At 43.5% G+C, this 288358-nt stretch overlaps 3 protein-coding genes and 1 long non-coding RNA gene across 6 annotated transcripts; 3 read left to right on the forward strand and 1 right to left on the reverse strand.

The window, feature by feature from the left end:
* Positions 1-12239: 12239 nt before the first annotated feature.
* Positions 12240-134933, forward strand: Spata13 (spermatogenesis associated 13). Of its 3 annotated transcripts, XM_090342392.1 has the most exons (13): positions 12240-12309; positions 63547-65217; positions 77095-77454; positions 79117-79261; positions 112158-112294; positions 114200-114379; positions 114794-114979; positions 118241-118420; positions 121053-121285; positions 124981-125110; positions 129064-129436; positions 130954-131028; positions 134509-134933. In XM_090342392.1, the coding sequence occupies exons 2-13, from the start codon at positions 63688-63690 to the stop codon at positions 134682-134684; spliced, it is 3705 nt and encodes a 1234-aa protein (XP_090198518.1). In that variant the 5' UTR covers positions 12240-12309; positions 63547-63687; the 3' UTR covers positions 134685-134933. The 3 variants fall into 3 exon arrangements, with proteins under 3 accessions (XP_090198518.1, XP_090198517.1, XP_090198520.1); XM_090342391.1 differs by lacking the exons at positions 12240-12309; positions 77095-77454 and having other exon boundaries at positions 63609-65217; XM_090342394.1 differs by lacking the exons at positions 12240-12309; positions 63547-65217; positions 77095-77454; positions 79117-79261 and adding an exon at positions 97069-97273.
* Positions 134934-142940: 8007 nt separating this feature from the next.
* Positions 142941-151302, forward strand: LOC150057247 (uncharacterized). The gene is made up of 4 exons (XM_090341762.1): positions 142941-143027; positions 146826-147011; positions 148551-148613; positions 150316-151302. Exons 2-4 carry the CDS (start codon positions 146846-146848, stop codon positions 151086-151088), a joined length of 1002 nt encoding a protein of 333 aa, XP_090197888.1. The 5' UTR covers positions 142941-143027; positions 146826-146845; the 3' UTR covers positions 151089-151302.
* A 2801-nt stretch (positions 151303-154103) lies between these two features.
* Mipep (mitochondrial intermediate peptidase) lies at positions 154104-262202 on the forward strand. Its single transcript, XM_090342395.1, has 19 exons — positions 154104-154360; positions 157425-157598; positions 161641-161729; positions 164141-164227; positions 169815-169878; positions 174040-174222; positions 174892-175048; positions 179473-179521; positions 180204-180264; positions 181594-181646; positions 182788-182941; positions 184987-185064; positions 186477-186681; positions 188809-188918; positions 214628-214702; positions 218676-218795; positions 236353-236474; positions 240947-241020; positions 261990-262202. The coding sequence occupies exons 1-19, from the start codon at positions 154172-154174 to the stop codon at positions 262085-262087; spliced, it is 2142 nt and encodes a 713-aa protein (XP_090198521.1). The 5' UTR covers positions 154104-154171; the 3' UTR covers positions 262088-262202.
* On the reverse strand, positions 230391-237541 carry LOC150057249 (uncharacterized). Its single transcript, XR_016537168.1, has 2 exons — positions 237418-237541; positions 230391-230856 (listed from the first exon to the last, which is right to left on the reverse strand). It is a non-coding gene; the product is annotated as an uncharacterized LOC150057249 (long non-coding RNA).
* Positions 262203-288358: the final 26156 nt, after the last annotated feature.

Below are 288358 nucleotides of genomic sequence, written 5' to 3' on the forward strand. Positions count from 1 at the left end.
AGTTTAGTGGTAGGATGCTTGCCTAACATGCATGAAACCCTGGGGTTGAGTCCTCTGTATAACATATACAGAAAAAGTGGCACTGTGGCTCAAGTGGTAGAATGTTATCCTTGAACAAGAGCAGCTTAGGGGCAGTGCCCAGGACCTGAGTTCAAGCTCCAGGACTGGCAAAAAAAAAAATTGGTGAAGTTATGAGCCAGTGTAGAGTCCAGGAGAGAAAGCATCACCATTAAATGTGAATTTGTGAATTTCTTTGAATATTCTGGCCTATCTTGGCAAGGTTAGCTGAGAGGAATCCAAAAGTTGTAAAGCTGTGGCTTTGGGCCCAGTGAATGTCCCTCCCTCTTTAGCATGAAGACTTTGCTACTTTTTTGTCTGTGCATGTGCCAGCACTGGAGCTTGAGTTCAGGACTATATGCTCCTGCGTATTTTTTTTTTTAATTCAAAGCTAGCAGTCTTCTACTTGAGCCACAGCTCTACTTCCAGAGTTAACTGGAGATGAAAGTCTCATAGGCTTTGAATTGTGATTCTCAGATCTCAGCCTCCTGAGTAGCTAGGATTTCAGATGTATACTACCAACACTCAGCTTGACTTTGTTACCATGATGTAAGGAATGAGGAAAATTCCCTCCCCCCCACATACACCACTTAAAGTGGACAGTGTCCAAAGCCTATACTTATTTCAATAGTGTTTGCATTATTTGACATTTCCAATGACAATTGTATGAGGTTCGTTTCCCTCTCTCATCCTCAGCAGCATTTATTTTTTCTTGATGGCTGCCATTCTGGCTGGGGTAGGATGGAATCTTAGTATGGTTTCAATCTGTATTTTTTTTTTACCAGTCCTGGGGCTTGAACTCAGGGCCTGAGTGCTGTCTTTGGACTTTTGAAGGCTAGAGCTCTACCACTTGAGCCACAGCACCATTTCTGGCTATTTCTAAGTATATGGTACCAAGGAATCAAACCTGGATCTTCATGCTTTCTAGGCAAGCACTCTACCAGTAGGACAAACTCCTGGCCCCTCAATCTGCATTTTTTAAGGATTAGGATGCTGGCCATTTCTTCATGTGTCTGTTAGCCATTTGCATTTCCTCTCATTTGCTACGTACTTGCAGGAAAGCACACCCGAATCTAGCGCATGCGTGCAATTCAAAGGCATTGAGCCAGGTGCCACTGGCTCATACTTGTAATTCTAGTTATTCAGAAATCTGAGATCTGAGGATCACAGTTCAAAGCCAGCCTGGGCAAGTCTTATCTCCAATAAACTACAGATCTGGAGGTATGGTTCAAGTAGTAGAACGCTAGCTTTGAGCAAAAAGCCCAAGGACAGTGCCCAGCCCTGAGTTCAAGCCCCAGACCAGGACTAAAAAATAAATAAATGGGAGGAGAAGATTTCTCATTTGCTAGCTAGGTTCTTGTAAAGCTTCACTGAGAGGACACAGATGAAAGTTCTGGTGTTGGTAAGATGCAATGTTGTTGATAAAATGAATCATCCAGATAATGGGGAATAAAAAGAGCTAGTATTGGCCTGGGGCTGTAACTCAGTAGCAGAGTGCTTGACTAGCTTATGTAAAGCCCTGGGTTTGATTTCTAGCACCAAGAAAATAAACTACAAAAACCTTCTAAATTTTGGAACCCAGAAAACCTTCAGCCTCCATTTTGGTCCATGTAAAGCTGGGGAAGAAAGGCTTGCAATTCTTTGCTAGAATCCACTATTGAGCAGTAGTGCTCATATAAGTCCATGAGTTTCTATTCAGCCTCCCCTCAGACTCCGTTCAATGGCTTTAGAGCCAAAAATAGCTTCGCTAACTGCTAAGGGCTGAATCTGTCCCCTAAAACATTAAGATGTTTACGTTCTAATCTCCAGAACCTCAGCTATGACCCCCCCCTGCTTTTTGTTGTTGTTGTTGTTATTTTGGGGAAGTGGTTTGTTTCAGATGCAGTGAGTGAAAATGGAATCATTTAGGTGGGTCTAATCTAGTAGCAGCCTTGAGGGTACTTGGACTGGAAACAGCATAGAGACACCAGGAAATGACTGGATACTCTCTAGTCAAAGAATGTGGGTCAGGGTTTCCTTTACAGCCCCCAGCAGGAACCACCAGTCTCCAAAGCAGTGAGACAATTAAAAAAAAAAATATATATATATATATATATATATATGCACCATCCAATTCATGATACTTTGTTAGCAAACAATTTATTCATTAAAAACCAAAAATAGGGCCGGGAGTTTGGCCTAGTGGTTAAAGTGCTTGCCTAGCATGCACGAAGACCCAGGTTCGATTCCTCGGTACCACGTAGATAGAAAAAAAGCCAGAAGTGGTGCTGAGGCTCAAGTGGTAGAGCTCTAACCTTGAGAAAGTCCAAGGACAGTGTTCAGGCCCTGAGCTCAAGCCCAGGACTGGCAAAAAAAAAAAAAAAAAAAAAAAAAAAACAAGCTACCTGGGCCGGGAGTGCGGTCTAGCGTTATAGGAGGGCCTGGGTTCGATTTCTCGATACAGTCAGAAGTGGTGCTGTGGCTCAAGTAGTAGAGTGCTTGTCTTGAGAAAGCCCAAGCAGTGCCCAGGCCCTGAGTTCAAGCCCCAGGACTGGCAAAACAAAAACAAAAAACCTACTCTTCCATTTTGGTAGGGGGCAGTAAAACTATTTTAAAAATATATATCTGTTTTTAAATAGTCGTATATGCAGGGCCAAGAGTTTGGCCTAGTGGTAGAGTGCTTGCCTAGCATGCATGAAGACCCGGGCTTGATTTCTCAGTACCACATACATAGAAAAAAGCCGGAAGTGGTGCTGAGGCACAAGTGGTAGAGCTCTAGCCTTGAGAAAGTCCAAGGACAGTGATCAGGCCCTGAGTTTAAGCCCAGAACTGGCAAAAAATAGTCATATATGCATATTTATATATACATACACATACATAAGTGTATTTTTTTTCAGTTGTTGATGAGGCTTGAACTCTGGGACGGGGTATTATCTATCCCTGAGCTCTTCTGCTCAGAGCTAGCACTCTACCACTTTGAGCTGCAACACCACTTCTGGATTTTAGTGGCTAACTGGAGACAAGAGCCTTACAGACTTTCCTGCCTGGGCTGGCTTTGAACCGCAATCCTCGGATCTCACTATCCTGAGTAATATTATGGGCATGAGCCACTAACACCTGACTACTATATATTTTTAATGGGATTTTAATGTATCTGTCAAATAATATTTGTTCAAGATTAAAATAATAAAAAGATTAAAATAATCTACTAGTTCACTTCCTTTTACACACACACACACACACACACACACACACACACACATCTCATATACACAAAAGCACTCGTTTGACCAGCCATGAAGAGACAAGCCTGTAATTCCAGCACTTGGGAGGCAGAGAGGCAGGTGCATCACCAGTTTGAGGCCTGCATGGGCTACATAACTAAATCTACCAAAAAAGAGCAGAAAACAGCAACGACAACAAACATAGAGCTGTGCACCAGTGGCTTACACTAGTAATCCTAGCCACTCAGGAGATTGAGATCTGATGGTCATGATTCAAAACCAGCTCAGGCAGGAAAGCAACTTTTATCTCCAATTAATCACCAGGGCTGGGGGAGTGGCTTAGTAGTAGAGTGCTTGCCTAGCATGCATGAAACCCTGGGTTTGATTCCTCCGTGCATGTAAACAGAAAAATCTGTAAGTGGCATTGTGGCTCAAATGGTAGAGCAGTAGCCTTGAGTACAGAGAGGCTCAGGGACAGAGATCAGGCCTTGAGTTCAAGCCCTAGGACTGGCAACAAACAAACAAATAAACCGCCAAAACCAAACAGAAATGGAGCTATGGCTCAAGTGATATTGCTAGCCTTGAGTAAAAAAGCTCAAGGAGCGAAAAAGTGAGAAAGCCAGGCACTGATGGTTCGTACCTGTAATCCTAGCTATTTAGGAGGCTGAGATCTGAGGATTATAGTTTGAAGCCAGTTCAGGCAGGAAAGTCTGTGAGACTCTCATCTCCAATTAACTACCATAAAACTAGAAATGGAACTGATGTTCAAAGTGGTGAGTGTCCAAGGCCTTTGGCCCTGGATGGAAGTAAATGTTATAGATCTTTTGTTACACAGTAGGGGAGTTTGTCTGCTACTACTGTGGATCCTGATAGGCTCCACTGCATTCTCCCATTGCTCCATACAGCCGCTGGTGGTGTGGAGAATTCTTGTCAGCTCCCCTCAAGCTTTATCTAGATAGTTGTGGTTGTCCCCCTGCTGTGATGTTGGCATTTGGGGCCTATCAACTCACCTGCTGCCACTCTCACCCTCACCAATGCTTCTCTTCTTTTCATTGTATCACCAGCTCAGCTGCACTACTAGTGATAAAAATCAAAAGTTGACAAGGGAGGCCACTCGAGAGAAGTCTTTCTTCTGCACCTCTTAGTGATAATGGAATATAAATCCACACCAGCCCCTTTTAGATTTAGGTTATTTTTCAGATCTTATAATTTTGACCAGGCCTCCTTTCGAACTATCATCCTCTTACCTCTGCCTCCTGCTTAGTTGGGATTACAAGTGTGAACCACCATGCCTGGTTCATTTGTGCCTAGGCTGGCCTTGGATTGCAGTACTCTCAGTCACTGCCTCTAAGTATCTGGGATTACAGGTATAAGCCACCATATATGGTTCAAGAGAAGTCTTTTTGAGCAATGCCAGGGTAATGAAACATAGGAAGGTGTCTCTTGGCTGCACACAAAGTATACCGAGGGGACTACTTGGGCGTGGGGCAAGGATGTTTGAACCAGTCATGGAAGTCCCGCATGTAAATGAAGACTGTGTTAGCACCAATCATGGCTCAATCCTATCACCAGTCATAGCAGCTCGTTATGCAAATGAGCAGAGTTTACAACAGTTGCAGTTCTTTTGGGGGGCTTCCTGGAGAAGAAAGTATTTCCCCTTTTGGCCTGGGTGAAGGTGGCTGCTATAGTGGCAAAAATTTGTTGCAAGATATCTGCTGATGTAGTGCTTTCAGAAGCTGTGGTTACTGGGGCCAGGAGTTTGGCCTAGTGGTAAAGTGCTTGCCTAGCATGCATGAAGCCCTGGGTTCAATTCCTTGATGCCACATACACAGAAAAAGCTGGAAGTAGAGCTGTGGTTCAAATGGTAAGAGTACTAGCCTTGAGAAAGCCCAAGGACAGTGACTAGGCCCTGAGTTCAAGCCCCAGGAATGGGAGGAGGAGGAGGAGGAGGAGGAGGAAGAAGAGCAGGAGGAGGAGGGGGAAGAAGAGGAGGAGAGGAAGCAGAAGCAGCTGTAACTATGGCCACATGGCTCATATTTTCATATTTTCAATGCCCTTCTCATTTTCTTTCCTAAGAAAAGAAATGTCATGGGCCAAAATTTCACATTTGCTGGGCTCACGCTCTCCCCATTCTCTATTCCTAAATTACATCTAGGTGGATGGCCTCATGTCGGGAGGTATGAGAGGCAGAGATCAGAGATCACCTAGTAAAACAGGAAACCATGGAGATTCAGGTTTGGCTTTTTTGTTGTTGTTGTTGTTGTTTTTGTTTTCTTTTCCTATCCTAGGAGTTGAATTTAGGGCCTGGTTCTTGTACTTGAGCTGTTTTGCTTAAAGCTAGCACTCTACCACTTGAGGCACACTACTGCTTCCTGCTTTTGCTAGTTTATTAGAAAATATGAATTTCAGAGACTTTCCTGTCTGAGCTGGCTTCGAACTGAGATCCTCAGATCTCAGCCTCCTGAGTAGATTCAGCACTGAGAGGAGCACTCTCTCACAAGAGCTACACTGATCCTTCTTAGGAGCAGTGGCCACAGGCTAGATGCCCTTTTTAAAAGGTTCTGCCATGTGAACACCTGCACAATAGGAACACACCTCCAGTTCATGAGGCTTTGAGAAACAAGCCACACTTAATCTCAGTTCTGGGGTACACCTCTCTGCTGTGCTACCTTAGTTACCTTGGCTATGTTAGATAAACTAGGCAATCTCAGTTTTCTACTTCATAATGCTGCCTCTCAGGGCTTCAAAAGGACCAATGCATCGCATACAAAGAGTTTTTGTGAATGTGACCAATGCAGTAGGTTACAATTTGCAGCATGATTGAACAGAGGCTTAAAACATAAGGGAAGAGTTAGTTGGAAAGTTGAGAGTCTCTGAAAGCGTTTGCCTTACTTAGTCTCTTTATTTGTGCCTATAAACATGCAACGTTTTGGGTACATGAGGCTCAGTGGACCAAACAAATTAGGTAAGTAAGAGAACATCAACAAGAGCATTCTGTTCTTGAACTGTGTGTATGTATGTTTACACAAAGTAGGGAAGGGGTAGGAATCAAGGGCCTAGAACTCGTGTTAATTTTATGAGAGCTGCTTGTTTATTATTCATGGTTTCCATGAGTGTTTCTGCCAGGAAGGGAACAGCAGAAATAGTCTTCTGTGCCACACTTGAGGACTTTGTGATTCAGGAGTGGTGACTAGCCTTGGTGGAATGTAAACTTCATCAACAAACAGGCAGAGAATGAAGATCGAAATGTCACATTTGACCCAAAGAGTAAAATGATTTGTGACTGGGGACAGAAAGGGCTCAGAGATCCGCTGGGGAGGCTACGATTTGCATGGACACCTGTCTTCCTGAAGGCTTAGGAAAAATGCTATTCATCAGGGAAGATGGCTCACACCTATAATCTTAACTACTCAGAAGGATGTATCTGAGGATTGTGGTTCAAAGCCTGCCTGGCCAGGAATGTCTCTGAAACCACCTATAGGTAAAAAAGCTCATACAAGGTCTGAGTTCAAGCCCCAGTAAGAGCACAGAAAAAGAGAAAGAGAAAATGAAAAAGAAAAGACCTTCTACAAGGCCCAAAGCCTTGAGAAAGAGAAAATAACTTGTTCTAAGTCACATAGCTGCATCAAACAATAGGGGTCTGGTTCTAATTCAGACCTGACACCAATACTTGTGCTGAGAGGCTGAAGACTGGATGAAAGAATGCAAGACCCAAAGGACATTCTGGCTCATAGAATGGTGACTGCCACAAGAATGACAGCCACTAGTTTTATTACTTGTGAACTTTCTAGTTTCACTGGGCAATTTGTTCATAAAACAGTTTTTATACCTCAGTGTGGTTTTTTGTTGTTGTTGATGTTGTTTTTTTTGGTATGTGTGTGCCAGTACTGGGGCTTGAACTCAAGGCCTCATACTTTTGTTTGACTTTTTCACTCACAAATCTATGCTATAACTCTCTGGGTTTTTTGTTTGTTTATTTGTTTTGTCAGTCCTGAAGCTTGAACTCAGGGCAGGCACTATCCCTGAGCTTCTTTTGCTCAAGGCTAGCACTCTACCACTTGGGACACAGCACCACTTCTGGCTTCTGTTTACGTACTCCAGGAATCAAACCTGGGGCTTCATGCATGCTAGGCAAGCACTATACCACTAAGCCACATTCCTAGCCCTAACTCACTGTTTTAAGAGCACGCTTAACAGAAACTGAGAATAGTAGTGTATACCTTTAATCCCATAATTTGAGGGCTAAGGTAGAATGATTGTGTCTCTCAAAAAAACTTGGGCTTCAAAGCAAGTTCAAGGTGAACCTGGATTTTGTAGCCAGAATCAATGTCAAAGTCAACAAAAATTACCTGCAGTATAATTAGCTTGATCCTTGCCTGCAAAAACCGCATACAAGTGAACAACAAATTCTCGTGTTCTGCCCTCTGTTTTGTAGCTTCAAAGTTGTTTGGGAGGGTAAAGTTTATTTGATTTTGTTTGTTTGGTGCTGATACTGAGATTTGAATTTAGGGCCTCCTACTCTCACTTGATTTTTTTTCACTCAAGCTTGGCACTCTACCACTTGAACCATACCTCCATGTCTGATATTTTGCTGGTTAATTGGAGATTCCTTCCCTGAAATAGCCTTGAACCATGATTCTAAGTCTCAGCCTCCTGAGTAGTGACAGGTGTGAGCTACCGGATCCAGCTTCATTTGGCTTTAAAATACAAGAATTTGATCAGGAGTGAAATTCAAACCGTGATTCATCTCAAATATGGTCATAGGCTACGGGATTATTACAGATGTATACTCAGAACCCTAAAGTTGTTTTCTATGACACATAAAAATTAGCCAAAAGAACTTGCTTAGCTGTGTATCTAGATTGTTATAGGCTTGAAAGCAGGAACTGGCATTTGTGAGGTTTTTTTCCTTTTGTCGTTTTATTTTATTTAGTATGTCACACTAACAGTGTGTTAGTAATTATTATTAGTTTGATTATTTTTATTGGCTATCCTAATGCCTCCTATGAATTTAGGGTTATGGGAGAACAACAATGAATGACATTGTAAAATGATTCCACTCTTCGGAGGATGTGACCTGATTGGTCTAAAATGAAGAGTTTCAGTGTTACGATGTCGGTGAATGTGAACAACTAAAGCTCCCAGAAAAGCCACATAAAGGGTTTCAAGGAGTCAACTTGAGGCCATTCTGTAGAAAGGCCTTTGAGATCAGTGGTGGAGTTGGGCCTGTCAGTACTGGGGTTTGAGCTTAAGACCTTCAATTTGATTGACTTGCTTGCTCAACTGGGGCTCTACCACTTGAAGTGTGCCTCTATCTTGGTCCTTTCTGGTTATTTAGGAGGTAGAGTCTTATGAACTTTTCTGGCTTCAGACTGTGATCCCTGTCTCTTGGATTTCAGGCATGAGATCCCAGCATCTGACTTCACCTCTGCTTCTTTATTTGATTTTGTTATTTCATTTCCTTCTTCTTTCCATTGGCATTCCAGTATAAACCATTTTAACATCCAAAAAGGCAAACTGGAGACAGCTTTTTTTTTTTTTTTTTTTTTTTTTTTTTTGCCAGTCTTGGGGACTGAACTTAGGGCCTGAGCACTGTCCTTGGGCTTTTCCTCAGGGCTAGTACTCTACCACCAGAGCCACACTACCATTTCCAGCTTTTTATTTATGTAGTCCTGAGGAATTGAACCTGGGTCTTTGTGTATGCTAGGCAAGCACTCTAACCACTAGGCCAAACTCTTGGTCGAGACAACTTATTTTTAATTGTGCAAAAATAAATAAACATAAGCTGCTATCTTTTTTTTTTTTCTTTGTACTGGTCCTCCTGGATTCTGTCTCTAAGCTCAAGGCTAGTGCTCTGCCACTTGAGCCACAGTGTCACTTCTGGCCTTTTCTGAATAAGTTATTGGAGATAAGGGTCTCACAGACTTTTCTACTTGGGCTGGCTTTGAACTGTGATGCACAGATCTCAGCCTCCTGAGGGGCTAGGATTACAGTTGTGAGCCACTGGGTCCTGGCTAAGGTACCATCTTCACCATCTTTAATTACACATTTTGGTGGTATTCAGTAAAATCACCATCTTATGCAGCTATTCATCTCTAGAGCTCCTTTTATTTTACAAAATGGAATCTCTGTGATGATTAAATTCCCCATTTTATCCCCTCCCCACCCCTGGCAAACTCTACTCAGCTTTCTTCCCATGAACTTGACTCCTCTTGGTATCTCATGTAAACAGAGTTACACAGTTTATTTATGGCATCTTCATTCTGCATAGTGTCTTCATCATGTGGCAGTATGTATTGAAATGTCACTTTTAAACAAAGCCTTCATAATATTTGCTTGCGTGCACAAAGCTCATTTTCTTCATGCATTCATCCATTCTCGGACACAGGAGCTACTCCATCTTGTGGTGACAGTGCACAATGCTGTTGTGAACACTGCACAACTGTGTCTCTGTTTTTAATTCCTTCGAATGTGTGTATGCACACATATACTGTGCAGTAGGGCTTAAACTCAGGGCCTGGGTGCTGTCCCTTAGCTTTTTCACTCAAGGCTGGTGCTTCACTGCTTGAGCCACATCTCCACTACCAGCTATCTATGTGGAGGTAAGATTCCCCAGGACGTTCTTGCCTGGGCTTGGCAAGCCTCCATCCTCTGATTTCAGCTTCCTGGGTAGCTAGGATTTCAGATGTGAACACCAGTCCCAGACTAATCAACAGATGGAGCAGTAGACTTGTCCTACACACACTGAAGAGGAAGTGGAATTTTGGCAGGACAAAGAGTATGCCAAGGGTCAAACGGGATACTGAGTAGGCAAGATGTTGTTAGGTCAACTTTGGAATCTCTACAGAAATCCATTTATTTGAGGGGGCAGGCCTAAAAAAAGCAGTATATGTAAATATTACTAGTGGTTTCCTGGTAGGTAGAAGTGATCTTTTGAAATATCAACCCCTCTCAATTTAAACCGAAGCTATGTTTCATTTGTGAGTGTTTCAAACAGATTTTGTTAGTTATGCATCTCCAGACACAGTTCTTTTTGTTGTTGTTATTTGTTCTTTCCCATTTTCTCTTGTTGAGTTTGAGACTGAACTGGCAGTATTCTGCTTGCTAGGACTAAGCTACATCCCTAGCCTTGGGCCCTACTGTATTTTTATTTTGTATTTTAGTATACAGTATTTGGATGAGTTGGATGAGCTGATCTGGTCCATTATGATGAACTAACTTCCTTTTACTCTGTTATTGACACAATGAGGTTTTTGGGTTTTATTTTGGTTTTGTTTGGTTGTGGGGTTGGCCTGGGTCCTGTCTTGGAGCCTCTTTATGCTCAAGGCTAACAACCATCTACCACTTGAGCCAAAGTGCCACTTCCGGTTTTCAAATGGTTTAAGAGTTTCACAGGGACTTTTCTGCATAGGCTGGCTTTGAACCCAGTTCTTCAGATGTCAGTCTGCTGAATAGCTAGGATTACAGGTTTGAGCCACCAGTGCCCAGCCACAATGAGTTTTAGTAATTAGATGACCTACATCCACCATCATAGCACCAAACAGGAGTGATTTCCATATTTAAAAAAAGCATCTATAAAATGAATTATGACTTTTTGCAGAATAGTAGACTAATTTCATACACTTGTTTTTCTAGAGTGGGTTTTGATTGTTCTTTGTAATGAAAGTGGTACTTTTTAAAATAATCATGCTGGCACATTAGAATAATTCAAAGGAATACTATAAAAAATACAGTGTGTGTGTGTGTGTGTGTGTGTGTGTGTGTGTGTGTAGCAGGGCTAGTAGGGTTGGGACTCTGGGATTGGGTGCTGTTTCTTAGCTTTTTTACTCAAGGCTGATGCTGTACTACTTGAGCCTTACCTCCACTTCCCGAATTTTGGTGAAGGCTAATTGGCCATTAAAATTTCACAGACTTTCCTGCCAAGGCTGGCTTGGAACTTTGATCCTCAAATCTCTGTCTCCTAAAGTAGCAAGGTGTAAACCACAGGCGCTAGAGAAACATTTCACTTTTTAAAAAGAGTGCAGTTCTTTAAGGAATTCCCTTAGTTGTATAACAAGAAATAATCCCGGACATCCGTGGCACTCACAGATCCTGAAGCAGAAGCCTTTCTTCTCTGTGATTTTCATGAGAATTAACGATTTGATTCTGAGCCAAATAGGAAAAGTGATAGTGGTTAGTCGTTTAAGGGAGTTCTCTGAACAATGCCCCCTCCCCAGACCTGCGGGAGGCCCTGGGGAGGGGATTGCAGAATCCGCATTTTGCATTCCCCTTGGCCCCCAAGGCCAGCGCCTGCACGCAGACTGGCAGCGTGGGAACTCCGGGCCGCGGTGGGGGAGGGCGGGCGTGGGGGGCGGTCGCCAGGCAACAAGGAGCTGCTCCCACCCCGCGCTGGGCTGAGGTGGGAGTCGGAGGGGAACTGGGTCTGTGAGTGGCAGTATGGAGGTGGCAGGGGCGGCCGGAAGGGTGTCATGCCTGGGGGGAATACTTGGGGGGGAAACTAGTTGTCAGTAAGCGTGGAACGTGGTGGGAGAAGCGTAGCTGGAGGGGTCGGGGGACAGGGCGTGGCTTCAGAGGAATTGGCGGGCGGAGGTGTGGCCTGGAGTACTTGGTAACGCGGGGCGGGGGAATGGCGTGGGGATTGTGAGGGAAAGTAAGCTAGGGGCGTGGCCAGGAAGCTAGAGGCGTGGCTAGGAGTGGCCTTCCCGCGGGAAGGGCGTGGCCTGAGGTGAGCGGTTTGGCGGGCGTGGCCTGAAGTGAGCCACTTAGAAGGGAGTGTCCTGCGGGTGTTGGGGGTGGGGAAATTGGTCCAGGGGGCGTGGCCACAGGAGCCGATGGGGGCGTGGCCGACGGGGGAGGTAGCTGGCCTGGGGGCGTGGCTTCGGGTAGCCGGCGGCCGCGCGCGGGTGAGACCCGGCGTCGCGCTTCGCTTTCTTTCTCCGGCCGCCCTGCGGGTTCCCCTCCCTGAGGCAGCACCACAGAACTCAGCGGCACCACAGAATCCGCCCTTGGAGCGGCCCCAGGAGCCTCGTTCGAATGGGGACTCGGCGAGGTGAGACTGCACTGCAAGGGGCGGGGGTGGGGGGGGGCGGGCGGCTCTGCCGGGTGGGCGCAAGTTTGGCAGGGCGCTCGCGGTGGGCGGGGAGGCGGCAAGAGCGGGATAGTGAGCCCTGATCCACGTCCTCCGTCCCTTGGGGTGTCCTGATCCCAAGTCTTCCCTGGGGTTCGTGGGATCTTGCCCGGGCCGCTCACCTGTGGGGCCGCGCGGCGGGTGCGCCCTGCTGGCAGTGATTGCTGGCTGCCCGGGCAGCGCTGTCCCGCGGCGGTCTTGCTAAAAGGCGGCTTCCAGCAGGACCCGACCAAGAAGGATTTTTGACCCTGAAATCCAACCCCGTGCTCCCCTGCACTCGGGCCCATCTGCCCGAGGAGTTGTGCCAGGAGCTCTGGGCAAAGGGGGGAGCGACCGGACCTACGGGTGCATCCAGGGGACCGCGAGGCGGGGTGGTGGGAGCACTTGTCCTAGAAATCCGCGACTCCTCTCGGGTCCTAGAGCGAGGCTCAGTCTGGGAAGGTAGACTTGGGGACCCCGTGTCTGTCGTCGCGGGACTGGAGGGAGCGGAGCTAGCTGGGCAGACGACTCTTGGCTCCGGTCCTGCTCAGGATGTGGGGAATTGGTCTGTGAGCCCTGGGAAGGTAGAATGGAAGCCAACCTGTGTTTGCCAGCGATCAGGGAACTCAGGTGACCTGTGCTGGCCGGGCACCGAACGGACTGTGCAATTACAGAGCTCGAGCGAATTCCTTCTCCAAGTGAAAAAAAAGTACAATTAAAAAAAAACACAAAAAAACCACACACACACACATTAAAATAACACACCAAAGCAAGCAAGCAGAGTTCTTTAGGTTCGTTGTTTCTCAGCATCTATAATCATGTAGATAAAGGGAACAATAATTTAAAATTTTCTCAGCGCTTATAAAGTCATGTATTACCCCTGCCTCCGTATGGTTTTCTGGGCTTCTTCACCTTGTTTTCTGTTGCCCTATTTAATTTAATATTCTCTACTCAGTCCACCGGATTTCCTAGTTCTTCTCCCCCCTTCACCCTCCTCATTCTCTTTTGATATTCCACCTGCTGAGAGGCACGGAAAATTTACTCCATTTTCTTTTCGATTTTGCTCCCCTCTCCTATTTTCTTTTTAGACCTTTATACTTTTTCTTAACAAATGCACTCTGTCACGTTCTGTCCCCTTCCCGCTCCTCTTTACAACTTCCCCTCCATTGTTCTCTGGGTGCCTCTTAATTATGCACCTCGCCAAGCGCTGCCAGTCCTTCCCTGCCCCTCCCCCACCATGTAGAGCTTTCTGGGGCTGTTTCATCTTGGGCCCCAAATTTGCCATCTTCTCTTCATCCTGCTCTCTTAAGACGAAAATCCTCTTCCTTTACTTATATCCCTGTGCACCCCCCCTTCCCCAGCCTTATTATCTGCTTCTCCCCAATTAATTCTTGCCCTAGTCCTAACCTGTAGCCACCCTCCAAGCACACTTGATCTTAGGTCCTTCTGTTGTCGGTTTTACAGGGTCTCAGCATTCCCAGGCCTTTCCTCAGAGCCTTCCCTTCCCAGTACCTTGCAGAAGTGTTAGGAGGAAGACTCTGCCAGTACTGAGGCTTGAACTCAGAGCCTATCCTTTACCTTTTTCTCTCAGGACTGGTGTTCTAACACTTGAGCCACACCTCTGCTTCTGGCTTTTTGGTGGTTAATTGTAGATAAGACTATGTTTCCCTGACTGGGCAGGCTTGGGAACTGTGATCCTCAAATCTCAGACTTCTGAGTAGCTAGGATTCAGGCATGAACAACTGGTGTGCCAGCTGGCAGTTGCATTTGGGCAGAAAAGCCCAAGATTTCAGGACCACCCCATCTGTCACTGAGATTGAGGCAGATACGCAGTCCTTGAATGGTGTGAATAAGACCACAAACAACATTTATTGAGTACTTAATGTATGCTCTGTACTGTGCAAAGCAATTTGTAGGCAGTAATGCACACTAATAAGGGGACACTAGTTTCTTCACACCCCAGTTACTGTCTTTATTTTGTGGATAAGGAAAGGGTACTCAGAGAAAGTCATTAACAGGTGGGTTTCTCAGATGGTTGGGGTGAAAACCTTCTTCTCATTAGAACAGAAGTTTCATGCAGTGCAACCTGTTGAACTCAGGCAGGCTTGGCCTTTGGCTTTGGAAATTAGGTCATTGTTTGACCTGTTTTGTTTAGTTTCTGATGTACATGAGTTGAGGACATAAGTTTCTATGCTGTGGGGAAGTCTGAATGCCTCCTGTCCTTCAGAAAGCTTGGTGACAATGTGGGTTATTATTTATCCATGTCTTTAGCCTGCTTTCCCTTTTCATCACAGGAGGGGCTGGCAGCAAAAATGTGTCATAAAAGCAACAGTTGCCAACCACCTCCTCTTCTTGTGTGTTGTTTCACTTTAATTGTGTGGACATTGGCATCTCAGAGCCATATGATTTCATGAATCTTTGTTTCCTTATGTAATCCTTTCTCTTTTCTTTCTTTCTTTCTTTTTTTTTTTTTTTTTTTTGGTGGGGGGGTGCTGGTCCTGAGGCTTGAAAATCAGGGCCTGGGCACTGTTTTAATGTTTTTGCTCAAAGCTGGTGCTCTACTACTTTAGCCATACCTCTACTTTTGGTTTTTCAGTGGTCATTTGGAGAGAAGTTTTCTGTTCTGGCTTGCTTTGAACTGTGATCGTCCTTCAGATATTAGCCTCCTGAGTAGCTAGGGTTACAGATGTAAGCCTCCAATGTCCCTCTCATGTCATCTTAAAGCCTCGCTCAGATATTTCCTTGTTAGTCTTCCTTTTGAGAGAGCTGGAGGCAAATATTTCTACTTCCATAGGTCCTGTAGCCAAGTAAGGGTAAAGTTGTGTAGTTGGAGAGCTGGAAGGTACTAGGAAACCATGCCTGAATGATTATACTTGTCCAAGGGGAAATAACATAATGGTAGAGGTGGCCCCTGGACTCAGGTCTGTGTACAACTGGCCCCTGGCTCAATTCAGGCCTATGCTTGGTGAGTTGACCTGTTTAGCTGTTTGTGAAAGTGAAAACCTTTTTCTTCTTCTTCTTCCTTCTTCTCCTCCCCTCCTCCTCCTCCTCTTCCTCCTCTACTTCTTCATCTTCCTCCTCCTCTTCTTCCTCTTCTTTTTCCTCCTCTTCTTACTGCCCTCCCCCCCCCCCCCCAATACTAGTCCTAGGCCATGAATTCAGGGCCTGGGCACTGTTCCTGAGCTTTTTATTCTCAAGCTTAACATGAGCCACAGTGCTACTTCTAGCTTTTTCTGAGTATTTTATTGGAGAAAAAGAGTCTTACTACTAGAATTCTTGCCTGGGCTGGCTTCAAACCACACTCCTCAGAGCTCTCTGCCTCCTGAGTAGCTAGAATTTAACATGTGTGAGTCACCTAGTTTTTTTTTTTCTTTTTTTGTCTGAAAGCTAAGTATTTAGAAAAAATGTTTGTTTTTGAAATATGTAACAGCATAGTTATTTTCATAATATCACAGACGTATAAATTCAGATGTTTTAGAAGGCACTATAATTTTCAAAACAGAAGGAACACCTAAGCTACCTGGCTTTCTCGAGGCAAATTAGATAGGTAGGAATTTGAAAATCAGTAATTGGAATGTTTAATTGCTTTTTCCCATGCTGGGAATAATGTACTGGTATGGATCGATCTGTGTATGAATTTCTTCATCTCTGAATCACAAAATGAGACAACAGTGAGGGGGAGGACAGGAAGAGAGAGAGACAAAATAGCTGCTGTTTCTGTGTTGGCCTGTGCCAGGCGCATGCTTTTCTCTGGGTTCTCATCTGAGCCTCTACATCGATGGGTGGCACCTTCAGGAACCTTGGCTGTTCTACTTTCCTGTGACGCCTAGCTCTCTTCAGACCAGCATGGTTTTGTTTTATTTTGTTTTGTTTTTTCGTCAGTAGTGGGGTTTGAAATCAACACTAACCACTCTCTGTTGGCTTTTTTCACACAAGTCTGTCACTCTACCACTTAAGTCACAGCTTCTTGGTGGTTAATTGGAGATAAGAGTCTTTAGGATGGATATGTCTGCCTGAGCTGGCTTTAAACCACAATCCTCAGATTTCAGCCTCCTAAGTAGCTAGAATTACAGGTTTTTTGCCCAAAGCTAGAGCTCTACCACTTGAGCCATGGTGCTACATCAGGCTTTTTTTTTGAGTGGCCCAGAGTTCAAACTGTAGAACCAGCAATAAAACAAAGCAACAACAACAATCAGACTTTGCTGCCTTGAGGTGTGTGATACGTCAAGATGTCACAATTCTCTTAAGTGGTTAGCATGTGGCAGATGGCCGTGGACTCCTTGGGAGAAGTAGGGAACATTTGTGTACGTGGTTGTCTGCTTTATGGTTCAAAGGAGGAACGCCATGAGTTTCATCACCCCTTAAACAGAGGAAGATGCTGTGTCTGAAGTCGCAGCAGCAGCAGCAGGACTGAAACTTGAGTTGCCTGGCTTAGGATGGCTATGGTCACGTTTGTGTGCATCTGTGTGTCACAGTGTGTGTGTGTGTGTGTCTCCCTGATTCTTGAATACTACCTTAGACCTCAGGTAGATGGTTCCTCCTGACTGAGTTGGACATAGATTCTAAGCCACAGGAACAGGGCCAGCCAGCCTAAGGGCTGGGAGGAGTTTGTACCAGTCCATTTCTGGCTCTCTGCAAGTAATAGGCAGTGTTCTTTGCATTGGGAGATCCCTAGGGGAGCTATGTCTGTAGAATTCAGAGACTAGTGCCTATTTTTTGTATGTTGTTTGGCAGTTTGAAGGAGTCAGGATATCTACATTGGTGGACCCAAAAGATGACCCAGCCTAATGTCCTCTTATGCCAGTGTCCCCAAGGACTGTCATCATCAACAGGACCTTACAGGGACCTAATTACCTGATCAGAAAATACTTCACAGTGGGGAACTACTTAAGTGCCTTTGTGGGACAGAAGAAGGTCCAGAGACATTGCTGATTTCAGGAATCATGAGTCTGTCTCCAATTCCACACTTAGCCTCAGGGTTTAGCCACAGGATTGGTGAATTCCAAGAGGACTTTATTCATCTAATCCAGGGGGTGCAGACCAGCCTTTCCCTTTAGTCCCCAGTAATAAGGTGGCCCAGTGTTTTCAGAGACTAGCAAAATATCCCAGAGAAGATTAAGATCCAGGTCTGAAGTAGCTTAGACTGGCATAGTTTGATAAGGAGCAATCTGAAAGGACCAGTGAGAGCCCTACCTTGTCTTCTTTCAGCTCCTCCTAGTCACCCCTTCCTTGTTCCCCAAATCTATGCAGCAGCAAACCTGAAAAGGGGACTTTTTCTGCTCACGTCTTGAGGAGGTGCTGTGGGAGGACTAATTCAAACTTTGATTGTCAGGCAGTAAGGCTGGAGGCCCACAGTTATGTGTTTCCACTATTGCCAACTGGACATTTGATTGCAGACTTTTTGGGGGGAGAAAATAGTGTGCTATGCAGTAGCAACACAAGCAATCTGTTACTCTTGGGTGTTACAGTGACAACTCAGCTACATTGTAGAAGTTTCTGAGATCAGGCACTGGTTCTGTGGCAGAGAGGGATAAAAAAGCCTTGGGTTCTGCAAAGCTTATACATAGACTTTTATTGTTATTATAATTTTATTATAATAACAATAAAACCTTAAACTCTGGTTTAAGGTTAGAGCCAGAGCAATGTCCCTCAAGCTTTTTTTTGCCAGTCCCCTGGGCACTGTCCTGGAACACTTTTTGCTCAAGGCTAACAATCTGTCACTTGAGCCACAGTGCTGCTTCCAGCTTTTTCTGAGTATGTGGTATCAAGGAATCGAACCCAGGGCTTTATGCATGCTAGGCAAGCACTCTACCACTAGGCTATGCTCCCAGCCCACCTTAAGCTTTTTTGCCAATGCTGGTGCTCTGTCACTTGAGCCACAGCTCCACTTTTGTTTTTCTAGTTTATAAAAAGATTTGTGTCCTGGCAGGACAGGTGAGTGTGCAAAACACAAAGTTGTGAACAATAGGGCAAGGTTGGTAAGTTTGTGTAGGAGTTGATTGGGGACACATGTGAGCGTTCAAAGACCCAGGAAGGAGAGAGAAGGAAGAGGAGAGAGGAGGCAAGGAAAGGAGCTGGTAGAGGCAGCCATCCTAGCCTCCCAGCACTACAAGCAGAGGCAAAGAGAGGGACTTGGTTGGTGACACCAGAGACCCTTCATGAGGACCTCGTTTGGAGAGGCAGCTCCTTGGGGCTGCAGCCACCAGCTGGGCATTGAGATTAATTATAGCATCAACACTTAGGAATTTGTTAGGAAAACAACTTCTAGGTCTCCCTCAAATCCACTTAGTTAGAAGTCGTGGGGTGCATCCCAGAGATCTGAATTTCAACCAGCTTTCTGTCTGGTTTTCAAGCACATGGGCTGAGCATAGCTGATCCAGAGGAAGTGCCATTCAGGAGATGGGATGGTCTAAAATCCTAGTTACTTGAAGCCTAGGCAAAACTGAAGTTTCTCCCCCCCAACAAACAAACAAAACTACAAAAGAACAACAACAACAAAAAACAACCCCAAACTAAAAGCAACTAATCTGGAGGTGTGGCTCAAGTGGTAGAGCATTTGTCTAGGAGGTATGAGGTCCTGAATTCAATTCCCAGGACTGAGTGCTTAGATTACTCTACTACAAGCTATTCCTCCATCCCCTACCAGCCATTCTGCATGGCTACATGAATACCTGGGCAAGAAACCACAAGGTTGAGTCCTGATTATTTTTCCTCAACCCAACATCTGTCTGCAGTTCATGCATGTGTTCCATGCCCCTCTTCTGTTTCTTGCTGAACCTACTTCTTATCTCACCTTGAGTGCCAGGTAGTAGTTATGTGGCCACCAGGATGTTTTAGCTATGTGACCTAATGAAGGTTTGTTGTTGTTGTTGGTGGTGGTAGTGGTGGTGGTGGTCATGGGGCTTGAACTCTGGGCCTGAGCACTGTCCCTGAGTTCTTTTGCTCAAAGCTGGTGTTCTGCCATTTTGAGCCACTGGGCTACTTCCAGTTTTCTGGTGATTTATTGGAGAGGAGACTTTGCTGCTGAGGCTGGCTTTAAACTATGATCCTCAGATCTCAGCTTTTCCAGAAGCTAGGACTGGTGTGAATCATAAGTGCCTGGCTTGTGCAGGTTCTTAGCCCCTCTTTACCTTAATTTCTACAGCTGATAACTATAGATAGTGCTTACCTGTTGATGTCCATGTGGCCATTAACAATTGTCTTAGGCTGGGTCATTTATGAAGAAGAGAAATGCTTGTCAATTCTGCAGGCTAGGGAGCCACACATGAAGACACAGATCTTTGCTGTCAGGTAAGGGCCGTCTTACTGAGTCCTCACATGGCAGGCAAGAAGGGCACAGGGGACAAGTGCTGTGTCCTCCTGTGCTAGGAATTGGAAAGGACAGGCTCTCTGAAACCTCATTGATAAGGGCATGGCCATAACCAGGGCCATTTTCTTTAAAGTCTCATCTCTCTGCCATCACTGGGGTTTCAGTTCCACATTTGGCAGGATGCCTATATTGAAACCATTACAAAGGAAAAGCCTTGCTGCATTCAAGAGTTGCCTGGTCTGGAGGTCTTTCAAGTGTTGACTTCCCCCACCCCTCTCCCCCATCTAAAACTGGGATTGGCTTTGGCCATGTGCTCTGTGGAGAAGGGTTCATGTGCAGATCTCCTGAGGTCACCTGTTGTTTTCTGAGAGCTAGGCTTCCTTCCATGGATCCTCGGGGAGTAGGGATTTGGAAGGCCAGGGCTGGTGGTGTGGTCCATAGTTATGACTGCTTCACCTTTATGATATGGCAGGGAATCTTATTGCCATTAAGTTCTATGTCTTCTCTAGTGGGTCATTTGTACCAAGTGCTAGTTTCTCTCCCTTCCTCTCTTCCTCCTTTCTCCTTTCCCCTTCTCCTCCCCTCCCCCTGTCCCTTCCCTTCCCTCCCTGCCTTCTTTCATTGCTTCTTCCCTTGGTCCCTCCCTCTCTTCTTCTTTCCTTCCTTCCTTTTTTTTTTCTTCAAATTTTTGTACCAGTATTGGAGCTTGAACTCAGGGCACTATCCCTTACCCTTTTCACTTAAGACTGACTACTTGAGCCACAGTCCAAACGTTTGGTGGTTAATTGGGAGATAAGAGTCTCACAGACTTTTCTGCTGGACCTGGCCTTGAACCATGATTTTCAGATCTCAGCCTCTTGAGTAGCTAGGATTACAGGAGGATTATAGGCATAAATTATTGGTGCCTGGCTTACAAGTGTCTGTTTCTGAACACACACAATCTATTGCTAGTCTGATTTTTTCCTCTGGCAACTGATCTATGTTCTAGGATCTAAGTGTCATTATGTGAATTATCTGTTCTCAAGCATTATTGGAAGAATATAATCTTTTGGCAAATATTCTCCTGTCACATCTTGATTTTTTTTTTTTTTGCCAGTCCTGGTCTTGAGCTCAGGGCCTGAGCACTGTCCTTGGACTTTTTCAAGGCTAGAGCTCTACCACTTGAGCCTCAGCTCCACTTCCGGCTTTTTTGTATGTATGTGGTACCAAGGAATCGAACCCGGGTCTCTGTGCATGCTAGGCAAGCACTTTAACCACTAAGCCAAACTCCCGGCCCTCCTGTCACATCTTATTATTCCTCCTTTACTCACTGTTTTATCCAGTCAACAAATGGACCAAACCCTTAGCCATTTGATCTCTTTTAGCAGTGGAAAGAATAGTATGAAAAAAAGGCCCCAGTGGCTCATACCTGTAATCTCAGGAGGCTGAGAGCTGAGGATCATAGTTGGAATCCAGCGTGGGCATGAAAATCTGTGAGACTCTTATCTCCAATTAACCACTGATGTGGTACTGTGACTCAAAGTGGTAGAGCGCTAGTCTTGAGCAAAAAAAGCTCAGGGACAGTGCCCAGACCCTGAATTCAAGCCCTAGGACTGACAAAAAATAAAACAAGAACAATATGATTTTTTTCCCTCTGTGAATGAACACATAACTATGTATTTGTGGTGCTGGGGATTGAAACAAGGGCCTTGCATATGTTATAGGTAGGTGCTGTACTACTGAGCAGTACTGAGCAGTACTGAAATACTGTGTGGGGGTGTTACTGGGGCATGAACTCAGGGCCTGGGCATTGTTATTGAGCATTTTTGTTCAAGGATAATGCTAAACCACTTGAGCCATAACTCTACTTCTTGCTTTTTTTGGTAGTTAATTGCAAATAAGAGTTTCATGGACTTCTGTACCTGGGCTGGCTTCAAACTGTGATCCTTAGGTCTCATCCTCCTGAGTACAGGTATGAGCCACCTGTGGCTTTCATTGCTTAGCTTTTTCAATCAAGACTAGTACATAACCACTTGAACCACAGCTACACTTCAGCTTTTTGCTATTAATTGGAGAGAAGAGTCTTAAAATCTTTCTTGTCCAGGATTGCTTTGAACCAGGATCATCAGATTTTAGTCTCTTAAACAGCTAGGATTACAGGCATAGCAAACAGTGCATGACGCCCTTTCTTGTGGTGTTAATTTATAGTGGCAGTTTTCCCAATATCTGTCTTTGTGGTGACATAATTATTCAACTTTTAATAATAGGACATCTGAAGGACATTTTTCATGCTGACTTCTTGGGCCTTCTCTGAACCCTGCTGAGATTAATTAAGTTAAACTCCATGCAACAATTATCCTGAAATAGACTGACAAAGTTATTAAAACTGAGTTTATCCAAGTCTCTTAAGATAAAGTCCACAGGCTCAGAAGACAACCTGTGGTCTGTTTGTGTGAGTTTCTAATTTATTCTGGTTCAGCGTCAGTCCTGGCAGTATGGTAAAATTAATTTCATAAATGAGAAAGAACAAACTAGACGAATTCTTGTCCAGGTTATGATTTTTTGTTCTCTGTGTGGTGAAAGTTAAGAGTATGTTTCACTGTACAAGGTTATACAGGCTTGCAAATAACGGATGTGTACTGTCAGGGCCCTGGTACATTTAAATGTGCAAGTGGAAAGAACTGTATTTGTTCTGCTGCCCAATTACGAAGCAAGAATCCACCAGCGAGGGAAACTTTTGTATAGCCAGCACACAGGCTGCTCAGTATTATGGTAAAGACTAGCTTCCATTGTGTGATCTCAGCCATTATCAGTGGCCTTACCCATGAGCTGAATAGGGTTTAGAAATACAGGCCTTCAAAGAAACAGCCTTGCTTAAATGTTCCACAAATCCTTCTGAAATAACATCCTTGTGGTTCTTATTTGAAACAAACAAAAAAAAGGGAGGAAGGAAGAGGATATATTCATATCTCCAGATATTTATACTCAAAAGAAAAAAATCATAAAATATATATATCCATGAAAAAAATTAAACTATAATTTAAAAATGAATTAAGAAGGAATCCAGGGATGCTAGGAAAAATTAAATACAATATTCTTTAAAATGGTATATTTGTGATCTGTCAGGCTTGCCTTTTGACTTTTTTTTTTTGCCGATCTTCAGGGCCTAAGCGTTTTTCCTTTTTTGTGGTTCAAGGCTAGCACTCTATTACTTGAGCCATAAATTTTACTTTTAGCTTTTTAAAAGTAGTTTATGGGAAATAAGAGTTGCATGGATTTTTCTGCATGGGCAGGCTTTGAACTGCAGTAATTGCAGATTTAAGACAGTGGTACCCAGTGTGTGTGTGTGTGTGTGTGTGTGTGTGTGTGTGTGTGTGTGTGTGTGTGTGTGTATGTGTGTGTGTACGTGTGTGCCCATGCATATGCATGCTAGTCTGGAGGCTTGAACTCAGGGCCTGGGTAGTTTTTTTGAGTTGTTGTTTTCAAGGTTGCTTGAGCCACAACTCTACATCTGAGTTTTTTGTTTGTTTCTGTTTTTGTTTTTTGGTAGTCAATTGGAGGTAAGAGTCTTACAGACTATGTTGGCTTTGAACTGCAACTCTCAGATCTCAGCCTCCTGAGAAACTAAGATTAGAGATATGAGCCACCAATACTTGTCCTCTGGCTTTTTTTTTTTCTTTTCTTTTGTTCTTCTAAAGTAAATCTGAAGTCTCCAGTGTGGACTGTTTGACTCTTCTTATTGAGGAGCCTTCTTGATTTTACCAGGTTGAGACTATTTGTCCTTAGGCCACTCTGTGGAACTTCCTGGAAATGCCTGGAGCTTTTCCCTCTGGGATGTCCTGGTCCCCGTTCTTGGCTTCCATTTGTTGTTGGGGGGCATATGTGCTAATATGTAGTGGAACCAGAATGATGTGCTCTGGCTGCACAAAGGTGACAGAGAATGAGGTGCCAGCCGTGTCCAGCTCCCCTGTAGGCCAGTCTCAGCTTCCACTCAAGCAGCAGGACTCTGAATATGGACAATGGGAGCTGCCTGTAATTCTACTTACTCAGGAGGCTGAGATCTGAGGATCATGGTTCAAAGGTAGCCTAAGCAGGCAGATCTCTAGGCTATTTATTTCCAATGTATGAATAAAAAGCCAGAAATGGAGATTGACTTCAAGTGGTAGAATGATAGCCTTGAGTGAAAAAACCAAGCCAGAGCATGGGATCATGGTTCAAGGCCTAGTACTGACACAAAGGAGCAATGTTTTTTTTTTTTTTGTTGTTGTTGTTGTTTGTTTGTTTGCTTGTTTCCAGTCCTGGGGCTTGAACTCAGAGCCTGGCCACTGTCCTTGGGCTTTCTCAAGGCTAGCGCGCTACCAATTGAGCCACAGCACCAGTTCCAGCCTTTTCTGTGTATGTGGGACCAAGGAATCAAACCTGGGGCTTCATGCATGCTAAGCAAGTAATCTATCACTGGGCCACACTCCTGGCCCAGGAGCAGTGTTTGTAAGGTAAGAAGTCTGACTTCAAGCTAGTTGCTGGTGGCTCATATATGTATATCTCAGGACTGTGGTTCAAAGCCAACCTGGCCTTTTTGTCTCTACTTAACCAAAAGAAAACCAGAAGTGGAGCTGTGGATCAAAGTGGTAGAGCACTAACCTTGAGCATAAAAGCTCAGGGACAGCACCTAAGCCCTTGATTACATACAAAAAAAAAAAGAAAAGAAAAGAAAAAGGACTTCTAGACACTTGGCATTGGTTCGAATCCTAATTGTTCATTCTGGTATGTTAGTACAGACATGTATTGTGTAATGGCAAGGATTCTGGGAATTTTGCATCAGGCTATTTTGTTGTTTTCTTTGCTAGTCCTGAGGCTTGAACTCAGCATGTGAGCACAACTACCCCTGAGCCCCTGAGCTCTTTTGCTCAAGATTAGCTCTCTACCACTTGAGCCACAGCTCCACATCCAGCTGTTTGCTGTTTGGCTGGCTTCAAATCACAGTCCTTAGATCTCAGCCTCCTGAGTTACTAGAATTCCAGGTGTGAGCTGCTGGCACTTGGCAATTTTATTGTTCCCAAATGTTACAGAGTATATAACACTAACCTATCTTATTATTTATCATCTTGGAAGCCACCAACATATATGTGTGTAGTCCTTTGTTCCCTGGACCCCTGGTGCGGTTGCTACTGAGCTGGTGTCAGAGGAGGTGCTGGTTTGATCTTGTGTTCCGAGGGTCCATACTAAGCAGTAATGGTCCTCAGCTCTGCCTCCCCTCTGTAGCTTCACTTTGTCTGACAGGAGAGAGGAAGGAGACCTTTTCTAGACTTTTCCTCCTCAGATAGAATCTTGTATTTGCAGAGCTTCTCTCCTCTCTGGTAGGCTACTCTGCCTGCAGTTTCAGGCCTAGAGAAAATATTCAGGTCAAGAGCATGCTGGGTACTTTTCTTCTGATGGTGAGGCCATCTAAGAGGAGGAACTAAGGACTCTTCCTGCTTTTTCTAATCCTTATTTCTAATCTGATTTCCTCATACAAAGGGCTTGCCCTGAATGGGTTCTGACCTAGAAGACTTTTGACAGAACACAGCAGCAAGAATGGCTTAGTATTACAAGGTCACATTTTCCACTGACCACATTGTAATCAGTGTGGATAAGTCAAATTTATATGCTAGCCAGCTTTCTATTACTCTCACAAAATGCCTGAGGTCAACCACGTACAAGGAGAAAAGGGTTGTTTTGGCTTGTAGTTTCAGTACACAAACGGACTGGTTCCATTGCTTTGGGGCCTGTGGTAAGGCTGAACAGCGTGGTGGGGAGTGTGGTGCACTTCATGTCCGCTAGGAAACAGGTGTGGGGCAAGGGGCTGAGGTCTCCATCAGCCCTTCCTATGACATCATTTCCTCCCACTAGACTCCATTTCTTAAAGGTGTCAATACCTCCCAGAGGCTAGGGACCATGCCTTTAACTCAGCACGTTGGGGGACACTTACCAAATCTGTAATACTGTCTGATTTGGTAGTATAGTTTGTTATAGTTCCATATTGGCACACCTGAAGGAAATTTATTACCTTGATATCCAGGAAGTTCTGTTTTAAGCCTGCTGAGTTTAATTAAGTCAGACTCCATGGGATGTTATTCAGAAACACCAGCTTATTAAATGGCAGGGGCAAGTTGGACCATTGACTTGAATCATTCAGTGACTCATACCTGTTTTTTTTCAAAAATAAAACAAAGACAAAAAATCCCCAAAGACTTTTATGAGTGGACACTACCAGTCTCTTGCAATTAGTTTTTCTTGTGTTCTGCATAGAGGATGCACTCAGGAAGGACAAAAAGAAGGAAGTAGGAAGCACATTTTCTAGGCTTTCCTGGAAAGTGGTCTCTGTGGAAGTCAGGTCCTTCCTTCCACACACTGTGTCTCTGTTGTCCTCAGGTAGAGAGGCTTTTTAAGAACTATTTTGTCAATGGGGACACTTGTCTTCGGACATAGTGGGTATCTGGACAGATCAGTCTGGGATAAACAGATCATTGCGAACAGAGAACTGGGTCCCAAGGAGGGCTTCTAGGCCCAATCAGCCTGATCTGAGATGGCTATGCTTCTCCCTTTCCCTCCCCTTCTCCTCTGTCCCTCCTGCTCCTCTCACCTCCTTTCTGCTTTCCTTCCTCTCCCTTCCCCCTCTTTTCCTCCTTTTCTCCTCCACTGCTCCCCTTCCTTCTCCTTTTCCCTCTCCCTACCTTTCTGTCATTCTCCCTCCTTCTGTGCCTCTTTCTCTCCATGCCTCTCCATTCCTCTCCCTACCTTCCTCTCCCTCTCTTTCTGGGTCAACTGAATGTACTTTGTTGGCTTTTGAGAGAGGATTAAGAAAACAACTCTGGAAAGTGGATGTTTGCATTGCTGCTTTTTCTGAATAGGCATGTCCTTTGATGTGGTCCATTAAGGGAGAACTGGATGGTCCAATGATCAGGATGTTCACACACAGGGTTCTCTTCTTTCTCTGATGGGATAAAAGTTATCCTTGAAGGACTCTGAGAGAATGAAGTGGTGCGCATTTCTCATGGAGTGTTATCTGTGAAGATTCTTTCTCATGGGAGGATGCTGTAGCCTTTGCTTCAACAATAAGAAGTTCAGAAGTCACTTCAAATTGTTACCCAGGCCTAGATGGTCTCAGAGTATCCCTAAAATGACTTCTCCAAGAGCCAACCACCAGGGCACCTGGAAAGCAGTACAATGGGCTGCATAGTATAGCAGTGCCAGTTCCTCCACCTCCTTCCCTACCAGTCCTGGGGTTGAATTTAGGGACTGCATACTGACCTTGAGCTTTTTGTGCTGAAGGCTAGCACTCTACTGCTTGAGCCACAGTTCCACTTGCAGCCTTTGGTGTTTAATTGGAGATAAGAGTCTCATAGACTTCCTTGTCCATGCTGGTTTTGAACTATGATCCTCAGATCTCAGTTTCCTGAGTAGCCAGGATTATAGTGTGAGCCTAGTATGCTACTGGCTTATAAGAGACTAAGGAAGATGGCAAATTTGGGATCCTCATCTCAGAACTCACAGGCCATATCCGCAGCACCCACTAGTAACTTGTCGCACTGAAAAGGCTGGGTGGGCCTTGTGTGGGGATTTATAACTGCAGAAGATGCACCCTCCCACCCCAGTTTCTGGAGTTCATGGTTCACCTCCCACAATTCCCCAATCCTGTAATCAAGCAATTTCCAGAAATAAGCAATTCAGACCCTTTAAATAACTTTCAGTATAGGATATTGTTCAACTTTATTGTTATTCTCTTATTGTGTCTAGTTTATAAGTTAAACTCTATCATAGGTATGATTATATAAAAAATATAATAATACATAAATGGCTTAATACAGTCTCAGGGTCAGGCCTCTGTTGGGGTCTTGGGGGGATGGCCTCCCAGTGTAAGGTAGGTAACAGAGAGAGGTGATGGGGAAAAGGTTTAGAAGACATGATACATGACTTTTGTTTTATTTCAGTCTCTGCATATTCAAGAACATGCTGGGGTAGACTAATTGACCATCTTTCCTCAATAATATTCTAATAATATTATTAAGAAATAGAGGTCTCAGTTGGGTGTGATGGCATGTACTTGTAATCCTACTGCTTAGGAAGTTGAGTTGAAAGATTGTGAGTTCCAGGCTAGCCTGGGCTACATTGGGAGATGGGAAGAGAGATTGAGTCCTCCATGTATGTTATGAAACCATGTACGTTATAAGAACCATCTACATGGTCACTTAAATACAACAAATATATCCAATATTAATCCTAAGGTCACTGTGTGTCATTTTGTAAACATACTATTAGTTTAGTTTAACCTGTTCTACCAGAGATAGCTCCAAAGGGCATCCAAGACTTCGGTTTTTTTGTTTTGTTTTGCTTTGTTTTTTGGGGAGTGTGTGTGTGTGTGTGTGTGTGTGTGTGTGTGTGTGTGTGTGTGTATGTCTGTGTGTGTTTGCCAGTCCTGGGGCTTGATTCAGAGCCTGGGCACTGTCCTTGAGCTTTTTCAAGGTTAGCACTCTACCACTTGAGCCACAGCACCACTTCCGGCTGTTTTCTGTTTGTGTGGTACTGAGGAATCAACCCCAGGGTTTCATGCAAGCACTCTACTACTAAGCCACCTTCCCAGTCCTGTCTATTACTTTCCATGTAACACATACAAAGGACTAGAAAATACAGCTAAATAAATCATGCTTTTTTTTCTGACAAGAAATGAACTACTTTACTATGTAACTATAACCCCTCTGTATATCACCTTGACAGTAAAATAAAATGAAAAGGGAAGCATCATAGTTTTCTTTTTCTTTTTATTCATTTATTTTTTTGCCAGTCATGGGGCTTGAACTCAGGGCCTGAGCACTATCCTTGGACTTTCTCAAGGCTAGAGCTCTACCTCTTGAGCCACAGCACCATTTCCAGCATTTTTCTATGTATGTGGTACTGAGGAATCGAATCTGGGCCTTTGTGCATGCTAGGCAAATACTCTACCAGTAGGCCAAACTCCTGGCCCCAGTTTTTCTTGCCACAGCACCACTTCCAGCTTTTTCTGTGCATGTGGTACTGAGGAATCAAATCCAGGGCTTCGTGCATGCAAGGCGAACACTCTACCACTAGGCCATACTACTGGCCTAACTGGTCTCTTGATTAATGGGGCCAGGCAAGTCCAAGGACAGGTTAAGTACATGGGTCCTGGCCTGAGCCCCAGCATTGCCCCCAGTCTTCTTTCTCTCCCTCTAGGAGTGTGTGACTTAATGTTATGTGTCTATGTTATGAGCCCCACTATTTTCTAAAGAAACATTGTGTGTCTAAACACATAGCAAAATGATTGGTTGATGGGCTACTGATTATTAATTGATAATAAGCCAATGTTTTATTACTTTATGAACTAGCTTCCAACTTTCTCACTAGCATAAAAGGTAGTAGAACCTGTAGTCCAGTTACCTTCTTTACAGTTCCTTAATTAATCAGATACACTAGATACAAACACTATCTGGACACTGGTGGTTCACACCCAGTCTATAATCCTAATAGGAGGCTGAGATCTCAGGATATCAGTTGGAAGCCAGCTCAAGGAAGAGAATTCTGAGAGACTCTTATCTCCAACTAAGCAGAGAAGTGGAACTGTGGAAATGGAGTTGCAGTTCAAGTGATAAAGCACCAGCCTTGAACAAAACAACAAACTCCAAACTAGGCGAGAATGCCCAGGACCTGAGTTTAAGTCTCAGTGTCTTCACGGAAGGGAAGTGGGGAGAAACACAAATGCTGATTAGCTTTTCTGAGTCACCATTACTGTTTTATTTTTATTAGCACATATTAGTTGTACAAGGGATGTTTCATTGAGATATTCCAACACATGAATGTGATGTATTCCAATCAACCTCTCCCATCTATCACTCCCTTACCTTTCTCCCCATTTCCTAAAACACTTTCAGCAGGTTTCCTTATTCTCACCCAGGGACCATATTCATCCTCATTCACCTCCTTGTCAGCCCAACCTTGTCCCACTAGTAAATCTCCTGACCCCAAAGAACTTGTTTTACTTCCCATCGTTCACTTAAACGCATTCCTGAACTTCAGAAGAGTGTATAAGGGGGTTACAATTTCACATGTTCATCTAAGTGGCAGGATCATCTGGGTGAGTAACCCCTTCCATCATTCTGCATGTTTCTTTCTCGCCAGACTTATTTCACATTTCCCACTTTCTTTATCACACACGTGCATTGAGTGTTCTTACTGTATTTGTCCTCCATTCACTTTTTCATTCCTCTACTGCCTCCCATTGCCTTTACCCCTTATAATTTCAGTCCAGTTTCCTGATATTTATTTTGTTCAACTATCTATTAATTATTTGAAAGGGTTTCCTTCATGGAGTTTTATTCCTCTGTATACTATATGATAGTCAGCTAAATCATGTATAATATTAGCGTATATGCCTCTGTATGTGTTTATATAGAAGGCTGTATTCTGTGTCTAACATCTACATATGATGGAAGAGATATGCTGTCTTTCTGGGCCTGGCTTATTTTATTCAATATGGTGTGACAATGACAAAATGATACAGATTCTTTCTAATGACTGCATAAAATTCCATTGTGTGTATGTGTGTATGCACATTTTTAAAATCCTGATCCTGGGCTTTAAACTCAGGGTCTAGGTGCTGTCCCTGGGCTTTCATGCTCAAGGCTAATGTTCTTCCACTTGTGCGACAACTCTATTTCCAGGTTTTTGGTAGTTAATTGGAGATAAGAGTCTATTTTCCTACCTGAGCTAGCTTGGAACTTCTATCCTCAGATCTCAGCCTCCTGACTAGCTAGGATTATAAGAATAAGCCATCATTTTAAAAAATAGTTGTACAGAGAGGTTTAGTTCAATAGGTTGAGTGTAATACATCTTGATTAATATTACTCCTTCCATCCTTCTCCCAAGCCCATCCATACCTTCAAGTTACATAGTTTAACTTTTATATAATGTACATTAAATATAATGATTACATCTGCCCCCTTTTTTGTATTTCTCTAAAGAAACATTGTTTGCCTAAACATATAGCAAAGTGATTGGTTGATTGGCTACTGATTTTTTTAAAATATTTATTTATTTATTTTATAGTTTACTGCACATTTTTTATTATAATGTATAGAGGGGTCACAATTACATTCGCCAGATAGAGGATACATCACTTTTCACATATTGACACCCCCTCTCATGTTTTTGTGCCCATTTCCCTCCCCCCCACCCCAGCTACTGATTGTTAATTGATAATAAGCCAAAGTTCTATGGGCTCAATGTTTTAAGTCTCTGCCCTTTCCTGTCCTTCTTACATTCCTGCCCCCCTCCCCAACTTTGATTTTTTTTATTCCTTCATCCATTGTGAATTGTTTGGACTGTTTCATTCTTCCTTCCTTCCTTCCTTTCTTTTCTTTTCTTTCTTTCTTTTTTCTTTTTGCCAGTCCTGAGCTTGAGTTCAGGGTCTGAGCACTGTCCTTGCACTTTCTCAAGGTTAGAGCTCTACCACTTGTGTTTCTGCACTACTTCCAGCTTTTTTCTATGTATATGGTACTGAGGAATCAAACCCGAGCCTTTGTACATGGTAGGCAAGCACTCTACCACTAGGCTAAACTCCCGGTGTTTGGGCTGTTTCTATAACTTGGTTATTACAAACTATGTTGTGATGAACATGGGTATGTAAGTATCTTTGATGTATCCTGCCATGTAAATAAATTCCCAAGAGAGATATCACTCTGTTTAGTTTTTTTGTTTTGTTTTTTTAGGTGTCTCCATACAGACCTCCATAGTAGTTGTACTAGTTTTACTTATTTTTGTTCATATTCTAGATGATTAGGTCATTCTAAGTGGGATGAAATCCCAGTGCTGCTGTTATTTATGTCCTTTATGGCATTTAACTTTCTTTCTCTTTCTTTTTCTTTCTTTCTTTCTTTCTTTCTTTCTTTCTTTCCTTCCTCCTTCCCTCCCTCCCTCCCTCCCTCCCTCCCTCCCTCCCTCCCTCCCTCCCTCCCTCCCTCCCTTCTTTTCTTTTCTTTTCTTTTCTTTTCTTTCTTTCTTTCTTTCTTTCTTTCTTTCTTTCTTTCTTTCTTTCTTTCTTTCTTTCTTTCTTTCCTCTCGTCAGTCATGGAGCTTGAACTCTGGGCTTGGGATGCCACTTGAGCCACAGCGCCACTTCCAGTTTTCTGGTTGTTAACTATAGATAAGAGTCTCAGAGACTTTAGTGCTTTCACCCTTGATCCTCATATCTCAGCCTCCTGAGTAGCTAGAATTACAGGTGTGAACCAATGGCACCCTACCCGGCTTGAGAATTTCTTCATGTATTTATTGGCCATATGTACTTACCCATCTGAGAAGCCTCTTTTGCCTATTTATTAATCAGATTGTTTCCTTTTCCTCCTCCTCCTTCTTAAACTGGCCTTGGGGCTTGAACTCAGCCTGGGTGCTGTCCCTGGGATTCTTTTTGTTCAAGGCTAGCGCTTTATCACTGGACCCACAGAGCTACTGCCTGCTTTTTTGAATAGTTTGTTGTAGATAAGAACTGAGCTAGGATTTCAGGTGGGGGTCTCCAACATCAGACAGATTGTTTATTCTTTAGGGTTTTTAATGTTTTGAGTTCCTTGTATATTCTGGTTACTAGACATTTGTTAGATGGCAAAGATCTCCCATTCTATAGGCTTTTTTTTTTTTTCCCCCCAATCCTGGGGTTTGAACTCAGAGCCTGGGCACTGTCCTTGAACTTTCTCACAGCTAGCGGTGTACCACTTGATCCACAGCACCACTTACAGCTTTTTCTGTTTGTGTGGTTCTGAAGAATTGAACCCAGGGCTTTGTGCATACTAGGCAAGCACTCTATCACTAGGCCACAATTCCTGGCCAGGCTGTCTTTTTTATCTTAGAAACTTTTGCTCTGTGGAAGTTTTTTAGCTTGATGCAGTCCCATTCATCAATTCTTTCTCCTATTTACTGAGGCGTGGGAATTTTACTTAGAAATTTTCAGCCTCTACTGATGAATTTTAGTTGTTTTCCCTACTCTGTAGTAGTATTAGTAGTTTTAAAGTTTCAGTTTTACACTGAGGTCAAAAGGTGACAGACAGGGATCAAATTTCAGTCTTCTGCATCGGGATGTCCAGTCTTTCCAACACCAAGTATTGAAGAGCCTTGTTGGTTTGTTTTTATTTTTTTCCAACTTGTCTTTTTGGCTCCTTTGTTAAATATTAGGTGGTTGTAGATGTGTACTTTCATTTTTGTGTCTTCAAGTCTGTTTTGTTCGTTTTTGGGTCTGTTTTAGTGCCAGTACCAGGCTGTTTTTATTACTGTGGCTCTGTCATATCACTATGGAAAGAATTTGGCAAGGTGAGCTGATAGTTTGTTTGCAGATAGGCTGAAATTCTGAGAATGGAGACCCCACTTCGCTCAGCCTCAGAGACTGGAGGGACGGATGAGATACGCAGTTAAGATTCTGCTTCTGTGTACAAAGTCTCAAAGGGTCCATTTCCACTACTTCTGTTCTGCTTGGTTAAAAGCTTTTAGCTGTGCAGATTGTATCAGCATTAGGGAAACTCAGTACATGATTGCATCATTAATTCAGCCAGGTGTATGGTTCCTTACTCAAGTATCTTGTTGGGGAAAGTAGTGGAAGTTTGGACAAACTTAAATGCCCCTAAGGCAATAATGTCTTTATTTGGAGTACTATTATTTATATTTCCAGTACTTTCTCTCTTCCTAAAGCTACATGTTTTTCATCCACTTTTCTTGCATTTTCATGTTGAGGTGCATTCTTTGGATATAAAATTAAGTCAACATACAGGTGCCGGTGGCTCACATTTGGTGTTTTGTTTTTTTTTAATGGGTCATGGAGCTTGAACTCGGCCTGGGTGCTGTCCCTGAGCTCTTCAGCTCAAGGCTACTGCCCTACCCCTGAGCCAAGCCCCACTTCCCATTTTCTAGAAAAGTCTCAGGTCCTTTTGTGCCCTGGCTGACTTTGAACCTTGATCCTCAGATTTCAGCCTCCTGAGAAGCTAGGGTTAACGGGTGTGAGCCACTGCGTCTAGCTGGTGGCTCGTATTTGTAATTATAGCTACTCAGAAGGCTGAGATCTGAAAATCATGGCTCCAAGCCAGTGAGGGCAGGAAGGTCTGTTCATGAGACTCACATTTCCATTTAACTAGCAAAAGGCCTCAAGTGGAACTGTGGTTAAGTGGTAGTGCGCTACCGTTGAATTAAAAAGCTAAAGGGGAGAGCTTAGGTTCTGAGGTCAAGCCCCAGTCTATGCACATAATCATATTACCTGAACATGCATTTAAAAAGTCATATGTAACAAACACAAAATTGCTGCAGGGTGAATGTAATTTTTTTCTACTTCCTTCTAGAAACTGCTTTACAGCCCAGCCAGGATCCATGGTAGAGCCAGAAATGTTTAATAGAAGTGTCATCACTCTCTTGAACTTCATATACCCAAAGTATAGAGTTCAGGGGCTGGGAGTTTGGCCTAGTGGTAAGAGTGCTTGCCTAGCATGCACGAAAACCAGGATTCGATTCCTCAGCACTCCACATACATAGAAAAAGCCAGAAGTCGTGCTGTGGCTCAAGTGGTAGAGTGCTAGCCTTGAGAAAGCCCAAGGACAATGCTCGGGCCCTGAGCTCAAGCCACAGGACTGGCCAAAAAAAAAAAAAAGTATACAGTTCAAACACTGCAACTCTTTCAAAGTAGAAAGTTTGCAAGCCAAGGCTTTGGTTGCATTGCATTGTTCTGTGCTGATTACTCTTACCTTCTCACACACCTGAAGCAGAGTGGAAGGAATTGTGAGGTTCCTTTCTAGCTGGGAAATCAGTGTTAAAGCCGTTTTTGGTTGTTTCTATTGGGGTTGAAACTCAGGGCCTTGCATTTACTAGCCAAGTGCTCTACCACTTAAACCATACTCACAGTTCTTTTGCTTTAGTTATTGGCTAATGTCTTGAGTTTTTGCCTGGAGTTACCCTTACATCAGGATTTTCCTACCAATGGCCTACTGTGTAGCTTGGAACACAAGTACGAGTCACCATTGCTGGCTTATTAGTTGAGATGGTGTGTGTGTGTGGGGGGAGGGTCTTGTTAATTATTTGCTCAGGTCTTGTTAATTATTTGCCTCCAATCATGATCTTCCCAATCTCGACCCCTTGAGTAGTCGGGACCATAGGCAGGAGCTACTATACACACCGTTGTTATATAGCCAGTCCTCCTGCCTCTGTCCCTAGAGTACTGCATTTAAAGGCGTTTATCACCAACCTAGCTTGGATTTCGAAATTTCTAATGAAAAATCGTCTAGGAAAATTTCTTTTTGCTTGTACCCTAAAGCCAAATAGTCAGATCCTTTTCCTGTACCTACAATTACATGTCCTATTAAAGCAATTTCAAAGTAGGTTGACAGTCACTAGTCCAGAATCATTAGTCACCAGTAAATACCCTTACATGTCAGGGAATAGGGAGAAAAGCAGACAGATGGAGCTGACCCAAGCACAATTATGATCACTTTGGCTGTTTTCTTTTCTATAGTGTATATTTAACTGGTTGATTTCCCCCCCCCCTTTCTCTAATGTGTAATCATTGTTATATATTAACTTAATGCCAGGCAACAGCATGAACTTATGATCACACTGGCTGTGTGTGTGTGTGTGTGTGTGTGTGTGTGTATGTGTGTGGGGGTATCTTTTCTGTATAGGACAAAGTTCAAAACTGATCATTTCATGGTCTGAACTCTCCTGCCAGACAACTAGACCCCCCAAAAAATCATACCTATTGTGATATGACTTCTTTAGTGGCATTTTGAGCACCTGAAAAGGGAGGACAAGTCTCATTCCTCCCTTGTTGACAGAGTGGTTTATTTAGTGAATATCAGTTACAAGTAAGTCCATTGTTTGATTTCTGGTGTGAGTCAGGTTATATATCTTTTGGTTCTGATCATCTCGGTCCTGGTCCTGAGGTGGCAGCCTGTGGGTACAATTCCTGCCAAATAAACTTCCTGTGTCTCCCAAAAAACAGACAGGAAAAAATGACTTTTGGTCTCTTTTAGGGTAGGACCAACAGTGCACTTTAAGCTAACAAGCAATCACCAAAAATTGACCATTGACCATCTTCCTTCTGCATCCCCCACCCTTTTTTTTCCTTTTTTTTTTTTTTTTGCCAATCCCAGGGCCTGAGCGCTGTCCTGGGGCTTTCTCAAGGCTAGAACTCTACCACCTGAGCCGCAGCACCATTTCTGGCTTTGTTCTATGTATGTGGTACTGAGGAATCTCAGTACCCAGGTTTTCGTGCATACTAGGCAATCACCCTACCACTAGGCTAAACTCCCGGCCCGGTTTTCTATTTTTTATTTTTCAGTATAGAGGGGTTACAGTTATTAAGTCAGATAAAGAGTCCATTACTTTTTGGACAATGTCACTCCTTTCTGCATACCCCCCTTTTTTAATTGGTGGGATAATGTATAGAGGGATTATAGTTATATTTGCCAGGTAGTAGGTGCATTACTTCTCACACATTGATACTCCTTCTCATGTTTTTGTCCCCATTTCCCTCCCCTATCTGCATCCCCTTTTAAGAGTAAAAGGAACCTACCAGGCTCCAGTGGCTCATACCTGTAATCCTAGCTACTCAGGAGGCTGAAATCTGAGGTTCATGTCTCAAATCTAGCTGAGGCAAGAAAGTCCATGAGACTCTTATCTCCAGCTAATCACAGAAGAGCCAGAAGTGGATGGGTGGCTCTAATGGTAGAGTGCTAGCTTTGAGCAAAACAGCTTAGGAACAGCCCAGGTCCTGCATTAAGCCCCAGGATTGAACTTTCTAGAATAAAAAAGAATAAAAGGGATCAAAGTCATTTAGGAGACAAATGTGACAGGAGGGATAGGTGAGGAGACCAGGAAATTAAATTTAAATTTATATTGATTTGTGTGTATTTGTGTGTGAGTGTGTGCCTTTAGGGTCTGGGTTGTGAGCCTTAGTTGTTTTATTTTTTTGCCAGTCCTGAGGCTTGAACTCAGGGCCTAACACTGTCCTTGGGCTTTTTCCTCAAGGGTAGCGCTCTGCCACTTGAGCCACAGCACCACTTCCAGCTTTTCTATGTATGTGGTACCAAGGAATTGAACCCAGGTCTTTGTGTATGCTAGGCAAGCACTCCAGCACTAGGCCAAACTCCTGGCCCCGATCCTTAGCCTTTTCACCCAAACTCTTCATAGTTATACTTATGGCATTTTGGTAGAGCCTCACAGACTTTCCTGCTCAGGTTGGCATTGAACTGAAATCTTCAAATCTTAGCCTCCCTGAGTAACTAGGATTATGTATGTGAGCCACTGGTGCCCAGATTATTTTATATTATTTTTCACAAATAGAACAAAGGCCAGACTAAGAAGCTGGCACCTGGAAGCAACTAACAAAGCAGTTAAATTTCCCTCTGTTTAAAAACTAAGTTATAAGGGCTGGGAATTTTGAAGTGACGACCTGTGTAAAATGGTTCTTGCCTTTGAGATGGCAAAAACTTGGAACACTCTCTAAAGGGTAGAGACCATTGGAGGGATAGAATACTTGCCTAAGGAGAGAAAGTCCTGAAATTCACTTATCCTTATATTTTGGACAGGCCTGGAGATAATTCTGTATTTTAGTATAATAAGTAGTACCCCACATGGCTACCCTGGGGAGTATTCCCCCAACGCAGAAAGAATTAAGGCTGCTCTTTCTCCTTACTTTAACCTTATTCTATTAAACAAAACTTGTGATCACTGTTTACTTACCACAATCAATTGGACTACTCCTGGGCTATTCATAGGCAGGCTGAGGAGGAGTCTTGAGGATCTCATGAGGGTAGAATCTGTTCCTTCTCCTGGGTAACTGCTTTGCAGTCCTGCTTATTACCAGTGTGGTTATTTCCTGCCTTTGTGCAGTCTGTGTTAGTAATGACAACTGAAGCACCACGCTGTGACTATACAAGTCCTTGTTATCACATGTCTTGTAGTAAATGCCTCATCAGTATTAGGTACCCAGTTTATTGCCTACTTGATGAAAATTTTTCTTCCATAAGGGATTTTACTTATTAGCAAAATGTGGCTATATGAATGACTTTGTTTTAGGAGTTTGTAATTTCAATATATTTGATGCAGGGTTGTAATCTATTTTAAAGCTGTCTAGAGATTCATTCAGTGAGAAATAAGCTTTTGCAGAGAACTTAGGCTGAAATTTGAAAGAACCCAATTAAGTTCTGATTTTTTTTATTGCCTCTGGAAATAAGTGATCCCTTAATTAAAATCCATTTAATAGACTGCTACAAATTTTTTGAGCTTGTTATTATTACATGCAATTGCAGGAGTTTGAACTCAGGGATTGGGTGTTGTCTCTTAGCTTTTCACTCAAGGCTAGTGCTCTACCGCTGGAGCCATGGCTCCACTTTTGGCTCTTTGGTGGTTAACAGGAATAAAGAGCCCCACAAACTTTCCAGCCTTGGCTGGCTTTGAACTGAGGTCCTCAGAACTCAGTTTTTTGAGTAGTTAGGATTACAGGCAAGAATCATTGTTCCCATCAGGAGATCATGATTTTTTTTTTGGTACACTTTTTGTTTTATTTTTCTCCAGTCCTAGGGCTTGAATTCAGGGCCTGGACACTGTCCGTGGACACATTTTTGCTCATGGCTAGTGCTCTGCCACTTGAGCCACAGTGCCACTTCTGGCTTTTTCTGTGTATATGGTACCAAGGAATCAAACCCAGGGCTTAGTGCATGCTAGGCAAGCTCTCTACCACTAGGCAACGCTCCTGGCCCGATGGTACATCTTTTTTTTTTTATTAAAGAATTTATTAACATTGATTTTTACATCATATTTCAAATGACATGTTTAACAAACAAGTGTTCAAGAAGGGAGTCTATATACAATCACTGGTACTCAGTTTTTAGAACATAATCAAAATTAGGCCAAGAGTTGGTATATCATAGATACATATTAATTTATGAAATAAAACATTATATCTATAGAATCATAGGTTTTTATGTCTATGTAGTTGTGTTTATATTTCCAGTACCATGTCCATAGCATTGGGTATGCAAATATTGAGTCCTCGCTCTTGCACTGTTTGGATCTAATAGCCACATATTAAGGATACCATGCGCCTTCTGTTCCTTTGGTCTTGACTTGTCTCACTCAACATGATTTGCTCTAGATTCATCCACTTTCTTGCAGATGCCATTATTTTATCTTGTCTGTTGGCTATGTAGAATTCCAGTGTGTGTGTGTGTGTGTGTGTGTGTGTGTGTGTGTGTGTGTGTGTGTGTATATATATATATATATTGCGGGATCGTAGGGAAGGTCTATTTACAGTTCTTTAAGAAACCTCCACACTGCTTTCCAGAGTGGCTGAACTAGTTTACAATACCACCAGCAGTGTAGTAGGGTTTCTTTTTCTCCACAACCCCATCAGCAACTGTCATTGTCCATTCTTGTCTTGGCCATTCTTGTTGGGGTAAGGTGGTGTTTTTATTTGCATTTCCTTTATGACCATGGATGATGAACATTTTCTCATATGCCTTTCTGCCATTTTAATCTCTTCTTCTGATAAGTCTTTAGTTCCCTTGCCCATTTAGTGAATGAAGCATACTTGCAATCCTAGTACTCAAAAGGTTGAGATGTGAGGATGGAAGTTCAAAGCCAGCCTGGGCAGGAAAGTCCATGAGACTTATCTGAAATTACCCACAATAAAAGGCCAAAAGTGGAGCTACATAGCTCAAGTGCTAGAGTGTTAGCTTTGAGTAAGAAAATCTCAAGATCAACACTCAGGCCCTAAGTTCAAGTTCTAGGACTGGCATGCGGTGCGTGCACATGTGCGCGCGTGCACACACACACACACCAAAAAAAAAAAAAAAAGATTAGAAAACAGTGGAGCATTTGAATTCCCCTAGGCAATGCAAATTGGGATAGTTATCTAGAAAGTGATGTTCATTTCTCTAAATTCACACTTAATAGCCAGCTCAGTTGAAAGGTTTTTAGTTGTGGGTCAGATGTGGAGGTGGAGGTTTATGCAAACCCCAGCAGAACCAACAAAGAGACCTTTATGAGCTCTTTTCTTTGAGAAGCTGCCCGGCAATTCTGGGTAACATGTTGGGATACTGGAAGGAAATTATTTTTCCTCTTTCAGCAGTGTCATTTGCATCTTTAAAAAATGATATATTTATTATTTTATTTACTGGTATTATTTTATTGTTGTTATTGTTGGTTGTGGCGCTTGAATTCAGGGCCTGGGTGCTATCCCTGATCTATTTTGATCAAGGCTAGCCTTCTACTTCTTTGAACCACAGTTTTCTGCTAGTTAATTGGAGATACATGTCTCACAGACTTTCCTGACTGGCTGGCTTTGAACTGGAAACCTCAGATCTCAGTTTCTGAGTAGCTAGGTGCTTTGCCCCCTTCCAAACATACCCTGAATACCTTTGAACTGTTCTGAATCATCCTGACAGTTGGTATGTGTTTAAGAAGGGCTCTTGAATGCCAGATTTATATTCCTCTGGGGCTAAGACCTCTGGTAATAGCCTAGGATTCTGGGACACAGAGATGGGCTCATCGATTTCCAGGTTGTGTTTGAGTGCGAGTTACAGAGCCTAGGAAAGATCTGATTTTGGGAGGAGCATTATCAAGGCAGACCTTCCTTGAAGATTTGGAAGCGTTTTGAGAAGCCACCGTGACAAAAAAAAAAAAAAAGAAAAAGCCTTCAATGTGGCATGGTATAAAGAGTTCAAGGGAATAAATAACATTTCCAGTGATTAGTCCAGACTACCACGATTATTCTGAACCTAATATGTAGTAACCACTCATGAAAACTTTTTGTTGTTGTTGGTCATGGGGCTTGAAGTCGGCTTGAGCACTGTCCCTGAGCTTTTTTGCTCAAAGCAGCATTCTACCACTTTGAACCACAGTACCACTTCCAGTTTTCTGGTGGCTAATAGGAGATAAGAGTGGGCATTCTTACCCAGGCTAGCTTGGAACTGCGATCCTCCGATCTCAGCCTGGTGAGTAGCTAGGATTACAGGTATGAACCACCTGTGCCCCACTATGAAGTCTGGCTCTCTTCCCCAAACCAATGCTTCTGTGGCTGCAGTCATTCTGCTTCCTGTGTCAATCTCATGATCACAGGCGAAACATCAACCCCCTACAGTGTGCTGTAGACATCCCAGCTGCCATGTCTGGTAAACTGAGGGGATTTCTTCCATGCTTTTTGTGTGTGCCATTCTGGAGCATGAACTCAGGGCCAGTGTGCTGTCCCTTAGATTTTGTGTGCAAGGCTAGCACTCTACCACTTTGATCCACAGCTCTAATTCTGGTTTTCTGGTAGTTAATTGGAGACAAGAGTTTCCTGCCTTGGTTAGCTTTGAACCTCCATTCTCAGATCTCAGCCTTTTGAGTAGGATTACAGATGTGAGACACCCATGCCCGGGTTCCATGCAATTTTTACTTATGGTGGTCACGTGGGGGATATCACAAGTAGTGGATAATTCAGATTCTGGACAGTGTGTGTGTGTGTGTGTGTGTGTGTGTGTGTGTGTGTGTGTGTGTGTGTGTGTAGACACCTGGGATAATGAGTTGCTGTTGTAAAGGGATTGTGGTGTGGGATTTATGCTTAGAAGACTTTAGCAGGGCTGGGTTGGAAAGCAAGGGGTAAATCCTGGGGGAGGGGGTGTCCACAGCCATCAGGGGCACAGTTTAACCCAGAGCTGGAAGAACAGGATACTGTGATCACTTAGGCATCACAAGTACTTGGAGAAACAAGTTGAGTTTGGATCCTTGGAAGTGGGTAGAGGGATGAGATGAGAAGGGATGGAGACAGAGCATCAAGGAAGAGAGGGAGGGAGGGAGGGAAACACTGGATGGTCCCTAAGCACTCTAGGGAGAAGATCCAGTGGGTATTCCAGCAACAAAGGCTCCAGGAGAGTCCAGTTGGATTCTCTGAGGAGTCTGTTTGACTTGGCATTTAATGGAGGTTGAGAAACATACACCAAGCAGAGGAAGGCAGAGCATGGTTGTGCAACAGTGTTGCTGTGCCCTTACACCATGGCAATCTGCTGAGGTCTGCATGTCAGACATTATGATGGGTGCTGGAGCTGTGCTGGAGAACAGAACAGATGGGGAGACACAATAAGAGCAAAAACAAAGTTTGCAAGACCCACTTCTCAATCAATAGGTAGATGGATGCAGTGAAACATGCTTATCGTTCTAGCTACATAGGAGAATGAGATTGGGAGGGTTTAGGTAGAACAGCTTAGGCAGATAAGAACATCAGACTGCTCATTGGAAGAAGCTGGGCATGATGGTGCACACATGTTTTCCTACCTATAGTGGGAAGTGAAAAATAGGAGGATCATGGTCCATGTGTATGCCTGGGAAGAAAGCCAGACCCTATCTCAATGATTATTGGTAACAAAGTGGACTGGTAATGTGGCTCAGTTGTAGATCAACTTAGTAGCAAGTCTTAGGCCCTGAGTTTAACCCCAGGATGAAGGAAGGAAGGAAGGGAGAGAGGGAGAGAGAGAGAGAGAGAGAGAGAGAGAGAGAGAGAGAGAGAGAGAGAGAGAGAGAGAGAGAGAGAGAGAGAGAGAGAGAAAGGGAGGGAGGGAGGGAGGGAGGGAGGGAGGGAGGGAGGGAGGGAGAGAGAGAGATACTTAGAATAAAAGGAGGGCAGGATGGAAGGGGCATAGAATCAGTGCATCAAAGTACAGTCCTCAAAATGTCAGGCATTACTCTCCTGCAAGTGAGTTATGAACATGTGTTAAAGATTTATTTATTTCCTTAATGGGGGAATCTACAAGACATTGCGGCTGATTCACACATTACTGAGGAGAGTTACAGATTCTATTGGAAAGGGTGAATGGTTGGCTAAGTTAGAAACAAATCTGGTTAATGTTCTGTAGAGCAGTCATAAAACTCTAACCTTCAGTGATCTTTCCTGAAACATAGATATTATTTGCATCCTTACTGGACACAAAGAAAAACAAATTACTAATCAGTAGTAAATTCAAGTGAAAGTAATGTCTGACTTTCTAGAATATGAAATCACTGGGTAGACCCGTTAGACTGGCTCCAGCGTGCTGTTCTTTGCCTAATGTTCTGGTTCTATCACTTGAGCCCCACATCTCCCTTCAGGCTTTTTGGTGGTTAATGGAGATAGGAGTCTCACAGACTGGCTTCAAACTGGGACCCTCAGATCTCAGCCTTCTGAGTAGCTAGGATTATAGTCATGAGCCTGGCGTTGGCTTATTTTTGAGTTCTATATTAGGATTTGAAAGGGGTTACTGAGCGCATTAGAATTATTAGAATGCTTGGTACTTTCCATTGGGTTCCTCAGGTTTCTAAGTGGGCATTGGCTCTCTTGGAGGCAAAGTTTTCTTCTGGGTTAAAAATCCCCAGATAAACATGTACGACTCACCCTCCATATCCATATCCTCTGTTTCAACCAACCACAGATTACCAAGATTCAAGGAAAATAGTTGGAGCTGGGTGCCAGTGGCTCACACCTATAATCCTAGCTATTCAAGAAACAGATCTGTGGATTGAGATTTGAAGCCAGCCAGGGAAGGAGAAGTCTGTGAGACTCTTACCTCCAATTTTCCAAAACAAACAAACAAAACAGAAGTGAAGGTGTGGTTCAAGTGGTAGAGGGCCACATGAGTTCATGGACAGTTCCCAGGCCCAGAGTTCAAGGCCCAGTACTTGAAGGAAGGGAGGAAAGGAGGAAAGAAGATAGTTGGGTATGTCATTATCAATTATTTACATGGTGATTGCATTGTATTATGTGTAATGAGGTAATCTAAGAGATATAAAGTCTAATGGGAGGACATATGTGGGTTGTATGAAACTATTATATCATTTTAGATGAAATACATGAATGTCCATGGATCTTGATACTGTGTGTGTGTGTGTGTGTGTGTGTGTGTGTGTGTGTGTGTGTCCTGGAACCAATCACCTGCAGATACTCACATAGCATAGTGTTAGTCTGGTACATACATGCCCTGAGTTCCATCTCCAGCACTGCCAAAAAAATAAAAATAAAAATAAAAAATAAGAAACCCAAAAGAAAACCTAGCCAAACTTGAGAAACAGAAAAGCATAGCTAGTCTTCCAACTCCTCACTTCCTACCTTTCCTCATTTGTTACAGTTTTCTTTCTAAACTCACAGGACTGAATGTCAGGTTTTTCCAGATTCCCTCCACTCCTTTACATAAGACTGGTAGGAAGCCACATTTGCAGAAAGGAAGGCAGTGTAAGAGGTCTTAGAATCACTCTGCCCTAGCGGACATGGGTAGCTCATGCCTGTAATGCTAGCTACTCAGGAGGCTGAGATCTGAAGATTGTAGGTCAAAGCCAGCCCAGGCGCTAAAGTCCATTAAGCTCTTATCACCAATTAATCACCAGAAAACCAGAAGTGGCACTGTGGCTCAAGGGGTATAGCACTAGCATTGAGCTGAAGAGCGCAGGGACTGCACCCAGGCCCAGAGTTCTAGCCCTATGATTGACAAAAAGAAAAACAAAACAAAAGAAAACAAACAACAACAACAAAAAAACCAAGCTGGGCATGGTGGCTCATTCCTGTAATCCTAGTTACTCATGAGGCTGAAATCTGAGGATCGTGGTTCAAAGCCAGCTGCGGTTCAGAGTCATCCGGGTCACTAAAAAGTCCGAGTGACCCTTATCTCTAATTAACCACCAGAAAACCAGAAGTGGTGCTGTGGTTCAAGTGGTAGAGTGGTAACCTTGAGCTGAAGAGCTCAGGGACAGTGCCCAAGCCCAGAGTTTAAGCCCTGAGACTGACCAAAAAAAACCACTGCCTTAATCCTGAAGGTTTTACCAACATACTTTACAGACATCTTCTATTTGAGTTTGATTTAGGATTACTACTGAGCTGTTTTTGCTCTTTTTTTATTCTGGGGGCACTTCCCACTGCCTTAATAAATAAGTATTGATTCTAGTTTAAAAAAACAAAGCTTGGCACTGTTGGCTCACACCTGTTATCCTAGCTACTCAGGAGTCTGAGATCTGAAGATCCCAGTTCAAGCCAGCCCAGATAGGAAAGTCTGTGTGAATCTTAACTCCAATTAACCATCAAAAAGATGGAAATGGAGGTGTGGCTCAATTAGTAGAGTACGAGAGTTGAGAGAAAAAGCTAAGAAACAGTGACCAGACCCTGAGTTTATGCTCCATTATTGGCACATGCAAAAAAAAAAAAATCCAAACAGGATATATGGTGCTGAATTTTGATTTATTATCTCTTGCTTGTCTGTGTTCTATGGAATCTGGTGTGGTGTGTGTGTGTGTGTGTGTATGTGTGTTTGCCAGTCCTGGCTTGGCTCAGAGCCTGAGCTCAAGGCTAGAACTCTACCACATGAGCCACAGTACCACTTCTGGCTTTTTCCTATGTATGTGGTACCAAGGAATCAAACCTGGGTCTTTGTGCATGCTAGGCAAGCACTCTACCACTAGGCCAAACTCCCGGTCCCCTAGTGTTGTTTATGTCCACACTATATGATGTCATTAGAACACAAAAACTAATAAAGTTTCTGAAGTCCAGCCAATTAAGGTAAGTGCCAGCAACAGGTTATCAGATAAAACAAGATGGCATCCGAAATGCCATTTTCCTCCTAAAGCAGCAATTCAGGACCTTTTTCTTCTGAAGGATTACATGCTTAGAATACATATATTATTAAGTGGCTTCAGAGAGTTGAAATCTAGCCTGTGCCCTGCCATCCATGACCACTGTCCATCCATTTTGCTCTCATGACAATCAGGAGTCAGAACTTGGCCAAACAGCTATTTGTAAGCAGCTTTGATGATTAGTGAATTTTTATTACCAGATGAAAATACAAGTATGTATTCACATAAGCTTCTCATCTTCTTTCCAAAGGACAAACGTTATGTTATCTTTCCTAAGAGTTATGTTTTTGAAACTATATGACATAATTCTACTTTGTGAGAGAAAGAATTCGGGTGATGAAAGCAATGCCTGATGTGTCATTTGTTCATTTCCTTTACCCTGTGGTTCTTGGATATGTGATTATCCCAGTTAACTGGCAGTGTGAGGGATTTAGAAAAGAAAGGCTTATCTCTGTTGATCCTAGCTCTAATTCTGGTCTTCTCCTACATTGGGAGTGTTGGAATTTTCATAAGGGGCCATTCAATTTTGGAGTTGGTTTTCTAATGCATTGCTTTTATGTCAAGTATTCCTGTATTAGCCATAGCAAACTTTAGCCATGAATACATACAATAAACAATCCCATTAATAATAAGGCCTGTCTTTACCTGGTGCTGATTGCTCACACCTGTAATCCTAGTTACTCAGGATGCTGAGATCTGAGGATCATGTTTTTAAAGCTAGCCTGGGCAAATAAATCCAGAAAGAGTCTTATCTCCAATTAATTAGTAAAAAGCTGGAAGTAGAGATCTGGCTCAAGTGGTAGGCTTTAGCCTTGAGGAAAAAAATCAAGAAGAGCATGAGGCCCTAAATTTAAGCCATCACTATGATGATGATGATGATGACAATGACAACTGACAACTATGCCTGTCTTACCAGACAAAGAATAGCATGGTGGTTGATTCCTCAGAGCTGGAATCAATGTATCTGGCTTAGAGTCTGTCTCCCTTGTCATTACTATATGATCTTGACAGAATTAAATACAAGTTTTTTTTCTGTGGCCCTTGACACATGGTGCTTGATCAACGAACAAGAGCAATTATTATTTTCATTTCCAGACTTGTGTTAGGGTTCTTCAATAGGCATTTCCTTATTTAACCCACTTTGAACTTGGAAAACACTGTTGCAATTCCTTTTTGTTCAGATGTGGGAGTTGAAGCTGAAAGTACTTCCCTAACTCAATCAGATGTGGAGCCATTTGTGATTCAGCAGGAATCTGAACACAGGTCTGTGGTGAATGAAGGGCACACCTAGTTAACCCTTTTACATGTTGTTTCTATAAGTATCTTTTGACTCATCCTTTTTGTAACTTGTATACCTTTTTTTTTTTTTTTGCCAGTCCTGGGGACCAAACTCGGGGCCTGAGAAGTGTCCTTGGGCTTTCCTCAAGGTTAGTGCTCTACCACTTAAGCTACAGCACCAGTTCCGGCTTTTCTATGTATGTGGTACCAAGGAATCGAACCTCAGTCTTTATGCATGCTAGGCAAGCACTCTTCCACTAGGCCAAACTTCCTAACTTGTATACCTTTAAACAACTTTTATTAAATGTTTAGTTCACGTAAAGGTGCCAGGCACTGTTGGCTCATGCCAGAAATCCTAGCTACTCAGGAAGCTGAGATCTGAGAATCATAGTTGAAACCAGCTTGGGCAGGAAAGTATATGAGACTTTTATCTCCAATTAACTAACAAAAAGCCAGAAGCAAAGCTGTGGCTCAAGTGGTAGAGTATCAGCCTTGAATGATAAAACTAAGCAAGAATGTTAATCTCCAAGTTTAATTCCTGATACTGGCACATACATGCCCAAAGAATGTAATGTGTAAGGACAAAGATCAACAGATAACATGTATGTACAGTCTTGTGTAGGACTATAAAACACCATCTGTGTCTTTGATGTCTCAAACTGTCCCCCATTCTCTTCTCACCAATGGTTCATACTTTGACCATGATCTTTGCCTGAGTCTTTACTGCTTTCCCACACAAATATTAATCCTAACAATAACAAACATTATTCCTAAATAATAACTTTATTAATAGAGTCAACAGGAAGGATGAGCTCTGTATATAAAGCAAAGCTTTAGGTTTTGTTCCCTGTAGTCTTCAATTACCTGTGTGAACCCTTCTACCCCCAGCTGTGCTCACTTGGGGGTCTTAAAAATCTCAATTACTTAAAGTTTAAGAATAAAACAGCAGCAGCAAAACCTCACTCACTTCAGTAATTTAAAATGTTCAATATATGTAACAAGCCTTTTATCTCACTATAAAATGCATATTTACAGGGCATGTTTTATCACTTTAATTTTCTTCTTTTTTTAAAAAAATGTTTTTTTTCTTGGAAATATTGTAGCTACTCTAAACCCTTCATTCTTTCATGTGGATTTTAAATTCAGAGAGCTAAAGTCTCTCTCTCTCTCTCTCTCTCTCTCTCTCTCTCTCTCTCTCTCTCTCTCCCTCTCTCTTTCACACACACACACACACACACACACACACACACGCACACACATACACAGTTTTGGATTTTGATTGGAGGCAAATTGTCTCTGCATATCTTATCACAGGGACACTAAAATATCCTTCTCGCCTCCCCTCCCTTCCCCTTCCCTTTTGTCTTCTCTCTTCTCCCTTCCTTTGTCCTAATTTTCCTCTTTCCCTCCTTCTCTCTTTCCCTCTCTCTCTCCCTTTATTCTTCTGCCTCTCAACATTCTGGGCGAGTGCTCTACCAGTGCGCTACACATCCAGCCTTCGCATATTCATGCAATCATTTGTAATAGGTATTGTAAATACTACCTAACTGGGTCCCAGTGACACACACTTGTGATCTTAGCTACAGAGATCTGAGGGTCACAGTTCAAAAACACCAGGGTCAGAAAAGTCCATGAGATTCTCACCTCCAATAAACCACCAAAAATGCTGGAAGTAGAGCTGTGGCTCAAGTGATAGAACACTAGACTTGAGCAAAAAAGGTAAAGAATAGTACCCAGGTCCAGAGTCCAAGCCACAACACCATCACGACAGATAGATAGATAGATAGACAGACAGACAGACAGACAGACAGATAAATCGATTGATCTACATGATTGCTAACTAAATAGCAGTTATGTGGTATTGTTGGGGGATGATGAAAGGAGTCTCTGCATTTTTAGTACAGACATATTCCCCTACATTCTTGGTTGGATCTTTAGGTGTGGGACCTGTCGATTCAGGGGACCAACTAGGTTTTGATGTGATGATAATTAGCTTTTCCTCTGCCTTGGTAAAATGCTTATTAAACCATGGAGTGGTCTCTGAGCACTTCGCTGGATAAAGCAGCCCCCCCCATCCCCCAGCTATGTGTAGAATTCTTACTGGGCTGACACTATCACTCAATCCTTAGCTGTTTATATGCATACATTCATGCATATATATATATATACACACACACACACACACACTCACACACGTGTGTGTGAGAGAGGGACAGAGCTAGAGACAGAGGCAGAGAGAGAGAGAGAGAAGAGAGAGAGAGAGATCGATTAGGTCCTGGACATTGACCCTGAGCTTTTGTGTTCAGAGCTAGTGCCCTACCACTTGAACCACAGCTCTACTTATAGCTGCCGCCTCCCCCTCCCCCTGCCCTCCTCCTCCTCCTCCAAGAGTCTTGTGGACTTTTCTACGTAGACTGGCTTTGAACTGCAATCTTCAGAGCTCAGCCTCCTGAATAACTAGGATTACAGACATGAACAACCATGCCCAGGGTTTTAAATCTTAATTAATAATCTATCTTGGAGAACAACCTTAGAAAAACCGATCAGAAAGTACAATTACCCACTCACCCAGTTTCCTCTGTTGTCCATCTTGTCTATAACTGGTGAATCCATCACTACTTTGTTCAAGTCTGTAGTTGACTTAAGGGCTCACTCTTAGGGTTGACCATTCTTTACTGTTAGACCTGATGACACGTAGCTGCTATTATCCTGTGTAACATTGTACTTTCCCTCCTTTAAAATCCTCTGAGAGGGCCAGGAGTTTGGCCTAATGGTAGAGAGCTTGCCGAGCATGCATGAAGACCTGGGTTTGATTCCTTGGTACCACATATGTTGAAAAAGCGGGAAGTGGTGCTGTGGTTCAAGTGGTAGGGTTCTAGACTTGAGAAAAAAATCCAAAGATAGTGATCAGGCCTTGAGCTCAAGCCTAGGACTGGCAAAAGAAAAAAACAAAAACAAAAACAAAAAAACCTCTGAGATTCACTTTTCCTTCCCACGACTCCTGGTAACCACTGATTTTATGCTTTGCCATCATTCTAGTTTTGTCTTCTATAATCTCTCCTAGTTGGCATTATGCTTAATTACAGTTTCTCTAGTCCTCATTTACAGAATGAGATCTTGGGCAAAAGTTCTCATTTTTATGATTTCTGTGCTTTATCCATAAGCCATCTGACTGGGAGCCAGTGGGTCAGCTACTCCGGAGGCTGAGATCTGAGGATCAGTATTTAAAGCCAGCCCAGATAGGAAACTCTGTGAGACTTTTATCTCCAGTTCACCACCAAGATGCTGGAATGGAGAGGTGGCTGAAGTGGTTGAGTGCCTTGAGCACAAAAGCTCAGGTATAGTCAGACCCTGAGTTCAAGTGGCAAGACTGGCACATACATGCGCGTGCACACAATCTATTTGCTGAGATAGAAAAGGTTTGGTGTGTGGGGGGGGGAATAATGTATGACCTCCAGGAAGAGAAATTATAGTTATTGAGGGTGGCCTGCTTTAGAGAGTAGAAGGAGGTCTGGGTAAGGTCACAGGAAAGTTGCGTTCTGTGGCCTGTTTCTAGGGACTAAACCACTCCAACATTTATGCTCCAAAGCTACTCCAAAAGACAGTGCCTTAGGAAATAACACGGGTTAAGGGAGTCATGAACCAGGAGCAAGACCCCAAAGTATTATATATACTATGGGCCTCACAGCCATATGTTTGTTCAACAGTGCTTTATGACTTGAATAAAATCCATTAATTGTGTGCTTAAAAAAACCTTTCTTCACCTTTGATTTTATGACCTATTGTCTAAGCCCTTCATAATGCTTGTTAGACTGTTAAAAAGGTAATTATGATTTATTTATTCATTTTTTTGTCGGTTGTGGGGCTTGAACCCTGGGTCTAGGTGCTATCCCTGAGCTCTTCAGCTGAAAGCTACTGCCCTATCCCTTGAGCCACGGTGCCACTTCCGGTTTTCTGGCCGTTAATTGGAGATAAGAGACTAACAGACTTTAGTGCCCTGGCTGGCTTTGAACCCCAATCCTCAGATCTCAGCCTCCTGAGTAGCTAGGACTATATAGAATTTTAATTTAGACATTTGTGTCATACTCACCCAAACTGGGCACCTGTTTGCCTTCTAGCCAGAGATAACCACTGACCCACATCCTGTCTTCATAGTACCCCCTTCTGCATGACTCAGTGTATCTGTCCTTGGCATAGTATATCATATCATACATCATTCTCTTACTCATTACCACACTGCTTTTAAAGCTTATTCATGTTGGAGCATTGATATGAATCCATAGTTGGCGAGGGTCCCTCTGTTCCACTTACATAGGAATTGTGGACAGATGAGTGGTATGTAGCTCCTTCAGTTATTCCTTGTAGGTTTTTCTAATCTTCTATGATGGTGGCAGATGACAGTGGGCAGTGACAGGTGACATCCTCTAGTGTTGCAGTTCTTATATGGGCCTGCTGTGTCAGGATTCTTAGCTCTACACACATGTGACAGCTCCTGTGCCTCTGAGAGCCAGAATTCTTGGCAGTTTTCCAATCTCAGATGTCAGGATGAACAGTGTGTGACAGCTGGCAGCAAGTGTTAGCAACTCTTACGCTTTGCATGTTGGAATCTGCAGTGTCTGACAGCCCGTGACAAGTATTGCAGCTGTCTTCCTGCAACCTGGTCCACAGTCTCTCCTGCTTCTGGCTCCTCATTGATTTTTACCATGGCCACTGCCTCCACTATTGCTGCTAAGATCAAAAGTGTTGATGTTTCAGCTGCCTAGATAGACTTCAGTGTGGCCCTAGACGCTACCATGACTAAGGCCACTGATGCTGCTTCTGCTGCTTTTCTCTTCATCTTATCTTGTTTACTCATGAGGAAAATCAGAGATTGAAAAGAAAGATGCCTTGATAGAAGCTTGTCCTGGAACAACATCAGTCATGGAAGCATAGGAGGCTGTCTCCCAATTGACTCCCAAGTGACCCCAATAGCCTGCTTTTGTAGCCAGAAGGGATGATGGCAGGGGCTCTTCACTTATCATGCAGCTGAAGGACTGTTTGGACCTATGACAGCCTGCTTCCCGCCACTGGTCTCATGCAAATGAAGGATTTTTTTTGCACCAATCACAGCTCAGTTCCTTTCACCAATTACAACAGCATCCTATTTAAATGAAGGACTGTGCTTGCACCAACCATTGACCTGATGGGCCACCCACTCTGGCATAGGTGGAAATGGCTGCTGCTTTCTGAGACTTACGCTAGTTAAAAGTTAGGTGTAAGCTATTTGCTGGGGCAGTGAGTGCCTTTAGAAGTCAGGTGTGAGCTATTTGCTGGGATAATGAGTATCTTTAGAAGTCACACTTGAGCTTTAGCAACTAGCAGCCTGAATAGCTTCCACAGGGGGTCTGATGGGTGTTCAAAGCAGCTGGTGCTGGCTGGTAAGTCAGTCAAAGTAACCAGGGACCCAGGGAAAGGTTTTACAGCTGTTAATGAAGAATCAAGAATACTCCAGTCCCCAGCATCTCAGCACATTTAAAGAGAAAGATAAACATTAAAAGGGATGCTTACAAAAAGGATTTATCTGTAGTATTAACAATACTCTTTAATACTTAACCTCTGCTCCACTGCTCTAGATCCCTACAGTCGATTCAGCAGTATTTACTTTTACACAAATAAGTGATTCCTTCATTGTTGACCCTTTTGTTGTATTCTTTGATGTATCTATGTTTATCCTTATCTGTAAAAATTAGGTAAGGTTATCATTTTGTCCTCTGTATATTTCTTCTGTTTATTTACTTATTTACTGTTTGCCCGCCCGCCCTCCCTCCTTCCCTCCTTCCTTCCTTCCTTCCTTCCTTCCTTCCTTCCTTCCTTCCTTCCTTCCTTCCTTCCTTCCTTCTTTTTTGAGGAAGGGTTTCTCTGTGTAGCCAAGCTAGTCTTGAACTCGAGATCCTCCTGCTGGGATTACAGGTGTGCACGACCATACCTTGTGTATGAGTTTACTTTTTAATTCTTCTAGGACTTACATTCAGAAAGGTATTCATCATCTAATTTCATGCAAGAGTTGGCTCTTCCATTGTGCCCTAAAGGCACAATGCTTGCAGAACTTTATTTATTTATTTATTTAGCTTGTAGACCTACCTAGGCAACTAGATCTGTGGCCCGAAACCTATAAATATTTTGTCCATTGCCATAAAGGACAGATAACCCTGCCGAGAATGAGACTTCATGTGTGTGGGGGAGGACATACATGTGTGTGCACCAGTACTAGGGTTCTTGATTGAAGTTGGCATTTTCCCTCAAGATTGGTGCTCTGCTACTTGAGCCATATCTGTACTCCAGCTTTTTACTGGTTAGTTGAAGATAAGAATCTCACAGACTTTTCTTCCTGGGCTGACTGTGAACTGAGATTCTTCAAATCTCAATCTCCTGAGTAGTGAGTTTACAGGCATGAGCCATCTGCACCCAGCTGGAATGGGATATTCTTGATTCTTGTTCCCCAACAAGAGTCCACTGCATGCTGGATCTTTGTGGTCCACACCAGTAGTGGTGAGATACCCCTGTCAGCCTCAGAGACATACATTTCTGTGTTTTCATTCCGTGGGTGGGTGCTATAAGCTATCATATTAGGAAGTGCCTGTGGCTTCTTTTATATGCATAAATTGGAGATGAACATCAAAATTGAGGTTTAAGCGTTGGAGGGAGTGGGAGGATGGAAACTTTGAAAAATAATAGATGCAGTGTCTAAAGACAGAGGTAGGAGAAAGAGACTTGTCAAAGTTGTCAGGCTCTTCTTTTGTCTTTCATCTCTGCATATTTCTTATTATACAAGGAAAGCAGTTTCCAGCCATAAAAGGGAGCAAGGCACTGGCAGAAGATCTGAGTGCTGTGATATGTGTACTTACCTCATGAACAGAACTGGGTAGAGCTGAAGCATCCGAGCCCTGTGTTCAGTGCAGGGCATTTGGCAAAGGAAGAGAAATCTAAAGTGTAGCCAGGTGCCAATTGCTCATACATGTAACCTAGCTACTCAGGAGCCTGAGATCCGAAGCGAGCCTGGGAAGGAGAGTCTATGAGACTGTTATCTCCAATCTGTGGCTCAAATGGTAGAATGCTAGTATTGTGCAAAAAAGCAAAGAGATGATGCCCAGGCTCTGAGTTCAAGCCCCAGGATTGTCATCATCTTCTTCTTCCTCCTCCTCTTCCTCTTCCTCCTCCTCCTCTTTTTTTTTTTTTTTTGCCAGTCCTGGGCTTGAGCTCAGGGCCTGAGCACTGTCCTTGGACTTTCTCAAGGCTAGAGCTCTACCACTTGAGCCTCAGCACCACCTCTGGCTTTTTTCTATGTATATGGTACCGAGGAATCGAACCCGGGTCGTCATGCATGCAAGGCAAGCATTTTAACCACTAGGCCAAACTCCCGGCCCCTTCTTCTTCTTCTTCTTCTTCTTCTTCTTCTTCTTCTTCTTCTTCTTATTCTTATTCTTATTCTTCGTCGTCTCCTCCTCCCCTTCCTCCCCCTCCTCCCTCACCGCCTCTGCCCCCTCATCTCTCTTCTTGTCAGAGCTTGAACTCAGAGCCTGGGTGTTTGCCCTGAGCTTTATGAAGGCTGGTGTTCTGTCAGTTTGAGCCACAGCACCACTTCCAGTTTTCTGGTGGTTAGTTGGAGATAAGAGTCTCACAGACTTTCCTGCCTGGGCTGGCTTTGAACCGTGATCTTCAGATTTCATCCTCCTGGGTAGTTAGGATCAGCACACAGCTAGCTCCTGGTTTTATGGTGAGATTTTCTTTATCAAAGTCTCTGCTGCTGAACCTGGAGTTGGCCTTGGCAGTGATGCTTTCTCATTATCTCCTCCTCTAATAAGGATCCTTAATAGATCAGTGACATAAATTATTGTCAAGGTAAGCATATGGATAATAATTTGGCTTTTTTTCACATTGCTTTTTTTTGTCTTCAATTTATTTTTGAAAGTCTGGTCTATAGTGAGATACACATACAGATAATGCCCAAAGTGGAAATAGAGAGTAGATGACACCCGTATTTACGGTTATAACCTCTTTACTTGACATATGAGGTATACAACGATATCAATATTAATATAAGCATTTCCAATTAGACCAGTCATCTTTTCAAGTCTCCAGGATGCTGATTAGTTGTCTCGGTCCCATTTAACTGGGAGGGGCTTCTCCAGGGAGGAGTGAGAAACTTTGCATGCATATTCATCCTTGTCATTGGGAGTGAACTCAGTGTGGATCAGAAGATAGCAAGACCAGTCCCTGCCAAACGCCAGCTCTGACTGTTCAATGTTGTTTCCCTTTTGTCCATTCTTCAACAGTTGTATTTTAACCTGAGGTGGATGTAACGTAGATACATAGCAGTTCAGGTAGTTTGGTTTCCCATTCTCTGCTGGGTGATGGGAATAAACTTGAACCTTTGGAACAACCGGGTCTTCATGCATGCTAGGCAAGCCCTCAAGGGCTATGGGGCGAGGCATCACTACCATCAACTCAACTCCCCTTACATTGCTTTTTTGAGTTGTATAGGCAGAAGCTTTAGAGCCACTGTCTGTATTTCAAGTCATTTTGCTGACTGGCTAGTTGGTCAGGTGTCAAACCAAAGGCAGAAAAGCTGGGTACTGGGGGTACTGGTGGTCACAACTATAAATCCTAACTTCTTATCCAGCTGAGATCTGAGTATCACCATTTGAAGGTAGCCAGGACAGACAAATTTGAGAGACTCTTAGCTCTAGTTCACCAGTTAAATAGTTAGAATTGGAATCTTAGCTCAAGTTGTAGAGTAATAGCCTTGAACAGAAAAGTCAGATGTGAGAACACAACCCTGTTCAGTGAAGCCCCAGTACACACACACACACACACACACACACACACACACACACACAGGAACTTCTTGGCTCCATCTGAGTGACTCTCTGCCTTTCCTTTCTGCTTTACTCCATTTCAAATGATGACTATCAGTGGTTTCTTCCCCAGGTGCCTGTAGCTGCCAGTGGCACTCAGCTGCTTATAACCACCCCAGGGGCAACCAGGGCAGGGACTGCTGCAAACCCTCCAACTCATTGCATCAGGATTCCTGCCCTAGGTAGGACTGTTGGGATTAAAATCATCCTTACAGTAGTGAAGGTAGTTTCACAGTGACTCATTTGGTTGAGTCCTCCTGACCCTACCACCTCTTAATTTCTCTTCAGACAAAGGCAGTTAAGTTTCAGTGTGTGTGTGTGTACATACGTGCATGTGTGTGTTCTGGGGCTTGAACTCAGGGGCCTGGACACTGTCCCTGAGCCCTCGTGCTAAAGGCTAGCAGTCTACCACTTGAGCCGCAGCACTACATCTGGTTTTCTGGTGGTTAACTAATGAGTCTCACAGACTTTCCAGCCCAGGCTGGCTTAGAACTGCCATCCTCAGATCTCAGCTTCCTGAGTAGCTGGGATTATAGGCGTGAACCACCAGCAACTGGCTGATAAATTTTATATGATCAGAGGCACACAGACATTGCACTTTTATGTTCCTCTCCTAGGATTAACCTTCTTTGGAATCATTGTGTGTGAATCCCTAGAGTCCTGTATGATTTGCTGTGTTTCAGTGTATATTATATCTAGCTTCTGCATATGAGAGGAATCATGCATCATTTTTCTCTCTGAACTTGGCTTACCTCACTTAACTTGATTTTTCTAGGTCCATCCATTTCCATGTAATGTAATTCCTATATTATTGTTTCTAATGGCAATGTAAAATCTTACTGTATGTAGGAACCACATTTTTTGGATCCACTCATCCATTGTAGGGCATCTGGGCTGTTACCATAAACATACTCTTACACAAAAGCAGTACAGCTAGGTACTGCTGGCTCATCCTTGCAATCCTAGTTCCTCAGAGGCTGCCATCTACGGACTGTTATTCAAAACCAGCCAGGACAGCAAACCTGTGACACTCTTCTCTTCAATAAAGCACCCAAAAAGCCAGAAGTAGAGGTGTGGCACAAGTAGTTGAGTGCTAGCTTTGAGCACAAAAGCTTAGGGACAGCACCCAGGCCCTGAATTCAAGACCCAAATCTGGCACAAAATAAATATAAATAAAATAAAAAAAACTAAATGAAAGCAGTACACATCCATCTGGTTAAATCCTGGATGCATGGGGACCAGGCCCTCTTAGTGGCTTCTTTGTCGACTGTACCAACAGGCTGTCCAAGCTTGTGAACTCTGTGACGCAAGCTTTCATATTCAGGCCCTGCTGCCTCCAGCAAGCAGACATTGTTTTTGCTCCAATGACCTTCAAAGGGCCTCCAAGATTAGAGCCACCCATCTGGAAAACACTCATGGCTTTGAATTGGCCAATGCACAGTGTCCTGGGCTCTGTGGTGACGTCATTCTTGGCATTGATTGTAGGCCATTGGTTAGTCCTGGAGAGGAACTGTGGCTTTACTCCATGAGGCAAGTGGAAGACAGGGGCTGCATTCCAGGAAGTGAAGACAAAGCTATCTTCAGAGTTGTAGTTGGCAGATTTCCATGCAGGCTTCATTGCACCCCTAAGTTTAGGAGTGGGTGTAGAGATCTTATTGAGAATTGGGCATTTTGCCCAAGGAAGAAAACATTACCTGCCTGCTCCGCTGCTCCCTGCTCCCCACCCCCCAATTTCAGAGATAAAAGGATGATTTTCTTCTTCTTAGGTCTAAAATGTACCTTTACAAATCCTCCTTTTCTCTACCCCATCACCCAATAGAACTGACAAAGCAAACATTCACCTCTGTCAGGGAAACACCAGCCGGGCCCATAGGAATGTGGTTTAGCCCAGTAACCCAGAGAAGCAAGCCAAACAGTCAGTCACATGCTTAGAGAAAACTGGCCTCTTTCCCAATCTTACCTAGCTGCTCATATTGAGGGTTTTTAATTTAAAAAAATATATTTCCATATTTAAGGCATTTCACTTAGATGATGCTTCTTTCAGTTTCATTTTGTAGTCAAGGCTAGTCTGGAATTAATATGTTCCCTAGACTGGCCTCCAACTTGGGATCCTCTTGCCTAGCCTCCCTCCTGGGCTGGGATTCCAGGCAGGCACGCTCATGTTCAGTTGATTGACTATGTAAGTGAAGGCTCCTGGATCCTCTGAAGTACCCTTTCTCTAACACACACTTGTACAGGAGACCTGCTATATAGATCCATGGGTGAGAGGCCTTCTCTTTTTTATTTAGTTAGTGTTGGATCTTGAATTCAGGGCTTGAGTGTTGGCCCTTAGTTTTTCTGTTTGTGTTTTTTTGTTTTCTCAAAACTAGTATTTACCACTTGAACCAGAGCTGCATTTCTAGCTTTTTGGAGGGAGTGGTTAATTGGAAATAAGAGTCTCTTAGCCAGGTGCCAGTGGCTCACACCTATCATCCTAGCTACTCTGGAAGGTAAGATCTAAGGAACATGGTGCAAAGCCAGCCCAGGCACAAAAGTCCTTGAAGCTTTTATCTCCAATTAACCACCTGAAAACTGGAAGTGGTGTTGTGGCTCAAAGTGGCAGAGCACTAACCTTGAGCTGAAGAGCTTAGGGACAGCACCCAGGCCCAAAGTTCAAGCCCTAGGACCCACAAAAAAAAAAAAAAAAAAAGCCTTTCTTGGCTTAGCTTTGTACCTCAGATCTCAGCTCTTAAGTAGCTAGGATTATAGGCTGGAGCCACTAGAGCCTGGAAGACATTTTTTCCCCCCTAAATCATTTGTCTGAGCATAACTGAAGAGATGGAAAGTAAAACTGAGAGAAGGGGGCAGGGGCGGAGAAGACGGTTATCAAGTTTTCATTCTCACCAGGTACTGGGTTCTGTCCTCTTGGGACTTGATCTCAAATGTTCCCTTGCACTACGAGTCAGGGGATTTAGGCTTCATTCAGCATTTCGTAGTTCAGTATGCTTTCATCCAGTGTTACATTTTCATTTTTATTTGTTTAACTTTCATTTTTATGGGGGCTTAACTCAGGACCTTTCATTCTAACACCCCCCCTCCCCCGCCCCGCCCCAACCCAGTCCTGGTGCTTGTACTCAGGGCCTGGGCACTGCCTTAGACACTTCTTGCTGAAGGCTAGTACCCTGCCACTTGAGTCACACCACCACATCCAGCTTTTTCTGAGTATGTGGTACTAAGAAATCGAACCCAGGGCTTTGTGCATGCTAGGCGAACACTCTACCACTAGGCTATTCTCCTGGTCAGGATCTTTCATTCTTAACATGGCTTTTTCACTCAAGGCAGGCACTCTATCTGCTTGAGCCACACCTCTGCTTCCAACTTCTTGCTGCTTAATTCGAGAGAAAAACACTCATGGATTTCCCTGCCTGGGCTGGTTTCATGCTGTTCTCCTCATGCCTTAAGTAGCTAGAATCACATGCATGAGCTACCAGTGTTACCAGCACTGGCTAAGTATCCATTTCTTACAATTTCTATCAACATGTTATAAAAATCTTGCTTATCAGTTTTACCTGATATGTATTTCTGAATTTTAAGTATTCATTTAAATGTTTTGGTCATTTCTTGAATTCATAGCCTGGTTCCTGAGCTATATCACTTGTACTACAGCTCTACTTATGACTTTTTTCTGGTTAATTGGTGATAAGAGTCTCATAGACTTTCCTGTCCAAGTGGTTTTGAACCACAACCCTCCTATCTCCAGAGCAGCTAGGATTAAGGGATGAGCCACTGGCATCTGGCTATAGAATCCTTGATGTGACTGGGAAGAAATATTCTATTATAAAGTTGACATACTCAGAATCCAGCTTATCCCCAGCGTTATTTCATAATATCCCCAATTAAAATTCTTTCTTGTAGTTCTGTCTGGCACAGCTCCTATAATTTACCAGATTTGCTATAAATGCACTAATTGAATTGCAACCCTTGTCAGTTGAGAGGTTAAAGTACTACTTGTAAATAATGTGACTTGGTATGTTATTCAGAGATTCCGGGAAAAGCTTGCTTTCTATGATTTTCACTTTCATTGTAACTAGCGTAAAACAGTGTTGAGCTCATGAACAAAACAACAAGTTATGAGTAGCGTGCGTGTGTGTGTGTGTGTGTGTGTGTGTGTGTGTGTGTGTGTGTGTGTGTGTGTATACTGGGGCTTGAACTCAGGGCCCTGGTGCTGTCCCTTAGCTTTTCCACCTAAAGCTGGTGCTCTACCACTTGAGTCACAATGCTACTGTGGCTTAGTGGTGGTTAATTGGAGATGAGTCATGTGGACTTTTCTTTTAGGCCTGGCTTTGAACCATTATCCTCAGATCTCAGCCTCCCGAGTAGCTATGATTACAGGCATGAGCCACAACTGTTGTTGGAGAATTGTCTTTAATGCACTTGTTCTTTTATTGATCAGATTAGTAGAAATTTCCAAACCCACTTTCCCTTCATTATACTGACCATCCTCCATCTCTGCTGTTCTGCTTCTGGCGTGCAGGTTGATAAGGACCGCCCCAGTTTCAGCCTTCAGAGTTCCCATATCCTGGGCAACTCCTTAGGCCTCATCCCAGCCCACTGCCTGCCACTGGTACCTGGTGTTCTTGCCCATTTCTTGTTGTCTGGAGTACATTATAGGGCCTGCTCTGATCCTGGTGCCCACAGAAGCTCATAAATTGACCAGTTGGTTGATACAAGACACAAATAGTAGAGTTTGAATTCAGGGTAGGTAAGCTACCACTTGTGAACACATCCTTCTTTTGGGCAGAACTAGGATTTGAACTTAGTCCTTGTATTTGCTAAGCAAACACTCAACTACTTGAGCCACTGCACCAGCTGCAGGTACCTATTTTATAGATGGTGCAGATTACTGAACTGGGACTTAATGAGGGTTAAGTGACGTTACTAAGTTTAGTATTTAGGCATAACTCTTTTGGTTTCTTTTCTTTCTTCCTTCCCTTCTTCCTCTATCCCTGAACCCTTCCCATACTCCCTACCCCCATCTCTCCTGGGAGATTCTAGTTTTGGCTTGTTTTATTTTGTATCAGCCCTGGAACTTGAAGTCAGGGCCCGGATGCTGTCCTTGACCTTTGTTTTTGCTCAAAATTAGCACTTGATCACTTGAGCCACAGCGCTACTTCCAGCTTTTTTTTTTTTTTGTAGTTTATTGGAGATGAGTCTCATAAACTTTTATAAGTTTTTCTGCCCAGGTTGACTCTGAACTGTGCTCCTTAGAGCTCACCTTCCTAAGTTGCTAGTATGCCCAGCTCTATGCCAGTATGCCAGGTGCCCAGCTCTACTTCCAGCTTTTTGTTGATTAATTGGAGATGAGAGTTTCTTGGACTTTCCTGCCTTAGCTGGCTTAAAACCTTTGCCCTCAATCCAAGCCTCCTGAGTATCTAGGATTACAGGTATGAGCCACTAGCACCCAGTGTCTTCCATGAAACATTCACAAACTATCCAACATGATTTAAATCAAGTGCTTGTCTGGATTTTGAGATCTTCTGGTTCCCTTAACAAAGGGATTATAGGTCTTTTTTTTTTTTTTCAAAGAAAGTCAATTTAATGAAATCCAGACCAGGGAACTGAAAAATATTCAAAGGATAGGCAAAATACCCATTTCTCTCTTTTTTTTTTCATTCCATTCTCCCCACATCTTCTTTGTCCTCTTTTTACTTCTCATCCATTTCAACCTTGCACCCATCTAAATACCCTTAAACCAGTCTTTTCAGCCTGACCTTGCATGTCATATCCAGGATTTTTGGGGTTTTTGCCAGTTGTGGGGCTTGAACTCAGGGCCTGAGCACTGCCCTTGGACTTTCTCAAGGCTAGAGCTCTACCACTTGAGCCACAGTACCACTTCCGGCTTTTTGCTATGTATGTGGTACTGAGGAATCAAACCTGGGTCCTTGTGCATGCTAGGCAAGCACTCTACCACTAGGCCAAATTCCCAGCCATCCCCAGAACTTTTATATCTGGATCTGTTACTGGATCTATCTGCGTGACTCTTCCATAAGCATCTTGAAGTCACCTTATTCAAAATTAAATTTAATTGGATTGTAGGTCTTATAGTGCCCTCTAGTGGTGATATCTATAGTTGTCCAGCCCAGCTGCAAAGCAGGAATTCTCTTTCTTGTATGTCCAATGTAAGCAAGTCTGGAGACAATCATTTCTAACTACTGTCTGTCAGTGGTTGCCAGCCGATTTAAATGTTTAAGTTCTCTGGTTCATTTCAGGTTTCTGAAACAAAAATAATCACACTTCCCTGAGTTGGTGAAGGCAGATGACACTGAATGTTGGACTTATTTTGGAACATGTTACATTTTACATCTGGTCTCACTTGGGAAATGATTCAAGACTTTTCTTAGGCCTAGTGCTATGACTCATGCCTGTAATCCTAGCTACTCAAGAGGCAGAGGATCGTAGTTCAAAGCCAGCCTGGACAGGAAAGTCCATGAGACTCTTACCTTCCATAAATTACTCAAAGAGCCAGAAGTGGAGCTGTGGCCCAAGTGGTAGAGCACTAGCCTTGAATAAAAATAGCTCAGAGACACATCTAGGTCTCAAGTTCAAGCTTCAGGGCCAGCACACACAAAAAAGAAGTTAAGATACAGAGCAGGTAAGACATAGTTCTCTTTGTATAAGGCTAAATTCTACATTTGAGAAGGATAGAGAGCTAACCTCAAGGTCTTTTTACACTTTCCTTTCCTCTCCTGCACTGAATATTCCTTGAAGGTAATGGCAAGGATAGGCAACTGATGAAAGCTGGAATTTGATTCGCCAGTCATGAAGTGATGAAGTTGGTGTCAGATGCTTGGGTGTGAATCCCAGCTGTGTTTGTCTCCTTGCTGTTTAGGTTTCTGGGGTGTGTGTGTGTGTGTGTGTGTGTGTGTGTGTGTGTGTGTCCAGTGCTGGAGCTTGGCTTTTCTGCGTAAGGCTAGTGCCCTACCACTTACGTCAAGCTTTCCATTTCTAGCCTTTTGCTGATTAATTGGATGTAAGAGTCTCCTGGTGGGGCTGGGAGTTTGACCTAGTGATAGAGTGCTTGCCTAGCACGCACAAAGACTCGGGTTTGATTCCTTGGTACCACATACATACAAAAAAGCTGGAAGTGGTGCTGAGGCTCAAGTGGTAGCCTTGAGAAAGTCCAAGGACAGTGCTCAGTGCTCAGGCCCTGAGCTCAAGCCCAGGACTGGGAAAAAAAAGTCTCCTGGACTTCTCTCTCAACTGGTTTTAAATTATGATCCTCAGATTTCAGCCTTCTGAGTAGCTGGGCCTGGGTGCTGTCCCTGAGCTCTTCTGCTCAAGGCTAATATTCTACCACTTTGAGCCACGGGGCCATTTCGAGTTTTCTGGTGGTTAATTGGAGATACGAGTCTCACAAACTTCTGAGTAGCGAGGATTACAGACATGAGCCACTAGTGCCCAAATGTAAATATGTTTGGGTATTTGATAATAAAAGATCCTTGCAATTCAAATAAAGAGAATACAGTCTTTATGTTTTCTTTTAAAAAATCGAGATAAAATCTCATCACGTAGCCTCCAACCCTCAATCCCACTGTCTCAGCCTCTCATACAGGAAATGCAGGTGTGTATCATCATGCCTGGATAGAAGACAATCTTCCATAATACCTTGACATCATCATTCCAACAGCTTCCTTCTTCCCCCAAAGCTTTTAGTTAAAACAGGCTTCAGCTAATTTATCTTACTATTATGTAGAATGCAGGGCCTGAGCACTGTCTCTGAGCTTTTTTTGCTCAAAGTAGCACCCAGCTTTTTTTTTTTTTAACAGACTTGCATTCTTCAATTTATTATCAAGTGAACTGTCAAAACAAACAGGAAAAAAAAAACCCTAGCCCCAAGGTGTCAATTGCAAAATAGTATTTGTTAGCTCGGCCCTGTATGGAAGCCACCCTTTGTACTATTCTTGTTTCGAATCGATAGACCAAACAATTCCCTTCTGATTGTAGAGTGGCTAAATGTCCACATTTTGGTAGAGTGGCTAAATGGTTGCAATTTTGCAATTTGAATCCTTTTTTTTTTTTTTTTTTTTTTTTCTGTGGCAGGTGGTGCTGGAGTCTGGGGACCCCGATGTGCAGAGCAGGTGTGAGAGCTGGCCCGGAGGCCTTGGAGGTGACCATGTGGACCTGCGACCCCCAAACAGAGATGCCCGGCGCCATCTGAACCTGGCTGCCCTGTGGCCACAGATGCCCAGCCTGAAGACCATGACCACAGCCCAAGATGGCCATGGGCAAGATCCTGCTGCCCCTTGTTCAGCCTCTGACCCTAAAGACCTCAAGATGGTGACTTCCCCAGTGTTTCAGAATGGAGGGTGCAGACACAGCCAGGGCAATGACACCGAAGGTCCAGAAACCAGGCTCAGCCCTTCTTCCAAGCTAGTGCGCCTTTTCTCTGTAAACCGGAAGAGAATGAGTGCCCACCCGGAGAGGCCCCACTCTGTGGTCCTGGTGGGAAATTCTTCCACGTGGAATGCCCTGGCATCCTTCAGAAAGATGGGATCTTTTAAAAAATTGAAGTCATCTGTCTTGCAAGGAATTCAGAACCGGGAGGGGGCAGATTCTTCCAAAGAGGAAGTGTGGGAGCAGGATATGAGCAGTGCTGTCCAGAATGGTTCCATTGAGGAAAGTCATGCCAATAGGGGCTCCAATGTAGGGGAGGGGGCCGTGTCTGATTGTTCAGATCCAGAGGAGGAGGATGCCTTCCAGAGAAGCACACACCGATCTCGCAGTATCCGCAGGGCCTACGGCCTGGGCCGCATCAGCCTGCTGGACTCTGACAAGCCCCTTCTCTCCCAGGGCCCTGCCAAACCCCTGTCCCACTCCAGCCAGGAACCCACCCTATGTGAAATCCTGGTGAGGGATCCAGACAGCCAAAGCAGCTTGTATAGAAGGAGCAAGAGCACGGACAGTTTAAACTTTCTGAAGAAGAGTTCCTTCAAACGGAAGTCCACGTCCAATCTCGCTGATCTCCGGGTGACGGGAGACAGCAAACTCATGTCCCAAAGAACTTTAAGCAGCTCCTCTGCAGACTCAGAGAAAGCTGGCGGGGCAGAGAGAAGGACCAAACGCTGGAAGAGCCCCATAAGGGCCAAGGACTTTGATCGAGTCCTAAAGCTAGTGAGCAATGTGAAAGATGCCTCGTGGAAGAGAGAGGTGCCCAAGACTGGACCTCAGGCTCCGGGAGAGGCAGGCCTTCGGCTACAGACACAGAGCCGATTACATGATGACTATTCAAGACGTGTGTCCAGCAGCTCTGAGCAGGACCGGAGGCCCAGTGCCCCCAGTCGCAGCCCAGCCACTACCCAGGGCTCTGCTATAGATGTTGATACTGCTGTGGTCCCTCTAAAACCCGAGAGCTCCCACCAATCGGAAAGCACCAGGCACCATGCCTGCAGCCTGTCATCCAGTCCTGATGACCAACAAGGCTGGACCAAAGACTCTTCTGATGAGGCCATTGACCCTAGGCATCTTCTCACTCCACTGCCACCCGTCACACCCAAGCCTCAGAGCCCAGGGACCGGAAGTTCCAAGTGCCCTACCAGTCTCACTGTACTGTCGCTGAGTTCAGAGGACGGTGGAGATAGGTCAGAAGATCTTGAACTGATGGAGCCAGCATCTGGGTCCTCCCAGGACTGGGTGCCCACCCGAAATACTAGTGAGGGTAGAGGGGAAAGTGGCACCCATCCTCAGCTAGGCGCAGAGGAGCAGGAGGACGAGGTAAGGAGTCAGGTGGGGCTCCTGTTGTGATACTGCTGTTAGAGGGATGCTTGTCCAGTATGGTTCAGCTGCTCCTCTGGGGACCCCTGTGCTACACCGACCCCCATTCAATGCCAAGGAATCATGCCGCCTGCTAGCAGAGATAGGAGCTGTCACATTTCCCTTTACTGAGTTCCAAAGCAACTTGGAGTTGGGTGTTGGTGGCTTATGCCTATTATCCCAGCTCCTTGGGAGGGTGAGATGTTGAGGATCACGATTCAGAGCCAGCCTGGGCAGGAGTTGGTGAGACTTTTGTCTCCATTAAATAGCAATAATAAATAAATAAATATTAAAAGTGGAGGTGTGGATCAAGTGGTAGAGCACCAACCTTGACGAAAAAGCTACAGGCAGCATCTAGTACCTGAGTTAAAGCCCCAGTACAACAACAACAACAACAACACATACACATACACATGCATGAAGTAATTGCATCTAATGTATGAAATTCCTTATATGGTGTCTATTTTATTGTACCTTTTATTGCAAAGGTGTTTATGGCCTAATATCTGTGTGCAGGATTCTAGGGTACGGAGTTCTTTTTTCATTTTTGACACATTTTTAAAAAATTTATTAATGTTGATTTTTATATCATTTTAAATGACAAGTTTCACAAACAAGTGTTCAAGGAGGGACTCTCTATTTACAATCACTGGGACTTAGTATTTAGAACTTAATCAAAATTAGGCTAAGGGTTTGTATGTCATAGAAACATTAAGAAATAAAACATTATGTCTATAGAGTCATAGGTTTTTATGTCTATATAGTTATGTTTATATTTCCATTACCATGTCCATAGCTTTGGGTATGCACTTATTGAGTTGACACATTTTTTAAAAATTACCTGTATTACTTTTCTTTACATTTTAAACTCTTATCTACATCCTTTCCAATATATTTTTTTTTTTGGCCAGTCCTGGGCTTGGACTCAGGGCCTGAGCACTGTCCTTGGGTTTTCTCAAGGCTAGAGCTCTACTGCTTGAGCCACAGCACCACTTGTGGCTTTTTTTCTATGCATGTAGTATTAAGGAATCGAACCTGGGTCTTTGTGTATGCTAGGCAAGCACTCTACCAGTAGGCCAAACTCCCAGCCCCTCTAATAGAGTTTTTATAGATGAAATTCTTTGTGTTAAAAGACTCATTGGGGTTTGTTTTGTTTCCTAGGAATTAATTAGCAGCACGCAGTTCAGTACCCATCAACCCATGAAAGATGCTGATTCAAAGAGAGTTTTGTATTGCCAGGCACCAGTGGGTCACACCTGTAATCCCAGCTACTCAGGAAGCTGAGATCTGAGGATCAGAGTTCAAGGCCAGCCTGATCAGGAAAGTCCATGAGACACTTATCTCCAATTAAAAAGAAAGAATCAGAAGTTGAATTGTGGCTTAAGTGGTAGAGTGCTAGCCTTGAGCGAAATAGTTCAGGCACACAGCACCTAGGCCTAGCACAAGAAAAAATAATTAAAAGGAAAGAGAGAGAGAGAGAGAGAGAGAGAGAGAGAGAGGGGTTATTGTATTTCTTTTTATTGTGGCATTTGAAGCATCTTGTAGATTGAAACAGCTAATAACTGTCAGTGCTACAAGAACAGTGTTTCTTTCCCATCTTGTTCAATACCAAGACAGCTTTACTGTGGAATTCTCACTTTTTTCTTTCCTTTTATTCTTTTGGTGTGGTACTAGGTCTTGAACTTGGGATGTTGTACTCTTAATTATCTTTTTGCTCAAGGCTGGCTCTCTACCCTGAGAGTTAAGGCTCCACTTGTGGCTTTTTGTAGGTTAATTGGAGCTTAAAAACCTCAACAGATTTTGTATGCCTGAGCTGACTTTGAACTGTGATCCTCAGGTCTCAGCCTCTTGAGTAGCTAAGATTATAGATTTGAGCCAGTAACACTGAGCTTGTTAGCGTAACTTGTACAGGTTACAGAAGTGGGAGATAGGGTCAGGCCTATGTGGCCATAATTAGGAAGGACACAGTTTGGACTTGTGAACTTGGATTTTAACTTCACCCAGCAGGTAACAGATTGCCTTTTATTTTCAGGAAAAAATCCTGCAAGAGGATTTCTTACAGAAATATAAAATCAGGGGACCAGATAAAGGTCTAAATGGATTAAAAGGAGCATTTTACTTTAACAATTGAGTCATTCTCTGACTCATGTCTTTTAAAAAACACTTTTCACTTGCTCGGAAACATTTATGCTCATTATTATACACAAAGATTCTCTTTTTACAGTGATGTTTATGACTGAGTCCTTGATATTTGAAAGGCTGAAGAACTCCATCATGCTAAACACAACAAAACACCTCTAAGTCAGTTGTGGTGTGCTGGCACATGCCTGGAATCCCAGCCCTTGGAGCCAGAGGCCAGCCTGGTTCATCTAGTAACTGGCTTCTCTTTAAAATTAACAACAACAAAAAATAATGACTTATTCTAAAAATATAGACCTAAAGAAATGGTAATACGTGTACAATTTTTAAGTATTTCAGTGCCTCCTCATTTCTGGAATGCATTGTCCCTTGTGAAATGTCAGCAAAGAAGGGGAGCTGGGCATGGCTGCACACTGCTTTAGACCCAGTGTTCAGAAGGCTGAGATGAGATGACTTGGGCCCAGGAGTCAAAGGAAAACCTAGGCAACACAGCAAGATTCCATCTTTAAAAAAATAAAAATAAAAATAAAATTGCACAACCACATAACTAATGAGCCACTTTGCCAAGTGTTTTGACTTGAGTTCATCCTGCTCTACCAGTTGGCCAACTTTTCAAAATACTCACATGGAATATTCATGCATTTTTATGGTGCACAATATCTTCATTTGATACATGTATATGGTATAATGATCAAATTAGGAGAATCAAATATTTTTGTTGCCATTTGTGAGGGGGTGTTCCAGTACTATGGCTTGAACTCAGGACCCCAGCACTGAGCCCTTGTACTCAAGACTGGTACCACTTGAGATATAGCTTTACTTTTGGCTTTTTGCTGGTTAATTAGAAGAGTCTCATAGACTTTCCTGCCTAGACTGGCTTTGAACCATGATCCCCATATCTCAACCTTCTGAGTAGCTTAGGTTACAGGCGTGTGTCGTCGGTGTCTGGTGTGATTTCTGGTGTTGCTCAGGTTGTCCTTAAAATTCTGGGTTCTTTCCTTCCTCTTTAGTGGCTCAGAGCACAGGCCTCGGCCACTGTGCCTTGCTCTGAAATTTAGTAGTTTAGTTGTTGGTGTGGGTCCTGGGTCTTGAACTCAAGACATAGATGCTGTCTTTGAGTTGTTGTTCTCCTCTTCCTCCTTTCTCTCCTCCTTCTTTTCTCAAGACTAGCACGCTACCACTTGAGCCACAGCTTTTTTTCTGGTTAGCTGGAGATAGGAATCAGATCTTAGCTTCTTGAGTAGCTAGGGTTACAGGTGGGAGCTATTGGTGTCTGGTTTATGAATTCTTTTTACATATGGAGTGCAGTGGCTTCCCTCCTTTTTGTGTAGTGCTGGAAACTGAACTAATGACCTCGTGCCTGCTGGAGAGCACTCTATTACTTAGCTACACCCAGTATATCATATTGATACTCTCTGGAGTAAGCTTTTAAAATTCATGACACACACTGGGCTGAGAGTGTTGTTCATGTGAGCGATCTTGCCTATCTTGCACAAAATGCACCATCCCAGCCTGTTGCTATGGCCACACCTGTACTCCCATCAACTCAGGAGGGGGAGATCTGAGGATCACCATTCAAGGACATCCTGAGCAGGAAAATCAGAGACTCCAATTACTCAGCAAAAACTAGGAGTGGAGGTGTAGCTCAGATAGTAGAGCCACCAGCTTTAAGTGGCGGAAAAAAAAGTGCAAGTGCAGAGCCTTGAGTTCAAGCCCCAGTTGTAGCATACATATACACAAGGTAATCCTAAAAAGTGTGCCACCAGATTTCCTGGAGCAGCCTGAGTCAGAGGCTAAATGACATTCCCAGTACATGTAAGTTCCAAGTATGTGTATTTCTAAAAAAAGAAAATCTGTATGTCAAGGGTTACCGAGAAGAAAGGACAAGAGACTTTGAAGTCAGACAGATGGGCTATAAAATCAGTCTCTCTCCATTCTGGCTCTATAAACATGTACAGTCATTTCCTCTCCTCCCCCTTTTATCTCCAGTGTCTTAGTCAGTACATGTGACAAACAGTACTGCAGGGTTGTAGAGATTAAGTTCTATGTGGTGTGTCTGTGACACAGGTCTGGCACTTTACATAGGCATTCAAAAGCTACGGCTTTCAGCAAGGCACGGTGATAGTCAAGGATAATCACAACATACCCCTGTCATCTCGGCACTCAGGAGGCTGAGAGAGGAGGATTGTGGAGTGGAGGCTCACAGTTTTTCATTGGTGTAGTTACTGCATCCCCAGGTGTGTTCCCTTCCCTCTTCCAAGTCAGAAATGAAGAAGTGAGCTTGCAGCCCTGTTGTGCATTGTGAATACCTTAGCTCTCTTACAATCCCTTGTGCTTAATTCTTTTCCAAATCCTCACCAAGCATATTTCATTTCCATGCCCGTATCATCTTTTCTTCTGAGTTACCTGCCTGTATTAGTTTACTAGAATTGCCATAACAAATTGCCACCAAGTGGAGAGCTTAAAACAGCAGATGTAACCAGGTACTGTTGACTCATACCTGTACTTCTGGCTACTCAGGAGGCTGAGGGTTATAGTCGTAGTTCAAAGCCAGCCCCGGGCAGGAAAGTCTAAGAGACTCTTAAGCTCAGTTTATCAGCAAAAAGCCAGAAGTGGAGGTGTGGCTCAAGGGGTGGAGCGCTACCCTTGAGCAAAACAGCTAAGGGACATTGAGTTCAAGCCCTAGGATCAACACACACACACACACACACACACACACACACACACACACACACACACACACACTCCCTCTTAGGGTTTTGGGTCTGCACTGGCAGGCCCCATTCCCCATAGAACTCTCAGGGAAGCCAAGGAACCTTTCTTTTCTTGTTGCTTTTTTGGGGGGTGGGAGGTTGTGTGGTGGCAGCTAGTGTATTTGGCATTCCTTTGAATAGCAAAGGAATGGCAAAAAAAAAATTCCTTTGGCATTACTTCATCTCTGTCTCTATCTTCTTTTCTCCCAGTTGTGTTTGTCTATGTCTAGTTCCCCTTATGAATAAAGACACCAACCATTAGATTAGACCAAAGTTCATCTAGGCTGACCACACTGTAACTTGATTGCATCTGTTAGCATCTGGCCTCAAAGTCAACACATTTACACCTACCCTAGAGCACAGTGGCAGACTCCCACCTTCTGAGGGACACAGACTCCCTCAACTCTTGCTTATTGGTCCTTATACTTTTTTTTATTGTAATTAGTAAAAGGGTTACATGATATTTGCCAGATAGAAGGTGCATTAATTCACATACATTGATACCCTTTCACATGTCTTGGTACCCATTTCCCTCCCCCCCCACACCCCTACCCATCTTGGTTTTCCCCCCTTCCCTATCAAATTTCAAATAACCAAATACAAATAAATTCAATATATCAGATAACAAAGTGAGATACTGTAACAATATGAGATAACCAAGGGACAGCAAAGGAGATGAGAGACAACATAGTACATTAAGGACAACAATCATTCGTTATATGGCTTTTGTTTCAATATCCTGGAGTGGTCCTTATACTTTTTGTAGGTAATGTGTCCGAATGGACAATGTGAAATTAAGTTATTTTATAGTGTGTGTGTGTGTGTGTGTGTGTGTGTGTGTGTGTGTGTGTGTGTGCGCGCGCGCGCGCATGTGCATGTACCTGCCAGTACTGGGATTTGAACTCAAGATCCCACCCTCCTCCTGATCTACTTTATTCAAGCTAGGTCTCTACCACTTGAAACACATCTGCACTTCTGGCTTTTTGCTATTTAATTGGAGATAAAAGAGTCTCAGATTTGTCTTGCAGGCAAGAACCACAGGTGTCTGGCTGCAGTTATTTTTTTTTTCTTTTGGTCCTTGAGTTAATAATTTACTTTCATTGTGTTTCCGAAAGAAAGTATTTTGTGGCCAATCTGTATTGCTTATTTCTATTTGCAAAGGGAGTCATGAAATCCTAGAAAGGAAGCACATAGGCCCATTGCCTGGGAAAGTACTTTTGAAAGTATGTGGAGAAGCAAGAGTTAAAAGGGGCAGAGTCTGTTTACAGAGTTTTATGACTTAGTAGAAATTGGCCATTCAAGAGTCTGGGAGTGATGGGAACTAGACCTGCTGAGTTGCTAGGCCAAGCTCTGCCTGGCCCTTATTCCAACTTGGAAGGACCAAGAAGGCTGGCCCAAGGAAGGTAACATGAGCATGGTCGTCAACTGCTTATTCCTTCAGTGTGTCTGCGGGTCACCCCTGCCCATGGCGGAGGCGGAGGTAGGTTGTCAGCTGAGTGGGGAAGGTTATTTGTTGGTCTCTGTGTGTTTCCCCTTCCTAGAGTAATAGACAGGCTACTCCAGGGGATCTGAACCTGAGCAGTATTTTGGAAGTACATTACTTTTGCTTAAAAAATAGTTTATGATATCTCATTAGAGTTTTTTCTTCTTCCTCTAAAGTAAGGGATTTACTTTTCTTCTGACTGAGAACCAGTGCATGAATATGAGCATAATTCTGAAGGATATCCACTTTGATCTGATGTGTTTTATTTTATTCTCGTAGTTCTGAGGACTGAACCCGGGGCCATTTGCTTGATAGGCAGGTGTTCTACTTAGCTTAGACCCAGCCCCCTCCACTCGTTCTTTACCTCCCCCCCACCACCCTGCCAGTCCTAGGGCTTGTACTCAGGGCCTGGGCGCTATCCTTGGGCACTTTTTGCTCAAGGCTAGCGCTCTACTACTTGAGCCACACCATCAGCTTTTTTTGTGTATATGTGGTACCGAGGAATTGAGCACTCGACCACTAGGCCACAATCCCAATCCACTATCTTTTTGTTTTTCTGAGAGTAAAATCTATGTTTCAGTTTTCTGTCTCATTCTGTTAAGCAACTTTTGTAACTCCTGAAAGAGCTGATTTCTTTTAGAGTCAGGAACCTGGCACTGATGGCTCACACCTGTGAGCTACCTACTCAGGAGGCTAAGATCTGAGGACCCTAGTTCTAAGCCAGCCTGGGCAATAAAGATCAAGAAACTCTCCAAATAACCAGCAAAAAAGATGGAAAGCGGAGGTATGGCTCCAGCATTGAGGAAAAGACAAGGGAGATAGGGAGTCCTTGAGTTCAAGCCCCAGTACCAGGAAGTGCACACGCACATGTACACACACACACATACACACACACACATACACACACACACACACACACACACACACACACACAAGTAGAACCTGTTTTATCCTTTCATGCCATCAGGAGCATAAACACTAGAAGTCTAACTTAAATAGGGTTTTAGCTCATCAGTATACAGAAGTTGGGAAAGGGACCATTTCTCCCTCCCTTCCCCCTATGGCAGTCAAGATAGCCTGCTTTGGGCACACCTACCTTTACTTAGCTCTGATTACTTTACTTCCTGGTGTATTTCCTTGTTTTTCTCTTTAGTAAGAAAGAACTGGCTGCATGTTACATAAGAACAAAATCAAGAGAAATGAAGTCCTCCAGCTATAAGAGAAAAAAGTCTAAACGGATTTAAAAAAAAAAAACCAAAACAAACCCAAACCCCACCTATTCATTTGCTAGAATATTCTTTGTCTCTGATTTTGTTGACCCGTTTTTCTAGCATGTTCTTTCCAGGAGGTCATAATATAAATGAACTTTGTTTTTCTGGGTACTTTTTTGAATTGGTTTGGCCATTTACTATAACCATCCATAATCTGGTTTTCATACGTCAATCAGAAAAGGATTATAACTTCCTTTTTGTTGTTGCTTTTTTTGCTTTTGGTGATTGTGGGGCTTGAACTCAGTGCCTGGGCTTTTTATGTTCAAGGCTGATGTTCAACTACTTGAGCCACAGCTCTACTTTCCATTTTTCCAAGGCCTGGTCACTGTCCTTTAGATTTTTCTCCCTCAAAGCTACCACTTGGGCCATACTTCTACATCTGCCTTTTTGCTAGATAAATGGGAGGTAAGAGTCACAGACTTGTCTTCCTTGACTGACTTAAGACCCTGATCCTCATATCTCAACTTCTGTCTTTAGATCTCAGCCTCCTGAGCAGTGAGAATTATAGGTGTGAGCCATCGGTGCCCAGCCTTCTTTGGCTCTATATTACAACTTTTGTGGCTGGTGACTCATATTTATGGGATACAATATTTTAGTTTGATACAAAGCAGTTAAGTGTTTCTGTTGCTACTTAGTCAATGTTTACATGCAACAGACTTGAAATTATTAGCCTGTTTCAGATTTCTGTTGTCTGTGGTAAGAAATGTGTCTTGTTCGGACCCTCTCTCCCACTTAGCTGTCTTCTGGCCTAGCTAGTCTTAGCTCCTAGCCTACAGGTGCCTCAACTTTATACCCTGTCATCACCTCTGCAGGAATCCCTTCTGGTGTGGGTTGTTCCATTGACCTCCCTATGGAGAGAGAGACAGACAGAAGATAGACAGAACAGAGAGAATAGGAGAAGAAGGCATCTGGGCCTGGCCTGCACAAATACTTGCTATATCTGTTGTTGGCTCTGTGCTCATTTGGTTTCTGTATCAGCCCTTCTCGTGCCCAGACCGAGGGATCTGCTGAGATAGAATCTTATCTCTCTGCTGACAGGCACACCCCATGGGGATGGTTCCTCTGTGGCAGGGGTTTATAAGTGTTAGCATTAGCTGTAGACTTTTTTCCCCTCAGTCCTTGAACTCAGGCCTGAGTTCTGTCCTTGAGCTTTTTTGGCTCAAGGCTAATACTCTATCACTTGAGCTATTACTCTACCACTTCTGGCCTTTTCTGTTTATATGGTACTGAGGAATCGAATTTCATGCATGCTAGGCAAGCACTCTATCACTAAGGCACATTCCCAGCCCTTGTAGAGACTTTACATTCTCCTGTTAACAGCTCCAGCATCAGATCACAGTCACTTGTCCAAGGGTTACTAAGCTAGATTATGGTCCAGACAGTGACTCAATATAGAAGTCTGCCCAGTTCCAAACCGTGTGCTTTTGAGGGCCTTTACTTTGCCTTTGAAAAAAAATTATTTGAAAATTAAAAAAAAAAAATCTGAGGCTTCGCTCTGTGGTAGAGTACATACTTAACATACAGGAAGCCCTTGGCTCAGTCTGTAGCACCACTGAACTGAGGTGGGGGCAGGGACATTGTTGGTCATAGAATTACAGAAAAAAAATTTTTTTTTGAGACAGAGTCCCATTAGGTAGTTTAGGCTGGCCTCCAACATGCTATGTAACCCATTGTTCTTGAACTCAGTTCTACTTCAGCCTCCCTAGTGAGTGCTGGGATTACAGACACTCTGTAATGTGCCATCATGCATAGCTGGGAGTCAAAAGTCTCCAGATTTGTTCAGTCCCAAATCTTGAGATTGGGGCTAGAGCTGAGTTAGTTGAGTGCTTGCCTAGCATGCACAAGGTCCTGGGTTCCATCACCAATATCACAGACTACCACACTGCAACAAAATCTGAGATTCAGAAAAGTTAGGGTAGTTGTGACTTGTCCAAATCCACATGGCTAGCAGTTAGGAGGTCTTCTTTTGCCTCAGTGGTTTGGCTCAACAATCAGATTCTAGCCCCGTTAGAGGCTGAAATGAACAACTGACTGGACCCTTGACCACTGAGTGCACACAGTGTTTTATTGTATTATTTCCATTCATGCATGTTATTTTCTGGTCAAATTCTCACCCTCATCCTTTTCCTCCCTTTTTCAAACTTCAGTAGGTTTCATTGTTTCAAACAAGTATATGAGCAGGTATTGGTGGCTCATGCCTGTAAGCCTAGCAACTCAGGAAGCTGAGATCTGAGGACTACTCTTCAAAGCCAGCCTGAGCAGGAAATCCATGAGATTCTTCTCTCCAATAAACTTCCAAAAACTTGGAAGTGAAAGTGGTAGGGCACTAGCCTTGAGCACAATACCTCAGGGACAAAGCCCAGACCTTGGGTTCAAGGACTCTCTCTCTTTCTCTCTCTCTCTTACACACACACACACACACACACGCACATGCACACACATACACATGCGCGCGCATGCGCACGCACACAATCATGTATATAAAGTCCTTTGACCATATTCACCCTCATTTTCCCTTTCCATTTGTCCCCCTCCTACTGTTACCACCCCTTTCCCAACAGAGCCCGTTGTACTTTGCTGTCATTCATTTTCTTTAGTGTATGCTAATTATGAAAGGAGTGATACCATGGTATTTCACAAATGCATGTATCATGTCAGATTAACTCTATCTATTGTTCTGTCTTTTCAGGTTCTCTACCTCTCTATTGTTCAATAGTTTTTGGTGAGCTTCCTTCTTCCATTATCATGCATAGATGTCATGTATTTTGAATGTACATTGTGACTCTTGTACCCTCTCTCCTCCTCCATGTCCCTCAAACAGTCACACAGTCACACATGTCATTATGTGTATATGTAAATGCAGGTGCCTTATAGTATCCTGACCTAGATTCCTTTGGATATATAACCAGGAGTAGTATTTTTTCCAGTTCTGGGGCTTGAGCTCAGGGCCTGAGTACTGTCCTTGGGCTTTCTCAAGGCTAGAGCTCTACCACTTGAGCCACAGCACGACTTTTGACTTTTTCAATGTATGTAGTACTGAGTAATCAAATCCAGGTCTTTGTGCATGCAAAGTAAGCACTCTACCACTAGGCCAAACTCCCAGCTCATGGCTTTTTGTTTGTTTGTTTGTTTTGTTGTTTCTTTTAAAAGAAAAATCTCCATAACCGATTTCATAGTAATTGCACTAGTTTCCATTCCTACCAGCAATATATGCGGATTTCTTTTTCCCAACATCCTTGCTTGCATTTGTTGTTTTTTGCGGGCTAGATAATGCCCATTCTGGTTGGGGTGAGATGAAATCTCAGTCTTGTTTTATTTGCATTTCCTTTTTGTCCAAGTTTGTTGAACATTTCTTCCCATATATACTGGCCATTTATACTTCCTTTGAGAATTATGTGTTTAGTGTATTTGCCCTTTTATTAATGGGATTGTTGATTCTTTAAGAGTTTAGTTCATTAAGCTCTCTGTATATTCTGATAATTAGTTCCTTGTCAGATATAGAGCTGGCAAAGATCTTCCATTTTGTAGTTTGTCTTTTTAGCCTAATGACTATTCCTTTTGCTATGCAGTAGCTTTTTAGTTGACACAGTACTATTGCAAGGACCGTTTTGGATAGTGTTACACATTCATTACTTCCCAATGTACATATTTTAGAAATGCCTGTTATAGTTATAACTTCATTTTATTCCATCATAGTGCTGCTGGCTTTCTTAATGTCTCTTCTTGCAGTTCATCATTGGTTCCCAAACATCACATTTAATTCCAGGTTTGTCTTGGCCTTAGCTGTATTTGAGTCAGCCACTGGTGGCTGTAATCCTCGTTACTCAAGAGGCTGACATCTGAAAACTATGATTTGAAGCTAGTCTAGGCAAGAAAGTTTGTGTAACTCTTATCTCCAGTGAGACACCTAAAAGCTGGAATGTTGCTGTGGCTTAAGGTGCAGAGCACTGGCTTTGAGCACACAAGCTCAGGAACAATGTCCAGGCCCTGAGTTCAAGCCCCTGGACTTGCACATACAAAAAAGATGGATTTGGTGGTTTGTTTGTTGCATTGTATTATAGGGTTACACTGGTGAGAATGATTTTAGGTAAGCCAGTCAAGAGAGCCTGAGGCCAGGGCGGTCAGAGGGTCTTGGCAGGATGTTGACACCTGCTTTGATCTAGGAGCTCATGTAACCTGTTGGTTTGAAAAGGTGGTTAAGGACACTTGGAAGCCCAGTTCAACGCAGAATGAGGAACCCACCGAGGCACCCCGAATCTCCAAGAGGAGGTGGGGCTCAGGAAGGCGCACCCGGCCACGGCCACTGTCTGACTATGGCCAACTGGTCAACCGAAGTCTATCCATTCCCGAAGACACCATTGCTGTGGATCCCCCGGGGGAAGACCACGTGGATGGGGCACCAGGAGTGAGCAAGATCCCTACCAACCTGGACAGCAATGGCTCCATAGGCTGTACCAAGGGAGGCCGGAGAAGGCGCCCCATATCCGTGATAGGAGGGGTCAGCTTCTATGGCACCAGCCAGGTGGAGGACATCGAGAATCTGCTAACCCAAGTAAGATCTGGCATGTGCCCACAGTGGTCATCAAAGACCTTTCAGCTGCCCACCTGTATCTTCTCTGCAAACTAAACCAGAAGGTGCTTTTCTTTTTTCCTACTTCCTGAATGGTGCCAGCATCTGCTTCCGGTCTTTTCCTTCTGATTCTGAAACCTGTGCTTGAATTCACACTAACCATCTAACATCTGGACATCTGCTCACCCCTCTGCCTTCTTCCCTGCGATCTGCACTCTGGCTGGACTTTGCTGTGATTTTCACAAGGGGAAGGGAGCCCAGCATATGCAGGGAACATCGGGAACATCGTGAATGGTGCGATAAGAAAGAGCGGCATATGGTTACAATGTTAAAACAGGAAGAAAATGCATAAGAAATGGAAGGTCTGGGGCTGCAGCTTGGTGATAGGTTATTTGCTATTGTGCTAGCCATCCTAGGTTCCAACCCAGCATGGCAATGAGTCAATACCTGGATGTTTTAAACAAACAAATAAATAAGCTCTCTATAATATTAACTACTCAGGAAGCTGAGAGCTGAGGATCACAGTTTGGGCTGGAAGTTTGTGAGACACTTATTTCCAATTAACTACTAAAAACCTAGACATTAGGTTATAGCTTCAGTGATAGAGTGCTAGACTTGAGCACATAAGCCAAGAGACAGTGCCCAGGCCTGGAGTTCAAAAGTCAGAACTGGGGAGAAAAATCCACCACAAGAAAATGTTAAGATAACAAAACAATGCCTTTTTATTTAAAAGAAAAAAAGAAATGAAATGATCCTTCTCTTTCAGTGTTTGTAGTGCTGGAAATAGACTCAGTGCCTTAAAAAATTCTAGCTGGTACTAACCACTGAACCACTTCTCTAGCCAGGTAACAGTGGCTCATGCCTGTAATCCCAGCTACTTGGGAGGTTGAACTATGAGGATCACAGTTCAAAGTCAGCCAAGTCAGCAAATCTGTGAGACTTTTTCTCCAATTAACTAGCCAAAAGCTTCAAGTAGAGGTGTGACTCAAGTGGTAGAGCCCCAGCCTTGAACAAAAAAAGCTAAGGTACAAGACCCAAACTCTAAGTTCAAGCACCAGTACCAGCACAAAAATAAATAATAAATTTAAATTTTTATTTATGTCTGTTTTACTATATGTCTAAGCCCTAAACTGTCAGTTTGTATTAAGCAAGTCCTCTCTTTAAGTCCACAAGTGTCACAGTGGTGTTGGTGGGGATATTTGAAGCTCCTGTAGGGTGGGTAAACTGAGGTTGCAGTTTGTATCAGTTCCTCATTTCCTCCAAAGGTTGCCTCAGTCTCCTGGCAAGGCTGTCCTGTCTTTCTACTGCAACCTTGTAGGTGCTCCATCCCCTTTTCCTTAACCTGACCCACTCCTTCACTCAGTGTTCTGACATGTCCCCCCTCCCCCACCCACCTCCCTGAACTGAGATGAAATATGCCTGGAAAGTTAACTTGGGAGAAGAGCGCATTGCTGCTGAGTGGGACACAGCCTGCTACTCTAGGCAGGGTTGGGAGAATTTCTGTCACATCTGTGGGTGCCTTTGAGGTGAGAACACAGGGTGCCTTGGTGTTGGGGTGGAGGAGGGTGTGGGGAGATGGGGCGGGGTAAGCGGGGAAGATGAGACTTCCTGGCACCTCTCACAGCTTTTCATTTCCTTTCACAGCCAGCAGCCAGGCCTCCAGTGCCTGCTCATCAAGTGCCCCCCTACAAGGCTGTGTCAGCCCGCCTTAGGCCCTTCGCCTTCTCCCAGAGCACCCCCATCGGGCTGGATCGTGTAGGTTGCCGGAGACAGATGAGAACATCCAATGGTGAGTCTTCTAGAACCTGTGTGACTGCTGTCTAGAGGCTCAGGACCTCAATATTTGAATTTACCATGACTGCCTGTATTCTGGGGTGTGGATACCTAAACCCAATCATAGCAGGCTCTGTGTTTGGGGCTCACAGTTTCCAGTCTAAGCCTGTCTTACCTACCCACCCCCCATTTTGGATTAGCACAAATTAGTTGTATAAGGGTATTTCATTTTGAAATGTCCATCTATACATATATGTGTTCTATGTGCCTTGTTTAAACTCACCTTCTCTGTCACTGTCCCTTTTACCTCTCCTTGCCCCAGTCATGAGTCTACCTTTTAGAAGTATGTCAGTCTTAAGGAATTTGGGGCCATCTTAATTCTGTCATTGTGTTGGTCTTCTACAAAGACTGTCTCCAAATCAGGTCTGAGAATGAAGGCTTCAGCTTTTGGGAAGACTTATTTCAACCAAGTCCATATTCCATGATTTATATCCATGTATTGCATAGACAGATCTGGCTGAAGGTTTATAAAGAATGGGAGAAAATGGAAATAGTATTGCTAGGGTATTGGGAATGTACAGGGGTTTTCCTTCAGCCCATAAAGTGCACGCAAGCAGCCTATATCCTGTTTCCGTAACATTTTGTTCAGATGTTTTGTTTTTGGTGCCAATACTGGGCTTTGAACTCAGACCTTGTTGATTTTGCTTCAATTTATTGCTCAAGATTGATGCTATACCACTTGAGCCACAGTTCTACTTGTGACTCTTTGGTGGTTAGTTGGAAATAAGAGTCTCATGTACTTTTCTGCCTGGGTTAGCTTTGATTCTCAGGTCTCAGCCACCTGAGTAGCTAGGGTTACAGGTGTGAGCCACTCACTAGTGCCTGGCTTTCTTAGTTCTTTTTTTTTTGTAATATAAATTTTTGTTAAACATAACATCATATTAGTTTTCTGCGGTGAGAAAGTATCTGAGAAAATACATTAAAAGATGAATTTGGGCTGACGGTTTTGTAGGGTGGTCTGTTGTTTTAGGGGTTCATAGAGAGGTAAGCAGCACATCTAGAGAGCATATGGCAGGGTATATGCTTGTCATTTTGTAGTGGTTGAGAATCTTAGTTATTTTGTTTCTAGTATTTGACTGTAACTCAAGGCCTTAGGCTCTCACTCAACTTTCTTGCTTACCATAGACACTTTGCCACTTGAACTATGTTTTCAGTCTGACATTTTGTTACTTATATTGGAGATATATCTTCCTGGACTTTCCTGCCCTGGCTGGCTTGGAACTCGGATCCTCAGATCTCAGACTCCTGATTAGCTAGGATCACAGCCATGAACCACTGGTATTTTTTTTTTGAAAACCAATAAAAAAAATTAACTGGATAATTTAAGAAAGGGAGGATGTATTGGAAGGGGGTTAGGTGGTCCTAGACTTGAAGGAGAGATTCAGTGGGATGGGGTTTAAGCTGGAATGTGGACAGTGGCTATAGTTTGGCTATGAAGTCTCTTCACAAAAGGCTCAATTGGTGGCTCTGGAAGCAATTGGAAGGTCCTGTTTTGGGGTTTGTTTGTTTGTTTGTTTTTTTGAAACATTAGCAGATAGCATACAGTTGGAAGGAGATCACTAGGAGAAGGTCGTTAGGATATCTTGTTCTGGCCCCTTCCCGCCTTGCATTGTACAGCCTGTCCACCTTGAAATCTACTGCTCTTTTCCACAAGCTCCTATCGCCATGCTATTCTGTTCAACCATTTGGGGCCAAGTGGACTATAGACTAACCCCTCCTGCTATTCTGAGTCAAAATAAATCCTTTCTCCATGAAACTGTTTCTGTCAGATATTTGGTCACAGTGATGATTCAACCAGCCATAGGTTGAAAATATTCAGAAAAAAAAATGCATCTTCAGGCTGGCACTAGTGATTCAAACCTGTAATTCTAGCTCCTCAGGAGGCTGAGATCTGAGGACCACACTTCAGAGCCAGCCTAGGCAACAAGTCCATGAAACTCTTATCTCCAGCTACCAGCATAAAGCCAGAAGCGGAGGTGTGGCTCAAGTGGTAGAGCACCAGCCTGGAATGGAAAAAAAAAACTAAGGGATAGTGCCAGGCAAAGCACAAAAGAGGGAGGTACATCCCATGCCCTTGATGTGTCTGAGGTTCATAAGGAGGCAGAGTGCCTGGAGCTCAGGGGCAAGGGACAGAAGAGGCTGCAGCAGATACTGGGTAGGCTGTAGCTCCACAGAAGCGCATTGTACATCTTGAGGAATTGCCAGGGAAAGTCAAGGCCAGCTGGAGAATGATATGTTCTGATTTGTGCGACTGAAGAGGACAGTTATGGGGTGTGGGGAGGCAAAGGAAGGAGGACCTTGTGAAGACTCTTGCTTGAGAGCCACACCAGCCATCCATGTTTTCCTTGGCTCTTCATCTCTCCAGTGGCAAGAGGACAAATTTAAGATGGCCACAAATTATGATGGGCACTCAGCAGAATCAGGCTGGAAACTACATTGCATTGTAATTTCTCTCTGAAGGGTAAAATTCCGTTTTCACAGAGCCAAGTTGTTGGATGGCAAGAAACATTTTGCAAATATAAGGGATTTTGTTGTTGTTATTGTTGTTGTTGGTGGTGGTGGTGTGCGTGTGTGATGTGTATGATGTGTGTATATGTGTGTGTACATATGTGCATGCATGGGCTGGTCCTGGAGCTTGAACTCAGGCCTGTGCATTGTTCTTAAACTTTTTCACTCAAGGCTGGCACTGTACTACTTGAGCCACAGCTCTACATTTGGGTTTTTGTTGGTTAAGTAGAGATAACAGTCTCATGGATTTTCCTTTGAACCTCAGAACTCAGCCTCCAGAGTAGCTAGGATGCCAGGTGTGAGCCACCAACACGAATTACAGATACGTTCTGGAGTTACCAAAGAAGTGTGTGTGTGTGTGTGTGTGTGTGTACACCTTGGTTTCCAGCTGTGTATGAATATCCTCTAGTGACATCAGTTACAGAGTCAGAACATGGGCCCCTCTAGGGCAGCTCCATTTCCTTGAGCTGGTGGTGGGTCACTGGGGAGTTACGTGCTGGATAAGATGCCTCAAGAGTCTCAGGACATCTGGATTCAGCTCAAGTAGACAAAACACTGTCATTAACTTTCCACAAGTAGCTGCCTGGATCCTACAAAAACAAAAACCTAGTCATGCTCTTTGTTGAGGGGTAGGTCCTATGGCATTTAACTCAGGCTTGGATATCCATTTCTGCCTCCGTGGTCTTCTGTTTTGTTTTCGTTTCTTTTTCTTTTACAGTACTGATCATTGAACTCAGGACCTCTTGCTTGCTGGGAAAGTACTCACTCATTTTTTGTGCCAGTATTGGGGCTTGAACTCGGGGCCTCACACTCTCACTTGGCTTTTTTTGCTCAAAGGTGGAGCTCTACCACTTGAGCACACCTCCACTTCTAGCTTTTTACTGGTTAATTGGAGATAAGAGTCTCACAGACTGTCCAAGATGGCTTCAAATCTCAATCCTCAGCTCTGTCTCCTGAGTATCTAGGGTTGAAGGTTTGAGTTTACCTACTCTTGCTGATTTTTTTAAAAAGCTCTTTACTGGCATTTGAACTCAATTCTTCCCTGCTAAGCAGGTGCTCTACTGCTGAGCTATACTTCCAAGTTAAAAAAAATGCAATATGATTCACACAGTGTAATTATCTTCTCATGTTTCCAGGGTCTTCCCTGCCATACCCTGCCCCAAACCAGGGCTTAATCTTTTTATTTTTTTTAAAGTATCTACAAAGAGATATCTTGTACAAAGGAGTTGCCATTTAACAAAGCTGGTACTGTTAAACGAATACAGTGTATCTTGCTCAACATTCACCCTTTTCATACACCCCAACCTTCCCTCACTTTTTTTTTTAATGGTTGTGGGGCTTGAACTCAGGGCCTGGGCACCTTCCCTTAGCTCTTTTGCTCAAGGCTAGTGCTGTACCACTTTGGGCCACAGCTCCACTTCCAATTTCCTGGTACTTAATTGGAGATAAGAGTCTCATGGAGTTTCCTACTGTGGGCTGGCTTTGAACTATGATCTTCAATATCTCAACCTCCTGAGTAGCTTGGATTACAGATGTGAGTCACCAGCACCCACCTCTCTCACTGCTTAATTCTGTAGTACATACGTTGCGTTCCTCACTGCGTTCTCCTCCTCTTCATCAGTCTATCCTGTGACCATTATCTTACCCCTTTCGATTAGCCATGTCCTGGTGTTTATTTTGTTGAACTCTGACTATGCCTTTCTTTTTTTTTTTTTTTACAATAGTAATTTATCTTTATTCTTTTTTTTTTTTTTGCCAGTCCTGGGCTTGAGCTCAGGGTTTGAGCACTGTCCTTGGACTTTCTCAAGGCTAGCACTCTACCACTTGAGCCTTAGCACCACTTCCAGCTTTTTGCTATGTATGTGGGGTACCGAGGAATCGAACCCGGGTCTTCATGCATGCTAGGCAAGCACTTTAACCACTAGGCCAAAACTCCTGGCCCCCTTATCTTTATTCTTGCATACATTATTTCATTTGTTCCTCACAACATCCCTGTGAAGTAGGTAGGGTTATGTATTACTGTTACACCCCATTTCACAGATGCAGGATCAGAGGTGGCTCAGTGAGGTAACTTGCATAGTCACACAACATGTTAGTGGCTTTGTAGGTTCCATAACATTCTCTAATGTCAAGTTGCCTGAATTAGAAAGCACCAAAAATATGGAGAAAGCAGTTTTATGGAGAGAAAACAGGGTAGTGGTGATTTACTAGACTTCTTCCTTGAATTGTTTTGCTGTAGTTACCACTTCTGCTATCTAAATCTAGCTCACTTTGCTGGGCTTTCTGAGTACCACTGGCCTTTTTGCCCAGGACAACTGACAGAGATTTATAAGTTCAGCTGTTCAAGGGACAGGCTTTTGTTGTCTAAAGGACCTGGGTTTGCCTATTGCCCGCTATGCCTTTCTAAGGAATTACCAGTGTTTAGTCTTCTTTGTTCCTTCCACATTCTTCTGAGCCATTTAATCAACCAAGCACATCAGCTAAGCCCTTCCTGAGGCCATATCTCCTTCCAGTCAGGAGAAATTAAAAGAGGACGTTTAGTTCATTTTTCTGCTGGGAGTTCTCCTACCTTGGGAGACACGGTTCCTAGGTAGATAACAGAAAGTCTCTTTGCTAGGAAGGGATGCCTACTCAAGGTGATCAGGCTTCTACTCCATCATAAAGTCCTGAGTCTGGGGGATTGAGTCTGCCTCTGCTTACCTGGGGATCTGGAGATTTCCTGCTGCACCGATTCAGTGATAAGTTAATTTTGTTCTTGGGGATCAGCCAGAGAATTGGGAGAATCAAATCATTCTGATAACTGAGCTGACTTCCTGCAGCAGTATCTGTGCCCCCATCTCTCTGACATGTATCACATTTTCGAGTCTTTTTGCAACAGCGACATGTCTGGCCTAGAGATCAGCAGGATATTATTTATAAAAGTTGCCTTCAAGCTGAGCACCAGTGGCCTGGGCAGGAAAGTCTGTGAGATTCTTGTCTCCATTTAACCACCAAATAGCTAGAAGTGAAGGGTGGCTCAAGTAGCAGAGTGCTATTCTTTTGTTGTTGTTGTTTTCCTTGGTGTTGCCCTGAGCATGATCTTTTACCTTTTTATTTTCTCTTAGAGCTAGTGATCTATCACTTGAACTACAGCTCTACTTTTGGCCTTTTTCTTATTTTTTGGTGATTTTTTGGACAATCTCACAGGCTGTCTTGCCCATGGGCTAGCTTCCTCAGATCTCAGCCTCCTGAGAGGCTAGGATTGCAGGTATGAGCCACTGGTACCTAGCTTAGAATCATTCTTGAGTGAAAAGACTAAGAGACAGGGCCAAGGCTCTGAGGTAAAGCCCCAGTACAGGCACACATACACAAAAAAGTTTACCTACTTTCATCTGCTGGTTTAGGAGACAATGCAAGGAGCAGAGAAACTTACATAGTGGACATTTATCTGCCAGGGGTAGAACATACATTTATTATGTATGTATGTATGTATGTATGTATGTATGTATGTATGTATGTATGTATTTTTAGATGCTAGGGGATATTTGTGTGTATACCACCAAATTGCTACAAAGATGTCTGGCTCTGTGTGCCCAGAAGTTTGAATATAGTTTCCTATAGGTACAATCCAAGGACTATTTCAGGTTTAACCTGTTAGGTTTGGTAATGTGCAAATCTTGTTTGGATGCTGATAACTAATTAGTTATTATTTCCAAAGCAAATTCATTTTAAAGCTGAGTGTGCATTTGGGAAACTGAGATAGGAGAGTTGCAAGCTAAAGCCATCCTGGTCTATACATAGGGAAATTCTGTATCATAAAAACAAAACAAAAAAGATCATTGTTGAGTTGGTGTTACAGATGCCATGTCCACTGCTGAACTTGAAGAAGAGCCCTCTCTCTCTTTGGATCCATATCTTGTCAGGGTTTGTGTGGAGGAGGAGAGAGAAGGGAGGCAGGCAGGAGGCTGCCCACTGGGCTGGGTGAAAGGGGGTGTGTCTTCTCAAAGTCTTCGTGAATTTGGGCTTCCTGTTGCTGTTTACCGAATAAAGGTGTTACCAGGGCCTTCTGAGTTCTTTAAGTCCAAAGGAAGGTTTATACCAAGTGTGGCACACAGTTGTAATGCCAGCACTCACACTTGAGAAGCTGAGGCAAGAGAACTTCCAGTTTGTAGCTAGCCTTACGTAGCAACCTACTACGGGTAAACACCCAGGCCTAAAGTGCTTCTTAAATATACAGTAGGTATGAGATGGACACTGGTAGTTCATATCTGTAATCCTAGTTACTCAGAAGACCGAGATCTAGAAGATCGAAGTTCAAAGTCTGCTTGTCAGAAAAGTCCTAGACTTCAGCAAAAAACCAGGCTGGAGCCATGGCTCAGTAGTACAACCCCAGCCAAGCAAGGCAGAGGCTAGGATTCAAACCCAGGCCATGGCAAAAATAAAATAAAGCAAAAATGGGGCCGGGAGTTTGGCCTAGTGGTAGAGTGCCTGCCTAGCATGCACAAAGACCCGTGTTTGATTCCTTGGTACCACATACATAGGAAAAAGCCGGAAGTGGTGCTGAGGCTCAAGTGGTAGAGTTCTAGCCTTGAGAAATCCCAAGGACAGAGCTCAGTCCCTGAGCTCAAGCCCAGGACTGGCAAAAAATAAATAAATAAATAAAATAAAGCAAAAAAAAGTATAAATATTTATGTTAAATATTTATAAATTTTTATGTTAAACATTCATAAATATGTTAAATGCATAATAAAATACAAATTATATAAATAACATAACATACAATGAATTGCATGTATATAACTTTAAAACAGAAATACCTTTCTTCTTTTTTTTTTGAGATAGGGTTTCACTTTCTAGCCCAGGCTAGCCTTGAACCAGCCTCCTGTCTTAGAATCCTGAATGCTGCCTTAATCCCGAATGCTGGGATTACAAGTGTGTACTTGTAATCCTAGTGTGTACCACTACATCCAGCCTGGATATGATCTGTTGATTTTAATGCATAGGCATGTTTTAGTCCTTTGCTGTGATTCATAGAAACTCCACTCATTAAAGGCAAGTAACCAAGTTGTAGTCATGTATCACTGGTCATCGTGCTACACATGTACAGTCTTAGTACTAGAAAGCTGAGCCAGGAAGAGCTAGAATTCAAGGCTAGTCTAGAGTACACAGGAGTTTCAGGCCAAGGATTATGAGACTCCGTCTAAATATCTATATATCTATATATCTAATGTATGTGTGTACATATATATGTGTGTGCATATATATGTATGTATATATGTGTGTGAGAGAGACTTTAAGAGACAAAGAAAAGGTTAAGCACTGGTGGCTCATATTGTAATACTAGCTACTCAGGAGGTTAAGATCTGGGGATCATGGTTCAAAGACAGCCCAGGCAGGAAAGTCTGTGAAACTGTTAACTCCAATTAACCAGCAAAAAGCTGAAAGTAGAGCTATGGTTCAAGTGGTACAGCACCAGCCAGCTTTGAGTGAAAGAGCTAAGGGACAGTGCTCAATTAAGATATTTTATCATGTTTTATTGTAAGAGAAAACTGATTTGCGTAAGAGCCAATTAATTTGAATAAGAGCAATGGACAAGTACAAAATGAAAATAAATACACATGAAAATAATACTTTGGAGAACACACCCAATTTGGTTTCTGTTCAAAACCCAGATTCATTAAGGGAAAAGAATTATGGATGCCTCCTAAAGTAGTAATAGAGAATTAGGAACTTTGGCAGGCTGGGATAGATTTAAGATTTCTTAAAGGCAAGAGAACCACTTCATTAAAGAGAAAATGAATTTCAACGAATAAACAAAAACCACTCAGGGAACCAGAAGCTACGAATACAAATGTCAGAAAAGCGGTTGTACTGAGCTGGATTGGGCTTGTAGCTCTGTAGCACAGCACATGCTGAGCAGGCTCAAGGACCCAGGGTCTATCCTTACAATGACAAAACATTAAAAGATAAAGTGTTTCAGAGATGGGGAGCCTTCTACCCATGATCTGGTGCCACCGTGACTTACCCTTATCCTGTTATCTCAAACACAACCCCAAGCAGAGCAGAAGAGTACTCAGGATATTCCCTGTACTGCCCAAGTTCCCAAGAGATAAGGCTGGGCTGTCAACAGAGCAAGAGAAAAATGGCTAGCACGTGAGGGCAGGCTCCTGAGATGGGGGGGGGTGGCATACTTCACTGAGAAGGTGGGTACAAGTCTTCCTTCCCTTTCTTTTATTTCATCCTTCCTCTCCCCCCACACCCTGCCCTATCCTTCCCATCCTCCCTCTCCTCTCACCCTTCTTTCCTTCTGCCTTCCTCCCCCTCTTTCTTCTCACTCCCTCTGCCTCTCCCTCCCATGGTGATACCAAGTACTGAGATGTATTTTGATTTTTGTTTGTTTTTGTTTTGTTTCCAGAGTTAGTAATGGGACCCAAAGCCTTGCAAATATAAGGCAGTGTTCTACTACCGAGCTGTATCCACAGCTCTTGATTTCTTAATTATTTTTTTTATCCAGTATAGCTTACGTTTCCTTTTGCCTCAAGAACCAAGTGAGTACTATTTAAAACATCCCCTTGTAAAAAGGAAGAATGTCAGTAGTTCCTAGCACAGAAAAACTTGTTTCTCTGTGCAATTGTACACCAGCCCAGAGTAGGTCCTGGCTTCTAGCTAGAGGCTCAGTTGCCCCTTTTGGAGTGGGCAGGGCCACAGTTAAAAATGAATACATGCTGACTGCTATTGGATGTGGCTTTAGCCTGGCTTAGGGTATGACATCTTCCCAACTGAGTCGGAGCTAGTGCTCTTGAGAGTAGCTGGGGGGGGGGTTGGGGTGCCCAGCCGTACCCCTACACTTGGCTGAACCCCAGGGAATGAGAAAGATCTGAGCTGCAAGAATATTGTCGAGCCCTAGTGGAGTTTTAGGAATGCCCCTTTTCCTGACTGGGGAAGTCTGATCCAGAACTAGTTGGAGCCACATTCAGTGAACTTTTGCCCGGCTTCTGTGGCCCTGATTGCCATGTTACCATAGACTCTGGCCCCTGAGGCCATGGCCGCCAAATCCCCAGAACATCCCTTGCTTACTTCAGCTGGTACTCCACAGAACTAAGGTTAGTTTATCTGACCAGAAGAAACTTGCCTCGGCGCATTTTCCAGTCTGTTTAAGGCCCAGTAATTCCAAAGGACAGTTTAACAGCCATCATTCACAGGTGACGTTTCTCCATAGGTGAAACTTTTGACTCTTCTCATTTCCTGGTAAAATGGATAAATCTCTCAAGGAATAGAAAAGACTGATTGATGTGTTTATTTACCTTTTTCTGATTGCAAACTAAAAACACACAAAACATTAGCAAATGATCAATTAGCAAATGCTGAAATTATTAGAAAATGCTGTAAGTTACTATTATCTTAGGAAAAGCCCAATCTGCTTTGAAGCCTTTCTGAGTCATTATCCGGTGATTTTCCAGTCTAAGAGATTCTCTTGGAAAGGGGAAAAAATCACGAGTGCACAAGTCTGAGCCTTTTGGCTGGCAGTGGTTATAACTTTGGCCAGGCTTTGTGGTACATGCTTGTAATTCCAGCACTACATATCAGACCCCATCTCAAACAACAACAAAAACAAATGTGTTTTTTTGTTTGATATTTTTCTTATCTTTTTTTTTTCCGGTCCTGGGGCTTGAACTCAGGGCCCAGGCACTGTCCGTGGGACTTCTCAAGGCTAGCACTGTACCACTTGAGCACCACTTCCAGCTTTTCTATGTATGTGGTATAGAGGAATCAAATCCAGGGCTTTATGCATGTTAGGCGAGCACTCTACTAGGCTACACTAGCAGCAGCCCTCTTAATTACCTTTGTGTTTGTTTGTTTTAAGACAGGGTCTTCCTACATATCCCATGCTAGTGCTGAATATGCTGTGTAGCCCAGGTTAGTCTTAAATTCCATCTTTTTAGTGCTAGATTATAATTATAAGCTACCATACGAATTTTCCTCCCTCCCCTCCTACTTCTTCTTTTTTTGTTTGTACTACTACTACAGGAACTTGAACTCAGGGCCTTGTACTCTTGCTTTGAATTTTCACTTCAAGGGTGGTGTTTTACCACTTATGCCACATCTCCACTTTCAGCCTTTAGCTGGTTAATTGGAGATAAGAGTAGTTCAGATTTTCTGTCCTGGGCTGGCTTTGATTCTCAGTCTTCAGATCTCAACTTCCTGAGTAGCTAGGATGACAGGCCTAAGCTTCTGGTATCTGGCTTAAAATTGCTTTTCAAATTTCCAAAAAATAAATGTACTCATTACTTGATGTATGAAAGAGTAACATCTCTGTATACACCTTAATAACAAATTTGTATATATACATATATATGTTTTTTCTCACTGGGTACTGGTGGTTCACACTTGTAATCCTGACTAGTGAAGAGGTTGAGATCTGAGGGTCATGTTTCAAAGACAGCCTAAGTGGGAAAATCCATGAGACTCTCATGTCCAATTAACTACTCCGAAAGCCAGAAATGGTGCTGTAGTTCAAGTGGTAGAGCATTACCCTTGAGCACAACAGTTCAAGGCCAGGGACTGGGAGTTTGGCCTGGTGGTAGAGTGTTTGCCTAGCCTGCATGAAGATCCAGGTTCAATTCCTCGGTACCACATACATAGAAAAGCTGGAAGTGATGCTGGTTCAAGTGGTAGAGCACTAGCCTTGAGGAAAGCCCAAGGACAGTGCCCGGGCCCTGAGTTCAGTCCCAGGACTGGCAAAAAAAAAAAAAAAAAAAAAGAAAGAAAAGTTAAATTCAAGGCCATCATATAGGTCCCAATTTCAAGCTCCAGGACTGGCACCAAAAAATAAAAGTATTCTCTCAACAAAATAATGAGTAAGAAAATATAAAATTGAATCTTAATTAGTATCTATTTTAAAAAAAAAAAATAAAAACTTTGGGGAGAGCCTACGGAGGCATTGACTACTCAGGGCTTTGATTACTCCACATGGCAGTCCTGCATCTTGCAGGCTTTCAGTATCCTTCCCCTCTCCTACTTTATATGCATTCTCATTCTTAGGATTTGGGGATGAGTCTGTTTACTTCTCTATAGACCATTGCTTGCAGTCAACACGTTTTCCTGACTGGAAAGACTGCACAGTGCAATCCCTGCCTATACCCTGCTGTGTGGAACTGTTAACATTCCACAGAGTCCCAGGAATGTAGAAATAATGCAAGGTTCCAGTAGGCACAGGAACAGGGATTAAAGTAGACCCAAAACAGTGCCTGAAGCCCTGTGGGCTGCCAGTCCTGGTGATAGCACTGACCTTCTAAGCTGATATGCCTAGAATCAGGGCTTATAAAGAGGAACATAATGTTCTGATGTCTGTCTCAGAAAAAAACATGATTCTGGCAGTGAAAACACCCTCCAATCTAAACTCTAATGTTGGTTCAAGTCTTTCTAAACAACTAGAGTTTTTAAAAAAATGCCAAAAACTTTAAAACTGGGTACTTGGGGCTCGTGCCTATTGTTTTAGCTACTCAGAATGCTGAGATCTGAGGATTAGGGTTCAAAGCCAGCTCAGTGAGACTCTGTCATCCAGTTTACCAGCAAAAAGCCAGAAGTAGCAGTATGGTTCAAGTAGTAACTAACTTGGAGCAAAACCAGCCAGGTGAGAGCAAGAACCCCTGTATTCAGACCCCAGCATGTGTATGTGTCTATGCACCCCCCCCCCACACACACACAGAGCTGGCTCTCCATGGATTCAGTAGCTGAGTACTACTGCAGTAGTGGGAAATAGCACTGGCATTCAAACCAGACAGGACAGTCATTGTCCTGTCTGTTTAGGTACAAAGCAGGAGGAAAAGGCAGAAAAGAAGCTCGATCAGCACACAGGAAAGCCCTGCCTTCATAAAGAAAGGACAGTTCTGTTTTAGTTTCTGCTTCTACTCAGTGCCCAGGTTCACAATCTTTATTTTTGAGAGCCAGGATTCATGTTAGCCACAGAGAGCTACTTTTCCATGGTCTTATGTATTCAGGCCCACAGGGCTCAGGCTGAGCAGCTCAAAGAGAGGCACTTCTCCTTGGTGACTGTCTTCAAAGGTGCCCTGGGTAGTTCTCACAATTTGCCTTAGTAACTCAAGGTCCTTCTGCTTCCTGTGTGATGGCTGCTGTTGATGATTGGGCTTCTCCACTCGGGTACAGATCCTGCAGGTGCCTGGTGAAGTTGTAATCACACGAGAGCCCTGACTGCCCTGGTCAACCATGCTCAGTCAGGCAGGCAGGCAGGCATGTAAAGGTTCAACGTGTGTGTGTGTGTGTGTGTGTGTGTGTGTGCGTGTGTATGTATCTGTGCCAGTCCTGGGGCTTGTATTCAGGGCTTGGGTGCTGTCCCTGAGTTTTTGTGCTCAAGAATAGCACTCTATTACTTGAGACACAGCTTCACTTTCAACGTTTTTTTTTTTTTTTTTTCTGATAGTTAATTGAACCTTTGCATCTCACAGGCTTTCCTGCCCAGGCTTGCTTTGAATTACAATCCTCAGAACTCAGCCAAGTAACTAGGATTAAAGGTATGAGCCATTGGAGTCTGGCTAATTCAGTATCTCATAGATGTATGACATTATGGTAACTGTCACCTGTGAATTAATAATGATGTCTACTTTAATCCATCCACTCAGAGGGCTCAATTACTTAGACTGATAATATGAGAGGCACATCACAACTCTGAATAACTGTAACAACTGTAGCATTGAAAATAGCAGCCACATGTGTCTGTGGACCTCGGATATGCCATTCCTGTTCTGGGTTGTCATTGCTTCCAAGGAAAATAGAGATTGCAGTGAGGTCTAGCCAGTGGTAGCCAGATGTGGGATTCTCTTGCTTATTATTGGTCGAAGTGATACTCACCTTGAGCCTTTTTTTAATTTTTTATTTTTTTTTTGCCAGTCCTGGGGCTTAAACTCAGGGCCTGAGCACTGTCCTTGAGCTTTCTCAAGACTAGTGCTCTACCACAAGAACCACAGTACCACTTCCAGCTTTTTTCTATGTATGTGGTACCGAGGAATCGAACTCCGGTCTTTGTGCATGCTAGGCAAGCACTCTACCACTAGGCCAAACTCCCGGCCCCCTTTTTTATTTTTAAAGACCATCACATTGTGCCAGGAAAGAGCTTTGCTCTGTCCCTCAGAGCCTCCTTCACCTAGTCCTTGACTAGGAATTAGGGCCACACCCAAACCTAGTGGGTACAGTAGTCTCTAGAACCTGGAGACTCTGGAAATTGCTGGTTCTAATTTGGAAGCTGCCCCTTTGAACAAACAGCAGCAGGAAGGAATTACCTGTGTGTTTGTATATGTGTGCACCTATGAATACATGTATATATTCTATATGTGTGCATATATGTAAAATATACAATCCATATGTATGGGTTATGATCTATATTATATTTTAATTATATAATACAATCCACATACATACATACACACACATATAAAATCTTATCAGTTACTATACCAGGACTTGAACTCAGGGTATTGAACTCTCTCTTGGCTTACGTGCTCATGGTTAGCACTTTACACTAGAGCTATAACTCCAGTCCTCCCAAAGTTAATTTTGCTTTTGTATTTATAGAACAAACATGATCATAGTGGGAAGAGGTATCAATGTTCAATAAGTAATATACTCACTACCTTATGAATGTAACTGTAACCCCTCTATACATAACCCTGCCAATTAAATAAAACTTTAAAAAAATGATCATAGCCTCTTCTGTGAGTGAGTGTGTGAGTGTGTGTGTGTGTGTGTGTGTGTGTGTGTGTGTGTGTTGATACTGGGGCTTAAACTCAGGGCCAGGGTACTGATCCTTGGCCAAGGCTAGGGCTCTACAACTTGAACCACAACTTGAGTTCCTACTTTTTGTTAGTTAACTTGCAACCAGAGTCTCATGGGTTTTCTGCCTGAACTGTGAAAAGTGATCCTTAGACTTTTAGGTTCCTTAATAGATAGGATTAAAGGTGTGAACCACTGGCACCCAACTTGATCTCTAGTGTTTTTAATGATTACTTTATTCTGATTTGTGTATTTGTGTGCATGTGTGTGCACAAGCATGCATTCATACATATGTACACTGGTACTGGGGCTTGAACTAAGGATTTTGGGCTCTTAAATAGCTTTTTTACTTAAGGCTGGCACTCGATCACTTAAGCCATACCTCTACTTCCAGCCTTTTCTTTTTTTCTAATTAATTAGAGGTACGATTCTCTCAGATTTGTCAACCTCTTGACTAACTAGAATTATAGGCTTGAGCCACTGGACTTAGCTTTTATCCTAATTTGTAGATTTGGGGTAGGTAATTTGGCCTTCTCTACCAAACTCTGCCAGTATTCTGTGTTTGTTCTTCTCAGCTCAGTGACTTAGCATAATGAGTGGCATCTTACCCAAAGGAATAGATTAAGCAGAGGACTAGAAGAATGGGATTTTGATACTTCCTTTCATTAAACTTAGTCTGTGTAACATCCTTACTGAAACTGGTAGATATAGGCTCTTTTCACGGAATAGTTTTTGCCTGAATTTCCTTTAACCTTTCCTTTCATCCTTCTTTGCAATGCTGAAATTAGAACCCAAAGCCTTGCAGGTGCTAAGACAGGCATTCTACCACGGAGCTATATCCCTAGCTCTGAACGTTTTTTAAAACTTGAGAATTAATCTAAAAAAATCATTCTATCATACACTTTTCTATCTTAGTGGTAGCTTTTCCAAAAATACCCAGCAAGTCTGCTGAGTAAATATCTTTTGAGAAAATGTCTCACTTAAATGCAGGGTTTTTTTTTGTTGTTGTTGTTGGTGTGTGTGTGTGTGTGTGTGTGCGTGCCAATCTTGGGGCTTGAACTCAGGGCCTGAGCTCTAGCATGGTCTCTCTGCCTTTGTGCTCAAGGCTAGTGCTCTACCATCTGAGCCACAGCTCCACTTCCAGCTTTTTGGTGGTTAATTGGATATAAGAGTATCCCGGGCTAGCTTTGAACCAAGATCTTCAAATCTCAGCCTCCTGAGTAGCAAGGATTATAGGTCTGAGTCACTGGTGCCCAGTTTAAATGCAGTTTTTATTTGCTTAATTTTCTGTCTTTCTCCTTCCTTCCTTGTTTTGTGTGTGTGGTATGTCTTAGATTCCCCAGGCTTTGACTCTACATAAGCTAACCTAGCATCCTGAACTAACCTTGGGAACTGAAGCCACCTTGCACCAGCTGCCCTGGAGGGTGACTCTGGGCACACAGGACATGTGGCAATGGTTGCCTTTTCTTTTTTTGAAAACTAGCAATTTTCAGAAAATGAAAGCGCTGTGGGTTTCCTCCCTGGCTTTCAGGCTTGGTTGAAATGTTTCTCAACTTGGCAGCTCAATGGAGAGCATTTTGTCAGTTCACTGGGGCCGAACCCAGGCTTCCCCCTCACTCAGGGGCTCACTGTTAGATTCTGAGTTGATAGACAAAACACCCTGCCAGGGAGGACTTTATCTCCAAGCAGAGTTGGTTCCAAGTCTGTTACACAAGAACAATATGTAAGTACGAACCCAGAGTTGCTTAGAACAGCCTGCCATCCTCTGCAGTGGTGCGGGGAGGGAGCAGAGCTCATGAAGTCTCTGAAGTTGGGAGGAGCCTGGGGATCCTTTATCCTTTTTCTCTTTTTTGTTTTCTTCCTCCTTCCTTCCATTTCCCTTTTTCCTTCTTCCTCCTTTCTTTATTCTGTTTTTTTTCTTTTCTTCCTTTCTTTGTTCTTTCTTTCAAATTTCTTTAAAGCTTTCTTCTTTTACTATTTTCTTCCTTTGTACTTTCAAAGTCTGCCTTGCCTGCCTGCCTGCCTGCCTTCCTGTGCCAGTAATGGGCTTGAATTCAGCCTAAATACTTTTTTGCTCAAGGCTGGTTCTCTACCATTTGAGCCATACCTCCAATTCTGCCTTTTTGCTGATTCATTGAAATAAGAGTCCTGTGAATTTGTCCTGGGTTGGCTTCAAACCATGATCCTCAGATCTCAGCCTCCTGAGTAACTAGGATTACAAGCATGAGCCACCCGCACATGGCTAGAATCCTTTCTGACTAGGCCCTAGGCCATGTCAATGCTGCAGGCCCATGGATTCCACTTTGACTGGCAAGGCTGTGGAGCTTTTTCTTTGCAGTAGTAATACATGGACGAGTATAAAGAGTGCTTGATAAGATTAGGGAATTCTGAAGCTGGGCTCCAGTGGCTCATGCCTGTAATCCCAGCTACTTAGGAGGCTGAGATGAGGATCTTGGTTCAAAGCCAACCCGGGCACTAAAATCCATGAGACTCTTATCTCACACTTGGATGTCATCTTATTGTTATGAAGTTAAGAGGGCAATGGCTCTCTGTCAAGATGAAATTAGGGAAGCATACTGCCAATGATTGTGTCATAACAGAAAAGCAAGAATTGCTCACTGTAGATTATTTAAGAAAGACAAGAATGAGTATTCACAGAGAAGGTAAAATAGTCCACAGCATTATGTAGAGAGCTGCCTTTATTTTCACAGTAGAAGACATATTATAAAGGCAAAGTAGCCACCTAACTGCTTAGGGGTGTGTGTGTGTGTCCATACGTAAATGCACATGCACCAGTACTGGTGCTTGAACTCAGAGCCTTATATTCTCTTAGCTTTTTCTGCTCAACACTCATATTCTACCACTTGAGCCCCACTCCATGTCTGCCTTATTGATGGTTAATTGGAGATTAAGAGTCTTACGGACTTTTCTACCTGGCTGGCTTCAAACCACGATCCTCAGCTGCAGGCCTCCTGAGTAGCTAGGATTATAGGTATGAACCACTTGTGCCCAGCAAGACCTTTCTTTAAAACATAAGTTTTCATTATAGAGGATATGTATTTTATACAGTAAGAAGTGTATCAAGCATCCACCTATTTCTTTATCCATAGATCTTTCTAACAAAAGTCTCTTTAAAGGAGGTTTTATCAATACAACAGTTAGGGGTCATGTAACATCCTAACTCAAATTTTTGTCATACCAGAGAGTGAAAGCCTAACTCTTATTTTTTTGAACTAAGCAACCTGTAAGCTTTTCTCTTATGAAATGGATAACTTTGAAAAATTACTCTGCAAGTTTAGCTCAGGTCTGGGGGTAGGGTGGCTGGAGTTAAACACATTTCTCTCACTATCATGGAAGGCCGCCAGTACTCTCCTGATAGGCTTGTTGTAGAGTTCTCTCCTCCCCGTACTCCAGATATGATGTTGTGGGTCCACTCCCCCTCAGCCACATTAGGGAGCTGTCGGCTCTGGCCAGACTCTGGCCAGAAAGACACTCACTCATTGCTAGGGCAGTGAATAAGCGATTTCTGTACTTCCCCTGAGCTGTGAGCTGGCCGTCCTCCACGATATTCACAGAGGACTGGGCTCCTCCATCTCCCTCCCATCCTGCGCTGAACATTGCTGCTTTTCAGAGAAAACAATGGTTGCTAGAGGGGAAATAGCAAGATTCTGGAGTTTGGAAAGCCTTCATATGGGTATGTATCCAGAGAATGGACAGTTCTGTGTGGCAATGCTGCTCATTTGGCCTTGACTCCTCTCTCTCTCTCACTCTCCCCCCCCCCCTTTCTCTCTGCGTATAAGTGTATATAAATTCCCTGAAATTCTTCTCAAGAGGTTGTTTGGGGGGAGAAGGAATGATTATGAATTGCTTTGGGGGAAAATACTGTTTACTGTTTCACAAGTGCTTAGTTATTTCATTGCACCTTATATGGTGGGGTGGGGGGGGGGACTATTTTTCTAACACCAGTGGGGATGCACCTTACTTTAAAAATGTTTTTTTCTTTTTAATATCAATAGGATTTGTTCCTATTTAATGGCAAAAGTAATATCTTACCCTCAGAGGTTATACATTGTAATCTATGTAGTTTTAAAAAAAAAAGAATTAAGATTGGAGGAAAATAAACTCCTAGGAGTTTTCCCAGGCTACAGTGGGATGCTTTGAAAGCAGATCTTGTCTGCATGGGCCTTCAAAAGATTCCAGTACTTCCCATGGAGATAGATGGGGATTGTAGGTGACAGCTCAAAGGCCTCCGTGGGCTCCAGTGCTCATACTGATTGTCGTTTTTTGCTCTTGATTGGTTTCTGTGTTGGCTGAGACAAGACAGGGATGTGGTTACAGCTTCTGTCTCTGGCAGATTATCAGAACAAGACTGAGTGGTAAATGTTTGGTTACCCTAGCTGACATCTGGGAAGAAAGAAAAGAGGAGAAAAGTTGTCCATATCCTTCTCCCATGCCTACATTGAGAACGCAGAATTGCCTCGCCATGGCCACATTGGTCGCTTGAATCACAGGGACACAGTAATGCCAGTGTTGACATGGCAGCTTTGAGCAAGGCCTTGGAAGTAGGGAGGGAGAGTAAGTGATCCCTACCTCTCTGCAGCCTTCCTCCTGGCCTGGAGGGGGGGACACAGGTCATCTTTCCTTCCACATACTTGCAGATGCTGAGAAGGTCTGTCTTGGCCTCCCCCAGGCATGAGTGTGTATACTGTGCATATGGCTAGACCACCAGAATATTCCATAGAGATTTGTCCTTTGGGAGAACAGACAGACCCTCCTCCAGTGTACCCCTAGGGAACTGGATTGTGCTGCTGGTTCCAGAACTGAAATCGTATCACCTCCATGGGGCTGCAGAGAGCCAGCAGGTATTTCTACCCCCTCAGTGGGCAATGCAGAGTATTCCCAGGTCTCAGAGTCTTACTGAAAGCCTATGACATGGAGCTAGGGTGGCTCATCATTTTTTGTATGTCTCTGTTCTGTGTGTTTCTGTGTATGTGCGTGTGCTTGTGCCAGTGCTAGGCCTTGAACTCAAGGCCTCAGATTGTCACTTGGCTTTTGCCCTCGACTGGCATTTTACTACTTGAGCCACACCACTTCTGGTGGTGCTTTTATTGCTGGTTCATTCATTGGAAGTGAGTGTCAGAGATTTGTCTGCCTGGGCTGGCTTCAAATCTCCATCTTCTGATCTCAGCCTCCTGAGTAGCTGGGATTATAGATATGAGTCACCAACACCTGGCTAGGCGGGCTCAACATTAAATGATAAGCCACTTTGCTAAATTATAAGCTTTTACTTGCTTTGTTGTGGGTGCCCAGAAAAGTCAGAAGAACAGAGACACTGGAGCTCGGCCTGGGTTGTTCTGCAGGCAGGCAACTCTACACTGGGAGCAGTTAAACCTCAGTGAGTCACAGTTTCCTCCTCCATAAATGGACAGTTGTAATCTAGAGTGCTGTGAATCCTAGGAGGTGACTGCCCCAAGTTGTGCCAGGGCACACTGCCAGAGCTCAGGGGTGGAAGCAGCCGGCTGAAGGTTTCCTTGTTAGGTTCATTTATCCAGCAAGACAGTAGCCCAGAGCTGGGAGGGACAGCCTGAAACTAGCTGAGAGTGCCAGAGAGGGCATCCAAGATAGACAGGTCCTCAGGTGTTAGTGAGGATAGACAGCAGGAGCTATCACCAGTCAGAGACCCAAAGAGGAGCAGCAATTGACTGGGGACAGAAAACAGACACGCAGAGACAAGACAAAGGAATACTCCAGGTCAGGAAAGAATGCAGAGAAACCCAAGGGAGGCCTGAGCCCAAGTCTGACGAGTAGGAGGGAGCCCAGGTATTGGACTGCCTGACCTCCCAGTACAGTTTTTTTTGTTCTGGCAATTCTCAGGACACTTCTAGAAAATGGGAAATCCGTGATCTACACATGGATGCCAGATCTAGAGCCAATTTCCACTTGAAACTGAGGAGGGGGTGGCATCCATGGCAGTTTGGTTGATCAAATGGAAAAATATATTCTGGGGTACTAGTGACTCACACCTATATTCCTAGCTACTTAGCAGGCTGAGATCTGAGGATCCTGGTTCAAAGCCAGTCCAGGCAGGAAAGTCCATGTGAGACTCTTACGGTCAATTAACCAGCAAAAGCCACAAGGGGAGCTGGGGCTTGAGTGGTAGAGTTCCAGCTTTGAGATAGAAAGCTAAGCTAAAATGAGAGCCCCTTGAGTTCAGGCCCAGTACCTACACCAAAGTAGAATAATAAAAATTATTAAGTCATTAAAAGGAAAAAAGGTCTACTTTAAGTGGTTTGATATAAATTAAACATGGTCATGATGTAATAACTTAATACCTGTTAGTTCTGAACAGCTCCAACCAACACACTCCAAGTTAAGTTGAATTCTGTATCAAATTCTATGCCTTGGTAGGGTTATTTTTAAAAAGATCCTTGGGGGCTGGGATGTAGCTCAGTGGCAAAGAGCTTGCCTAGCAAGTGCAACATCCTGAGTTCGATCCCCAGTGCCAAAAAAGAACAGACAAAAATATACAGCTAAAAGCTCCTTGGATATTATCCAAAGGTATCAATAAAGTTATTGAGTACATTTCTAAGGTACCTTTTGCTCTTGTTAGTCAATGTGTTCAAAGATTTAAAAAGCCAGGCATGGTGGCTCATGCCTGTAATACTAACTACTCATGAGGCTGAGATCTGAAGATGGTGGTTCAAAGCCAGCCCGGGAATTAAAGACCATAAGGCTCTTATCTCCAATTAACCACTAGAAGGGGGAAGTGGAGCTGTGGCTAAAGGAGCAGGCCTCGAGCTAAAGAGCTCAGGGACAACACCCACTCCCAAGGTTAGGGTGGTAGCCTTGAGCTGAAGAGCTCAGGGACAGTGCCCAGAGTGTCCAGAGTTCAAGCCCTATAACCCACAAAAAAAAGAAAGAAAAAAGATCTAAAAAAAAAATGTAGAAACTAATTTTGAAAAATCAGATTGTACAGCATACTGATTTTTGGAACAATAACTTTACATAGTTGAATATGGTAGATATTTCATACTTTATTTATTCATTCATTTATTTTGCCAATCCTGGGGCTTGAACTCAGAGCCTAGGCCCTGTACCTTAGCTTTTCTGCACAAGGCTAGTAGTACTCTATTACTTGAGCCACAGCTCTACTTCCAGCTTTTTTGGTGGTTAACTGGAGATAGGAATCTCAGTGACTTTCCTGCCCTGGCTGACTTTGAACCACAATTCCTCAAATCTCTGCCTCCTGAATAGCTAGGATTACACTTATGAGCCACCAGCTCACCTTCCTTTCAATGACAAACATTCCAGTTCTGCCCTGATACCACCTCTCCCTCACAGAGGTAAGGACATATTTCTCAGATACAAATGAGAAAGCACAGGCTCAAAGAGATCATGGCCTTTTCCTGAGGTGCCTTCTCTGAGATTAACACAAAACTCTGGAGACTTGAACCCAGCATACTTAAATTCTGTCACTGAAGCATGCAAAGTTCTGCAAATGAGTGGGCAGTAGTGAGCACTCATTCCTATAATCCTAGCTACTCTGGAGTCTGAGGTCTGAGGATCTGAACTTGAATCTAACCTGGGCAGATAAATCCAAGAGACTTTTATTTCCAATTAACCAACACAAAGCCAGAAGTGAAGCTGTTTTGACGTGGTAGAGCTCTAGCCTTCAGTGAGAAAGCTAAGATACAATGCCCACACACTGAATTCAAGCCTCAGTGATGGAATAGAACAAATCAAGTCACATGTACTAACTTCTAATTGGTAGTGGTAGGCGTTGAAGCCCTTTGCTGCTGGTAGGAAGTGACTGGAGAGGAAGTGGTTTGGCAGGAGCCAGCCTACTGGGCCTGGGCCACCGGAAGAGAGACTGCCCTCAGAGGCAAGTATGGGCTCTGGTACCCAGAGAGCATATACAGAGTTTCTAGTTGGACTTTCAGTTGTAGCTGAGTTGAAAAATATTCAGTGCAAGCATTTGGAACGAATAAAGTCTTTGAAGTAATGTGAACTCAGAGTACAGGAAGGCCTTGGAATTCTGCAAAAGAATTTTTGCTGAGTGTAAGAGATAGCTGTTGGGTAGCCTCTTGTGAAACCATGGTTTGCAATTTACCTTAGCAGTACTGTGTCCCATGGCTGGAGAGGAGGACAAGAGACACATAAAGACTTAGCTGAGAATTTCCTAGTTAGAGTCTCATGTGAGCTCTGGAATGGGAACCAGGAAAGCTTTCAGGTCCATGTTGGCCCCAACCCAGAACTTCCTGCCTCTGTTAAATAATTGAACTTCTTGGAATGGCAGTTTGTAGTTCAGTTGGAAAATACTTATTGAGTACATTCTCCAATGTCAAGTACTAGGGTCAGAACTGGAGTACAAAAAGAGTCTATCTCGGGGCTGGGAGTTTGGCCTAGTGGTTAAAGTGCTTGCCTAGCATGCATGAAGACCCGGGTTCGATTCCTTGGTACCAAATATAGAAAAAAGCCGGAAGTGGTGCTGAGGCTCAAGTGGTAGAGCTCTAGCCTTGAGAAAGTCCAAGGACAGTGCTCAGGCCCTGAGCTCAAGCCCAGGACTGGCAAAAAAAAGAGTCTATCTCTCCCTGAGTGGAAGCTGCTATCTTTAAAGGAAAATCAAGGTAAAAAGACAGGAAGTGTGGGGAATACAAGAAAACTTATCAGCTTAGGTGCTAGCATCAGAATACAAAAATAATAGCCAACTCCTCTTGATCTATACTAGAAAGTCAGCAAAATGCATTTGACTTGTTGGGCAGGAAGAAGAGGAACTGTTACTTAGGCATAGTTAAGTTAGGAATGTAGTTCAAGTCTTTTGTATGTGTGCACCGATATTGGGGCTTGAACTCAGGGCCTGGGACACTGTCCTTAAGGGGATTTTTTTGTTTTGTTTTTGCCCAAGGCTGGTGCTCTACCACTTGAGCCCATACCATTTCCAGCTTTTTTGCTGGTTAGTTACTGGTTAGTTGGAGTCCCTCAGATTTGTCTGTCTAGGCTGGCTTTCTAAACTTGATCCTCAGATCTCCTGAGTAGCTAGGATTACAGACATGAGCCTATACCTGGATAGTAAGGTTTTGAAGGTTAAGGATTAAAACAGTAAGCTGCTCCAGTCCATTGACAGGCCTAAGAAGCAGTAATAATTGCTACTGTCCAGAATGGTCCAGATGTGCTGACTGCATTTTAATTTCTATCTTAATGTTTTTCTCAGTATTGGTGATAGAGGTACAGAAGAGACAGCAGTATTGGCAGTGTTGGATATGAAGGACAGGATATAGACTGCTGGTATTCATTGGCGGTTGTATACACACTACCTAGCATTGTCACAAGGCTCATATAGAGCTGATGTACCTGACAAGGCTTAAACCAGTGCCTGGCACATCCCAGATGCCCAATAAAAGAATGCCTTACACCAATTACAGTGGGAGATGGAGATTGAGAAGACTAGTTTCAGGCCAGCTCAGACAAGGTATTAACAAGAGGCCATCTCAAGTCAATAAAAGCTGGTATGGTGGCCTATGACTCTCATCCTAACTATGTGGGAAGCATAAATAGAAGGATCATAGTCCAGGATGATCCAAGTTAAAGGTGAGACTCTGATAACTAAAGCAAAAAGGGCTGGGGGAAGCCAGGCACTGGTGGTTCAGTCCTGCAATTATAGCTACTCAGGAGACTGAGATCTGAGGATTATGGTTCCAGGGCAGCCCAAGCAGGAAGGTACATGAGACTCTTAACTCCCGTCAACCACCAGCAAGCCAGAAGTGGAGCTGGGGCTCAAGTGGTTGAGACCAAGACCAGCACAACAGAAAGGGAGAGGCTGGGACATGGGTCAAGTAAGAGGGGGCATGGCTCAAGTAGTGAAGCGTCTGCCTAGAAAGTTCAAGGCCCTGAGTTCAAAGCTTACTACTATACTTCCCACCAAAATAAAAATAAGCTTTAAAAAAGAAAAAGCAAAGGCTGGGAGTTTGGTCTAGTGGTGGAGTGCTTACCTACCATGCACAAAGACCCGGGTTTGATTCCTCGTACCATGTACACAGAAAAAGCTGGAAATGGTGCTGTGGCTCAAGTAGTAGAGTTCTAGCCTTGCCAAAGATCAAGGACAGTGCTCAGGCCCTGAATTCAAGCCTTGGGACTGGCAAAAAATGAAAAAAAGAAAAAGAAAAATGCTGTCTTGAATTTTGATACTGTTTTTAGTTTCCACGGTGCATTTGAATAACCTCTTTCTTTTTCTTTCTTCCTTCCTTCTTTCTTTCTTTCTTTCTTTCTTTCTTTCTTTCTTTCTTTCTTTCTTTCTTTCTTTCTTTCTTTCTTCCTTTCTTAGTCTCTTTGTCTCTTTTTCTCATATCAATCCTGGGGCTCTACCTCAGGGCCTCAAGTTCTCACTTGATTGTTCCAGTCAAGGATGGCACTCTACCACTTAAGCCATACCTCCAGCTCCTGCTTTTCTTTCTTTCTTTTTTATTTTTGCCCGTTCTGGGCTCGAGCTCAGGGCCTGAGCACTGTCCTTGGACTTTCTCAAGGCTAGAGCTCTACCACTTGAGCCTCAGCACCACTTCAGGCTTTTTTCTATGTATGTGGTACTGAGGAATTGCAAAGGGGTCTTCGTGCATGCTAGGCAAGCACTCTACCACTAGGCCAAACTCCCAGTCCCTCCAGCTCCTGCTTTTATGTTAGTTAAGCGTCGTGTATTTGTCTGGGCTAGTTTCAAACCACACTCCCCAGTTCTCAGTGACTTAGTAGCTAGGATTACAGGCCTGAGCCCAGCTTGAATAATGTTTGATTTTGAGGCCCCCATCAGACCAATAGTAATTAATGTTGAGAATTTTTAAATAGTTCCGACAAGTGGGTATTTTTATCCACATTCAAGATGTGAAAACCGAGAAAGGAACTTGACCAAGGGCTCACACACAGAAATAAAAATGAAACAATTATGTAGCCCTTTTATTTGAAGTCAGATCTGCCCTAAATCCCTGCTTTCAGCTCATAGGCTGTACAGAACCATTTAGCACTAGGGCCACACTCTGAAAAAATGCATTGTTAGGTGGTTTTGTGGTGTATAAACCTAAGTATACCAGGGGTAGAGTGAAGTACTAAATCAAAATGGAAGTAATTATGTAGGAAAACTCAGCAAGGGAAAGTTTCAGCTCCACTGTTGTCTTGTCAAGAATGCAGATTGGAATGTAGTTATGTGGTCATCTCCTCCCCTCTACCCTGTATGTCCTGGGCATCTCTGTGTACCAGGCACTGGGAATGCAGCTGATGGGAAACTAGATTGGGAGTGTTGCTTTTAGAATACAACCATCTTAGACAATGAATAAAATATATGACATGCTTGTAGCCACTAGGGAAAAGAATTCTCCATAGATGTCAACTAAAACAAATTTTTTTCCTTTTGCCAGTCCTGAGGCTTGAACTCAGGACTTGGGCATTGTCCTTGGGCTTTCTCAAGGCTAGTAGCACTCTCCCCCTTGAGCCACAGCAACACTTCCAGTCTTTTCTGTGTATGTGGTACCGAGTAATTGAACCCAGGGCTTTATGCATGCTAGGCAACCACTCTACCACTAGGCCATACTCCTGGCCCTAAAACAACTTTTTTTTTGTTGCCAGTCCTATGACTTGATCTCTGGGCCTGGGGACTGTCCCTGAGCTACTTTTTCCTTAAGGTAAATGCTCTACCATTTAAACTACAGTGCCACTTCCACCTTTTTTGAATAGTTTATTAGAAATAAGTGTTTCACTCACTTTCCTGCCTGGGCTGGCTTTGAACTATGATCCTTAGATCTTAGCATCCTGAGTAGCTAGGATTTCAGACATGAGCCACTGACAATTGGCAAATTTTTTAAATACCAGATACCAGTGGCTTATACCTATGATTCTAACTACGTAGGAGGATGAAATCTGAAGTATAAAACCAGCATGGGCAGGAAAGCCTGTAAGACTCTTATCCCCAATTAACACAAAAAGCTAGAAATTAAACTGTGGCTTGAGTGGTAGAACGCCAGCCTTGAGTAAAAAAGCTAAGGTCAACCCCTGAGTTCAAGTCCCAGTATTGGCACATAGATGCATACACACACTTAGGCAAATATTCTGACTTCAATTTTATATTTATGTATATTATACTTTTCTAGTCCTGGGCCTGAGCACTGTCCTTAGGCTTTCCTCAAGGCTAGAACTCTACCACTTTAGCCACAGCACCACTTCCAGCTTTTTTCTATGTATGTAGTACCAAGGAAGTATACCCAGGTCTTCATGCATGCTAGGCAAACATCCTATCACTAGGCCAAACTCCTGGCCCCTGTTTTTATATTTACAGGTATATGAACCTAGAGCAAGTCACTCAACTTTTCCAGTCAGTGATGTGGTTTATTTTTAAATTTTTTTTTTAGGGTAGAGTAATAAGATTAGCAAGAGTAGCCAGAGTGAGTAGGTTTTTTTTGTTTGTTTATTTGGTTGGTTTGGTTTGATTTGGTTTTCGTTTGGTTGTAATTTTTTTTTCTTCCTTCCTTCCTTCCTTCCTTCCTTCCTTCCTTCCTTCCTTCCTTCCTTCCTTTCACTCCCCCTCCTTCCCTCCCTCCCCCCCTCCTCTCTCCCTCTCTCTTTCTTTTGCCAGTCCTGGGGCTTGAACTCAGGGCCTGAGCACTGTCCTTGGGCTTTCTCAAGACTAGAACTTTACCACTAGAGCCACAGCATCACTTCCGGCTTTTTCTGTGTATATGGTGCCAAGGAATCAAACCCAGGGCTTTATGCATGCTAGGCAGGCACTCTACCTCTAGGTCCCACTCTTGGCCACAAGTGTTTTTGTTTTGTTTTGTTTTGTTTTGCCCTGTCCTGGGTTTGAGCTCAGGGCCTGAGCACTTTCTCAAGGCTAGAGCTCTAGTACTTGAGCCTCAGCACCACTTCTGGCTTTTTTTTTCTATGTATGTGGTATGGAGGAATCGAACCCGGGTCTTCGTGCATGCTAGGCAAACACTCTACCACTAGGCCACACTCCTGGCCACAAGTGGTTTTTTAAACAGATGAGAGGTGGCCAGTTATGGATTCCTTTGTAAGAAAGGATGGAGTCAGGGTTCACTGGTGAGCTGCATGTGGGCTACAAAAGGCAGGAGAAAATGATTGAACTCTGACTACATCAAACACATAAACTTGAGCTGGGCACCAGTGGCTCACACATGTAATCAGAAGGCTGAGATTTGAGGATCATGGTTTGAAGCCAGCCTGGGTAGGAAAGTTTGAGACTCTTATCTCCTAATTAACCACCCAAAAAAGGACAGAAGTAGAATTGTGGCTCAAGTAATAGAGCACTGGCCTTGAATGAAAGAGCTCAGCGGGAGTACCCAGGCCCTGAGTTCAAACCCCAGGAACGGTGCAAAAACAAACAAACAAAAACCAAAATACCTCACCTAAACATGTATACTTGCTTTCATGGAAAAACAGAGGCCGAAGCAACAGAGATACTTGCTTCTGGATTACATAACTACCTTCAGAGGTAGCAAGCGGGACATTGGCCTAGGTTATTTCTTAAAATAAATCTTAATTTTATTTTTTAATGAGCGCATAATAATTGTACGTGTCTTTGGGATCTAGTACATTGTATACATGTATTTATCTTGCCATGGTCTAATCAGGGAAATTCGCCTAATCACCACTTTGAGGACAGTAGCCTTGCCCTGTCCTTACGTCTGTCCATGCATCTGTCCTGCCTTGCCTGGCTCTTGAGAGACTGAGTCAGTTGACATGGCCTCTGAAATACCCTGTTCTCAGGTGTCTCAGGATGTGCTTATCTATGGTGTAGAAACAAACTCGCTGAAGAAATCCTTCTCCTGAAGCTCTCCTTTCTAGTAAGCCCCTATGGAGTGATTCAGAGGTCATTTATAAACCTTGTGCACATCTATTTCCAGAATGTTCTATTTCTATATCTCTAGTATATTTTCCTTTTTATTATGGTCCTGTAAAGTAGTGATTATGTAAATCATGACTCTCTCCCCCCCCCCCCCAACTGAATTTTCCCAATGACAGCCACATCAAATGACAGGTTCTCCCTAGCTGACATTGTTCCGGGGTTCATTAAGGGGGAAAAAAACCCATCATTTCTAGCCTTTACTCTAGTGGTACTGAGGTAGGGGTGGGGCAGATGCCTTTACTCCTTTCTCCATCCCCCACCCCCAGCTCCTCCATGGCTTTACTGCGTTGAGGAGAGATGCCAATGGTGCCAGGCAGTGCTAAATCACTGCTGGCTGAGACACAAAGATTCCTGCAGCTTCAGGCCTTTTGCAGGCAGGGAGTGTGTGTGTATATAGATTCATACAGGAGTTCAAAATATTTCAACCCTAAACCCAGGCAGCTGCCCCCAGGGAGGGGAAAGGCTCTTGACTTTCCTGCTCTCTCTGATGTGTTTGGAAACATACTCATACAGGAAGAAAAAGCTTCCCCACAACGTCCTGTTTCAACCTCCCCCAAACACCCCCCCAAGAAAGTGCCCTAGACCAGGCAACATCAAACTCCCCCTCTTCAAGAGCTCTGACAAAGCGGAAGTTACATTTGGGAAGGAAAAGTCACTACTTCTTGTCTGGGCTCAGGAGCATTTTTCAGATAACAGAGACTTGGCTTTGTTAAAAAAAAAAAAAAACTCCCACCTACATCCCTAGCCCTGTACTTACAAAGGAGGAGAGCCTGTCTGAAAGAGAGAGGAGAGTCCCGGTAGGTGGTATCACCCATTTGGTGCCCAGTAGACACACACACACACACACACACACACACACACACACACACACACACACACACAGCTGCCTCTCTGCTGCCCAGTTGACCTGCAGGGCAAGGCCCTCTGTCTTAATCATGCAACCCTTTTGCCTTGGCAAGTCTGGCTTACATCTTGGCATTGATCTCAGGTCTAAGAAACACCCTGTCCCCCTAACCCATATCTTTGGCAGCTTACTTTTACTTTGTCCACAAGCAGGCACAGCCCAGAGCCTCCACCTGGTGCACAGGACAGTATAAATCCAGCTGTGTCACCATCAGGGTGGGATCCAGTGACTTCTCAATGTTCAAGGCAGGGCATTATGTAGGTGATTTCCCAGCAGGGCACAGATGTGAGGACTCGTGGCCATAGCTGGCTTTCTCTAGTCTCACAGGAAGGCTCTAGAAAAGAGGCAAGCATAAATGAAAAGCAAGAGTCTGTGAGCATACCTGACCAGGTGTAGCACTAGAAATATTTGAGATATAGAGGAGGCTCAGGGTGTGGGTGAGGAGACCACCACAAACAGACAGGAATGATTAGGGCCAGGCTGGGAAAGGTGGGACTGACTAGCCAAGCTGCCACCACAGCCTGGTCTATCTGCTGGAAGAGCACACCATGCATGGCTCTGGCTTATTGCCTACATGTCTCCGTCATAACCATAGCCTTATCTGTGCTTGGCACAGATCTCAAGGATTCCATCTGTACGTGACATATAATCACATGGCTGCCCTTCAGTGCTGCTTGTTACGAATGTTTTTCATTGTTATTATTTTATCACTTTATTAGTTATGTATTCATTTATTCATTCATTTATTTTGTACCAGTACTGGTGCTTGAACTCATGACCTTGTACTGTCCCTTGCCTTTTTGTACTCCAGGCTGGTGTTCTACCACTTAAGCCACATCTTCTCTTCTGGCTCTTGGGGGTTAGCTGGAAACAAGCATCACATAGACTTTCCTGCCTAGGCTGACTTTGAACTGCTATCCCCAGATCTCAGCCTCAATACAATTATAGGCATGAGCCACCAGCACCTGGCTCAGTAAGAATTGGAGGCTCTGTAAAGTCTGTCTCCCATAAGAACATGGTTGAAAGTGATTAAAGGAAGGTGATAGCCCCTGTGGGCAGAAAGCTGGGTGGGCCTGGGGTGGTCTGGATGGGATGTACTTGTAGAACTCCTAGAACATGATCAGTCTGGTTGAGTTGGGTTAGGAATAAAACATGCACCTTGGATATTTCAGACCTATCCACTGTGGGTCCAGTTGGTAAAAATGTAGATTTGATAGGTTTTTGTTTGGTTTTGTTTTTCTTTTTAGTCACAGTCCTGGACTTGAACACAAGGCCTGGGTGCTGTCCCTTAACTTTTTTTTTTTGCTCAAAGTTTGTACACTACCACTTGAGCCTCAGCTCTGTCTGGCTTTATGGTGGTTAGTGGGAATAAGAATCTCACAGACTCCTGAGTAGGTAGAATTACAGATGTGAGCCACAGGCAACCAGCCCACTTGCCAGTACTATACTCCAGTGATCCCAGCCAGTGACCCCTTTGTCCCCTCACGGTGCTGATATCCAGAATGTTCTGAAACCTCTTTGACTTCATCCTCTCAGGGCTCCTGGCCAGAGCTCCATCTGTGCAGTGTCCTTAGACTCCATTTCCCATTCTAGTTTCCCAGGGACAGCCTTGTTTCTCACTAGCTGTCCCCTGTGGCTCCTGCCACTGTTCCCAGCCCTTTCCACACCCTATACTTCATCTACCATGGTAGAAGCCTTCTAAGATGCCCAGTGTCTACCTGAAACCACAAATGGTTTTCCTTATTATATTCCTATGGGAAACCCATACATGGGAGAGCTGGGCACAAGTGGCTCATACCTGAGATCAAGGTTCAAAGCCAGCCTCGGCAGAAAAGTTCATGAAATTCTTGTCTAGCCACCAAAGACTGAAGCTGAAAGTTGAGATGTGACTCAGTAATCAATTTTGAGCAAAAATCTAAGGGACAGACACCAGGCCCTAAGTTTAAACCCTGATACTGGCACCCCGCCAAAAAAAATAAAGATTAATTCATTAGTATTAATTCTTTAATTATTTCATACTGCTTTTTGAGGAGAGTGGTAATTTAAACTCAGGATCTCATGCTTGCTAGGCATGTGCTCTACCAATCAATGAGCCACACTTCCAACCTTTTTTTTTTTTTTTTGCTAATCCTAGGGCTTGAACTTAGGGCCTGGGCACTGTCCTTGGGCTTTCTCAAGGCTAGAGCTCTACCACTTGAGCCTCAGCACCACTTCCAGCTTTTTCTATGTGTGTGGTACCAAGGAATTGAACCTAGGGCTTTGTACATGTTAGGCAAGCACTCTTAACTCCTGGCCCCCAACCTTTTCTTTTTCTTTTTGTGCTGGTTATTTTGGAAATAGTGTCCTGCCTGGTACACACCTGAAAAACAATCTTGCTCTACATTCCATTACTGTATTGTGTGTGTGTGTGTGTGTGATAGGGTTTGAACTGGGCGCTGTCCCTGAGCTCTCCAGCTCAAGGCTACTGCCTTACCCCTGGGCCTGGGCATTGTTCCTGAACTCTTCAGCTCAAGGCTATTGCCCTACCCTGAAGCCAAGCCCCATTTTTTTAGAGGTTAATTAAAGATAAGAGTCTCAGGTCCTCTTGTGCCTGGGCTGGCTTTGAACCTTGATGCTTAGATCTCAGCCTCCTGAGTAACTAGGATTACAGGCCTGTGCCACCGTGCTGAGCTGCTTGTATTGAGATGTAGTTTCATGGACTTTTCTACGGGTAGTACCTAGCCTAGAACTGCGGTCATCCTGATCCGTCTTTCATGTAACTGAATAATAAGCCCCTGACTCCTGGCAAAGTGTTCCTATTTCATACCTCTTTTAGTGTGTCTTGAACAGATGGCTTGAAAACAAGGTTATCTATTTTTGTATGTTTTGTTCGATGCCAGTACTAGGACTTGATCTCAGGGCCCGTCCCTTAGCTTTTTCTTTTAAGTCTGGCAGCCACAGCTGTCTTTCTAGATTTTTGCTGGTTGATTGGAGACTTACAGAGTTTCCTGCTTGGCCTGGCTTGAACCCTGATCCCCAGATCTCAATCTCTTGTGTAGCTGGGGTTACAGATGTGAACCACCAAGCACCTAGCTTATTATCTATATTTTTTATATTTACTTTGGATCGTTAAATCACAGGTAAGTCATTGTGACTTAACTCACAAAAATAGTGCTGTTGATAATACTTTCAGAAATGTTCCATTTCTGCCTGTCACACTTAATTCTGTTTCCTTAGCATCAATCTTCCTCAACATTAATATCTCAGTAGGGACTGTCTATGCAAAATAAAACTGTCTATTTGCCCGGGGATTTTGGTAGCAAAGGTCATTCATTTTGTCATAGAAAAATGTTGTTAACTGTGTCTTTCTGTATGTCTTTTTTGCTTGTTTGTGCCAGTAGTGAGGCTTGAAAATAATTCAGGGCCTTGAGTTCTTGATTATCTTTTTCACTCAAGACCTGTCCTCTACCACTTAAGCCATACCTCCACTTCTGCCTTTTTACTGGTTAATTGGAGATAAAGAGTCTCTGCTTTGTCTGCCTGGGAAGACTTTGAACCCTCAGTCCTTCTATTTCATCTTCCTTAGTAGCTAGGACTTACACACTTGAGCCAGCAGCACCTGGCTTATGTATTTATGTAAGGATTTGGAGATAGGATCTCTCTGTGTAAACCAGACAAGCTTCCAATTCACTCTCCTCTTACCTCAGCATCTGGAGTGCTGGGCTCAGAAGCATGCTCATGCCTACACCTGGAGAAGCGTGTCTTGTAAACATTCTTTCTCATTTCTATTCCCAGTTTCTTCAGATGGAGGGACTGAGTCCTCTGCCTTAGTGGATGACAACGGGAGTGAGGAAGACTTCAGCTATGAAGAGCTTTGCCAGGCTAACCCTCGATATCTGCAGCCAGGTGGGGAGCAGCTGGCCGTCAACGAGGTACTGCAGTTCCCCAGGACAATGCCACAAAGCAGAACTCTTGCATTTTAATGTCCAAGGCCACCTTTGATGTGATTGCTATCTGGTCTTGTATTGGACCTTGAACTCAGGGCCTGGGCATTTGTCTCTTGGCATCTTTGCTCAAAGCTGGTGCTCTATGACTTGTGCCTCCTCTCCACTTCCAGCTTTCTGCTGGCTAATTGGAGACAAATTTCATAGATTTTTTTCTATCTGGGCTAGCTTCAAAACCTGATTCTCAGATCTCAGCCTTCTGAGTAGCTAGGAACATAGGAATGAACCATTGGTCTTAGCTAAGATTTGTCATTTTCAGATTAAGAACACTTAGTCACTGGTCTATGCAAATGTTGTAGAATCCAAACAAATCTGAAATCTGAACACACATATATCTCAGCCATTTTGGCTAAGGTATGGCCAGCATGGAGAAAAGAATCAGTGCCAAACCTCTTCCTTCCCTCATAAGTATATGTTATGTTTGTTATTTACTTCCTCACTGTTAAGTGAACTTAGAGGTCTCTTTAATTGAAGTAATGATCTGTACAATTAGAAACAAAGTTAGTCCCTGGCAGTGCAGCATAAATATTACACTGTATTCTTACCGACCCTGGCTGAGACATCTAGTTTGCCTGCTCAGAAGTCACTTTTAGAGCCAGTATTCCAGATATTCAGATTTATTAGATAACCAGTTTACAACTAAGTGGGCTACTTACACTGACATTCTTCCCCACTTCCCTAGTCATGGACTTGAACTCTGGGCCTGGGCGCTGTCCCTGAGCTCTTCAGCTCAAGGCTACCACACTACCCCTTGAGCCACAGTTTTCTAGTGATTAATAGGAGACAAGGGTCTCATGGTCTTTAGTGCCTGGGCTGGCTTTGAATCTCCATCCACAGATCTCAGCCTCCTGAGTAGCTAGAATTATAGGCGTGAGCTATCATGCCTGGCTTGTACACTGACCAGTCTTTGTCCCTGTTGTGTTTCAGACTATCTTGATTTCATCGTAGTGGGAAAATTATATACATGCATTTGGTGTAAGCTATATTTCACAGTTTAAACTTTGATCTCTTCTCAGGCAAGCAATACAGAATAATCATTCCACTTTTTTATTTTCAGTACAGGATTCGGTAAATTACAATGAGTCATTCCTCACTTTTTTTGTAATGAGGGTATTGTAATGTAGGGTCTTTTGCCCAAGTATAGATTAATTGGACTGTTCTGAGAAAATTTATGATAGCCTGGGTAAGCTCTGATGAATGGTATAGTCAAGTGTATTAAATGCATTTTTTTACCCACATCATTTCTTATGATGAACCCCATTGTAAATTGATGAGCATTTGTACATATGTTTTTCTTTTTCTCTCTTTTATAATTTTCCCCCTCTTTTGGATTATGGGATAGAAATCTCACTGTATGTAGTCCAGGTTGGCCCAGAACTTGCAATTTCCTTTCAGCCTCCTGTGTGCTGGGATTATGGGTATTTGCCACCTCGCTCATACTGTTTTTTGGTGCTGCTACTGAAGCTTGAACTCAGGGCCTGGACACTGTCCTTTAGCTTTTTTTGCCAGAGTCTGGTTCTCTATTACAGTTCCACTTCTGGATTTATGATGGTTAAGTGAATAAAAGAGTCAGATTTTCCTGCCCAAGCTGACTTTGAACCATGATCTGTAGATCTCAGCTGCCTGGGTAACCAGAATTACAGATGTGAGCCATGGATGCCAGAGTATCCTTGAACAGCTGATCCTAGACACCCAGCTGGTACTATTTCTCCCTGTATGTTTTCCTCAGTTAGTTTTATATAACCACTGGTGTATCCAACAAGAACTAGCAGGTACCCATGTGGCTCCTTTGCCATCCTATGCTCTGTGCTAAGCATTACCTATCCTGTCCAGCTGATCTCTGATGGCAACGTGGTTTGTGCGGAAGCCCTGTGGGACCATGTGACCATGGACGACCAGGAACTGGGCTTCAAGGCCGGGGATGTCATCCAGGTCTTGGAAGCTTCAAACAAGGACTGGTGGTGGGGACGGAATGAAGATAAGGAAGCCTGGTTTCCTGCCAGCTTTGTTAGGGTAAGTTGTGGCCTTCATGCTTTATAGATTTCCCATGTGGTTGGTTGATACTGGTACTGGGGCTTGAACTCAGGTCTCTCATTCTCATTATGCTTTACAATTCAAGGCTATGCTCTACTGCTTGAGTCACAGCTCCACTTCTGGCTTCTTTTCTGGTTGTTTGGAGCTAAGAGTCATGGATTTTCCTGCTGAGGCTAACTTGATACTACTGTCCTCAGCTCTTAGCCTCCAGTGTAGCTAGAATTACAGGCAGGAAACACTGGTATGTGATCCTTTTGCAGTGGATTTAAATTCCATATACATGTCAGCCCTGTATAACGTTCTGTTGCTCTAAGTAGCTCTGCTTATGTAACTAATCATGTTCAAGCAGACACCAGAGTCCCTATGTCACCTGTCACCTGTGGTTCACTGCAGCTTCGAGTCAATCAGGAAGAGCTGCCAGAGCATTCCAGCAGTCCGCCAGGTGAGCAGCTGGAGGAGGAGGCCAACCAGACACGTCACAAGCTCACTGAGAGCAAGCAGCAGATGCGGACCAACGTCATCCGGGAGATAATGAACACCGAGCGGGTGTACATTAAGCACCTGAAAGACATCTGTGAGGTGAGTGCCAAACCCCCACACCTCTCCTAACACCCTGTGTAGTGTAGCCCACAGCTGTTTCCCAATCACAGCCACTTAATTACACTCTCCACTCTCCCCATCATCACATGCCAGTACTGAGGCTTGAATTCAGGGACTGTCCTTTAGCTTTTTTGTTCAAGCCTTGTGCTCTACCACTTGAGCCACAGCTCCGCTTACAGCTTGCTGCTGGCTAATTGGACATAAAAGTTTCATGGACTTTCCTGTGCAGACTGGCTTTGAACCTTGATCCTCAGATCTTGGCCTCCTGATTAATTAAAATTATAGGCATGAGCCACTAATGCCCATCTGGCTAAAAGCAGCATTCTTTAGTAAAATGTACTTGATTTACACTTGTAGATTTTTCTGTACTTGCAATCCCTTAATTTGTAATCGCAAACTTCCAGATGAGATTCTGAGCTATTTAGGCATGGAAAGCAAAACAAAAGTCTTGAGGGCAGGAGTTTGGCCTAGTAGTAGAGTGCTTATCTACCATGCATGAAGTCCTGAGTTTGATTCCTTAGTATCACATACACAGAAAAAGCCAAAAATGGTGCTGTGGCTCAAGAGGTAGAGTGCCAGCCTTGAGAAATCTCAGGGACAGTGCTCATGTCCTAAGTTTAAGCCCCAGGACTGGCAAAAACAAACAAAAAAACCCCAAAGATTTATCTGGTGAATTTCAAGGCTAAATAGTCTTCCCAGCAGTAAATTTTCTTTAACCCTGTTGGTAAGGTCTTATATCCTTGACACAGATGACTGGTTACAAATAACACAACTAAGAATGACAGTTTGAAGTCAAGAAGCAAATAATTCCAGGAAATATCAGTACCAGGAAAGATCAGTATAAAACGCTAATTGGTTATAAGGTGGAGAAACTTTGTTTTGACAGATAAGATTGCTTTTTCTCACAGTCTGGAAGATACTTTTTCACCTGATGGGTTTTGATTGTGGTTCTTGTCTTGAGTCTCAGGGTGAACTGCTTTGTTGGTGTGACCAGCCATCTAGCTGTCAGTGCTGTTTTCAGCCCTAGTCATTCACCCATGACCAGTCAACACTCGAGACAAACTCAAGTCATGACTGTTAACCTTGTGATCATCTAACCTTATATACAGATCTCACCACTGCTGATGTTTTTGTCTATATACTTTTTTTTTCCAGTCAGCTGGGGAGCTTGAACTTAGGGCCTGGATGCTGTCCCTGAGTCTTTTGTTCTGAAGGCTAGCACACTACTGCTTGAGCCACAGCTCCACTTGTAGCCTTTGGTGTTTAATTGGAGATAAGAGTCTCACAGACTTTCTTGCCTATGCTGGCTTTGAACTGCAGTCCTCAGATCTCAGTTTCCTGAGTAGCTAAGATTACAACGTGAGCCACCAGTGTCTGGCTGTATACATTTTTGTTGGTCCTGGTAGCTTGATCTCAAGGACTGGGTGCTGTCCCTAAACTTTTTTGTCCAAGGCTCGAACTCTACCTCTTGCACCAGAGTTCCATTTCTGGATAGTCCATATAAATTGATGGTAAATGAAAAGTCCTCAGAATGGCATTTTGAAAAAATTGGGATAACTGACTATAATTGGAAGAAATTAACCATATACCATTCTTTTACCTGGCTTAATTCAGCTACTCACAGCATTCTTGCTGGGCTTGTTATTATAGATGAGGAAACAGACTCCCAAAGTTGAGTAGTAGGGTTGGGAGTTAAACTCAGTCTGAACACTTACCTTGTGTTATTTTCCTCTTAAAATTTATATTAGCACTGGTGGCTCAAATGTATAATTCCCTAACTACTCAGGAGGCTAAGAGCTGAGAAATCTATCCAGGGCAGGAAACTCTATGAGACTCTTATCTTCAATAAACTTGTAAAAAGCTGGAGGTGGAGCTATAGCTAAAGTGGTAGAGCACCAGCTTGGAGTAGAAAAGCTAAGGCCCTGTGTTCAAGCCCCAATACACACACACACACACACACACACACACACACACACACACACACACACACCACAAATCAGTAGCAGCTGTTTTATTAAGTGGACAGTTAAATCTGCTTAAATAGGTGATGAACTCTATTTCATGAATAGCATTTCTTCCTGTCCCTCTTGACTCCACCCAAACCCTAGTTGTCCCATGGTAATGCAGATAGAGAAATAATTAGCATTGGTCTCTAGCTGAAGATGTGCAGACGTGAGAAAGCAGGCGACAGTGGCATCCTTGGGCAATGAGCCAGTAATGACAATGAGCAGGACCACATTTGTGTCAGCCAACAGTGACTGAAGTTAACAGGTTTTCTTGTCTGTGAGGCAGAACAAGGGATAAGAGAATGATCATCTTGAGCATTTGGGCTGGACCAGGTGCTGGTGAGTAGTGACTGTATTCCTACCTACTCAGGAGGCTGAGATTTGAGGATTGTGGTTCAAAGCCAGCCCAGAAGTGGCTTTGTGGCCCAAGTGGTAGTGCTAGCCTTGAGCAAAAAGAGCTTAAGGACAGTGCACAAACCTGGGGGGCGGGGGGGGGGGATGGATTTAGGCATTTAGACCTAGGTGCTAGTGACTCACACCTGTAATCCTAGCTAATTAGAGGGCTAAGATCTGAGGATCATGGTTCAAAGCTAGCCTGGGTAGAAAAGTCTGTGAGACTCATCTCCAATACAGACCCAGCTCAGAGAGACAAATTAGAGAGACTCAACTCAAATTAACCAGCAAAAAGTCAGAGTGGAGGTATGACTCAAGCAGAAATGAGTGAGCTGTGAGCTAAATAGCTAAAAAGATCTTTAGGCCCAGAGGTTAACCCCCAATACTGGCACATATATATAGGCTTTCCCTCCCTCCTCACACACACAAAGGAGTTTTAAAAAAGAATACCGATACTATACTAAGAACTCAAAAATGAAATGCTGATATCTGAAAACTTGTTTCTAGAAACTTTTCAAATCCAACCACATGAAACATTTTCCTTTGGTTTGTTTTTAAAAATATCTATGGCAAATTGTAATCATGAAAGGGATTTGGTCCCCTTAGGGACCCATAGAGGTAAAAATAATTTTTGTAATTAAAATTCATTCCAAGCCAGACTCTGGTGGCTCATTCCTGTAGCGCAAGCCCTGAATTCAAACATCAATACCAACATAACAAAAAATATAAAACTATTTCAATACCCCCAAACAAACTAAACCAAAAAGGTTGAAAAAACGAGCCTGTTATTCAAATAAATAATTTGTACCTACATTTAGAGGTTTGCTTTTTTATTCTGCAGGGCTATATCCGACAGTGTCGCAAGCACACTGGAATGTTCACAGTCGCACAGCTAGCCACAATTTTTGGCAACATAGAAGACATCTACAGATTCCAAAGAAAATTTCTGAAAGACCTTGAGAAACAGTACAACAAAGAAGAACCCCACTTGAGTGAGATTGGGTCCTGCTTTCTTCAGCATGTATGTCATCATTGCTACCTGTTCGGGAACATACACTCCTGTCATCATTTTGAAATGTTTCCAGTGAAAATGGGAGTCTTTCTGTGTGTGTGTGTGTGTGTGTGTGTGTGCCAGTACTAGGGTTTGAACTCAGAACCCTGTACTCTCACTTAGCTTTTCCACTCAAAGCTGGTCCTCTACCACTTGAGTTGCACCTCCACTTCTGCCTTTTTACTGACTAACTGGAGATAGGAGTCTTTTGACTTTTTCTGTCCAGATTGGCTTTAAACTAGAACCCTCATATCTCAGCCTCCTGAGTAGCTAGGATTATATTTGCCTATTGTCAGCACCTGGTGAAACAAGAGTTTTGAGAGGCTTTTTTTTTTTTCACTCTTTTGGTGCATAGATGAGGAAAATTTAGCCCATACAGTAAGGGGACCCCAGATCTCATGCTCAGAAGTAGCAAGCCAGTAACACTAGAGCTATTCAGAACCCTCCTGTGCTGGTGACGTGTCTGGGGCAGACATTGCTCACTGGTGATCTGGTAATTCATTGTCACTTTGGAGTACTGAAAAGACTTTTTCTTTTCTTTCCTTCTTTTTTTTTTTCCAGTACTGAGGCTTGAACTCAGGGCCTGGGCACTGTTCTTGGATACTTTTTGCTCAAGGCCAATGCTCTGCCATTTGAGCCACAGTGTTACTTCTGAACTTTTCTGTGTATGTGATACTGAGGAATCGAACCCAGGGCTTCCTGCTTGCTAGGGAAGCACTTTACCACTAGGATATGCTCTGGCCCTGAAAAGACTTTTCTTTTGGTGCTGCTACTGGAGCTTGAACTCAGGGCCTTTGCACTGTTACTTAGATTTTTTTTTTTTTTGCCAGTCCTTGGGCTTGAACTTAGAGCCTGAGCACTGTCCTTGGGCTTTCTCAAGACCTAACATTCTACCACTTAAGCCACAGCACCACTTCTGGCTTTCTCTACGTATATGGTACCAAGAAATCAAACCCAGGTCTTTATGTGTGCTAGGCAAGCACTCCACCACTAGACCAAACTCCCAGTCCTATCCCTTAGCTTATATTCTCAAGGCTGGCATCCCATCATTTGAGCCACAACTCCACTTCTGGCTTTCTTTTTGGTGATTAGTGAAAGATAAGAGCCATACAGACCCACCTGCCTGGGCTGGCCCAAACGGTAAACCTCAGATCTCAGCCTTCTAAATAGCTAGTACTAAAAGCCTGAGCCACCAACAGACATCGAAAAAGGAAAATGTACTTCCCAGCCAAAATGCATGAGGATCGAGCATAGTGACAGTAACCATGACAGCAGCAGCATGCCCTTGACTTTCTAGGTGCTGCACTTTGTGACTTTGTAGAGGCAGCAGAGCTGGGGCTGCACCCCTAGGTGGGATGATCTTAAGTCACTATTTGCTGAGAAGTCAAGGGGAAGATGCCACTCTAGGTGCCAGAGATATCTCTGGGACCCTGTAGAAGACCTGTCTAGGCAGAAAGAAATGGCTTCCTATTAGGCAGCAGATAGAAAGAGGCCATGAGAGAAAGCATAGAGCTGGGCCCTCTGCAGCAGAGGCCCAGTGAATAGGCAACAAGGATATGCTGTGATGTGCATTTTTTAGCCAAGTCCAGAAAGACTGGTTATAAGCAACAAAGATAGGACCATGGTCAAAACTGCCTGCAGGATTTTGAGTCTCAGAGAAGGAACATGTGGATTTTCCTGGGGAAGACAGGGGCGTAGCTTTAGACATGTATGTTTGTCCACAAGCAGGCCGGTGGAGTGGATGAAGGGCAAAGCAGGACAGAAGGAGAGCTTTCGAGAGAGGCAGCACTACCGAAGGCCATGATCAGGGACATGGAGCTGTACCCAGGCACAGGACCTTGAAAGCCAAAGATATCTGCCTCGGAGGGGAAGGAAAAGGGAGGCAGTCCTGAAACGGATGATACGCCAAGGGCAGATCATGGTAGCACCTCAAAATGAGAACTCCAGGCCGGGGCTGGTGGCTCCCAGCTGTAACCCTAGCTACTCAGGAGACATGAGAGCTGAAGATCGTAGTTTGAAGTCCGCCTGGGCAGGAAAATCTGTGAGAGTCTCATGCCCCTGTCCCCCAGTCAACCACCAAGAACTAGAAGTAGAGGTGTATGTGGCTCAAGTGATAGAGTGCCAACTCTGATTGAAAAGGCTAAGGATGGAGTGCTCCAATCCTGAGTTCAAGCCCTAGTATGGACACCAAAACAATATTTAAAAAACAACAACAACAACAAAAACAAACAAACAAAGAAGTTCAGGCAAAGCAAGTAGGCAAGGGCCTTCCAAATTCAGGGAGACAGGCCTGAAGGGTGAGGCTGGAGACGTGTGAGGAGAAAGTCGCGTAGCCTGTGACACTTCCTGATCAGGGTTTATCAGTGGAAAGAAGAAAGCAAAAGGACCAGGCCAGAAAGTACACATTTCTTCTCTCTGTAGCTTCAGTTATAGACCCCAAGCTTACAGAGAATCCCGTCCTCTCCCTTAGGACCTGTGCAGGCCTTTCCTGCCTTCCAGGCCTTGGGCGGCCTGCAGGATTGTGGCCTATCTTTGCTATCATGTGTCTCCCTTTGTTCAAGGTATATCCCCTCCACCTTTACCAGGCTGCTTTTCCTTCCAGCAAGAGGGCTTTGCCATCTACTCTGAGTACTGCAACAACCATCCGGGAGCCTGCCTGGAGCTTTCCAACCTCATGAAGCAGGGCAAATACCGGCACTTCTTTGAGGCCTGCCGTCTGCTTCAGCAAATGATTGACATTGCCCTGGATGGCTTCCTGCTCACACCGGTGCAGAAGATCTGCAAATACCCCCTGCAGCTGGCCGAGCTGCTCAAGTACACCACACAGGAACACAGGTGAGTATGCACCATACTATTGTGTTATTATTTCTTATAGCTTAACAGAAGTCATAGAAATGTTTATTGTAGCTAGGTGCCAGTGGGTCCACGCCTATTACCCTAGCTAAGGATCTGAAGATTGAGGTTTAATCTGGGCCAAAAACTCTGAGTGATCTTATATCCAATTAACCAGCAAAACAGCATGAAATGGAGCTGTGGCTTAAGTGGAAGAGCATGAGACTTGAGCAAAAAGCTAAGGCCTTGAGTTCAAACTCCATTACCAGCACCCCTGCAAAAAAAATGTTCCTTTTTTATCCAATGGCTAATAAAAAATATTTTTTAAAGAAATAGACATGTGACCGTGGTAGTCCCTATTTAATCTGTGGGAGGAACAACCAGAAACCACCAATAAACATCTGAAACTGCAGAGAATATATTGAACCCATATGTAGCATGTTGTTTGTGTATTGGTCCATTTATTTGCTTAAAAACATGTTAATAGCCAGTTGTGGTGACTCATAAATCCCAGCTACTCAGGAGGCTGAGATCTGAGGGTCAGGGTTCAAAGCCAGCACAAAAGGACCTGAGATTCTAATCTCCATTTAACCTCTAGAAAAGAGGAAGTGGGGTTTGGCTCAAGGGTAGGGCAGTAGCCTTGAGCTGAAGAGCTCAGGGACAGTACGACAGTACCCAGGCTGAATTCAAGCCCCATGACCTACCAAAAGGAAAAGAAAAGAAAAGAAAAACCCTATTTATTAAACCTATTTATTGGAAGAGAACTAATATCTTTTTTTAAAAATTTGGTGCAGACTAATTTGTATATGCATACTAACTTGCCATGCTATCTCCCCACCTAGATACCAAGCACTTGAATCTTAATCACTTCTTTTTTAATTTTTTTGTCAGTCCTGGGCTTGGGCTCAGGGCCTGAGCACTGTCCTTGGACTTTTTCTCAAGGCTAGAGCTCTACCACTTGAGCCTCAGCACCACTTCCGACTTTTTTCTATGTATGTGGTACCGAGGAATCGAACCTGGGTCTTCGTGGATGCTAGGCAAGCACTCTACCACTAGGCCAAACTCCTGACTCCTCTTAATCACTTCTTTGCTCGCTAATCCCCTCCTCCTTTTCCCTTCCAGTCATATTTTCAGGACTTTGATTTGGGGTTTAGTGTGCCCTCCCTTTCCACAAATGAGAGAAAACCTATGTTATCTGTCTTTAGATGACTGGCTTATCTCCCTTGACATGGTGATTTCTAGTTTAATTCATTTTCCTACAGATATATTGTACACACACACACACACACACACACACACACACACATTTGCCTTATCCATTAATCTGTGGATGGGCACCTAAGCTAATTCCATAATTTGGCTGTTGTGCATAGTATAACAATAAACATGGGTATTCAGCTGACTTTGATTTTTGGGGTTATACATTCAGAAGCAGTGTAGCAGTGTAGTAGTGTAAATGATATGAAGTTGTAGTTTTTTAATTTTGTTGTTGTTGTACTAAGGTTTGCTAGGCAGATACTCTACTACTTGAGGCCCTCTACCCTTATAGTTTTTGTTTGTTGAGGAACTTTTATCCCAATTTGTTTCTTTTCCCTTTTCCTCTCTTGTAATATCCCAGTCATTTTGGGGGTCTCCAAAGCCCAAGCAATACAGTCACCAGCACCCAGTGCACAGAGCTCGGAGTCGTTTTAATAGCAGTGCAGCGGTTACTCTCGATCTTCGGGCTGATAGAGAGCAGCCCCGACCTAGCGTGGGGCTGAGCTTTTAAAGGAGAACACCCCACTCAGGTGGTCCTGTTCTCCAGGAAAAACTACACAGACGTGGTCAGAAGGAAAACACCACAGCGGGTGGTCAAGCAGTTTAAGTATTTTTGCAAAAACAAAACAAAACAAAAACCATAAAACAAAAACAAAATTAGACAGCCAATCCTGACAAGTTTCTACAGTCTGAGGGCTTGAACTGGGCCAAAGTGCTGTCCCTGAGCTTTTTTACCCAAGGCTTTTGCACTACCACTTGAGCCACAACTCTACTTCCAGCGTTTTTGATTGCTAATTGGCGATGAAGGTCTCATAGACTTTCCTGCCTCAGCTGGTTTTAAACCAGGGTAGTCAGATCTCAGCATTGTTACTAAGCATGTGCCACTGGCACCCAACTTTTGTTTTCTTAATCATAGCCATTCTGATAGAGTGAGGTGGATCTCAAGGTCATTTTGATTTTCATTTCCTTGATGGCTAAGGATACTGAACTTTTTTTTTCAGATACTTACTGGTTATTTATGCATCTTTGTTTGGAAAGTGTCTATTCAGGACATGTGTGCTTTTATTGATTGGAATATCTCTTGGTGCTTACTTTTTTGTTTTTCTTTACATTCTGGACATTAATCTCCTATCAAAGGAACATCTGATGAAGTTTTTTTTCTATCATTGTTGTAGGCTGTCTAATCACTCTGTGTAATGTTTCTTTTGCTATGCAAAAAAATGTCTTAATTTGATACAGTTCCATCTGTCAATTTTTGCTCTTCCTGAATTGTTGGAGTCCAATTCAGAAAGACCTTGTCTGGGCAAATGTAACTATAAAATTCCTAAATTAGAGCTACTTTTGTTGTTCTAATATATTTTCATTTTTATTTGCTTCCAGGAATTTGTTTACCTTCTGAATTTCTTGAATGATTCACTGATTATTCCAAAGAATATTTATTGTTCAACAGGGTATGGTGGTATATGCCTGTAATACCAGCTACTTACAAGGTAGAGTCAGGAAAATTCAAAGTTCTAAGCCAGCCCAGGTGAAGTTCCTCAGACTTTCACTCAAAATCAAATTATTAGCACTGTACAATATATGTACAATGTATGTTGTAGCCTGCATATAGATTAGAATTACATTTCAGGCATTTAAAGGTTTTATACTGTGCCGGGGCTTTATTTAACTCAGGGCTTGGGTGTTTCCCCTGAGCTTTTGTGCTCTACCACTTGAGCCACAGTTCCATTTCTGGCCTTTTTTTTCTTCCCCCTTTTTTTTAGTTAGAGTAAGGTCTCATGGACTTTCCTGCTTGGACTGGCTTCAAATCACAATCCTCAGATCTCAGCCTAAGTAGCTAGTATTACAGATTTGAGCCACTCGTGCCTGGCTCAGTCCCTATAGTTTTTGAGACCAAGAAATTGCTGGAGAGAAGAGATGACTTTGATTTGATGGTGTCATAATGAAACAAATCCCTTATTAGCACAGGCATCATTCCCCACTTCAGACATTGTTGCTTCTTTCCTTTAACAGCCTTTTCTGCAGAGTAAGAGATGAGGCTTGCCGGAAAGAATTGCTCTTGACATAGTTTAATCATATTTTATATGGCAAAACTGGTTATGTTAAAACCAAAGCAGCAATACAGACCATTTCTTCTACTAACAAAAATAATCCCTAGTCACCATGACTGAACTTTCTTGTGGCATTTGCTTTCATTCATTGTGATTTCTGAGCAATGAGTGAAAGTAATGTTCTTGTTCCAAAGAATTCTGAATTGCATTCCATCAGCTCCCTTAACCTATTGCAGACTGTGGACTATTCATGAGAAACAACAGCCATTGTTTAAATGCCTTCTGTCTAGACCATGGGCGTCTTCGCATTAGGGATCAAGTGCAGGATTTTGTCAGTCCTCCGTTGTGAGCCACATGTCCCGTGATTGAAAATAACTTCGAATTTTGCAGTGATTACAACAATATCAAGGCAGCCTACGAGGCCATGAAGCATGTGGCCTGTCTGATCAATGAGCGCAAACGCAAACTGGAAAGCATTGACAAGATTGCTCGCTGGCAGCTGTCCATTGTAGGCTGGGAGGTGAGTGCAAATCTCACACACATGCACACTTACATATATCCTTGCACATGCATGTGTGCATACATACACAGTACTACCCATCCCTTTTTAATTTTATTTTATTTTGTCTTTGGAGTCCACACACACACACACACACACACACACGTATATATAATTTTATTGTTAAGGTGTTTTCACCCCTTCCTTAGCTTTCTCTCAGTTTCCTCCTCTCAACCTTGCATACAAGTTTCATAGGTCATTTTCCATATGGTGTATACTGAATGGCATAATTGCATTTGTTCACCCTTCCTCTCTCTTCTGCATTCCCCCACTCACTCCTTAACTACCAAAAAAAGGAAGAAGAAAAAGGCAAAAGGCAAAACCAAACACCACCAGTGACAACAGCAATGTTTCCATTTCCTGGAATTTGTTTCATCCCTTCTTTTTTGTTTGTTTGTTTGTTTGTTGCTAGTCCTGGGGCTTGAACTCAGGGCCTGAGCACTATCCTTGGGCTTTCTCAAGGCTAGAGCTCTACCACTTAAGCCACAGCACCACTTCCAGCTTTTTCTATGTATGTGGTACTGAGGAATCGAACCCAGGTCTCCATGCATGCTAGGCAAGCACTCTGCCACCAGGCCAAACTCCTTGTCCCTGTTTTGTCCCTTCATGACTAGTGGTGATACATGAAGCGTCTATGATTGACACTTGATGTTCTGGACTTTCTGTGGTACATGCTACTAAAGATCTCTCTAATCTGGGTGCTGTGGCTCATACCTGTAATCATAGCTACTCAGGCAGAGATACACAGTTTGAAGCCAACCTGGGCAGGAAAGTCTATGAGACTTATCTTTAGTTAACCACCAAAAAGTTGCCTGAGTTCAAGTTCCAGGAACTGCACACTGCACACACACACACACACACACACACACACACACACACACACACACACACACACACACACTAGTATTGGATTGAACGGTCAACTACTTTATAACCTGCCCCCCCAAAGAAATAAAACCTAAAGTGTTATTGTCAATGGATTGCTTAGATCCTGGCTTTCCTGACATGGAAAGTCCTTTTCATGGTTCCCTACAGGATTGAGGGGATAGTGAATGGGTGGTCATACTACATGTTAGTAGTGTGGGGCTCTGGTGTTACTGCTACAGTGTGATCTATGTGGAAGAGAGTGATATTTGCCTCGTTGGCTACCTACAGAATATTATATAATCCAGTAGAAATACACAGTTATCACATGACTTGTTTACACAGTAACCATAACTAGTGCTGCCTGTATTGTATCTACCACAACTCAAGCACCAATCTGACAGTTACATCTCTGAAGTCAACGAGGATCTTCACAATCTCATGAGGTGGGCGCTATCATGATTCCCATTTCACAATGGAAAAGTATAGCAGAGAGCCCAAGCCACATAGCTTGGAGGTTACAGAACCAGATAGAGCCCAGGCTTCCTGAGCAGCACGGTGTCAAAGCCTGTGCGGGTCTCCTCTGCATAGTCCCACTGCTATTGAGGACAGCAAGCTGCCATCGATTTTTGTTCTTGTTAGTTTATGCTGGTATTGGGTCTTGAGCTCAGGGCCTGAATGCTGCCCCTGAACTTTTTCACTCAAGGCTAGTACTACCACTTATGCCACAGCTCCACTTCTGACGTTTTGCTAGTTAATTTACAATAAGAATCCATGGGCTGGTTTCAAGCCATGATCTTCAGATCTCAGCTTCCTGAGTAACTAGAATTATAGACATGAATTCTCATAGTTCTTACAATAAATAAGACTTGCTTACATCTAGTAAGTGGTCAGAAGTGACTCCTACGAACTGAACAGGTTTGGAGGAAGAAGCTAGGATTTGAAGATCATGGTTTGAAGCCAGCTAGCCAGCCAGCCAACATAGAAAGTCTGTGAGATTATTATCCCCTGCAAAAAAGTCAGAAGTGGAACTATGGCTCATGTACTGGAACAGTAGCCTTGAATAAAAATGCTCAGAGACAAGTTTCCAGGCCCTAATACTCCACCATTTTTTTTAAGCCAGGCACCAGTGGCTCACACCTACAATCCTAGCTACTCAGGAGGCTGAGATCTGAGGATCACAGTTTGAAGCCAGCCTAGGCAGGAAAGGCCATGAGACATTTATCCCAATTAACCAGCAAAAAGCAGGAAGTAGATCTGTGGCTCAAATGGTAGACTATCCATGAGCAAAAAAGCTCAAGGACAGTGCCCAGGTTCTAAGTTCAAGCTCGAGCACACACACACACACACACACACACACACACACACACACACACACACACACACAGTTTATAAAGAATTTTGAAATTGAAGTGTCTCTGGCAGTGACAGATGAAAAGAAGTATTTTCAGATGGCCTCGACCATTTCTGGAGCTTGGGCTAGCCTGAGAAATGGAGACTTGCTCCTTTATTTTCTAAGCAGAGAATCTAGGGCATAAAATTGCTCCAGGCAAGTGAATAATGGAATTTTTTTTAAGCTCTTTTGTCTCCAAAACATATTGTGTATGACTGGGATTAGAGGAGAATGTGACCTTACAAAATAAAGTCAAATATCTTACCCTGTGCCATAAGGTACACTGGAGTAGATCCAAACTAGGGATGTGTGTGTGTGTGTGTGTGTGTGTGTGTGTGTGTGTGTGCGTGTGTGTTTAGGTTTAAACTCATGGCTTCACAGTTCAAGTGGTAAAACCACTTGAGTTTTAGGTTACTTATTTTGATTGATTTTGTTGTTGTTGTTTTTGTGCTGATACTGGGACTTGAACTCAGAGCCTGGGCCCTGTCAATTAGCTGGTATTCTACAACTTATGCCTCTGCTCCACTTCAGTTTTTGCTGGTTAATTGGAGAAAAGTGTGTCACAGACCAGTTTTAAATCAAGATTCTTAGACTCAGCCTTTGAGTTTTCCTTTCCCATATTGGGCCATTTACATTTAATTTACTGTCAAAATTTTACTCATTTTCTTGCTGTTTCTATGCTGCCTGGACTTTTGTTTCTAAGATCTTCAAGTGCTTATTCCAGGGAACTGTTATATACCAACTCAAAAGTCATGAGAAAGCTGGGCACTGGTGACTCACATCTATTTGTAATCCTAGCTCTTCAGGAGACCGAAATCTAAGGATTGTAATTTGAACCCAGCCCAGACAGGAAAGTCCATGCGACTCTTATCTCTAATTAACTACCAAAAGGCTGGAGTTAGAGCAATGGCCCAAATGCTAAGGGAAAGCATCCAGACACTTCAGTGCTGGCAGGGAAAAAAAACAACAAGAGAGAGAATGGGAGTGGGGATACGGAATTATGAGTCTGTTGTACTGTGTCTCTGGTTCCTGTAGGTTAGAACCTCCCTGATGTGTCTGGTGTGCTTTAAGGGCTTATCTTTCTCAGCTGCTTTGCAGATCTTGGCTGGGTTCCATTAGCATAGTGTAGTTACACTAGAGGTTCATGCAAGATGCTTCAGGACACATAGAGGTACTAAATAGAGTACTAAAGAGAGACAATGTCCTGGACAAGGAGATCACAAAAGAGGTCAGGATGGCTAGCCTTTTGAGACTGCCCTCCTGGGCACAGGGCAGGAAGTGGGTGATCTCAAGTGAGTGGGAATCCAGAGATGTTCTTTAAGGCTCCTTAGTACCTTGACACCACATGGAATCTAAGGTGGAAGATCTGAAGTCACTTTCAGCTAGGTGCTGGTGATTCACACCTGTAATCAATCCTAGCTCCTCAGGAGGCTAAGATCTTAAGATCACATTTCCAAGCCATCCCTAAGACAAAAGTCCATGAGACTCTTATCTCCAGTTGACCACCAAAAATTACAGAAGTAGAGCCCCACCTTCAGCAAAAAAGCTGAGGTACTGTATAGTTCCCAGCTTCTTGACAGCCCCTGTATTGGCACAAAAACAAATAGCTAAATAAATAAGTCATAAGTAGATAAATATGTCACATTTATCCCTCTAGGGCCTGGATATTCTGGACCGCAGCTCTGAGTTGATTCATTCAGGAGAACTGACCAGAATCACTAAGCAAGGCAAGAGCCAGCAGCGGACCTTCTTCCTGTTTGATCACCAGTTGGTGGCCTGCAAAAAGGACCTGCTACGTAGGGACATGCTGTACTACAAGGGCCGTATGGACATGGATGAGATGGAGCTGATTGATGTAGAAGATGGGCGGGACAAAGACTGCAACCTCAGTGTGAGAAACGCCTTTAAGCTGGTCAGTAGGACCACAGATGAGGTCCATCTGTTCTGTGCCAAAAAACAGGAAGACAAGGCCAGGTGGCTGCAGGCCTGTGCAGATGAGAGACAGCGGGTACAAGAGGATCAGGAGATGGGTAAGGAGCCCTCAGCTTTGGGTCATCATCAACCTCCGCCTTTTGACCTCTGCCCTGTGTCTGCTCTGCCTTAGCCGACTCCCTTACAGCTAAATCCCACTATGGGAAGAGAATGGGGGGGTTCTAAATCCTAAACTCCCTCAAAACCAGACCACTATAGACGGCACATGCCAAAATACAGGTGCACCAAAACCACAGAACAAAGTAGCCTTTGCACTGTGATCTTTTGTGACTCTGGGGTACTGAAACTGTCAGTGACAGCATTCAAAACTTAAGCTCTTGAGCCTCCAAAGCAAATTAGAACTGTGAGCCTCAGCTGTCAAGTTCAGATTCAGCAGTAGCTGAGAGAGGGGGGACTGGTTCCCTTAGCCCATATCAATATAGCCCTCAAGGGTCACGTGATCCAGGGTGATGAGCCTGCCACAAGCCCTTACCTTCCTCCATCTGTATAGGTTGGTCCCACACTATCCACATTCTGGCTTGGCCTAGCCCTGGATTTTGTTCTCACCCAGTTTTCCAGGGGCCAGTGATATGGTTAATAAGCTTTGTTAAGTCGCTAGGCTAACCTGTCATCAGAAGCAGCAGTCTCTTCAGACTCCTTCCATAGGTAGATAGGAGCCCACACGTGGATCCCTCAGAGGGCACAAAACCCCATAAAGCTGTTTCCACTCCTTGTTAACATTTTCTACATCTGCTCCTGGGAGCTACCATTTATTGGCTGCTTACCTCACTGTTGGACTCAATACCCTACTCTGCCAGAATTCTCCAGATGGTTGCAGGTGGCAGTTAGAAAGACACAAAATGACAATGGCTCATTGTAATCCTACCCCAGAGGTTGAGATCATGGTTTGAAGCCAGCTCTGGCAGGAGAGTCTGCGAATCTCTTATCTCCAGTTAACCAGCAAAAAGCTGGAAGTGGAGGTGTGTTCTCAAATGATTAAGCACCAGCTTTGAGGGGAAAAAAAATGTAGGGAGCTAGGCAAAGGCAACTTATGCCTGTAATCGTAGCTACCTAGGTGGCTGAGATCTGAAGATCACAGTTCAAAGCCAGCCAAGGCACAAACAGTAAGCACAAAAAGTTTCTGAGACTCTTACCTTCAATTAACTGCCAGAAAACCAGAAGTAGCCCTGTGGCTCAAGTGCTAGAGTGGTAGCCTTGAGCTAAAGAGCTCAGGGACAGCACCCAGGCCCAGAGTCAAGCTCCAGGACTGATACACCCACACACACAAAAAATGGACAAAAGGGGCTGAAGGCATGGCTCAGCTGGTAGACTTACCTGCCTAGCTAGAGTGAGGCCCCGAGTTCAAACCCAATACCAAAGACCATTACCATAATAATGAAAATGTAGAGGGTTAATTTGGAGGTTCCTCGTCTTCTCCTTGCCCAGTCTCTTCATCTCTCCAGATTCTTTATAGTAGGTAGGGAGGAAAACCTTGGCATCCACGTGGGCAGGGATTTCTCTTCAAAATATTTTTTCCTGTATTCTGAAGATAGGTAATATTTGTTTCTAAATCTAGGAATGGAAATTCCAGAAAACCAGAGGAAACTCGCCATGTTAAATGCTCAGAAGGCAGGACAGGGCAAGTCAAAAGGTAAGGTTTGGTTCACTAAATTGCCCTTTTTCTTTCATCAAAAGTCAACAGATATGTGGGCTTCCGTGCTCATTATTGCATTTTGGTTATTTGTCCTTAAATAAATACTACACTTTTGATTATCCTATTTTAGCTAAGTTTTAAAATCAATTAATTGATCCTGGGGATTGAACTCAGAGCCTGGGCACTGCCCTTCAGTTTATTGCTCAAAGCTAGCTCTCTAACACTTGAGCCACAGCTCTTTGTGCAGTTGTTTGGTGATTAACTGGAAATATGAGTCTTATGGCCTTACTGCCTGAGCTGGCTTCTCATGAATAGCTAGGAATACAGATGTGAACCTGGTTGGGATTATATTTTTATCCATTAATTTGGAGAGTATGAATATTTCAGTATTAAGTGATGATTAGGTGTCTATATCCATGTTATTTAGATTTTCTTTTCTCTTAGCAATATTTGAGTTTTTCATTGTATAAATTATAGATAGTTTCAGATTTTTTTTTAAAAAGGTAAGGTTTTAGGAAACATTGGCTTATTAACAGCAGAGGAGAAGCCAGCAGACTCAGAATCTGCATCCAGTTTTTTATTTGTTTGTTTTCTTTTTGTGCCAGTGCTGGAGCTTGAACTTGGAGTCTGAACCCTGTCCCTAAGCTACTTTATTGAAAGCTAGCATCCCACTACTTCTGACTTTTTAATGGATCTTCCTTCTATGGAACCTCAATTTTTAGAACTCAGCCTCCTGAGTAGCTAGGATTGTAGGCGTGAGCCACTGGCACCAGCGTCTATCCAGCTTTGTAAGTGGCTGCATATATCTCTTAAGTGGCACAAGAGAGCTGTTAACCCTTGGCTCTGCTAGGCTTCTTTACTCTTCCAGTCCCTTAGGGAATGATGTCACTTATCAGACCTTGAGATGAGTGATAACTCCATTGCCCATTTTGAAGGAGGAAATCCAGGCCTAATCTATTGCTGATCTAAAAGCTGACTGCCCCTGGCTTAGGTACAAAGCAAGCCAGGTACAGTGTGTCAGGCAGTAAGCAAAATAAAAAGGGCTCTTTTAGAGAGGGGATCCCCATATGTAGCTGAATCCCATACACAGCTGTCTCCACCATAGAAATGACATCAGCCTAGCCCACCTTTTTTGGCTTTTTGTTTTTTGTTGTTTGTTGTTGTAGGGTTTTGTTTTGGGGTTTTAGTTTTGGTTTTGTTAGCTGCTTTTGTGGATTTTTGTTTTCATTTTAGCTTTTGTTGTTCTGAGACAAGGACTTACAGTGTAGCCCAGACTGGCCTCAAATGCTCTGTCCTCCACTTCAGCCTCCCAACTGCAAGAATGATAGACATGAACCACCCTGAACAGCTTCAGGAGAAATAATTTGATCCTAAAAGGATATATATATGTGTATATATATATATATATATGTATGTATGTATACATATATTTTTTTTTAGCAACTTTATTCAGACTGAGTTTTCCACTCTGAGAAAGATTTGTCCTGTGAAATGTATTGCATTTCAGATTTCTGTAACTGGAAATGGAAAGGCAAGGAGCAATAAAATAAAGCTCAGGACTATGAGAGTGGAGAGAGAAGAGTTCATTGCTCATGATAGTAGTCCCTGATTTCTGGATATAAATACAGATTTTTTTTTGCCTAAATTATCTTTATTTTATTTTGTATCTTGACTTTTAATGACAGCAGGCTAGTAAATATGAATTTGTTAGAATCGATTAGCTTGTCTGTGCCTAGTAGTTTAGTGAGCAGCTAGCTCTGCTCCTAAATAATGGGAAGCCAAGCTGAGTACTGGGTTTATTTTGAGGTTTTTTTTTGTTTTATTTGTCATTTTTTTTGTGTTGCCTTTAATTTTTTTATTTTGTTTTTGTGATTTAAAAAAAAAAAGATGGAGTCTTTAGAAGTTTTCTTGTTTGGACTGGGCTTGAATCACCCTGTAGTCAGGAATACAGATGTAAGCTAATATACCTTTAATTAAATCAACAAATCAAAAATGACCACATGAAAAATAATCATACAAACCCATAGAGTGGTGAAGAAGAAAACAGAATCTTGAAATCTACATATAGGGAGTTCTCTATTAAAATCAAAGAGGCTCAACTCTGTTTCTCTTTCTCAATACCTACAGATAGAACTGTGTTTTTCTAAATGTTTCCTGAGTAATACTTAGTTTTGTAAGTCCAGTTAGATGGAAATACTAATATTTCCATCCTATGGTTCAATGATCTCCTCCCTATTTCACAAAAATCCTATGGTGAAAAACTTGAACAAACCCAGGCCAGCCACTGGCAGCTCATCTGTGTAATCCAAGTTTCTCAGGAGATCTGAGAATATGTGAGGATCACAATTAGAAGCCAGCCTGGGCAGGAAAATCTGTAAAACTCTTATCTTCAATTAGCCAGCAAAAGCCAGAAGTGAAAAGATAGCTTACATGCCAGAACTTGAGTGAAAAAGCTAAGAGACAGTGCTGAGGCCCTGAGTTCAAGAGTTAGTACTGCACACATGTGTACACACACACACACACACACACACACACACACACACACATACACACGCACACAAATAAATAAAAAACAATTTTTTAAACAAACCAAAGGCAAGGTATACAAGATGAAATTACAATGCAACTGCCACTTAGTATGGGCTACTATTTATATATTTTTTAATATATTTTTTATTGTAATTAATAGAAGGGTTACATGATATTTGCCAGATAAATGGTGCATTAATTCCCATACATTGATACCCTTTCACATGTCTTGGTACCCATTTCCCTTCCCCCCTCCCCACCCCTCCTCTTGTTTTCCCCCTACTATTTATATTTTAGCAAGACATGGGCTTGAGAAAACTAACTTGGTTTCCAGCAAAATGTATTTAATTACCACTGAAACCCTTACAAGTAATGCTGGGTGCTGGAAAATATGGAACATGAGCTGTGTAGCTTATACAATTAAAACTAGTTCTCTCATAGCTTCATTAGTTGGTTTATTTTGAGGTAGTCCTAGGGCTTGAACTCAGGGCCTGGGCAGTTGTCTCTGAGCTTTTTTACTCAAGACTAATGCTCTGCCCCCGAATCACTACATATTCTCCAGCTTTTGGGTAGTTTATTGGCGATATAAGTCTCACGGATTTTCCTGCAATCTTCAGCTCTCAGCCTCCTGAGTAGCTAGGATTACAAGTATGAGCCACAGTGCCCAGTCACATCACTTATCCCTCTTTGAGGCCCTCCCACTTATGAGTCTCCCCAGCTCCCCCTGCTTGCTTTTTATCAGTGGCAGTCCCACAAGATCCCATGATAACAGTCATTAGCCACGGGATATCACAGGAAGTGGACAGCCACATGTCTCAGGAGAACGTCGCATCTCACTGAACATAGTATTGTTCAGGATAGCTATCGATGTGTTCTTTTGGTGAATGTGGATGAGATGTGTTTGTTTGTGGTTATTGAGTGACCTGGTTCGTGTTCTTTCCGAGTTAGGCTATAACGGATGCCCGGCAGCTCCACCCCACCAGAGCCTGCCACCCTTACACCAGCGTCACATCACTGTGCCCACCAGCGTCCCCCAACAGCAGGTCTTCGCCCTGGCTGAGCCCAAGAGGAAACCCTCACTCTTCTGGCATACCTTCCACAAACTCACCCCCTTCAGGAAATAAGCCAGGCAGGACCAGGCCATCGCAAGCTATGTGATAAGGAGCCACCTGAATTTCCTCTATCTAAGGTCCACGGATAGGTCATGGGCCCAGCGCTGAGCACGTCTTTTGGAATACCAATCAAGGAGAGAAGGAATCAACCTCGCCTTCCATGAAAGGGAAGCGGTCAGGAAGGCCCAGCCTCACGTTACACTGGGAGCCTGGTGCAATCTGAGGCCTGCAAGCTGGGAGCCAGAGTTCGGCTCTGAGGAAGGGGAGGGGTGGGGGAGGGAGGGTGCTGATGCTGGGGGACAGGCACGTCGCTGCTGTGGGTCCCTGAGCCATCTCAGTCCTTAAGGAATAACCCAATTGCTCTTACCATGTTTGACTTGGAGATGAAAGGCCTCACCAGTGTTTGGGGGGAGGGGATTGCTATGATTCTACTCATCCCTACAAGAAGAGCTTTGCTCTTTTCGGAAGCCTCTGAGGCCACACATGTGCTAAGCAACCAGGTCATGTCTTACAAGCTTCCTCCTGAGCAAGTGAGGAGGGTAAACTGAGGCATCTATTCCCTAGCAGCACAGTTGCCTGGGAGGAACTGCCACCACAAGCTGGTTTGGTCTCTCTATCCATCCTTGCCCATTGCATGCCTTGTGTGGGAATGCCTCAAGCATAAACCGAACAGACTGCCATTTGCACACGTGTTTTGTGATATCAAAGCTCACTGACTTTAGGTTTGACAGGCAAATACATGCAGGCATGTTTGGAGTGTCTTAAAAGCACCTCTTCCAATGGAGATTTTTAACATCCATGCCAATGAAAGGACAGACACTGAGACAAAGCAATCAGCTCTCTGGTGACCCATGGCACTTTGTCACTGGAATGGGAACCAGTTAGAGCATCTCCATAGTGACAGCAGAGCCATTGTGGGCAAGACAGCAGTGCCTGAGATGCCTTTGTAAAAGAGGCTTAGAGGACTCATGACACAGGCTAAGAAGACCCAGGGGATTGTGGTCTCGATTTCCTTATCTCTACAGGGAAGTATGAGGAAGTAGTTTTTACTGTGTCTTTTTTTTTTTTTTAACCTCCCAGGTTCCCTGGCTGGAGGGTATCATTACCCGGGTAAGCAGCTCAATTTTGTATGATGATATTGCAAAGATTATTCTTCTCTCACAGCCCCATGATTGAGAATAAGCAAGTCTGGAATGTCATACATCCACTTTGTTAGCTTAGCTACTCAGGAGGCTGAGATCTGAGGATCTCAGTTCGAAGCCAGCCCCGGCAGGAACGTCTGTGAGATTTTTATTTAATTAACCACCAAAAAGCCAGAAGTGGATCAATAGCTCAAGTGGTAGAGTGCTAATAGTGATCAGACCTCAGGAACAGGCCTTGAGTTCCAGTCCCTGGACTGGCATACAAAAAAGACAAATGTGTTAGTTCATAGGTCTGTTCACCTCCTCTGCCTCTTACCCTCAAATATCCAAATAAAAAGGAGGTGATGTCAAAGATAACCAAAACTAGAACCTCTGTTGAGCCTTACTTAGAGACTGTATGGCTGGGAGGTGAGTTTGCTCTGAGGCCAGAAGCACCCAGGACTGCTTCTTTGGGTTCTTGAACCCTGTGTTGAGACAGAAGAGGTGCTGTGTGGAGTGTGTGTGTGTGTATGTGTGTGTGGTGTGAGGTATGTGTGCACATGTGCATACACATGTGTATGTGTGTCCTTGGGATGATAACTTCAACTTCATTTGCTTTTCTAAAACAGACATTTTTACTAGCAGAAATGGAATGACATATTTTGGAAACTGAACTTAACCTGCTTTGTGTGTATAGCTATTTGGAACCATTGTGTTGTTTTGAAACTCAGAAAATTGCTTTAAGGAAATAAAAGAGAATCACTTGGCGCCTGTTACATTTCCAGTGAGTGAGGGCTTCCAGCTCCTTGGAATTTGCCAATGAACAATGAAGAAATGCTTTAAGTTTTGTGCCCTGGTCTAATGTATTTCCCAGCTAAGCCTAACTTCCGGCTCCCACCCATCTCCACCGACTTCCTAATGGCAAATCCTGAACATTAGGATATGTTTGGGGGATTTTTATGGTTGTTGTTTGTGTGTATGTTTGCTAGTTTTATGTAATGTAAAAAAAATCTGGATTAAATAGCTCATGCATAGCCCCTATTTGGATTTTTAGGTAACTTTTAGAAAACTAATGTATGATGTTACAGATGACTATCCTTTGATTTCTTGAAAAATCAGTATGTGTACTTTAAAGGTTGGCATGCTGATGCATGCCTGTAATCCCAGTACTTGAGAAGCTGAAACAGGAAGGTTTTGACTTCAAGGCCTTGCCTGGGCTACATCATTAAGACCCTGTTTTCAGAAGGAGAGAGACTATCTACCTACCTTTGGACTTATTACCAAATATCTGGGTTCTATAAAGAATGGGAGACCTAGAGTATCTTTATTTTCAGGCTGGTAAATTTCTGTAAATCATGATTTTTGAAAAACAAAAAGCTTCCTATCTGAATTGTGTATGAATTGAATGTCATTGGAAATTTCATTTGTTAATCCCCTCTCACCCCCATTACACACACACACACACACACACACACACACACACACACACTTTCTTTTCTTGAGTAGATCAGAAAAGAAGATAGGACATTTTGACCCATTTCACCAATTTCTTTATTGTCTCTAATTTGCCAGCTCTTTGGACAGACAGCTGAAATACCTTCTGAACTGTGGTCTTGTCTAACATAGCAGTTGATAATTCAAAATCACAAGCAGTATTCTTTTGGGTGGTGGGGAGGGAATCATAGAGAAATAATAGGTCTAGTCTCTAGCCTCCAAACTGAAAGAGGGTGTCTGGTCTGGTGCTTGCCAGAGCTTTTGTGGAATGTTATCTTCATTGTTTTCATTAGATCACTGAAAAATCTGTGAGACTCTTTATCTCCAATTAACTAGCTTAAAACTAGAAAGGGAGGTATAGCTCGAGTGGTAGAGAACCAGCCTTTCGAGAGGGGAAAAAAAAATGCTAAAAAAGGATGTGAGGTCCTGAATTGCTAGCCCTAAGTACCTACATAAAAACAAACCAAAAGGACCATGTTTAACTCAAACTGTAGTTCACGGTACAAAGCCCAGTGACTCTGGCATCTTGCCACAATGGGAAGCTATGGGGGCCTGAATTGCTAGTGATTGGTCAGGACTAGACAGCCTTGCTCACAGTAGAGAACAATGCATGGCCTGGTGCTGTCATCATGGTTTTGTCTAGGAGAGGAAAAGCAGAAGTGTCCCTTGGAAGACATTTTCCACAAGTATGAATAAATATGCTTTCCAGGCCAGGAGGCCAGAGAGGGCTGTGGGTTAAGCCTCTAGCAAAGTCAAATCCATTCATTTCATCTGCAAATATTTCTCCCTCAGGCTGCTATTTTTCAGGATGCAAAAAACTTGGGAGGGGGAAAACCAAAACTATCCGGGTATTAGTGGCTCCTACCTATAATCCTAGCTACTCAGGAGTCTGAGATGTGAAGATTGTGGTTTGACACAGGAAGGTCTTTGAGAATCTTATCTCTAGTTAACTACCAAAAATGCTTGAAATAGAGCTGTGGCTCAATGGTAGAATGCAAACTTTGAGCAAAGAATCTCAAAGACAGCGCCCAGGATTTGAGTTTAAGCTTCAAGTTTGTTACCCCCCCAAAACCCAAAGACTGGGGGTTGGGGAAGTCAGGTGTTGGTGGCTTACACGCAAAACCCTAGCTACTTAGGAGGCTGAGATCTGAGGATCTCAGTTCAAAGATAGCCTGGGCTAGAAAGTCTGTGAGTGCTCTTATCTCCAACGAACCATCAAAAAGCCAGAAGTGGAGCTGGGTCTCTAGTGTGGAACACTGGCCTTGCATTAAATAAGCTCAGGGACAGCCCCCAGGCCCTAAATTCAAGCCCCAGGACCAGTACCAAAACAAAACAAGTGGAATTGTAGTTCAAGTAGTAGAATAATAGCCTTGAGGGAAAAAAATGAGAAAAAAGAAAAAAAGCACAAGTCCCTGAGTTTAAACACTAGTACTGACAAAAAAAATCAAAAAGATTTTGATCTCTCTGGGGGTAGGGAGAAAACAGGGTGGCCCTAAGGCTCACATATATACTTTGCCTCCTGGTTGATGACATTTGTATCTAGAAAACACTTTGAATTCATTTTGTAATTTAAGAATCAGTCTCTTTTGTATATATTCACAACCACTCTGTGTGACCTGCTTTCTACTTTGCAAGACTTTTGTAAGCTTTTGACTCAGCCACATCAAGAAGAGGTCTCCTGGAGAAGTCTGTGGGTGACACTTTGGAGCTGGTGAACTCTCTTTCCCAGCTGAAGTAGGCTCTGCCAGATATGTATTTTCATTAAATGAAGTTTTTTTTGTAAAACAAAATATATATTTACAATGTTATTTTAAATGATTTCTTGTAAATGCTGTGAATCTTATATTTGTCATTTTGTATCTGTATATTAAAATGAATTTGCCAAATGGATTCTGCTAGTGTTTTGAGTAGTACAGTAAGAAACTTAGGGAAGAAGAAGAGGAGGAAAGAAAGAGGGGGAGGAGGGGGAAAAAGGAGGGGGAGGAAGTAAAGACAACCTAGGCATATAGCTCACACCTGTAATCCTAGCTACTCAGGAAGCTCAAATCTGAGTATCATGATTTGAAACCACTCCAGGCAGACATATCTGAGACACTTACCTCCAATTAGCAAAAAAGCTGAATAGGGAAGTTGTGCCAAGCGATAAAATCACCAGCCTTGTCTGGAAAAGGTAAAGGAAAGCACCCAGGCCCTGAGTTCAAACTCCAGAACCAACACACACACACACACACACACACACACACACACACACACACAGTCAATACACAAATAGAATTGGATCTAGGGAAGCAGAACTGGAAATGGAGTCTATTACTTTGGATTTTGGTTGTTGGTGTTGATTTCCCCTGATCCTGGGACTTCCTGCATGCGAAGCAGATGCTCTACACAAAGTCCTAGTTTATAGTAGCAACTTTTGGCCCAAAGCAACGGGAGGTGGGTGACCCTCTGGACAGACTCCCTGACTGGGAGGTGTGGCCCCCAGCTTTAGATAGCCTTACTCTTTGAGATGGAGTGATTCCGAATTTCTTTCTTGGCAGGCATACATGGCTCATGCCTGTAATCCTGCTCAGTAGGCTGAGATCTGAAGATCTCATTTTGAAGCCAGCCGGGCCAGAAAAGCCCGTGAAATTCTTATTTCCAGTAAACCACCCAAAAGCCAAAAGTATAGCTGTGGCTCAATTGGTAGCGCTCTAACTTTGGCACAAAAGCTCAGGGAGAGCACCCAGGCACTGAGTTCAGGTTTTAAGAGTTGCAGACCAGCAGACCAGCCCATGTTTGCTGTGAGTAATCAATGTCCTTATGGGGTTGCCAAGACTACTATTTGTTTCTGTTTGTTCACTTAGGCAGGCCAACCTACTTTGCAGCCTCCTCTGCTCGGCCCCCCTAGGCCAAGCCCGGAGCCCCTCTGCTTGGGTGGAGGAAGGTGAGAGCACTGAGAACCAATGGATGGCCACACATGGCTGTATATCACAAAATGGAGAGCCAGAGGTATTCTGGCAGCATAATTGGCAAGCAAGCTAGTGGGGTTAGCTGCCCAGGGCACAGGGAGACAGGCAAGGTGTGGTGAAGTTCTCCAGATAGTAACTTCAGGGGATGGATGGGTCCTTCTACCCCTGCCGTGATTATCCAAGTCAGAGAACCTGAATGGAATCCTAACCAAGGCCACTACAGGACATGGGGGAGGTCTGCCCATAGTGGGTGTGGAAGTCTGGCAGGTTTAAGCAAAGGGAGCTGGGACTGTGTGGCCAGAATGGAAGTGACCAGAATGGTGAGTGGAGGCTGGTTGTCACGGCCTGTGGACCAGAGTGACACTGGGGAAGAGGCAGACTGTAGTTCGGGGACTGGCTGTTTCGAAGCTGGCTGTGTGACAGTGGGAAGAACAGGTGGAATCTGAGGCAGAGGGATGACTTGGGAGACAAGGACAAGGTGGCTAAGAAGGCAGGGAGGAGTGGGGACACGGATGACACTGTTGGTGCTACATGCCTGTACTCAGAAGGTCAAGAACCAAAATTGTGATTTCCAAGCCAGCCTGAGCTATATATACAAAGGAGATGGCTCTCTCAAAGAACTATGGATGAAGCACATAGACAGACATGGATAGATGAAAGATAAATATTTACAGACAGGTAGATGATGAGTAACGGATTGGTAGACTATAAACCGATAGATGATTGAAAATAGATAACAGGCTATAGATTGATGATTGATAGATGATAGATAATGGGTACATTCTGGGTAGCTATGGATGGATGGACGAATGGATGGATGGGAGTTGAGATGTTACTAGTTCTAGTTAGGTGACGTTGCTGGCACCTGTGGGCCCCACACCCCACACTGTTACCATATAGCCCCTTGTACCTCTCAAAATAGAGCTGGGGCTGGGTGCAATGGTCCACATCTGTAATTTGGGGGGGGGGGGACAGTCCTAGGCCTTGAACTCAGGGCCTGAGCACTGTCCTTGGGCTTTCTCAAGGCTAGTGCTCTACCACTTGAGCCATAGCACCACTTCCAGCTTTTTTCTGTGTATGTGGTATTGAGGAATTGAACCCAGGGCTTCATGAATGCCAGGTAAGCATGCTGCCATTAGGCCTAATCATTTGGGGGCCAATCCTGGGGCTTGAACTCAAGGCCTGTGCACTGTCCCTGAGCTTCTTTTGGTCAAGACTAGTGTTCTACCACTTGAGCCACAGTACCACTTCTGGCCTTTTCTGCTTATGGGGCACTGAGGAATCACCCAGGGTTTTGTGCATGCTAGGCCACATTCTCAGCTCCTCTTAGCTACTCTGGAGGTAGAGCTCAGGAAAGACTGGGATTCAGGGCCCACTCAGCACTCTAAAACTTATTGAGACACATCTCAACCAAAAAAAAACTGATCACGGTGAGTACATGTAAATAAGAAGAGCACTGTCAAGGTGTAACGCAAGACCCTACTTGAAAATAAAGTTGAAAAGAACCCAGGGAATGGTTCAAGTGGTGTAAGGCCCTAGTACTGCCCCACTCCCTCTCCCCACACCAAAAATAAATAAATAAATACACCTTTTGTCCTATTGAAACTTTTTAGTTGTAGACAAATGTGAATTAACACTTCTCAGTAACTGATACTAGAGAAAGAGTGGTGGGCAGGGTGGGGTCCAAAGCCAGTCAGGAAGCAAAGTCAGTGAGACTCTTATCGCCCATAACCACCCAAAGGCCCCCCCAAAACCCAGAAGCAGAATTGTGGCTCAAGTGGTGGAACATTAGCATTGAGCAAAAAAGCTAAGTGACAGTTCCCAGGCCTTGAGTTCAATCCCCGGTATCTGCACAGAAACAAATAAAATAAAATCAATCAATAGGACAAAAAAAAAAAAAAGAGCCTGAGGTTTTTTTTTTTTCTGCTCTATGCTCATTAAAGATGCTATCTGACTCAAGGTTTGTGCCTATGTATTTTCCAGTACTGGGGTTTGAATGCAGACAAGGTTGTACTTTCTCTATTGCCTGGCTTTTTTGCTCAAATCTAGTGCCCTAACACTTGAGCCACATCTCCACGTTGTCTTTTATTTTAATTAGAGATAAGACTTCTTTGCCTGGCCTGGTTTCAAACTGTGCTCCTCAGATCTCAGCCTCCTGAGCAGCTAGAATTACAGGTATCAGCCACCAGCACCAGCTGTTACTGCTTATTTATTTTTAATTTTTGTTAGTCACGGGGCTTGAACTCTGGCTGTGGGCACTATTCTTGGACTCTTCAACACAGGACTAGTCCTTTACCACTTCGAGCCACTTCTGGTTTTCTGGTGGCTAATTGGAGTTAAGAATCTCCTGAACTTTTGTGCTGGAGCTGGCTGACTGGCCACCAGCTTTCTATATTTATTTATTTGCAGTGGTAGGGCTTGAATTCAGAACCCAGGATTGTCTTTGAGCTTTTTGGTTCACGGCTAGTCCCCTACCACTTTAGCCACAGAACCACTTCCAGTTTTTTAGGTGGTTCATGGGAGATCAGTCTCATAAATTTCCCTGCTAGAACTGGCTTTGAACTTTGATTCTCAGGTCTTAGCCTCCTGAGTAAGTAGGATTATAGACATCAACCACAGCACCCACCATATTTGAAGCTCTTCCAAGACCTCACTGTGTTCCCTCCTCTTCCTGCTGTTTTGCTGCCACATCCACAAGGGAATTTCAGGGCAGGAAAGGTGTGATTTTCCTTAGTTTGCCTGGATTCAGACTTGCACAGAACCTGGGTCCTGACTGCTGTCCTGGGGTTCAGGTAAGTTTTGGGGAAGGGATTTTACAGGCAGCTGAAAGCATCTGGATCTAGAGAGTATCTTTCCCATCCAGGGCTAAGGAGGAGGGCTTCTCCCCCTTCCACTCTCTGCTGTCCCCCAGATGTTCGAATGTCTTGCAGCTCTGGCAGAGCCAACTAGAGATCCAGTGACAATCATGCTTCTCCTTTGAAAAGGAGTCCAGTGTCTTAGAAAGCCTTGTGTAAAACAGAGGTGAACTGTTTGCAAATGTTTATTCTTGAACAAAAGACACCAGGAGAAGAAAGCAGCTTTGAAAATTCTTTTGCTAGATCTAGCAGTTGAAAAATCATGAAGCAAGTCATTAAGAGTAACTAGTACAGGGGACAGGAGTTTGGCCTAGTGGTAGAATGCTTGCCTAGCATGCGCAAAGACCCTGGTTCAATTCCTCGGTACCACATAGAAAAAAAGCCAGAAATGGTAGAGCTCTGGCCTTGAGAAAGTCCAAGGATAGTGTTCAGGCCCTGAGCTCAAGCCCAGGACTGTTAAAAAAAAAAAAAAAAGAAAAGAAAAGAAAAGAAAAAAGAAAAATGGGGCCGGGAGTTTGGCCTAATGGTAGAGTGCTTGCCTTGCATGGACAAAGACCTGGGTTAGATTCCTCAGTAGCACATACATAGAAAAAAGCCAGAAGTGGTACTGAGGCTCAAGTGGTAGAGCTTTAGCCTTGAGAAAGTCCAAGGACAGTGCTCAGTGCTCAGGCCCTGAGCTCAAGCCCAGGACTGGCAGAAAAAAAAAAAGTAACTAGTGGACCTTCTTGGAGAGCTTTCTAGAAAATCTGGGAGCTCATTTTGCACATATTTCATTGTGTATGTTTTGTTTTCCCCCTTTTATTCCTGTAACAGTCCTGAGGTTTGAACTTAGGGCCTTATGCTCTTGCTAGGCTTCTACTTCCCTTGTTCTGCAAAGCCAGAGCTCTACCTTTTAAGCCACACCTCCACTTGCACCTTTTTGTTGGTTAACTGGATATAGAAGTCTCTTCGATGTGTCTGTCCATGCTGATTTTGAACCACAATTCTCAGTTCTCAGCCTCCTGAGTAGCTGGGATTAGAAGTATGAGACACTGACACCTGGCTATGATGTGTATATTTTTATATCCATGGTTTATGTTAATTTGTACAGTATAACACCCTAAGGCTGTGTTGAAGAAATTAATTAAATGTACACTATGTAGAGCATATAGAAGAAAACATTTTCACTAAGGGCACCTTAGAGATCTATAGATTTCTAGGCTCTCAGGGGAAAGGGCTGTTGGGGTGTGCATTTATGCACAGGAAGTTGAGCCTCAGTCAGCATTGTGTATGGTGATGCACCATCTTAATCACAGCACTCAGGAAGCTGTGGACAGATTGTTCAGAATTCTATAACAGTCTGGGATGCACAGGAGAGACCTCTTATCCAAACAAAAAGCTTACTCCAGATTTCCAGCAAATAAGGTTAAATTTTAAACATCTGTGTCACTACTGAATCCACAGTTCCCTACCTTGGCAAGTTAGCCAATGTAAGCAAGAAAGTTCTGAGTTCAAATCCCAGTAGTGGAAAATAAGTAAATAAAACATTCTGGGAGCAGACAGAATCTATGCCAATTTAATGTCTTTATGATCATGTGAATTTTTTTTGTTACTGAAGCAACCTATACTGCATACCTTTCACCTTGAAAAGGTGAAAGGAAAAGTATACACCCCCCACTAAGGTTGTCCTGTGAACTTGACTTCTGTCAGCCACTTCTGAGTAGCAGCTGTGGATGGATCTGGTGCTGAGAAAACTCAACCCAGTTTCCTGAGAGAATATGCTTGTGAGTTCAGAAGGAAACATCTGCCTTTCCTTTCCCCAAAGTACTTGTTTTGCATAGACTGTGCTGTGCTACTCAGAGACTCCCACAATATGGCGAAATATTCCTATGAATGATAGGCTAATTTTTATAAGTACCTACGGGGGGAAAAATCAAACAAAAATAACCAGCACCAAGTACTGGTGACTCACCCCTGTAATCCTAGCTGTTCAAGAGATGAGATATGAGGATTGTGGTTCAAAGCCAGCAAGGGCAGGAAAGTCCATGAGACATCGCCAATTAACCATCAGAAAATAGGAAGTAGAACAGTGACTCAAAGTGGTAGTCTTGAGCAAAAGAGCTCAGAGGATAGTGCCTAAGCCCTGAGCTCAAGCCCTATGACCCACAAACACACACACACACATGCACACACACACTCAGACATACCCCAATAAAACCAGGGACACTTCTACCATTCCATTACTCTAAAGAAACCAGGTCATTTGTATATATTTGCTTTTTGTCTGCATGCATTTTCTTCAATACGCATGTATATAAATATGTGCCTACATAATTTATATATTTTGGCCCCTATCTCCTTTTCTGCCTCCCTCCTCTCTACCCCTTCCTTTTTCTTTCTTTTTTTGGCAGTACCAGAGTTTGGATTGAAGGCCTTATATTCTTTCTCTGGCTGGTACTCTACCAATTGAGCCACCCCTCTAGCTCAGCATTTTTCTAGTTAATTGAAGACCAGTGTCTCAGACATTTATGTCTGGACTGGCTTCAAATTTTGAACCTACAGATCTCAGCCCCCAGAATAGCTAGGATCACAAACATGAGCCACTGGCACCCACTAAGACTGGGCATTGCTCCTTAGCTTTGTTCCTCAGGGCTAGTGCTCTAATATTTGAGCCACAACTCTACTTTTACTTTTTTTTCTGATTAATTGGTCATTAGATTCTCACCAACTTTCCTGCCTGGGCTGGCTTCAAACCAAATCCTCAGATCTCAGCCTCCTGAGTAGCTAGGATGACAGGTGTGACGACTACCTTTATCCTGCTAAATCTCGCCGTTCTTTTGAGTGTATTATGGGAAATGGAAGTGACAGATCAGGAAGTAATTTTGTGTTTGTGTTAGTATTTATAATGTGTTCTTTTCATGCACATTATGTCAGATTTGGTCTTTATATTGGCCTTGCAAGATAAGTAAGCATTCTTCTCTGGTTCAAAAATGTGAATTGCAGGTAGAATGCTTGCCTAGCATGCATGAAGCCCTGTGTTCGATTCCCTTGTACCAAATACACAGAAAAAGCTGGAAGTGCTGCTGTGGCTCAAGTGGTAGAGAGCTAGCCTTGAGGAAGCCCAAGGACAGTGTCCAGGCCTTGAGTTCAAGCCCCAGGACTGGCAAAAAAAAAGTGACTTGCTCAAATTGAAACCATAAATACATGTTCTCACTTTAAGTGTAGTTTCCATATTTGTTGTTCCTATTAAGATTAGTCCGAAGTTGGGTGCTAATGGATTTTGCTTGTGATTCTAGCTATTCAGGAGGCCAAGATCTGAGGGTCACAGTTGGAAGCCAGTCTGGGCAGGCAAGTCCTTGAGACTCTTATCTCCAATGAAGCACCAAAAAAAGTCAGAAGTGAAACTGTGGTTCAAGTGATAGAGCATCAGCCATGAGGAGGGAAAAAAAAAAAGCCATGTCAGACCATGAGGCCTGGAATTCTAGTTCTACTACTGATTAAAAATAATAATAAAAGTGAACCCAATCACGTGTCACTTTCTAGGACAACGTTCTTTTCTTTTCCAGACTGGCCTGGAGCTCCAGTCTTCTTGCCTCCACCTCTCAATAACACATCCTTCTGATTGCAATTGGTTTTTCTAAGCCTTTAACTTTCTGCCCGTGCTTGCTCTGTGCATTCCAGGAGAGCCTGCCGGGTGCCTTCCATCCTGTGAGCAGCGGAGGCTGCGTCCATGACTGAGTGGTTTTCCTCTTTCAGCTTTGGTGTGTCTTCTGACCATGAAGATCTGGTATCTCCTGTTGGCCACCGGGGTCTGCACAGGCACCATGAGCACCCAGGACACCTGTCGGCAAGGATACTCTGGCATTCCTGGAAATCCAGGTCATAATGGCCTGCCGGGAAGAGATGGACGGGATGGAGCGAAGGGTGACAAAGGGGACCCAGGTAGCCAGCACCCTCCATCAGCTCTCACCTTCCCACTCATTCAATCCTGCAACTCCTCCATCTCCCACCGAGTCCTGGCTTGAAGGTCATATAATGGCCTGATTAGGATCATGTTACATCCCAGACACAGGAGTAAAAATGCCAGACAAGGCCAATAGGACTGTGTCCCCATCCCTAGGGACAAATGTGGTCTCTGATCCAGCAAGGCATTTCAGTGCTACAAGAGAGGCCCATCTATCTTCCTCACTTGGCCACAATGGTGACAGAATTTCAGCAACATGAAACCAACAGAACTCAGGAGCTGGACCCTGGTTACTCACACCTGTAGTCCTAGCTCAAGGATGGAAATTCAAATCCTAGGACCAGCACACACACACACACACACACACACACACACAACTAGACAGTATTTGGGGTTTCCTGTAGCAGTATCTATTAGCTATAGGGGGATGGTTCTGAGGCCCCACAGGGTACCTGAAAATGCAAACAATACTGAACCCTAAATTTACTATGCTTCCCCCCACATATGCACAGAAGTCCAGGTAAATTAGGACATTAACAACAATAATGACAAAATGGAACCATGTAGACCAACATCAATGGTATATCCCATTGTCAGTGTCACTGCCAAGGTCACTTTGGGGTCATTATGAAGGAATCCAGCTGCTACATGTACAAAAGCATGTCCGGGGTGTGACCGTGAGCCTAGCTTGTGATGGTGACAGTGGCCATACATGACTAAGAGGCAGTGATCCTACAGCAGCAATCTGCTGGATGAGGGGAGTTCAGATCCTGAGTGGGCTGCCCTGAATGTTCTTTCCACTACTCAGAGTGGTGTGCACTGTACGACTTAGCCAGCTAGTATCAGTAGCTCATGCCTGTGGCCCTGGCAGCTCAGGGGGTTGAGAGCTGAGCACTGCAGCCGAAAGCTAGCCTGGGCAGTAAAGTCTAGAAGACTCTTCTCTTTAATTGATCAGCAAGTCTAGAAGTGGAGATATGGCTCAGGTGGTACCAGGCTTGAGGGGAAAAGCCAAGTCAGAGCATGATGTCCTAAGGCTGGAAGGAAGGAAGGAAGGAAGGAAAGAAAGAAGGAAGGGAGGGAAGGAGGGAGGGAGGGAGGGAGGAAAAGGAAATAGGAAGGAAAAAAAAGAAAGAAGAAAGGGGTGGAGGAAGGGACAGAAAGAAAGTAGAAAGAAGGAAGGAGAAAGAGGGAAAGAGGAAGGGAGGGAGGAAGGGAAAAGACATTGCTGTAAAATGGGTGCCATCACCGTGTACCCCCTTTCTCAGCCCTCCGGAACTTCAGGGACTCACTCATCTACTTCATCACTCATTCCTCTTACCCAGCTCCACATTTTGGTGATCCACCCCATCTATCTTGATCCCCTCACACCCCCCCCCCCGCCATACACCTGAAGAGGTGCCCATCAGAGGTGGGGTCACGCCTGGAACTGTTCACCATTCATTCCATATGGATACCGATGGCCAGGAAAATAGGAACTTGAATTGCATGTCTTGTCTGTTTTCTTCTTTTCTACCTAGGAGAACCAGGCCTTCCCGGGGGCCCAGGAAGAGATGGGCTGAGTGGAGAGAAAGGAGAACGAGGTGAGTAGCTAGACTGTAGAGCATAAACTGTTTCAGGGGTTGATCATGGCATTAAATGATTCTTTGAAGTCCCATCTGTGGCTCTCAGGAACCAGTAACCAAGGAACCTTTTCTTTTCTCTTTTCCTGTTGGAGCCAGTCCTGGGGCTTGAACTCAGGATCCAGGCACTGGTCCTGAGCTTTTTTTGCTCAAGTTTGGTGCTTTACCCCTTGAGCCAGAGCTCCACTTCTGGCCCTTTGGTGGTTATCTGGAGATAAAAGTTTCATAGACTTTTTTGCTCAGGCTGGCTTCAAATTGCAATCCTGAGATCTCAGCCTCCTGAGTTAGCTAGGATTATAGACATGAGCCAACAGTGCCCAGTCCAGACAACTCAACGTGCAGAAATGCACAAGGTCCATAAATACTTTCTGGAAAGAGACAAATAGAACTTCTTTTCAGCATTGTGGGACACATGGTCTCTGTCACCACAGTGCAATAAAAGCAGTCAGCCTCAGCTGGGCACTGGTGGCTCATGCCTGTAACCCTAGCTACTCAGGAGGCTGAGATCTGAGGATCGCAGTTCAAAGCCAGCCTGGGCACTAAAGTCTGTGGGACTTTCATCTCCAATTAACCACCAGAAAATCGGAAATGGCGCTGTAGCTCAAGGGGTAGGGCACTAGTGTTGAGCTGAAGAGCTTAGGGAGAGCGCCCAGGCCCAGAGTTTAACCCTCATGATCAACCAAAAAAGAAAAAAAAAAAATGTGTGTTCCAGCAAAGCCTTGTTCCAGTAATGCTGTGGGCATGAAGGCTGACCTTTGAACTCTAATTGCTTCTATGTAGCATGGGATATTTCTTTTGGCCATTTAAACACGGACAGGTAGAGCCAGATAGTAGTGGTTCTCGGTCGGCCATCCTAGCTGCTCAGGAGGCTGAGATTTGAGGATTATGAATAGAAGCCAGCCTGGACAGACAAATCCAAGAGGCTTTCATCTCCGATCAACTAGCAAAAAAGCCAGAAGGTGCAGTGTGGTTCAAATGGTAGAGCACCAGCCATGAGTGGAAAGAGCTAAGGGTGAGTGTGAGGTCCTGAGTTCAAGCTCAGTACTTGCACATATTAGAAAGGTTGTGTGTGTGTGTGTGTGTGTGTGTGTGTGTGCGCGCGCGCAAGTGCATATTTACATATAGTTTGGGAGAAGATAAATTACATACCATCTTGTATCAATTACAAACTTGATTTATTAATTTGTTTTGTGGGCACTGTCTCTAATCTTTCTTTCACTCAAGGCTAGCATTTTACCATTTGAGCCACACAACTCCAGTTCTGGCTTAAAAAAAATATTATAAAGGTGATGTACAGAGAGGATAACAGTCATATGAATCAAGCAGAGGGTACATTTCTTTTGGAACAAGGCCACCCCTTCTCCTGGTCCTCCCAGTTTTTCTCTGCCCTGCCACCCACAAGTTGTAAAATTCAGATTCAACCCAGTATCCAGTGAGTACCATGGCTACATCCTTCCCCAACCAAAGACAGATCAACCAACAATCAAGACAAAGAAACCAAAAAGGACCAAAACCCAAACCAAGTTCTAGCTTTTTTTCTTTTGAGCTGTGAATCTCCTGGGCCTTCCTTCTCAGGCTGGCTTCCCACAAGAATCCGCTCAGACTTTGGCTTCTGGATGGAAAACGTCCCTGCATCCTCTCTTTCTTCTCTTCTTCTGTGTAGGAGAAGATGGAAGGGTGGAAGCAAAAGGCATCAAAGGCGACGCAGGCTCCAGAGGCCCCCCGGGGAAGCACGGGCCGAAAGGATCCGTCGGCCCCACGGGAGAGCCTGGACCCCGAGGAGAGCCGGGCCCTCAGGGGCAGAAGGGGGAGAAGGGGGACTCGGGCCCCGCTGGTCCGGTAGGACTAACAGGCAACCCTGGACTCGTAGGCCCCAAGGGCTTCCCTGGCCCTGTGGGTCCCCTTGGCCAGCCAGGTCCCAAGGGAGAGGCTGGACCGATGGGACCTCAGGGTGAGCCGGGAGTCCGGGGACTCCGAGGATGGAAAGGCGATCGGGGAGAGAAGGGGAGAACTGGGGAGCCGCCCGCCTCGCCCCAAAGCGCTTTCACGGTGGGTCTCACCGCGCTCAGTAAGTTTCCCGCTCCCGATCTGCCCGTCGTGTTCGATAAGATCTTCTACAACGAGTTCCACCACTACAGCGCGGCCACGGGCAAGTTCACCTGCCGCGTGCCCGGGGTCTATTACTTCACCTACCACGTCACCGTGTTCTCCAGGAGCGCGCGGCTGTGCCTGGTGAGGAACGGGGTCGAGGTGCTGCACACCGGGGACGCTTACCTGGGCTCCGAGGACCAGGCGTCGGCCGGCCTGGTCCTGCGGCTGAGGCTGGGGGACGAGGTGTGGGTGCAGGCGACGGGGGGCGAGCGCTTCAACGGCCTGTTCGCAGACGAGGACGACGACACCACCTTCACGGGGTTCCTGCTGTTCAGCAGCGCCTGAGGGAGGCTCCGCCCAGCTAGGGCGTCCCCGGGCCCCTGGGTGATGCCAGCCACTGGGTGATTTGAGGCGATGAACTTCTCCCATCGGCGATCGCAACCCTGGGCTCCCCTCTCCCCCCCCCCCAAAAGAGGCAAACACAGGACAAGTGACTTCTAAGACTGAGTCTATGGGTCTCTGCAGCTTTCCCAGTCCTTAAGTGAATAAAAATTACTCATACGTAGATGCCTTGTGTGTGTGTGTGCTGGCACTAGGATTTGAATTCAGAGCCTTCCTCTTGCTTAGCTGCTTTTTTTTTTGTCAGTCCTGGGCTTGAACTCAGGGCCTGAGCACTGTCTTGGACTTTCTCAAGGCTAGAGCTCTACCACTTGAGCCTCAGCACCACTTCTGGCTTTTTTTTTTCTATGTATGTAGTACTGAGGAATCGAACCCGGGTCTTTGTGCATGCTAGGCAAGCGCTCTACCACTAGGCCAAATTCTCAGCCCCTTGCTTAGCTTTTTCACTCAAGCCTGGTGCTCTCCCACTTGAGCCACATCTCCATTTCTGGATTTTTGCTCTGGGTCAATTGGAGACAGATGTCCTCTATCATGTTGTTAGGCATCAAGAAAGCCCTCTCCAGTAACTGGTGCTGTGTGTTTGAATTTCCCAATCTTGGGAACTGTAGAAGTCAAATTTCTTAGGCAACTATGGCAGTGTGACATACAATGAAGCCCAACTTTTGGGAGACAGAAAGACAACGAATTCAAGGTCATCTCAGCATGGTTGAGGCCATTAGAACTACATAGTGAAATCTTGTGTCAAAAACCAAGATACAATATATGACCAGTCTCAGGCAGTCCAGAAGTGGAATGACATTTTCTGGGCTCTTAAATCCAGCTATACCTGAAGGCAGACTTTCTGAATTAATTCTGTTGTTTCTACCACTTCTAAGACAGCCTAAGTGGTCTGTGGTCTACAATGGTAGTGGAAAAATCTAAAGACAAAGAGTCAAGTCATACTTAAGTTATTCTAGCCATGTCAACGGAATTTGAGCTGAACTTAAATTTTTACCTGACTGTTACAACAACAAAAAAAATTGAATCTGGCCTCTCTGTTCAGCTTTTCTGTGCCTCATGTTTCTCACTGGGCAGAGACTGAACTGAATAGTATGATTTCTTTCTTCTACAATTCTGCAATAATTATACTTGCTTAAGTCAAATTGAAACATTTTTCTGTGCTGAGAATTGTTTGGGTAGAATGGAGAAGAGCAGTGCTTAGGGCCTGAGTGCTTTAGCTTTTTCTATCATTTGACCCACAGCTCTATCTCCTGCCTTTTGGTGGTTAACTGAAGATAAGGGTCTTATGGACTTTCCTACCCAGGCTGGTTTCAAACCACAATCCTCAGATCTCAGCCTTCTGAGTAGTCAACTGCTTCTTTAAGCTAAGGCCTTTTGACAGAAGATGCTATTGTGACTGGATAAGCAATTATGGTTTTTTCCAAGAAAAATATTATGTATGCACATGTAAAATACCCCAGGGGTATAATTAACATAATAATATTGATATAATTAATGCACACTAATTATATAATTATTTTGATATAATTAATGCACACTAAAAAAAAAAAAGAATTATGGGGTGCTGGGAATTTAGCCTAGTGTTAGAATGTTTGCCAACCATGCATGAAAACCCAGGGTTTGATTCCTGGGTACCACATACATAGAAAAAAAGCCAGAAGTGGTGCTGTGGCTCAAGTGGTAGAGCTCTAGACTTGAGAAAGCCCAAGGGCAGTGCTCAGGCCCTGAGCTCAAGGCCTAGGACTGGCAGAAAAAAAAAAACGATAGGTGGGCCTGGGAGTTTGGCCTAGTGGTAGAGCGCTCCCCCCCCCCAAAAAAAAGAATGGTAGGGAAATAAAAGTCTGTTGGAGTAGGGCTAATGAAGAGGGTGAGGAGGAAATGAGCAGGTTATCTACATGTATGAAAATGGAGCAATGACACCTGCTGGATTTTTTTTTTTTTGAACTTGGGGCCTGGGTGCTGTCCCTAAGATCTTTTGCTCTGCCATTGTGAACCACAGTACCACTTTTTAGGTGATTCATTGGAGAGAAGAGTCTCACAGACTGCCTGGGCTGGCTTTGAACTGTGATCCTCGGATCTCAGCCTCGTGAGTAGGTAGGATTACAGGCGTGAGCCCCCCAGCTCGCAAGATGAAATTGTTTTATGAAGGTGGAATGGGATAGAAGGGAGTGATAGAGCGGATGCAGTTGATCAGGATGCCTTGTTTCCATGTGCGAAAATGTCACAATGAAATATATAGGAATAGAAACTTACCTGCCACAGTGGACGCCAGAGGGCGCCCGTGAGCGCCGAGGGCCGGGCCAGGCACCCTGCGCTCCCCCTCTGTTAGCCTCATTTTCCCTCCTTTCCTCCTCCAGCTTCCCCTCCCTCCCTCTCCCTTCTTCTCCCTACCTGTTTTGGCCGTTGCAGATCTGGGATTTCTGACCACTGGTTCTCCCTCTACCCCTAGAAGGTTCTCAAGAGAAAAATCCTGTTGACCATCCCCTTTTCCCTTCTTTTTTTAAATTCCTGTATTGCAGATGGAAATTTTGGGAACCCCCCCCCCCACTTGCACTAAAAGCTGATATATGTGGTTGCGATTTTCCAAATCAAAACAGATTAATTCACAGTGTCACACACAGTCACGACAGCATGCCTTAGTGTCATCCTCTCATGGATGCTACTGTCTCCTGTGTGCTCTGTCCCTGGGTCACCTCCGGGAAGGGGAACTGGAATCAGCGCCGCTGCTTTCTTTCTGCATTCATTTTCCCGTGAGAATCCCAAGCTCTTTTCCCGCGTTCCCTTCACGTGGCTGGGCAGCGCGGATCCTGTCCGTTCCTCCTTCCGGCCACGCGGGGGCGCGAGAGCAGAGCGGCTGCCGAGGGAGCGTCGCGTGGAGACGCTCTTGTCGTCCAGACGTCTGCGTACGTCAGCACGTCCTCCCAACCCGGAAGTGCTGCATTACGCTGCGCGGCGTGGGCCGCTGCCTTGGAAACGCGCAACGTGAGCGCCGAGGGGCCCGGCAGCTGAGTGCCGGGTTCCTCCCAGCCATGCTGTGCACCCGGAGGCTGAGCGGCCTGGGCGCCGGCATAGCCGCGGTGTGGCCATGCCGAGCCGGCCAGGGCGGCCTCGGAGCCGGGAGCCCGACTCGAAGGGTCAGCACCAGCTGGTCCCCGGTGGGCGCCGCCTTCAATGCCAGGCCTGAGGGCCGCCGCCTGGACCTGTTCGGCGAGCGCCGGGTGAGAGGCGCGGGGTCAGAGGTCAGCGGGTCACCCAGTGCTCGCGACCCCACAGAGTCCCCGGGGTAGGGAGGGCGTAGGGCTGCGAATGCGCATGTGCGTGTGGGTGTCCTCCCTTGGGATTGGTGCGGGGAGGCGCAGGTGCTCACGCCTGTCAAGTCCGAGCTACTCAGGAGGCTGAGATCCGAGTCCTGGGGGGTTCGAAGCCAGCCGGGGCGGCCAAGGCGGGGAGACTGGTATCTCCAGTTAACCACCAAAGGGGAAAAAACAACGACATCAGCAAAGCCAAAGCCGGCCGTGGGAGCTGCGGCTCCCGGGGTAGAGCGCCAGCCGTGGTTGGAAAAGCACGGGAACAGCCAGTAGGTTCTGAGTTCAAGCCTCGGGACCCGCAGAGAAAAAGACGTGGCGTGGACAGAGGTCTGAGAAGGGCCCCCGAGGGAAGCCGCGACACCCACGCGAGCGTGCGGCACTGCTGGTCCGTCCACGCTCAGCCGCCTACGTTCCCGACCGAGTCCTCTTCGCCTTGGTTGGTTGGTTTTTGGCCAGTCCTGGGCTTGAGCTCTGGGCCTGAGCACTGTCCTTGGACTTTCTCAAGGCTAGAGCTCTACCACTTGAGCCACAGCACCACTTCCCGCTTTTCCTATGTATGTGGTACCGAGGAATCGAACCCGGGTCTTCATGCATGCTAGGCAAGCACTCTGCCACTAGGCCAAACTCCCGGCCCAATATATGTATATTTTTTCCTGCAAGGACACATACATCTTCCACTGTAAAGTGGATCACTTTATTTATTTATTTTCTGGTGGGACTTGAGCTCTGGGCCTGGGCGCTGTCCCTGAGCTCTTCCTCTCAAGGCTACCGTCCTACCCCTTGAGCCACAGCACCACTTTTGTGGTTAACTGGAGATAAGAGTCTCATGTACTTTCCTACCCTGGCTGGCTTGGAACTGAGATCCTCAGATCTCAGATTTCTGAATAGCTAGGACTACAGGCCTAAACTACCGCCTCCTCCATCACCCTTCCCTATGCCTTCCAATCTGAACTTGTTTTCCTGGAAAACAAACTCCTTTAACAAAGCTACTCAAACAGGAAGCCAACGTTTCCTGTAGGCAAGAAATTAGGCTGCCATGCTTGGTTGGTTGGTTTATTTATTTATTTATTCAATTTCTTGCCAATCCTGGGGCCTGGGAACTGTCCCTGAAGCTTCATTTGCTCAAGGCTAACACTCTACCACTTGAGCCACACTGCCACTTTTGACTTTTTCTGTTTATGTGGTACTTGAGGAATCGAGCCCATAACTTATGCATGCTAGGCAAGCAATCTACCACTAAGCCACTTTCCCAGCCCTGGTTCTTACATTTTGTATACAAACTTTATATCACAAGGTCTGGCATTCACCAAGCCTAAGGTAATGATGCTGTGAATGAATGAAAGGTAAAGGGAGAAGGGCACTGGGGCTCATCCCTAGTAATTTTGGCTTCTCAGGAGGCTGAGATCTGAGGATCATCGTTTGAAGACATCCTCGGCAGGATGTGAAACAATCTCCAATGAACCAGCTAAAAGCCTGGAGTGGAGAAGTGACTCAAGTGATAGAGCATGAGCTTTGATTGAAAAGTAGAGCAAGAGCAATATGTCCTGAGTTCAAGCTCCCATGTGGATACACACACACACACACACACACACACACACTGCACATACACACAGTGGGAGGAAGATGGGCTTGAGAAGGATTTCCAGGGTATCCCTGTCTGTTTTTACATATGTGGTTTTCATGTGTTGAGGGTTGCGTTTATTTTTGCCTTTTAAAATGTCCTCATTGTAGCATTGGCTGCAGTGGGAAGAGGCGTCTAGGTATGGTTGCATGGGCTGAGTGGTGGGAAAATTTTATCCCCATCCTTAACTTTGTCTACTTGAAGATTGCCAGGCAAGCACTCCACCACTAGACCACACTCCCGGCTCTTGAGAGACTATCTTCAGTTAACCAACAAAAAACCAGAAGAGGAGCTGTGGCTCAAGCACTAGAGTGCCAGCCTTGAACACAAAAGCTAAGGGGCATTGCCTAAGTCCTGAATGAAATGAGCAATATAGATTGTTCTAGGGTGTTTGAGTAAAAGGAGTACTGCACACTTGCATGCTAATGTCTACACTTCCCTGACTTCTGTGATCGAGTGTGGCTGAACTGCCCAAAAGGATGGTCACTCAAGCCATATTTGTGCATATGAAAATAGTACCTTTAGAAAGCATAAAATTAGTTGCCAACTTCAACCTACGACTTGGCTTAATATATCAAGTTTCTCTAAAAAATCTCTGCGCTGAGACTGGACTCTCGCTCTGCTCTCTAGCTGTAGGTAGCTGGTATTTGTCATGGATGCCCTGCTCTGCTCATCGTGGCCCTTACCCTTTTATGTGTACTTTATATTTGTCTCTGGTGCTGTCACTCCCCAGGACCCATAAAAACCTGAGAGGCCCATGGGGGAAGGGTGGCCAAGTACAGAAGCTAATGATGACCCTTGGGGCGATATATCAGCACTTTCTGTGTGCCCAACACTATAACCCTGTCCCGAAATGTACCGTCATCTGATCCCCCAGCCACTCTACAGTAGTGACAGAGCCGGCATTTGGATGCAGACCCTTCTATTTTGGTTAGAAAGGAAAAATGTATTCTTAAATCAGTTTTAGGCTAATTTATGTGGAGTGATTGTGGAGTATGAAATAGTTTCCATGATCAGTGGGATAATTGTGACATGTCAATAAAACCCAGATTTTTGTGTGGAAGATATTTTAGGAGTAGTTCTTTAGGCCAAGATTGGTGTGGTTCATTCCTTTACTCTGAGCTACTTGGGAGGTGGAGATAGGAAAGGTCATGGCTGAAGACTAGCCCACATCAAGTTTGCAAAACTATCTGAAACATAAAGGGCAGGACGAGGTGTGGCTCAAGTAGTCAGGCACTTGCCTAGCAAGCACAAGGCCCTGAATTCAAATCCCAATAATGAAAAAGAAGGATTTTCAGTTAATATATAAAGTCAGACTTTGGGTTCTAAACTGGACATGTTTTTGGATTTCAGGGTCTTTTTGGAGTTCCTGAGCTCAACGCCCCCGAGGGATTTCACATCGCACAGGAAGAAGCGCTGAGAAAGGCAGACTCTCTGGTGGAGCGTGCCTGTTCCACGCCCCCTGGGCCACAGACCGTGGTCATCTTTGATGAGCTCTCTGATGCCTTGTGTCGAGTGGCGGATTTGGTAAGTTGCTTTGTCTGAGACTCAACACTACTCTCAAGCCAGCTACTGGTGGCTCATTCTGTAATCCTAGCTACTGAGATCTGAGATCGCAGTTTTGAAGCCAAACAGGGCAGGAATGTTCTGAGACTCTTATCTCCAATTCAGCACCAAAATGCCCAGAAGTAGAGCTGTGGCTCAAGTGGTAGAGCACTACCCTTGAGCAGGAAAGTTCAGAAACAATGCCCAGCCCCAGGGCTGGCCCCCAAAAAACCCAAACCAAAACACTTTATTTTTTCAAGTGGTTAGCATTGAAGGGAAGTTTTTTTCATTGTTTAAGATTGATAGTAGACTACAAGGTTAGAGATAACTGAAAGTATTTGAGACTTGGTTATAAGTTCTTATTTGAAGTATGCTGTTAGACATAGGATAGATGCACAGGAAAATGTTAATATTGAGAATTTGAACTTTAGTATGTGTACATAATGAAATATGCTTGTAATGTGTAAGAAAAGAATCATTGCTAAGACTTGATTCTTTTTTCTTTTTTTGCCAGTCTAAGGCTTGAACTTGGCCTGGGCACTTTCCATGAGTCTCTTTGTGGTCAAGGCTACTGCTCTACCACTTGAGCCACAGAACCACTTCTGGCTTTTTAGTAGTTTACTGGAGATAGGAGTCTCATGTGGACTTGACTGCCTGGGCTGGCTTCAAACCAGTAACTGGTGCCTAGAGTGTTTGTTTGTTTGTTTTAGACAAAGTCTCTGTGTAGTTCAAGTACACTGACCATGCCTAGCTCCAACATTATTAACATTATAGTGGATTTTTTGTTTTGTGTGAGCAGAGTGGAAACCAGTTTCTCCCTCCTTTTTTTCTTTAATTATATGTAAGTCCTTGTAAAAAGTGTTTTAGTTGAGCATGTCCCTTTGTGACAGTGCATCTTGATCAGTGTCACTCTATCATTCGCCTCATCTATCTGTCCTTTCCACCCCTCAAGTTATGTGGCTCAATTTCTACATGTGGACATGGAGTATCCCGACCATTTTCACCCACCCTTCCTCTCTTACTCTTTGTCCTCCCTCTCTTTGCCTCTTCCCCAACATAGTTCAGCTTTCTGATATTCAATTTGGGAAAACTGGATTTTTTTTTTGATAGATCTTTCCAGAAAAGACTTAAAAAATCAAACTGTATTAAAGGCTTTTAAAATTGTATTTTAAAGTTGAAATAGATAGGCTAGGAATGTGGCTTAGTGGTAGAATGCTTCCCAGAATGCATGAATCCCTGGGTTCAATTCCTCAGTACCACATACACAGAAAAAGCCAAAAGTGGCACTGTGGCCTAAGTGGTAGAGCTCAGAGACAGTGCCCAGGCCCTGAGTTAAAAAAACAAAAACAGATGAAGTAGAACTTACACTTAGCTAGCTAGGTGTCTTTATCAACTAAGGAGTCCATTATGGCGAGAACGCCCTGGGAGAGCCACGTGTCATTCCTGAAGCAGGTGGAGGCAGGTGGTGAGAGATCCTGTCTGTGTGCTGTTGTGCTATTGAAGTACCCTCACCTGTCCTCACATTCATTCTGTGCAAGTGTCCACATGCACCCAGCTCCCTCCTGGGTTCGAGGAGCCATGGTCCTTGCCTGACTGTGGGCCACGCATGGGTTGACATATTTTTCTCTTCGGGCAGCCTCTTAGCTCTTTTCTTTCCCTAGAGTTCTGGCTTTCCTGATTGCCTTCCGTCCTCACACCTCCTATCCTCTTCTTATCCAACAACGTTCCTTGTTTTCTTTGAAAAGTTCCTTTGCCCATACAGAAGTTGAACAGTAACACATTTCAGATGATTATTGTTCACTATAATATTTTTAAAGAATGCGGATCAGATATCTCCGGTTTATGAGTTTTCCCAGGAATGATGTTTTGGACCCTGGGTTGTGGCCTCAAGTTTTCCTGTGTCTCTTTGTGCTGGCCATCTGCAGGGTGCTTAGGGCACATTGTCTTCCATCATCGGAAGATATGGGGGTTCCCTGACTCTTCATCTCCTTGCGTCACTGAAATCTGAAAAGACATTTCACCTATGCAGAGATTGATTTTGGCAGTCAGAATCCCAAAAGTGACTTTAGTGATTTCTTCACTGAAAGAATTTTAGGTTCTCTGTCCTACATACTATCCTATTTGGGGGATTATAGACAATATTTTTTAGTGTTTGTGATATATAACTGTGTCTCATTCAAAAATGAAAAGCTGGGCATAACAGCATATACTTGCATACACCCTTACTTGGGAGGCTGAGGTCGGAAGATCATGAGTTCATGGCCAGTATGGCTACATAGGGATACCTGTGTCAAAAAATCCTTCACTAACCAAGGAAGGAAGTAAACTGGAATGAACTGGAAGGAAAAGAAGGTTACAAAAACTTCTATGTTGTGTGTGTTCAACTACGTTTAAAGTACAATAAAATATATTTTAAAGAACTTATTGGCCAGAAGTTTGGCCTAGAGGTAGAGTGCTTGCCTGGCATACATGAAGACCCAGGTTCGATTCCTCAGTACCACATACATGGAAAAAGCTGGAAGTGGTGCTGTGGCTCAAGTGGTAGAGCTCTATTGAGAAAGCCCAAGGACAGTGCTCCGGCCCTGAGTTCAAGCCCCTGCACTGGCAAAACAAAACAAAGAAAACAAAACACTTACTTATGTCTTATTCTCTGGATAAAATAATTCAAGGAATTTTGTTTTAAGAATTAAAAAAAATTTTATTTGCCGAATCAATGAATATACCATTGTATTTTATAAACTTATTTCTCAGCAAATGATCATTTTGTTCTGCTTTTCTTAAGTATTTTTTTTCCTTTAATAGAAATGCTTTCCTCTGTTTTTTATACATTGTACATGGGTTTTTTTTTAATACACTGAAGTAGATGTACTTTTTGGTTTTTGAGTTTTAATATTGAAGCTAGTCTTTGAGATATATCCATTCATAATTTGGAAGCTGTTGTAAACTTTACATTTGCTCACTTTTCTGTTGCTTTAGTATTCACATATCAGATTGTTACCAGATGAAATAATTAATTTATCAAAACATGGATTTAGGTGGTTATTTTTGGAAAGCTATTTGCTAAAACAGTTTTACCTTGTAAATATATTTGTCTTTCTTAAGACAGTTATCTCACTGTGTTGTGTAGCCTAGAGTTACCTTAAATTCCTGATCCTCCTATGTTGGCACCCCCAGTGCCACCACTCCTCGTCCACCACTCCTCGTCCTTCTGGTGATTTTTTTGTGTGTGTGTGTCATAGCCACGTGTCTTTCTCACATGAAATCTAGTTTTACATGATTTCATTTTTAAAAGAATTCTTACTCAGTTTCATTCCAGTGATAGCTCAGTGGCAGGGTGGTTGTACGCTGTATTAGATGAGGACAAGCAGTTCTCATTTCCCTCTAAGGGCTGTAGGAAGAATGCACCTTTGTTTTCTACATAAAGCCTTGAATGTGGTTGCTTTTAAAATAATACTTGTTCAGGGTTTTTTGAGGGGGCAGGGGAGCCTTGAACTCAGCACCTGGGTGCTGTCCCTGTGTACCACTTGAGTTATACAGCTCCACTTCTGTCTTCTAGTTAATTGGAGAGTCTCAGAGACTTTTCTTCTTGGGCTAGCTTTGAACCACAATCCAGCTAGTTCTTTTTTTTTTTTTCTTTTCTTTTCTGTGTTTAAGTGTCTAAGTTATTCTCTGGGGTTTGGTTAACATGGGAGAACCATATTGCAATTTGAGTTTAAAAATACTTGAAACTAGGGTTTAGATAGTTGTTGGAACCAGAGAATTAGGAGAGATTTTATTGTTCATTTGGAGTAAAAATGTCTCTAAAAAAGAAGATCATGCAAGCACTTCTCTTTGGAATGAAACAAACTTGGTTTCCAGGACTCTGGAGTTAAAATCATAAATATCTGAAGAAGGCTTCTGTCATGGAGGTGCACAGGTCACATTGTTGAGATACACGTTTTGGTTTCCACCCTTGAATCTTGCAAGCTAGCATCCATCAAATCCCCTCCTGTTTTTTTTATTACTTTTTTTTTCTTCTCTTTAGGCTGATTTTGTGAAAATTGCACACCCCGAACCAGCATTCAGAGAGGCAGCTGAGGAAGCCTGTCGAAGTATTGGCACCATGGTGGAAAAGTGTGTGATCTTTCCCATGCAGTGAGGGGCAGTGGTGTGCATGCGTGCATCCCCCTGGTCAGGGAGGTGGCAGTGGGAGGGCCCTGCAGGCGCATCTCTCCTCCCAGTTCCCTTCTGGCAGTAGTGGGGATATTCTGCCACTGTTGTTTACATTGTTTCTGGTAGGAAGGACTTTCTAGTATCCTCATAGTAAGTTTGAGTTTACAGGCAATCTCGGTTGGGTTGGGATTAGGGGGTAGCTTAAGGGAGATCATAAAACTAAATTATTTTAAGGTGATTTGGGGCTGAACCAAAATGTGTGACAAGCATTTGTGAGAGCTCCACAAATACCATGGACCATGATGTTTCAAAGCCCTTGAGGAACATGATACCATGGCAGAGGCCTGGGCTCTCCTGGCATGGATTTAAAACAAGAAAATAGGGGCCCAGGCAATGTTGTGAGACTGAGTAAGCAGAAGGGGTGGCTTTGGGGAAGACCTAGCACCCTCAGTATGTCCAGCTGCCTGCTTTCCCCATTGAACAACATGGGTACAACATGGGTAAAGTCCACAGTGACTTTTCTGAATGTTGCGGAGGTGTCAGCGATTGGTGGTGATGTGCTGGGGCTGTCACTTCAATCCATTGCTGGCGAAGTACTCACAGCCCTGCCTGGAGCCCTGCTAATTAGCCCAGAGCTAATCCCTCCAGCTTGTTTGAAAAATCTGGATACTCTCAGGGCTGTCTATACAACTGAGTTGTTTTCTGGACCTTGCGGGTATGGCCCTGACAAGTACAAGGAGTTCAAAGTAGAGTGCCACCAAAATACAAAAAGTGGGCCTGATTTCTTCTTGTAGGGATGAAAGTTCCGAATTTGGTATGGTTTAGAACTAATGGCAAATGTAGCTATTTTAACCATCTCAGGATTTTCTAACAAAGCCTAGCATGGGAGATGAGCCTAAATGTCTACAGGAGCTCTGTGCAGGACCACTCAAAGCTGCTGCCCACTTGTTGGGAGGCCAGTGGGCTGCGGCTCAAGTTTTCTCCCTGGTTCTCCCCTGTTCCTTGAAAACAGATGAGGACCCATGAGAGTGGTGGCAAAGAGTCTACCTCTTCATTCATATGAAAACCAGCCTTGCCTTCTCTTCTCTGCCTTGGATTCCTGGGAAGAAGATGGGGGGAGCGGTTACTGGTTTGTCCATTCTCTGGCTCCTCGAGGAGGTGGCCCAGCACACTGCTTAGTCCCAACCATGCTGAGGCCTTGGGAAGGAGGACAGGGCCTGTGGGTGGCCCTGTGGGGTAGGTTGAGACCAGGGCTTGAGTGGTGGGCGCTTAGCTGTCCTGCATTGGCTCTGGGCAGGCAGCTGCAGCTGTGGCAGCAGCAGGTTCATTAGGGTAAGGAGTGTGTACAGACTCTCCTTCACTGCCTGTGGGGACCTGGGTCCATGTAACTCATATATGCAGATTACAGGGCAGCCGCCGAGCATCTTGTAGGTAGAAGTGTCACCTTAACGAGGCTGAGCTCTCCTGATACCCTGCCCCTCCTTTCCCAGGTGGGCCTAGGCAGCTCCAGTTCCAGAGCAAGGGGTCCAAGCCAAGGCATGGATATCGTAGTGATAATTCAGCCTCCTGCTCATCCTTGTACATTTCCTCTTACTGAAAATCTAAGTTTGGTGCCAGTGATTCACTCCTGCAATCTAACTACTCAGGGGCTGAGACCTGAAGATTGCAGTTCAAAGCCAGCTTGGGCAGGAAAGTTCATGAAACTATTTAATCTCCAATAAGCTACCAAAAAAAGAAACCAAAAGTGGAGTCGTGGCTCAAGTGGTAGAGCCTTAGGTGAAAAAGAGAAGGGCTAGCACCTCGAGTCTGAGTTCAAGACTCAGTACTGACACTTGCTCTCACTTGCATAGACACATACACACACACACACACACACACACACACACACACACACACACAATTGTCAGGTGTATTGGTGCATACCTGTGATCCCAGCTGTGCCAGAAGCTGAAATAGTGTCAAAGGCTGGCTGCAGAACAGAAATTCAACCAAAGGGGGAAAATGGGATAGTGGTTTGGCTTACATGGTGGAGTGCTTGTTTAGGCAAAAATACAAGGAATAGCCCTGGGCCTCTTGCTCACAGAGACTAGTTCCTTGTGACAGGATCATTAACATGGTCTCTTCTCCCTCTGCCCACCTGCTGTTGCTGCTGGCTTCACACTGAACCTGTGGCCTTTTGCCTAACACACTGCTATCCCTGTTCCAGGTAGTTCAGGGTCACAGTAGGGGCTTGTTAGCCCAGGCCAAAGGAAGATAGCAGTCCCCTGACTTGTCCTGTGTGCATGTGTGTGCTTCCCTGGCTCGCTGTTTGGATGTAAAGAATAAGGTACAATAAATTCCTTCCTTTTCACTATTCTTTGAACATTTTCTAGATTGAACACCAATGTGGACTTGTACCAGAGTCTGCAGAAACTATTGGCTGATAAAACACTCATGGAGTCCCTCGATGCTGAAACCAGGTAGGTGCATACTGCTTGTGCTCCTTGAGACTGTGGCTCTTGAGGTGAGGCAGGGAAGCTCCACTCTGGACCCCTGGGTCTGCAATAATCCTGCCCCTTCTGCTCCCCTGAATGCGGACAGGACTTGAATTTATTTTATTTATGGAATTTAAAATAATGTGGAGTTTATTGGGTCTTAAAAATATAAAAATAAAATCACTTACATAGGAACCTAGGGAGTTCACTTTCTCCCTCCCTAGACTCTCTTACCTTAACTCCAGTTTAAAAAATATATATATCGTTTTGCATACATAATTGCTAGCAAAGGCGAAAACAATGCAAAGCTTCCAGAGATGGCAGCTTCTCAGCTTAGGTTGATGAATGGGTGAGATGAGACCATTTCTAGAGGAGTCACTGTTCCAACGTGACCTTCCAAGCTGGAGGCTGCTTCCCTGGACCCCTGAGCACATGGCTGTCCTGACTGGAGCTGGGTGGGAGACAGATAACCTGCTTACTCTGGGTATCCTCCAGTAGTTTCCCTATGTGATCCTGCTTCTGCCCCTATGGCACCTGAACAAACCAACACATGGCCTCCGAGTCAAGGCAGAACCAGCCAGGGTCCTTACACATGAAGGATTTTATTCCACACACACCAGGGCCTGCCCCATGCTTATGCTCTTCATTGCCGCCTTACTCCAAGGTGGCTTTATCTCATCTCCTAACTCGTATGGGTCTGGTTTCTGGACTTGAACTCAGGGCTTCCCCATTAGCCTGGCTTGCTTGCATGTCTGCTGCTCTGCTACTTGAACCATACATCCAGTTTGGCTTTTTGCTGGTCATTGGTGAAACTGGACTTTTCTGCCCCAGCTGTCCTCCAACCCCAGTCTTCCTGGTCTTAGTCTCTTGAGTAGCTAGGATTACGGGCGCAAGCTACCAGCACCAGCTTATCAAACTGAGTTGAAAGGCTTACTTGTCAAAGTCAGTATGTAGGAATATTTGATATATGACCTTGGTATCTTATTTCTTTGCTCAAATGTATTTATAAAATAGTCATAGTAGGATTTGCCGTTTCTTTGCTGTTGGTATTTATGTCATAGCCTAGCTATTTCTCACTCATTTGTATCTGTTTTTCTATTTTTTGTTTATGGGACATTTGTTTCTTTTCACTGTCTAGTTTTACCTTACTGCTTCCTTCTACTGGTCTCTTTCTGTGTCTCCTGATCCCACCCAGATTTCACACAGCCATTGGCAAGCAGATTCTCCATGGTGATCTGACATGATTCATGCTTGAGCTATATCAGCTCTCACCATGGATCTAACATGTGTCCCATGTCTTATTTATGAGTTATGCTGTGAGGCTCAGATTTGGATCTTATTTCCACGAAACTAGCAGTGGTAGGAACCAGGTCCTGTTTTACCCCATCAATCCAGGGGCTCAATATATTATTACTTAGAGCTAGCTGTGTCATCAGGGTAGTTTGTTTAATTATAATTTTAGGCTTGAGCATTATTTAAGTGAGGAGAAGATCAATGTCTATTAATTGTGCAGGATTTATACTCAGTTGTTACTGACTTTAACACCAAAAAAGATTAAGGCTGACATTTCTTTCTTTGTTGTTGTTGGTCCTGGTGCTTGAAGTCTGGGCCTGGGCCTGGGTTCTTCAGCTCAAGGCTACTGCTCTAACCCTTGAGCCCCTGTACTGCCACTTCCCTACTTCTGATTTTCTGGTGGTTAATTGGAGATCAGATTCTCACAGACTTTTGTACCTGGGCTGGCTTTGAACTGTGATCCTCAGCTCTCAGCATCCTGCATAGCTAGGATTATAGGCATGAGCAGCTAGGATTATAGTGCCCAGCAAAGATTGACATTTCTGTGTTTAAGGTGTAAAAGTGACAGTGGACTAGTTATGGTAAGTTATTTATAGAAGTGATTAGAAGTCAGTATCTTATCATCTTTCCAGATGCATTCTTTGGAATATTAGCGTTTTCTACCACTTACATCATACCTCCAGCCTGGCTTTTTGCTAGTTATTTTGGAGATGAAGTCTTTTTTTCCCCCAGCTGATCTTGAACCTTGATCATCTAGCCATTGAAAGATCTGAGCCAATGAGATCCCTCTCAGGAGGTCCCATGGGTCCCTAAACTTGGGAATCTGACATACATTTTGTCCCTGCTCTCAGGATATTTTAGTAGCCTTGACTGCCTGTGAAGTTCCACCATGAGGAAACTTGGGGTTTTCCAAAACCATATATTCCATATGCAAAAATGTAACAATACAGGGTCTAGTGGAGAGAAAAATCACTTTCATGAGCTACAAAAGCTGTAATGTACCTTGTTATAACCTCTGAAAATCAGAGTGCAGAACCTGAACACTCGCACACACACACACACACACACACACACACACACACATACACGCTTGCGTGCACGCAGTGTAAAAAGTAAGTAGGGAAATACTACTTCTTCCAGAAGAAGGAAGAAAGCTCCATAGCATTCTCTGCTGACCTGTAAGCTGGTGCTATCCAGTCCATTCCTGTGGAAGCCTCTCTATTGTTACTTAAAGTGACCTTTGAATCATGGAGGTGATATCTGTGCTGGCAGGAGGTCTAGTAGAGGGAAGTACCTGAAGGACTTGTGCCTGATAGCAAAACATATTATGGAAATGCCATATTTAGAAGAGGATTATACTTAGGCTGGAAGAGTCAAGTAGGTCAAAGTTAGAATGGAAGAATTCCAGCCACTGATCCTTGTCAGACTCTATGTAGCATGTGACTAAAGTGTCATTTCCCAGCAGTAGGGAAAGATGACTTGGTTTTTACTGCATGATGCCTGACCACTAGCCAAGTGTTTGGGGAGAGAAAAGCCGGTAGATAACTTAGTAATACGTACTAATATATGTAATTTTGGAGAGAGGGGCAATATTGGGTTTGAACTCAGGGCCATGTGCTTGCTTGGCAGGTGCTCTACCACTAAGCCATGCGCTTTTGTTAACAAAAGTTATTATTATTTTTTAATTTTTTGCTAGTCCTGGGCCTTGAACTCAGAGTCTGAGCATTGTCTGTGGGCTTTCTCAAGGCTAGATCTCTACCATTTGAGCCACAGCATCATTTCCAGTTTTTTTCTATATATATGGTACTGAGGAATCGAACCTAGGTCTTTGGGCATGCTAGACAAGCACTCTACAGAGGTTATTTTTTTGAGTTAGGGTTTCTGAGCAGAAGCCCAGACGGTGAACAGCCTATTTTTGGCTTCCTGTTGTAGTTGGGATGGTCACCATGCCCAGCTTCTGTTGAAATGGAGTCTATGAACTGTTTTGTTTTTGGCTGGTCTAGCCAAGCTGGCTCTTAGCCATCTGTGTAACTGGATCTAGATATTGGTTGAGAAGGATCTCACAGAGCCTGGCTGGAGCTGGATGCGGTGGCTCACACCTGTAATCATAGCTACTCAGGAAGCTGAGATCTGAGGATTAAAGTTCAAAGCCAGCCCGGGCACAAAAGGACCTGAGACTCTTATCTTCAATTAACCTCTAGAAAACAGGAAGTGGGGCTTGGCTCAAGGGTAGGGTGGTGGTAGCCTTGATCGGAAGAGCTCAGGGACAACACCCAGGCCGAGTTCAAGCTCTATCACACACACACACACACACACACACACACACACACATCTTGAGCGGAAGAGTTCAGGAACAGCACCCAGGCTGAGTTCAAGCTCCATCACACACACACACACACACACACAAGTTCAAGCTCCATCACACACACGCGCACACACACACACACCTTGAGCGGAAGAGCTCAGGAACAGCGCCCAGGCCAAGTTCAAGCTCTATCACACACACACACACGCACACACGCACACACGCAGAGCCTGGCTGGCCTTGAACTTGAATCTTCCTAGTTTTGGCTTCCAGGTAGGATTATAGGTGTGTGACCCACCATGCCTGACTCAATATTGGTACTTTTTTTTTTCCCCTCCAAGTTTAATTTCTTGGAATTTATCCTGTGGAAATGAACTGAATAAAGAGATATACATAGGTTTTAAAGATCAGGACAAACTTTTTAGTCCATATGGTAGCACAATACAAGCATCAAAAGTTGTATTTCTGAGCAATATTAAATAGTAAGTGTTTGTGATATAATTTTATTTGGAAAAGTCAAATACAAAGTATATGTAGTTGGTGATTCTAAATAATGTAACAGAAAGTTTATTAGAGGGCAATACATTAATCCACTAATGACTTCAGTTTTTTTCATTTATTTTTCCCTCCCCTTCCTTTTCTTCCCTTCCTAGCTGCCTCCCTTTCTCTCTTCATTACACCTTTTCTTCTTCCACTTTCCCTCCTCCTTTTCCTCCCCCCCTCTCCTCTCCCCTCCCCACCCCTTTGGACAAGGTTTCATTGTATAGCCCAAGTTGGCTTCAAAGTCATCCTTCCTCTGCCTCCCAAATGCTAAGATTAAGATGCACACTACCATACCTGGGTCTGGGTCTATATACTTCTTTAATAAACATTCTATTACACTTACATCAGATACTATGATAAACCTACGTGATCAACCCCCCCCAGCCACCCACCCCGGCAGTTTATCTTTTTTCTTAGCAGAAAAAAGAGAAAACACCTTTCCTTAAGAAGTGAACACCGTTTTTCATCTGTTGAGGAAGGAGATGAGTGTGAGGTGGAGGCAGTAAGGCCAGTTTGGAGGCTTTGAGTGAAGCACTTTAAATTATTTCTAGTTATTTCTAATAATAGACTAATAATGTCTGTAAATTTTCAGGATTTTGGGGCTCACTGGCAGAGCACTTACTTACCATGGCAGAGCCCAGGTTCCATCCTAGCACCACCAGGGGTAAATAAAAGAAGGCTTAGAAGAACTTTGTGTTCATCACAGATATAGTTAGCTGGATATGGTGGTACACACCTGTAAACTCAGCTATTGGGAAAGAGAGGTGAGAGGATGGAAAACTTGAGGCCAGTCTGGGCTATTTAACCAGACCCTGTTTAAAAAAAAAATAAACAGACAAGTACTATATTTGACAAAATATTCGGGAAGATACAATATCCATTTTGAAAAGTCAAAGCCAAAAGAGTATATCAAATATTTGTTTAATCTACATCCAGAAATAAAATAATTTTTAAAAAATTAAATTGTTGACAAAGGAAAGTGTTAGATTTGAACTTGCTTCCAAGACTAAAAAGCAAGAAAATAATTCTCCATAGCCAAGAAACTCACCTTCCCGCTTAGCATCAAGGAATTGGAACTACTAGTTGGGAGAAACCTGAAAATCTCCTGGAAGGAGCCTTTGAAAATTCATCCAAGTGTAAACTGTTTTATGTTTTTAATTATTGGGATTTGGATGGAGTTGAAATGCTTGAGTAATTACAGTAGTGTACTTTCACAGGTTTGCACTGAATGAAAGAATAGGTTCTTTCATGACAAGCAAGTTGTAATTGTCAGTGAAGTGTGTTTCATGTCTTCTGAAATATTAAACTCCTTGATCAAAATAAATTGTGAGTGTGTGTTGAAGCAACTTTCAGCAATAAGATTTTAAAGACTCCTTTTTTTTTTAAGTATTTTTTTAAACCCGTTGTAACTTGAGGTTTATTTTATTCCAGGCGAGTGGCTGAACTGTTTATGTTTGATTTTGAAATCAGTGGAATCCATCTAGATGAAGAGAAGGTAACGCCTCTTGCCGTGATTGATTGCTCTTGGTGTGCTGATGTTTAGTTGCTGTCTTTGTTGCTGTTACTCTGGTATATTCCTTCAATTTGCCTATCACAAACATGCTTAGGTATTTGGATTGTTATGAAATCCTCCTATGGGTGGCCTTTGAATGTAGTACAGTCTGGAGGTCAGCCAGTCACTCCCTGATAACTCACCATTTAAGAAATGTCTTGGAAGCCAACATCAGTGGCTCATAGTTATAATCCTAGCTACTCAGGAGAGTGAGCTGGAAGGGTCATGGTTTGAAGCCAACATGGACAAGAAAATCTTTGAGATCCTTAGTTTCAATTAATCACCAGAAAACCAGAAGTGGAGTTATGGCTCAAGTGTCAAGAGCAAGTCTTGAGCAAAAAAGCCAAGCAAGAACATAAAGCCCTGAGTTCAAACCCCAATATTTGCACCAAAATAAGAAAAGGAAAAAAAGACTTGAGACATTTAAGACATTTTGTAGGTCATGGGATAAGGAAGAAGTGGTAGTACTAAGAGAGGTTGGCAGAGGGATGGATAGCAGGACTGCTCATGGAAAATTGAAAACATAGGAATTATCAGGACTGTTCAGAACCATTTGTTCTCATACTATGTTCTGGCAAGCTAAGCTGAGGTCATGTGTGCTATGCAGAGTGGAAGACCTGGCACACAGTGCAGACTTCTTACTTTACAGACATGGAAACAAGACAGAGCAATTTGTTCACATTCTTACCCTTAGTTCCCAGGCCCTGGTCTCTCTTCCACATGTCAGGCATGAGCTCAGGGCTGGAAGAGTGGCAGTAGCTGAGCGTCATTGAGTCTGCTGCCCACAGTCTCCCTGTCCCACCTTGCCCACACCTGCAGTCTATTTAGATTTTTAAAAAATTTTTCTTCTGTGCTGGCTTGAACTTGGGGCCTGAATGCTGTTCTTTAGCATTTTCACCCAAGGCTAGGGCCTGAACTCAGGGCCCCAAGTCCTGTCCTTTAGCTTTTTTAATCAAGGCTGGTGCTCAGCTACTTGAGTCACATCTCCAACTTCTGATTTTTTATGCATAATTGGAGAGAAAATGTCTTTCAGATGGTCTGTTGGGACCAACTTTGAACTTTGATCCTCAGAATTTCTGCTTTCTGACTAGCTAGAACTACAGCCATGAATTACCAACATCCAGCTGGATAATGTTTTTGAGACAAGGTTTTGTTAATGGAGTTCAGGCTGACTTTGAAGTCAAGCCTGGGCTTGAACTTGGGGGCTTGGGCACTGTCCCTGAGCTCTCAACCATTTAAGCCCTAGTGCCACTTCTAGGTATTCCTGAATACTTTTTTAGAGATTAGAGTCTCACAGGCTTTCCTGCCCCATCTGGCTTCTAATCATGATGTTCAGATCTTAGCTTCCTGAGTATCTAGGATTACAGATGTGAGCCACCAGCATCCAGCAAAGAGGATATTTTTTAACAACCTCATGAGTCTTGAGATTAATACCATTTTCATTTAGTAGCATTTTCATAGGATAGTTTGCGAATATCACACATTGAGTTATTATCTCAGAATGGTGAAATGCCTGGCAAGTTTGAAATAAATTATCATTTTAATTAAAAAATGCTTTTAGCTGGGTGCTGGTGGCTTATTCCTGTAGTCGTTGCTACTCAGGAGGCTGAGATCTGAGGCTTATAGTTAGGAGCCAGCCTGGTAAGACAGTCCATGAGACTCTTATCTCCAGTAAACTGCTCAGAAACAGCTGGAAGTGACACTGGCTTAAGTGGTAGACCATTAGGCTTGAGCAAAAGAAGCTCAGGGTAGCACCCAGGCCTGTTCTGTGGGCTTAAACTCAGGGCCTGAGCGTTGTCCTTGGGTTTTCTCAAGTCTAGAGCTCTACCACTTGAGCCACAGCACTATATCCAGGGTTTTCTATGTATGTGATGCTGAGGAATCAAACCTGGGTCTTTGTGCATGCTAGGCAAGCACTGTACCACTAGGCCAAACTCCCAGCCCCTGTCCTGGCTAATTTTGAATCAAGTCCTCCAGATCCCACCCTGCTAAGTAGCAAGGATTGCAGGTGTGATCCACAAGCACCTGGCTACATTCTATTTTTTTTTTTTTTTTCATAGTACAAGCTTTAGGGAAAGTTAGAAAGCTGCCATTAATTTCTGGATCAGTCTTGTTATTCCTCAGGTTCCCCTTAGGTGGGGTTATGTGGCCGTATCAGAAGAAGCAGACCAAAAAAACAAACAAAAAAAAATTCCAAACTAAGACCATAGGCATTGGCAGCCCTGAAAATCTGTTTTGCCCATGAAGTTTGAATTTTCTTATATTGAAAACTTTGGCTATAACTGTATACTTTACTTTTTTCAACATCTTTATCAAGAAAATATCTAAATCTAATATATTTATCTTAAAGACTAATCAGGCAGTCCCAGGACTGATGACAAAAAAAAAAAAAAAGATTAATCAGGCAGATTACATTGTAGACTCTACTTACCTGTGGCCTCTTCCTAGAAAGATTCATATATGATTCACCTGAGGTCAGACTGGAGCCCAGTCTAGAAACCTGTCATTTCTCTAGTAAAAATGTATGCCCACTGTGCTATTGGACCTGTAATTATATGGAATTGATTCTGTATTTCATCTTCAATATTTGTGGACTCCTTAACAATACACCCTTTCCCAGGAGATTATGTTGTAAGGATGTGGCTGTAAGCTGGAACTCACTCGGTGTGTGGGCACCATCCACACCCTTCTCAGTGGTCTCGGAGCCCACGTGCCACATGCTGGGGATGTAAAGTAGAGGACAGAGCTGTGCCCTAGGAGGATTCTGTTTATTCCTCCCCTCCCCCCTTTCTTGAGACAGGGTTTTACTTAGTCTAGGTTGGCTTCAAACTTCAGTCTTCTTGACTCAACTTATTGAAGGCTGGGCTACTTCTAGCAGCTTGTTTGCTGCTCTCTTTGCTCACCTCCATACAGAGCTCATCACCACTCCATTCTGTCCTATGTCAATCTTCTTCAAAGACTTATTTTTCTTAAGCTAAAAATACTTAGTAAGTGCCTTTGAACAGCTATAACCAGCTTGCTGTATTTTATTGCTCGCTCGCTCTCTCTCTCTCTCTCTCCCTCTCCCTCTCCCTCTCCCTCTCCCTCTCCCTCTCTCCCTCCCTTTCTCCCTCTCCCTCCCTCCCTCTCCCTCCCCCCTTCCTTCTCTTCTTCCCCCCTTCCTTCTCTCCACCCCCCTCTCTCTGCATTATATAGGTATTTGGGACTTGAACTCAGGGTCTCAAGCTCTCAGGATTTTTTGTTTTTGCTTTTGTTTTTGTTTTTCACTCAAGGCTAACTCTCTTCCCACTTGAGCCACATCTTTGGCATTTTGCTGGTTAATTGCAGATAAAAGTCTCATGGACTTTTCTGCCCAATCTGGCTTCAAACTGCAATCTTTAGGTCTAAGCCTCCTGAGTAGCTAAGATTACAGGTGTAAGCCACTAGCACCCAGCTCTAGTGCTCGTGCCCTCCCTCCCTCTCTCTCCCTCCATCCGTCTCTCCCTCTCTCTCCCTCTCTCTCCCTCTCTCCCTCTCTCCCCCTCTCCCTCTCTCCCTCTCCTCTCTTTGTGGGACATGGGGCTTGAACTCTGAGCCTGAGTGTTGTCCCTGAACTCTTCAGCTCAAGGCTACTGACCTACCCCTGCAGCCACAGCTCCACTTCCCATTTTCTAGTGATTAATTGGAGGTTAGAGTCTCACGGTCTTTTGTGCCTGGGCTGGCTTTGAACATGATCCTCAGCTCCAGCCTCCTGAATACTTAGGATTAGAGGCGTGAGCCACCGTGCCCAGCAAAACCAGCTCTAGCTCTCTTAATGAAGACTTTGGAGCAGGGAATGGAAGAGGATTCTGTACTTTTTCATATCACTAATTTCAAAGATTAGTTGCATATTTGGACAGATACTAGAACTCTAGAAGTTGTGTAAATTTTAAGACACCCTAGCACTATAAAATCATCAAGGTAATCTTTTGTTGGGATCTTAAATATCTATTACAATTAGAATATTGAACATTCTATGTCAACAAAAATCTTCGTTGATTTTCCTACCTGCTAAGATTCTGAAGTGAGTTGTTAAGTCTGATATTTCTGATGCCTGTAACTCACCTTTTCCCCTTCCACATTCAGCGTAGGAGAGCAGTGGACCTTAATGTGAAAATCTTGGATTTGAGCAGTACCTTTCTCATGGGAACCAACTTTCCCAACAAGATAGAGAAGCATCTCTTACCAGAGCACATTCACCACAACTTTGCCAGTGATGGACGCCATGTGGTAATTGATGGCCTGCATGCAGAAGCCCCAGATGACTTGGTACGTGGCGTGTGTTCTCTCTGTTGTCTAGCCTTCAACTGAATGCACTAAGCAGTATGTGTTGCTGCTATTTTAACCCAGGCTTCCTTGATGACACCAGTGGCTCACATCTTTATCCTAATTACTCAGGAGGCTGATCTGAGGTTCGTGGTTCAAAGCCAGCTTGGGCAGACTCTTATCTCCACTTACTCACCACAAAGTCAGAAATGGTGCTATAGTTCACGTAGTAGAACACCATCCTTGAGTGAAGAAGCTAAGCTATGGGTGCGTGTGTGCGCACACACACACAGACACACACACACACACACACCCCTTATTAGAATTACTGAACCCAGAAAGAAAAACTTGTGGGGTCAGTTGTTGATTCCACAAAACTCTTTGAAAAATGGAAAATGGTTTAATTATCCCTGTCTCATACATAGCCACCGTGATGGGCCTTTGAGACTTAATGCACAGAAGTACTGGTCCCCTATGGCTCCCACCAGGTGTGCTCTTGTACTGCCCTCTGGTGGCTCTTTCCACCTTGTGTGTGAGCTGTTACGGGACTAGGAGGTAAAGTGTGTCTGCAGGTATATAGCGTGAGAGTTAGCCTGTCTTACTGTTGCTTGGTGCATTGTGTCATGACATTCATTTTTAACTCTAGTTTTTCTGTTTACTCTTTAAATACAGGTTCGAGAAGCTGCTTATAAAATTTTCCTTTATCCCAGTGCCAGCCAATTGAAATGTTTAGAACAGTTACTTGTCAGCAGAGATCTTCTGGCAAAGCTTGTGGGGTATTCGACGTTTTCCCACAGGGCCCTCCAGGGAACAATAGCTCGAACTCCAGGTAAGCCTGCTGAAGAGTGAAATAGGTTGTTGTTTTTGTTTGTTTGTTTTTTAAATAAAGCTTAGCTTCTGTTTGCTTATTTATTAAAGATTTTTTTGTTCATTTTGACACTGTTGGGGATCAATCCCAGAGCCTCGTGCATGTTAGATAAATGTTTTAGGAGCCACTAAACTATACTTACAGTGATAAATTTCTGATTTTTTTTTACTGTATTTTATTGTTGGCATAATGTATAGAGAGGTTACAGTTACATTCGTCAGGTGGTGGGTACATTATTTCTTGAACTTTGATAACCCTTCTCATATTTTTGTCCCCCTTTATCCCCTCATAGTCATCTTGTTTTCCTCCTTCCCTTCGCTATTTCAATTAAACCAATAAGTGTGTATACAGTATACCAGTGTACAAATTCAGATACAGTAACCTTGTGAGATTAACCATACCATAAGTGGGAAAAAAAGAGAAAAGAAATAACTTTACATAGTACGTTAAGAACAGCAATTACAAAGATAAACCTCTTGTTTCATTAACCTGGTGTTCATTTTGTCATGCTGTATGACCTTATGTACACAGCTTTTGAGCTATTGTGATTCTCTGGTAGGAGAATCCTAATGTGTACTAATTAATACAAATGATGGAAACCATAGAGCCTATGCTCCTTTGGGACTGGCTTACTTCACTTAATATGACTTTTTCGAAGTCTTTCCATTAAATTTCTGATTTTTTAAAAAAAAATGAGTCATGGGGCTTGAACTTGGCCTAGGCGCTGTCCCTGAGCTCTTCAGCTCAAGGCTACTGCCCTACCCTTGAGCTAAGCCCTACTCTCTGTTTTCTGGAGGTTAATTGGAGATAAGAGGCTCAGGTTCTTTTGTGCACAGGCTGGTGTTGAACCTTGGTCCTCAGATCTCAGCCTCGTGAGTAGCTAGGATTACAGGTGTGAGCTACTGCCCCCCCCACTTAAATTTCTGGGTTTTTTGTTTGTTTGTTTGTTTTTACTAGTCCTGGGCTTGAGCTCAGGACCCGAGCACTGTCCTTGGACTTTCTCAAGGCTAGAGCTCTACCACTTGAGCCTCAGCACCACTTCTGGCTTTTTCTATGTATGTGGTACCGAGGAATCGGTTCCTTCCTTCCTTCCTTCCTTCCTTCCTTCCTTCCTTCCTTCCTTCCTTCCTTCTTTCCTTTCTTCCTTCCCGCCTTTCTCAAGGCTAGAGCTCTACCACTTGAGCCTCAGCACCACTTCTGGCTTTTTTTTTTTCTATGTATGTGGTACTGAGGAATCGAACCCGGGTCTTCATGCATGCTAGGCAAGCAGTCTACCACTAGGCCAAACTCCCAGCCCCCCCCCTTTTTTTTAAAGACATAATTCCACAGTCCAGTTTGGCTGTGAACTTGTTATGTAACTCAGGCTGCCTTACAATGTGTGATCTTTTTTTTTTTTGCTAGTTCTGGGCCTTGAACTCAGGGCCTGGGCACTGTCCTTGGTCTTTCTCAAGGCTAGAGCTCTACCACTTGAGCCACAGCACCATTTCTGGCTTTTTTTCTATGTATGTGATGCCAAGGAATGGAACTTGGGTACTCGTGCATGCTAGGCAAGCACTCTACCATTAGGCTAAACTCCTGGCCCCACAGTGTGTGATCTTCTTATCTCAGCTCCTGGGTTGTTGAGATTATAGGTATGTACCACTTTACTCAGCAGTGTCTTATTGTTATAGTACATTCAGTGAACCATTTATAAAGATTTTTGACATTTTGCAGTTTGAATGGTCTTTAAATGATCAATTTTCTTTCATAACCATATTCAGTATAAATCATACCTGAATTTAGCGATGTTGGTTTGTATAATTTTCATCCTAACTTATCTAGTTGTTGTGTTCAATGTAATCAAATTGGCTGGAAATAGGGTAAGAGGATGTTTTGGGACTGAAATTGGAGTGAGGATGAAGGATTTCTAGTGAGGTGAAGGTTAAATGCAGTGATGAGTCACACACACACACACACACACACACACAAACACACTCCTCTAATCCTCCTTTTAGGGAGGAGTCCTGCTTGGGAAGGCATGTGTTTAGTAGGTGGGGCCATGTCTTTTCTTGTGTTTGTGCTGCACTTGCCTTGTGCCATGCTGAGGTTGGGACTTCCCCAGGTGTTAGGTGGCTGCTGAGCTGAAGCAGAAAGGGGTGGAATTTGAGGTACACAGCAGAGGCCACAGGAAAGGGGGTAAATGAGGTACAGTGAGCACTTCCTCAAAGTGTTTATGTAGCAAATAAGGCTTCACATCACATCTTTTTAGTGACCTTTCAGGCAGACTAACAGGTGGGATGAATGACTAGGAAACAAAAAAAGGAGAATGTGAGTAAGATGTAGTTATCAGCCTGGTGCTGGTGGCTCATACCTGCAATCCTAACTGCTCAGGAGGCTAAGAGCTGAGAATCATGATTCAAAGCTAGCTAGGGCAGGAAAGTCCATGAGACTTTATCTCCAGTTAACCTGCAAAAAGTCAGAAGTGGAGCTGTGGCTTGAATGTTAGAGTGCTAGCCTTGTGCGAAAAAGGTCAGAGACAGTGCCCAAACCCTGAATTCAAACCCTAGTACCGGCATAAAAACCCGACAACTCTAAACCAAAGAAAAACTCTGTTATCTGGGGCCCAGAGTGTGGCCTAATGGTAGAGTGTTTGCCTAGCATGCACAAAGACCTGGATTCAGTTCCTCAGTACTACATACATAGAAAAAGCCAGAAGTGCCAGATGCTGTGGCTCATGCATGTAGTCCTAGCTACTCAGGAGGCTGAGATCTGAGGATCGCCATTCAAAGTCAGCCTGGGTACACAAGACTGTGAAACTCTTATCTCCAATTAATCCCTAGAAAACACTGTGGCTCCAGGAGCAGGGTGGTAGCCTTGAGCTGAAGAGCTCAGGGGCAGTGTCCAGGCCCAGAGTTCAAGCCCCATGACCCTCCCCTCCAGAAACTCCCCCAAAAAGCCAGAAGTGGTGCTGTGGTTCACATGGTAGAGTGCTAACCTTGAGGAAAGCCCAAGGATAGTGCTCAGGCCCTGAGCTGAAGCCCTAGGACTGGCAAAATCAAATACAAAAATGTGGTTACCCCTTTTGAATACTTGTTTGTTAAGACATTTGAAATATGATATAAAAATCAGTGTTAATAAAATCTTTTTTTTTTAAAAAAAAAAACAACAAATGTGGGTATCAAGAAATAGAAAACATACAGATAGACTTAAAGGCAGTTCTTTGTGGCAGCTGCTGATGTCCTGAAGTGAGATGTTAAGTCAGATGGCAGCAGTTTCTGTCCCCCTCTGTTTGTGCCAACATTTCCCATGGCACTGATGCTATCTTCAAGCTGTCTGGGATTGTCTAATATCAGCAATGGTGAGAGACCCTGTGGCTTTGTGGTTTAGACTAACCTCCCTTCTTTCCTTAAAGGAGGGTAAGAAGCTCAACCCATCTGGAATACATAAGACCAACGTTTTTGTGGTACATTCAAATATACATGAAAGCTCTGTATAAGTGAGTTTTAGTGGCTCAGTGCTGGAAGAAATAATACACAGAAAGCATTTCCTTCATGGGATTATGATAGTTCTGTCCCATTGTCTTCAGGCTTATAAGTTCTGATACCATAACTCAGGTGTTGGATAAGTGCTGACAGTTCTATTAGAACCTAGCATATTCAAAGTTCTGATTTTTCTTGGATTTTTTTTTTTGATTCTCAACTCATGATCTCAAGTCATATCCTTTATATGTAAAAATGAACTCGTTATTCAGTGAAGCATCACTTTCTACCATTAAATTTCCAGTAAATCATATTTCTAAGCTGTACTGAGTTGTAGATTCAAACCAGAGGTTAGCTACTTCTAGAAAGTATAGGATAGAATTAGTCAGGAGCCGTTTGGCTCATGCCTGTAATCCTAGTGACTCAGGAAGCTGGAAGCTGAGGATTGAGGGCTGAAGCCAGAGTGGGCAGGCAACCTGAAGGACTTTTGTTGCCAGTTAACTAGCAAGTGATAGAGCCCCAGCCTTAAGTAAATGAAAAGTGCAGTGTGTGAGCAAGACTCTGAATTCAGGTCCTAGTACCAGCACATACACATACACACCCCTTAGGAAAAAAATTTGGAAGATATTTTCTGTTTTACAAATGTATAGAATTTTTTTTTCCTTTAGCCTCCCTTAATGCTTTTAATTTTAGGAATAATCTAAGGTTTTGGTTAGTTACCATACCATTGTAGTTTATTTTTCTGAAGAGATTATCATCACTTAGGAATATTTCATATATACCTAACATATGCCAACCACCCTCTTCCCTCTGAAAAACACCATTTTAAAAGAGACTAGTAGCATAACTAGTAGTAGATGATCATTGCTGTAATTTTAACACATATGTCATGTAATTAGAAATAATTTCTTTGAATTTCCCATTTAGAGACTGTTATGCAGTTCCTTGAGAAGCTCTCTGACAAGCTTTCTGAAAGGTTAGTTTTATTCTACTTCTATTTAGCATCATAGTTATGCGTTGTTTAGGTTTTTTTTTAAAGACTTGCTTTATAAAAACAATTGGAAAATAAAATTTGTTAGTTTCATTGGAATCATTTTAAGGAATAGCTAGTAATAATACTCACGATCTTACTGATTAATGCTTTTCAGGTTACTGTAACATTGCTAAGTTTTTCTAAATTTTGGTCCTTTCATGATCCTTAGTGATGCTTTTTAAAAGTGGAGATTGTCTAGACTGGTGGCTCATACCTGTTAATCCTAGCCATTCAGGAGGCTGAGATCTAAGGACTGAGATTCAAAGTCAGCTGGGTTAGGAAAGTCCCTAAGATTCTTATCTCTAATCAACTAGCCAAAAAACAGAAGTGGCACTGTGGCTCAAGTGCCAGAATGTCAACCTTGAGCGAAAAAACTATGGGACCAGGCCATGAGTTCAAGCCCCAGGATTGGCCAAACAAAAAAGTAGAGATGTCAGTGCTAGATGATGATTTATATACTGTCATCTCTTGCTGCCTTAGAGAAACTTGGATTATCACAAGTTTACTTTCTCAGTGTAAGTTATGCCTAATTTGATCATGTGTATTGGAAAGAAATGTGAACAAGTTAGTTCTTTTATAATGTAATTACTAAAACTGTCCTAACAGTGATAAACCTGTCTTACAGAACTGTAAGAGATTTTGAGATGATGCAAAAAATGAAAATGAAACTTAATCCTCAAAATTCTGTAAGTGTTGGAATGTTGTTATAATGTGAACACACTACCACCTGAAATCATTGTCTCTTGCTTGTCGAACTTAGGATCTGGTGGGTCTGTGGAGTCTCCTTTCTGATGCTTTGTTTGGGTGAATCAAAAGTATTGAAGCATCAAGCTCTTAAGTCAGAATCTGGTCCTTGGAAATGTAACATTTTCGGATATGTGCATGGGTGTCTGTATGTGAAGATACATGCATTAACATGATACGTATTTATGCAAGGGCTGCTTCTAATCTGTACAAATCAATTTCTCGGTATGAAACAGCTTTGTTTTTGATGGTACTGATATTTGAACCCAGGACCTTATTATGCCTACTAGGTGAACACTCTCCACTGGAGGCATGCCTCCAACCTTTTTTATGTTATTTTTCACAGATCTTACAGGTTTGCCCAGATTAACTTTAGACATTGATTCTCACACCTGTGCCTCCTGAGAAGCTGGGATTAATTATGGGTGTTTAACAATACACATGGCTTATTGAGATAGAGTCTTACTATTTTTGCCTGAGCTGGCCTTAACTGCTTCTTACATAGCTGGGACTGTAGGTGTATACCACCATGCCCAGCTCCCTCATACTATTTCTTTATAACATTTTCTTTGCCAAAATTCAAGTTAATTTTATTTTAGTTACAGTTTAAATTAGTGCTTTCATTTGGGGGATATGCTTTAGGCTTCTTGCTTAGATTTAGAAAGAACACCAATCTTACCTTAAGTTTCTTAATCATAACTGTAATATACTTTGTGGCTTAATATGTAGGTTATATTTCACACAAGAAATTTCATCATGGCTGGCATAATTCACTAGTATTGTGAGTTGTCATTTAAGTTTTAGAAAGACATTTGTTCATCTTTTCCCCAAATTCTAGAATTATGCCTTATTTATCCTTTCATTACAGAAACATCATGTCCTGTCAGCTGTGAAATCTAAGTTTTTTTTTTATGAGTAAAATGTTTTGATCATTCTATAAATTGGTTGAAGCTAGGTGCCGATGGTTCATACTTATAATTTTAGCTACTCAGTAATCTAAGATCTTAGGATTGTGGTTTGAAGTCAGGCCTGGTGGACTTTTATCTAATTAATAGCAAAATGTCAGAAGTGGAAGCATGGCTCAAGTGATAGAGTGTTTTCCTTGGATGAATAAACTGAAACCAAGAGAGCCATTCAAGCCCTAGTACTGGCACACACACATGAGTAGTAATTGGTTGATATACAATAATTGTCTTCCATTTTTATGTTTATTTTACTGATAAAGTTATGTAAATTCAATAACTTTGTAACAGTGAATTATTCCATTGCAGGAGTTAATGCCTTGGGACCCACCCTACTACAGTGGTGTGATTCGTGCAGAGAGGTAAGTCTTTTAGGGAATAGCTGGAGAGAAAGAGGAGGAAAGCCAGGCTCACAACGGTAATCCTAGCTAGTCAGGAGGCTGAGACATGAGGATTTAAGTTTGAATCCAGCCTGGGCAGGAAAAATCTGTGAGAATCGTATCTCCAGTTAACCACCAAAAGAGCTGGAAATGGAGCTGTGGCCCAAAGTGATTGAGAGCTAACATTGAACAAAAGAAGTTTAGGGGCAGTGTTCAAACTTCATAAAGTGAAGTTTACTGTTATAACTGGAACTGGTCACATTCTCACTTAAGTCTGTGTGAGAGGTGTATCTTGTGCTGATGATTCACACAGAAGGACTGGTGAGGTTAGCCATTCCCTGAAGAGGGAATGGGCTCCTGAGTGACAGCTGTGTCCAGCTTAACTGCTGGACTGTGTTACTTTTAATGGCAACAGCAGTTCCATTGTCATTCTAGAGAAAAAAAGAGTCTGACCATTCCTCAATGAAGAGGCTCTCCATTCCCTCTCCTGTTGTCTGGAGACTGGTCATAGATCCTGTGTGGACCCCCAAATCCAGAATGCTTGTGTCCCTCAGATGGAGTGGCAGAGAATTTGCAAGGAAGCCATATGTGCACTTTCCAAAAGGCTCTAAATCATGTCTGCTTATAATGCACAGTGCAGCGTGAAGTGTTCCATTGATTTTACGTTGCTTGGGTCAGACACAATCTTTTTCCAGAGTACTCTCTGTCCAGATTGTTTAATCTTTGGATGTAGACAGCCAACTATGTGCCTTTATGTTTTATATCCTTTGTTTTTTCTTTTGGTATGTGTCAGGGCCTCACTTTATTGCTTGACTTTTTTTTGCTCAAAGGTGGTACTCCACTACTTGAGCCCCAGCTCCACTTCCAGCTTTTTGGAGATAGTTGTCTTAATTGGAAGTAAGAACCTCCAGTACTTTCCTGCCTGGGCTGGCTTCAATCCATGATGCTTACATCTCAGCCTCCTGAGTAGTTAGGATTATGTATGAGCCTATACTGGCCGGTACTGGTGCCTGGCTTCCCAATCCCTGCCTCTTAGCCACTATACGCCTAAATGAAATGCAGAGTTAACTGACTTGGCCTTCATCATTGAAACAGTGCTATTGATCCTCTATCCTTCTCATAGGTACAATATTGAACCCAGTTTGTATTGCCCATTTTTCTCCCTGGGAGCATGCATGGAGGGCCTGAACATTTTGTTTAACAAACTGTTGGGCATTTCCTTGTATGCAGAGCAGCCTGTGAAAGGAGAAGTGTGGTGTGATGATGTCCGCAAGCTGGTAAGCACCCTGCTGTCATGTCACATCTCGTGTCCCTTTGGTCAATGGTTTAAGTTGGTATCGCCCTGGCCAAGTGTCCCACTTCATTAAAAATCATATCTCTGCTGGGCATTGGTGGCTCATGCCTATAATTCTAGTTACTCAGGAGGCTAAGATGTGAGGATAGAGGTTCAAAGCCAGCCAAACTAGGAAAATCCATGAGGCTCTTATGTCCAGTTAACCACTAAAAAGCCAGAAATGGAGCTCTGACTCAAGTGGTAGAGTGCTAGCCTTGAGCAGAAATCCTCAGGGAAAACGCCCAAGCTCCAAATTCAAGTTCTAGGGCCTTCACAAACACACACACAACACACACACACACACACACACACACACACACACACACACACACTCACACACACTCACACACACACACTCTACCTAACAGAGTTGGAACTCCTTGGCAGATATCTTGAGAACTGGTAGAAGGTCATTACCAGGTGTATTACTTCTAGAACCCATTGCTGCCTTCTTTTTCTTTGAGACCCCCTCCCTGGCTTGCAGGGCTCATTGTGGCCACAGATAGTAATATATGCCCTTTGTTCTAATTTATTTATCTTCTCTGCTAAGCCTTTAAGCCTGGAGCTTGTCTTTGTGCTTGTCTGGAGCAGTGTGAGCCACCTCCCTGCCTTTATCAGAGGCCAGGTGTGGTGGAGAGAGCGGAGAGCATAAGAGATGAAATGCTTCTCATCACTGTGAAGATCTGCTAACGATCCGCTATTTAAAATGATTGTGTTGGTCAAATGCAGAAATGTAATGGGAAGAAAAACTAGGGACATACGACTGAAAGGATAAAATCCAAGTGATAAGAACGTTTACTCTTCCCACAGCATGTGGGGCAGTGGGACTGGCCAGCTTTCCTCACTGCCTTCTCCCACATGCCTTGAATGAGTCCTGGCACCCAGTAGGTGCTTTGTACTTGTTTGTCGTGTAAGTGAGTAAATAAATGGATACTGGCTTGCTGGAAATTTAAAAGACCAAAATAGAGGTTCTCAGCCAGGTGCTGGTGGCTCATGCCTATAATCCTAACTACTCAAGAGGTTGAGATCTGAAGATTGTTGTTCAAAGCCAACCCAAGCAGATAAATGTAAGACAGTCTTATCTCCAATTATCCAGCAAAAAGTTGAAAATGGAAATGTGACTTAAGTGATGGTTGAGTGTAAAAGCTGAGGAAGAATACCAAGGCCCTGAGTTCAAGCCCCAGTACTAGCACACTAAAAAAGTTTTGGGATTCTCTGTGTTTTAAGTTACCAGGTTCAGAAAAAGCAGGGCAGGAAGAAGACTCATAACTACATCCCTCATTTAAGCTGAGCCTCTTTTCCAAAGACAGAGTGGGTCTGGTGACTGATTTCCACATTGAAAGCTGCATGATGATGTTTTTGAATCAAGGATTATGATTTCTCTAGGTATATATCATCTCCTAACGTGAAAGAGAACAGTTTTACTGTTAAACAGTTCAGCCAGCACTTCTCCCCAACCCTTGTGTTGTGTGAGTCTTCTTCAAGAGCTGTCATTGCAGTGGGCACTGTGGAAGGAGGGCAGTTAGACACAAGGACCCTACCCAGAAACTTTCCTCTCCTGTGCACACAAAAGTATCTATTTCACAGTGATTGTTGGCATGGCACAGAAAGTCACTAAGGTCTGAATCTGTTGCAATGAGAGTGTCTTACTCAAGTGTATCGAGAATGTGTTCCCATTGTGTTTCCAGTTTTTTGCTTTTGTTTTGCTGGTCCTGAGGCATGAACTCGGGGCCTGGATACTGTCCCTGAGCTGCTTTTGCTTAAGGCTAGCCCTCTACCACTTGAGTCACAGTGCCACTTCTGGCTTTTTCTGAGTAGTTTATTGGAAATAAGAGCCTCATAGAGTTTTCTGCCCAGGCTGGCTTCAAACCTCGATCCTCAGATCTCAGCCTCCTGAGCAGGTAGGATTATAGGGGTAAGCCGCCAACACATGGTTCTGTTTCCAGGTTTTGATGCCCTCATTCACCACTCAACTAAAATGTTTTCCAGGCTGTTGTTCATGAATCTGAAGGATTGCTGGGGTACATTTACTGTGATTTTTTCCAGCGAGCAGACAAACCACACCAGGTAATTTTTTTTCTTTATGAACTGGTTTATCTAAAGTAATCAGTTTATTTATTCTAATATGAACTCTGTGCATTATTTGTACAGTTCTATAATATTTAAGTGGCACTAATGCTAGGTATAAGTTGGAAAATAGAATGTACAAACATGGACAAAGTTATACCTAATCTATTACATTATCTGGAATGTAAAATTGGTAGCTGTTTTACAAATCCTTATTTTCACTAGCCAGAGCATCCAGAGTGTGGAGCCCTTTATAGTTTTCTACCTTATTATGTTCACCTCAGCCTTTTGAATGAGGATTCAGCATTGAGAGAAATTAAGGCTGGAAAAGTTAGGGACTTGCCTAGAGGCACATAGGCAGATGTGCTAGGCTTTGAAACCATGTATTCTGGCTAGAGCCCCAGCTCTCAACACCATTCATGCTCAACAATGAACCTAGTTTAAAGTTGCAGGGGTAGGAATGTAGTGGTTTATGTCTGTAATCCCAGCTATATGGGAAGGAGATATAGGATTGCTGTCTGAGGCTGGTCTTGACAAAAACATGAGACCCTATCTGAAAAATAAAAAAGGACTGATGGGAGTGTGTGGCTCAAATAGTAAAATACTTGCCTAGTAAGTGTAGGATTCTGAGTTCAAGCTCCAATACCACCAAATACCCCATGAATATGTCAGTGAGGAACCAGAGTATAGGTCATTGGGCCCTAAGTCTCAAGGTTATTCCTCAGCCTGAGTGGGGGCAGAAATACCAGTCCATCTATACCAGCTGGTATCCTTGACACCAGCACTACACTTGACATTTACAAAACTCATTTTAGTTTTCTCACCTGGAGAGCAAGCCTGCTCTGATTCTTGTGAGGAGTTTCACTAGCATGCTTATGAAGCTCAGTGTGGTGTCTGGTGTAGTTTGGTTGAGGACAACGAAGTAGACAGCAGACACAAGAAGGCCTCCAGCGGATTGCCTGACCCCCAGGGGAGGGACCCAGAGTGAAGCCTGGATTCCCACACAGCTGAGAGTGTCCCTCGCCACTTTCTTGCAGCTGTGGATCCCAACTCTAGCTGACACAACCACCTTTCTGGGCCTGTTTTCTTGAGTCAACGAGTGAAATACAAGCTAAATTTATTTCTTGGTATTTTAGAAATGAAAACTAACAAAATAAAAAGTGTTGAGATGGTGTCTGTAACCAAGAATTTAATATAAAAATTGCATAAGTTAAATCTTGACCTCACACATTTTGCTACAGTTTTAGATTCATCATGACTTCGTTACTCTCATTGTCTTTTCGTAGAGGTGGTACTAGGTTTTGAAGTTGTGTTTGCTGAGGCAGGTATTCTACCATTTGAACCAGGCTTCCAGCAGGACCTCATTACTGCTCGAAATATCTAATGCTTTGATCTGTCTCTGATTCTCAAAGGATTGTCATTTTACAATTCGAGGAGGCAGATTAAAGGAAGATGGAGACTATCAGCTTCCAGTTGTGGTCCTGATGCTCAACCTTCCCCACTCTTCAAGGAATTCACCCACTTTATTGACCCCGGGAATGATGGAAAATCTTTTCCATGAAATGGGACACGCCATGCATTCGATGCTGGGGCGCACTCGGTACCAGCACGTCACTGGTAAGCCAGGAGGCTGAAATCTCAAGACTGTGGTTTGAAGCTAGCCTGGGCAGGAAACTCTGGGAGACTCATCTTCAGTTAACTGCCAGAAGGCCAGAAGGGGAGCTGGCTAAAGGTAGAGAACTAGCCTTGAGTGAATAAGCTCAGAGACAGCTCCCAGGTCCTGACTTCAAGCCCCAGGACCAGCACATACGTATGCATGCATACACGCACGCAGCACACACACACACACACACACACCAGGACCAGCACATACGTATGCATGCATACATGCACGCAGCACACACACACACACCAATATGTTTAAACTAGAAAAGGCTTGTTACTTGGAAAATGTCATCATTTCATAATGTCTTGTTGTTTTTTACCCTCAGATTGTCTTGGTGTAGTGTTATATTTTCTGTTTCCTGATCCTCATGCTCGCTCTTTCTTGCTTGCGTGCTTGCTTACTTGCTTGCTTGTGTTTTTTGCAAGTCCTGTGGCTTGAACTCAGGGCTTTCTCAAGGCAAACCCTCTACCGCTTGAGCTATAACACCACTTTCTGGCTTTTTCTGTGTATGTGGTACTGAGGAATTGAACCCAGGGCTTCATGAATGCTAGGCAAGCATTCTACCACTAGACCATACTCCCGGCCCCCTTATGCTGTTTTCTATCCTTGCCAAACATTTTTGCCAGAGAATAAAAATATCCGTGTCTATGAGTTAAACGTTAATATATTTGCTAGAGTTCAACATGGAGTTTATATTTGTGGCTTTCTGTGAGAATAAATGAACTTCCCCTTCCTCCCTAGCACACAGTGAATTAGTGCTCCTTCCTTCCTTCCTTCCTTCCTTCCTTCCTTCCTTCCTTCCTTCCTTCCTTCCTTCCTTCCTTCCTTTTCTTTTTCTTCGCCAGTCCTGAGGCTTGAACACAGGGCCCGAACACTGTCCTTGGGCTTTCTCAAGGCTAGGGCTCTACCATTTCAGCCACAGCCCCACTTCTGGCTTTTTCTGTATATGTGGTACTGAGGAATCCATCTCAGGACTTGTGCATGCCAGGCAAGCACTCTACCAGCAGGCCATGCTCCTGGCCCCAGTGCTGCTTTCTTGTAAACCAACTTTGTTTAAAACAAAACAAAACAAAACAAAATCAGCATGTTCAAAATGTACAAAGTGCTGGGTACAGTAGCTCACGCCTCTAATCCTAGCTACTCAGGATGCTGAGACCTGAGGATCATGGTTCTAAGCCTGGGCACCAAAGTCTATGAGACTCTTATCTCCAATTAGTCACCAGAAAACCAGAAGTACCGCTGTGGCTCAAGGAGTAGAGCTGAAGTGTTCAGAGACAGTGCCCAGGCCCAGAGTTCAAGCCCCACGACTGACTGAAAAAAAAAAAAAAGTACCTTTTTTTTCTTATAGTGTCTAATATATAAAGTTATAATTCTGTTGTATTTTTATTATGTTGACGATTACCACAGTTGATGACATTTTAGATTAATCTTAGCTGCCCTGTCTCTAGGTCTTAAGCTCAGTGCTCTTAAGTAGCCAGCATTTAGCCACGTGGTAAACAGGTGGCATTTGCGAGTTACGAACTCACATTAAACACAATATTTGGGCAAGGAGAAGACATTTGAACACCATGTGGGCTGAACACAGTCATAAAATGTCACAAAGAGTTCTTACTGCGTTTGTCGCTTTCAGGAATTTAGAGTTTAAAAATCACTGAAGGTTAACTTTGCTTTACAAAGCAGTAAATGGACAAAAAAAGAAGTATGGTTAAAAAACATGGAAGTGGAGTTTAGAGACTGAGGCACAAATGCGTGTTAGTTGCAAGTGTTTTAGTTTGCCTTTCAGATATAGCCAGCACAGCAAAGCCAGACTTGTTTGCAGAGGGTGGGGGCCATCACAAAGCTACCTTTACAAGGTGTTTCAGCAGCTGAGCAAATAATTGTTTTACTTTTGATATATTGGAAACATATAGGATTATAATAAACTTTTCTGCAAATATGTACAATAATTTTATAGATGTAAAATCTTGAGAAGCTTGTCACAGTTCATCAGAAGTCCAAGTGTAAGTTTAAAATAAGACAAGTTGAAGATAATTGTGTTTATTTAACATACACCACTTTCTCTTTTTGCCCCATTTTAGGGACCAGATGCCCCACTGATTTTGCTGAGGTCCCATCCATTCTGATGGAGTACTTTTCAAATGATTACCGAGTGGTCAACCAGTTTGCCAGGCATTATCAGACTGGTCAGGTAAGAGCCTCAGACATGGGTTGAGCATTCTTAATCCCAGAATCTAAAACCCCACATTCTCAGAAAACTGGCATGATGTTACAAGTGGAAGATTCAGTACCTGACCTAATGTGATGGGTGAGGTCATAGTCAAAACACAGATGCACTAGAAATACCATGTCAAAAATCACCTCCAAGGCTGGGAGTTTGGCCTAGTGGTAAAGTGCTTACCTAGCATGCACCTGGGTTTGATTCCTAGGTGCCACATATATAGAAAAAAGCTGAAAGTGGTGCTGTGGCTCAAGTGGTAGAATGCTAGCCTTGAGAAAGCTCAAGGACAGTGTTCAGGCCCTGAGTTCAAGCCCCAGGACTGGCAAAAAAAAAAAATCATCTCCAATATTTCAGATATGTAAGGTATGGTGGTAGCTGTGAATGGAGCTGAATTCCCTGTTTAGACTTTGGTTCTCAGTCATACACACACACACACACACACACACACACACACACACACACACACACAAATATCCAAGATTTGAAAAAAAAAAAAATCTACAATCTGAATACTTCTAGTTCCAGGATTATGGATAAGGGAAGTAGAGCTGTGGCTGAAAATGTAAACTGTTAGCCTTGAGCAAAAGAGGCCAAGGAAGCACCTGGGCCCCAAGTTTAAGCCTCACATCGACAAAAGAAAAAAGTATAATGGGTTAGGGATGTGGCTTAGTGGTAGCATGCTTGCCTAGCATACATGAAGCTCTGTGTTTGATTCCAGAAAAAGCCAGAAGTGGTGCTGTGGCTTGAAGTTGTAGAGTGTTTGCTTTGAGAAAGCCCAAGGACAGTGCCCAGGCCCTGAGTTCAAGCCCCAGGACTGGAAAAATAATAATAATAATAATATATAAAAATTATGTTAAAAGGAGAAACTCTTTAAAAAAAAACAAAACTGCTTGCCTATAAGTACAAGACCCTAAGTTCAGTCCCCAGCTGTGCAAAAAAAGAGATTTTGGATAAGGGCTACTTATTAGCACTATCTTATTGTTGTCTTGTCCTTGAGGTGCAGTGATTGGCTTTTTTACTTGCTGTGCTTTTTTCCTATTTATTGTTCCCTCCTCGTGTTTTCTTTCCTCTTCTTCCTAAGCTATAGAATCTGCATGCAGTCATCCCAGAAAGAGAACTTCTTTTTTTTAATTTTAAATTGCATTTTTTTGTTGGGATAGCATATAGAGAGGTTACATTTATCAGGTAGTGAGTACATTACTTCTTGAACATTGATACCCCTTCCCATATTTTTCTCCCGTTTTCCCTCCCCCCCCATCATCTTGTTTTTCCTCATCCCTTCCCTATTTCAAATAAGCAAATAAACATATATATAATATACCAGGTACCAAAGTCAGATACAGTAACAACATGAGATAAACCATAAGGAGAAAAAAAAAGTGAAAAGAAATCACATTTTACATTGAGAACAACAATCACAAAGATAAACCTGTTGTTTCCCTATATGTAGTCTGCCATTGGTGGTTCTCACCTGCCAGGAAAGCATCATATCTCATAGTATTTCAGATAATGAAACAAGTTCTGCACTAAAGGCCGACATCCATGCTCTTTATCAAATAGTCTTTCTACTCAGACATTTCTTAACTTGGTCTGGATTTTTAGGCTGTGTTTTATTCTGGTATTAACATTTATTTTCTTTTTATTTGTGCCAATTCTGGGCCTTGAACTCAGAATCTGGGCACTAACTCTGAGCTCTTTTGCTGAAGGTTAGTGAGGCACAAGTCCACTTCTAGCTTTTTTGGTGGTTAATTAGAGTCTCATGGACTTTCCTGCCTAGGTTGGCAGAGACTATCAACTGAAGTTGAGTTGTTAGGATTACAGGCACAAGCCGCTTTATTACCTATATCATGCTAAGCATGAAAAATCCCTTAACTTCAAGGTTTAGATTTACTTGATACATTGTAACTTTAAAGATTTTTAAATTAGAATGAGGATTACCTTATATTTAGTTTTAGCTGCAAGTGTAAGTTCACATTATGCTGTCCCCTCTTCATGTATGTACATATGACCCAGCAATTCCACTCCTTGGCATTTACCCAATTGTCCAGAAACAAGGACATACTAAAGCCACCAGCACAATGATGTTCATTGCAGCACTATTTACCATGGCAAAGATATGGAACCAACCCAGGTGTCCCTCAGTAGATGATTGGATCACGAAGATGTGGTATTTATACACAATGGAATTCTATGCCACCATCAGGAAGAACGACATCGCCCCATTTGTAAGGAAATGGAAAGACTTAGAAAAAAATCATATTAAGTTACATAAGCCAGACCCAAAGGAACATAGGCTCAATTGTTTCCCTCATTGGTAATAATTAGTATATACCTAGGACTTTATTAGCAGAGGATTACAATAGCACACAACCTAGATACATAAGGTTATATAGGATGAGGCTAAATGAAAGGATCTCCAGAATATGGAAACAAGAGCTTTGTCTTGTATGATTGTTGTTCTTAATGTACTATGGTATTTCTCTTCTCTTTTGTTGCCCTTTGGTTAATCTCATATTTTTCCAGTATCTGACTTAATTACCTGGTATATTGTATATATGTTTATTTGTTTATTTGAAACAGGAAAGGGAAGGGGGGAAAGCAAGATGATTGGGAGGGGATGGGGAGGTAAATGAGGACAAAAACATGAGAAGGGGTATCAGTGTGTGAGAAGTAATGTACCTACTATCTGGCAAATATAACTGTGATCCCTCTATACATTACAATGAAAAACCCCAAATCCCCAAAACAACAATAAGCAAAGATCCCAAAAGTAAACAGTTGTGAGAAATTAAATGAAATGAATAGAATTGGGGGGAAAAACCCCAAAGCTGCAACCAGATTTATTTGCCACTTTTTCTGGTCATGTCTCCAGGTTCAAATTTGATCAGGTTGTCAGGGATGGTAGACATGCATACCTGCCAATACTGCAGGTTAAACTGGGATCTCCTTTTTTTTTTTTAAATGTCATTCAAGGGTTGGCACTTCTATCACACATCTTCACTTCCAGGTTTTTGCTGGGTATGGTTAATTGGAAATTAACCATTGGGTATGGTTAATTTGTCAACTCATAATGGATGAGTTTCTGGGTAAATAATTTGAATGAGTCATCATTATAATCTTATCTCATTGAAGATGAAAAATCTTATTTCAGCACAGTTAAAATACCTGTGATGGAATAAATTGTGCATCCATCAACTTGAGAACTGTTTTGGGGGATATGTAGATGTGGTCAATAGTGAAGAGCTACATCTGGTAAGGACACCAAATAACAAGATAGCTCAGCCATTGCTGCATGTTGTGGGGCTAGCAGATAATTAGGAATTCCCTACAGAGGCTTGCTGGAGTGGAGCCCGTGGCCATGCATGCACAGTAGCAGCAAGAACCCATCTAGCTGCCAGGGGTCCTTGGAGAGGTGGTATTGGAGGAGCACAGTCTTGGAAAGTATGAACAGTTTGCCAGTCTGCTCCTAGCAGCCATTTCATTAAAGATCCTCCATTGCAAATAGGACGTGTCTGTGGAATGTATGCAGTGTATCAGTCCCTACATCTGACAGCCACACTGTCATCCCAGGACTAAGGATTATAATTCTTGGGAGAACTGAATCAGAGCCACAGTCAGAACAAATGGCCAGAAGGAAAAGCCCCTATGAAGCTTGGAGAGATCTTCAGATGGCTTATGGGGGCCTGGCTGGGCAGTGAGTGTGGCTGGGGAGGCAGGGTTAGGGCTGGTCCTCATACAGCCCTCATGTGCATCCTTTGGGGGGTAGCACTGTAGATGTTTAAATGGGGAGTGACATCACAGTTTGGGGGAAATGACCCTGATTTCCAAGAACATAAATGGGAAAGGGATGAGCTTGGAGTCTGAGAGAAGCTCTCAAGGCAGTGAGCAGAGTCCTACATTCATGGACCATAACTACCACCTGCATCTGAGAGCCACCAGGTCCCAGCCCTAGTCTTGGAGCCCCTGTCTTTAGTCTTCTTTCCACACACCCTTTATCCCTAGCTCATGGACAGCATGTCATGGTCACTGGATTACTTTTTCAGGATGACTTATCTAAGGCTTTGTTGTCCCAGATCCTTCTGTGTCTTCCTTCTGATCCTGGCTCTCACACACCTCTGCCCTGTTCTCCAGCTTCCTTTCATTCCAGGGTGGCCTTTAACAGTGATCCCATGAACCTCACAGACATCAGCCCAACAGCAAGGCTGACACAGCCCTTTCTGTGAAGGTGGTTAGAGACAGGATGCAACAGCCCTATCATACTTACCTAGAAGGACCAGAGGCTACTTAAATAACAGAGCAGGGGAGAAGGGCAAATCAAAGATGCTGCAGCAGAGTGCTGATCAGTGACCATCATTATTGCCCCAGACTTGTAGTAGTGAACTGTCAGAGTGGAATAGGTACTGCAGATAGGGGAATACATAGCAAGCTACACTGGTAGAAGGCTGAGCAGATAGGAAATGTCCTAGCAATGAAACTGAACTTTCAGATCCCAGGCCAGAGTTCAGGAATCCCACAATAGCTTTGGCCACTTGTCTCCAGTTGCCAAATAGACAAGTGAAGGCAGAGAAAGATTTATTCCAGGACAGCCATGGGAAAGAAGATAGCACATTATTACATCTTCAACTGTCTTCACAGGTATAGACATTGGCTTCAGGTTATAGAGAGAATTGGGGGCATAGGATGAGAAGGGTATGCATAGTAATTAAAACAGTCCCTGGTCACAATCAAGGTCTGCTGGACCATTAGCTCATGCTTTGACATGAGAGGCTGATAGCTTTCTGTAGCTTTTGGCTTTCTCTTCAAGATAATAAGATAGCTTTGCCTGATGAGAGGCAGTTCCACTTTTGTCCCAAGAAGCTTATTGGTGAATCCTGTTCTTCCTGGAGACCAAGGTGGTTATAAAGTGACTTCATCAGGAATGGGTCAGATCAAAGAGCACAGAGGAAAACTCTGTGTGTGTGTGTGTGTGTGTGTGTGTGTGTGTGTGTGTGTGTATCTTCTAATTAATTCACAGGTTCTGCAAAAGCAGCTCTTAAGTTGCTCCTTACAGGGAGAGAAGTTCAGGCCTCTAGAGAACCCAGCATCAATAGCAAAGGAGCCATCTGGGAGTGAAGAACACAATGCTTGACACACACCTAACAAGGACTGCAGTGACCTCAAGACTTTCAATTTGTAGTTATTGTTTGTTTTTTAAGCTAAATCTTGAACCAACCTCATCACTATTGCTAATATCAGTTTAAAACATTGACATCTCTTTTCAGAACAAGTAAAGGAATGGAGAACGGAGGGCTAGAGTTACTACTTGGTGGATAAATTAATGTCCAAATTTAGAAGAGAGCCTCTCTATAGCCGTGTGCTTAATTCCTGAACTAGACAGTTGCAAGCAACAATAATAAGACCCAAGATAGATGAGGTAGGAAGAAAGCATTACACTTCTTTCAGTTAATTCCACCGTCAGAGTCAGAAGTCATGTCCAGTTTCCTGAAGAGACTTGCAGACACAGTCTCTAAGGAATTTAAAATAATTTTGTGCTTTCATGGGGAACTGAAAGTGTGCCTGTAGGCAAGAGAAGCATAAATGCTTTAAGCTTCATGAGAGCTTGCCTTTTCTTGTCACTAATTAAGGCACCAAATGGTTTGGGGTTCTTTCTCTCTTTAAATAAAGGGTACTCCTAGCCCTAAGGATAAGGAATTAATTACCTAAAACCCTAATCTTTGTAAAAAAAAAAAAAATCTGAAAAAAACTGTTTAAGTCCATAGAGAGGGAAATAACGGGGCTGTATTTTTTTAGGCTTAATTTTTGGTCTGTTTACATTTTAGGAAAGGATTTTTTTTTCTAATATTACAAAATACAGTTGAGGGAGCTCTTGGAGAATGTGTGGTGATCTTTAGTCACTGATTAGCTCCTCTAAGGATATGGTTTGAGCTAGAGTGAGCCAGCAGAGACAGTGAATTCCTTGTGGCAGGAGAAAGGAATATGTTTATCAGATTAGACTCACTCTATCACCCCACTGATAACAGATGCCAGATAACAGGATGCCAGAGTGCTGTTTGAGATTCAAAACTGCCACAACAAGTTACAGCAAAGTTGAAGTCAAACTCATTGCAACATCAGCACTGAAGTTGAATCTATTATAAATTGATCTTCAAGCTGATAGGCAGGTACTGAAGATATCCAAACCTTTTAGATACAGGTACCAGCACCTGGGTAGGTAGTCTGCTGGCATTTACTCCACAAAGTCATCTAGTCTGGGGCTGCTTTGGTGAACCTGTGATGTCCCGGGGCTGGATATTGTTTTGGAGCCATGCCACATTGTCTTGGTAACTGTAGTTTTGAGGCTGATTAGCCTCTTCAGTTTGTACTTCTTCAAAAAAATTTTTAATCTTGAGACTGGTTGTTCCCATTTACATTATAGAATCAAGTAGTGTTCTCTTTTAAGTCTTTGGTTGGGAGTGGGTATCAATTTGGAGAGAGCCAATATTTCTGAATGTTGAGTCTCAAATACATGACCATGACATCTCTCTGTTAGATTTTTTAAAAAAGATCCAAGTCACCTGCACTATTCACAATAACCAGGCGATGGAAACAATCCAGATGCCCTACTGCAGATGAATGGATACAGAAAATGTGGTGTATATATATTATATATATAATATATATTATATATATGTATATATATTATGTATATAATATATATATTATATATAACATAGCCGACAGACAAGATAGAATAATGGCATTTTCATGGAAGTGGATGAATCTAGAACAGATCGTGTTGAGACAAGTCAAGACCAAAGGAACAAAAGGCGCATGGTATCCTTAATATGTGGCTATTAGATCCAAACAGTACAAGACCAAGGACTCAATATTTGCATACCCAATGCTATGGACATGGTACTGGAAATATAAACACAAATACATAGACATAAAAACTTATGACTCTATAGACATAATGTTTTATTACATAGATTGATATGTATCTATGACATACAAACCCTCAGCCTAATTTAATTATGTTCTAAAATCTAAGTGCCAGTAATTATATATAGAGATTCCCTTCTAGAATACTTGTTTGTTAAATATATCATTTGAAATACGATGTAAAAATCAATGTTAATGAATTCTTTAAAAAAAGACCAAGTCAGGGCCAGGAATGTGGCCTAGTGGTAAGAGTGCTTGCCTAGCATACATGAAGACCTGAGTTTGATTCCTCAGTACCACATACACAAAAAAGGCTGGAAGTGGTGCTGTGGCTCAGGTGGTAGGGCTCTAACCCTGAGAAAGCCCAAGAACAGTGCTCAGTCCCTGAGTTCAAGCACCAGGACTGGCAAAAGAAAGAAAGAAAGAAAGAAAGAAAGAAAGAAAGAAAGAAGGAAGGAAGGAAGGAAGGAAGGAAGGAAGGAAGGAAGGAAGGAAGGAAAGAAAGAAAGAAAGAAAGAAAGATCAAGTCAGTGGTGCTGTGTGGTAGAGCACTAGCCTTGAGTTGAAGAGCTAGCGACAGAACTCAGGCCCAGAGTTCAAGCCTCACTACCAACAACAACAACAAAAAAGCATGTCATGTTTTAATGTTTTCTTTCCAAGAGTCTTTTTCAATTTGTGTTAGACTTAGTACTAAAAGCCCTGGTATACTACTATAAATGGTATAAAAAGTCATGTTTGTTGCTGGTGTTTAAAAATGGAGCTTGTTCTTTATTGTGTATTGGTTGATCTTATTTTTAGCTGCTTGCTAAATTTTCTTATTAATAATTTTAGTAACTTGCCTGTCAAATTTTAGAAGTCGTTAATCTCTGCTGGGAATGATGTCACTTTTTTTTTCCCCCTTTGCGGGGAAGGGGGATACTAGTACTAGGGCTGAAAGTCAGGGCCTAGGCACTGTCCCTTAGGTTTTTCACTCAAGGCTGTGTGGCACTCTAGCACTTAAGCCACAGCTCTAACTTCCTACTTTTTAGTGATTAATTGGAGATAGGAGTCTTATGCTTTCCTGCAATGCTCAGGTGTCAGCTTCTAGTTGTGTCACTGGTACCCAGCTAGAACTTGCATTTTTTTTCAACCCATGTATCTTTGTTTTCTTGTACTTTCTAACACCTCTCTGGTGGAAGCCATTGAGTAGAAGCCATAGGTGTTTACTTACCTTGATCCTGAGCTGGCTTTTTCTCTCTTTCCCCTCTTTTCTTTTGTTTTGAGATAGGTTTTCACTGTGTAACATAGGCTGACTTTGAACTATAGGTATTCTCCCTCTAGAGTACTAGGATTAAGCCCTATGCCACCAGGCCTGATTATCTTGACTTTTTAATTGAAAGGTTTGGTGGAGATGCTGGAAAAGAAAACTCCTTTCTATTTCCAGTTTGCAAAATTTATCTTTAATCATTGATTATCACTTTTTAATCAGATTTCTTTCTTCCGTCTTTTGAGGCATTAGACTGTTCTTTTGCCTTAATTTATTAATGCAGTAAATGTTAAATATTAAACATTAACATAAACCATGTTTGAATTCTAGGATAAAATAAGCATGGCCCTGAATTTTTATTACTTTTTACTACAGAGCTGATTTGTATGGGCTAATATTTTGTGTTTATGAGAGCTTGGTAATGATTTTTCTTGTCTTCTTTTTCTTTGTTGGCAATATATATATATATATATATATAAAATTTCAAAAAGAGTTGGTGTGTGTTGCCTTTTCTCTACAAGTTTTTTTTTAATTGTAACCAGCTGTTACTTAAATCTATCAAGATACTTTTTTTTTTTTTTTTTTTTTTGCCATTCCTGGGTTTGAGTTCAGGGCCTGAGCACTGTCCTTGGACTTTCTCAAGGCTAGAGCTCTACCACTTGAGCTTCAGCACTACTTCCAGCTTTTTTCTATGTATATGGTACTGAGGAATTGAACCTGGGTCTTCGTGCATGCTAGGCAAGCACTTTAACCACTAGGCCAAACTCCCAGCCCCAAATCTGTCAACATTCTATAAAACATTTCACAGTTTATTTTCTCTGTGGGAAGTTTGTGTGTGCGTGCGTGTGTGTGTGTGTGTGTGTGTGTGTGTGTGTATATGTATGTGTATGTGTGCATACACACACCAATACTTCACTTTCTAGAACCTCTTCTTTTGTGGAAGCATTTGAGTAGAAGGAGATTAAATTCAGAGCCTGGGCAAGACTTAGCTTTTCCACTCTGTGATGGCATTCTACCACTTGAGCCACAACTCTACTTCCAGATATTTGCCAGTTAATTGGAAATGAGAGCCTCTGCCTGGGCTGAGTAGATAGTGTTTACAGGTGTGAGCCATTGGTCTCTGGCTGTGGGAAGATTTTTTTTTGTCAGTCATTGGGCTTGGACTCTGGACCTGGGCGCTGTCCCTGAGCTCTTGGCTCAAGGCTACCACCCTACCTTTTGAGCCACGGTGCCACTTCCGGTTTTTCTAGTGGTTAATTGGAGGTAGGAGTCTCATGGACTTTAGTGCCCAGGCTTTGAACCTCGATCTCAGCCTCCTGAGTAGCTAGGATTGCACAGCACCAGGCAGAAGGATTTTTTGTTTTTGTTTTTTTTTTTTAGAATATCTTGTCCTTTATTTTTTTCATATATTTTTTATTGTAATTAATAGAAGGGTTACATGATATTTTCCAGATAGATGGTGCATTAATTCCCATACATTGATACCCCTTCACATGTCTTGGTCCCCATTTCCCTCCCCCACCCCTCATCTTGTTTTCCCCCCGTTCCCTATCCAGTCCTTTAATAGCTCTCAGATTCTTGGGCCTTCCTTTCATAATAAGCTTTGCTAAATGGTTATTTTCTAGAGATTCATTTAATCCAAGTTCTTAAGTTTATTGACATAAAATTATTTATAGTAGTCTTTTATCTCTCAAATTCTGCTTAAATGTGTAATTATGTCCTTAAATTGTCCTGTGATCTCATTCCTAGTAATTACTTTTTAAAAGTTTTTAGGGGATGGGGGTTTGGCCTAATGGTAGAGTGCTTGCTTAGCATGCATGAAGACCCAGGTTTGATTCCTCAGTACCACATACATGGAAAAGCCGGAAGTGGTGCTTTTTGATCAAGTGACAGAACACTACCCTTGAGGAAAGCTCAAGAATAGTGTTTAGTCCCTGAGTTCAGTCCCCAGGACTGGCAAAAAGGAAAAAAAAAAAAGCCAAAACTTTTTATATTTTTTATTGTAATTAATAAAAGGGTTACATGATATTTGCCAGATAGAAGGTGCATTAATTCACATACATTGATACCCTTTCACATGTCTTGGTACCCATTACCCTCCCCCCACCCACCACCCACTCCCCGTATTGGTTTTCCCCCCTTCCCTATCAAATTTCAAATAACCAAATACAAATAAATTCAATATATCAGATAACAAAGTGAGATACTGTAACAATATGAGATAACCAAGGGACAGCAAAGGAGATGAGGGATAACATAGTACATTAAGGACAACAATCATTCATTATATGGCTTTTGTTTCAATATCCTGGAGGTCCTTTCAATTAGCTTTGTACTATATGGCCTTATGTATCAAGGTTTTGCTCTATTGCAGATCTCTGCTAGTAGAGCACAAGGTTTCTACTGATTATGACAAATGAGGGAAACCATTGAGCCTAAGTTCCTTTGAGTCTGGCTTACTTCACTTAATATGATTTTTTCTAAGTCTTTTTTTTTTTTTTTTTTTGCCAGTCCTGGGCTTGAGCTCAGGGCCTGAGCACTGTCCTTGGACTTTCTCAAGGCTAGAGCTCTACCACTTGAGCCTCAGCACCACTTCCGGCTTTTTTCTATGTATGTGGTACCGAGGAATCGAACCCGGGTCTTCTTGCATGCTAGGCAAGCACTTTAACCACTAGGCCAAACTCCCGGCCTCTAAGTCTTTTCCATTTCCTAACAAATGGGTCGATGTCATTCTTTCTGACAGCAGCATAGAATTCCATTGTGTACAAATACCACAACTTGTTGATCCACTCATCAACTGAGGGTTGGTAAGCCAAAATTTTTTTAATGTTGCATCATGGAAGTTTGTCTTTCTTCCTATGTTTGTGCAAAGAAGTAATTATAATTAACTGGTATCTCTTTAGTTTAACTTATCAGTAGCTATGGCTTAAAAAAATCTGTTTTTCATGCATTTTTATTATAAAGGTGATATACAAAGGGGTTAACAGTTATAAAAGTTAAAGAGTGTATTTGTTTTTTGAACAATGTTTCCTTTCCCTCTTGCTTTCTCCCAGTTTTTTCCTTTTCCCACCTACAAGTTGTATAGTTCACTTTGAACATAGTGTCTAGTGCCACTGCTGCATTTATTCACCCATGCTTCTCCATTTCTGTGCCTCTCTTTATGGTCCCAAACACAGATAAATGAATAAATGAGCTAAAAAGAAAAGAAAACAAAAACAACAATGGAGAAACATCCCCATGTGTCCAGTTCCTGGAGTTCATTTTGATAAATATTATTTTATATGATTAGTTGCACACAGATATTTTGCCTTTGTGTTCTTCTAAGAATATCCTCCTTTGGTCTCACTGTATGTGAATGCCTAGACTCTTGTAGAAGTTATCATGTCTCAGTGGTTTTTGTTTGTTTGTTTGACCATCCAATGTGTTTAGTTGCAGATTTATTAGCTTACCACAAATGAGGGAAGTCAGCAGCCTCTTTCTCTGAGTCTGACTTACTTCGTTTATTATTTTTTCCAAGACTTTCCATTTCCTTACAAATGGTATAGTATTATTCTTCTGATGGATAAGTAGAATTATATTATGTATATATACACCACATATTCTTGTTCTGTTCATTCACTGAAAGGCATTTGAGCTGATTTAAGCATATTTTGGCATAATAATGCTAGAGTAAATATGGTTGTGCTGGTAGCTTTCGTGTGCCCTTGTTTGTGTTCTATTGGATAAATGTCCAGGAGTGGAATTGGTGTGTCATATGTTTAGTCTTTTGAAGAACCTGCATACTGCTTTGCTATTAGCTTTTTCTTTTTCCACTGACCCACTTTTTCAAAGTGGACACAGAGCCAATTCTTAAGTCTTATTTAACATACAGATTTTAAATCTAATACTGTCAACTTTAAATTTTATGATGTAATATTAGAGCTGCATTGTACAGCAGCTTTCAAATAGTATTGAGTTTTAGTACAAAGTACAATTTATTTTTTGACCAAAGGCTTATTTAAAAAATGTACTTTCAAACTTACCTTCACAGGGAGTTATTTTCTTTTTGCTATTGATATCTAGTTAGCTTGTCTGTCTGGTTTCGCTCTTTGCAGTTGATGATATTTGTTAGAGCCTGGTATGTCAACAGTGTTTTCCATCCATACTTGAGTAGATTGTGTATTTGGTAATTGTTTCGTCTTGGATTTCATCCAAGTCATTTAAGTTATCTTTTAAGTCTACTTTGCATATTTATGCTGCTTCTGTCATCATAAATTTTCCAAGTAGTCATCAATAAATCAAGCTATTTTATGATAGTGACTTGGCTCTAAAAATCTGATGTCAGACTTTTGGTATAATCTTAGATTATGAGATTATGAGATGATAGGAAAGATCTGGCAGGTTTATAAGGTTACATGGTTATAAATTAAGCTCGTGGCTAAATATTGAGAGAATTCAAATTATTCCAAACTTGTTAGGATGTGCGTGAGTGTGTGTGTGTAACATGAAATTTTAAATCTTTTTTTTTTTTTAAACAGGTTACCCAGACTCCTTTAGATTGAGTAAAGTATAGCCTTAGAACTAACATACAGATCTTGGCACATATTTATTTTGCCCAGAATCCACTTTGTGGGGCCTGAATGTAATGCTTGGAGTTTCTGCTAACATTTGTTGGACTCATTCATGGCAGCTTTTAGTACATGGGTCACTTTCACCCATATTCTTTACTAGTCTTCAGTGTTCTTACAGAAGTCTTTTGTGGTCCTTAGAGTATTCTTCTGCTAGGTTGGACCCAGGGTGTTCACCACTTCCATGAAGAACTGGGTTACTTGGTCAATCTCAGTTGCTGGCTTCTGGTTCTCAACCTAATGACATCAAGCAGACCTTCCCTTTTCATCAATGTTGGTGTGAAACATCTTTATATCTTATTTATATTTATTTGCATATGTATGTGTCTCTGTGTGTGTTGATACTGCAGCTTGAACTTAAGGTGTGGGTGCTGTCCCCTTTTCAGTTCAAGACTAGTGCTCTAATTCTTGGGCCACAGCTCCACTTTTGGCTTTTTCGTAGTTATTTAAAGAGTCTCACAGACTTTCCTGTCCAGACTAGCTTTGAGCTGCTGTCTTCAGATTTCAGTCTCCTGAGTAGCTAGGATAACAGGTGTGAGCCACCAGTACCCAGCAAGATCTTCAGGGATTTGAATCACAGTGATATTCTGCTGGAACATTGATTTTGATTCTGAAGGCGCTTTATTATATGGAAGATTGTCAGGAACAACAAGCCCTTGCCAAGTGAGTAAATTATCTTCATGTACCTGGATGTTACAGAAGTTAACAGTTTTCATTCCATATTTATGGAACTCTCTAGCTCTTTTATCATCTGCCAGCTGGCTACCATCTAGGACCTTACATTTATATTTTTTGAGATTCCTTTTTTTTTTTTTTTTAATGCTGGAGCTTAAACTAAGGGCCTAGGCACTGTCCTTTAGTTTTTTCACTTAAGGCTGGCACTATCCTACTTGAGCCATACCTCCACTTCTGTGGGGATTTTTTTTTTTTTTTTTTTTTTTTTTTTTGGTTAATGGGAGAGTCTTGGGGATTTTCTTGTCCAAGCTGGCTTTGAACCTTGATCCTTAGATCTCTGAATAGCTAGTACTACAGATGTGAGCTACCACTTGTAAAATCTGGTGATACTCACTTGTAAAATCTAGTCATAGTGCTGTGCTGTATAATGGCAGAGTAATTATTATTTTAGTGTGTTTTTTTTTCATGTATATGGTTAGTTAACACTCGAGATGTGTTTATGTCCAAACCAAAGTCATCAGCTTCCTCTCCTGGCTGGGTTAGGAAAGTATAGACTGTGTCGTCAGTAGAGTAAGTGTATTAATGATGACCAGGCTGACCATGTGATCCACTGCCTAAGCCAGCAGTTCTGACTAGGGGACAGACAGAGCCCCAACAATGCTTAGTGTTTATTATTGAGTGTGGGAACCTGTGGCTTCCATGTGGTTAAAACTCTGTCACAAGCTGATTGAATTGTTAGTTTGGGGCCTTTTTAAATGCTCATTCCACAAATGAATGAAACAGGATTCCTGGAGACTTCAGCAAGAAACCTAAGCATGTCCCCTTGCCCCTAGGCCCGTCTTGCCTTCTGTGCAATGCTGTCTCCTGCATGAGTTGGTGTGCTTGTAAGACTGACATCTCATCTTACTCTCCATTGCTGTTCAAGTCATGGTGATGGTTGTGTTTTCTGTAAGTCAGAGCAATCTCAGACCTTAACATGCATAAAATTGCCTGGGGTTCTGCTTAAAACAGATTCTGAGTTAGTGGCTGTGGAACAGGGCCAGCCAGCATCTTGTCTTTCCAAGAAGCTCTCAGTTGTTGCCAGTCTCCACTTGCTCTGGGTTCCATGGACTTGGTTCAGTGTTGTTCATATATATGCGTGTATAGGCATGAATGAGCTAGAGACCATGAGAAGGGGGTCAACTTTTTAGTCCTTTTTATGTGGGAAGGGGAGAGCGCATAATTGGGTTCTGGCATTGGAATTGAAAGCGTGAAGGAGTGCTGGGAGTCCGTGCATGGCAAAGCTGGCAAGTACGCAGTCAGTGTCCCCTAAGTTCCTCCATTGCTTTATCCCTTCTTTAATCCTGGGAGGGTGATCCCTTGTCCTCATGGTTGTATCTCCTAGCCCAGTGCAGCAGCCTTGATCTCAGGGCTGCTGGGCGGAGCTCTGACTCTTCTTGCTTTCTTCTCCTAATGCAGCGTCTGCTTTCAGTCAGTACCCAGCCAGTTTCAAACGAGTTTGAGAACATGCTAGAGTTCCACAACACCTTGAAAATAGAACAATGACATCTGTTGATTTTTCTTTTTTTTTTGTCGCCTTGAACTCAGGGTCTGTGTGCTACCCCTAAACTTTTTTGCTCAAAGCTAGCATTCTACCACTTTGAGCCACTGTGCCACTTCTGATTTTCTGGTAGTTAATTTGGATAAAAGTCTTACAGACTGCTCGGGCTGGTTTTGAACCTGAGTCCTTAGATCTCAGCCTCGTGAGTAGCTAGGATTACAGCTGTGCACCTGGTTCCTGTTAACTAAGACATCCTGTTATGAATTCATTGAATGTTAGTTCTTCCCTACTCCAGATAATTAAGCCACATACTGTTTAAAAAAAAAAAAAAGAATTTTTGGCTCTCTTCAAACTAGCCAATTGGGCAAGATTGTGAACCTAGTTCTGACCAGTCAGCATGAGAGATACTACTGTGTTAAAGAGGTTAAACCTGGACTAAAACTTGGGTTGACCATCCATCCAGTATACTTCTTATCAGTAACATGCCATGTGCATAAACTTTGCTTTCCTGAGGTCCTTTGGAGTTGATGTCCTTATTCCTACATGGCGCCCTAATATCCCAAGACATTTCTAGCACAAACCTAGCTACTGGTCACTCAGCCCAAGTGTTTTAAAGTGTACCATTTTGTTTGATTTTTCATCCAGTCCTGGGAAAAGATAATTTAAACATTTCTCAGATGAGGAAAATATGGCTTAGAGAAGCTTAATAAATGGCATTTTGCATCTAAGTTGGTAAGTGGCATAGTTAGAATTCAAATTTAATGTTTTTTCTGGCTTCAAAACTTCTTTCCTTTCTGCTATGATGAGTCTCAGTGATGGAGTTTTGTGTTTAGACAGGTGTGATTCTCCAGTAGTAAGAAGGTTCATGGAATAAATGGGATTTCTGTATGAACCAGATGACAGAAGCTACTGCCCTAAGGTCAGGGGTGGGGTGCTTAAAGCCCTGACGTGTTCTCTGCAACACATTCTCCACATGCCAGTAGGATTCTTTTTAGTCTTCCACAAGTACAGCAGTGAGTGGATTCTAAGAAAAACTAAGAAGCTACCTGTCACTACACCCAGAGATCAGTGGGGGAAGAATTTTCTAGTATGGAAATCAGGGAGCTTAAAGTAGATTCTGGTCAACAGGCAGCTGCTTATGAGGTGAGAGAGTAATCGCCTTCACACAGGCTTTGGTTATTTTTCAATATAATGGAAGTTATTACTGTGTTACATATGGCTCAAGTGTTCATTCCCTTGTTTCACTGCATTGGATGTGAGAGCCCTAAGTTGAGGAGACAAAAATAGGCAATGTCTACGCTGTTCTATAGTTCTACTTTCAGAACTTACTGTTTTCAGTATTGGTTTTCATGGTGTGTTGGCAAAGGGCTACTAACAGAAACAAATAAACATTGGCGAGAAGACATTTCTCTAATATACCTTCCTGTCTATGAGTGTGTGTGTGCTTACTCCATATCATTATCTGTTGTTGCATATCTCAGCAGATTCCACTATTTGGCTATTGTAAACTGCTGCATAGGTATGCAGGAGTCTTTCTGGTACATTGATTTACTTTCCTTCGGATACATACTCAGTGGTAGTAGGGCAGAATTATAGAGGAGTTCTGTATTTTGTTTTTGGAGGAAGCTCCACACTGATTTCCTTAGCAGGTGCACTAGTTTACATTCCCACCACCAACAGTATTTGAAAGTTAACAGGGAAGCATTTTTCTTTAAACAATTTTTTGAATAAATAGTAAACATTAATTAAAATCAATTGTTAGAATTATATACAGGAAAAAGGAAACAGAACAGTAGATAACTTCCAAGGGGAGGGACAGGACTTCCCTGTGTGCTTGAGACGATGCTCAGTGGAGCTTAGGAGTTTCTGAAAGTGTCTGCCTCCACATCCAGAGTTGTGTTATCAGACTTAAATTGCAATCAAGCTTGGATTTATCTGCTGTGGCAAAATTGCCCTCTGCAGGTAAAGGTGGGTTGATATCAGACAAAGTCTGTAGAGCAGTGAGGACAGTCATAGATTGGAGGTTCATTTGTCCTGAGTGACCTGGGCAGCTTTGAGATTGAGGTCAGCTGGAATGGAGACTGCCCTTTAGACAGGGGCTACTGGTAGAAGAGGATTTTCTTCACAAGCAGTGGTCAGAGACATCTGCTGATGCCCGAGTGCTTTCCCATGGACAGCTTTTCTTCTTCCTCTGGTGGAATAGAGTCTGTATCAGGTACCGCAGACAGATCCAGATGAGCTGCACCTTGTGGTGCTTCATCTTCTGACACAGCTGCAGGAGACTGTCTTGGATGCCATGAACAAGAAATCTTCCTGATGCAGATCAGCTGCCCTGTGTTGAGGCTTTTCAGCTGCCACTGAAGGTTGAGATGGTTCTTCTGGAGGCACATCGACTGTACCCCATGCATTCTTCACTGCCTGACACTGACAGAATGGCATCTTCAACAGATGCACAGCAAAATGCAGAGGTGCTCTCTCTCGTGTTGTGACTCTTCAGATGATGCCTCTTGTGAGGCTGGGTCTATCTCAGCTGCTGTGGACAGATCCACATGGGACCACGACAGTGGTGATTCTTCTGTAGGCCCAGCTGGAGATTTGTCTATCTGAGATGAAGTGGACACAGCCATGTTGGCATCTACAGTAGCCAAAGCACATTCTTCAGCTGCTGTGGCAACCTGACTCAGCTTTGTCTTTAGTGGGGTGGGCTCTGCTCACTGGGTGTCCACGATAGTTGGCAGCTGGGATTGGCTTGGAGGAGTCAGAGCAGTGTCTGGATCCCTGCTGATCTGGCCTGGGCTGCCAGGAGTGACCTGCTGGTGTCTCCATATAAAGAGCCAGAATCATCTTCTGGATCTGGTTTGGGGTTGGGGCTGGGGTCTGGGTCTGAAGTTGATCCCGTGTCTGCAGATGTTGTCAGGGCACTCTGCAGGATCTCCTGGAGTCTGAACTAGTTAAAAAGCAAGAAGCAGCAGGACATGTCATTCCCTTTACATGTCATTTCCCTTTATATCAAGCCAAGTTTGTCAGTTGGGCTGGCTTTTGTATATTACTGCTTTGATACTTGGCTTCTACGTTCTCTTTGTTGTTGTTGTTGTTTGTCAAGAATGAGGTCACTTACTATGTTATTCTTACATAAGCCCCCTTCTCTGACAGGACCCCCAGAAAGGACTTGTGACTATTCCTCATAAAACATTCACTGTTTGCATAACTGGACACCATTCTGACAATACACTGACAATATCGTTGAAAAGGCCTAGGTAGTTTTCAGGAGATGGTGGTGAAGTCAGACTGTTTAATATCTAGGTCTTTGAATGTTGTCATGTGTGCATGAGATCTCCAAAGCTTACATATGATAGGAAGTGATACAGTAGGAAAAACCCTTGTAATTCTTAGAAGTCCTATTGTCTAGTTGAGAAATAGTACTAGGTGCCATATTAGATCTTTCCTAAGTTTTTAATTTTGTATTACTACTATAAAGGTGATGTTTAACAGGGTTATAGTAACGTAAGTCAGGTAAAGAGGATGTTTCTTTTTGGATAATATCACCTCTTCCCTCATTGTCTCCCAGTTTTTCCTTCCATCCCCGCTCACAAGTTGTGTAGCTAATTTTCAATCTAGTGTCCAGTGAGTACCACTGCTGTATTTGTTCACCCTCTGTCTGTCCATTTCTATGGCTCCCTTTATACTTCCAAAGATGTATAAATGAACAATAGAACAAAAAAGGAAACAAAAACAGCAAAAAAGAAAAAAAAACCTTTCCAATTCCTAGAAATAAATATTATTTTGTATGTTCAGATGCACAGGGCATTGTATCTTTCTGTTCTTATAAGAACATACTCTTTTGGTCTACTGTGTGTGAATTCCCCAAGATGTATATAATTTATTATGTTACAGTGTATTTTAGCTCTAGCATCCACATATGAAAGAACATATTCACTATTTGTCTCTGAGCTTGGCTTCCCTAACTTAACATGAATTGTTCTAGATCCATCCATTTATCTGCAAATGACATAAATTCCATTTTGTAATCTACTCATCTCTTATAGGGCATCTGGGCTGTTTCCATAAGTTGGCTGTTGTAAATAGTGCTATAATGAACATGGATGTGCAAATGTCTTTATGGTATCCTGGCTTGTAATATTATGGGTAGATGCCCATGAGTGGTATGGCTAGGTTGTAGGGAAGATCTATGTTTAGTTTTTTGAGGAAACCTTAGAGTGTTGTCCAGAGTGGCTGTACTAGTTTACATTCCTACCAACAGTACTATAAGGTCCTTTATCCCCACATCCCTGCCAACATTTGTTGTTCAAATTCACAATGTAAACCAATCTAACTGGGGTGAGATGGAATCTCAGAATTATTTTGAGTTGCATTTCCACTGTGGCCAGGGATGATGAGCATTTCCTCATGTATTTCTTTGCCATTCTTAACTCGGCTAGGAAGTCTCTCCTTAGCACCTTTGCTCATTTAGTGATTGGTGTATTAGGTTTGGGAGGGGTTAGTTTCTTGAACTCCTTATTTTGGATAGTAGGCCTTTGATGTATTGCTGGTAAAGATCTTCTCCCAGTCTGTTGGCTGAATGAAAGTAATCATCTCAGAAGACCACAAGGACACAGTCATGGACAGCAAAAGGAGTTTATTGTCAAAGGGGGCTGACAAGGCTAATTCTCTCATGGGAGAGGGAGAAATGGCACCCATCTTTGTTCAGAGGCCTTTTTATACAGTTAGGGAACCAGGGGTTAGAAGTATTCTGCATGGGCAGCTGGATGCCAAAGATAGCAGACAGGGTTTTCTAATTAACTATCCCCTTTGCTGTGCAAAAACTTTTAATTTTGACTAATCCCATTTGTCAAGTCACCTATTTGCTGTGCCCTTGGGACTGTTTTCAGGAAGGTTTCTGCCTGTGCCTATGAGTTCTAGTGTTCCTCCTATTCCCTCTTACAGTAATTTCAGAGTTTCAAGTCAGATGTCGAGGTCTTTCCACTTCGAGTTGATATTTGTGCATGGTGATAAACAGGGATCCATTTTTAGTTTTCTGCATATGGGTGCCCAGTTTTTCCCACAGCAGTTTTCCCTACAGCAGTTATTAAGGAACTATCGTTTTCCATTGTATATCTTTGACTCCCATATCAAATATTAGATAAATGTAAGTATATGGCTTTATTTCTGAGTCTGTTAGTCTGTTCCATTCATCTTTGGGTCTGTTTTTGTGCCAATACCAAGCTATTTTGGTTGTTATTGCTTTGTAATAGAGTTTGAGGTCTGGCTGGGAGTTTGGCCTAGTGGTAGAGTGCTTGCCTAGCATGCACGAAGACCCAGGTTCGATTCCTCGGTACCACATGCATAGACAAAGCCAGAAATGGTGTTGTGGCTCAAGTAGAAGAGTGCTGGTCTTGAGGAAAAAGCCCAAGGACAGTGCTCAGGCCATGAGCTCAAGCCCCAGGAATGGAAAAAAAAAAAAAAATAGAATTTGAGATCTATGATTGTGATAACACCAGCATTACTTTTAGTATTTTTCTAAGAGAATAAACACGTAACTATTTTAGGAGCTTAAATACATATATTTATTCCAGCTGACCTAGTAACCAAAGTAGATTTTAAAAAGCAGCACATAATATTGATGCATTATTTAAGATGTGACTTGGTGGGTTAATCATTTGGTCTCTCAAGTCTACTGGATTGTACTTAATTCTGCTGATGTGTTTCTTGATATTATTGGTAAACATTATTTGTATTCATTAAGATATTTTTGGTATAGGAGGCTTCATACTTTTCTTTTTTTGTATCTTGAAATATAGATTTTATAGAAAGTTATAAAGAAGAGTAGAGACTCCTGTCACTCTCACTTGGTTTCTTGGAATGGAAAACATTTTGTGTAACTGCTGTAGGCTAAGTGTTTTTAAGAACGTATTTTATATCCATGGGTTTGTGTGATGGTGGGGTTTTCACTCAGGACCTCATGTGTGCTGGGTGAAGTGTTCTACCATCTGAGCCACCCCATCTCCCCATCTATCATTTCTGATAAAGTTTGTTTTTTGTTTTGTTTTGTTTTTTCTGATGATCCTTGCCTTACCTACTCTTTTTCTTCATATTTTTTTTTTTTTTGCGCTGTTGAAAACCTAACAAGGACAGGCTTAAGCCTCACTTCACTGACTTTGTCTGGAATGTTCCCTTTCCTGTATAGGTTTGAATTCTGAAGATATTGGCCTCTAAATAAACAGGAAGGAGAGTGTTGTATTTGGCTTTCTGAATGAAGACTGGCATTTCTGGGGATTTTCTGCAGAAAAGAGAGCCTCTGAGCCTCTGGCAAAGGCCTGACCATGGTAGAAGCAGCTGGCCTGCCTTTCTCTCTACCCTTTTCTTCCCCCCTCTGCCCCAACAGGCTCCTACCTCAGCAGGGTACCTTTCTGTGAATCCTTCTACTTCTCTCCTTGATACCATCCACATCCAGTCTCATCTTGTTAACCACCCCCACCCCCTATTTCCTCTCTGAACTCAGGGAGAGCTCATCAGAGGGGACCTCCTGGGGTTCTTCCTATGCTACTCACTCTTCTACCCAAGCCACCCTTTCTTCTGTCACTTAAGTAGCCTCCCTTCCCTGCTTCTCAGTACTTCTGGCCCCCCTTAATCTTGTCTCTTTGGCATCTTGAGGTTTTGCTCCTCTGTGCTCCTTCCTCTTCAACATTTCCCCTTAAGCCACCTTTGCATTCCTTATCCACAAAGTAACATTTCTCCTTCACCACCTCCCCACTGCTGCCTCCCAGCTACTTCTAGACCCAAGCAGGTGGAGGCAGTTCCTCCTGGGCCGTGGGACCCTCCCTCCTCCATCCTCATTGGACACCCTTGCTGAGGATGCTAAAGATGGGCTGACAAAGCCAGGGGCTTCTCTTTATCCACTGTGGCAGTTACTTCAGACTCCCCACTGCTTCAAACCTGTCCATGGAGGAAGGGTGGAGCCTGATTGGTGGTAGAGGAAGGGTGGGGCCTGATGGTTTAGTCTGCTGTCCTTGTCAGGCACCCTCTTTCCTCTTTCCTGCCTTTGGCTCTCTCCACCCTGGTCCCACAGCAGCCCTGCTGGTGTATTCCCTCTGCACCTGCTGTTTCTCTGGCTTGAGCCTATCTTCCCCCATCTCCCCTCTTACCTAGGAAACTCGTTTCTGTTCACGGTTTGCCTACCTTGTTTCCTCAGTAAACCTTAGTGGCTCTGGCATTCTGTCATGCCCAGCAGTGCCTTGCTGCCTGGAACTCTTGGTAGGCAGGATTCAAGTCTGTGCTCACATGGAGAAGCACTTGGGCACGCATCTAACTGTACCATCACTTTGTCCCTGGTGCTCAGTACAGGGAAGGGAGGGTTCATAATAGGCTTCATGTTTGTTGAAGGAGGAAAAAATATACTTCCATGTTTTGTGTTATGAAAAGTAAGACTGTTAAAACTTTACAAAGTATGAAACATCTTCTAGGTATAGCATGAATCCTGTCTATAAGTTAAAATATGAAGTAAGGTTGAAATAAGCCTGAACATTCTGCTGAAATGTGCTGGCAAATACAACTTCCAAGCACAGTGATAGTGGCTCACACCTGTAATCCTAGCTACCCAAGAGTCTTGAGATGTAAGGATCATGTTTGAAGCCAGCATATGCAGTAAAGTCTATGAGACTTTATCTCCAATTAACCATCAAAAAAAAAAAAGCCAAAAATGGAGCTGTGGTTCAAGTGGTAGAGTGCCAGCCTTGTTCAAAAAAGCTAGCTACAGTGTTCAGACCCTGGGTTCAAGCCTGAGAACCAATCAATAAAAAAAAAAAAAAGAATTTTCATTTTGGGACATTTCTCTTTCTATCATATAGATAATGCTTTGCTGTAGAAAACCCCCTGCCCATGCCCTGACCCATAATTGTACTGTATAATTTGTATCAATTAGTGTCAAAGGCTAAAATCCCCTTCCTTCCCTGCTCTTTCCTTCCCTCACCTCTTGTCTCCTCTCCTTCCTTGTTCATCTCTTCCATTTTATTTAATTCATTTTTTAAGATGAGGTTTTGTTATGTAATAAAAGCTAGTCTGGAACTCAATATCTTCCTGCTTTAGCTTCTCAAGTGCTCATATTACAGGCATATATCACCATACCCATCTCTGTGTTTTGTTTTTGTTTTGTCAGTTCTGGGGCTTGAACTCTGGGCCTGAGTGCTGTCCCTTAGCTCTTCAGCTCAAGGCTACTGCTATACCACTTAAGCCATAGCACCACTTCTGGTTTTCTGGTAGTTAATTGGAGACAAGAGTCTCACCGACATTTGTGTTCCAGCTTGCTTTGAACCATGATCCTCAGATCTCAGCCTGAGTAGCTAGGATTACAGACTTGAGCCACCAGCACCTGGCTTGTTTTGCCTTCTTATAGGCAAACTAAGAGAAAAGAATAGGCTATATATCTTTTTCTGAGTTGTCATCAAATCCTTGTGTATTGTAGTCCTTCACTTAAGAAGGACCCAGGGGGCCAGGAGTTTGGCCTAGTGGTAGAATACTTGCCTAACATGCACAAAGACCCAGGTTCCATTCCTTGGTACCACATACATAGAAAAAAGCCAGAAGTGGTGCTGAGGCTCAAGTGGTAGAGAAAACCCACGGACAGTGCTCAGGACTGGCAAGAAAACAAAACAAACAAAAAAAGAAGTGACTCAGAGCTGGGCAGGACAATGGCTTACTCCTATAATGCTAGTTACTCAGGAGGCTGAGTTCTGAGAATCATGGTTAGAAACCAGCCCCAGCAGGAAAGTCTGTGAGACTCTTATTTCCATTTAACCAGCAAAAAGCTGGAACTGAAACTGGCATGGCTTAAGTGGTAATGTACCAGCCTTGAGGGAAAAAGGTGAGCAAAACAAGAGACCCTGTGTTCAAGCTCCAGTACCATTGTGCATGTACACGTACCATGTACACACACACACACACACACACACATACGTGCGCTCACGCACACTCCATTTACAGCAATTCTTATAATTTTTTTTTCTCACAAATCTTCAGCAAATTCTCACAGAGGTCCAGGCCCTGTTCTGGGTCCCAGGGATGTTCAGATAGTGACTGTTCCTTTCAGATGGGAGCCTACGTTCTCACCCATGAGCTTTAGTATATACAAGTTGATGATCCAGTCGTCGTCACCAATGTCTCTTGTTAATATGTTTCTCACTAAGGCCTTTTAGGTTAATTTAGATTGCAAGTAGAGTTGTGAACATCAATAGTAATGGTCCTGAAAGATCAAGTAAAGTGTCTTCAACTACATTATTAGATTATTTCCGTGAAGACCTGTATTTTGTAGGATTTGGCTCAATTATGAGTCAAATGGAAAAAGCCTTAAATCAAGCAGGGATGTTGAGTCATGTCTAAGCTCTGTAGTTTTTTCAGGTTGGAAAACACAGTTTATTACTGTGCCTGTTAGGCCATCAAGTCAGTAATTTTTTTGCCAGTCCTGAGGCTTGAGCTCAGGGCCTGAGCACTGTCCTCGGGCTTTCTCAAGGCTAGAGCACTGCCACTTGAGTCACAGTACCACTTCTGGCTTCTTTTTCTATGTATGTAGTACTGAAGAATCAAACCTGGGTCTTCATGTATGCCAGGCAAGCACTCTACCACTAGGCCAAACTCTGGGCCCTTGTTTTGTTTTTAAAATAAGTTTTGGGGATTGGGAGTTTGGCCTAGTAGTAGAGTGCTTGCCTAGTATGCATGAAGACCCAGGTTCAATTCCTAGGTACCACATACGTAAAAAAAAGCTGGAAGTGGTGCTGAGGCTCAAGTGGTAGAGCTTTAGCCTTGAGAAAAGTCTAAGGACAGAGCTCAGGCCCAGATTTCAAGCCCCACAACTGGCCAAAAAAAAAAAAAAAAACAAAAAAAAAGTTAAAATAAGTTTTTTTTTTGGGAGGGAGGGTCGGTCATAGGGCTTGAACTCTGGGCCTGGATGCTGTCCCTGAGCTCTTCAGCTCAAGGCTAGTGCTCTACCACTTGAACCACAGCACCACTTCCTTAAAGCAAGTTTTATGGAATATTTGAAAGAAATAAAGATGAGGGGAGGGGGTAGAGGGAGGGAAATGGGGACAAAAACATGAGAAAGGATAGCAATGTTTGTGAAGTAATGCACCTTCTATCTAATGAATATAATGTAACCCTTCTATTAATTACAATAGAAAATATTTAGAATTAAAAAAAGAAATAAAAACATTCAGGCAGCTGGGAGTTTAAATTCTACAGGGAACACAATTTCATTCCAGCTAAGCTTTAAAATCCAGGCTGGCACCTGGGTTACCCTTCAGTTCTTGACGTTTTAATCTCTTAGTCTTATCATCCCTTATTGTGTGGGTTTATAAGTTAAGAGAGCACTTGATCCGACACTCCCTGGAACAAAAGGACAGGCAAAGTGTATGCTTTGGGGTTTTAAGCCATCCCCTATGTCCTGTAACATTGACTTTCCCCCTCAACTGCATATTCTGCTTGGACAGCATCTGTTAACATTAAATGGAGTTAAAACTAAATCTGTATTGTATTGTTAACTGAACTATTTGAAAGTAATTATTATTTGTAAAATCTAAGGAGCTTTTGTTATTCATTTTCCCCACGGGATGTTCTTTTTAAATCTCCTGACTCAGAATGTACGATTGCATGGCTTACCAGCAGGCTTAGCTTACTCACATCTGTGTCTTTCTGTTTTATGAAGCCACTGCCAAAGCACATGGTGTCTCGTCTCTGTGAGTCCAAGAAGGTGTGTGCTGCTGCAGAGATGCAACTTCAGGTATGTGCTCCCCTCCGGATTCAGGTTCCCATCATCAACCCACCTAAATCCTTGCCGAGGCTGCTCATTCGTGACTGTAATCATGCTATGGAAACACCTTTCATCTGACATTAAAGAACTCACCAAAAGCTAGGTGCCCATGGCTCATGCTTTAATCCTAGCTGCTCAGGAGGCTGAGATAAGAGCATCAGAGTTTGAAGCCAGTCTGGTCAGACAAGTCCAAGAGATTTTTTCTTCCTCCTCTTCTTCTTCAGTTAACTAGCAAAAAGCCAGATGTGGAGGCTCAGGTGGGAGAAAAATCTACCCTATTGACAAAAAAATGATTTGCAATTGATTTGTAAATTAATCTACTCAATAGAGTGGCCTTTAAAATTAATACTACTGGCCAAAGACCTTTTTTTGTTTTTCTCTGTTTTTGGTTCTTTGAGACAAAGTCTCATTATGTGGGCCAGGCTGGCTTTGAATTCAAGTCCTTCCTGTCTATCTCCCAAGGCTGGGATTACAGGTGTGTGCTGTCACACCCTGTGCAAGAGTCTTGATTTGCTGTTAGTAGTAGAAAGACCTCCTTTTTAGGAGTTTATGTTGGGACTTTTCTCTTTGGAATTATTCTACTGACTTTTTTTTTTCCCCATGTCGTTCCTGGGACTTCAACTCTGGGCCTGGGTGTTGTCCCTGAGCTTTTCAGCTCAAGGCTGCCACCGTACCCCTTGAGCCACAGTGCCACTTCCAGTTTTCTGGTGATTAATTGGAGATAAGAGTCTCATAGACTTTTTAGTAGCCAGACTGGCTTTGAACTGCGGTCCTTGGATCTCAGCCTCCTGAGTAGCCAGGATTACAGGTGTGAGCCACCACTCTCAGCTCTGACTTTTCTTTTCTCTCCTTTCCTTTCCTTTTCTTTTTTTGCCAACTCAGGACCCGGGCACTGTCCTTGAGCTTTCTCAAGGCTAATGTTCTACCACTTGAGCCACAGCACCACTTCTGGCTTTCTCTGTATATGTGGTACCAAGGAATTGAACCCAGGGCTTTGTGCATGTTAGGCAGCCCTCCACCACCCACTGGGCCACACTCATACCCCCTCCACTGACTTTCTTTTAAAATGAGAGGACATTTTTTTCCTTTTTTTTTCATATATTTTTATTGTAATTAATAGAAGGGTTACATTATATTCACCAGATAGAAGGTGCATTACTTCACAATACCCTTTCTCACGTCTTGGTCCCCATTTCCCAACCCTCACCCCCACCCCTCGTCTTGTTTTCCCCCCTTCCCTATCCTTTTTCAAATAACCAAATACAAATATATCCAATATATCATATAACAAAGTGAAATACTGTAACAATATGAGATAACCAAGGGAGAGCAAAAGAAATGAGAGATAACATAGTACTTTAGGACAACAATCAGTCATTATATGGCTTTTGTTTCTATATCCTGGAGGTCCTTTCCTTTAGTGTCATACTATATGGCTTTATGTATCTAGGTTTTGTTCTATTGTAAATCTCTGCTAGGGGAGCCCAAGGTTTCTACTGATTATGACAAATGAGGAAAACCATTGAGCCTATGTTTCTTTGAGTCTGGCTTACTTCACTTAATATGATTTTTTTTCTAACAAATGGGGTGATGTCATTCTTTCTGACAACAGCATAGAATTCCACTGTATACAAATTCCACATCTTGTTGATCCACTCATCACCTGAGGGGCATCTGGGTTGGTTCCATATCTTTGCTATGGTAAATAGAAGACAATTTTTTCCCCTCTTATCCTCTTAAATGATTAAGCCAAAGAGTGCAAGGCTTCTGCCAGGATAGGGCTTATGCCCTGCCATCCCACTGGATCTGTACCATGGAGATTCACAAGGCTGGAAAGGAAGTGGATTGCTTCAGCTTTCCTAAGGGATAGAAGAGTACTTTAGGAATTATTATGTGCCATTTTACCATGCCTTGTTTTAAAGTCTGGCTCTGTATTGGTCTCAGGAATGGATAACCCACTGGATGGGAAACTATGCTGGTGGCCTGAGAATTGTTGGCTTATCAGCAGATAAACATAAATTAAATGCCCATTACTTTGCTCTCCCCAGGAGTCATGCTGTGTTTTTATCATTTTTAAAAGGCATAGCTGAAGAATTGAAACACTTGAATTTTTACTTGTTGCTAGGTTGTGTTTAGTTCGAATTGAAATAAAGAGTTTTAATTCTTAAAACTTCACAGTGGTAGAGTATAAGTAAGATGCAGATGAATAACTTTGGCTTTTCCAATTATCTTCAGGCATCGTTACTCATTATACAACATAGAATTGTAAGAAATAGTATTTGGCTGCATGTTTAGATTATCACTTAGAAGAGCACGCTATGTTTAGAGACATCTGTCTTTTTTGAGGAAAGGTTTATACTTGACTCTATAATTTAGAGCCATAATTTTATATCAACATGAAGCCAGAAGCTAGAGGTAATTTAAATTTTTCCTTTTATCCAGACTAATTCTTAGTCTTTCAAGTCAACAGCTGCGCATTCTCTGCAAATTCTATTTCTGAAACAGAAAGATACATATCAGAGGCATAATGGCATGTCAGGTTTTTTTTTTGTATTTTCGTTTTTTTTACTTTAAATGAGGCATTTTGACTTTGTTCTATCAGGTAAATTCTACCCAGTACCACTAAAACAATTCAGATTTTGAAAAGAGAAAAGGATGTTATCTTTCCTCAAAGTACCCTATACAAAACTTAGTTCTCAATACTTTGTAGGCAGCAGATTTCATGTTCAATATTTTTTTTTTTTTGCCAGTCCTGGGCTTGAGCTCAGGGCCTGAGCACTGTCCTTGGACTTTCTCAAGGCTAGAGCTCTACCACTTGAGCCTCAGCAACACTTCTGGCTTTTTTCTATGTATGTGGTACCGAGGAATTGAACCTGGATCTTCATGTGTGCATGCTAGGCAAGCACTAGGCCAAACTCCCGGCCCCAATGTTCAATTTTTTTTGTTGTTGTTGTTGTTGCCAGTCCTAGGCTTGTGCTCAGGATCTGAGCACTGTCCTTGGGTTTTTTTTTTTTTTTTTCTCAAGGTTAGAATCCCAGCATGAGCCACAGTACCACTTCTGCTTTTTCTCTATGAATGTGGTACTAACGAATTGAACCCAGGTCTTTGTGCATGCTAGGTAAGCACTCTGCCATTAGGCCAAACTTCCGGCCCTGTTCAAACTTTCTTTGATGCTTTATTCTCCTGTTGGGTTTCACTGGCTTCTCTTCTCTGGTCTTCTAGTTGAACACATCATCTCATATGACAGCTGTTTCCTTTGTAGTTGGTGACATAGGTACAGGGGTCTTTGCTTCGAATTTTCCAGCAGCTGCATGGAATTCATGGTAACATCTGTACTGACCAGATGCTCTACTACTATTTCTTTCTCCCCTTCCTCAACACTAATCCAGAGGATTATAACTTAGAACTCTGTCTTTTTTCCCCCCATATTTCTGACTGTTGACATATTGACAGAAATTCTAGTTTGGGGATCACAAATTTAACTTGCTACATTTGTGCATAACCTTATGTATGAGATTCAGAATTCCACCATGTCCTTAATCATGACCCAGCATCCCTTTTCATCTTTGCCATGATCTTCACCTTGGCATTCACCAGTTGTAAATACAGCGGACACATTTATATTTGTGAGTATACTTGTCATTCTGGTATACTTAGGACATCTTTGGTGGAGCAGTGTTTTAACTACAAGAATGAACTACTGGGCCGGGAGTTTGGCCTAGTGGTTAAAGTGCTTGCCTAGCATGCATGAAGACCCGGGTTCGATTCCTCGGTACCACATACATAGAAAAAAAAGTCAGAAGTGGTGCTGAGGCTCAAGTGGTAGAGCTCTAGCCTTGAGAAAGTCCAAGGACAGTGCTCAGGCCCTGAGCTCAAGCCCAAGACTGGCAAAAAAAAAAAAGAATGAACTACTGATGCTAAATAGACGTTTTCATCTGCATAGGTCTTCTATGCCACCCTGGATCAAATTTACCACGGCAGGCATCCCCTGAGGAAGTCAACCACAGACATTCTCAAGGACACACAGGAGCAATTTTATGGCCTTCCCTACGTTCCACACACTGTAAGTCTTATATTCAGACTTGTGGGATGCTGTTGGACAGATCCACTAGTGTTTCTGCAGGCTAGAACCACCTTCCATATGGAAAGTCTGCAATTCATTCATATTGCTCGGCTCAATGCACCTGTCTCATTTCTGCAGTGTCTTTCAAGAGTCCTAGGAAAGTGGATATTAAGAAGGTCATTGGATGGATGCTAGTGGCTTAATCTGTAATCCTAGTTACTCAGGAGGCTGAGATCCGAGGCTTCTAATTTGAAGTCAACCAGGATAGATCAATCTAGGAGACTTTTCTCTAGTTAACCAGCAGAAAACCAGAAGTGGAAATTAGGCACAGGTACTAGAGCACCAGCCAAGTGACAGCATGAGGCCTTGAGTTTAAGCCCTACAGTACAGGCACAAAATATACAATGGCACAAAGGCGATTGGAGTTGGTGTTCTTCTTTTTAGTTGTTTGGTTGTTTGGTTGGATTTTTGGTGTTGGGGGGGAGTTGGATACTGGGATTTGAACTCAGAACTTCAATACCTGTTCTGGTATCATTTTACTGTCACCAGTTTGGCCCAATATGAGCCATTTGAGAGCAGCTGACGTTGGCAAAGTTGTGAGTCTCCAGCCTCTTCCCCTCTGCATGGAGCGCAGATTGGCACCACTGCTGGGGAAGGCAGTCTGCCATTAACTGCTGGTCCTCCCTCTCTGTCCTAATGGGTATCTGTGGTGCACAAGAAGCAAACACCTGGCTCTGGTAAGACTTGTTTCTGAAGAGACTGATGCTGCCTTTTGGACTGATTTGTAGGTGTGTATGTTTTGGTGGGGAATGGTGCCTCCAGCCCAACTCTGCTTGGGCAACCGTGTTCTCTGAGTAAATCCTACTGTCCTTTCCTGACCTCAGACTGAAAACAATAATGCACTCAGAGAGTTCTGAGCATGTAAGCCTTTCCATGAAGGAATCATAATAATATGTCTGTGGGAATTGTCTTTTTTTCTTAGTTCATAACTTACTGCTCACCGTTGTGGTGGCTCAGAAGTTAGTTGCTCGGGGCAAAAGGGAAAGAGTTATTTCAGGAAAGCAGTGACTGAAAATAGGTTGGTATTTAGACACTGCTTGTCCAAGCAAACACCAGCAAGAAAAAAGGCAGAGGACATATTTCTTGTGAGTAGTATGTACTCCATCTAGGTTGTATTTCTGTATCCAGCAACTGTCCTGTTAGAGACATGGTGTTAGTAGTGATTCAAGAAAGCACCCCTTTGTCCTGGTGTGCCTGATATTGGGTGGTGGTATCTATAAGCTGAACAGTGACTGCCTGCTCATGTTTCTGGGTCTATGGACCGCCTGGAGAAGCAAGCAAATGCAACTGATGCTTTGCTACTTAAGTCCGCACCTTTCTATGCTACGACTGTTGCTACAGACTGACTTCTACCAAGTCTTCACATTAAGTATCATCTCCTGTGTAGCATACCTTGTTGTTACAGTAAAATACCTTTGCTAGATGCTAGTGGCTCACACCTTTAATGCTAGCTACTCTGGAGGCTGAGACCTGAGGATTCTGGTTCAAAGCCAGCCTCAACAGATAAATCCAAAACACTCATATTTCCAGTTAGCCATCAAAACGCTGGAAGTAAATCCGTACTGGTAGAATGGTTGAGTGCCAGCCTTGAGCTAAAAAGCCAAGTGAGAGTTCAAGACCCTCAGTTCAAGCCCCAGTACTAGCACATGCATGCATGTGTACACACACACACACATACACACACACACAGAGCTAAAAATAGTGCTAAATTTAGTCAGACACACCTATCAAAGAATAAACATTTTTGTTTATTTAAAGAAAACTATAGCATTTACAAATCCCAGTTTATATATTAACACATTGATTCTATTTATATTATAGATAACATGAATTAATTTTTTGTGTCAGTATGGGGGTTTGAACTTAGGGTCTAGGCACTGTTCCTGAGCTTTACCACTCAAGGCTGATGCTTTACCTCTTAAGCCACAGCTCTACTTCTAGCTTTTTGGTGACTAATTAGAGATAAAGAATCTCATAGACTTTCCTGCCTGAGCTGGCTTCAAACTGCAATTTTGAGGTTTCAGCCTCCTGAGTAGCTAGAATTATAAGTGTGAGCCAATGGCATCCAGTGACATGAATTATTTTTAATCATTGCTACAGTTTGTGTTTGTATGTTACACTTTCATTGAGTATCTCCTGTGCTGTGTGGCCTGGTGTTGCCATGCAACATGAGTAAAACAAAGCAATCTCCTAGCCCTCATGGATCCTATATTATGAATGACTATTTGGGGGATACATGTGCATTGGCTTACGTGTCATTGTATCTGCTGCCCCCCTCAAACATGCCATTATTAAGCAGGTATTTCTTGAGTCCATCTCATTGCTCTGAGCTGTGGGCAGATGGACTGGAGCTAGAAGCTGAGAACATTTGAACATTCTGCTGTATAATGTAGCCAATACAGAGCATATTTGATAATCCAGTTGTTAATTTCCAAAGGGAGACAGCCTCCTCCAAACCATGAGAAAGGTTTGAGAGGTGCCCTTTGTGTATGTGGTCAGCGTCTGCAGGTTTGCTCTCCACACCAGCTTGTCGTCAGTATCAGCAAGTATCATAGACACTCAGCACCCCAGGGAACGGCATCCTGTGGCACTGGGATACTGAGCAGAAGGAAGGCTGGACAGAATAGGAGAGAGGTTGGAGGTTCAGGTGGGCCATCAGACAGATCTGATGTTTGGTTCTCTGAAGGTTGGGAAATGGTACTCAAAGCAAGGAGAAAAGACCACCACTGCTCCAGTGGGGCCATCTCTGGGCCTTCGGGCAACCTTTTATGAAGCATGGGGTCCAATAGGGCTGGCTGCTTTGTGGGTGCCCAGGACATGGGTCAAGGCAGGAACTCTAAATGGACTTAGATCACTTAATATGATTTTTTCCAAGTCTTTCTAAAGATCTTTTTGTTTGGTGTGTGTGTGTGTGTGTGTGTGTGTGTGTGTGTGTGTGTGTGTACACATATATATCTGGGAATTTAAGTGTGCAGTTTAGGAACCCAGAACACACATGTTCTATAAACCATGTTTCAAGCCACCATACCCCCAATGTAACCCTAAAATAATAGAAAAGAGCAGAACATGATATTGTACGTTCAAACCTATTAAAAATTTTGTAGTTCTAAATATAAAAGCCATAGGCAGTTTGTGTGTGTGTGTGTGTGTGTGTGTGTGTGTGTATGTATGTATGTATGTATGTGTGTATCTTTGTGTCACACATACTAGCTCTCTACCACTGAGCCACATCCCCAGAAACACCCCCAGTTTTATGCTTTCAGTTCAGTTATTAATATGAAATTGTATCACTTATTGATCTGATATAACAATAAGCATCTTATTTTTAAATGATTAATTCTAGAATAGTTGACGAGACTAGGAAATGAATTGAAATGAGGCTGATAAAGGGAAATCCAGATTACACAGACAGTCTTTCAGATGTTGCAGGGATCTTGTTCTAGTGCCTATTTTAGAAACATACAGGCCTTGGTTTTTATTGTACAGAAGAATGCATAGTCTACTGAATGGCAGGACAGACGCCACAATAGTTAAAGGTCACTCTTCCCTTTCCAGAGAGTGCAGCTTTATGATTGGGTAAATATGCTTAGCCCTCCTTTATCACCCCCTTCCCCGGGGGAAGTTCTGTGTCCTCCTTTCCTGTCCCCAGCTCTCCTGTGAATGGAAAATCTCCCCCAAGAGGGCCTGGTGCCACCTGGAGTGAGCTAACTTGGAATATTTGATGTTGCTAAGCAAATGCTAGATTAAAGAGTACAATCTTTTTTTTTTTAATCTTAAATACAAAGACCATCTGGTGCCTATCTAGAAACACCTAAGTGGTTAATTGCATGTTGAATTCCTTTCCTCTCTGGCGGCATAAACAACTGAGAAAATATTTACCTTCTTCCTGTCATGCTAGCTTTATTTATGACTTTGTAACTAAAACACAGAAGTGTTATAAATTGAAACTTTTAATCTCACAATTGACTCACTTTCTAAAAATTTCTATGGTTTCCATTTATGGGACAGCTGCAGCCCTACATTTCATCAATTTAAAACATGAGAGAAGTGTATGACTGCCTGGTTTTTGTTTTTAATATAGTCTTTTGAGCCACATCGCCAACTTTCATTTTTTGCCTTTCTTTACATAAGTATTGTACTAATTTTTTTTGCTCTGAAACTTGACATGGACTACATATAATTAGCTGAAAATTCAGAATATTAGAAGTTCTTTTCTAGTAATTCAGAAAGCTGAGTTCTGAGGAGCACAGTTTGAAACAACCTGGGCAGAAAAGTCTGTGAAACTCCATGTCCAGTTAACCACCTAAAAGCCCCAAGTGGAGGTAAGGCTCAAATAGTAGAGCACTTGCTTTGAGTGTAAAAGCTAAGGGACAGTTTCCAGGCCTTGAGTCCTAATACTGACATTTAAAAAAAAAATTTCTTTCTTTACCAGATAATCACTTGCATTTTAAATGATGCATTCAGGCTGTTTACATTTCCTGAAACCTTTTCTCTGAAGATTGTCTAAGCTGCATTGTGTTCTCTACCTTTCCTCCCATGCTGAGATTTCTGCCTTTCTCTGTACTGTTGGGACAGTCTTCCAGGAGAGCACAGCCACCAATTAGGACTTTTCTGAATACAGATAGGATGCTCTCCCCAGTAGCCTTTCTGTGGAGCCAGTTGCTCTCTAGCTAATGTCCTCTCTTCATCTTCTCTGCTTCCTCCATGGTCACTCCAGTCTGCTGATCACACTGCCCCCCTCTCCCCACCTCCGGTCTCTTCTGTTCTCTTTGCCTCTGTTTGAAATGTGGTTTGTCCAGACCTGAACAATCTATCCCTCAGCTCAGGGTTTCTCCTTCACTCCTTTGTAGTGAATGGAGATACACAGAAAAGCAAAGCCCATTTCTGATTTACTTATTGGCTTTCCAAAGGCCCTGACAGTTAACTTGTCATAGAAGGTGCGCAATAAATACCTACTGGATTTTTTTCTAATAAATATTGATTGAAGCTTTTCTCTTTGTGTGTGCATGTGTGTACACACACATGTGTACATATACTGGGGCTTCAACTTAGAGTCTGGTTGCTATCCCTTAGCTTTTTCCACTCAGACATTGGTGCTCTACCACTTGAGTTACAGCTCTGCTTCTGACCTTTTAGTGGTTAATTGGTGATCAGCATCTCACTGACTTTTCTGCTTGGGCTAGCTTCAAACCTCAATCCTTAGACCTCAACCTCCTGAGTAGCTAGTTTACAGGTGTGAGCTAATGATACCTGGCTTCTAACTTTTTGTTCTAGCTTAAGATAAAGTACATAAATCTTATGTCCAGCCATATGACTATTGGGAAATTATTTTTCTGTGCAGCCACCATCCCGATGAAGGTCTAGCTTTCTAGTAGCTTGTAGACCTCTACACACCACTTAGTCACTATACTTTCTCCTTAAGGTTGTTGAACTTCACGTGTGATATAGTATAGTCTTTTGTGCTTAGCTACTTTCATACAACACTGTGAGATCTGTCCATTTCTAGGCATGGTTCATGGCGTAAACACTCCATTTTTAGCATACCCTGTTTCATTGGTAGTGTGGACGAACATTTGAACCACCTCCAGAATGGGCTTTTTCTAATAATGATCCTGTGGTGTACGTGTGTGTGTGTGTGTGTGTCTGTGTGTCTGTGTCTGTGTCTGTGTCTGTGTCTGTCTGTGTATCTGTGTGTCTGTGTCTGTGTCTGACTGCCTGCCTGCCTGCCTGCCTGTGTCCATGTCCTCGTACCAGTTCTGCACTTGAACTTAGGGACCTGAGCTTTGTTGCTCAAGGCTAGCTAGCACTCTACCATCACTTGAACCAAAACCCTACTCCCAGCTTTTTGGTGGTTAATTGGTGATAAGAGTCTCCACAGACTTTCCTGCCTAGGCTGGCTTCAATTTGTGATCCTCAGATCTCAGCCTCCTGAGTGACTAGGATTATAGGCGTGAGCCACCAGTGCCCAGTTGTGAGTATTCTCGTATGTCTTCTGGCATATTTAAGCACTTTTTATCTACTCTATTGATTGGCAAATAGTATTTTCAATTATTTTCATAACTGACTTCCCAATCAGCAGCTCCCAACCAGTAGGTATATAAACAGTCTGGTGGTAGGCAGGGCATTAGATAATGGGAGACACAGCAGTAAGGGGTGAGGGGAAGCTCTTGGAATCAGAGTGGCTGTGCTGAGTCACATGGTGCTGTTCAACCTATAGAGCTATGGAAGGATCAAATTATGTTGAACACACCAACCAAGCACATGGTAAGCAAAAACATTGGGTGTCATTATTGATGCTAGCTGGTAAGTGCTACAGAACTAGAATGAGGTTGAGAATCATGTTTGTGTGCAAATAATTGCAACAGTTTCCTGGACAATGGGTGGGAGCAGGAAGAACAGGTCCCTAGAGAAAAAGTATGGAGGTCTCCCTGGGAGGTCAGCAGGCTCCTCAAGGACCGTCTGTGGCTTGCCAGGTCACCAGAGGTCCCCACAATAACACTCAGTTGGCTTTCTCGTGTCAGACTGTTGTCTTCCTAATGGCCTTCCATGACACTTCTGGCTGTTCCTGTGTTCAGAGTAGTTCACTCTAGCACCTTTTGGCACATCTCCTCTGTAATGTGTATATATACTTAAGAATTACACGCAAAAGCGCCAGGTTAGCCCCTCTCTGTGTACATTAGCTTCAGACCCCTTACTTAGCCATGGTCCAATCATTCTTTTCACATGTTTATGTTTTTCTTGTCTCTAGGAAGCTTTGAAATTCCTGATGATTTATGGAGATTGAAAAGTGAACCAAACTCTCTTAGGACATTTGGCAGGAGAGGGGGGAGAAAAACTACATACACTCTTAAAAGCCCAAATCAAACAGAATTTGAAATGATTTATACAATTGCAGCAATAACTTTTTTCCCCCACTTAAATCCAGAGTATAGTCTAAACAACCTTTCATAGCTCTAAGTCCTTTAAATGGAAGCACTGGGTGTCTGCAAAGCAAACAAGAGCTTATATTGATTCCACACTTGTGTTCCTTTAGAAAAGCAGCATATCCTCTAAAACACTCGAGCCAGTCCCAAGTTAAATTCAAATGCAAGAGGATAAATCAAAACACAAAACTGAACCAAGGTAGATTTGTATTGTTAGGCTGAACTGGCTTGTGTGAAATGACTGAATTCAACTACAAGCTGCTCTGTCTTGCTAGTGATGAGGTCATATACGTACACACACACACACACACACACACACACACACACACACACACACACACACACACACACACACACACACACACACACACACTGTGTCACTATGGTAGACATACACAGTGGTGTACAGGCATCTCAGGCCAGGATTTTGGCTCCTAGGATTCCAAATACTTCAGAAGCCAGAGCACCTCAATGTCATTGTTATTTTCTAGTAACTTCTTGTTTGAACTGTTAAGCAAGTGTTCCTAAGTTGCCAAATTGATTCCCATGTTCTGTCAGTCTCCCCACTGACAGGTAGCATCCTGCCTATCCCCAGCGTATTGATTAGTACAACACATTAATCAGAGTTACTTTTAGATTCTGTAGGGATTCCTTTGAATAATTCTAAAATTTACTGTGTTTTGTTTTTCTTCCAAGATAGTGTATTTCAGTATAATTGGCTAAAAGTTTTTTTGGCGGTAGTAGGATTTGAACTCAAGGCTTTGCACTTACTTATTAGGCACTCTACCACAGGAGCCATACTACTATCCCCTAAAATGGACTTTACATGTAACCTGATCCTTTGTGAACCTAACAGATCCTTTCGTTCTGTAAGCAGGTTTGGTGCACTGTGAGGTTAGACACAGCAGAAGTGATTGGTAGAGACTCCCTTATCCACGAAAATTCTCCTCCTGCCAGAAAAACACAGATTGATTCAGTGCTGCTTGGGAAGACAGAGAAGCCTTTGCCCTGTTTATGATCTACTCCCTTGAGAGATAAAATCATCCTTCTTAAGCTTTTCATCTTGCTGTTAAATTCAGTATTTCATACCTGTAATCCTAGCTGCTCAGGAAGCTAAGATATGAAGAGTGCAATTTGAAGCCAACCAGGGAAAGAAAAGACTGTGAGACTCTATCTCCAATTAACCACCAAAAATGCCAGAAGTGGAGCTATAGTTCAAGTGGTAGAGCACCAGTCTTAAACAAAGGGAGCAATAGGGACCCCAGTTCAAGCACCAGTACTGGGGCTTCTCTAATTCAGTTACAATGACTTTCTTCTCCCTATCTTTGAACTATTAACTAAATCCACAGTAAGTACATTTTACACTCTGATCTATTACACAAATATATATGCATAGACTTAAGTGTACATGTGTGTACTTGTGAGAAGCTGAATAAAAGCACTACAGAACAAAAGTATACTATATACAAGGTCCTGGGATATTTTCATTCCTATTTATTTTTTTAGTGCTAGGCACAATCTCCTGTGCTAGCTGCATAAATCTAAGGTAAACCCAGAATTTGAAAAGCTACAGATTAGCCTCTCTGTCTCCAGGATTTCACTTCTTTCAAAGTTGGTCTTAAAACATTTTTCAGATCAAGTTCTAGAATTAAATTATTTAGAACCACATGACCTGATTCTAGCACTATGTTTCCCCTCAGGTGGTTTTTCGCTTGATAGAAATTTTGTACATATATTTACATATGGTTGGAAGGGAGGGTGGGGGGTTGAAAGTAAAGTCCAGATCACACAGTGAAGAGTCCATCATATCCAGTTAAGGGCTTGATATACAATCCTGGAGGAATGGGGAGACCTTTGAGGTTTGAAGTGGATAAGAGGAATTGAAGCAAGTGTTGTTTATAGGAAAACAGGTTATGTATTTTCCGTGTGAAGGGTGGGCTAGAGCACACAGAAGGCAGGAAGAAAAACATCTTTCTGAACAATAGATTAAAACAGGTTGCTGGTGGCTCACGTCTGTAATTTTCACTACTCAGGGGGCTGAGATCTAAGGATAGCTGTTTGAAGCCAGGCTAGGCTGGAAAGCCAGCCTATGAGTGTTATCTCCAATTAACCACCAAAAAAACCCAGAAGTGGTAGAGCTTCAGCCTTGAGCAGAACAGCTAAAAGACAGCACCCAGGCCTTGATTTTGAGCTCTAGGACCAGCACACACATGCAATAAGTCTAAGAAAATACAGTGATTTTTACCACATGCGTTAAGTATTTAGATTTTTTATAATATTTTTTCTTATCTCAGCAATACATTTACAAAAGCATAATATAAAAACTATATCTTAGGGCAAGGAGTATTGCCTAATGGTTACAGTGCTTGCCTTGCATGCACAAATCCCTGAGTTGATTCCTTGTTACCACATATACAAAGAAAGCCTGAAGTAGTGCTGTGGCTGAAGTGGAGCACTAGCCTTGAAAAAACTCAAGGACAGTGCCCAGGCCCTGAGTTCAAGCCCCAGGACTTGAAACAAAACAAAACAAACCTGTATCTTATCCAGCATGGTAGTCTTTTCCTCCAGAAGTGTATCTGGAGATGAACCAAGAAGCTCTCCATGCAGTTTGTCTGTTCATACACTGTGCTTTATCTTCTGTTCTGCAAGATTGCCTGGACTTTGCCCTCTCTTCCCACTGATTCGGTTTTAGTTTTGTGTGTGTGTGTGTGTGTGTGCGTGTATGTGTACTTTTCCTTCCAGTAGATCCATATTTTTCTTCTTTTTGAAAGCATTTTTATCTTTAGTAAACACCACACATACAATACACACACACACACACACACACACACACACACACACTGCCCTAAAGGTTGTACAGTCTCAACCACAAGTGAGCATCGTCTAAACCAGTGGAATGCTACTTGGTTAGAAAATATAAGGAAGTAATAACAATGCTAGAAGATGAATAATCCTGGCAAACATAATGTTTAGTGAGGAAAGCTATGTATAATGTGTGTTGTATGATTCTGTTCATGTGAAAGGGCCAGAATGAGTCAGCAGAGACAGAAAATGGGTAGGTGATTATCAGGAGTTAGGGAGAGATGGAGTAATGAATGACTGCTAATGGATACAGAGTTCTTTTCAGCGTGAAGACTGTATTTGGGAATTAGATAGTTGTAATTGTGCTTGTGGATATACTAAGAATCACTGACATTAGTGAAGTGTAAGGCCTGTGACTTTCATTTCCTTTAAAAGTCAGTGTGGATATAATGACTTGGAGCAGGAAAGGGCAAGGATGGGTCAACCTCAGAGGCCTTGATTCATTCCCATGCAATTTGACTGTTGTAGAAGCTACCTGAAAAGAAGTATTCTGTGACCTGTGAAGATTTAGATGGAAATTGAAGGTCATCTGTTCATGTTGGCCTTAAGCTATCTTCACTTACTGAACCTTTTGAAGATGTGTGTGTGCGTGTGTGTGTGTGTGTGTGTTTGTGTGTGTGTGTGTGTGTGTGTGTGTGTCTGCCTGCCTGTCTGTCTGTCTGTCAGTACTGGGGCTAGAACTTAGGGCCTCATGTTCTCCCTTAGGTTTTGTTTGTTTGTTTGTTTGTTTTTGCTGAAAGCTGGTGATCTACCACTTGAATCATGCTTCCACATCTGACTTTTTGCTAGTTAAGTGGAGGTAAGAATCTCTGATTTGTCTGCCTGGGCTGGCTTTCAACCCCAGACCTCAGATTTCAGCCTCCTATTTAACTAGGATTACAGGCATGAGCCACTGGCACTTGATGTGGCTTTCTTTTGTTACTTGATTCAGATATAATCTTCAACCAGGCACCAGTGGTGATGGCTCACCCCTGTAATCTAGCTACTCAGGAGGTTGAGATCTGAGATTGTGGTTCAAAACCAGCCCACTTAGAAAAAGTGTGAGACACTGATTTCCAGTTAACCATTAAAATGCTGGAAGTTAGCCCAGCAATAGTGGTTCACAGCTATAGTCCTGGCTACTCAGGAGTCTGAGATCACAGGATTGTGGTTTGAAGCCAGCCCATCCATGCAGGAAAGTCCATGAGACTCTTACCTCCAATAAACCACCCTTACCTCCAATAAAAGAGCCCAGTGGCAATGCCCAGGCTCTGAGTTCAAATCTTTTTAACATTCTTTATTTTTTTATTAATAGAGGGGTTACAGTTATGTTTTGCCAGATAGAAGGAGCATTAATTGCTACCCCTTCTCATGTTTTTGTCCCCATTTCCCTCCCCTTATCCCCTCCCCTCATCTTATTTTCCCCCTTTTCCTTTCCTATTTCAAATAAACAAATAAACGTATAATTATGACTGACAAAAAGAAGCTGAAAGTAGATGTGGCTCAGCCTTGAGTGAAAAAAAAATTTTAAAAAGCTCAAGGACAGCTCTCAGACCTGAGTTCAAGTCCCAGTACTGTTATAGAAATATAAGGCCAAATATTCTTATTTAGCTCCTATATTCTAATATTATTACATTATAACTTTCTTGATGACCCTTTTTATATGAGTATTATATGTATACTAATAAAACTGTGGCTATATGTATGTGTCTGTTCATTTTAGCTAGTCGTGTTTTTTATCCTACACTTTTAAAGAAAAATGCCAACAATGTATAGTATTTGACATTATCAAAGTCCTGCATACATTTCTCCCGCAGCGTTTCCTTTCTTTCTTTTTTTTTTTTTTTGTAAAAACTTGCTACAAGTCATGACTTGAGGAATTTAGGAAATTCTTCAGAGGAGACAGTTGAGAGGCTTGATGACAAGTTGAGAGAAAACAGGAGATCCTGGCAATTTCAGTCGGGTCAGCAGTAACACGGCCTACCACAAGGCCTCATACCTGAGGTCTGCACTTCATAAAACTATGGACTCGGAGAGGCACGAGTCCTCCTTTGTGTACGCCTGTCCAGTGTTGTTCCTCTGCAGCAGGGGGCTAGGATGGACTTGGTCATGTGATCTGGAGAACTGGTAGGCCATGTCCCATGCTGGGACACTCAGGAGCATTTCTTCTCAAGGCCCTCTTCTCTGCCAGGGTGATGCTCCTAATCATGGCAGGCCTGCTTTTCTGGGTTCTTTGACTGTAAGGGAATAAAATGAAGAATCAGTCCTCTTTCCTTTTTCTACCCAGGGTTGTAGGTAACAGAAAAGCTGTGTTAAGAAGTTGAAGTTTTGTTTTTGTGGCTGTACTGGGCTTGAACTCAGAGCCTTGTTCTCTCACCTGGTTTGTCACTCAAGGTTGGCACTCTGCCTCCAGAACCACACTTCTCTTCTTTTGGCTTTTGCTGGTTCATGGACTTTCCTGCCCAGGCTGTTTTCAAACTCTGATTCAGTCATTGCTCAGCCTCTTGAGTAGCTAGGCCATGAGCCACTGGCACCGGACTCAGAATTAATTTAACAGTGGAAAAGGAAACCTCCACATTGTAATAATGGCAGCAAGTTTAACATGTTAGTCTTATACATCAACATATGAAAATACATGCCAAGCATACATTTTTCTCTATATTACTATTCAAATCTGAGTAATGTTTTAATTTGTCAAAACTGAGTAATTTATAAAATTCCAGTTTTATGAGAATCCTGTATCACCTAGATGAGAACTAGAATCACTTTCTCTGTGATGGCAGACTCACAGCCTACCTTCAGAGGAGCCGGCATGGTGTTGTAAAAGAAACTCTTCCTCCTCTACCTGCCCAGTGCCCAATAACCAGGACAACATGGGGATGCCCTGGCAACAAAGCATAGTGCTGGAACTAGGATTCAGTCCTGTTACTGTGCCAACCTCAGTGGTCAATTTTATTTATAAAACAATGAAAACTCTGCAGGATAAAACCCCTGGAAATGCAGACTGGATCCTATAAAAAACTAAGTCTAGTAACAAGAGAACGGATGCACCAGATTCTGTGGAAACAGGTTCAATGAAACAAAAAACTATTAATGTGATTCAGAGAAGAAATGAAGTAATGACTGAAATGAAATGAAATGAATGAAATGACTGAAAGAAATGAAGAAATGACTGGCAAGCAATTAACAGAGCACAGAACTGGAACCAAGAAATGTTTTTTTCATCCTTATCAAAATGTCTTAACATGGTCCATGTTCTGTGGCTCATACCTGTAAGCCTAGGTGCTCAGAAGGCTCCGATCTAAGGATCCTGGTTCAAAGTAAGCCCAGGCAGGAAAAGTCAAAAAGCCCAAAGTAGAGCAGTGGCTCAAGTGGTAGAGTACTAGCCTTGAGCAGAGAAGCTAAGGGACAGAACCCAGGCCCTGAGTTCAAGCTCCAGTATTCAGTGTCAGCACACATAATTAGTTGTGTGTTTTGCTGCTGTTTGTGATGATACATTAGATGTGAAATGAGAAGTTGCAGGTGTCTCACTTGGCCTCAGAGAGTTTTCAGTGTCAGGCCTTTAAAACCAGGTTGGCTGTATGACTAGCTTCCTCCTGCCTTGCCAGGCCAAAGGTGAGGGAGAAGATAAAAGTGGGAACAGAGAGGGGATTTCTTAGCAGATCGCTTTTGTCTCTGAATCCAAACTTGTGGTTCCAGTTTTGACCTTTTCCTAGCTAGCAGGAAGTAGGAGGAGGTAGAGGAAAGTGAGCAGCTTCCACATGAAGGATCTGTACACATCACTTGGGCCCAGGGGGCAGCCCGGGCCAGGACTCCTGCCAGATGAAACAGTCCTGCTCAAGCTTACCAGAAAGGGGTTGAGGAGGTGCTTCTCTTCTGTTTCTAGAAGGAAGGGGAAGGAAGGAAGGAGGGACCCTTAGTTAGCTCTACCAGCAGCTGTGGGCAAATAACTCTTTTCTACCCTATTTGTAAAATATAAATGATTCATTACTTTAGTACGTAGTTTAGTAATTCTTTTAACAAAGCAAATCCTCTGTAAAGACTTCACGAAGACATCGAGTTTACCTTTAATAAATACAAATATCCATTCTTTACCTTTAGGGGGTGATTTCTTGTGCTATGTCCCAACAAAGCTCTTATCTAAAAGTAATAATAGTGGAATTGTTTGGGTAATAAATTATGCTAGACATAGTAAATATCAGTTTCTGTGGGTCAGCTGTCTCTACTGCCTAGCTTCGAGTCTCCCAGTGCCAGTCAGGTGCCAAAAGTAGATTTAAAAAGTCACATATTTATAACATAGACAATGCTGGGTTTGGGGATTGAACTCAGACTGTGGGTGCAATCCTTTAGCTTTTTTCACTCAAGGCTGGCGCTCTACCATTTGAGCTACAGCTTTACTTCTGAACTTTTTACTGGTTAATTAGAGGTAACAATCTCACAGACTTTCCTGCCTTGGCGGGCTTTGAACCTCACACCTCAGATGTCACCCTCTTGAATAGTGGCAGAACTGTTTTTCACGGGCCATTAATTGCCTAAGATGTAGATTCCTTTTTTACACAGTAGCCTCCCCTTTGTCTGTGGGTCAGAAGTCCACCCCTCAGTCCTGCTCAGAGGTTGGTTGTGCTCACGGTGCCCAAGGCCCTCATCCAGAATTGAGGGGTGGAAATAGTAAGGAAATAGCTCCATTGCTACATTCCTGTTCCTGGAAAGTCATGGAGTTAGAGGATGGGTCAGTAAATAAGGATCCTCAAAGGGTCCTCCAAGCCAAGGCATATAGAATATCCATGCGGCCATGGCCTGCCGCTTCTCCAGCTCCATGTTTTGTTTTGCAGACTGAGCATTACCATGGTATCTCTAGAACGTTGTAAAGGTGTTTTGGAACTAGATGTGTTCGTTAAACATGAAAGGAAAAGTGAGTGGTTTTAGCCATCTGACAGATAACTCTGAGGAAGAGGAAAACCTCTGTTCAGAAAGGGAGATGGTGTACTAGGTGCTGGTGGTTCACACCCGCAGTCCTCACTAATCAAGAGTCTGAGATCTGAGGATCCCAATTTGAAGATAACCTGGGGTAAAATGTCTGCCAGGCTTATCTCCAATTAACCACCAAAAAGCCAGAAGTGGAGATATGGCTCTAGTAGTAGTAGTAGCACCCAGCCTTAGGCAAATGGAGCTAAGAGAGAAAGCAAGGCCCTGAGTTCAAGCCTAGTACTGGAAAGAGAGAGAGAAAGAGAGAGAATGAATGCATGTCAACATAAAGCTGAAAAGCTACAGTTCATTTTTTCAGATGGGTGAATGAAATGGAAACGAGGACTTACTATTAGGTTGAGTTAGCAGGAATTCAGCAATTGTGTTCAAACCATGGTAGAATTGTAGGCCTGTGTCAGCCACAAGTTTACAAACCTCTGATGAAAGGTGTAATGTCTTGAGGTAAGGGAAGAAGAGTGTGTGGTACAAATTCAAACCTGTAATTAAGGAGCAAGCAGTTGTAAGAGCCCTGAGGGTCCACTTCAGATGATGATGCCCCACACCAGTGCCTGTGTGTGTGTGTGTGTGTGTGTGTGTGTGTGTGTGTGTGTGTGTGTGTGTGTGTGTGTGTGTGTTAGAACTCGGGCTCAGTACTAAGGCAGGGCTCTACCACTTGAGCCACACCTCTGCTTCTGGTTTGCAGACTTTTCTGCCCAGACTAGCTTTAAACTGTGAACCTCAGGTCTTAGCCTCGTAAGTAGTAAGGATTACAGGCATGAGCCACCAATACCCACCGTCTCCATACCAGCCTTGATGTGTCTTTCTATGGTTTTGAAAGGTCCTTTTTTTTGAGGGGGTGGTCAGTAATGGGGCTTGAACTCTGGGCCTAGGGACTGTCCCTAAGCTCTTTAGCTGAAGGCTACCATTTTACCACTTTGAGCCACAGCACCACTTCTGGTTTCCTGGTGGTCAACTGGAAATAAGAGTCTCTTAGATTTTCTCACCTGGGATAGCTTTGAACCAAGATCCTCAGATAGATCCTCATACCCGGCTATGAAATGTCCTTTTTAATTACTCTATTTGGCAACTCACTTTGGAGTGGAGGAAACCAAGGAATGTAGACATTTCTTGCTTAGCTCAAGTCAGTTTTTTTTTTTGAGACAGGGCTGCTTTCAAGATAAAACTGAATTCAAGTCAAATCTAAACAGAATTCAACTCTGCTCTGTACTGCGAAGGTTGCCAGTTCTGGCACATGAACGATAGAAACAAAGGTCCTCTTTAATTGTAGAGCCTCCCTTCCACAATATGTTTATATTATCTGTAGCCAGAGTTTGTGTCTGCATTGACACAACACCAGAGAAAACATCACATTCAAACTCCTGTGGGTGACAGCTGTTACTAGCAGTCCAGGGTTCTAGGCAGATCTCTGAGTAGATCTGACGTGTGCTCACGTGCATGTGTGCACACACAGGGATATGAATGCTCACTGGTCCTAGGGCTTGAATTTAGACCTGGATGCTGTCCTTGAACATTTTTGCCACACTTGTACCACAGCTTCACTTCTGCCTATTTGGTAGTTTATTGGAGATAAGAGTCTCACTCACAGTCTGTTGGCTTTGAACCACAACCATCAGCCTTCTGAGTAGCTAGATTACAGATATGAGCAGTTGACCCAGAATAACATGTTTAAAAACAAGATGATAGATTATACAGAACTGTGTACACATTGTATGTGGGTTCCAGAGACCTAGACCTTTGACTAAACCTTTATCAAAACTTGCTAGATTAAGGGGTTAGGGTGTGGTCCAATTATTAGAATAACAGTCTTAGCAAGCATAAGGCCCTGAGTTCAAAACCTAATACCTGAAAAAACATTAATTAAATGCCAATCTTACTAGACTGAAATTTGATCATAGATGGTTCAGAGCCATTTGCTTTCTTTTAAGTATTGCTTATATCTACATTGAACCAAAAATCTTTGTCTGCCTTGTCTGCCTTCTTGCTGCATGTGGCCTTCTTGGCAGAAGACTGGGGACTGCATTTGTGGTGCTCAGCTACTCTCGTGAGCCTTTGGGACCCTCGACTCTTGGGTGGTATTTGTGTGTTTGTGGTGCTGTAGGGTGAACAATGTTTTATGGCAGGTGGTATGTTGGTCTGGTCACTGTGACAGAAACATGAAACTATGGTAATATAGATGTGTTCCTCTGAGAGCACCACCAACACATGTCCCACCTAGGACCATGCCATACTAGGCAGGTACGACCACCCAGCTAGCTCACCTAGCATGTCAGCTGCTTGGCATTGATGCTTCTTCCATGGTGTCCTGGCTGTGTCCCCATCTTCAGAGACAGGTTTGCCTGGGGAGGCAAGATGTGGCTCTCAGAGTGTGCCACAGTTCTGAAGGCCAGAAGCCCATAGAGTGCCATGTTCCCGGGCCTTTCCTCTGACCCCGGTGCCTCTCTGCCTGTCCGGACTTCCTCTGTTCTGGGATCCAGGCTTATCATAACCTCCCTTCTGTAAGGGTCCCAGCTCTAAATCCAGACACATGCTGAGGTACTGGTTTAAGCCTTAAAACACCTGACTTTGGAGGAGACACAGTTAATCGTGTGATATATAAAATGTGAAAACATCATTATCAACCTGACCTATCCTTGCAGGATGAGAATAAGGCCACGCATCTGCAGGTTTCCCTGAGTGCTAACGTTGTGCTCTCGTGTAATCTCAAAATCCACAGACTGAACTACTGCCGTGTTGTTTTTGTTTGGCAGGCCTGGCAGCTGCGGTTCAGTCACCTTGTGGGCTATGGTGCGAAATACTACTCGTATTTGATGTCCAGAGCTGTGGCGTCCATGGTTTGGAAGGAATGCTTCCTGCAGGATCCTTTCAACAGGTAATCAAGAGTTTTGAGGTCCAGAATACCTCCTTCCTTCAGCCCCAGTCGCCCCCACCACCTCACTGCAGTCAGCCTCGAAACAAGAGGAGGGCCCTGGAGGACATGATGTGAACAGTCTCCATTCTGTTCTTCACTCCAGTGATGCCCCCTCGGCCTCCCACCTCAGCCAGGCACGTCTGCTGCTCCACGCCTCTGTAGCAGGGGCTACACGTAACCTTCCAGGGACTCCAGATGCGGTTCCTCCACATCTGCACAAGACAGCCTCCAGGCTTCTGCGTCTGTGTGTGCATGTGTGTGCGTGTGTACGCACGCGCGCCACTACACCCTGTTAACTCAGGGCCTGGGTGCTCAAAGCTGTAATTCTACCACTTCTGACTTTTTGCTGGTTAATTGGAGATAAGAGTATCATTGACTTTCCTGTTTAGGCTGAGTTTGAACCTTGATCCTTAGATCTCAGCCTCCTGAGTAGCTAAGTGTGAGCTACTGCAACCAGCCTTCAACCTTTACTGCATGGCACAGGGCTTAACACTCTCCCTCACTTAGGAGAAGCACCATTAGAAACACTGTTAACAGTTTCTTTCCAGAAATTACTCCCTCTGCCTACTTTTGGAACTTTTTTATTTCCTGGGAAGGCTGTAAAGAGTAAGGACAGGCTAGGCGCTAGTGGCTCATGCCTGTAATCCTAGATACTCAGTAGGCTGAGATCTGAAGATCGCAGTACAAAGCCAGCCTGGGAACAGAAGTTGGAAGTCTGTGAGACTCTCATCTCCAGTTAACCACCAGAAAGCCGGAAGTGGCACTGTGACTCAAGTGGTAGAGCACTAGAGAAGGGAACTGCTCTTCCTACTCCAATATAGGCCCATTGTCAGTAGCCCCTCACTGCCACCTACCTAGATGGCATAGACAGCTGCAGAATGCCTCCTCCCCCATTGCTCCCTACCTTCTGGCCTGGGAGGTCTTTCCCAGGTGTCCGTCATCGGGATAGCCAGTGGTTTGGACAGTCCTCTCCCAGTTTTCTAGACGAGGCAGGGGGACAGCTGCATAGGATTAGCCCATGACCGTGGTGAGCCTATGGCAACTCAGTGCCCCCACCTTTACCAGAAGAACGGCAGATTGTGACACTGGAGGGCACAGAGGAGGCAGGCCTAAGAAGGGTAGGCTGACCGAGGGTGGGGTGTAGGCTGTGATGCTCCCTGACTGGACTTGCTCATATTCATAGGACTCCCCATAACAACAGGAGCCTGGAGGAAGTTGGGGTTTGGATTTAGGGTTCCTTAGCAGGTGTTTCTTTGAAAGTGAAACAGTAATTATGACCTGATGTCATTGTGGTTTTAGAGCACCTTATCTCCTCACTACACAGATGAACACACCTGCACCTCTCAGGCAGTTCTGAAAGGTGTCTGTTATCTTCATCACCTAGCAGAGCTTAGGTGTGGACGTGCCCTCTTCAGATGTGAAGGGTGCCCTAGAGATTGCACCTAGCAGCCGGGCAGGGTAGGTGTGTTTTCTAAGAGTAAATGGAGGCTCAGAGAAAGTGACTGCTTTGTTCTAGGCATCATGACTAACAGACAGGACTGAGGGGACCTTGTGGGTCTTGTAGGTCTCCACCCTCCCCAGTCCTCCCCCCGGCAGTTTCCTACCTGCCTCTTCATGCCCTGGGCTTTCCTCTAACTGATACCCTTGGATTGTCTCAACAGTTAATAATCACACTCTGTCCTAAGGTCTTTGGAACTTGAATCTGAGTCAGGATTTTTTTTTCTCGTCCTGGGTACTGTCCCTGAGTTTTTTTGATCAGGACTAGTGCTCTACCACTTGATCCACAACTCCACTTTTGGCTTTTTGGGTGGTTAATTGGAGATAAGAGTCTTATGTACTTTTCTGCCTGGACTGGCTTCAGATCGAGATCCTTAGACCTCAGCCTCCTGAATAGCTAGGATTATAGGTAGGAGCCACCACTAGCACCTAGCATAGTTTTCAATGTTTTATAGCTTGCCCACATGTTATTTTGTGTTCTGCCCTTTATAGACTGCAGACACTAAGTCTCCTTTTCAGATTTTATTATTTTCAAAGGATCTGCAGCCAAATTTGAGTACCATAAATCAACTTCAGGGATTACAACACTCCATTGGTGATTTCTATAAAACAGGCAAAATACCATCTTATTTGAGGGAATTATACTTTAGAAGAAAACCACATGCTATTAAAAACATCTTCAAAATATTTATATCTTGATTAAATGTGCAATTCTCGCCTAGACATGTAGGTACCAGACATAAAAGTAGGACTTGAAGCTAGTCAAAGCACTCATTGGGCTAAGAAATTCCTAGCCTCTCTCAGAGGGCCCCTTTTATTTATTTAGAAGACAATGTTTTGCTTCATAGCTCAGGGTGGTCTTGAACTCACACCCTCTCTCATTAGAGACCATATTCACAAAAAGTACCTATACATAAAGATGCTGTAGAGCCAGGAGAATGCAGATAGTATCAAAACGTGTTTAACAGCTGGGTGCCAGTGACTCACACCTGTAATCCTAGCTACTTTAGGAGGCTGAGATCTGAGGACGGCAGTTCAAAGCCAGCCCAGGTTCTAAAGTCCATGAGACTCTTACCTCCAATTAACCACTAAAAAAACAGAAGTTGCGCTGTGGCTCAAGTGGTAGAGTGCTAGCCTTGAGCTGAAGAGCTCAAGGAGAGCACCCAGGCCCAGAATTCAAGCCCCATGAACAACTAAAACAAAATGTATTTAACTTGATTAGAGTTCTGACTCCTCCATGGAAAGCAATCTTTCCTTTCACACCTAATTATTTAACTCATCAGGGTGTGTAGTTTCCTTTAGGAGAATGACATCTTCCCTATAATATTAGGAAAAGTGTCTATCAACAGCTTCCCTCACCCAGATGAGACAACTAAGATAAATTTTGATTTCCTTTCATTAAAAGTTTGTGTAATGAACATTCCTTTGCAGAGTATTAGAATCTGTATACTAAAAGCTCATAGATCATGAGCTATCTAAGACTCTGCTCATGGAAATATAAAATCAACTGGTTAGAGATTTCGACTATTTAGGACCTGCTAGCCTAAATGAGTGGACAAAATTTTGTAATTGTTGACCTGTATGCTTTTTCTTTACCCTAACTCATTCCTAACATGTAGGCTCAATGTTTTTCAGTATTGGGTTACTGGTTCCACAAAAGCTAGAAAAACAACTTTGTGGTAATCAGAATGTTACCCAACTGTATATTGTTTACTTTATTGTAAATAATGGTGAACAGTGGTCAATAAATAGTTTTATATTCCTTTAAAAAAAAAAAAAACTACTACACCACTAAGTAGCTTTTCACAGGAACCATGCATGTGGAGAGTTTCTGTTTATAAAAAAGCTAAATGTGCCTTCATGTGTTGGCGCCATGTTCCTCAGAGGGATGAGTGTCGCTACACTCACGCTGCTGACAGTAGACCCGAGAAGAAGATGAAGGAGCTGTTCTTCCATCTTGACCACCAGCGTGCATAGGCTACAGACAGCTGCCCTGCACTCTCCTCTCCTTTTATTGTTTCAGTGTCCTCATCTATCCCTTCTATGCTCTGTGTGTACATGTGTGTGCGTGTGTGTGTGTGCATGCATGAGTGCATGTGTGCCAGTTATGGGGCTTAAACTCAAGATCTGAACACTGTCCCTGAGTATTTTTGCTGTGGGCTAGCTTTCTACTACCGGAGCCATAGCTCCACTTCTGGTTTTTTGATTGCTTAGCTAGAGAGAAGAGTCTCACGGAGTCTCTTTCTTGCCTGGGCTCGCTTCAAACCTCAATCCTCAGATCTCAGCCTCCTGAGTAGCTAGGATTACAGGTGTTAGCCACTAGAGCCCAGCCCTTCTGTGTTTTCTTATATTCTCTGAAAATAAAGACTGGCATAAGTAATTCCAAACTGCCCTTTAAAATAGTCCCCCCAACTATGCAGACTCTGATGGTATGTTTTTCTTTCCATATCAAATAAGTCAGATATAGTCCATTCTGTAGAGAGGCCACTAGCTAACAAAACAGAAAACCAAAAATGTACCTAGCCTATTACAATGAATCTGTTGATCTTGTTTTATTTATGTTTGTATCAATTTAAAAAAAATTAGAATTTGGGTTCAGTGTTGGTAGTACCTATAATCTTAGTTGCTCGGAGGCTGAGATCTAAGGATCATGGTTTGAAGCCAATCCAGGCAGAAAAGCCTGTGTAACTCTTTATCCCCAGTTCACCAGCAAAAAAAACAAACAAACCCAGAAGTAGAAATGTGGCTCACGTGTTAGAGCACCAGCCTTGAGAGAAAAGGCTAAGGCACAGCGCCTAGGCCCTGACTTCATGTCCTAGTACTGGCACCCTAAAAGTCAAAATTATGAGAAGGAAAAAAAAATAACCTCCCTCTTGCCTAGCAGTGGGACAGGTGTGGGTGAGCAGGTGTGGCTAACAGCATCTCCTCTTCTCCAGGGCTGCCGGGGAACACTACCGCAGGGAGATGCTGGCCCACGGCGGGGGCAAGGAGCCCATGCTCATGGTGCAAGGTAAAGCAGAGCCGAGGCGGCTCATTTCCTGCAGTCCAGGCTTTGCTAACTTTTCTCTTCCTTTCAAGTGAATGGGTTCCATGCTTTGGTGCTTGGCTTTTGGTATATTATCAGCACTTTAAAACATTATGATGTAGCTGGGAATTTGCCTAGCATGCACAAAGACCTGGGTTTGATTCCTCTGTACTGTATACATAGAAAAAAATCTGGAAGTGGTGCTGTGGGGCTCAAATGGTAGAGCTCTAGCCTTGAAAAAGCCAAAGACAGTGCTCCAGCCCTGAGTTCAAGCTCCAGGACTGGCCAAAAACAAACAACCCATTGTGATGTTTACCTTAAATTTCCAGGAAATTTGCTTTGAGAAAGTTTAACAGGTCAGACTGTTTCTTTGTTGTTATTGTGCTAAATCACTCATTTCTGTTTATTTTGTATTCCTTTAGTTTTTCTTCTGAGAAATTCCAAGGCATGGAGATAGGGTTTTTTAATCTATTGCAAAATTAGAGCCTTAATTTTCCCCCCAAGTACTGGGACTTGAACTCAGGGACTTAAACTCTTGCTTAGCTTTTTCACTCATGGCTAACAGTTGAGCCACAGCATCATTGCTCTGTATGGGCCCTTGAACATGAGCACATCACAGTATTTTTGTTGTTGTTATTGTTCCACAGACAATCTTTCTATGTGGCCCCGGCTGGCCTTCAGTTCTGGGCTCAAGCCATCTTCCAGGCTACTGAGTATCTAGATCTATAGGTACACATCACTGCACCTGGCTAGACCTGTCTTAAATGATCTCCACATACTAGTTAATCTCCTTAGTACACTTCTGAAGTAGGCATTATCATTATCTTCTACTTTATGTAGACGATAATTATAACATATGGTAAAACAGGCCAAGTGCCTCCCTGCCCATGTTAGGAGTCCGTGAATGGGAGACCCAGGATTCGAACCTGAGACTTCATTATATTTTGGTCGGTCATAGAGCTTGAACTCAGGGTTTGGGAGCTGTTTCTGAGCTCAAGACAAGTACTCTTACCATTTTGAGCCACATCTTTATTTCCTTGAACCCGAGACTTCTGGTTGTGGTGATCAAGTTTCTCAGCAACCTGTGAAACAGGACTTTTATCTAAGGGTCTGCTGTGAAGCCAGGCACAAGTGAAATTCATTGACTGAATGCTTAGTGTACGTTTAGCTGGTAGCCTGCTAAGTTCCTCAAGAGTAGAAGATGCCCAGGTTACTTTCTCTTTTTTTTGTCCTGGGGCTTGAGCTAAGGCCTGTGCACTGTTCTTTTTTTTTTTTTTTTGCCAGTCCTGGGCTTGAGCTCAGGGCCTGAGAACTGTCCTTGGGCTTTCCTCAAGGCTAGAGCTCTACCCTGAGCCACAGCACCACTTTCAGCTTTTTTTTTTTCCTATGTATGTGGTATTGAGGAATTGAACCGGGGTCTTCGTCCATGCTAGGCAAGCACCCTACCACTAGGCCAAACTCCCGGCCCCCTGTGCACTGTTCTTAGTAGACTAGCACTCTACCACTTTAACCACCGCACCATTTACGGCTTTTCTATGTATGAGGTACTGAGGAATTGAACCCCAGGTCTTTGTGCACACTAGGCGAAATTCCTGGCACCCTAGGTTTCTTTCTCTTAGAGACGGTTTCTATTATGTGTGGTTTCTAAGAACCATGCTAACTTTGTCCTTTTTGTGACTGGCCTTTGAATAACTATCCACATGTAAATATTCCATATGGTTTCAATTCAAGGAAAAAGATAACTCCTTTGCCTATTTCTCTTTGGCCTGGTGTAATTTCCTACTGTGCTTCTAAAGCAGTCAGTGCTGTAACCACCGTACTGCAAATCTCCTCTTTATCCAAAACATACTTGTGTTTAGAAACTTAATATTTTCCACACCCATTCACACACTCATGAGGGAAAGACAAGTCATGCATAAGACCACAGCTGAAGTGTTCCAGTTCCAGTGAACACTTTATACTTTCAACATCTTTTCTCCATGTTCCTTCCAGTCTCATTAATTGATCTAAGTTGTCATACTAGTTGTTACTTTGTAGAGTTGGACTTAGAAGCCTGTAGTGGTCATTTTCTGTATGTACCACCCTGCACTGAAAATCAGAATGTTTTAGATGACTTAGGGCCACACATAGCCTTGACCCAGAATATCTCTGTCTAGGAAATTTCTTCTATATCACAAGTCTCAGTAATTCTGCCAGTCATGCCTAGAAGAAATTCCCTAGACAGAGCTACTCCAAGTCAAGGCTAATGTGTGTGTGTGTGTGTGTTTGGGTTTAAATGTGAGCACTGGGTCTTGAATATAGGATTTCACACTCTTGCCTTCCTACTCAAGGCTTGCAACTCTGCCACTGAGCTATACCTCTACTGATGGCTTTTTTTTTTTTTAATGCTAAGCAAGCACTCTACCACTAGGTTAAACTCCCTGTCCCTCCATCCGTTGGCTTTTTGCTGATGAATTGGAGATAAGAATCTCACAGATTTATTCTGCCTGGGCTGGCTTTCAAGCTCTTAGATTTTAGCCTCCTGGAGTAGCTAGGATTACAGATGTGAGCCACAAGCAGCCAGTGAACATGCTACTTCTTATAGGTGCTCCACATTCTGTTTAACTGCTTACCAAATTAATTATGTAGCATAAGACGGTGGAGTACCTCCCTACTGTGTGCCTCCTTTTCCAAATCACAATTTTATTTTACTTCCTTGATGAGGGCTTTCAGATGAACTCCAAACCATTTCTTCTGTCCCAAGTACCTTCACATGGTGCTCTGTGGTCTTGAAGAAGACTTCAGAGACATCTGAGACAGCTTTTGATCTGTGAATGCCAAACACTGCACTTAAAAACAACAACAACAAAAAGTATGCACCTTAGATTACCAACATAAGTGGTCCCTTGGGAATCTTGGCTCTCTGCTCATTCTTTATGAGTTTCTGTCATTTTTAGTCCCTACTGGCAAATGGACCTCAATGGCCAGAACTCCTCTAGGGGAGTCTCTCTTTTCTCCTGTTTCCTCACATTTACATATTCATTGCTAGGCAACTGTGTGTGCCTATTCTGTGGCTGTGGAATACAAGGCATAGACTCAGTCTTTTCCTGTCCCTGACTGCACAGTGGGAGCTGTTCAGGAAACAGCAGGCCTTTCTTACAGAGTTTTGGATTTTTCCTTTCAGTGCCCTAAATGCCATTTAGACTGAGAACTTAAAGATTAAAAGTTCCTAGCATTGCCCTAGTAAGTTTCTTAGGAAAGCCACTGCATGTTAAGGGAGATAAAACTGGAATTGACTTCAAAACTCTTTCTAATCTGTTTCTCCTTTTTGGGAGTCGGGGAAGAGGGGTGTCTGCTAGCACTGGGGCTTGAACTCAGGGCTTGGATACTGTCCTTTACTTTTATTACTCAAGACTAGTACCCTGCCACTTGAGCCACATCGACTTTCCTGCCTAGTCCACCTTCAACCTACAATCCTCACATCTCAGCCTCCTGAGACGCTAAGATCACAGGCATGAACCACTAGCACTCAGCATAATTCTCTTTTTTATCAGTCCATCTCTGAAGGTGTGGCTTTGAGAGTCAGAGATAATGTGGTATCTTCACAGATTCCTGGATCCTCTAAAGACACATGTCCTGAGCATGACTCAATGCCAGGACAGCGGGAAACGAGAGCAGCCTTATACTTGCCAAGCTCCCCAGTAAAGGCTGGCCCTGCATTCTCACTGCAAAGGATTTCAGCAGCTCCTTCTACACCCCACAGAGTTTTGGCTTAATGTGAACTATCATATTACCAGTAATAAGAGAACTTAACATTTAACTTCAAATAAACCATGATAATATGGCATTTTCGTTCATTTTGCCATTTAAAAAAAATAAGTACTGGAATTTCTTTTAAGTTGTGCTGTGGCAAGCATGATCTTCAGTTGGGTTTCCATGATGATGCTTCTAGAAAATGTGCAGTTTTTAACAAGGCAAACACCCTGATTGTCTGAATAGTGCACACCTAATATCTTCCCCTTGGGTACCAAGTTGGCTCTTCCTGCCTCACAAGGTAGAGGGACACGCAGGACTTCGAATAGAAACTGCTAGGCTAGTGCCTGGCAGATGGGTTCTTTTTCTTTTTATCTTTTTTGGGGGGTGGGGAGAGCATAGTTCTAGGATTTGAACTCAGGGCCTCAAGTGTTGTCCCTGTACTTTTCTACTTCAGGTTAGTACTCTACCTCTTGAGCCACAACTCTACTTCTGGCGTTTTGGTGGTTCATGGGCGATAAGAGTCTCACAGAGGTTTCTGTCCTGGCTGGCTTTGAACTGTGATCCTCAGATCTCAGCCTCTTGAGATTACTGGTGTGGGCCACTGGTGTGGATAACTCAAGTCTAACCATTTACACCACTGTGACTCAGTGGGAACATTCTGCCACAGCTTTAGGAAGCTTGAAGCTGCTACAGAAAAGGCATGCTTTCTGCCTCTGATCACAGCATTCCTGTGGACTGCCTATAACCTTTGCACAAACAATTGATGACTGGAAATGCGGAAGATTCTGGACTTGGGTCTTCCTGGAGGCTGTTTACAGATACTAAGCAATTTATTTCTGTGGTCCTTTCCAGAAGAAAAGGTAGAGAGCTCTATCTCTGAGTCTCTGGCCAAAAGCGGTTTGCAGCTGGAGATACAAAGTTAGTTAAGTGTCAAGAATTCCACTAGGACTGAAGATCAGATAAGAGAAGAAGAAATGAGAGGTAAAGAAGTCAGCTCCCAGCAGCCCCAAGCTCCCTTCCAAGCTGACTCAACCAAGGTTTAGAAGCCCAAGGGGCCTTTCCTTAAGCTGATTAAAATCACTTCATACTTTACATTTCTGCCTGGCTTTATAGTCACCAAAACACATTCCCTATCACCATAATCAACCCGCATTATCTCTTCTAGCTCATCAAATACCATTTTTGTTCAAAAAACAAATCAGGCAATTATTGTTTATATTCCAAAAGGTTTTGCCCAAACAGCTTAATACAGGCAATCCATAAAGGTCTTTTCTTTTTTTTTTTCCCTCCCTCTCCCTCTCCCTCTCCCTCTCCCTCTCCCTCTCCTTCTCCTTTTCCCTCTCCCTCTCCCTCTCCCTCTCCCTCTCCTCTCCCCTCCCCTCCCCTCCCCTCCCTCCCTCCCTCCCTCCCTCCCTCCCTCCCTCCCTCCCTCCCTCCCTCCCTCCCTCCCTTCCTTCCTTCCTTCCTTCCTTCTTTCCTTCCTTCCTTCCTCCCTTCCTTCTTTCCTTCCTTCCGTGCCAGTTCTTAGGCTTGAACTCAGGGCCTGGGTGTTGTCCCTGAGCTTTTGTGCTGAAGACTAGTGCTCTACGACTTTGACCTAAAGCTCCATTTCCAGCTTTTTGATGATTAACTAGATATAAGGGTCTCACAGATTTCCCTGCCCAGGCTGGCTCTCAGATCTCAATCTCCTTAGTAGATAGAATTACAGGTATGAACCATGAGCATCCAGCTTGCTCTCTTTAAAAACCTTCTTGATGGGGCCAGGAGTTTGGCCTGGTGGTGGAGTGCTTGCTTAGCATGCACAAAGACTAGGGTTCAATTCCTTGGTACCACATACATAGAAAAAAGCCGGAAGTGTTGCTGAGGCTCAAGTGGTAGAGCTCTAGCCTTGAGAAAGCCCAAGGACAGTGCTCAAGCCCTGACCTCAGGAAAAAACAAAAAAAAAACCTTTCTTGGTCCATTGCATGAATTATACTTTGTACTCTGCTTACGGGCTTTAGGCCTCTCCACTGGAAAGATCCAGGGCTCTTTGGGAAGTGGCTGATTGAGGATACATAGGAAAGATACAAAAGCAGCTTGGAGCATCTTTCAATGTTAGGAAGGGAGCAATTGCTGAGAAGCTTGGTGGTAGGTGAGCATGTCACAGGAGTAGGGGGAGCTCACTAACTAAGCCTTCCCATGGCCAACACTGGAGCAGTGTGATCTGTCAGAAGAACATGGTATTGGTGTGTAATCCAGAGAATGAAACACAGAGCCATGAGTCCATACTGCCATAAAGGACTGAATAAATGGAGAACAGGCGTTTCTCCTGGAGAGAAGTTCTAAGTAATGAATGTGCAGAGCAGCTTCCTTCTAAAGAGCACAGGAAAGGAGGGGAGGAGGAGAAGACTGGCATACCCTGACTGGCAGCCAGGTGGTCAAGGTCTTTGCACAACTACGAGTCATGAGGGAATTGTACAACCATGATGTGTAATGTGCCATGCTAAAAGGAGCACTTCCTGTGTGTAATAGGTATACTTTCTGCCTGTGATAGACTTCCTGCCTGATAAATATACGTTCTGTCTGTGCTCTTCTTCCTCCCTCACACCAATCCCAGTTTAATCATGAGGACATTAGACAAATGAAATGAAGCGCATCCCACTGAACACCTGAGTACTAATCCTCAGCATTGTCAAGGTCATCTGAAACAAATGTGGTCAGGAAAGGTCACGGCCAGGGGGGCCCATGACGCCTATGGCCCAGTGTATTGCATGGAGCCCTAGACCTGAACAGGCAGAAGAAGAAAACTAAGAAGATGTGGATAAAGGCTGCATTTAGTTGGCAAGACTCTTCGATGTCTTGTTGGTTGTGACAGATGAGCTGCACCATTGTAAAATAGTAGCAAAGAAGCAGCTGAGTGGACCTGGCCATCTCAGTTGTTTGGTATGTATCAATTTCTCCCTGTGTGTATGTGTGCCAGTACTATGGCTTGAACTCAGAGTCTGAGCAGCAGTGTATCCTACCTTTTTCACTCAAGGCTACTGTTCTCCCACTTCATCCCCACCTCCACTTCCAGCTTTTTGTTGGTTAATTGGAGATGAGTCTCACGGACTTCCTTACTTTGGTTGGCTTCAAAGATCAATCCTCAGATCTCAGCCTTTTCAGTAGTTAAGATTATAAGCAGAAGTGGCACTGAGGCTCAAGGGGCAGGGTAGTAGCCTTGAGCTGAAGAGTTCAGGGACAACACCCAAGCCCAGAGTTCAAGTCCCACAACCGACCAAAAAAAAAAAATTATAGGTATGTACTACCAGCAAGTCAAAATGTCCTTTTTCAGCAGGCAAATTCATTATGCTTTTACACATCTCTGACTAATAGGCAGACACACTTATTCAGATAACCCCAAATATTTAGGCTAGGGGCAAGTGGTAGAGTGCTTACCTAGCATGCACAAAGACCCGGTTCAATTCCTCAGTACCACATACATAGAAAAGCCAGAAGTGGTGCTGTGGTAAAACACTAGTCTTGAGGAAAGATCAAGGACAGTGCTCAGACCCTGAGTTCAGTCCCCAGGACTGACAAGATATATACGTGTGTGTGTGTGTGTGTGTATATGAAAGTTCGATGCATTTTTTTTCTGATAACCCAATTACCAGTCTTACTAGGCTAAATGTGCTTGTCATGCGGTTTCAATCTTGGTTATGTTTATACAAGACAAATACTATGGCAATCAAAGAATAATAAGTCTTGTCTGTCAGCAGACATACAGTCCACACTTAAAATAAGGACGCTAAATAAACAGCCATTGTTCAATACCAGCTTGATTGATCTCTCCAATTGTCAGAATGTATACAGAGTTACTTAAAAACCAAAAGGCACTTGACATTGTTTTATGGCACCAAAAAGTGGTAGTGCTTACCATTTCCAGTTTTTAAACATGCAGTTAACTTTTAACGATGCAGTCAACATTGGCATTAAGTTCTGAAATGCTGGTGTACTTAGGAGGTAAAAGCTGCCTTTGGGTGTTTTTTTCTACATTTTTTAATGTTTCTTTAATTTTTTTTTGCATTTTTTATTGTAATTAGTAAAAGGGTTACATGATATTTGCCAGATAGAAGGTGCATTAATTCACGTACATTGATACCCTTTCACATGTCTTGGTACTCATTTCCCTCCCTCCCCCCCCCCCGTTTCTTTAATTTTTTAAATAAAGTAGGAATTCCAATGGAGAGATAGATGCTGACACACATGACAGATTCAGCTGTGGGCCTCTCCCAAGACCCTCCCCCTGCACCAGGGAGCTCCAGAATAAATACATGCCAGGACAAAGTCAAAGGCTGTGAGCCTGAGCTTAGGAGCGCCCAGCCTGCCATGTGTCCTACCTTTGTGAGCAACTTAAGAGAGGCCTCATATGGACACATTAGCCTAGAGAGTTAAGATGATTTAAAGAATGCTAGACCCCAGTGATCACACCTATAATCCTAGCCACTCAGGAAGCTGAGATCTGAGGATTGCAGTTCACAGCTAGCCCAGGCAGGAAAGTCTACAAGACTCTACTCCAAAAAAGTGCAAAAGTAGAGCTGTAGCTCACATACTAAAGTGTCAGCTTTGAGTGAAAAAGCCAAGAGGCAGTATCTTGGCCCTGAATTCAAGCATCAGCACAAAAAAGAAAAAAAGATAAAATACTAGCCTGCCGAGAAAAACTACACTGTGGGAAATAAATTGTTCTAGTATATTCTGATAGATTGTTTACAGGTTTATGTAGATTCTCATTTCTTTTTCTTTCTTTTTTTGACCAGTGCTGGGGCCAGGCCTAGGCACTGTCCTTGAGCTTTCTCAGGTCTAGCATTCTACCACTTGAGCCACAGAACCACTTCTGGCATTTTTCTGTGTATGTGGTACCAAGGAATCAAACCCAGGACTTCGTGCATGCTAGGCAAGCACTCTACCACTAGGCCATGTTTCTGGCCCCCCCATTTCTTTTGTAGTCAGAGGCTTCTGTTGACCCTTTCAAGCACCCTGCTCCAGTTAACTTCCTGACATGTTGTGAATTTCACATTTCATTTCACTTCTCATTCCATTGTGGTCTCTGTTCCAGTATAGTATAAGTTCTGTGAAAGCAACCACAGCAATAGCTATGCATGCTCATGGGCCTCTGTGCCACTTTATGTGGGGCTCCATGGACAGGCCTTCAATAAAGATCTTTTAATGCATGGATACATAAATACCAAAATAAACTTTCAGAGCCAAATGTTTCTTGGGCCACAAACGTGACAATAGAATAAGAGAATAGGCTCTTACTTCTCTTGTTCTGATATTTTTGTGAAGCTTTATGTCAATAACAAAAAACAAAAGGCCAAGCTGTGTGTGTGATATGTTTAGCCTCTCTAGCCATGCTGTCTCTTCTTAGATATCTGGGCACCAGCTTGGCTTTGGCATCTTGCCATCATCACCATCCCAGCCAGCTCCCCTCCAGCTACTTTCCTAGCCTCTGTACTTTTTTGGTCAGAATCTGTTAGCAGAAAGAAGTAAGTGATAGCACTCTATTGAATGCTGTGGGCCGCGCTGTGGTCACCTAAGGTTCTGTGTTCACTTTTCTTTGGAGAGCCTCACCTTCTATGATATATAACATATATAAGTTAAGTGTTTTTTTGACCCATCCTGGGACTTGAACTGAGTCCTGAGCACCCCTTTTGCTCAAGGCTAGCACTATGCCACTTGAGCCACAATCACTTCTGGCTCTTTTCTGTGATTAATTTGGAAATATGAGTCTCATGGATTTTCCTGCCTGGGGTAGTTTGGACCCATGATCTTCAGATCTCAGCCTTCTTAGTAGCTAGGATTACAGGTGTGAGCCACCAGCACCTGGCTAACTTATTGTTGTTATTATTGTTATTATTATTATTATTATTAGTAGTAGTAGTAGTAGTAGTAGTAATATTTGAGCTAGGCTTTTGCTGTGTTGCCTAGGCTGCTCCTGAACTTCTAGCCTGGGATTATAATGCAGCAGGATTATGAATTTGAGCTAGCCTGAACTATGTGGAACATTTGTCACAAGCAAGAAAAAGGATTGCTCCTGTCTAAATGTGCCTGCCTGCCTAGACTTCTAACTTTCCTGCTCTAGATCCTCCATCAGCCTGTAAACCACTGCATATGATTTAGGCTTTTGCACTTCAGAACAGTGCCTTGATTGTGCCACAGAGTGAAGGGGCAATGCCTGTAACCCATGCAGAGAGGAGGAACAGGTAAGGAAGGGGCAAAAGCAGGTCCCCAACCCTCCTTCTGTCTCACAGATCAGAGTAGAGTACCTCTCACTTCTGGCTATCAGTGCTTTGTTTCCAGCAGCTCCAAGGAAGGATACTCACCCTGCAGCAGAGGACAGTGACAGAAGATGGATATGCTACATGGCCAGCATTTCCTTCCTTCCTTCCTTCCTTCCTTCCTTCCTTCCTTCCTTCCTTCCTTCCTTCCTTCCTTCCTTCCTTTCTCTTTTTCTCTTTGTTTCTTTTTCTTTTCTCTTCTCTTCTTTCCCAGGACTGGGCTTGAACTAAGGGCCTAGGCATTGTCTTTTAGCTTTATTGCTCAAAACTAGCTACTACTGAACCAGCTTTGTACCGGTTACTTGGAGATAGTCTCATGGGCTTGTACACCCAGGGTGGCTTCAAAACTTGATCCTCAGATCTTAGTCTCCTGAGGAGCTAGGTTTACAGGCGTGAGCTCCAGGCAGTTGGAGTGGCCAGGCAGTCACATGCAGGAATGGAAGGCTGGAGAGTGGGGCGGCCGCCATAGTGTTGTGGGGCTGTTGGATGGCATGATTCATGCTGCGCACCTTATCAAGTGGCCACTGTGTCTGCTCACACTCCTCTTCTGACCCCTTATCATCTAGCCGCCGTCTTTCTTCAACTTCTTGGTTGCTGGTTAGTTTGAGTGAGGAATGCTTTTCTTTTTTTTCAGTGCTTTTGATAGTCTGTTCCAAATGATAGCTGTCATTCCCTACTTGCTATTTGTGTGTGTGTGTGTGTGTGTGTGTGTGTGTGTGTGTGTGTGTGTGTCTGTCTGTCTGTCTGTGTGTCTGTGTTGGGGCAGCGGTTGGTCATGGGGCTTGAACTCAGAGTCTGGGCACTGTCCCTAAGTTTTCTTACTCACGGCTAGTACTCTGCCATTTGAGCCATAGCTTTCAGGTGATTAATTGGAGATAAGAATCTAATAGATTTTCCTGTCCCCAAACCTCAATCCTCAGGTCTCGGCCCCCCACATAGCTAGAATTACTGGAGTGAGCCATGAGCATCTGGCCTACTTGCTATTTTTTTTTTCCTTAGCAGTGGGGGGTGGGGTTCAAGTCAGGGCCTCATGCTTGCTTAGGCAGGTCCTTTTTGCCTCTTGAGCCATTCTGCCAGCCCTTCTTTTCACAATAGAATCCAGCCTTATGCCCTGACAGTTTGGACTTCCTATTGGTGCTTCCCTCTATCACTACGATGACAGGTGTGCACCACTGTGCCCAGCCACTGTGCTTTCCTATAGTTGGGATGACAGGAATGCATCAACCTGCTCCATCATTAATTGGAATGGAATCTTGTAATCTTCTATGCCTAGGCTAGCCTGGAATCTGATTCCCCAGTCTCACCTCTCATAGAATTACAGACTCGAGCCACCTAACCTGGCTGCTATGTAAATATGATAAGCCCTTTTCCAGTTGTGTAACACCCAAGATAGCTGTTTGACTGGAGTGTGACTTTGTTTTAGAACTGAGAGCCATTTTTCTTGTAAAGAACTATCCTATAATAGAGTCATTCTGAAAAAATAACCCAATGATTCTACTTTGATTACTCACTTCTAAAAGAAACTTAACTAATATTCACTCAGTGCTTGATTACTAGTGGAACATCAAGAAGTATGCTTTTGCGATGTCCTTACAAGCCATGTGCTCAACATAAAGTTAGAAATATGTGCCTCCAGCAATGAGCCCATTGCTAAAAACAGGCTGGGAGCACAGATGTCATTCTCAAAGCCCTTGATCTAGATTCTTGGCTTTGTGTGGCTCCCTGAGGCACTGAGCAGGTTTGGGGAGGGAGGTGAGTGAGTACCCCAGGCAGAATTGAGGTTGGGGATACCATGAAGAATCCACAACTGAAAGGTTCAGCAATAAAAAGTGAAATAATTACAATTATGAAGATTTATAGCCGACTGTAGTTGAAGAACTGAACTTGGTACTTGCTAGCCATGTTGCAGACATGATCCTGCAGAGCACAGGGAAGGGAAGATGTGTGTGAGTTTAATACAAGCCATCCTGACTATGCGAAAGAAACCTCTGTCTTCTGTTAGGAGCAGCAATAGTAAAACTGGATTATGGAACTGGCATCATTTTAGGCTGATATTTCTTTCTTTATCTTATTTTAATATTATTTTTTTGCCAGTCCTGAGGCTTGAACTTGAGCTTTCTCAAGGCTAGCACTCTACCACTTGCACCACAGCACCACTTCTGGCTTTTTCTGTGTACGTGGTATGGAGGAATCAAACCCAGGACTTCATATATGTTAGGCAAATACTACCACGAGGCCACACTCCTAGCTCCATAAGCCTGATTTTTCTTTGTATTTGATAGTCATCTTTACCTGACCATTTTACTTATACAGTCATTCCTCCTTCATCTCAGAGCTCCTGTATATCAGATGCTTGAGTAGCATAATGAAGATCTCCTTCTGACCCAAGTTAGATTGTGTCGTGTAAGATGCTTTGCTTTTGACTCCTCTATAGTACTGGGTGTATTTTTGGATTGCTCTTAAGTTAGGAAGAAGGCCAGTTTCTTTGTATACTTCCTTTTTGAGCAATGCAAACAAAACCCAGCTTTAAAATGTTAAAAATCCTGGGCTAGGCACCAGGATTATGTGCTCATACCTGTAATCCTAGCTACTCAAGGGGCTGAGATCTAAGGATCTGAGGTCGAACCCAGCTGGGACCAAGAGACTCTTATCTCTAATTAACCACCAAAAAGCTGCAAGTGATGTGTGGCTAAGTGGTAGAATGCCAGCCTTGAGCACAAAAGCTCAGAGATAGTGTCCAAGCACTGAGTTCAAGCCATAGGACCATACATGCATGCATGCACGTACACACACACGTACACACACCACCTTAAAATTCTTAAGTCATACACTGAAAATAATTGAAACTGCAGTACCAGATTTGTCTTTCCCTGTTCCTGCACATCTGTCTCCTAGAATGAGGATGTTATTTGAAAGATACCTTGTATACCGATTTTCTGAGGATAAGTAATACTTTTTGTTGGATATTAAGACTCTTTCATGTGGTTGGGTTTCTAGAGTTGAATGGTCAGGGAAGAGATTGAAAAGCAATGATCACAAATGATAGTGGGAGAAAATAGCAGCAACTACAGCTAGAAGCTTTTGTTCCATGTTTTTGATGTGCTATGTGCATTGCCCACATTATTTTATTCTCTAAACCATTCTAGGGGCGTTTGCTAATCTCCTTGCCAAGCTCTGCCACCAGCAGGGTAGAATTGATTTAGACTCCAGCACTGACTCATCCTTCCTGTGCCACTATTCCTGAAATGTTTCCCAGGTTATAGCCAGGAGCTCTTGCTTTGGAAATTAGTGCATGCATGCTATTGTCTTTGTCCATTGCTCCTCAGTATTTCTTTCTTTTTTTTTTTTCTCCTCTGTATTTCTTATTTTTTTTTTGGCAACTGCAGTGCCTTATGAGAAACACTTACACTAAAGAAGACATTGCTGTTCTCAAAGAGAGTTACCAGAAGGACAGATCTACAACTAGCTTACATATTATAAAGTGATGTTATAGTGTGCCCACACACATGTGCATGCGCCAGTACCCTTAGCTTTTTTAAGCTCAAGGCTGGAGCTCTACGGCCTGAGACAACTCCACTTCCCGCTTCTTGGTAGTTAATTGGAGATGAAAGTCTTGTAGACTTTCCTGCCTGGACTGGCTTTGAACTATGATGCTCAGATCTCAGTTTACAGAGGTGAGGATAGGTGCCCAGCTTCTTTTCACTTTTCTTGCAGTGTAACAGGGGTAAATGAAGCAAACCTGTTATGGCGTCAGTTGAAAGTTAGTAGCTCTTGGATTACAACAGTTTCAGTCATAAAGGTAAATCGCAAGCCAGAATAATAGGCAAGTCAATAGAACCCTAATCTTTGGCTTATTAGGATATTTACCCAACCTCGCCTCCAAAGCAGCTGAGAGCTTTCTGGAAGGGAAGAATGCAAGAGAGCACCTGCCTTCTTAAGACCAGGGCCTCCCTTTTGTCAAGTGCTGACTTTTGTAAGAGGGTGTGCATGTTTAAAATATGGGTGTGTTGGTCTAGGGAAGACATAGAACCTCAACCGGCAGAATGTGTGGTAACCCAGAAATGGAATTGTGAATGCAATGATGAAATCAGATGATGAAATTAAAATAAATAAGCGTGCAAACAGCACATATGTCAGTCTGTGCTTATGGCTCCAGCCAAAGATCAGAGGCTCCATTTCAATCCAGTCTGTAACTCTGCACAGATAGACACAGCTCTGCTTTGAACAGCCCGGGAAGCTGTTAGAGTTCCTCAGTTCAGAGGCGGAAAGGAATTTCACTTGCTGGCTGAAGGTCTCATTTCCCCAGGAACTGATTTGAGATAGTGGTAAGGCACCCTTAGCCAAAGGTGTGCGTAGCCACCCTTTTGTAGCAGAAAGAAACTTCAAAGTCAAGGAGGTAAGCTATACAGTTGCCCCAGGCTTGGGAGAGACAGAGCTGGAAGAGTTCTGATCTCATAAAATTCACTTAAGGTTTTTCAAAGTGCCAGGCTAGCTTTTGTAGCTATAACTCTTCATCAGTTTGAGCTGAGTTTGGCATGTATAATTATTTCCACATGAAAAAAAAATAACCATGAAAGGGGCCTCGGCACTGTCCCTGAGCTCTTTTACTCAAGGCTAGTGCTCTACCATTTGAACCACACCTCTACTTCGAGCTGTTTACTGGTTAGTTGGAGATAAGAGTCTTGTGGACTCTCCTGCCTTGGCTGGCTTCAAACTCAAATCCTAATGTCTCAGCCTTTTGAATAGCTGGGCTTAAGAGCTGTGAGCCACTAGTGCCTTGCTGCAGTAGAATTTTAGAACTGGTAGAGGTGTTGGGAATCCTCAGACCTCCTGTTTACCTCTTCCCAAATCTTCCCAAATCCATGTGATCTGTTTCCCTGCCAGTGTGAATTATTGTTATATTGGTGGTAGTGGGGTACTGCAGCCCACACAGCTGCATGAATGGTTGAGTCCAGGACTCTGAGGTGATATTTGTGATCTCAAGTATATATCTAGTATGTTCACTTAGTTGTTCAGCCATTGCCACTCTTTTTTTTTTTTTGGTCAGTAGTGGAACTTGAACTCTGGGCCTGGGTGCTGTCCCTGAGCTCTTCAGCTCAAAGCTACTGGCCTAACCCTGAGAACCACAGCTCTCAGGGTTTTTCTGGTAGTTAATTGGAGATGAAGAGTCTCATGGACTTTAGTGCCCAGGCTGACTTTGAACTGCGCTTCTCAGATCTCAGCCTCCTAAGTATCTAGGATTACAGGTGAGAGCCTCTGTGCCTGGCAGCTATTGCCACTCTTATTTCCAGAACTTTCCCACCACCCCAGCGATCTCTTCTGTATTTATTTACCTATTTATTTATTTGGTGGCACTGCTGTTAGAATTCAAGTCTTCTGCTTGCTAGTGATGTTATTTTATTTTTCAGATAGGGTCTCATTTTGCCAGGGGACAGCCTACACTCAGTGTTTCCAAGACTGGCGTGGGACCACGATCCTCCTATCACTATTTCCTAAGTATCTCTTACCCCAGACATTTCTGCTCAGTAAATCTTTTTTATCACAGTTTCTATCAGGTAGGAAGATGGAGTGATTTTAACTACATCTTTTGTTTGTTTTCTTTATTAGATAAGCAGAATAAACAAAACCAGATAGCAAAAAATAAATAAGCTTAGATCTGTGACTAGTGTTTATGGTAGTAAGTTTTATGATAATACCCTAAATACTTTATCATAAACTAGTAGTTCAACTTGGGCAAAAAAAATAAACATCTTCAAATCTTGAACCCAGAAGCATGTTTAACTTTGTTTTTAGCACTAGTTACTAAGCATTTCCCCATGTTAAACATGATCTTATTTAACTCTCCTGACAGTTTTGTAATCTTCAAATTTAAAGCTCTGAAACGAGACTTTGGGAAGTTAGGTGACTGATCTGAAGTCCTTAAGCCAGTGAATTAACCAAGAGTAAAAACTGCTTGCCAAACATGAGCTCTAAGCATGGCTTTCTTTAGAGGCATTTAAAGTTGTATTTAGAAAAGGAAGAATGCATTTTTTCCTGTGTTTCTCCTTTGTGTCTTTTCTAAGGAAAAGTTCTAGTGTCAAGGGAGGACAATTAGACCGATGCTCAAAAATATAAAATTCCAGGCGGAACCAGTTAAAATCGTTCTTTGAAGCCCTCAGAGTGCTCTGGGGAGGGGTCCCCGCCGGGACAGTTCCTTTGTGAAACCTGAGGCTCCTCTTGGGTCACAAGACTTTCCCTAAATAAATCATGCCTACAGGCCCTAAATAGAAACCTGACAGAAGTCGATTCATTTTAACTAGAGTACAGTGCTATAGCTGGAAGGTAAGAACAAGATTAGCTTTTAGCTTTCCTCCTGAACCTCGTAGGTCATGGCAAAGTACTGCTCTGAGACAGTTTCTGGTCATTAACACTCATCCTGCTTTCTATTCATTTTTTAACTACAATACTGCTTTGGCTCCAGGGAGACCCCACTTAGTCGACTTCTTGAGTAAGGCCAGAGGGCCCACCCAAGGTCCACCCAGCTCCAGTGCTTTAGAGGGCTCCTTGCACCGCCCTCACCCACAGACCCAGGCCTCTAAGGTCCCTTCTTCCCCCTACCACTCCCTCCCTCTTGGGGCTTGGCTACCATACGTTGGAATGCTGTCTCAAACAAATCCTAGTTTTCCTTGGTAAGATTGCTTGCTGTTTCGCTGAAGGCAGATTTTTTTCTTTTAGTTAACTAGAAAACCATACATACCTTTTTTTTTTTTTTTTTTGCTCAGTGGTTTTTCAGATTGTATGGCCGTCGAGAGATGAACCTTTCCATTTCAGGTTTAAAGTTTTTCTTTCTCATCATGTTGAGTGCTTCTCACATTAACGTGAGACAATCTTGGGAGGACTTGTTAAAACACAGGTCCTGAGCAACCCCAAATTCTAATTCTACTGGCCCCTAGGCCAGTAGCAGGAATTTATATTTCCTGAGCTGAGGGTTGACCTCAATAGTAGAGCTTTCTTAGGTGACTTCGGGTTCAGCTGTCCAGCAAGCACCTCAATGGTAAGATTTCTAACAAGTTCCCGAGAGACTCTTATTTTGATCATTGGTGTGCACAACACCTTCCAAATAAATAATACGTAATTATGTATTTACTTATTGTTAATCTTTAATCCAGATGAGGCACTCGGTCCAGAGAGGAAGTGAATGACTAGACAGGTGGGAAACCCCATTCTGTCTAAAGTCTTGTCATTGATCTTTCCATGTCTTTCACTAAACTTCGATCAAACATAACCACAAATTGACTTTATTGGGCATCCTTAGTTGGTGTTAAGCAATATGTGAAATAGATCCAAATGGGAGAGGCAACTCTTTGAAGGCTTCAAATGTTTTTTAATTGCCCTGGTAATCCTCTAGAGTCTCAAAAGTAAATGATACACAAGCCATTTCACCCCGGGGTGCTTAGTAAAGGAGCCAGAAAAAAAAAGATCCTGCTTTTGCAGAGGTGGTTCTGAGGCCTACTTGCAGTGCCAAGCAATTGCTTCCAATCCTGTTTGCCCATGACTCCATTAGCTGCATGTCTAAAAGGACATTTGAGGGGTGAACTAGCGAGGTACACGGTGCTGGTGTATGTCTGTGTGTCTGCCAGTACTGAGGCTGGTACTCTACCACTTGAACCACACCTCCACTTCCAGCTTTTCTGCTTCTTAACTGGAGATAAGAATCTTATGGGCTTTTCTGTCACTAGGATTACAGACACAAGCCACCAATGCCCAGCTAAAATTTTCTTGGTTTAAGACAAAGATATGATTGGGTTTTGTACTTCTGCATGGTACCAGTGCACACCTGTAGTGTGACCACATGTTGAACTCCTTCTGGAGTCGATGATGGTTAGAAATGTACAAAATGAGCCCATAGCATGGAAGCTGTCTGTTTACAAAAGGTCCCCAAACACTGGAGGCCACGCAGAAAATCTAGAAGCACAGGACTCTATGGCCTTTTTCCCTTTCTTTTTTGTAGGTTAGAGAGCTAGAAGAGCTGGCACAGTGCTTGGCATACATTTGGTGCCTAATAAATGATAGTTGTTGACTTTAGGAATACAACGCTCAGATTTTACTTCAGGTTTTAGTAATTACTATGACTTACCTGATATTGTTGTTTTAAATGGCTCATTCTCTTTTTCTTTCTCCCTTCCCTCCATTCCTTTCCCTCCTTTCCCTTCCCTCCCATTCCCTTCCATTCCCTTCCCTTCCCTTCTCTCCCTAACTTACTTAACTTCCTTCCTTCCTTCCTTCCTTCCTTCCTTCCTTCCTTCCTTCCTAGATCAGGACTAAAACTTGCTACTTGCCACTTGTGCTCAGTGGCTAGTACCCTACCAATTGAGCCATGCTTCAACCATTCCTCCTCCCCCCCCACTTTTTTTTTTTTTTTGGTGCAGGTCCTAGGCTTTTTTTGATCAAGGCTTCCACAGTACCATTTGAACCATAGTTCCATTTCCAGCTTTTTGATGGTTAATTGAAGATAAGAGTCTAACAGACTTTCCTGCCTGAGTTCTCTTCATCCTGCAATCCTCAGATCTCAGCCTTCTGAGTAGCTAGGATTACAGGTGTGAGCCACTGGCACCTGGTTTGGAGCTGCTGTTTTTATGTTGGTTAAGTTTCCTATCCCAGATGGAAAGGAAGGTCCATATCTGCCCGTAGACCTAGACAACCCTCCGAATTCACTGTCCTGCTCTTGTGACTTCCCATCCTGCTCTGATTGTTCTTTCTGGCCCTCTTTCTGCCTCACCCTGCTCCTACCACACCTCATGTTGTCCCTTCCCTTAGAGGGTCCTAAGTTGGACCTAAATCCTACCAGTTGTCAAGTGTCTGCTCAGATCCCATCTCCTACACACACCATCTGAGCCCCGTGAATACCATCTTTCTCCTCTCCTATTGATTGCTGTCTTTTGTGCCCTTCCTGGGCTTGAACTCAGAGCCCTGAACTCTTGCCTGGCTTTTTCATTCAAGGCTGACACTCTACCCCACTTCAGGCTTCTTGCTAGCTTTCTCAGATTTGTCTGCCCAAGTTGGCTTTGAACCAGGATTCTCACATCCTCAGATCTCATCATTCTGGGTAGCTAGATAATAGTCATGAGCCATGGGTATCTAGCTGGTTTGTTTTTCTTACTGGTAAGCAGTATTCTGTTTTATGGGCATAGTAGTATGTCTGATTCTTGTTTGTTTATATATGTCCTTTCCCTGTTGACATGTGTTTTCCTTTCTCTTTGGGTCAATGCATAGGGGCAGAATGTCTGGGTAAGAGGGTGAAGGGATGTTTGGTTTATAAGAAACTGCTGGGCTTTCTCTTTTTCTTTTCTTTTTTTTTTTTTTTTTTTTTTTTTGCCAGTCCTGGGCACTGTCCTTGGGCTTTCTCAAGGCTAGAGCTCTACCACTTGAGCCACAGCACTATTTCTGGCATTTTGCCATGTATGTGGTACCGAGGAATCAAACCTGAGTCTTCGTGTATGCTAGATGCTGGGATTTTTCTAAGATATGATATCACTTTATCTTTGTACTACAAGTATGCCTACCTGCCAACCCATTGCCTAATTGCATTCCACTGTGTCTTCTGTTTCTTTCCTACTACCTCGTTATTTATAGCAATGTCCTGTATTATTAAATGAGGAAATTTTGCTAGTAGAGCTTTTCAGTGGCCCCTCATTTTTTTTCAGTTTCTGAAGTCTTATTTTATCACATACATTTTACAAAGAGAAGCCTTCTAAGAGAAGTCTTCTAATGTTACACACAATTCCATAACCCAGTATTTCAATGTTACCAACATTATTCAATTTTTCTGTTTAAAACTGTACTTCAAGAAATCTTGACAAGAAGTCTTTACAAACAGCAGTGTGTGTGTGTGTGTGTGTGTGTGCGTGCGTGCGTGCATGCGTGCATGTGTGTGCGTGTGTGTGTGTGCGTGTGTGTGCGCGTGCACATGTGCATGTGTGTGTGTGTGTGTGCGTGCTGTACAGGGCTATGAGCTCTTGATTGGCCTTTTCACTTGAGGCTATCACTCGACCACATGAGCCATACATATTTCTACCTCCAGCTTTTTCATGGTTCACTGGAGATAAGAGTCTTATGAGCTTTCCAATCAGCACCCAGCATACAGCAATATATTTTTGAGCTGGTTTTAACAGTGCCTGTCTGCTGTTCAGTGACTTTCTTCATTGTACAATTACTAAGTTACAAAGATGTAGATAGTTCTCAAAGACAAAGGAATATGGAGGAAAACATAATTTGATTCTGATACAAGATTTCTGCAGAGATAACATTTGGTGTCAGTGGCTCAGGCCTGTAATCCTAGCTACTTAGGACCCTAAGATCCAAAGATCAAAGTTCAATGCCAGCTTGGGAAGAAGTTGGTGAAACTTATCTCCAGTTAAGCACCCAAAAACCAGAAGTGTGGAGGTATGACTCTGGTGATTGAGCACTAGCCTGGAATGAAAAAGCCAAGTGAGATCATGAAGCCCTGAGGCCAAGTCCCACTCCTGGCACAATAAATACATAAATAAATAAATAACCCTTGATCATTTTTTGAAGTGTCTAGAACTTGATAGTAACTCTAAATAATTCTGAGTCATCTCAAAGATAAGTAGAAAAATTCCATCTTTTAAAATCCTTTGAAGAAGACAGGAATACCTGCAGTGACAGGTATTTTGTGGGAAATACATTTTGTGGGGAGTATATTTAGGGCTAAGTCTTGAAGGTAAGTGTTGGTTAGAGAGTACCAATGTTTTCTAGGATAAATAGAGTCAAGGCATACAAGTTTATGAACTATCCCTATATTCAAGTTGCTTGGTCAAGGTAAACCTCCCTGCCCCTCCCATCTCAGTCCCAGTTCCCATCCCCTCCCATCCCTCCCCTGGCATACAGATTTGTATCTGTGTCCTGTCCCTCCTTTGGTCGCAGGTATGCTCCAGAAGAGCCCTTCCATCGATGACTTCGTGGACGCCCTTGTTTCTGACTTGGATATGGACTTTGAAACTTTCCTCATGGATTCTGAATAACAGATTCTGAGATCATGAACTGACTTTCAACTCAGGTTATATAGATGGACACTTAGGTATAACTGACAAACTTTAAGTGAATGGGACTTGAAATAAATAATCTGTTTGAACTATACTGACTGGTTTGACACTGCTTACTAAGTTTTTGACCCTGCCCCGTCCCCCAGAGATGACCCCCATGAAGTTTCCACAGGGTGGTGATAAACCCAGGGGCTCTCTAAAGCTCGTCTCCTTTCTGCTGACCTTTAACTGAGTCTGTTAGAAACCAGGACAAGTAAACTATCTCACTGTGTAATAAATTGAAACTTGTCTTTAGAAAAGTCATGCCAAGGGCTGGCATGTGGCATAGTGGGAGAATGCTTACCAAGCATACATGAAGCCCTGGATTCAATTCCTTAGTACCTTATAAACAGGAAAAAATACTGGAAGTGGCAAAAGGTTTTTGAAGAATGGTTATCATTTCTTTCTTTTTTCTTTTTTTGGTGCCAGTAGTGGACCTTGAACTCTTGATGCTCTTAACTTTTTTTGCTCAAGGCTAGTGCTCTACCACCTACATTTCAACTTCCATTCTTTTGGTACTTAATTGAGGATTAATCTCACTTAATTAATCTCACTCTAGTGAGGCTCAGTTCCACTTCTGGCTTAATTGGAGATAAGTCTCGCAGATTCTCCTGCTCTGGCTGGCTTCACACTGCAGTTCTCAGATCTCAGATTCCTGAGTATCTAGGATTACAGACACGAGCCACCCATGTGTACCCAGCTTTTTGATTACCAACTTTTAACACCACTGTCATAGCTCTGCTCTCTATGTTGTCTTCTTCACACACTTAGACACTGCAAAGATGTACTCAGAGAACACAGGGGCTTGAGCTGCTTTCTTCTTGGCTTTGAAGGTCAGGCAACAGTGACATTGAGACACTGGATTCAAACCTTCCCTGCTTTTATCTGCTTTTCCCTGCTGTAGTCTTCAGTTACCACAGGAAGGAAGTCACTATGTGGAGTTGCTTAGCATTGAGGCTTTGCCATGTCAGTGGCTTCTTCCTGCACCGAAGAAGCATTCAGAATCTCCCAAACTAGGACATAACGTTCAACCTCTTCAGCAAGAAGACAAAGGGGTTTCCACGAGCTAGTGACCAGGCAGGACCAGCTGGGAGAGCCACCCACGCTGGGTTCCCTGGGATGGAGGTGGCCTCCCCGCCCCCACTCACATGTGCAAATCCAGATGTGCAGCCTGGCGTGCGATCAGCTTTCCCAGCAGCTTCAGCACCATAGTTTGTCTCCCTTCTCCCCCAACCCCCACCACTCGAGGTTCTCTTGAACCCCTGGAAACACCTGGGCAGGAAGCAGAGTAAGCCTGGCTGTGAGGCCACTCCATGCCCAAAGCAGAGTCAGCAGGGCAGGCGAGGCTGTGGTTGCTGTTGGCAACTGGAAGGGGGGGGAATCTGGCTGTTTACTCTGGGTGTATTCTCAGTGAGATGCTAAGGGAGGGTAAGATCTGATCCTCACATTCCTGTACAGGTGCCAGCTCCCTACTGGGAAATGCCAGTCAGCTACTGGGAAATGTGAAAAGGTGTTTTATTTAACTAAATCTGGAATGGCACACAATGACCGATTCCCCACATGTGCCCCTCCTCCTTTCATCTGAAGGTTGTTGAGCAGAACGGAAATCTGTGTCCCCACATTCCTCAGAGAAGGATGGGGAAATATCCCTGGAAGGTGATAGAGGTGCTAGCTTTGAAAGTTTCTTTTGTTAAAAGTTGACATGCGGCCGGGAGTTTGGCCTAGTGGTTAAAGTGCTTGCCTAGTATGCATGAAGACCCGGGTTCGATTCCTCGGTACCACATTCATAGAAAAGAAAAAAGCCGGAAGTGGTGCTGAGGCTCAAGTGGTAGAGCTCTAGCCTTGAGAAAGTCCAAGGACAGTGCTCAGGCCCTGAGCTCAAGCCCAGGACTGGCAAAAAATAAAATAAAATAAAAGTTGACGTGGGTTGAACATTTCAGTGTTTACATGGCTTTCATTTCACAAGTCCATCCAGTCCATTGATGGACACGAGGCTTCTTAGTCATAATCACCCTTCTGTCCCCCCCTCTCCCCTGTCCCTTCTCACATCCTCCAAGTGAAAATGCCTTTTGGTTTCTTAGACCAGTCCTAGGGCTTGAACTCAGGGCCTATATGCTATCCCTGAGCTTTTGTGCTCAAGTAGTCTACCACTTGAGCCACAGCTCTGCCTCCAGCTGTTTGATGATTAACTGGAGAAAAGAATCTTGTGGAGTTTCCTGCCTGGGCTTGCTTGAAATTGCAGTCCTCATATCTCAGCCTCCTGAGTAGCTAGGACTACAGGTCATGAGCACCTTGCTTGAAAATTGCTTTATTTTTTTTTTTTTGCCCATCCTGAGGCTTGAACTCTGTCCCTGAACTCCTTTTGGTAAAGACTAGCACTCTACCACTTGAGCCACAGCACCACCTCCCCCTCTTTCTGTGATTTCATTGGAGATAAGAATCTCACAGACTTTCTTCTTGGGCTGGCTTCAAACTATGACCCTCAGATCTCAGCCTCCAGAGTATCTAGGATTTATAGGTGAGAGCCATGGGTGCCCAGCTGAAAATTACTTTTTAAAGGAACTAAAACACAAGGAGAAAAAAAAAATCACTGATATTCTTGAGATCTGAAAACAAACAATAATAAGAGCATAGTATTTATGAAATTGAAATCTATAAAGGGTATAGCAAAAGAAAGACAGTAAGATAAGCAAAAGAGGGAGATAAGAAATGCAGAGAACCAAACCACAGCATAATGGATGCAAATAAAACCCAAAGTGTCCAAGGTGAGTTTTGAAAGGTGCCCAGGACACAGGCTGACGAGTGAAGGGAGCTGGTGGCAGGAATTTGAGCCACGCCCTCCAGTTCCAGCATTCTGAGATGAAGCAGGCGGAGCAAACACAAGCATCCATCACTAATGTCTTACGTGCTCTGGTGTGCCCAATCTAGTGCCAGCTTAAAGCTGATGATCCATGAATAAATGCTGCTGGGATAAATTTGGAATCAAATGCATGGGCAGGTTGAAAGGAGACCCTCTGTCCAACAAAGAAATGTCCTTAAGTCACCAAATTCTCATTTAAAACCAGTGAAATCTTCAAGTTCATAGCATACATATTATATAGACTAAAAGCAGTGAAAAGAAGCCTGCACCTTAATTTCTAGTTGGGTTTGTGTTTTTTTTTCCCCCAAGAGACCGATCGAATGTAAATAAAAATTGTGAGTAGCTTTGCCACCTACCTCTCAGAAACTTAGAATGGGCCTAGCTTTTTTTGGTTTTGGGTGTGTGTAGTCTTCTTTCTGGTGTTGAGTTTTGTTTTGTTTTTTGTACTGGAGCTTGGCTTGTACTCTTTTCACTCCACTTGAGCCACAGTCCCACTTTTGGCTTCAATCTGTGGTCCTCAGATCTCCGCCTTCTGAGTCTCCAGGATGTGTAGGCATGAGCTACTGGCGTCCAGCATCTCCAGGATTTCGGCCAGAACACGGCACCTAGAATCCTGTGGGATGCCTATTCTTGGTAGTCAGTTAGGCTGGCAGTCTGGGCTTGTGTCCTTCCTGTCTGGGAACAGGTGTGCTCCCATATCTATGTGAAGTCTGCCAAATATTCCCTTCCTCCCCCCACCCCCATCCATGCCCGTCACAAGCTGGGTCAGGCAGATGGTGTGCCTGTCTTTGCCACGTTTGTTTGGCTAATTCTATTTATCACCCCCTTTCATCACAGCAGCCACCTTGAAAACGTCTTGGATTCCTCTCAGTGGTCCAGAGATACCCCGCAGCAAGTGGGGACCCCAGCCTAGCCCAGTCTCATTCCAGGCTGTGTTCTTGCATGTAATGTGAATATGAGACAGAGAGAGGGAGGGGGGAGACTGGTGGATGGATAGAAGACTGGCCACAGAGTGGTTTGTTTGTTTGTTTGTTTCATGAACACTGTGGACCAGATTTTCCTCTCCCTCACTGCAGGGAATACCTGCTACAGACAACAGGTGCAAGTTTATTGACTTACACATTTCATTGTTTACAGAGTTCATAATTTACCACTTGGCACCAGGTGTTTGTCACATTCACATTGGGGTTTCAGGTGGCCCCAACTTCCTGACACATGCATCCAACCCCAACACTGGAGGACTGCTCCCTTTCCCCCAGGTCACCACTGATTTTCAACACATATTTGCCAGGTGCCATCCAGTGCAAGGTCTCAGAAGCCTGTCGCTACCCTCCCGGAGAAGGTATGGAGAAGTGGTGGCATGGAAAGAGGAAATGCCTGTGCTCTGGAGTTGGGGCTGGGGTAACCCCATCCTGAAGCATTCATGTGAGAGGCCGGGAGTTTGCCTAGTATACATGAAGACCAGGGTTTGATTTCTCGGTACCACATACATAGAGAAAGCCAGAAATGGTGCTGTGACTCAAGCAGTAGCGCTCTAGCCTTGAGAAAGCCCAAGGACAGCTCTCAGGACCTGAGTTCAAGCCCCAGGACTGGGAACAAAGCAACAACAACAACAGCTATTTCCGAAGCATTCCTTTGAGCCAGCACTTCCCTGGCTTTCCCTTTCCAGTGTCTCCACCCTGGCTTTCTTCCTCTCTTCTTTTCCTCCATCCTAGTCCAAAAGGAGTCCTCATTTTGCAGACTCTGCTCCAATGGCACTCATGTGTCCTCTATGCGTGGCCCTCAGGGTCTCCCCAGGACTACCAGGGTGGGGGGCCACCTTCTCTCCTGCCTCATGGACTCTTTCCGGGGCACTGAGCCCTGCGAGGGTCTGAAATCACTGCCAGGCTTCCCTGAATACCTGTCCACCGTACCCTCCTTGCTAAAGGGAGAGCTCCAGGGTCTGCTTCAGCAGAATTTCCAACCTCCAACAGACAGAGAGGAGCCTGACTGTGTGGTACCCACAGCTGTTACTCAGCAGGTGAGTGAGAAGCTGGCCTCATCTCACCTCCATCTAAAATGGACACTAATGGTGACAGCTTTGTATCCATGCTGTGTGTCTACAACACCTGGGCTTTGGGACATGGCTGTGGGGGTGGGGGGAGTGAGGGCGCGCGTGTGTGTGTGTGTGTGTGTGTGTGTGTGTGTGTGTGTGTGTGTCCAGAGGCTGGACACTCTTAGCTTTTTCACTCAAGGCTGGCATTCTGCCACTTGAGCCACAGCTCCACTAGCAGCTTGCTGTTTACTTGGAGATAAAAGTGTCACAGACTTTCTCACTCAGTGGTGATCCTTGGGTCTCAGTCTTCTGAGTAGCTAGAATTACAGGCAAATGGTACCTGGCTCTCATAGTATAAGTGAAAATGTGTGCACGGGCACTCTCCTAGGAGTCCACAGTGAGTTTCAGATTCCCAAAGGGGTCTTTGGCACTCTGCTTCTCTCAGGCAGGCTCTGTGGGCTTTGGGCTTGCCGGGGATGGAGGCCTGTGCTAAGGCAAGGCTATAGGACCCCCTGGATCTGATCCTATGACTTCATACTGTCGGGCTGTCAGCATGAGAGTCCTGAGAGTTCCTAGGAGCACCATGCCACCATGTGTGTGTGTGCATATGTGTGCATGCATGTATGTATGCATGTGTGTTTGTGTGCATGTATGTCCACATATATATTGCTGTTGCACTGGCTTGTCCATGCCTTGTGCGGGTGCATTCATGTGCAGATAGATGTGTATGAGACATGTGCATGGACATGCATACCTGTATGTGTACATGTGTCTGTGTGTCTATGTATGTGTGTGTGCACCAGGCTTATATCCCGGGATGGGAGTAAAAACAAGCATTAACCATTTGTTGTCTTTGTATTCAAGTTCCACTAAAGAATCCCATTAGGATTATATACGTAATTTTTTGTCAGTCCTGGGCCTTGAACTCAGGGCCTGGGCACTGTCCTTGGGCTTTCTCAAGGCTAGTGCACTACCTCTTGAGCCATAGCACCATTTCTGGCTTTTATTTTGTATGTATATAGTCCCAAGGAATTGAACCGGGTCAGTTGCAAGCTAGGCAAGCACTCTACCACTAGGCCAAACTCCCGGCCCAGGATTTTATTTTTGTGACAGGTTTTGGCCAATAAAACCATTTGAGCTTCAGCCAATCACAGGTTGTTAACTGATCAGACCAGGTCCAAATAAGGCAAATGTTTAGCTGTACCCAATCAACACACACACACACACACACACACACACACACACACACACACGTGTGTGTGTGTGTATGATATATACATATGTATATTTGCTTCTCTAGTGTGCCAATAAATGCTCCCTGCCCACCTTACCCAATCCACAAAGTAAACATTGTTATACTTAAATTTGATCTCAGCCAAAAGGCCAAGGAGCAATAAACTGTTTTCAATTTAGTTTGCCTAGAATTTTTCTTAGGGATTAGAAGAAAGACAAACACTAGCACAAAAAGAAAAAACTTTCTGTGACCCACATATTCATAAGAAGCATCATTTGCTGTCTCATGTGACCTGAGGTCACCCAGGGGCCAGGCGTGCCCTGCCAGGCCCTGTGGAGGACAAGGACCAAGAACCTCACAAAACCAAGTTCTTACCCGGATCGAAAGTTCCAGAGGCAAACTGTAAGCTTCAGCATCCTCCTGGCACTCACTGCACCCATGGCAGACAGGGAAGGTCAGAAGAAGACCTGGGGGACTCCACAAGGGTGGAGGTCAGCCCTCACCGAGCTTAAGAAGAACTGACCAGTAGAAGTACCAAGAGTACGAAAGTACTGCAGCACTGTGCTCAGACACAGCACCTGGCAGTGTCTGGACCTAACACTGGCTATTGCTGAGGGCTGGAACAGCCCAGCCAGAAGCTCCAGTCAGGCCTGAAAGGGCTGGAGCACAGCAGAGGGTCGGGTGAGTCCCCTATGTAAGAAGAGGCTCCATTTTTTCTGAAAAGTATTGACTTCTATCTGCTGTAATGTGGCAGATCGTTTCAACTCAGGATAGATCTGGTAAGTAGCATTTGAACTGGGCTGTTTGGGGATAGTTCTTCCTGAGTTTCTTCTGTTTTGTCACATTTTACCACTCTATAATTTTCACCAGGTCCTGGTGATTCATGCCTGTAAACCTGAGGTTTGAAAATTCTTGTTCAAAATCAGCCTGAGAAGCAAAGTTTGTTAGACTCTTTATCTCCAATAAATTAGGGGGAACAAAAAAAAAAGAAGCTGGAAGTAGAGCTATGGTTCAAGTGGGTAGAGTGCTAGCCTTGAGCAAAAAAACAAAAATGCTCAGGGACAACACCCAGGCCCTGAGTTCAAGCCCCAGGCTTGGTGTGCATATGTATAGGGAAACACACAATTCACGTTCTAGGTAGCTAAGAAGCAACACATCCAGGCACAGGGACTCATGCCTGCCATCCCAGCTTACAGCCACTAGACAGGCTGAGATCAAGAGGATCATAAAGCCAGCCCCCCCCCCACACACATATATTGTCAACCAATAGCTGTGCACAATAACATGAGCCTGTCATGCCAGCTACAAGGCCATCTACATACAGTCTAGAGGATCCCAGCGCCAGACCAACCTTAGCAAACAAAAGTCTAAGAGACTCCATGTAAACAGAAGAAGCTGGATGCCATGGTGTGAACCTGTCATTTCAGCCAAGGCAGAAAGTATAAAATAGGAGGATTGCATTCCTGATGTGGGCATGGTGGGGTGCGGGGGGAGGGGAATCAGACCCTATCCTAGAATAACCATTGCTAAAAAAAACACCGGGTTTTGGAAGTGGGGCGTGGATCAACAGTAGAGTGACTGCTTGGCAAGTTCGGAGCCCTGAGTTCAAACCCAAGTACCACTTAAAAAGAAAGAAAGAAAAAAAAAGAAGTTGGGGCTTGTCCACAACAAAGAAGGCAGTTTTCACAATTAAAGATTGTGGAGGAAATCCAATGGAGCTAGTTTAGCTGAGGTAATGAGTGTCATTCTGGTGGGAAGCTGAGGATAAGAAAAGGAAGGTTTGGTCTCACAGCCTCTTCCAGCCTAGACTTTCCCAGACACTCACCACCCGGCTGGACCTCTTGGGTCATTTAGAAGATTTGAGGTCATGTGGTCGGCATCCCCACCAACGCAGCTGCTCTGTGGATTTCTGTGTGGTGTTAACTCTAGTCAATCTGCCTAGAAACCAACCTCAGGAGAAAAGCTTTTTAACCATTTAACCAGCATTCACACATGGCTGTCAAATTTAGCTATTCAGTTATATTATGCCAGTCTTGCGGAAACCCTTCTGAAATACACCCTGGGGCCATCAGCCAGCCTCTCGGGAATGACATGACATAGGTGAGTTCAATGGCTATGGATTAGTCACAGGCTGGGCACAGAAGCTCATGAGATGGCCTGTGAAAGCTGGGGGCCCAGAGTGAACTCAGAACCAACCACCTCCTTCCACCATCTTGTGCTGGGACCCCCGAGGTTTGAGCCACATCTTGTCTTAAGAATATTGGCTGCTTTTCTTTTGGCCCAAAAGATTCTCCAGATCTCTGTTTCTTCCTACAAGGAATCAACTCAAAGCAATTACCTTCTTTCCTGGGCTCTGTCATTACATTACAGAAGCTCCTTGGCTTTCATGGGGACCTCACTAACCTGAAAATCCCCCTGGAAGTTGAAGATAAGTGGAAAAAGCAGGTAAGCCACTTTAGCTGATGTGTGCTTAGCGTCTAATATTTTCGCGTACGTGCCAGTATTAGAACTTGAACTCAGGACATCAAGCTCTTGTGTGGTTTTTCCAATCACAAATGGTTGACATTCAACCATTTGAGCTACACTACCACTTCCAGCCTTTTTCTGGTAACTTAGTGATAAAAGTCTCACCGACTTTTCTTCCCTGGCTGGCTTGGAACCTTGATCTTCAGATCTCTGCCTACTGAGTAACTAACAAAACGTATTTTATACTAATGCATTGGAAATCTCCTTCAGTGTAGCTTATTGATCTATCTACACTGAGGATGCTGGAGTTTGAAATTAGGGCTTTGCTCTCTCAGGATGCAAATGCTGACCCCAAGATCATCTACTAAATGCTGTCCTAAAAGTTCAGGATGGAATGGCGATGTGGGTGTGCTTCTGTACTATCCTAAGTTGAACCCTTGTGAGTCAAACCATTGTAAGCCAAATCTGGATGCATGTGGTCATCACCTTTCTCAGGTGGGTGCTCGTGTTGTCTCTTTAACAGCATTCACTGACACCCAGAAATCATCTCTAGCTTTAGCCCTGGATGGCAGAGCCCTGCTAAATCTATTTATCCCTGTGTCTCCATGGTGGAAGGAGAACTTCAGACAGCAGGCCTTGGAGAAAAGTCCTATAGCCACCTGGCCCACAGTTGTGCAAACTGACATGCAGTGAAGGAGGGACTTGTTGCCATGGAAACTAGCTGCTCTTCCCTCCTCCATTCCCTCCCCCGCCCCCAAGCCCAGGAGTCCTGGGCTCTGTGCCCTGTGGGGGAGGCATCAAAGGCTTTTAGCTTGCAGACTTGCAGTTCTAGCAAGTTCTGGCAGTCACTCTTTCAAGTGGCATCTGGCAGAACCTGCCGCCTTCCTGCGTGGTTAGTAGGGAAGTGTGGGCAGGAGGAACTCTTCTGTCAAAATGGATGGTGTATAGAATTTCTGAACCCTGAGCAGCTGTTTCAACTCTTCCCATTCCTTGCTGCAGTGAGAAGAGGGACTCTCTGCTCGTGCCCCCTCCTCCTCCTCCTCCTCATCCTCCTCCTCCTCCTTGAAAGCCTCACACTTGCAGCTTTTTGCCTGGAAATCCCCTGCCTGACAGTTGTCATCTCCAGGTCTTGTGCTTTTGTGGTCTCTTCCTCAGACCTCAACATTTTTTTTCCCAGAGATTTCAAGACTTCTAATGCATTCTCTCCCTCCTCCACAGGAAAAAAAAAATTATGTTAAGTGAGGTAAGTCCAGCGCAAAGAGATGCCAAGGATGTTTATTTTCTCTCATGTGTAAGTGAGATCTAAATTATAAACATATATGAAAATATATATAGGATTATGAGCAGATATACACAAATTGGATAAAATAGGGTGTATACGGGGAGAATTCTAATGGTAAAACTCTTATGAGGTAACTTGTAGTTTACCAAAAACATGCCAGGAAGCTAGAACTTACGCTGTGAATGAGGGGAGGTCAAGGGTAAGAAAGACAAGTGGAGAGAGGAATGGTTGGCCAATTCAGTCATTATAGTCAATGTACATATGTGAAAATGGGACTGGGTGAGTTGGGTTGGGTTGGGTTGGATGAGATGGCGGAGAATGATGGAAGGGGTGATGTTAATTAAGGTACACTGTACTTGCCAAGCATTGGCAATTCACATCTATAATCCTAGCTAGTCAGGAAGCTGAGGTCTGAGGATCATGGCTCCACATCATCCAAGCAGGAAAGTCCATAGTTAATCTCCATTTAACTACCAAAGAGCCAGAAGTGGAGTTGTGACTCAGGGCTAGAGCATTAGCCTTGTGCAAAAAAGCTCCAGAGCAGTGCCTAAGCCCTGAGCTGACACCCCAGGACACACACACACACACACACACACACACAAAGATACATTGTACTGACACACTGACATGTTGAATTGAAATCTCTTTGGACAAGTACTTAGACAAGTTCTTATGGCTTAGTGGTAGAGTGTTTGCTTAGCATGCCTGAAGATGCATGAAGTCCTAGATTCCTCAGTACCACATACTGGTGCTGTGGCTCAAGTGGTAGAATGTTAGTCTTGAACAAAAGAAGTTCAAGGATAGTGCCCAGGCCCTGAGTTCAAGTCCCAGAACTGGAAAAAATAAAAGAAATTCCCAAAGGCCCTTATAAAGTCTGCATGGATGGCCTAAGGACAGTCCTGTTACTCCTGAAAGAAACCATGTAGGCATTCATGGGACCAGACCTGCCTTTCTGTCAACTTCCTAGAGCCTAGCAGATTTGAGTTGGAGTGTTCGAGTTCTGCCGAGAGGCTGACTTTTCCCAGGCCTTGCTGATACCAATGTGTTCGTTGTATTCAGCAAACCTGTGTTTACCTTCCTCACCCAGGTTCCGGGTTGCAGATCAGTCAGAGGTTGGAATTGGCACCAGACAGTAAGGCAGAGCTTTCTGGATGGTTCTAGAGGTAGTTGGTTTTGTTGAACCAGACCCAGTGAGAGTCAGAAGGGGGCCTGTGAGAGTGATGGGGCCTGTCCATGGTGGAGTCTGGTTTTCTGGACACCTGTGTGTCCCTTCATGTCCCTGGCACAGGTGATGGAATGGGCTATGGTCCAGAGCTGCAGAGACGGACTGTGGTCAAGTACCCAAGTGAGGCTTGGGCCTCACTACTTCTATTGGAACAATTCCAGAGCACAGGAAGGAAATCTACCCAAAGATCTAGAGCCAAGTATCCCAGATACTGACTTCAGACAATGGGGCCTCTTCTTCTTCAACTCCAATCCTCCTCCAGCTGCAAGTACAGAAGAGGTAAAGCCATGGACTGCCCCGAGTGAGTAGGCCATTAGAGGAAGTGGAGAACATGAGATCCTGCCCAGCTAGGACTCCGATGGAACCCCTGCTGAAAAATCCTTCAAGAAGGACCACAGCAGGTGGCTGAGATCTGAGAATCATGGTTGAAAGCCAGTCTGGACAGGAAAGTGTATGAGACTTATTTCCAATGAAGCACCAAAAAGCTAGAAATGGAGCTGTGTGTGACTCAAGTGGTAGAGCACTAGCCTTGAACATAAAAAAAATGCTCAGGGACAGTGTCCAGGCCCTAAATTCAAACCCTAGGACTCGCACAAAAACAAAGAAAAACATGAAGGACCACAGAAGAGGTGGCTGTGACCACGTTATAAAGGCTCCGAGCACACAGCGTTGCTGAGGTCAGCCTTAATTACAAAAAGTAGAACTTTTAGGGAGAGACACTTACGTTTTTAATACATGTAAAGAACAGTGCTTCTATGCCATTATTTAATGGGTTTGGCATTTTCCACGTTACAAGATGAGTTCTGCAGATGGTGGTGTTGGTGATTAGAAACATTTGGGTAGTTTAACCCTGAGCTGCACACGGCACTGTCCCATGCTCGCTGTGTGTGTGTGTGTTGTTATAGGGGCTCAAACTCAGGACCTCTTTGTCTAGCTCAGCATTTTTGGCTCAAGGCTGGTGTTGTACTACTTGAGACACATTTCCACTTCTGGCTTTTGTGCCGATTCTATGGAGATAAGAGTCTCTCTGATTCGTCTGCCGGCGGAGGAGGTGCTTTAAACCACGATGGGCAGATCTCAGCCTCCTGAGGAGAATTACTGGCAGTTATCTCTTTATGCTGTCTGCAGTTTAACCCAAGAAAAACAGAAGGCTATCAGTGGCTTCCTCATTGTGGAAGAGATTGGAACAGACCTCATGCCCACGTCACCCAGGCATCTTCTTGGGGTCTGACTGTCCTACAGTACCCTCTTTCCCAGAACTGAGGCGAGGGCCTGACGAGATGGCTGCTCAGCTAGGGTACCTGCGTCAGGTGAAAGACTTTGTGAGCCTCTGTGTGTGTGTGTGTGTGTGTGTGTGTGTGTGTGTGTGTGTGTGTGTGTGCTTGAACTCTAAGCCTTGTGCTTTCCCTTCACTTTTTTTGCTCAAGCTTGGTGCTCCACCACTTGAGCCACACCTCTGCTTCTAGCTTTCTGATGTTTTTTTTGTGCTGATTCATTGGAAATAAAGAGTCTCTCAGATTTGTCTGCCCAAGCTAGCTCTGAGTGAAGAGCCTAAGGTTGCAGGATTATAGGTGTGGTCCACGACTCCCGATGCACTTCTTACCATGAATTCTACACGCCAGGGCCCAGTTCAGTGGTGTGTGCCTGCCCAGCGTGCATGGGTCTTGGGCTGGTCCTCAGCACCACAGACAAACCAGAAAAAGGCAACTATTTTTGCCCAGATGACTCATTTTTACCAAGTGGGTTGACCTGTTTCTGTAGAATTCATTTTCTTTCATCCTTCAGCTGCCCTACTGTTGTGCATATTATGAGTCAAATAATTAAACTCTGACATTTGTTTTTTGGGTTTTTTTCTCTTGGCCATAAATGAATCCAGGTTTAAGCAATAGCTTCCTAGAGTTGATGTTTGCAATCTAAAAAAAAAAAAAAAGAAAACCAAAAACCCAAAACTGAACCAAAACAAAACAAAAACCCCCAAAGACCCAGTGTTTTAATTTTAGCTTTGGAAGTTATATGATTATAAAATAATTTCAAATACAATGAAAAAGTGCTCTGTGTGTGTGTGTGTGTGTGTGTGTGTGTGTGTGTGTGTGTGTGTGTGTGTTATTACTGGGATTGCACTCAGGGCCTTTAGCTCTTTTTTTTTTTTTCAAAGGCACTCTACTACTTGAGTCATAGCCCTACTTCCGGCTTTTTGCTAAGTAATTAGAGATAAGATTCGTATGGACCTTTTTTTTTTTTGTGGCCGGCGCTGGCTTGAAGCTTTAAGCGTCAAGCTCAGATCTCAGCCTCCTGAGTAGCTGGGATCACAAGCATGAGCCACTAATTCCTTTTCTCTCCCTCCTCCCCTCTCTCTCCCCCTCCCTCCCTTTCTCCCTCTCTCCCTCTCTTATTCCTGCCTGAGCTGGCTTTGAATTGCAATCCTCAGAGCTGAGTCTCCTGAGGAGCTATGAGTATAGGCATGAGCCACCAAGGCCTGGCTCTATCATATATATTTGAATTGATTAATTGATTTTAATTTAATTAAAAAGGTGTAGAAAGCGTCTTCCTATTTCACTCTGCACAGGCTCAAGGCCTCTGTGCCTTCTTCCTGCCCTGTCTGGCTCCTGGCTCTGCTTCTGAACCTCCTTCCCACTGGGTCCTGGTTTTCTGAGTACCTGACAAAGGAGATAATACTCAATCAGCAGAGCCCCACAAGGTGTGTTCTCAAACACACAGATACAGTTGCTCAAGTCTCAAATATAAACAGCAGAATGCCATACACCACTAATACTTGTAACCCTAGATACTGGGGAAACTGAGATCTCATTATCTCAGTGCAAAGCCAGCCCAGGCAGGAACAAGCACAAAATTTAGGGACAGTGCCCAGGTCAGGAGTTCAAGCTCCAGGACCTGCACAAAGAGAAATGAACAAAAAGGAAGGAGGGAGAGAAGGGCGGAAAAGTGTTTAAGGCAGACAAAAGAAACAGCAAAACAAAACAGGATTCTTATTTGAGAAGTAGAGAGGAGCCCTGAGCGGTGGCTCACGCCTGTAATTCCAGCTACCCCGGAGGCTGAGATCTGAGGACGGCTGTTCAAAGCCAGCCTGGGCACTAAAAAGTCTGTGAGACTCTTATCTCCAATTAACCACCAGAAAACTTGAAGTGGTGTTGTGGCTCAAGGGGTAGGGCAGTAGCCTTGAGCAGAAGAGCTCAGGGACAGCTTCCGGGACCAGAGTTCAAGTCCCTTGACTGACAAAAAAAAAAAATAGTAGACAAGCAGATGGGGGTCCACAGTCCTTTGTTCCTGGGACTTCCTATTTACAGTCCCTTGTCTCCTCCCCCTATGACGTGCTCTTAGTCTGATTGGTTGAGGTGTGATATGTGCTCCAGGTAGTTTTGTGATTGTTTCTTCTATCAGCTCCTGATTGGATGGAGCAAGAGCTACAACTGGCATAGGCATTTTACTGAGTCATTCCCCCACATAAAGGGCATGTGTCCTGCTGAGTCATTCCTCCTGCCATATTGAATCTGGTCCCAGTGGCCATCTTTAAACCTATCTAGGGATGCCTATCTTCCCCCTTGGGGAGAGTGGACAGGAAAGAAGACATAGTTCCTCTGGAAACCTCCCTCAGAAGTCAGGGCTGGATCCTGAGAAACTGGAGCCTCTGCATCCCCAGATAGTGTGACAAGAGTGACAGATGGCAAAGACTTGTCACTTCCCCTGTCCCAAACAACCTAGGCTCCCAGGAGACATGGTTACTTAGCAAAGTTTAGGTCTTTCACTCTGGAAGGACCGTCTGATGGCCCTAAGACTTCCTTAGTGTCCCCAGAAACAGTTGTGTCCTCCACCATGTGGCCCTGGCTTATGTCGTTCAGCTCTGCTCAGGTCTCTGTCACCTCCCCATGTGGCCTTCGCTTGTCCCAACCCCTGATGTGCCAGCCAGTCTGTCCACAACCAGGCTTCTGTGGTCACCTCCCCCACCCACACCCTCCAGTTACCCCTCATGCCATCCTCGAAATCTTGCTCCTTCTCAGGATTCTGTCATCCTGAGCCTCCCAGGGCCCTTCCTTAGCCCATGACTCAGTACCTCAACTATGTGATGCAGAATTATTGGTGTTTTATGTGGTCATTTGGGCCATATCACATTGCAAGCTCCCATATAATTTGTTGGCCTGTGTCATTCCCCTGAGGTCTCCACTTTGGGTTGGTGTTTGTTGATACTTTATCTCCTTGGCAGTGCTTTGTTTCACACACACACACACACACACACACACACACACACACACACACATACACACACACACACTGGATCTCCCTTTCTTTTCTGCTCTTAATTACTACCGTTTGCTGCTCTTGTGCTAAAAGGCCAATTCAGTTTGTTAATGGATCACCATCTCAAGAGTGAGGTACTGTCACAGGAATTAACTTTTAGGAATCATTACCCTCTTCTGACTCAGGCAGGAAATACCTGTTCAGCTGTCCCAACCGCTGCTCACCAGAACACCACCAGCAAGGCCAGCTGAAAACATCAAATAACCTAGACCCAGTCAGTGGGAAACTGAGGCAATGACCTCTTTTGTGTTCTTTGTGGGGGAAGCATTGTTATATATTGTATAGAAACAAACTGTGTTTCCCAGCTCTTTTCCAAGAGGTAAGTCTGTCACATGGAAGCAATTAGCGATTAGTCCACTTTCCTTGCTGTAACAACATACTCAAGGCTAGGAACTTGATAAAGTAGGAAAGGTTTATTAGGATCAGAGTTTAAGAGATTGAACAGTAGATCTTGTTAGGGATCAAGGGGTGAGAAGAATGAAGCAGACTTCTATCAGATCCCCTCTTGGTGATCTCACAACACGGCAGAGAACTAGAAATGGAGAGAACCAGCCACCTGAAGAAGGATATATCAAACAAGTTCAGGGAGCTGGTTGACTCTTCCCACTCTGAGAGGAACTTACCCAGAGTCTGGTGAGAACTACCCTAATCTCATCTGGGAGTCACGCCCTCCTACTGGGGCCCACCAATGTAAACCTTTGGGAAAACGACATCTAAACCATGGTAGGGCTACTTTTAGATTTGAGGAAGAGCTCCACCCCCCCCCCCCCAAAAAAAATGTCTCCATGCATGATATCACAGTTGCCTTTCCTGGTTTCCAGGAAGAAGTAAAAGGTCACAAGGTAACACACCTGCTTCCTGGCACTCATCCCTGAGGACTGAAGGCTCCTCTCATCTGAGCACTTTTCTAATGGATCTATTGATCCATCCGGCCCAGAGCTTTCACTTTAGTGCGCAGGCCCTGCGTCCTAGGGGAGAAATATCTACTGTCTTGTGAGGACCAATGAAGACATGAAGTCCCTTGAGTTAATGTGAGTCTGAGTTTCAGGAGGCCACAGTAAAGCCAAGCACAAGCGCCAGCTCTGGGCCATATTTCCCTGCCCTGGCTGTGTGTATCAAAGCCAGCTGGGATCCAGGAACATAAACTCAGGAGCTGTAGTGGCGTTGGAAAGGCCCAAGCAAGTCTATCAGGCTGAGATGGACCCTCAGTGAGGAGTCCATCTTCAAGGAGGTCCCTCCTTTCCACTTTGAGTCCCCCTTTTCTGGGCTGGCATAGACTGTGTTGGGAGGTGGTAATCTAGACTCCAGGGCAGAGACAGAGAAAGGGCAGGGAGCCAGAACTGCTGCTTACACAGACTTCACCAAAATAAAACCATGCCAGGCACTGGTGGCTCACGCCTGTAATCCTAGCTACTCAGGAGGCTGAGATCTAAGGATCATGGTTCAAAGGCACCTGGACAGGAAAGTCTGTGAGACTTGTCTCCAGTTAACCAGCAAAAAGCTACAAGTGTGGTTTGATTCAAGTACTAGAGCTCCAGTCTTAAACAACAACAACAAATAAACTAAAAGACAGTGAGTGCCCAGGCCCTGAGTTCAAGCCCCAGGACCAGAAAAAAAGAAAAGAAAAGAAAAGAAAGGAACTCAATGCTGTTGCTTCAAGAAATAGTGAGTTACGGGATATCCCGTGGAAAGTAAAATTAATTCATAATGTGAAACTATAAGTAAAATGATCATACATATTTTAAGGTCCATTTGAAACTAGACATTGGTGGCTCCCCATTTCATCTTAGCTACGCAGGAGGTAGCTATCTAAAGATTGTAGTTCAAAGCCAGCACAGGCAGGAAGTTCATGAGACTTTTTTTTTTTTTTTTTGCCAGTCCTGGGCTTAAGTTCAGGGCCTGAGCACTGTCCTTGGACTTTCTCAAGGCTAGAGCTCTACCACTTGAGCCTCAGCACCATTTTCGGCTTTTTTCTATGTATGTGGTACGGAGGAATCGAACCCGGATCTTCGTGCATGCTAGGCAAGCACGCTACCACTAGGCCAAACTCCCAGCTCCCCCATGAGACTCTTCTCTCCAATTCAGTACCAAAAGGCCAGAAATAGTACTGTGCTCCAAGTGATAAAATAGCCTTGAGAAAAAACAAACAAGCAAAAATGCTCAGGAACAGCTCCCAGGCCCCAAGTTCAAGCCTCCAAGCCCCAAAACAGAAAAGAAAAGAAAAATCCTACCACCACCACCACCAAAAGGAAAAAAAAAAAAAAGGCAAAGAAAGCCACAGAAAGCAATTCTTCCTCTCTCTGCCTGCTTCCTGGGAAAGACAGGATCAAATTTGTGTGGATCAGATTCACTAATCCAACAAAAGGGCAAAGCATCTTGCTTAATTTCCTACTAAGCATTAGCCAGAAGACTCTTGAACCCAGGCGGCCCCAACAAGATTTGTGCCGGGAATCTGAGGGTAGAAGTCTTGGGAAAGGGTGCCCTTGAACCATTTTGCCTCTTCCCAAGATTCAGACTGTAACTGGCTTGGTCCCTCCTACCTCTGAGTGTATCCCTTCTACAATTTCCTCCAGGGAGATCTGTCACCAGCCAGTCAGGTGTCTGTAGGCTATGACCTTCCTATGGCTATTCTAACCCTTGTCTCTTACAAGGGTCCTTATCCTAGTTTAGGGACTTTCCAGTAAGGCTGACATGTTGGATACCCCTGGTTATCCATGATAACATGATTTTGTCCCTACAGCAACCTCTTAGGATCTGATGAACATATGCAAAACAGATTTCAATAGATATTTATGTTTTCCATGAGCTTTTTTATTTATTTATTTTTGTGTGTGGGGGGCCCCTGGGCTTGAACTCAGCCTGGGTGCTGTCTCTGAGCTCTTCAGCTCAAGGCTACTGCCCTACCCTTGAGCCAAGTCCCACTTCCCATTCTCTAATTGGAGATTAGAGTCTCAGGTCCTTTTGTGGCTGGGCTGGCTTTGAACCTTGATCCTCAGATCTCAGCCTCCTGGCTAGCTAGGATTATAGGCATGAGCTACTGCACCCGGCTCCATGAGCTTTCAAGGTCTTCAACGCCAGTGAGTTTCAGCTACTGGACATCTCCTTAAAAAATGATTTTCCTAGGTGGGAGGATGCAGTCATAATATTCAATGAAGTCACATTGGTCAACTTGTCTGGGATTCACAAACTGACATGCTGAGTTTTGAAACCCCATTGTACTTAAATACAATTTTTAACTGGATGCTGGTAGCTCACACCTGTAATCCTAGCTACTCAGGAGGCTGAGATCTGAGGATCCTGACTCAAAGCCAGCCTGTGTAGGAAAGTCTGTGAGATTCTGCATTTAGCCACTAGAAAACCAGAAGTGGCGCTGTGGCTGCAAGTGTTAGAGCAAGTGCTAGCCTTGAGCTGAAGAGCACAGGGACAGCGCCCCACTGTAATAATAAGAGTACTTTTCCTACTCAGGGCTAACAAAAAAAGATAGTGTGTTAAATTTTATTTGATTAAGATGTTCGTAATGTTATTATTTTTTTTTTCTGCCAGTTCTGGACTTGAGCTCAGGGCCTGAGCACTGTCCTTGGACTTTCTCAAGGCTAGAGCTCTACCACTTGAGCCTCAGCACCCCTTCCGGCTTTTTTCTATGTATGTGGTACTGAGGAATTGAACCCAGGTCTTTGTGCATGCAAGGCAAGCACTCTGCCACTAGGCCAACCTCTCAGCCCTCGTAATGTTATTTTGTGTTTCCTACTTACCATTCTTTTTTTTCATCCTTTTCTTTTCTTGTCCATTTTTGGATTTTTAAGAAAAAAAATAAAACTTTATTCCAACAATTCCCCTTTCATTGTTTGGAATAAATCTCTTTTTTTCTTAGTAGATTACACTTAAATCATGAAATCACAGACTTAATTTCCCAGGATTCATCTTCTGAGCAATAGAAAGTACTTGGAAACTTTGTGACTCATATCATAGCTTTTAGGAGAATTTTCCCTTCCCCTCCCCCTCCCCTCCCCTCCCCTCCCCTCCTCTATTTCTTTTCTTCCTTTGTGTGTATGTGTGTGTGCATATGCTAATATTGGAACTTGAACTTAGGACCTGGGCACTGTCCCTAAACTCCTTTTGGTTAAGGCTAGCACTTTACCACTTGAGCCATAGCTCCACCTCCAGCTTTTTCAAACATGTAATTGGGGCTACGAGTCTTGCAAACTTTTAGTCCCACACTGGCTTTGAACTGTGACCCTCAGATTTCAGCCCCCTGAGTAGCTAGGATTATAGCCACGAGTCACCAGGTCCCATTATCTTTTATCTTTTTTCTTTCTGGAGCTCCTATTAGCTTTCTATTAAAATTCTCTTTTTCATTCATTCTAGGACATATCCTCAGATCCAGTTTCCCATCTATTGATTCCCTTTTCAACTGTTGCTTCTGCTCTGTACTCACTTGTTGAATTTAGCACTTGTGGGTTAAAACATACTTAAAAAAGAACTTACATCTGTATTGAACATGTCTGGACATTTTTCTTATTACTTTCCAAACGAGGCAACTAATTACATAGCCTTAATGTAGTATTATGCATGATAGGTAATCTAGGGATTACTTAAAGACTGTGGGAGAATGTGCTTAAGTCAGAGGCAATTACTTCATTTTATGTAAGAGACCTGAGGATTCATGGAGGTTTGAGTCCTGAAAACAATTCCCTGCAAATACAGAGGGGTGCTTAGACTTTGTGTGTCATTTTTAAGTTCTTTTTGTTAAGTTGATGCCAGTGGCTCATACCTGGAAACTACTTAGGAAGCTGAGATCCGAGGATCACGATACAAAGCCAGCTTAGATAGGAAACTCCATGAGGCTATCTCCAATTAAGCACTGAAAATGTTGGTAGCCTGGTAGTAAGTAGAGTGCTAGCCCAGGTTGTGCTGTGTCACCTGCTACACACCTACTTCTACCTATCACTTTTTTAATTAATTAAAAATTTAAATTGTTTATATAAAGGTGATGTACAAAGGAGTTCCCATCTGCTGTCACGTTTGTGTCTTTTCCTGTGACTCTACCTCTACTCCTGCTGCCTGGGCAACTTGTAGCCCCCAGATACAGGGGCCATGCGTGGCTGCCCTCTGCTTCTTCAGGAGAGAATGGAGTCACAGGACTGTGGAGTCATGATGGAATGAGTGTGTTTTGGTCCAGGGATTCCCGTGATTCCCTCCTACATCCGTGTGTGTGTGTGTGTGTGTGTGTGTGTGTGTGTGTGTGTGTGTGTGTGTATGTTGGTACTGGGGCTTGAAATCAGGGCCTGGGCACTGTCCTTTAGATTTTTCCATTCAATGCTGGGGCTCTATCTCTTTCACTTAATTGGAGATAAGAGTATCATGGATTTCCTTACCCAGGCTGGCTTTGAACCATGATCCTTAGATCTCAGGCTCTTGAAGTAGTTAGGATTACCGATGTGAGTCACCAGCCCCTGGTTTCAGGTTGGAACTTTAGTAATTCTGGGAGACCACATGCCTGTCAGGGACAGGGCAGGTTGAATCTGGCCCCTGCGTCATCAGTCAACCCTGGCTCTGCTGACTTGACTGAAGGACTGAGTAGGAATCACATTGGGACAGACCCCACTAGCTGTGGTGACTCAGTGCACCACCAGCTCCTTTCTCCACATTGTCAGTGTTCAACACACCTTCTCCTGGATAGCATCTGAGCCTCAGATGCTCTGCGTTAGAGGGCGGGTTTGGGCTGTAGCCTTTGGAAACTGTGCTCCCCTCAACTCCAAACATCCTCTAGCTTCCATGCACTGAAAGAGTCCATGAAAGGAGAAAGCCTCTCCACTTGTCACCCCAGCCCAAAGCATAGGGCTTAACCTATGAAAACTCTCCCATCAGCTCCCAGCCACTGAAGTAACTTGAGCTGACTTATTACACTGCCCTGCCGGCATAGTTCAGCCTCACCTCCAGCTACCGGCAAGCTTGAGACTCTTGTCTCCAGTTAACCACCAGAAAAAGCCAGGAGTAGCTCTGTGGTACAAGCAGTACAGCGCTAACCTCTAGCAAAAAGGAACTCAGAACAGCCCACAGTTCAAGCCCCAGGACTGGCAAAGAAAGAGAGAGAGAGAGAGAGAGAAAAAGAAATTCTAGCTCTTCAATAGAGCCAGGATCTCATTTAAGATGTTCCAGAAAATCTGGGCATCGGCGGCTCACACCTGTAATCCTAGCTACTCCGGAGACTAACATCTGGGAATCACAATTCAAAGCCTGCCTGGAAAAATAGCCCATGAGACTTATCTCCAGTTAATGCCCCCAGAGCCAGAAGTGGAGCTGTGGCTCACGTGGTAGATTGCCACAGGTTAGTAAGGCAGCTACAAATGCCACATGGGGAGTTGGTTCTCACTTGCAGGTTGGCATGGGGTGGGGGTCCAAGCTGGTCCCTTAAGAATCCTGCTTTAGTAATCTACTGGATTACCTCACACTTACAACGTGATCTCACACTCCATAGATTCCGGCAGCTTTCTGTTGCCGTGACAAAAATGCCTGACACAATCGAAAGGTAGAAAATGTCTTTTTGCCCTAAAGTTTCAGAGAATTTAGTGCCTAGTCAGTGCTTGGTTACTTGACCTGGTTGCTTTGAGCCTGTGGTGGTTTGGAAGCAGAGAGGGAGGGGGGAGGGAGAGAGGGAGGAAGAGAGAGAGGGAGAGAGAGAGAGAGAGAGAGAGAGAGAGAGAGAGAGAGAGAGAGAGAGAGAGAGAGAGAGAGAGAGAGAGACAGACAGACAGACAGAGACAGAGAGAGAGACAGAGACAGAGACAGAGACAGAGACAGAGAGACAGAGAGCCATTTCCCATAATCCCATTAGGTACTCCAGTGATTTAATTTCCTTCCACTAGACTCCATTTTCTAAATGACCCATCCCCTCCCAATAGTCACAGGATGAATACAAAAGCTTTAGCCTGAGAGTCCTTCAGGAATAGTCTCAGTCTACCACTATGAATGGCTATTCCGAAAACACTAATGACAAGTGCTGGTGAGGATATGGAGAAAAAAGGAACCTTTGTATGCTGTTGGTGGGGGCATAAATTAGCCCTTAAGGAAAACAGTACCAACATTTTCACCAAAACATTGAATAGGCTAGGTGCTGATGGCTCCTGCTTGTAATCCTAGCTGGGATAGGAGGCTGAGATATGAGGATCAGTTTGTAGGAAAGTATGAGATACATCACCAATGAAACAGCAAAAAGCCAGAAGTGAAACTGTGGCAAAAAGTGGTAGGGCACCAGCCTTGAGTGAAAAAGCTAAGGGACAGTGCCCAGGCTAGGAGTTCAAGCCCCAATATTGGAGAAATGAAGAAAGGAAGACAGAAAGAAAGGGGAGGAAAGAAGGAAGGAAGAAAGAAAGGAAGGAAAGAAAAAATATTATGTATCCAGTGATCTCCGCTCTTGGATATATATATTTAAAGGAAATGAAGTCGTTATGTGAGAAAGAGCCCTGCTCTCCTGTTCCTTGCAACATGTCCTCGCCATAGCCAAGACATGGAAACAACCTAAATGTCCGTCAACTGATGAAGGGATAGAGAAAATTTGGCACATATACATAATGGAATATTGCTCCACCATAAAAAAGTGAATCTACTATTTATTGGAAACCTAGATAATCCAGGACGATAATGTTCTTATTTCTCTGAAGCCAGGCACAGACAGAAAATGTCATGCTCTCATTCACATGCAGAATCTCAAAACATTGCTCTGCTAACAGGGTGGAATGGTGACTTCACATAGCTGTGAGGAGGCACACGAGGAAGACGTCAGTCAAATGATAGGAACTTTTGGAATAAAGGGGTGATATATTCAAGAGTAATATGTTCTGTTCTTGAAAAACACTGAGAGAATGAAGTGAGAATCGGCTGGATTTCAGGGTGCATATTGAACTTCCAGAAGCCTATTGTGTGCCAGTGGCTCATATCTACAATCTTAGCTACTCTGGAGTATGAGATCCAGAGAATCATGGTTCAATGCCAACCTAGACAGAAAACTTCATCTCCAAAATAACCAGCAAAAAGCTGAACTGGAGATGTGGTTCAAATGGTAGAATGCCAGCCAAGTATGTACAAGAAATGGTACCATATACATGGTAAATATATGCTATTTTATGTTGATTAAAATTTTCAAACATACATAAGTAAAATACATATTGTGATAAAATGGACATGACACAAAACTTACCATTTTAACTATTTGTAAGTCCAGTGCCACTATGTACATTTAAAATGTTGTGTCTCAAACCTTTTCTGCATTTTAAACAGTGTAGACATCCCCCTTCTCTCCTTACCCCCAGGAAACCCCATTTGACTTTATCTGCATGGCACTCCAAAGCCTGCCTTTATCTCTCAAGGTGCAACGCCAAAGAATGCCACGCTCCTTCTGCAGGAAGGTGCCACCCTGCCTATATGAAGAGCTACTGCTGCTGCTTCTGGTTCAAAATTATAAAAGGCAATGCACATGTGAAAAAGAGGGTCACTGGGGGTTTCTGGGGTTTCTTCCCCCTTCCCCTAGGAATCGACAGGACTCAATGCGTTCTGTGTGTGTAGCTCAAGGGTCCTGAATGTGGTCAGAAGTGGCCTATGTCTTTCAAGCTGACAGTTTGACGGCAAGCCTGGGGTGCAGGAGCCTCAGAATTAGCAGGGGCTCCTGAAGGCTGCAGGCGTCAGGCAGCCAGTCTTCCAGTCCTTGGATTTCCTGGAGATGCAGCTCATCAGGAAAGGACCAAACAGCCGAAGGAGCAGCATTTCAGAGAGAAGGCTGGGGAGGGAGGAAAACAAGCAAGATGACAGCTCTCAGCCCTGGCTGAGATTTAGAAATGGAAAGGAACATTAGGTAGACAAGAGCATACCACTCTAAAGGCTGGCACAGAACTACTGGCAGGGTGGCTGAGCGCACAGGTTGGCAGGGGGAAAGGCTGCAACTAATGTTGGTGCTGTCCACGGGGGTAGGAAGGGGTCATTCTCAGCTCGAGTCTTCTCAAGGCCTCTGTCTGGTGGGATGTTTGTTGTGGCAATGAAAGGTTCAGCTCAGTCCTCAACATCCACCAACCATTCAGCACAGTCAACTGGAAGGCAAGAGCCTCCGAGCTGACCCAGAGGAGGGGGTCCAAGCTCAGGATTTCCAGCCAGGGGAATTGTCCACTGGACAGAAGCCACTTCTCATTGGAAAGGATCTTTGCCTATAGACTCCCTCCAACCTGATCTGTGACTTCCAAGCTTCTGGAAGACGGGAGTCTAGTTTTCATGTTGTGTCATTTGTGGAGACAATGTCCTCCGGAGAGTGATACTGAAACTTTGGGCCTCAGCTGCCTCATGTGCCAGCCCTCCTGCCACATCTGTCCCTTTAGTGAACTTGGCCTTTCTCTCCCTCCATCCCACCTGTCCTGGAAACACCAGGGGAGCTGTGAGAGTCCCCAGGGGTGTGCAGGTTCTCTGTGCCCAAGAGTGTTTACACGTTTTTACAGTGATGATGTTTAGTACATAGCCAACTTGTGTCACCTCCCCATTTCTCAGTGTCTGCGTGAAGCAAACGTGCACATGCGTGGAATGATGACACCCAGGATTGACTTAGGACATGACCTCTCGCCAGAGTGAGTCTTCAGAGAGGACTTCAACTAGCCTTCCAGAACTTTCCCCAGGGAAACTGTGTGTCTGACTCAGGGAAGTGCTGATACAGGGCCTGTTTTTAAGAGATTGCTTTGAGGAAGCCTGTTAACTACTGTTAACCCTCTACCCAAGCTCTGCTGGTGAGGCCCTTGAGCAATATGGCAAGATGCAACTACTTTAGTCTGAAATAGGACAAGCCAATGGTATTAGTAATGAAGAGAGAAAGAATCTTCTCTTTATCGGTTAATAGGCAAAACCTACTTCAGAAGACCACCTACAATTCTAGAGAAAGTGGTTTTTGGTGGAAACTTAAGAAGCCCCTGGCTCCCGGCCCATTCGTTCTTGGGAACAGAAGCTTTGGGGCTTCCTTTGGCTGACATGTGATACTATTTAGTGAACTAGTACCCTGATCCCACACGATTATGTCCACAGAATCTCATGGTAGATCTTACTAAGATTTACTAGGGGGAGTAGAAGATGATGTCGGAAATTCTCAGACCACCTCTTAGTTGGAAAATGATTGATGTGAATCATTTAAGTTTTCCTTAACATACTTCAGTGGGTGCCAACTTGGTTTAGAAACAAATCAGACATTCCCTTCTCCAGTTAAAAATGGGACAGATGGACAAATTCCGAATAGTAAGTAGTCAACTGTCAAGACTTTAATAATGGCAGAGAGGATGAAAGTATGTGGCTGATATGGCTGTACAGTATTGGGGACCTCCTCTGAGAGCCTCATAAGTTTGAAGTTGTTTTGCTGAGAGTTGATGGATTTCTGGTTTACCCATCAACTGAACTAATCTCCATGGATACCAGGACGTTCCATCTGGTTGGAGGGCTGGCATGAGGCTGGGATGGGGTGGGAAGGGGAAAGAAAACCAGTATCTTCCTAGCTCCATGGAATTACGTCCTCAACACCAGAGACTCACCAGCTGGGAGCGCATGGTGCCACTCTTAAGTATACAAAGACAAAAACCAAAACAAACCACCACCACCACCTCACAAAATTCCAAATGGAAACTCTGAAGATCTAGTAATAGCCTTCAATGATTTGCTAAGGGAAAGGAAGACAGTAAGGAAAAAGGAAGGTGAGAAAATGTGTGTGTGTGTGTGTGTGTGTGTGTGTGTGTGTGTGTGTCCTGGGGCTGCTTGATCTCAAGGACACTTTTTGCTC

The sequence above is a fragment of the Megascapheus bottae genome, chromosome 11 (assembly GCF_031878675.1).
Source record: "Megascapheus bottae isolate mThoBot1 chromosome 11, mThoBot2.hap1, whole genome shotgun sequence".
In the NCBI taxonomy this organism is placed as follows: domain Eukaryota; kingdom Metazoa; phylum Chordata; class Mammalia; order Rodentia; family Geomyidae; genus Megascapheus; species Megascapheus bottae.

What these genes read in the sequence shown, in the direction of transcription:
- Mipep (XM_090342395.1), top strand. Translation starts at nt 154,172, where the DNA reads ATGCTGTGCACCCGGAGGCTGAGCGGCCTGGGCGCCGGCATAGCCGCG. An exon ending in TCCATCTAGATGAAGAGAAG is followed by an intron (nt 169,879 to 174,039) that starts GTAACGCCTCTT and finishes TTCCACATTCAG; the next exon opens with CGTAGGAGAGCAGTGGACCT. An exon ending in GGTGTGATTCGTGCAGAGAG is followed by an intron (nt 181,647 to 182,787) that starts GTAAGTCTTTTA and finishes TCCTTCTCATAG; the next exon opens with GTACAATATTGAACCCAGTT.
- Spata13 (XM_090342392.1), top strand. Translation starts at nt 63,688, where the DNA reads ATGCCCAGCCTGAAGACCATGACCACAGCCCAAGATGGCCATGGGCAA. An exon ending in ACAGATGAGAACATCCAATG is followed by an intron (nt 79,262 to 112,157) that starts GTGAGTCTTCTA and finishes TTCTATTCCCAG; the next exon opens with TTTCTTCAGATGGAGGGACT. An exon ending in GGTCCTGCTTTCTTCAGCAT is followed by an intron (nt 118,421 to 121,052) that starts GTATGTCATCAT and finishes TTTTCCTTCCAG; the next exon opens with CAAGAGGGCTTTGCCATCTA.
- LOC150057247 (XM_090341762.1), top strand. Translation starts at nt 146,846, where the DNA reads ATGAAGATCTGGTATCTCCTGTTGGCCACCGGGGTCTGCACAGGCACC. An exon ending in GGGTGACAAAGGGGACCCAG is followed by an intron (nt 147,012 to 148,550) that starts GTAGCCAGCACC and finishes TTTTCTACCTAG; the next exon opens with GAGAACCAGGCCTTCCCGGG. An exon ending in TGGAGAGAAAGGAGAACGAG is followed by an intron (nt 148,614 to 150,315) that starts GTGAGTAGCTAG and finishes TCTTCTGTGTAG; the next exon opens with GAGAAGATGGAAGGGTGGAA.